General features: G+C 41.5%; 3 protein-coding genes and 1 long non-coding RNA gene across 15 annotated transcripts in view; 1 reads left to right on the forward strand and 3 right to left on the reverse strand.

Moving 5' to 3' along the window:
- The window catches only part of LDLRAD3 (low density lipoprotein receptor class A domain containing 3), a 297,605-nt gene extending 275,164 nt beyond the window's left edge, over positions 1 to 22,441 (reverse strand). Inside the window, exons 1-4 of the mRNA XM_085011433.1 lie at positions 22,296 to 22,441; positions 6,052 to 6,277; positions 5,404 to 5,607; positions 4,923 to 4,968 (exon numbers count right to left, since the gene is read on the reverse strand). Coding sequence (XP_084867559.1) covers positions 4,923 to 4,968; positions 5,404 to 5,457 — 100 coding nt within the window. The 5' untranslated portion in view covers positions 5,458 to 5,607; positions 6,052 to 6,277; positions 22,296 to 22,441. The remainder of the gene's footprint in view (positions 1 to 4,922; positions 4,969 to 5,403; positions 5,608 to 6,051; positions 6,278 to 22,295) is intronic.
- On the forward strand, positions 13,523 to 21,837 carry LOC146405291 (uncharacterized). Its single transcript, XR_014837075.1, has 2 exons — positions 13,523 to 14,751; positions 18,722 to 21,837. It is a non-coding gene; the product is annotated as an uncharacterized LOC146405291 (long non-coding RNA).
- A 76,773-nt stretch (positions 22,442 to 99,214) lies between the features above and the next one.
- LOC102157601 (uncharacterized) lies at positions 99,215 to 119,188 on the reverse strand. Of its 3 annotated transcripts, none has more exons than XR_014837072.1 (4): positions 104,622 to 108,366; positions 104,322 to 104,413; positions 100,272 to 100,440; positions 99,215 to 99,550 (listed from the first exon to the last, which is right to left on the reverse strand). XR_014837072.1 is itself a non-coding variant. In XM_085011448.1 (4 exons), exons 1-4 carry the CDS (start codon positions 119,117 to 119,119, stop codon positions 99,257 to 99,259), a joined length of 297 nt encoding a protein of 98 aa, XP_084867574.1. In that variant the 5' UTR covers positions 119,120 to 119,188; the 3' UTR covers positions 99,215 to 99,256. The 3 variants fall into 3 exon arrangements, 2 of the variants coding, with proteins under 2 accessions (XP_084867574.1, XP_084867573.1); XM_085011448.1 differs by lacking the exon at positions 104,622 to 108,366 and adding an exon at positions 119,109 to 119,188 and having other exon boundaries at positions 99,215 to 99,281; XM_085011447.1 differs by lacking the exon at positions 104,622 to 108,366 and adding an exon at positions 119,109 to 119,188 and having other exon boundaries at positions 99,379 to 99,550.
- Positions 117,418 to 229,598, reverse strand: TRIM44 (tripartite motif containing 44). Of its 10 annotated transcripts, none has more exons than XR_014837068.1 (8): positions 228,571 to 229,598; positions 206,711 to 206,788; positions 184,858 to 185,097; positions 173,490 to 173,509; positions 128,145 to 128,218; positions 122,515 to 122,597; positions 120,101 to 120,318; positions 117,418 to 119,194 (listed from the first exon to the last, which is right to left on the reverse strand). XR_014837068.1 is itself a non-coding variant. In XM_085011442.1 (6 exons), the coding sequence occupies exons 1-5, from the start codon at positions 229,237 to 229,239 to the stop codon at positions 128,188 to 128,190; spliced, it is 1,038 nt and encodes a 345-aa protein (XP_084867568.1). In that variant the 5' UTR covers positions 229,240 to 229,598; the 3' UTR covers positions 121,294 to 122,597; positions 128,145 to 128,187. The 10 variants fall into 10 exon arrangements, 3 of the variants coding, with proteins under 3 accessions (XP_084867568.1, XP_003122913.2, XP_005661051.2); XR_014837067.1 differs by having other exon boundaries at positions 128,131 to 128,218; XR_014837065.1 differs by having other exon boundaries at positions 127,982 to 128,218.
- Positions 229,599 to 234,017: the final 4,419 nt, after the last annotated feature.

Genomic DNA, 234,017 nt, shown 5'->3' on the forward strand with positions numbered 1-234,017 from the left:
AGCAGTCTGATTTCAAAGGATTTGCTAAAGGTGCAACTGGAGGATGAGGCGGCATTGATCGGTTTGTACATTTTTCGATTTAAATAAAATTTCAAATGAGAAAAAAAAAAAAAAGTTTCAACGTGTATCCTGAATTTGAGTTCCAAAACTAGTCTGCCCAGGAATGGAAAAGCTTTTGCATAAAAATAATAAGAGCAAATATTTACTGAGAGTTTTCCTAGTTGAGATTCCCCTGAGTAGAGCTTGCGATAAGGACTTAGACCAGGCAGTTTAGTGGGAGGGGACACCAGGAAGCAGCAGCAAGGGGGTGTAGATGGAGGAAGGACAGGGGACAGAAGTCAGTACGTGGTGCATTTGGTGAACGCCATGAGCAGCTGAGGCTCAATCCTAGTGTGTGCCCTCTGGGACCGTGAAGACCACACCGCACCCTCTGGATCAGAGAATGGACTCCCATCCCACTGGTGAGCGTTAACCCTCTGAGCTTTCCAGGTCTTCCATTTTGGAAAAGTCCCTGAACAAGCAAAGCTGAGGGACTCGGCGATGCTGGAGGTGGGACCCGGCCGGAGGGTGTGGGAGGCTGCCAGCTATAGCCATGGCCCACATGCCACGAGGGCCAAGTGAGGAAGCTTCCGAAATGGCAGGTAGCTGACATTCCACAGTTAGAGTCTAGTCTCTTCCTCATTTTCAGAAGAAGAAACTGAGACACAGGAAAGCTCAAGTCGCTTATGAAAGGTCACAGAGCTAGGATGCAAACCTGCCTTATCCAACTCCTGAGTCAGAGCATTTAAACTCGTGAAAGTACTGCCTTCAACAGGACTCCAGAAAAGCCAAAAAGAAAAAAAAAAAAAAAAAAAAAAAAGCCACCATTTGGGGAGGGAGAAAGCAGAGATTTTATCTTCACACTCCCTTCTTTTTATGGAAACAGGGAGATAGCCAATCTGGCCATAGATTTAAAGAAAACTCTTTAAAATGTCTTCTAATGACTTAAGAAGACAGAACTACACAAATTCCCTGCTCCCAATACTCAAATATACTATACATTTAAAAGTACACATGCTGCTCATTATTCCAGCAGAAGCCCAATGATATTGAGACTACTGATGCCCTAAGCCACTGCTCTAGGAAGGCTGAGGACCAATTATTTAGTGTAATTCTTTACACTGCTTATGATTCTTCTGGGTGTGGATTTTTTTTTTTTTTTTTTTTTTTTTTTTGTCTTTTTGCCTTTTCTAGGGCCATACCTGTGGCATATGGAGGTTCCCAGGCTAGGGGTCTAATCAGAGCTGTAGACATTGGCCTATGCCACAGCCACAGCAACGCCAGATCCAAGCCGCATCTTCGACCTACACCACAGCTCATGGTAATACTGAATCCTTAACCCACTGAGCAAGGCCAGGGATCGAACCTGCAACCTCATGGTTCCTAGTCCGATTCGTTAACCACTGAGCCACGATGGGAACTCCAAGGCGTGGATTTTTTCTTTTAAAGAGGTCAGAAACATTGCTTTCTTGGAAACAAAGCAAAAATGTTTTGGGTAAAGTTATAGACAGATAACATTTAGAGAACGAAGCAGAGCTGATACAGCCATGTCTACTTAGTGTCAGAGTAAGTGAGAAATAAAATTCAGGACGAATCTATTAACAAGCCCCTCCATCCTGCTGGGAATGTGGGGTAATGATATGCATGTGATGTGCAGCCGTTTGCAGAACTAAGCAAACCCAGAGACCAGGACATTGAGAACCTGTCACGTTCCAAGTAAACGGTCTCCAGGGAGGCGAGGGGAAGCTTTTTACACAGACAATGACGGCGGCTAGCAGGACACAGTTCTCTCAGGAAACCTCTTCTGGCTCTATCTCACCAGAGTCACGCCCTGTGCTCGCTATCAATTTGATTTCATTGGAAGGTTCTGTGATTGACTTTGGAGCTTCTGAGCCATGATTGAGACCCAGTTGGTTGCTCTCATTCTCAGCCCTCAGGGAGAGTCCAAGTTTTCTCAAACTTGATGTCTCTTTTCTCAAAGAGATGGCAATGGGGCGGCTGACACACATCCTGTGGAGATGTTGTGCCTCGCTTGGTAATTACAATTAGGGAGTCACTATCCATACTCTTCCACTAGCGGGAGAAAAAGAAACAGAACCATCAGAAAATGCTTGAAAGTTCTAAGACATGCAAAGAGGAAAAGCTCTGAAGGTAATTGTTTCCACTATGTGGCACCAGGCAAGACATCACACACTCTCAGTCCCGAGGGCAAGTACCATTTGATAAAGCCCAGTCCAGACAGACAAAAGGTAATTTACAAGTTCCTGACCAGAGACTTTGAGAAATTAAAAGGATTCTGATCTGCAAAATCTCACCCATATCCAACATGTCTCGTGACCACTTTTCTTTTCTCCCAGTTTCCTTACACCACACAGTCGAGCACCCTCTTCCTGAAATTTCCTGGAACTCCTCGTTATGATCATTTGTTCAGAACACAGTCACTCCCTTCCCCCTATTGTGGGGAAGGAGACTTCCCGCCCGCTGATGTTGGCCTGGGCCACATGACTTGCTTTGGCCAGTAGGATACTAACAGGTATAACAGGTGCACAGGCCTTAAATTTGCCTGTGGGTTTTGGCATGATGACCTCGTTTCTCTGGTGATCTCACATGAGAACACACCCTGGGCTATTTTCTCCTCATTCCATACAGGCCCCAGGTCAAGCACAGGTGGGGCAGACCTGAACCCCTTCACAGCCCGGAACTAAGCCACAACCTAAAGCAGAACCACCCAGCTGAGCCCTGCCACCACCAGGGCTACTTGTAGCCACTACCAGATCCAGGTGCATTATTAGCCACTGGGTATTGGGTGGTCTGTCCCTGGTCAGCGTGTCTCTTTGTGCTTTTTTTCCCCTCTCATTCCTACTAATTCTAATTCACAAAAGCCCCAAAGAAAGGCAGCCCCCCTTCAGAGGAGAAGGGAAAGAAATACAGTTGAGCGAAATGAGACTCTTCATTAAAACACAGAGGGAAGAAAAAAGGCTGAAACTATTCATGTGTTGATAATTTTTGAATTGTCATGTCCATGATAATAACTACCATTTATTCGTTCTGTGACAGGCAGAACGTTAAACAGAACGTTAAAACAGTTATAAACCTGAACACATTTAATCCACACAGTATCCCAAAAAGTCCGAATAACTATCAACATTTGATGGAAAGAAAATTGATGCTTAGAGAGGTTATGTATCTTGTTAGAAGGTGCCAGACCTGGGATTAAAACTCAGGTTTAAGCAAATCCCAATAATTACTGAGCAACCTAGGAAGTGAACCAGTCTTAAAATGAAATACCATTCTTTAATGTAACAAATTGGCAAAGATTAGAAACACTCTAATACTGACTATTGGCAGGAGAAGGCATCTCACAAAATACAGGTGAAAATGTAAATTGGTGCTAACACTCTGGAAAGCAACCTGGCAATATTTATCAAGAACATGAGCATTTGCATACCCTTTGAACTGGTAATCCCACTTCTCTGATTATATTCTAAACAACTAATCGGCGATGAAGCCAAAGACTCATGTACAAGATGGTTCTTCAAGGCGTTGCTTATCACAGTGAAACACTGGAATCAACTGAAATGTGAAATGGTTGCGGCGTGGTTAAATAGTTGGTATTGCTACAGGATGGAACCATATGCAGCCATTAAATATCATATTTTCATGATGTGGGAATAAGTTTGTGCTACGGTCTGAAGGTTTGTGTCACTTCAAAATTCAAAAGTTGAAATCCTAATCCCCCAAGGTGAAGGTATTAGGAGGTGAGGGTCTTTGGGAGGTGATTAGGTCATGAGGGTGGAGCTCTCATGGATGGGATTAGTGCCTTTATAAAGAGGCCCCAAGAGAGCTCCCTTGCACCTTCCCGTATGTGAAGGCACGACAAAAAGATGCCATCTGTGAATCAGGAACTGTGTTCTTAGCAGACCGTCAGTCTGCAGGTATACTGACCTTGAATTTCCCAGCTTCCAGAGCTGTGAGAAAGAAATTTCTGTTATTTATAAGTCACCCTGGCTCAGGTATTTTGTTATAAGCAGCCCAAATAGGGATTAAGAGTTTGCAATGCACTCTAAACGGGAAAAAATGACATAAAATTGAATACATAATGGACACACACATATACATGTGTGTGGGGGTGTGTGTGTGTGTGTGTAAGATAATACAAAAGCGAGGAGTTCCCGTCGTGGCGCAGTGGTTAACGAATCCGACTAGGAACCATGAGGTTGCGGGTTCGGTCCCTGCCCTTGCTCAGTGGGTTAACGATCCCGCGTTGCTGTGAGCTGTGGTGTAGGTTGCAGAAACGGCTCGGATCCTGCGTTGCTGTGGCTCTGGCGTAGGCCGGTGGCTACAGCTCCGATTTGACCCCTAGTCTGGGAACCTCCATGTGCCGCGGGAGCGGCCCAAGAAATAGCAACAACAACAACAACAAAAAGACAGAAAAAAGACAAAAAAAAAAAAAAAAAGATAATACAAAAGCGAGTAATCACGCATTATTACTGCATGGTGATGATCATTTTCTGCTGGATTTTTTTTTCTATTTTCTAAAAACTTTGTATATTTCTCAAATTTCATAGAATAAGCAAATATTACTTTTGTTCCTAGGAAAACATACTTAAAATGATTATTTGGAAAAACCAGCAACTATTTTTCCTATGGAACATGAGGCTTTACCTGTTCACTGATGTATGTCCAGAGTAGCATCTGGTTCCTAGTATGTGCTCAGTAAATATTTGTTGAGTGATGGGAAGGTAAACCCTGCAGCGTATGCAAATCCAGTGTGGATGCCGAGGTTCTCTCTCAGTGCAGAAACAGCCTCCCCACAAACCTCAATCACTTTAACAGGTTCAGGTGTGGAGCCATGGAGAAGACTTCAGACAAGGACCACTTACCTCTCTCTCCATGCCGTCTGGGCTTTAGCGAAGAAGATGTGACTAGCTGGAGGTGACAAAATGTTAAGAGCAGTCAGTGAGTTAAGGATCTGGTGTTGTCATTGCTATGGCTCTAGTTACAGCTGTGGCATGGGTTCAATCCCTGGCCCAGGAACTTGTGCATGCTGTGCGTGTGGCCAATAAATAAATAAGTAAATACAATGTTAGGAGCAGGATTCATCTGGAGGCTTCTTCCCTCAGAGGTCTGGCACCTGAGTTCCCATTCATGGTGTCAACTGAAGCATCTACACACACACACACACACACACACTGTCTCCAACCAGCGTGGGCTCCCACAATGGATTCTACATGAGCAAGAAATGAACTTTTATTACACTAAATCACTAGCACTTTGGGATTTATTTCTGTCGCAGAGTCTACCTTATCCTAGACTAACGCAATGCTTTCCAAACACAGAGCTCTGTCATATTATGAGAGATACCTTCTGGTCTCTGTCAGCCTGGAGGTCAGGCTGAGGAAAGTCCTTCTGTTCCATCACAGGCGATCTGGAAAGCTGGCCTTCTGTTCAGTGTGGCATTCGAGACACACACAACTCAGACCAAGGGTGCCAGCCCTGCCGTGCCATTTACGGGCCATACGCGTGGCCTTGGATAAGTTACAGTGTCTTTTTGAGTCTGTTTCTTATCTGCAAAATAAGAACTATGATTACAACACTGTCCCAGGCTTGCTGTGAGAATTCAATGCGATAAGGTGTCTATTATGAGGCACTCGGCAGAGCATAAGCACTTAGTCAATGTTAGTTGTTGAATCTGTTCTATTTGTATCCAGTGTCCATATTTTTTTAAGTCACCATATCTAGAGAGGATCGAGCATCTTTTGGGTGTGATTTGGGCTGAGGGACAAAAGACAAAAGAAGGGTGTTGAACTCCTAAAGCCATAGATAAGAAGTGAGGAGAAGGACCTGCTCTTTTGACGTATTAAATACCTACTTACTCATACACCTCCTGGTTCCACAGGAGAACAGAGAAGGCAGATTTCATGCCGTGTCATAATTTGGAAACAAAAACAGATACTAAAACAGGAATGGGGATAGAAAATAGAAGCAGAAAGTAGCTCCAACAAATCTTACCAAGGGAAGCTTCCTGCAGACTTTGGCTGAGTGCTCAGCTCTCCAGCAGACTGTGCCAAAGGGCCTCGAGGGGGCTGCCTAATGCAGCTCTTCCCTGCCGGGTCACACCATTCCCAGGGGAGGGCTGCAAGGTGAACTGCTGGCCAAGGTGATTTGAGTGACTTGCGGGTACCCTGCCCAGCGCTGTGTCATGCAGGCTGGGTCACCCCGGTGGTCCAAGACATGGCTGCCAGGCCCAGAGGGGAAGAGAGAAAAAGAAAAAAAAAAAAAAAAGCCATGAAGAGAAGCATCCAATTTTTGTGTTCATTACCATCACTTAAATTCAGAGGAGAGAATGTCTAAAAAATTCTCTCTGGCTTGCACTTTTTAGGCCGTTTAATTTTTTATTGTTGAGCATGAACAATGAAACAGAGTGGTTTCCTGTTTCTCGGGGCCCCTGCTCCCCACTGCTGAGGAATTTGGATTTAAACTGCTGGAGAGGAGAGGAACATTTAAATTCTATAAATTAGCTTCACTAAAGATGCTTAAGCGCTTATGAAAACATTCCCGTTCTATACTCAGCTCTATAAAATCTTAAAGAAAAAAAATTCCCAAACTGCCACGGGAAGCTAAGCTGGCAGAGAACGATCCTCTCAGTGCAAACATGCCAACAGCTTTACAAATGAGGAATATGCAACCGGGATTAAGAGCCTGCAGATCATTTATCAGTGACGGAACAAAAAGATTCTTAGCCGCTGTACTCCCAACCTCGGAAACTCCCACAGGCTAAGTAGTGCTCGGAAGCAGTAGTCAGTATTAACTCATTTACACCCACATTAAGGCAGGGAACCCCACTGCACCCCATCTCGGGTACCCCAGACGAGTATTTCGGTGTAATACAAAGAGTGTGGCTTCAGGGAGACCTAGGTGTATATCCTGGTTTAGCTACTAATCAGCTAATGACCTTGGAGAGTGGACTTGATCATTCACAGGCTCGGTTTTCTTCTCTGAAAACAGAACAGTCACAACCAATTCCCTCGATAGCTCCACTACTGGACAAACAGAATAAAGAAAGCAAAACTACAGAGGCATTCCGTCGTGTGGACATTCAAATAAAAGTGTTGGGACACCCATCATGAAAAAGAGAGTGTGCCAAAGAAAGAAAGAAAATGAGAAACTCTGGTTCGTTTCCCCTGTTATCTCCTTCCCATATTTTTTTCCGACTACACCTGAGCCTTCTCTTGCTCTAGGGAGAAGAGGTCATTGCCAAAATCGGAGACTGAAGAAATTAATTTTGGCTTGTGATTCTGAACGTGTTGGTTTAAGAATAAATTTTGACTCTCGACTTTATAGAAACTACCCCTTAAGTATTTACTTTAAAATCTGTGCGTTCCCCGTCCCACAGCCCCCGACCCCCTAAACAGACCGTTCTTATTACTCTCTTAATCTCAAGACAGCAGCCCGGGAGGACAAACACTGGTGTTCTCTGGCTATGAGCCCTAGACCCTGCTTCCTAGCTTAGCTTCTTCGGTCATCAGATACCAGACCCCTAGAAAGAGGGGGTGAGCTGACATGGAAGCCCTGTTCACTAAAACTTATTAAGACATCCTAAGTGTTTCTACCTAGTTTACATTTTTTTGTCCATTCATATCAGATAGTCCACCCAATGGATGAGCATCACCTCTGAAGCTATACCCTGAGCAGCACTTAGAGATTAGAATTTCCAAGGATGGAGTTCCTATCATGGCTCAGCAGTTAACAAACCCAACTAGCATCCATGAGGATGTGGGTTCCATCCCTGGCCTCGCACAGTGGGTTAAGGATCCAGTGTTGCCCTGAGCTGTGGTGTAGGTCACAGATGAAGCTCAGATCCCGAGTTGCTGTGGCTGCGGCATGGGCCGGCGGCTACAGCTCCGATTCCACCCCCAGCCTTGGAACTTCCATGTGCCACAGGTGTGGCCCTAAAAAAACAAAAAGACAAAAAAAAAAAAAAAGAATTTCCAAGGATGAATACTTTATTTAATGACCATCACTACTACCCACAGCTATCACTATTTGCACAGTTTTACCTTTACTATGACACACGTATTTTCACTACAGTCTCAGTGGACAATGGCCTAGCAGAGAGGGATTCTCAATTCCAATGTGTATTTTGTGATGGGCTAGCCCAGCACTTTGCAGTAGAACTTTCTGGGATGATGTAAGTCTTCTCTACCTGTGTTGTCCAGAAAAGTAACTACTAGCCACATATGGCAATAGCATTTGACAGGTGCCTTGTAAATTAAGGAACTGAATTTTAAATTGTATTTTAGGTAACTTAGATTTAAATATAATTGTCATGTGGGGCTCTTTGTCATCTTATTGGCTAGCATAGGGCTTGATACTACCCACTTAGGACTTGTGCTGCCCAGTGGAAATAGCGTGTGAGCCACATATTTAAATTTTTCTAGTAGCCACACTAAAAGAAAAAAAGAAAAGAAAAAGCAATGAAATTAATTTCAAGAATTCATTTTTAATTATTGACTATTCAAAATATTATTTCGACATATAGTCAATGAAATTGTTAATTAGATATTTACACTCTTTTTTCACACTAAGTCGTCAAAATGTTTATAATTACAACATATCTCGATTTGGACTAGCCATATGTCAAGTGTTCAACAGCCACATATGACCAATGGCCTCCGTACTGGACAATATGATACAGATATTAGAGACTCTGAGGCTTGCTTTTCTATCTGTTTACAGGCAAGTTTACAGCAATTATAATCAAAAACATTCTTGTGTTTAACTAGGGATGTCAAAGAATTTTCAACACAAAGTGTTAAACACAAACACCAAACTTGCTATATTTATTTTTACCAAAGTATACATAGCAGTGCAAAATACTTGGTGTTTCCTTTCCTTTCTAAAGATGTTTCTTGTTCTTTTACTTTGAGTTTAATTAACTAATTTCACTGACATGTCAATATTTACTGCTAATTATACAGGAACAATTCTACCACTTGAAGAAAGGCATTGGTATTGTGTATCATAGAATTTATAAGCTCAGTGCCTGGTAATTTCCATATCAATAATTTCCATTAGCGTAATGGAACACAATAGAAGCTGCTCCAGAAATAACAATGTGTAATAAAAAAAGCAATCATAGAGAATCATTTGGCAGCAAAGTAGATAACCAATAAGCCAATGACCTAATCAATAGGTATTAGATACATTAAATGCAGAAGATAATTCAGAAGAATCCATTAGCAGAAATTCTAACAAATAAATTACATAAAAATAATCAATGCATCTAGCTGACAATGTAACTGATAACAGTGGATCCGGAAGCAATTTCAAAGATTTGCATTGCTCACATTTGCATACCTTTTCAAGTTGTACATTGCAAGCTACACCTCCTCCCCCATCTTAAGCCCCTTCCTTAATCTTTTTTCTAAATTAGCTTGTTGTTTTACTATGTGGTAATGAAAAATGGATAAAGGCAGTCATATGGGTTTTCTGTCTCTCTAGAACACATCTTGATGAAACATACTCAATATCTGCTACTGGCTTTGGAGGCAAAAGCTATGACAGAAGAGTCTTTGCTTCTGAAGGCAGAGGCAAAGAAAGAGGGAACTTGGGAGGGAGTAGCACTGGGGGGGGTGAACTAGGGAGACTAGTTATAAAGATGGATGGATGGATGGATGCATGGATGGATGGATGGATGGATGGGTGGATGCCCTTTAAAGTGGGACAGGAACATCCTTTTGTTATGACTGTCCAGAATGTCGGCCTGCCTCCTGACTGGAAAAAGGGAAGCAAAAGACACTTCCTGTGGCCTTCTACTCTATCAGATTGATCAGCATAATTTTTTCCGCTTTACAACCGTTTATTTAGTTTGATTTTGTACACCTGAAAAGCATTTACACATTGCAAAGTTAGCTGACTGGGAGAAGACGAGATACTGATAGAACTATTATGTATTATGTAACTGGTGTAATGCTTTCATTTTGATTTACTTAGGGAAGCAAGTAGGAGTGGGCTATAAGCCATAGTCACTCATGGAACTTGCTCCCAGGACAAGGCACAGAACCCTTGTCTTATCTCCCTTCACTTATCTCCCTTCACTCTTCGAGGTGTGGCTGGAAAGGAAGCAGAGGCTGCCATTTAGTGAACACCTACTACATATCAGGCACCATGCTTAGCACAGGTAAGTAATCTCTAACTTTATTGACTATTTTTCCCCCACAAAGTCATTGTTAGTGATGAGAAAAGTGCATCATTTTGGAAGGCAGCTATGCTCACCACTATACACCAACACTGCACAAAGTGCATCATTTTGAACACAAAGAGGAGAAAATGCTCTGCCCATCCCTGTAGAAAAATCCTAGAATCCCATGATTCTAAAAGAAAATATCAGCAGAGCCCTTTGATGCTCTTTGTACATAACAACGAAGTTAAGCCGGGGATGGTAAGATGGGGCTGTTATTTGCCCCTCTTAATGCCAAGGCAATAGTAGTGGCACTGGGCACCAGGATTAAGCCACTTAAAGTGAGATCAATAAAATCTAGAAACATCATCCTTTCAAATAGTCTTAGGTGTCAAGAGATAAAATTTGAATACTTCTTTGGGATGATCACTGGAAAAGAGAAAGAGCCTTTTAGTGATGCATGTAAAAGTAAGCCACACAACCACTGCTTTAAGAAAAACTATGAAATAATTATTAATATAAAAGTGATGATGCTGAAGGATAAAAATTTTAAAAACCTGATTCATGCAAATATAAAATGAACACATGTCAAGATTTTGACTCATTCACTAATTAATGAACCAGTGAGATGATACAATGGGTTCAAGGGAGAATTTAAAAATCAGACACATAGGATTTCCCATTGTGGCTCAGTGGAAAGGAGTCTGACTCGTATCCATGAGGATGCAGATTCAATCCCTGGCCTTGCTCAGTGGGTTAAGGATCTGGCGTTGCGGTGAACTGCAGTGTAGATCACAGATGCGGCTCAGATCCTGCGTTGCTGTGGCTGTGGTGTAGGCCAGCAGCTACAGCTCTGATTTGACCCCTAGCCTGGGAACCTCCATATGTCGTGAATGCAGCCCTAAAAAGATGAGGGGAAAAAAAAAAAGCAGATACACAGACATACAGACTGATATAAATGTGATTGATAGATGGATGCAAAACTGGCCTGACAGAGGATGCAACTTTCAAAATCCATGTACATGCTGTGGTAGGCAGAATTCCGAGCTGCCTGCCCCCTGGTGTGTACATCATGTATAATCCCCTCCCCCAGACTATGGGCAAAGCTGTGACTATGATGGATTTCTTCTCACGGTCAGGTTACGCTCGATGACAAAGGTGAAGTGTGGGGATTTTACAGGTGTAATTAAATCGCTGAGACTCTGAATTAACCAAAAAGGAGATTAGCTGAGTGGGTCTAACCTAATAAGATGAACCCTTAAAGCATACTGGACCATTCCTGAAGGAAGAGATTTAAGCAGGAAAGGCCAGCAATGGCCTCTGAAAAGCAAGCTGCCAACTAGGGGAGGACCACGTGACGGGGGATGGCAGGCAGCCTCTGGAATCTGAGAACCAAGAGCCAGCAAGAAAGAGGAACCTCATAATCGCAAGATGAATTCTTCCATCCACCAGACACCCTGGAAGAGGAACCCAAAGCCCCAGATGAGACCAAGTCAGCACCTGGATATCAGTCTGCCAAGACCCTGGGCAGAAGACCCAGCTAACATGTGCCCGGATCTCTGACCCATAGAAAATACCAGATAATGAATTTACATTACTATAAGTTGTTTAACTTGTCGTAGTTTGTTAAGGAGCACCAGAAACCTCTTAGGCAGGTCCACAGAAAAGAATGTTTTGCATTGGTACTGATTAGCTACCACTTATGAAGCTGTAAAGCAGCTCAAGGCAGTGAAAGGTACAGAGACCCCACAGAATCAAATAACCTGGAAGATAACACCTCGATTTGTATTGAAAGTATCCAGTAATCCATTTGGTCCCTACTGTGAGAAATGTTTCATTTGGCAAAATGCCTGTTTCACAGGCAATATTGCTTAATTTTGTTTTTTATTTAAAGGAAACCTTCCCCCCCCCAAAAAAGATTTAGACTGCACTTTAATTTGTTTTTCTGGGCATATGAGGGGATGAGGGGTGGCTTGCTATTGGGAATTACAGAATGGAGACCCCAGAAGGCTGCAGAAAGCACCGGTCACCGCTGAGAAAATGGAACTGGGAAAAACCCAACTTGGACCGTGAGGCTGATGCTCGAGATTAAGTAAAAGTCAAGGCTGCCTCCATCCAGTCATGCATTTATTCCCTCAATGAACAAACCCAGTGCCTCCCGGGTTCCAGACAGAGGTACAGAAGTGAACAAACACCAGCAAGTCCCCAGTCTCACAGGATTTACATCCCGAAGGAGGAGCAATAACCCATATTTGGAGATCAATGATGAAAAGTTTCAGAATTTGAGAACTATACTGATATTTGACCTTTGTGCTCAGCCATGAAGAAACTTCTGGGGTTAAAGGTTGAGATCATACCTCTGTGGAAAGTGTTTTGAGAAAATTTAGTCCTCAGGCATTCTGGTAAGAGGCAGATCCAAGTAGAGAAAATGAGGATAATGATGATGCCGGGCTCTTAGACGGAGGTGAGGTTAGATGCATAGGCGCCTACTCTGATGTGGTCCAGCTTCCCAAGTAAATATAGACTAAATAAGGAATTGTCCTCTGGTGGGGATCAGCCCTTGTCTGCCATGTGGAGGTTGCCCTGGATGAAGCCCTAGAGGTTGCCCTGGACTCTGGATGAAGAAATATAGAAAATACAATAATAAATTAAGGTTAAATTGCTACATTTAATTCTGTGGTTAGTGATAATGACAGCTAATACATACAAGCACTTACTATCATTGTTCTAAGTACTTCACGTACAATAACTTATTTAAGACTTACCATCAACCAATGAGGTAGAAACTATTATCATTCCCATGTGACAGATGAGGCAACTGAGGCAGCGAATGGTTAAGTGATTTCTCCAAAGTCCCACAACTAGTGAGAGTGAGAGCTATGATTCACACCCAGACAGTCTGGCACCAGAATTCTAGCTCTTAACCCTCACTGAGCACCATCTTTGTAATAAGGGTTCCTTCAGACATGGGCAGAAACAGTTCTGAAGTCTGCTCTGCCTTGTAATTTACTTCTATTACTCAAACGCTTCAGTATTCTCAATAGCCATAGTCCATCTTCAGCCGCTCTATAGGAAATAAAGGGATTTTTATATCTTCTTCTGGTCTCAGTGTGGGCGCCTGCTGATTGTACAATAAGTAAAACTAGCAGTTATTTTTACCATTCTGGCAAATCTGTCACCTATTAAAAAAAAATGCCTCTTTCCTCATTTCTGAACTACATTTCTCCTTTCTCTTTGAAGAAATGCAGTTCTCCTCTGGGAGTTCTGCCTTAGAAATCTATACTGCTCATCTCCCCGCTAGGATTCAACTCCCCAGCACAAGCTCTGTGACTGCGAATCCCTGCAGCTGCCAGCAAACAATAAGTAATACAAAGGAGAACTGAGGGTTTCGAGTTTCCTGTTTACAGCCTCCATGCAACGGGGATCTCTCCGAGAGACGTGTAAGGCCGGCAACAAATTAACAAGGGTTTAGTTATTTTACAAGGGGGAACAATGGTTCCTCTGATCACTTTTGATTCATTCCATCTCTGGTTTCCATGGAGCATCATAAAAGGATCTATGTGTGTCAAGACGGGAGAAAGAGAAGTGGCCTGCGGCGCCCAGGGGAAGAAGCATCCACCTCCTGAGGCTCCTGCGAGAGAGGGTATCTCTGACACTTAGTACCCAGTTCCGGTCGTGGGCTGCTCTGTCTAGGGAAATGGCAATCCGATCCGGTATCACAGCCCTCATTCCAGCAGTCTTATTATTCTCTTCTCAGGCGATCTCTGCCCGTGGGTTCTAGTCCCTTTTTAGGAACTTGCCTCCACCTTTCCCCTTTTTTCTTCCCTTTTTATTGCCACGAGTTGAAAAGCTGTGTAGGAAATTACACTTGCCTGCTGAACTGCCTCTTAAAGGAAACTGTTGAATTTTCCAGAGATAACCCGGGAAGTTAGGGGTACCCTGTGGCAAACATCCGAGGTTTTGGGGGCCACACGGAGTGCGTTCCCCTTCCTTTGGACAACTTCACCAGCCCTTTCCCTTCTCAATCACGTGATTCTAGAAAATTTAGACCGCAGGCGGTGGGAGAAGAGCATGTGATTTAGGCCTAAGCCAATCTATTTCCTTGGCTGCCCATGTGGTTCACTGATAATCATGTGCGGATGAGATCCAGATAGAGAGGCAATGAGGCTGCCACTCTCTCCTTGCTGGACTTGGATGAGAGGGTAAGACTGGATACTCTGCAACCATCTTCCTACCTATGAGGAATGTGCGTCTACGGTACTGCCGAGCTGGGAAGAGAACAAGACGCTGGATCCTGAGGAGAGAGCAGGAGCCCCAGAATCATTTTATTTCTGAAGCAAATCCTGTTACCAGACACAGGATTACATGATTCAGTAAATTTTGTCCGGCTCCTACAGTCTTGGGTTGGATTTTGTTGCTTGCAACGGAAAGAGTTGTCTATTTTCCACTAGGGGACATGGAAAGGAAACTCCAAGAATAAGAGCTGCCCAGGCCAGGGGTGGGCAGATCACAGCCCTTCAGCCAAGAAAGTAAGTTTTACCTGAGGGTATTTGTCCCTTCACATTTATCATGAAAAGGCAGAACCTGCAAAATATGTTTTTAGAGCTATTAACTTTTCCATTCCCTTCCACCTAACACTGACTTTTTTAGGGGAGGAAAATCTATTTTTAGGCAGGAAATAATATTTCCAATTTATTATTCAAGTAATTGTTAGGCCTGCCTTAATGTGAACACAGACATGGGTTGAACTCCTCAAAAAGTCACTTTTTTTTTTTTTTTTTTTTTTTGGTCACTACACCTTTTAAGTGCTTACATTACCATCTCCATTATACTATCTTTTTAGCTAAGAGATGGTATATGAAGACATTTGGCCAGGGACCCAGAATCACCAGAATCCTGCCGTGGCCTACCAACCCCATATCTCTGCAGTGCCCTCTGCAGGCAGTAAGAAGCACTTTATTTTCAGAGAACTTGGGTCCAAAACCTTAAGGCAAATTCAAGTAAGAAAAGATGGACCTCATGTTTTTTTTCTCCTTATTGTTCAATTCCAATTCTCAGATATAACCAGCTTGGATATCTAGTTCCATATTCTCTGGCACTGGTTGATGTGTGTTACATCAGGTTTTTATTATTGTTGCTGTGGTTTAGTTTTGATTTTTGGTTTGTTTGTTTCTTTCTTTCCTTTTTTTTTTTTTCAGCCAGCCTGAAAAGGCATGCAGAAGTTCTTGGGCCAGGGATCGAACTCATGCCACAGCAGAGACCTAAGCCATAGCAGTGACAATGTTGGGTCTTTAACTGCTATGCCACCAAGGAACCCTTGACTTTTGATATTTGATAGACACCAAGAAAAGAAAATAGGACACTGTGTCACCATTGTCCAGGATATTTTCCCAGTGGTTGCCCAAGCCCTGTGTTGACAAAATTCAACTGAGTAAATTTTAAAGATCATATTGGCTTTATTCAGCCATTCTGGAATCAGGCAGCACCCAATTTAGCAGCTGGAAAGGAGCTCCAAAGTGTTGTACAAGGCAAAGGATTTTTTTATAGACCAAAGTGAGCGGAAACAGGGAAGTTATGCTGGACACTTACTGACTGGTTAAAGCAGGGTTACTTTCCTTATGTGGAGCAAAAGGAAGTCTTGGAGCAGCCCTGATTGGTTGACCTTGGCCTTCCTTTTCCAGGAGAGCTAATCCTCAGAACTTAGTTTTGGTTTGCTGATGCAGGGCTTAGCATGAGTGACTCCATCTTGGGCCTCATTTGGCTACTTTAGAACCTGTCAGGCTGAGTCAAGAATTCTGAATCTGCTTCCAGGTGGGAGGATGAATGAGTGTCCAAGAAGAAAGAAAATGAAGGGGTGGGGAAAGGGGACTGGAGGACTGCCCTGCCATTCTGGCCACAAGGAAGAGAGAGAGAAAGAGACTATACCTATGGTACATGTGCTACAACCTGATTTGTTAAAATATCACCTTTAGAAAATGTGAGCCAAAAGTGTCTTGGAACCAATCAGATCGATATTCACCTCAGAAGAGAACAAGGCAGGAAGTGAAAAGAGAATTTCTGAAAGCTTGTTCTTAATAGTTACCATTATCATTTTAGTTAGGATAATGCTGGCTACAATAGCGGGTCATCTCCAGAATTTCAGCAGCCTAACATAATACAAGTTAATTTCGTCTTCATATAATAAGTTAAAGTGGACACTTCTCACTGACAGACTGCTTTCCTAGACGTGGTGATTTAAGAACCCATGTTCTTTCCATCTTAAGACTCCATTTTAAGGCAATAGTTTTCAACTTTCAACTGCACTTTGTAATTACTTAATGAGCTTTAAAAATGCTAATACATGAGCCTCACCCCAGGAGACTCGATTCACTGGTTTAAAAGACAGCTTGGCCATCAAGATGTTTAAAATACCCCTTGGAGAAATATAAACTGTAACCAGTATTTCGCTGAGGCGTTGCTCTGGGGCAGTGGTTTCCAGGGCATGGTCCCCAGGCTGGCAGCATCAGCAGCATTTGGGATGTGTAAGACTTGCAAATATTCAGATCCCAACCAGATCTGCTAAGTAAGACCTCTAAGGATGGGGCCCAGTAATATGTCTCTTAACTGCCTTCTGATGCATATTCAAGTCTGAGAATCACTACCCTAGAGCCCCAAAGTTCCCTGCATCCAGGCAGAAGGGAAGAGAATGCACCTGAAGGAACATGCCTGCTGCTTACCTACCTCACAGTCTCTTGGCAAGATCTAGTTCCATGGGCCCATCCTGAGGCAATGGGACCCTAACTGAGGAGCCTGTGTCTGCCACAGTCATACACTCTGGATTTGTTGACACTGACCCTGAATTCCACACCAATTCAGGATTGAAGGAAAATGAAAACACTTTTAAGTTCTAGGTGGAACACAGATGGTCAGAGCTCCTGGGTCCTAGGAGTTGTGAGACGAAACGTTTAAACTTGTAGGAAGGCACATGCAAAGTATTTACGCTGATGTAGAATGGAATGGGTTCATTTCGATAGAAAAATTAACACATAAAAATTGCACAAATTTGTGAGCACATTTACACCATGCGTTGTAATAGTGATTTTTTCATCCAAGTGACAAGATCCCTTGAGTTCTCATTCTGTCTGGAGCTCTCTGTGATTCACCCTTTCTCCATCTCCTTTCCCCTAACAGCTCAATAGCAGCTCTGAGGCAGAGACGGAAAATTGTGCATCTGTAGGGCCAAGGTTATTTCAGAAGGCAATCCAGAAAGAATATCCCAACCCCGGACTCCACTGTGCTATGACAGAGAGACCAGAGACCTTAAAGTGACACTTTGGGGTTCATGTCCTGGCTTTGCCACTTCTTCCCTGTGTGGCCTTGGGTGGGACACTTAACCTCTCTGGGCCTCAGTTTCCTCTTCTCTGAAAGACATAAAGCGTCCTGGCTTATAGAATTTTTGGAACAACCATATGAAATAACACAGGTAAAGGTAGTTTAAGAATATTAACTGTTTTAATCCCCATTTTGGCTGCTTTATAATGTCAGGCCATTCTTACCCCTGACAAGCCACATGCAGGAGAAACAGTTAAGATGCTTTGAGACTGTCTGAGGGTGGCGAAGTTCAGCCCATTCTTATTAAAGCTATTTACAGTGAGAAGCCATTCAGGTCAGGCCTGCCTTTCCAGTCGGCCTCATTGGCAAGGCGGTGGGCCCTGGGCTCTGTCTCTTATGTGTTCCTTGTGGTTTCTATCTGCTTTGGCTTTGGTGGTATGTTTCATTCAGACTAGATGCCAAGAGGATGATATGGCCCAGGGAGCTAAGAACAGACTGGACATCTGAGTACTTTGTGCTTGTCTGTACCACTTCAAACACTGACTCAGTTAGCCAGTGGTTGAGAGAAAAAAGAACACATCACCTACTTAAGGGCAGAGGCAACTCTGGCCTTCTGAACACTTGAAATATATACCAGCCTCTTGAAAACTAAAGGCTGATTTGGGCTCCATGATTCTTTAGAGTCTGAGTGGCCAGGGGGTGTTTAGGGAGGGCCTGGCACCAGGCAACTACTAGCACTTACAATTTAGGGCATCCATAATAAAATGGATAGATTCTAGATGTTTTAAGTCCCGGATCTCAGAGGCAGTTCAGAGCTTATAACAATACAATGACAACTGTCATAAACTCATGTATGTATAGTATTTTCCAATTTATAGACCATTTCATACACTGTAGGAGAGCTGATTCTATCCATCTCCTGGGAGCACATAAGTATCACACTTACATGTCTTTGTTGGCGCGGAATACAGACTCACTCAAGGTACCAGTTGCGTGTGTGAGTCAGATGTCATCACTGCACCTTTCTAAGTAATACAGCCCAGCATCCAAGTGGTGTCTTTCCTCCCTAATCTTGCCTGAAGCTAAGGCTTGGCAATCAGTTCTGGCTGCCATGTTTACAACATGGTCGGGATGGTGTGAGCTCTACAGAATTCACAGGAAAGGTAATCCACATTCCTTCTCTTGCAGCTGCCCTTAAATTTACAAGGACACATTTCTTCCTGGAGTCTCTGGATATTGGACTAAGATTGTCACGTGTCATTAACACAGTTCAATTCTGCAACTGCACTGATTGGAAAACTTGATTCAACTGAGAACTTGTTTTTGGCAATTGCATCTGCATCATCCCAAAATATATCAGAGCTGCCATTGACAGATGGTCTGAGATGGGCCTAGGGAAGCTGTTGACAGATATCTTGAGATGGATCTTATTACATTGACGTATCTGAAGAATGTCCCGTGGGAAATGTCTTCACAGGCCTGGAGGCTGACAGAACAAGATGGAAGCCCTTCAAAAGAATTGCCAATAAAGAGACTGAAAATGGGCACCACCTTCCAGAGGCAATTTGGCAATATGTATTGAACCTTAAAATATTTATATCCTTTAACCCTGTATTCGTCTTCCCAAATTTTAGCTGCAAGTGCTGCTGAGATGTGTGTGCAAAGATTTATGTATAGAGACTTCCACTACAGCATTAGACAGAAAAATCTGCTTATCCAAACAATTTAACTCCTCCCCCTTCCATAGCAGAAATATCTCTGTAGGCTTAAAATCAGGGATATAACACTAACTCCCGAATTTCACCAATTTAGCAGATTTTTTTTTTAAATCTACTGACTATTCTTTAAGAACATCTACTTTAAATGTAACTCAATCCACTGGAAAGAGGGAATAAGGGATTCAAAAACAGTGAGTGAGTGAAAAATCTCTTAAGAATTGGGAAGCAGCAACAGTAGTAAAAATATTTCTGAGATGGATGCAAATATGAAATTGAAGATGACAGTACAACACGAGAGGCTGTGGCTAAGGCACTGACTTGATGTCCATAATGACAATGACCTCAAAGGAAATGTAGGAGGGTATAAGAATTTGGTATTTAAAAATCAAAGTCATAATTGATTCAGAAAACAAATCTACCACCTTCTAAAAACAATGCCAAACCTACAGTTTTGTTTTAATGAGGCCTGCCTCACACAATTCACATCAAAATATTACTTTCATCATGAGAATTATTTTTGTTCTTCCACGAAATAGTCTAAGAAATGTGCTGTGAAATTACTTGCCAAGGTCAAGAAAACTCATAATCTTGATAACGGGAGGGGAAAAAAGAATAACTGTGTCTCTGTCTAGAGTAGTTGTTCTCAGCTGGTGCTGGGGGCGGGGGGCTGGGATTTTGCCCCTTGGGAACATTTGGCCCTATCTGGAGATATTGTCAGTTGTCACAACTTGGGGGTTGGCTGCTGAAACTGAAGCACTTATGCCTTGAACCGAGCCAAGACCCAGATTGGGACCTGAACCCAATGTTTTTATTTTTTATTTTTTTGGTCTTTTTGCCATTTCTTGGGCCGCTCCAGCGGCATATGGAGGTTCCCAGGCCAGGGGTCAAATCGGGGCTGTAGCCAACAGCCTACGCCAGAGCCACAGCAACGTGGGATCCAAGCAGCGTCTGCAACCTACACCACAGCTCACGGCAACGCCGGATCGTCAACCCACTGAGCAAGGGCAGGGACCGAACCCGCAACCTCATGGTTCCTAGTCGGATTCGTTAACCACTGCGCCATGACGGGAACTCCCCCAATGTTTTAAAATTAGACTCACTCACCTGGTGTCTGGACTTACTGAGGTTCAGGTTCTTTATGCCTCTGAGCAGAAGGAATTTAGCAAGGGACAAAGTGATAGGGAAGAAATAGATTTATTAAGATAGGACACCTCTGAGAGATGCAAGCAGGCAGGTGAGGAGGCTCTGTCCCGAGGATTAGGTGGGCTACAGTTTTATCATCCAAGGGGAGTGGGGGAAGGGGAAAGACCATCTCTTCCTCTTTTTTTAAGTAGTAGCTCCTCCTTGGAATCCAGTAAGAGAGTATCTGACCCTATAAGGTCAAACTAGGACTATCACGGTGCTTATTTAAATTAGTAGAAGGGTGATCCTTAAACTCCTGCCCTTGGTCTGAACCTGAATGCAGGCTTCAGCCCATCCCCCACCCAATGACCTGAGGCATATCTCATGCCTCCACTAGTCAAGCCGGCCTGGTTCTGATGGCTTTCTTGAGCAATTATTAACTTAGAGTGGTCTCACAAAGTTCCCTAGGTTTCCCTCTCTAACTATGGTCCCTTATTGAGACTTCTACAACTACCTGTGTAACTATCCTTCTCCTTCCCTGTCACTGCTGGCATCTGGTGGGTAGAGACCAGAAATGCTGCTGAACACCCTACAGCGCACAAGACAGTCTCCTACAAAGAACTGTCTAGCCCAAGATATCAGGAGGGCCAAGGTTGAGAAACCCTTGTCTAGACAGAGACAAAATGATCTGGAAAGAAATGACCAAATGCAGAACCCCTGCTGTTCCATGCTGTTCCTACTGGGGGTGGGGAGAGGGGAGGGGTGATGCTAGGAAAGACTCCCAACTCCTGAGAGCTGAGTCCTTAGTTGCATCCTTCATTAGCACTAAACCAAAAAATTGAAATTAATAAAATCTTGATTGTACTGGAATTTGTATAGGCAAACTCCTCAGTTTTCCAAGTTTTTTTTTTCCCCCTATATAAGGAAAAAGGAATAAAATACATGAAAGAAGAAGCTTATTCAAGGAACTTCAAAAACCTGTCCTAGGGTCAAGCACAAATTGTATCCAATCTCCTGTTTTGTTTTCTAGACAATGGGAGTTGGGGTCCAGAATGTCCAGCCTGACCCTAAAGTGTCAGAGAAACATTAAATCACATTCAAAGTAAACTATGCTTCTTAGGGCAGGAAACTCGACTCATACCTTTCAGTAAGATTTCAACATCCAGGGTTGATGTGAAAAAGGATTTTCTGGGTAAATTCGAGATAACCTGGAATCTCCCATTCCCGGGGTATTTTGACAAATTGGAATTTTCCTGTAGTTTCCATTCCTCAAGATGTTCTTGACATTGGCAAGATTTACAGGAAGGGCTACTGACAGCATTACAAATTCGCATCTACACTTTCCTTTCTACAATTTATGTCTGTAATGGAATGTATCAAAATAAGCCTGTGACATTTCTTTGTAAGGAAGACAAACAGGTCAACCACTTTATTTTCTAAAATCTAAATAAAACAAAGAAAATATTCACTAGGCTGAGAAGAATCAACTGGCCTTCAGAATAGCAACAGGAGGAGGTAAAAATTTAGTTCTGATTTGCCACATTTTCCAGGGGGGCAGCTTTATGTGCCTGTGATCGTTTTGAGGAGTTTGGAAAGTACAATCTAAACACTTGTCTTGCTGGGAACAAAGCACACTGAAGTGTACGGTTTTGCCTGAATCTACCTAATCTCATTCTGACAGGTTCCCATACAAGCTGGGAACAGCCAGGATGAACTCTTTTCCAACATTATTGCTAATTGGCAGCAGCAAGACAGCATGTGAGTTTGAGTGTGTGAAAGATGGGAGAAAACAAAAACAAAGCCAAACTCTAAAATTCCAATCAGCCTTAATTAGTGGAGAAAAACCAACTGCTTAAGAAGGCACACCTACTGAGATAGTCAGAACCAGATGGCTACAAACTATTTCTAAGACCATCACTTACCTTCTCTGGCTTTTGGGTATTCCACCCTTATGAATAAGGTGTGAAAAATTATTGTCCTCTGCTCCTACTAGATGTAGCAATGATTAATTTAGAAAATGCAGAAATATCCTTAATAGATTGGGTCTAACAGGTCATCCTCCCTGTACCTGAATATATAAAATATTTGATGTTATTATGACAGACATTTAACATAGCCAAGGTCAAAAGCCTGTTAATCAGAATTTACCTACAGGATATCAGATCAGTCACAGTTTTTGTTTGTTTGTTTGTTTTGGTATCACAATGTGGAGTAGTGAAAACATCATCATTAGCTTTGGTTCTCTGCAGATCTGGGTTTAAAATCTTCCTCCATGGCTTTCTAGCCCTATGAACATTAAAAAAAAAAAAAAATCAATGCGCTTCTCTGAGACCTGGATTCCTCATTGGTAAAATGGTTTATAGTGATTGCTACATAGTATGTGGTGAGGATGGAAGTAGGCAATACACAGAAAGCAAATAGCTGGAACTCAGTATGTAGGAGGCCAATTCTCTGGTTCTCCAACACACAACACAACACAACAGATGCCACTCAGCTGATAGTTGTCCTTACTGTGGAGTGTTTAATTTAAATACATTTTTAAGGAAAAGAGTTAAAGCTTTAGAAACTGAACCATAGAGAGGATTTACATGGAACAAAGACAACTTTTGTAGCAACTTCTGGGGTGAACTTATGACAGGTATGACTCATTGTCCTTTGTTTTCTGCACATAGAGTTATGACTAATGAGACTGGAGGTTCTTAATGATAACCTTAAACTGTTGCAGAATCCTTAGTCACTCTGGAAAAGGGGTGTTGTGTTCCTAGGTATGGGTTAGGACTCTTTGGCTGCAAATAATGTAAACTTCCCCAAGCTCATTTGGATCTGGATATAGGTGAGTGTGTATGGGGACGGGGGGAGGTGGATATCAAGGGGACTTATGGAGTGTCTGTCTCTCCATATACCTATCTTACTTGTACTTTCCCAAATATCAGCTTTATTTTCACATTCCAAATGGCAGAAGAACAGTTGCCTAATCATTCTGGAGATTTTGTGTTACAGGCCCAAGCACATGAAGAAACTGATGCAATCAGATGGTGTTTCCATTCCAAATTCCTAGGGAAGAGAAGCTGATCAGTCCAGTTGGGGGTCCACCGTCCATACCTCAGCTCCAATCATCTATGGCCAGGGACTCAGGAGCCCATTGTACAGACATGGATGTCGAGGCTCACTCCTGCCTACCTGAGGATGGGGATAAAAGAGGAGATCTCAAAGGGCAGAAGAAGAGGAGTGTCATGGCCTGGAGTTACCAAAGGTGTCATTCTACTTTACATTCCTTTACAGGGGAGAAAGGAAATTAATATATTTTAGAATAATTTTCAGTAACCAGTGTCACCACCTAAAAAGTTTTCTGCATATCCCATGGCTAAGACAAAATTCAATCTAGTTAGCTAAACATATTTTGCCCTGCATCCTAATTTTAGCAGAAACAGATGGTTGCCTACCTAACAGCTTATTCCCCTTCCTTCTTCACTGGCAGGATCCCACACATATTTGGGTGTCCATCCCTCCCTCATATCAGTCCTAGAAAGGTCACCTTATCCTTGTGTTTAGAAGTAAATTAGTCTAATGGTTGTATTGTGATTGATCCCTTTTGGTTTAGACATGGGCATATGACACAATTATGACCAATAAAACATGATGAGGAATCTTTGCCTTCTACAAGGATATTTTTCTCATTGATAGAAAGAAACTCACAGGAACACTTCCTATTCTAACATTTAAGTATCTGGGTGCGATGCTTGGAACTGTTGCAGCCATATTACGACCATGAGGGGACCTAGTATGAGGATAAGAGAACTGAAATATGCAAAGAATTGGCCCTTTGATGACCCATTTGAGCTACTGAGTTAACCCAACTGGGACTGCTTTACCTCTGGGATTCTTGTTTAATTAATTAATTTTGTATGGCTGCACCCGTGGCATATGGAGTTTCCTGGACCAGGGGTAGAATCCGAACTGCAGCTGCAACCCATGCTGGATCTATAACCCACTGCACCACAGTGGAAACTTCCTCTATTTATTTATTTAAAAATTTTATGTATAATTGACCTATAAATTATATTGATATCAGGCAGGCAACATAATGATTTGATAGTTGTATATATTGCCAAATGGTCAAAATAAGTCTATTTAACATCTGCCACCATATACAGTTTAAATTTTGTTTTCTTGTAATGAGAGCTTTTAAGGTCTACTCTCTTATTGACTTTCAAATATGTAATTTAGTTTTATTAACTGTAGTTACCATCTTGTACATTACACCCTAGATTCTTGTTACTTGATGAAAGAAATATTAAGTCAGCTGGGTTGATTTTTAATTTTTTGTTACTTGCATCCCCATACATCTTAATTGATATACCTCCTAATTAATATATATCACAAAGCCACAAAAAGGCATGCTTTGATAAAAGCTGAATTTAGAAACTAGAGAATAATTCTGAAAATGCTCAGGAGAAGGTGTCCCTTAGGCCATACTGGTATAGAGAGCTAAGAGATCATGAAACATTTCTCATGTCCCAGAGCCTCATCAAGACACAGAATTTTGCAAGCAGACCAACATTATTTCTTTAACATTATAGAAAGCAACTGAAAGAAATTATTTGTTTAGAGTAGCTTTTTTATGCTTCAAAGTCCTTGCTCCTTTAGACGTGGAGTTGGACAAGTTTAAAGTAGTTTCATTGTGCGTTCTGCTTGCTCAAGTTTGATAGGCCGTGTTTGCATGACAGGTCTGTCCCTGCAGTGAGTGTTGGGGATGCTTTGATGTGGGTTGCATTTGGACAGCCTAATACTTGGGGAAAAATGTGCTGAAATTGAACAAGATTGCTTTTTGCCCAGCTGTTCTCTAAAGGCTCAGACATTTTTAGCACTGAGCAAAGAAGCTTGTATTTGTTTTGACAGTCTTGGCAGGCAGAACAATGGTTGATTATCCCAGCACTTTACTAACAAATAAGCCTGCCTCCAGCAGAGATAAAATATGGGTCTTGACTTGATTGCATTTCACGTCCAAGGGAATTATCTTCTACTCATTCTGATGCCCTTTCGTTATGCAATGTACCTTTTTCTTCCTTTATCCTTGCCCTGCATGGTAACCCGTGGCTTTCATTCTGAGAAGGCAGATTCCCAAAATCCCCATGGGCAGAGTGGTTTGATTATCATATAAAACATGTATTTTTACTTCTCCAATTTGATTTCTTAGAAACATTTTGTTTGTTTTTGGTTCTCCAGATTTGTATGGCTAGTTTTCTTCAATTTTCTGTCTGTTCTTCTTTGGCATTTGTTTATGTTGCTGAGACTGGTGTAGCATGTAGAAGTCTCTGATTTTACATCATAACTGCATTTAAAAGGTCTACCCCAGGTGTCTTCTTCACCCATACAGAGCAGTGCTTTACACAGAGCAATTTTGTCTTCTTCAAAACAAAGGGACTTTTAGTTTTATGAAAACATTTCTATTTTTTTCTCTGTTATTTGCCTTCCACAAGATTTTAAGAATTAAATGTTTTATAAAGTATAACATATTCAGGTAAGGGTACGGCTCAATGGAGTTTCACAAAGTAAACACATAGATGTGACCAGCGACCCCTCAGGCCCCCTCACAGTCACCATCTCCCCCCTCTATCACCACCTGCCTCTTCCCAAAGGTAACAACTGTTTTGATGTCTGCTGTCACATGCATTTTTCCTCCTTTTGCTCCTCAATATTATGTACTGCTATCACATTTTTGTGCATGACTTTGGGTGAATACACAGGTACTTTTAGTTCTGTATATTGAAGAGCAGAATTGTTGGGGGACCGGGCACAAATATCTTTACTTTGTTTCAAATTATGCTCTCACCAAAAAGGTGTGAAAATTCAGTATTAATTCAAATCCTTGCCAGAACTTGATATTGTCGGCCTTTTTCCCTTTTTTTAGGGCCATACCTGTGGCATATGGAAATTCCCAGGCGAGGGGTGGAACCACAGCAGCAGCTGCAGGCCCACAGCACAGACACAGCAACGCTGGATCTGAGCTTTATCTTCGATCCATGCCACAGCTTGCAGCAATGCCGGATCCTTAACCCAGTGAGAGAGGCCAAGGATTGAACCTGCATCCTCACAGAGACTATGTTGGTTCCTTAACCCCCTGAGCCACAAAGGGAACGCCATAGCCTTTTAATTATAATAATTCTGTTAAATGCGTAGTGGCACTCATTATGGTTTTATTTTGCATATTCATGGTAATCAATGAGACTGAACACCTTTTATCTTCATTGGGCAGTTAGAGTGTCTCTTCTGTTAAGTAACTCGAACAATTTTTGTCCTTTTTTTCTAATGCATATAGTAATAATATATATATTTATTATTAATTTGTAAGCCTTCTTTATTATGGAAATGAATTCTTTGTCAGGTATGTATATTGTAAATATATTCTCCCATTCTGCAGGTTGCCTTTTTATCATATCATGGAAACTTTTGATAAATAGAAATCATTAATGGTTTCAAACTTTTCAATTTGAAATAACTTTAGACAAACTTTAGACTTGCAAATAGTAGAGTTCCTGTATATCCCTCATCCAGCTTTCCCTAATAGTAACATATTACATAATCATAGTGCAATTACTGAAGCCAGAAAACTAACATTGTCACAATACTATTAACTAATCCACAGACCTTAATCTCATTTTGTCAATGGTCCACTACCACTTTTTTTTACAGGTCAGGATCCAGTCCAGGATCCAACATTGCCTTAGATTGTTGAGTCTTCTTGGTCTCTTGCAATCTGTGGTAATTCCTTAGTCTTTGTTTTTTTACAACCTTGACACTTTTGAAGAGTTATTTTGTAGCATGCCCCTCAGTTTGGGTTTGTCTGATGTTTTCTTATGATTGGAAACACTATTTTAAGCATTGTAACTATAAACATGGTATCTAAGTTTTGGTTTTCTCGGTACTTTTTTTGTCATCCTTTTCAGCATTCTGTTCTGAATTTTGATAAATATTTAAAGTCATGCAACCACTATCCCAATCAACATATAAAACAGTCTTATTAACCCCCTAAAATTCCCTCATGTGCCTTTGTAGTCAACTTCTTACCCTCAACCCCAAATCCTGGCAACTATCTATCTGTTTTTTATCCCCATAGTTTTGTTTTTACAGAATGTCATATAAATAGCATCATACAATGTGGAGCCTTTTGAGCCTGGCTTCTTTCACTTAGCATAATGCATTTGAGATACATTCATGTTTGTTTATCAGTAGTTTGTTCCTTTCCACTGCTGAGTAGTAGTCCATTGTGTGGATGTACAATAATTTGTTTATCCATTTACCACATGGTGGACATTTCAGCTGTTTCCAGTTTCTGGCTATTACAAATAAAGTCATTATAAAAGTTTGTGTACAAGTCTTTGTGAGTGCACAAGCTTTAATTTCTCTTGGAATACCTAGGCATGGAACTACTAAGTCGTATGGTAAGTGTGTTTAACTGTGTGTATAAGTAATTGCCAAACAGTTTTTCAAAGTGGTCGTGGCAGTTTGCATTACCACCAGCAATACAGAAGAATTCCAGGGGAGTACCTGCTGTGGTTCAGGGGTAACAAATTTGACTAGTATCCATGACGATGTGGGTTTACTCCCTGGTCCTGCTCAGTGGGTTAAGGATCTGGCATTGCTGTGAACTACGGTGTAGGTTGAAGTTTCGGCTCAGATCCTGCGTTGCCATGGCTGTGGCGTAGCTGGCAGCTGCAGCTTTGATTTGACCCCTAGCCTAGAAACTTCCATATGCTGCAGTTGCAGCCCTAAAAAGCAAAAAAAAAAAAAAAAAAAAAAAAAAGAAAGAAAGAGATTTCTGGAAGTTCCCTGGTGGCCTAGCCATTAAGGATTCAGTGTTATTACTGCTGTGGCTTGGGTTTGATCCCTGATCTGGGAACTTTCTCAGCATGGCAAAAAAAAACCCTCAAACGATTCTGGTTTCTCCATATCCTCAGCAGCACTTGACACTGTCACTTGTTTTGCACAATGAGTTACGCATTTGTGGGGGTGGGGGTGGGGGCAAGAATACTATGGATGTGACCTTTTGTTTCTCAGTGCGTCACATCAGAAGGTACATTTATTGATAAGTTCTTATTATGTCCAGGTTGACTTTGATCATTTCAAAAGGTGGTGTGGCTTCTCTAAAATAAAGTTACCATTTTTCCCTTTGTAAGAATAAGTATCACCTGGGGAAACACTTTGAAACTACACAAATATCCTGTTTCTCATTATACTTTTACCCACTGATTTGGGTATCCCTTGATGATTCTTGCCTGCAATAATTATTACTATGTTGTTTGCCTAGTAGTAATTTTCTACTTGTATAATTCCTTCCAAATTTATTAACTGGAAATTCTGCTATAAGGAAAGCCTGTCCTTTTGCTCCCATTTATTTACTCAATTGTACCAATATGGATTCATATACATTTATTCTATGGGTTATATTCCTTTCTTTCATATTTATTTTGTTCCTCAAATTATCCCAGATTTAATCAAAGGGGAGCTCTTTCAAGTTGGCTCTTGTGACCTTTCAACCTTACCCCCTTCTCCGCCCCCCCTTCTTTGTGGCAATTCCTTCCCTTCTGGTTCTATACAGCGCTCCACACTCACCATCTATTTTCCAAGTTCTAGATTCAATCATTTTCCCAAGAATCCCTGGTTCCTTGAATATAGGTTGGGATTAAGAACCCAAGATCTTGGTGCTAAGTGTGCTCATTGCTACTAGGGTGTCACTGCTTCAAGGTCTTTTCAACAGAAAGAAATAGCAAGTATATGTAAGTATTTACACATCATATATACACTTATGCATTTGTGTTTCTGTATATGAAAAGCCACGAATTCATGCTGATGCAATAGATTCTATTCAACACTACAGGGCTCATTTGACCTTTCTCTTTTCTCTAATTTTTATCTTCTTTCTCTGATAGTGAAAAACGTGGCTGTTGTGATCTACAATATATTTATTTATTTGTTTAAATGTATTCATGCATAAATTAGTTTCAGAATTCTTAACCCATACCTTTATGAGAAACATATTTACTTAACCAGGGTACAGTATTTCTACAGTTATTTCTGTCTTTAGCTTTACAGGATATAACTATAATCCTATTTTCCAAAGAACTTTAGTTCTTTTCTTCCCCACTCTCTGCGATTATGTTATTCAAGAAATTGTTAAAATAGTCATATTTATTAGTCCACCAGGAATTAATTTTTGGTAACTTTTTTTTTTTCTTTTTATGGATGCACCTGCAGCATATGGAAGTTCCAGGGCTAGGTGTCAAATCAGAGTTGCCAGTCTACACCACAGCTATAGCAACACTGGATCTGAGCTGTATCTGCAACCTATGCTGCAGCTTGTGGCAACACCAGATCCTTAACCCACTGAGCGATGCCAGGGATTAAACCCACATCCTCACAGACACTATGCCCACTTGCAGCTACTATGTACTCATTATAGTAACTACCATCTAACTTCTAACACAATATTTTATATAAATAGAATGATGTACTATGCATTTTTGTGTTTTCTTTTGCTCCACATGTTATTTGTGAGATTTATTCATATTATTGATTATACTTTGTTTGTTGCAATTGCTCCTTAGTATTCCATTGTGTGAATATATAAACTTTTATTTACAATTTTGACAATGATAAGCATATGACTGACTTCCAATATGACACTGTGTGTGGGCTAGAATCACAGCACATTCTTGCACATGTTTTTCTGAGGAGCATAAGAATGCATTTCTTTTGGACATCATAGCAGTAAATATGCTGGGTTTTAGGGTTGTATGTGTTCAAATTTCATAGACACTTTCAGTTTGCAGGCCCATAAGCTTCACATCTTAGCCAGCACTTGGTATCATCTGGCTTTTTGGTTTTGCTAATTTTGATAGATGTGATATCACATTACAGTTTTTGTTAGCATTTCTCTGATATCTAATAATAAAAGACCACTTTTTCATAGGTTTATTGTCTATTTGGCTAATCTCTTTTGTGAAGTGCCTATTTAAGTCTTTGGCCCGTTTTTCTATTGCTGATTGAATTGTATGTTTGTTTGTTTTCTTACTGATTTGTTGGAGTTCCTTATATATTCTGAATACAAGACTTTTTTTTTGGAATTATATACTATACATATCTTATCCCACTCAGTGGTCTTTCAATCATGTCTTTAGAAATATAAAAGTTCTTCATTTTAACATAGCCTAATTTATCAAAATTTCCTTTATTAGTGCCCCCCCTTTTTTTGCTTTTTAGGGATACACCCACAGCATATGGAGGTTCCCAGGCTAGAGGTCTAATCAGAGCTACAGCTGCCAGCCTAAACCATAGCCACAGCAATGCCAGATCCAAGCCACATCTGTGACCTACACCACAGCTCACGGAAATGCTAGATCCTTAACCCACTGAGCAAGGCCAGGGATCAAACTGGCAACCTCGTGGTTCCTAGTCAGATTTGTTTCCACTGTGCCACAATGGGAACTCCCTTTATTAGCACTTTTTAATGGCCTATTTGAGAAATAGTAACTACACCAAGGAACAAAGAGATTCTCCTACTTTTAATTTCTGGAATCTTTTTGCTTTATTTTTCAGTTTAGATTGCAATCCTCTAAAACTGCTCTTTTTGTGTAATGTAAAGTAGGGATTGAGATTCATTTTTTTCCTAAAAGATTTATAATTGCCCCAGAATTATTTATTTATTTAAATATTATTAATTAATTAATTAATTAATTTTGCTTTTTAGAGCCACACCCATGGCATATGGAAGTTCCCCAGGCTAAGGGTCAAATCAGAGCTGTGGCTGCCAGCCTATGCCACGGCCACAGCAACGCCAGATCTGAGCCGTATCTGTGACCTACATGGCAGCTCACAATAACACTGGATCCTTAACCCACTGAGTGAGGCCAGGAACTGAACCCACATCCCCAAGGATACTGGTTGGGTTCATTACTGCTGAGCCACAATGGGGACTCCCCAGAGTAATTTTTTTTTTTTGTCTGTCATTCTCTTGAGCCACTCCCGCGGCATGTGGAGGTTCCCAGGCCAGGGGTTGAGTCAGAGCTGTAGCCGCCAGCCTACACCACAGCCACAGCAACACAGGATCCAAGCAGTGTCTGCGACCTACACCACAGCTCACGGCATCGCCGGATCCTTAACCCACTGAGCAAGGCCAGGGGTCAAACCCGCAACCTCAATCCAACCTGGCTAGTTGGATTCGTTAACCACTGAGCCACGATGGGAACTCCTCCCCAGAGTAATTTATTTTAAAAAAATTTGCTTTTCAAGTTTATTATAAATTAAGTGACCATGTATGTGTGTATCAATTTCTGGACTCTAAATTCTATTATTTTGGTCTATTTGTGTATTTTTACAATAATTCTACACCCTATAAATTTATAAGTCTTGATACTTGATGATAGTCCTATAGCTCTGTTCTTCCTCAATATTATTTTGGCTATGATTAGCTCTTTGCATTTCCATGTGTATTTTAGAATCAGCTTTCCAATAACTACCAAACACATACTCTCACATAAAACTGTGGGGGGTTTGCTTTGGCTTGCACTGAATGTATAGATCAATTTGGGGACATTGTCTTCTTTACAAAGTTGTGCCTTCCATTCCATGAAGATGGTATACCCCTCCATATATTTAGATTTTCCATAATTTTTTCCAATTGTGTAGTTATCTTTTTGTTATCGATTTCTAGTTTAATTGTATTGTAGGCCAAGAACATACTCTGTGTGATTTAAATTCTTTTAAACTCATGGAGATTTGCTTTGATCATGTATACTGCCAGTTTGGGTAAATATTCCACGTTCGCTTGAATACAGATTATATTCTGCAGTTAGGGAATGGATGGGAGCCACAGCAGTGACAACACTGAATTCTTTTTTTTTTTTTTTTTTTTTTTTTTTGTCTTTTTCCCTTTTCTTGAGCCACTCCCTCAGCATATGGAGGTTCCCAGGCTAGGGGTCCAATCAGAGCAGTAGCCACCGGCCTATGCCACAGCCACAGCAAGGCGGGATCCGAGCCACGTCTGCAACCTACACCATAGCTCACGGCAACTCCAGATCCTTAACCCACTGAGCAAGGCCAGGGATTGAACCCGCAACCTCATGGTTCCTAGTCAGATTTGCCAACCACTGCACCACAATGGGAACTCCTGACAACACTGAATTCTTAACCCCTAAATCACCAGGGAACTTCTGAATGTTCTATTAATTGTATTGTTCTACTTACTGATTTTTTTGGTCTACTTCCTCTATCATTTTCTGAGAAAAAGATTTACCTACTTCTCTAAATTCAGTTAACTTTCATTTTATATATTTTAAGGCTATTTATTATATGCATAAAAAATTAGCAGTGTTATGCTAAATAGAGTTAAATCAATTCTGGTGGATTGACTCTTTTATCATTATCAAATATCATTTTCTTAGTAATAATTTGTATGTTTGTAATATTTAGTTTGTTATGTATAGTGACACTATCTTTGTTTCCCTTAATGTTTGTATACTATATTGTGTTCTATCCTCAACATTCCTATGTCTTTATATTTAAGGTGTGTTTCACATAATTAAGTTTTTGAAATTCAGTCTCAGCATCTTTAAATTTTAATTGAAGCATTTGATCCATTTACACATCAGTGTAAATACTGAAAATTACATATTTGATTTATATCTATATCTTGTCATTTTTCCTCTTTGTTGCTTTCTTTCCAATTATTCAAGCATTTTTAATAATTTCATTTTTACCCTCTATTATCTTTTTAGATATTACATTATTTTATTTTATTTGTTAGTGATTACCCTAGACATCATACCATACATTCTTGGCTGAAAATAGTTTAATAAAAATTAATGCTTTTGGACACATGCAACCTATGTTCATAGCAGCACTATTCATAATAGCCAAGATACGGAAGCAACTTAATTGTCCAACTACAGATGAATGGATTAAGATGTGGTAAATATATAAAATGTAATACTACTCAGCCATAAAAACAGAATGAAATAATGCCTTTTGCAGCAACATGGATGCAACTAGAGATTATCATGCTAAGTAAAGTAAGTCAGAAAGAGAAAGACAAATACTATATGATATCACTTATCTGTGGACTCTAAAATATGGAACAAATGAACCTATCTACAAAACAGAAACAGTCTCATAGACACAGGGAACAGACCTGTGGTTGATAAGGGGTTGGAGAGAGGGAGTGGGATGGACTGAGAATTTGCAAACTATTACATTTAGAATGGATAAGCAATGAGGTCCTACTGTATAGCACAGGCAACTATATCCATTCTCTTGGGATAGACCATGAATGAAGATAATATAAGAAAGGAAATGTGTGTGTGTGTATGACTGACTGGGTCACTGTACAGTGGAAATTGGCACAACGTTGTAAATCAACTATGGTTTTTTAAAAAACAAATTAATACTTTTGCTACATCCTAGACAATGAATGGGCTTTAGTAGAATACTTTAACTCCATATATTTCCTTTCACTCGGGTAGGTTTTGGAAGATAGGTTTCTTAGGTAAAAAAGGCAGGAGGAAGACATTGAGAACAGCAAGTCTGGGTGCTGACCTTGCCCTCTCTCCAGACATGAAGGAGAGAAAAGTAGAGGATATTCAGAGGGAGGAGCATAGTTGGTTTTTTTTTTTTTTTTTTTTCTTTTCTTTTTTCCTTCTTCTTTTAATGGCTGCATCTTAGGATATGGAAATTCCCAGGCTAGGGACTGAATTGGAGTGGCAGTCTGTAGCGGTGGGACTATACCACAGCCCCAGCAACACTGGATCAGAGCTGCATCTGCAACCTAGCCACAGCTTGCAGCAACGCTGGATCCTTAACCCACTGAGGGAGGGCAGGGATTGAACCCACATCCTCAAGGACACTATGTAGGGTTCTCAACACACTAAGCCACAATGGGAACTCTGGGGAGCATAGTTTAATGTGCTCTGACCATGGAGTTAAGGTGAGGGAGGCTGAGAAACAAGCCTGGGAGTAAATACAGGGATTTATCATGAGGGTCCACCCATCCAGTCTGGATTTCACTCTGTGGGCAGTGGGATTCATTGGTAGTTTTTAGAGTTAAAACAGTGACATGGCCAGAACTACCATGTACAAGGGTCACTCAGTGCAGCAGAATAGAGGAGCGACTGGGAAGGAAGGGACTGAACACAGGGAGAGTAGTCTGGAAGCAGTTGCAATAATATTCCACATTCAGTGGCTGCCTGGTGCAGATAATCAACCCCAAACTTCTAATTGTGGTCTACAAGGCTCTGATTGATCTGGCCTCTATTTACCAGTCTGATCTCAGCTATGTCGTCCCCTTTGCTCACTGCGGCTTTGTCAAATGATCCTTTTCTCCCCTGTTCAGTTAATGTGTCAGGCTCCTTAAAACCTCGGGGCTTTTGCAATTGCTCTTTTCCTATTTGGACATATTTCCCTTCTCATCATTCAGGTCACAGCTCAACAATATGTCCCAGAGAGGACTTTAACAGCTACCCTCTTTAAAGTGACTTTCTCTGGAAGCCACATATTACTGGAGCTTTTCTCCTTGTAGGACTTATTACTGTCTGAAATATTTTCTTTATTAGTTGTTTACATATGTATTATCTAACTCCCTCTACTGGAATGTAGAGTTCATCAGAGAGGGATGTTTTCTTATTCACCAGTATATCTTTAGCACCTAGAACATAGGAGATGCTCAATTGATATTTCTTGAATACATGAATTAATAAACCTATTTTTGTGTTTGGCTCCCAAACATTACCCCCTTCTCCATATATACATTCAATCCTTTATCACCTCCATGACAGCCTTAACTTTCCAACAAAATAAGGACTTCTCTGGCAAAGACCATCACTGTCCATGATAAAAGATGACTCTATTAGGGAAAGCTTTCTGAAGACATGTAATCTCACAGGGTCTTCAAAAAGAGGCAGGAAGCCTGGATGTGAGAAATCATCCAGCAATGAATTCAAGTCTTAGAATATCAAAAGCCCAACCAAACCAAACCAAAACAAAAAAAATCCAGATCAAAACATTCGCAAATAAAAGTGCTTAGATTAATTTCTAGTGTAACAAACACTTGGCAGCTTAAAATAGTATGTACTTACTGCCTCATGATTCTGTGGATGGAGAATCCAGGCAGGCACTTCTGGGTTCTGCTTAGGGTACTCCAAAGTTGAAATCAAGGTGTCAAGAGCTGAGCTGTTATCTGAAGGCTCTGGAGAAGATACCACTTTCAAATGCACTCAGGGTGTTGGCATAATCTAGTCTTTGTGGTTGTAGGACTGACATCTTTGTTGTTGGCACTGTCAGCTTCCACTCATACTCATTCTTACATAGCTCCTCCATCTTCAAGTGAGAAATAGCATGCTAAATCATTTTTCCTCTTCCGATCTGACTTTCCCTTCTGCTTTTCTCTTCTACTTTGAAGAGCTCATGTGATTGCACTGGGCCCACCCAGTTAATTCAGGATCGCCTTCCTATTCTCATGTATGTATGTATGTACGTATCTATCTATCATCTATCTATCTATCTATCTATCTATCTATCTATCTATCTATCTATCTATTTTTATTTTTAGGGCCACACATGTGGCATATGGAAGTTCCCAGGATAGGGGTTGAATCAGAGCTGCAGCTGACGGCCTACACCACAGCCACAGCAACAAGGGATCCAAGCCACATTTGTGACCTACATCATAGCTTGCAGCAACACCAAATCCTTAACCCAATGGGCGAGGCCAGGGATCCAATCCACATCCTCGTTGGTACTGTGTTGTGTTCTTAAACTGCCCAGCCACAATGGGAACTCCTGACTTCTCAGACAAGAACTCCCTTCATCTCTATTTTTAGAATTTCATTGCCTTATTGTTGGAATACAAAATATTATGTTCAACCTGTTAGAGATAACCAGGATCTTAGTAACTTTTAAAAGGTGATGAATATGGATTGAGGCCCCTCACTAGGATGTTTTTCTCAGCTCCACCTGGAGTTCTTGTTAGTCCAGGGCTAATGGATCCACTCTAAATGACACTTTTCTCTCAGCTTCTCAAATTGTGATCAATAGATGGCTTACAAATAAATGCAGACTCGCAGAGGCGCCCAGCGAATCAGAATTGCTGGTGTAAAACTGCAGTCTGTATTTCTAGCTCAGTCTCCAGGTGATTTTTAAGCCCTCAAGTTGGAACCACACAGCTCTCTTCTGCCCCCTGTATTGTGGCAAAACTCAGTCGTGCCAAGTACCAAGAGGAAGTCCCAGACCATTTTCTTAGAGAAATGCAAGAAGAGCTAACAGTTTCTAGTTCACGAGGAATTCATCTTGGCTCCATGTTAAATAAGTCAAAGGGGGTCTCACAAACCCTGGGGATAAATCCTTGAGAAGGAAGAGAGGGGCATGAGGAGGGAGCTAACAGAGATGAGTGAGTGCATTCTGTGTACAGGGAAGCAGGTTCTCCACCTACACAGACAGGTTGGTACAAATGTCCCTTCTTTCACGATGTGTCCTAAGCTGCCCTGGCTTCACAGATGGGGTTCTTCCCTCTCCTGACAGTCTTTTCTCTCATCTCCTTGGAATTACTGCTGTATCCCAGCAAGCCAAGCCCAGCCCAGTGGCAGCTTCAGCCTCCAGAATGTCACAAGCACAGGTGCCTCTGGATTTATTGGACTCCTGCCTTGAAGACAAACCGGCTGGGTTTTATTGCATCCCATTTATCCTTCTTCCTCCCTGCCTGTTTTGCCCACTCATCTCTTACCCAGGGTTTGCAGTAAAGCACACTGGCATAGGTGTCGGCCCAGGGAACAGCTACTGGGAGGTGCCTGGGGATGTGTGAATTTAGGGCTGTCACCCCATTCCCCATTTGGGCAGCTAGCCAGCCCCTGGGTGATTTTTCTGGATTTGCCAAGAACACGTCTGAAGCTGAAAGCAGGGAGAGGGTGGTGGAAACAGGCAGGCAGCTGGATGCTGTGAAAAAAAGGACTTTGGAGGCAGCTGGGCCTAGACTTTGAACATACACCTGCCACTTCCTGTGTGACCATGGGCAAGTCACTTAACCTCCCTGGACCTCATTTTTGTTATCATTAAAAAGACAGGGCTTTGATCTATTCCTTGTATATTTGGTTTCGGACTAAATGAAATACTATTAAAGTGTCTGTTAAGATGCTGGTCATAGTGTAGGCTTTCATTATGTTAGGGCCTTTCTTCCAATATTAAAAGCCTGCTTATTGGAGTTCCCGTCGTGGCTCAGTGGTTAACGAATCCGACTAGGAACCATGAGGTTGCGGGTTCGGTCCCTGCCCTTGCTCAGTGGGTTAACGATCTGGCGTTGCGGTGAGCTGTGGTGTAGGTTGCAGACGCGGCTCGTATCTCGCGTTGCTGTGACTCTAGCGTAGGCCAGTGGCTATAGCTCCGATTCGACCCCTAGCCTGGGAACCTCCATATGCCGCTGGAGCGGCCCAAGGAAATAGCAAAAAAAGACAAAAAAAAAAAACAAAACAAAACAAAACCCTGCTTATTAGGCTAGTTAAGTGCTCAGTGCCTCAGTTTCCTCATTCATAAAGCGGGGACAATAACGGTCCTTCACAGGGCTGTGGTAAGGCTTACGTGAATTAATATTTGCAAAGCTCTTTAGCACAAAGCTAAGCACATAGAAAATTTTCAAGCAGCATGAATGAGATGGCGTGGTTACATTGTGTTCACAGCTCCTTTGGGGTTATAGAGAGATGCTATAGAGAAAGCTGGAAACCTAGGATCCTATACAGGCCTAGTCTCCCTAGGGATAAAAAAGTATCTACCCTTCTGATTTTGCAAACTCTGTTTTCCTCTCTGGGGTGGGAGAGCCCTTCCTTGCAGAGGCGGCCCAGCTAACTCTTTTGTCTTTCTACATACATTCAAGTGTGCAGACAAATTCTATTAACTATCTATTACCCCAAACTGTGGTTTTAAACAAACATTTATAACCTGTCGGTTTCTGGGGGTCAGGAATCTGGGAACAGTTTAGTTAAGTGGCTGTGGTTTAAGGTCTCTCATTAGGTGGCAGCCAAGCTTTTGGCCAGGACCACAGTCATCTGAAGACTTGACTGGGACTAATGAGTCTATTCCCAAGATAGTCACTCATTTGGCTGTTGGCAGAAGGCCTCAGTTCCTTGCCATGTGGTTCTCTCCAGAGGCTGCTGGATCGTCTTAACACATGGCAGCTGGCTTCCTACAGAGCAAGGGGAAGAGAGAAAGATGGAAGCTGCAGGAGTTCTCTCTTTCATGACTTAGCCTCAAAAATAACACATCATCATTGCTACACCATGCCATTCGTTACAAGACAGTCACCAGGACCAGCACACCTGCAAGGGGAGAGGAATTAGGTCACATCTTTTGAGGGAGTGTTGTCAAGAATTTGAGGATATATTTTCACCTTTTCCATCAATGGTTGTTCTTCAAAGTTCCTTTGGTGGCTCATTGGAAATGAATCTGACTAGTATCCATGAGGACCCAGGTTCAATCCCTGGCCTTGCTCCGTGGGTTATGGATTTGGTGTTGCTATGAGCTGTGGTGTAGGTCGCAGACACGGCTCAGATCTGGCATTGCTGTGGCTGTGGCGTAGGTTGGCAGCCACAGCTCTGATTCGACCCCTAGTCTGGGAACCTCCATGTGCCACTGGTTCGGCCCTAAGAAGACAAATAAATACATAAATGGTTGTTCTTCATATAGTTGTGATTTTGGTTTGCTCCCAAGAGAAGGTGAGCTCAGGGTCTTTCTACTCAAGCATCTTGGTCACTCTCCGAGGACATATTTTTATTTTTTATTTTTTAAATTAAAGTATAATTGATTTACAATGTTGTGCCAATTTCTGCTGTATATCAAAATGACTTAGAATATATATGTATTCTTTTTTCCTTATATTATCTTCCATCATGGCCAAGGACATATTTTAAAACACTCTCCTATCACATGAATGACGATAGGTACATGGCAGATTAGAAAGCTGATTTCCAAATGAACAAATGTCTTTGTTCTTTGTCCCTTTAATTACCCAGTTTACCCCTCCTGGAAAAAAGATTTGAAATTTCCAAATTTCTTCATAAGAGTTGAACACAGGCCAAGAAATGGAACAGAAAATGGTTATGATTCAAACCACGAACTCGTATCAAGTGCCTTCTATATGCCATATCCTATGTTGTGCATTAGAAATAAAGAAGTGATTAATATAAATCTTTGCTCTGGAGAAATTGCTGTCTGTTGGAAAGACACAGAGGTAAAGAGGAAGTTCGAATAAAATAGTATAGGACATCTGTACACCACTCCTTATTTTCCATGTCTATATCTTCTTCTTTCCCAGTACTTAGCACAAATTCCCCCCCCCCCCCATATTTGCTTGTTTTACTTATTACTATTTTCTTTGCACTGTAACCCCAGGGCCTAGCCCAGGGGCTGCTCCGTAAGCATGCTCTGTACTACTTGTCAATGAATAGCTGTGATGTGATAAGCACAGTGAGCTATGGCAATGAGTAGTGGGACACCCACCTCAGTCTGGAAAGAAAGCTTCCTGGAGGAAGCAATCCCATGTTGAGACTGAAGTACGAACAGGAGTCTGCAAGGTGGAGCACGTGTGGATTCTTCCCGTCCCCAGGAACAACATCCCCAGCTGAGTCCCAAGAGTCCAGTGCATTTAAGGGACTGCACACACTTCCGTGTGCTGGAGGTGAGAAAATGACAAGAGTTGGGAAGGGGAGTGGAGAGAGGATTATAGAGGGAGCAATGAGAAAAAACTGCAAAGCTACAGTAGAATCAGGTTACTGAGAATTGAAAATCTCAGTAATATGGAATATGGTCTGTATCCTAAAAGCAATGAGAGAACTATTGAAGGTATTGAAATAGGGGAATGATAAGGTCAGGGGTCTTTAACATTTTAGCAAGGATTTGAAAGGTCACCTGAGACCCCTGGTTTGAGAGTGGGGGCTACAGGTGTCCCAGGAGCCAGAGTTCAGAGGTTACACTGCAGAAGTTATTCTAGACCATCTTTCTGCAGAAGGCACACCCCCGCCCCCATCTGCCCTGGGGGCAGGGACAGGAGTATGGAAGAGCAGCTTCCTCAGGCCCATGAGGACAGGCCTTGCTGGGCCCCCACCCAGCGGCTTTCACAGCTTCTGGAAACCAAACCAGCTCCGCCTCCTTCTCTGGCTCCCTTTCAGAAGTGGATTGGAGTGGGCGCCCCAAGCCCAATTACCAGAGCACAGAGACTGTGAGTTGGAAAACACATTTTCCCTCCAACAAGAGAAAACGTGCTGCTTCCTAGGATCCCCCCACTGGAACCATCCATGGAACGTGCAGAATTACAGAAAAGCAGTTTTTTTCTTGGAAACATATGGAAAACAGTTTTTTTGCTTGGAGGAAAATCATAACTTGTTGTTGTTGTTTTTTTCCCCCCAGAGGAAAATTAAAACTCTCACACATTTAGTCTTTTCAATCCCTTGTTTGTCTTGTACTTTTGAACCAAAATGCAGGCCTGGGGAGAGTGGTGCTTGTTAGTGAACAGGAAATCTTAATTAGAGGGTTAGTTCCACTGGCCAAACTATAGGAATTCCAAACTCAAACTGTCCATTCATTGTCTCTAAGGCAAGAAGGGGGTCATTAGGCCACAAAGCTAAATAAAACATCTTTTGCAGAAGGAAGGATGACATTGATTACACAGTGTGTATATGGGGTGGGGGTGAGGTGAGGCACAGAATGATAGGTAATAGTGACGTGTGAAAAATCCAAAGGTAAGGTCCAAAGCAGTCTTGAAATAATCCTCCCTTTGGAGACCTGATCTTCCCAGTCAAGATGTAAACAAAGGAAAATGGCCTGTTTTTCATCTGGTTCACTGATCTAGAAGATGGGCCTTGGGAAGATGAAGCAGAGCTGGGGTATTTGAGGTGAATAAAAACAGCCGGGAGACATTCTTTGGGGATTTCTTTTGCCCAAGAGCCTCCTCCATCTGGTCTTTCCCTCCCAGGAGGTCCCAATGGAGCTGCCTTCAACATCTCTCTGAACAACCTCAGAAGCTCTTTTCTTGGTAACATGAGAACCCAATGCAGGGCTTGAAGGATACATTCTGAATGATGATGTCTGCTAGGTTATTCACAGCCTCTCCTTCCCACCAATAATTCTTCAAGAGAGCATTTAGCTGATTTGGAAAAACTACATCAAATCCCCAAGAGAACAGTGTGCATCTTAGCTACGGATGAATGTAATTCTGATCATTCTCTGAATGCTTGAAGCTTTACAAACTGAGTAAACCAAATGTGCAAAAAACTGCTTGCCAGCTTCTGAAGAGAAAGTTGATTACCCTGAGGGGAACTGGAAGTGGGTGGGGGAAGTGGAGATTGATTCTCTGAATAGGCCATTTGAATAGCCTTGTGGGTATTTCCAGAAGTAGCACTTAAATGAGCCAAATTAATCATGCTCTCCTCCTTAAAAACCATCTTACTAAGCACCTAATATGTGGCAAGTGCCTTACTCAATGCTTGTAAAGGTTTATAAAAAAACACAGCCAGTGAAACTTAAGCAAAAGAAAAATATGGGAGTTCCCGTGGTGGCGCAGTGGTTAACGAATCCGACTAGGAACCATGAGGTGGCGGGTTTGGTCCCTGCCCTTGCTCAGTGGGTTAACGATCCGGCGTTGCCGTGAGCTGTGGTGTAGGTTGCAGACGCGGCTCGGATCTTGCGTTGCTGTGGCTCTAGCGTAGGCCGGCGGCTGCAGCTCCGATTCAACCCCTAGCCTGGGAACCTCCATATGCCGTGGGAGCGGCCCAAGAAATAGCAAAAAGACAAAAAAAAAAAAAAAAAAAAAAAAAGAAAAATATGAAGTAAGTCCCATATTTAGTCTAGCTTTCTGACATAGGACACATTTCAGATGGCAGCATGAGAAGTAGATGTTAAAAGACAGCAGTGGTTTCCTTGGGTGGAGTCAACACAGTCTACAGTTCTGGCTGCTGAGAGGCTTCAATTGATGGGACAGAGAATTAAAGAATAAAGAACAGAACAGAGAAGTTGCTCCAGAAATCTGTATCCATATTCCCTTCAGGTTCTGGCCAAATACAAAGCTGTGCATGTGCAAGGCAAGACCCTGCATGGCTAAGCACAGACTAGGCACTGAAGGGCAATGAACTGATGGAGATTCTTGAGGTTACACAATGATGGAGGACACTGGGCTTCTGGCCAGTCTCAGTATAGATATGTTACTGAACACTCTGAGGGTTTAGCTGGACCCCAGAGAAGTCAATCCAAAGAATAGGACTACTCCTGCCCTAGCACATGGACTATTCTTGGCCCACCTTAACAAAACTGAAAAACAAGCTTCAGTTGGTTTAAGTGAGCCACAAATAATTAAATGTTTGTTAATTAATACTCAATACCCAACACTCAATACTTAACATTCTTTAAAAGAAAACAGCAGAATCCAAACTCAACACTGTGGTGTTCATAACGTCCAGCATTCAAAACAATTACTAGATGTGCAAAATAGCAAGGAAATATGACTCATAACCCAGAGAATAGAATCAATAGGAACAGATCCAGAGAGGATACCAATGTGGTCAGTAACAGACAATGGTTACAAAACAGCCATTACAAATAAGTTCAAGAATATAATGGAAAAAAATGGACATCTCAGTACAGAAATCTCAATGGAGAGAGACTATAACAATAGATAAATGGAAAGTGTAGAACTGAAAAACACAATTTATGAAATGAAAAATTCATTATATTGGACAATGCAGAAGAAAAGATTAGTGAACTTGAAAATAGATTAACAGAAATTATCCAAACTGAAGCAGAGTTAAAGGATTAAGAAAAATGAAAAAAGACTTGATGACTTGTGGAAAACATTAAGTGATATAATAAAGTGGAGTCCCATTAGGAGAGAGGGAAAAAAGGAAGCAAGGAAAAAAATGGAAGAAATAATGACCAATATTTCCCTAAATTAGGCAATAAAATGTCAACATTCAAATTAAAAAAAAACTCAATGAAAACATATAAGCACAAAGGGAAACACAGGTAGGCATACCGTAATTAAATGACTGAAATACAAAGATAAATAACATTTGAAAAGCAGCCAGGGGAAAAATAGCCAGGTTACATACAAAGGAATAAGGATAAGAAATACTGCTGATTTCTCATCAGATATAAAACCAGTCAGAAAATATGGGGCAACATCCTTGAAATGCTAAAATAAAAAATAAATAAATAAACACAACTAAAAGTTCCCAGTCAACTTAGAATTCTGTGTATGGCAAAACAGCCTTAAAAAGGGTCAAATAAAGAATTTTTAGATAAGCAGAAGTTGGATTAGTCACTAGCATACATATACTACAAGAACTACTAAAGGAACTTCTCCAGGCAGAAAGAAAATGATTCCATATGGTAATAGAACTACACAAAGAAGAATATGAGAAATAGAAAACATGTGGGGTCTGAATATAAAAGATAGTCTCCATATTTAAAAAATTTCTTTAAAAGACATTTGACTGCTTAAACCAAAAACAATATCAAAATATTGTGAGGTGTACAATCTTTGTAGAAGCAAAGCATACAGTAGCAGCAGCATAAGAAATGAGAAGGAACAAATGAAACTATACTGTGTGAGGTTGTTACACTTGCTGTGAAGTGGTATAAAGGTAATTCATTATCACAGGTAGACTGTGTTAACGAAAGTGTGCTTATTTTAATCCCCAGAGCAACTGCTGAGAATTAAAGAAGCATAGCTAAAATACCAATATAGAAGATAGAACGGGAGACTAGGAAACATTTAATTAATCCTAAAGAAATAAAGAAAAGAAAGAAATGAGAGTGCATAAATGTGGCAAAAAGAAAACAGATGGCAAGCTGGTAGAATTAAACCCAACCAAATCACTATACATTATATCTAAATAGACTAGACAGTCTAATAAAAAGCACAATACCACCCGATAGGATTAAAAAAGTGAGACTCGATTATATGATGTTTATGAGAGACACATTTTAACTATGAAGACACATACAAGCTGCCGGGGAAAAGAATAGAAAAAGACAACTGCATAATGATTAATTGTGAAAACACAGGAGTGGCTATATTATCAGACAAATCAAGAACAATTACAAGGGATAAAGGGAGATATTACATAATGACAAGAAAGTCAATTCATTAAGAAGACAAAGAATTTCTGAAATGTGTATAAACTCAATACCTAGCTTTGGAATACATGAACGCAAAACTGATAGAATTGAAAGGAAAAACAGACAAATCCACAGTAAGTGTTGAAGAAGTTTACCTTCCTTTCTTAAGAATTGATAGATGTTATACAAACATATAAATATATAAACATCAGAAAAGATATAGAGGATTATCAACAACCTTAACGTAATCAGTGTTTTATCAAATACTAATTAACAGTTGTGGAATATGTATGATTTTCAAATGTACATAGAACATTCATTATAATAGACCATAATGGGCCATGAAACACATCTCAATAAGTTTCAAAGGATTACATCATAAAGAGGGTACCTTTGACAATAAGAGAATTAAAATAAAAACTAAGAACAAAAAGATTTCTGGCCATTTCAAACATTTTGAAATTAAGCCATACATTTCTAAATAATCCATGAATCAAAGAAGATATCACAAGAAAAATAAGAAAATACCTTGACCTGATGATAAAACCATAACATATCCAGAATTGTGAAATTCAGCTAAAGTGCTATTTAGAGTAAAATTTATGGTCTTAAGTGTTTATGCCAGGGAAGAGGAAGAGTTAAAATCAATGATCTATGCCTCCATCTTAAGAAACTAGAAAAAATAAATTATACACATAGCAAATAAAAAGAAATGATAAGAGTATAATAAAAAGTAGTGAGTAATACTTTTTAATAATAATCGGCTAAATAAAAAGTAGATAAACAATAGAGAAAATTCATAAAACCAGTTTTCTTTGGAAAGAGTAATAAAATAGATAGGCCTCTAGCTAGACTAATTAAGAAAAAAAGACAACATAAATCGCCAATATCAGGAATGAAACATCGGACACCACTATAGATTTTGCAGTTGTTAAAAGATGAACAAAAGACTACGTCCAACAGTCTCATATCAATAAATTAAAAAGTTTAAATAAAATTGACAAATTCTTTAAAAGATACAAATTATGAAACTCATAGAATAAGAAGTATAAGATATGAATAACTCTGTATCTGTGAAAGAAATTAAATTTGTGATTAAAAGCCTTGCCACAGGAGACTCCTGGCCCCATGACTTCACTTGTGAATTCTAGCAAACATTTAGGGAAGAAATAATACCAATATGATACAAAATTTTTCAGAAAATGGTGGAGGAGGGACTACTTTTTAATTCATTTTACAAATCCTGCATAGTTCTAATAAGGGGTTGTGGAGCTTCAGGACATTATAAGGACATCTCAAGCAAAAAATTATGGATAAATATCTTTCCCATGCCTATATACAAAATTTCTTAATAAATTAAGTAAATGTGATATTTCAAAAGGATATAATACATCTTTACCAAGTAGAGTTTATCCCAGCTAGGTAAGATTTGTTTAACACTAGAAAGATTGCCAGATACTAGGTCAATATACAAAAATCAATTGCATTTCTGTAAAAGGACAACAAACAGTTGGAAAATAAAATAGAAAATTCAATACCACTTAACTTAGCTTTAAAAAAATGAAAAACTTAGGGACAAATGTAATGAGAGATATTTAAGACCTTCGTGTTGAAAGCTACAAAACCCTGCTGAGAAATATTAAAGATCTGAATAAATAAATATTTCATGTTCAAGAATGGGAAGCTTCAACATGGTTAAGACGTCAGCTCCCTCCAATTAATCTATAGAAATAGCACAATTAGCACCTCAGTAGTCTTTGGAGGTATGGAGGGTATTAACTGACAAGCTGATTCTAAAATTTATGAAATGCAAAGGTCCTAGAATGGTCAAGTAATCTTGAAAAGGTATGTTGTTGGGTAACTTATATCACCTGATTTCAAATCTTACAATGCAGCTACATTAATCGAGACAATGTGGTATTGGTGTAAAAATAGAAAAACGGATCAATGGAACAGATTAAGGAATCCGGAAACAGATCCAAAGATATATGGTCAACTATGTTTTTATATTAGGGCTAAGGCAATTGAATGGAGAAAGAAAAAAATCTTTTTTAAGGTGCCAAAATAAGTGGGTATTTATATGGGGAAAAATGAATCCTGACACCACCTTTCAACAGATGCCAAACTTAGTTCACTATAGATCATAAGCCTAAAGTTAAAAGCTAAACTTCTAAAAAATAATAGAATATCATCCCTAATTTGAGAAAGGCAAAGATTTCTCAGAAAACACTAGCCATAAAAGAAAAATTTAATCATTTGGATCTTATAAAAATTAAAACTTTTGCTCATTAAAGATATCATTTAATAAGTCAATAGGAGGAGTTCCCTGGTGATTCAGCAGATTAAGGGCCTGGCTTTGTCACTGCTGTGGCTAGGGTTCAGTCCCTGGCCTGGGAACTTCTGCATGCCATGGACACAGGTGAAAAAAAGTCAATATGAAATTCATACACTAGAAGAAAATATTTGGTTATGCAATCTGACAATGAATCTAGAATATATAAAGAATCCCTACAATTCAGTAAGACAATCTGGAATTCCCATATTGGCTCAGAGGTAAAGAACACTAGTATCCATGAGGATGCAGGTTTGATACCTGGCCCCACTCAGTGGGTTAAGGATCCGGTGTTGCTATGAGCTGTGGTGTAGGCCAGCAGCTGCAGCTCCAATTCGACCCCTAACCTGGGAATATCCATATGCCACAGGTGCCCTAAAAAGCAATAATAATAATAATATAATCGACCATAAATAATAGCCAAAAGACTTAGCCACTTCTCAAAGACACAGAAATATCTAAGCACATGAAAAAGAACTGAACCTCATTAGTCATCAAGAAAGAGCAAATTAAATCCATAATGAGCTAACAGTGAACGACCACTGGAATGACTGCAATGTGAAATTTGACAATGCCAGTGTTGGTAAAATTGTGGAACAGGTGGGACTCTCATACATTCCTGGGAAGTGCAGAAAATTGTACAAGAGTCCCTCCTGACCTCCCCACCCCCACCCAACTCTGTCCACCTTGCAGACTTCCAGAGTGAGTATTTTAAAAAAGAGATCTGGTGGCGTAACTTCACTACTTAATGTATTTCAACAGAATCCATTGCCCTTAAGATAAAAGTTGAGCTTAAGAGAATGAATGTGTCCTTAAGGATTAGTTCTCTGCTTACCTCTCTAGTCCCTGCTCAGCCTTCTTCATAGTCACCACGGTATCCCTCAGCCCTGGTCCCAGTAATCCCACGTAACAAACCACCCTCAAATTCAGTGGCTTGAAGCAGCGATCATTTACTCTCACTATCTGAAGGTCAGCTGGAGCAATTCTGCTTTAGGCTGTGGTAGCTGGGGGAGGGTTGGGCGATCTAGACTGGGCTTGACTGAGTGGCTCTGCCTTTAGATAGCATCCTGGAGACTGACCTGAAAGCCCTGCTCCATGTGTCTTTCATCCTTCTTGGACTAGCAGAGAGCCTGGGCATGTTCTTATGGCAGTGGCAGAAACTCAGAGAGGCGAGTAGAACACCTAGTGCCTAAGACCTAGGCTCTTAAGATGCCTCTTGAGATTGGCACACCCACACGTCCACCAACTTCATGGCCAAGTCAAAGTCAATGCAGAAAGAAGTACTCTTCATCCTTTTCTGTAGAGAGAGAAGCATTGGGGCCAATCATTTAATCCAAATCCCTATGCTCCTGAGTACCCGAACCACTTTGGGCACCCCTCCAAGGTACCACGTACTCCTCAGATGCTACCCAGATGTCCTGCCCTCAGATATCCCACTCTTCTTTATAGACTGCCAACTTCTCACCCACCCTTGACTCCCCTCTTGCCACTCCCTGAGTCCCAGGTCAGGCCAAGTGCCCATACTATGTGTTCCCATAACACCTTGCGCTTCCCTCTCATGGCATTGACTTCACAGTGCTTGGCCATTCACTTGTACATAGCCCATGTCCTTTACCTCCTTCAAAGGTGTAGGTATGTGAGGTAGGGATGGGGAAAGTTTGTTCCTGTGTATAATCTTTAGTTTCTGGAAACAGAACACGGGGATTTTCATGTGTTAAGTAGGCCTAACCTTTGGAAGGCATACACTTTTCTTTAGGTTATAGACAGAATCTAAGTCTAATGAATTCCTGTTGCTTTTGCTTACCCATACATCTTAGGCCTTTTTAAAATAATAGCAGCTGGCCTTTGGGGAATAACTCCTGTGACACCATACACAGACTTGTGTCCCTTGTGTTCTGTGTCCCTGGGGTCAAGTTTGGCCTAATCAAATGTTCTCACCCATCAATTTGAATCAGGTGGAGAAAACTGATGGGAAAATAATTTGCAAAACCCTTTTCAAAGGCAATTCTTTGATGTACTGGCTATTTCCCAGAGCTACTGGATTCTTGCTTCCCAGATTCCCAGAGCTATTGGGGCTCCAACTCTTGATGAAGTTCTTATGTGTAGCTTTTCCCAAGATTCTCTATGTGATCACAAATCCTTTCAGTAAATGCATTTCATTTGAATTAAATTAGCCAGAGTCAATTTCTATTACCTATTATTTTAAAAATTACAGTTGATACTATCACCAGATGCTCAAAACGTCCAACTGCACTGTATATCCTCTCTTTCCTTATGGTTCACCAGGCAGGGAATTTGCCGGCTCTTACTTAGGATTAACTGACCTTTGAGCTCTCATAAAGCTCATTTTGAGAGGCAAATCTCTGGCTAATTTAAGACTGTTAGTAGCTGGGCATCTCTACATGTATGCACCTTTGCTTTGCCAAGGAGAGAAAGAAACTTCCTGTGGCAGCTGGAGTAATACACTGCAGTGGATCAAGTCCTACATGTTAAAAACTTACTCCCCTAACTACTTGCAGAGCAGGTCTTTTTAGCATTCTCAGAGCTCTGAGGAAGAGAACGGTCACAGGAAATAACCAGGGTTAGTGAGCTAGAAGATGGCCTGGGAGCTATTGTGTTGCATATTCAAATAAATCCTGATGAGGAGCTGTTCATTGATTTGTCTGTCATCTATCTATCTATCTATCTATCTATCTATCTATCTATCTATCTATCTATCTATCTATCTATCTATCATTAGACTTGACTGAACTTTCATAGACCCTGGGCATTTTCACATATTCCATAAGCTAAACAGCGTGTAACATGGTACTTAGCCCAGCTCAGGGAAGAGAAGGCCTGAGGCACAGCTCATGTGGGCTGATCCTCACTCTGACGAAGCTCTCACTTGACACTGGAGGACAAAAGCATCCACCCATTAGTTCCTGCATGCCAGAAACTTACTCTGTCCATATGAAAACTATGGAATCCTGTCCTTATTTGGGAGTGAGGACACGTCTAGTTATTTGATTCTTAACTGTCCTTCTATGCAAATTTTTCTTTTCCTTTCTAATTTGTCATGTGAGAAAAGTTAAATTAGCCTGAACATGTGGCAACAGACTCTACTAATTTTGAGATCTTCACTTCCTTCCCTTAGGCATTTAATCAGTTCTATTTTTTGGAGAAGATTTGTTTGGCAAGTCAAAAAGATAACAAGGCCGGGGGATGGGAAGGTAGGTTTTTAAACATAGAGAAGTACAAAAAGAGCTGCCATCTAAAGCTCAAATTAGGATGTAAAGCACATTCTCTGCAGCTATATCTTACCCTAATTGAAAGTTTAAAACAGAGTGGATTTGATTTGAATCAAGAGGCTGCAATTAAATTTATTTTTCTAAGAAGTGTACTCTTAGTACATAATGTAGTCTTTTTTGGTGGGGGTGGGGGTATGCATGTGGCATGCAGAAGTTCCAGGGTAGGGATCAAACCTGAGCCACAACAGTGACCTAATCCACAGCAGTGGCACTGCTGTGCAGGGAACTCCAGTATATAATGCAGTATATAATGCAGTCTTAATGCTTGCTCTTCACAACTAACTTGGAGAAAAGGGTATATTTCATTTCAAAAAGAATATGTTTCTGGAGTCTCCATTGTGGCTCAGCAGAAACAAACCCAACTAGTATCCATGAGGACACAGGTTCAATCCCTGGCCTCGCTCAGTGGGTTAAGGATCTGGCGCTGCCATGAGCAATGGGGTAAGTTGCAGATGCAGCTCAGATCTGGCATTACTGTGGCTGTGCTGTAGGCCAGCAGCTGCAGCTTGGATTCAACCCCTAGCCTGGGAACTTCCATGTGCCATGGGTGTGGCCCTAAATAGCAAAAAAAAAAAAAAAAGTACTTTTTATTTTAAAGAGTATGTTTTGTTAATGTGAAGATTTTTAAGAGGCAACAAAGTACAGTGGGAAGTGCATTAGTTTTTCAGAAGACCTGTATTCTTGCTCCATTCCCTGGTTCTTATCTGCTGGGGAATGCTTGGTAAATGTGAGCTGCTCATAGAATTTTCAGGATGGGTTAATTGAGGGCAGGGCCCACCATTTGCAGCAGCCACTGACCAAGTTGACTTGGACAGGTTCAGGGAATTGGACAAGCCTGGGATGATGTAGGAACCATAGCCATAGGTTCATCTGGGATGGGCTTCCTGGCTTCACAGCTCTGCTGTATGTCACTAAGTACATAGTAGGAGATATGCTGGCATTACTTTTGGAGAGCAGTTTGGCATTCTTCATTAAAATTGACAGAGTTACACTTCTAGGAATCTATCCTTCTGAGATATCTGCACAAGTGCATAAGATACAACCATAGTTGTTATTGACAATTACTGATTGCCGGGTCCTCAGTTCTATACAGGTATTAATTCATTTAATCCTCAGGACAACCCTCTGAGGTTAGTATCCCCATTTCTCAGATGAGGAAACTGAGGCTCAGAGAAGCAAAGTAACCTGCCAAGTATTACAGAGATGGTCTTGATCTTGAGCTCCTATAACAACATTATAGACTGGATAGCTTATTAGCAGTACAAAATTTATTTCTCACAGTTCTGGAGCCTGAAGCCCAATATCAAGGTGCCAGCATGGTCCAGTTCTGATGAGAGCTCTCTCTCTGATTCATAGATGGCCAGCTTCTCACTTTGTCCTCACATGGTGGGGGAATTTGGGGGAACACTAACATTTAGTCTATAGCAATGGCTCACCTGAGATTTGATGCTGTACAGTCTGGCCCTAGACACTATATGTTCAGCCCCTAGGCAGATATGAATCCACATTTTGTAGAGTTTGAAGCTCATGCAATTTTAGAGCATCTCTTTAAAAAAAATTACAAATACAAGTCAGGCACAAAAGTGAATATTTACAATGAGAAAAGAAATTACAAAAATTACGAATTCTAAAAAGCTGCTAAATACCATAAGAATCATGAAATTCAGAAAAGTAATATAATTTTTTATTAATCTACTGCCTGATGTGCCCTATAATGTTTTTTCCCCAACATGTCATTTTTGGCTGCATAGTCTTTGATCATTCCTTATTCATATGACAATTTTGAAATTTTTTTTATAAAGAGAATAAGATAATTGTCTTTCCTATAGCATGGTGAATTGAAATTTGTTCCTTTATTATTATTGACAGCTTTGATGCATAAAACATGCTACTTCCCACAAACATACTATTTGTAGTACTTGCACACATTTGTGCCCAGCAAAGACAGAAATATTGATAAATCCTATTCCCCATGATCCCCTTGAAAAAAGAAAAAAACACACTACATTTATAGTTGTATATACATGCTGCATTATCAAGTAGGTTTCTGACAGATTTTGGTAAAGAACAAAACACTTTTCATGCCTCTGTTGATTGGAAGAACTTTTTGCTGACAAGCTCCTGGCTCTGTGCATTTCAGACCATTTTCCTTCCACTCCCTAAATAATTCTGTCCCATTACCTTCACACATTCTTTTAATGAATCACGATCTATGACCCTGTGCTTTTGTATCTGGACCCCTGTGAGTTGGCACTGAGAGGAGAAGGAATATTTCTGGAAGCTACTCTTAGACCGTGCAGCTAGCAACTACTTATATACCTTCCACTAAACCACCTAAATGTGTGCCCTGGAAGAGGTCTGGGTCATGAGGGACCAGAAGCACCAGCTTCTTCAGCATTGCAGATTTGCCTCACATAACTATGTAAGAAGGATGCTCAGCACTGCTTATTTTTAATGGGGAAAAACTGGGTGAACCTAAATGGCCAACAGTAAAGGACTGGTGGGAATATAGGATGTCCATGTGGTTGAATCCTTTGAAGGTCTTAGGAGAAATGAACTAAATGTCCACTTGTGGTGAAGGAAGGTATCCTTCACCTCATAGTGAAGTAGAAAACACAAGTTGCAGGATACTATAGAGAGAATATATCTTCAAAACTTGGTATATTTGTAAATGCACAGATACATTTTGAAAACATATGTAAGAAACTGTAAGGAGCGACTGCCTCTGGGGAGCTTAAACTGAGAATTGAGGGGGTAAGGAGGAAACATTTTAATTTTCACCTTAACGGTATTCTATTCTGTTTGAGTTATTTGACTTTATGTTATTAACATACACCTTCACTTACAGATGGGAGAACCCCAACTCAAGAGCTTAAGGGAAAAAAGGAAAGTATGTTAATTCATACAACTGTTTGGCTAAGAACACCAAACAGGCAGTGCTGGATCCAGGTGCACAAAAGGTATCAGCAGAAATCTGTCTTTCTGAACCTCTTGGTTCATCTTTCTTCTTCTTTGGCTCTATCCTAAGGTAGCCTCCCCTTTTGTAATGGCAAATGGCCTACAGCCACCCTAGACCTAGACTTTTCTGAGTTCAGCAATCCCAGTGAGAAGAAAGAGAATTCCTCTCCCCTAAATTTTCCAATAAAAGTTTTGGAGTTGACTCTCCTTCAATCAGTTCTGTGCACACGACCACCCCTGAATCAGAAATAAGCTGAAATCAACTTCTAGACTGGAAGGTGGGTCAGTTTCACCAAAACTACATGGGTCGATCACTGTGGGTGGAAAAGAGTAGGAATTCCACAAAGGACAATGAGGTGTTGTTACCCAAAGACAAAAGAATGGACACTGGCAGGCAAGAACAGCCATCTACCATGTAGGCATCCCATTTGCAATTTTTTATTTTTACTTATTTATTTATTTTTGCTTTTAGGGCTGCATCTGTGGCATATGGACATTCCCAGGCTAGGGGATGAATGGAACTGAAGCCGCCAGCCTACACCACAGTTACAGCAACCCCAGATCCAAACCACATCTGTGACCTACACCACAGCTCATGGCAACACTGGATTCTTAACCCACTGAGCAAGGTCAGGGAGCAATTCTGCATCCTCATGGATACTAGTTGGGTTCTTAACCCACTAAGCTACAATAGGAACTCCCCATTTGCAATTTTAATGGACGAGAATTTCAAAAGGAAACAGTGCAGATTGTCAGGGGAAAATCTTGGAGCAAGTGAAATCTCATTCATTTGCTAGTAAAGCAAAATAGAAATTATTGAAGACAATTGAACCCAGAGAGGAGAAAATTCTTCTTTTTGCTATCTTTGCAAAATAAGCTAAAGTTGCATTTGTTTGCTGGAGGAATTAGGCTGATTGAATAATTAGTGGTTAATATTGGGTTGAATTACATAAATTATAGTATATCCATAGAGTGGGGAATATGCGGCCATTAAAATGACACAGTAGATGAATACTGATATGGAAAACTTCCCCACAGTTACTTTTCAGGAAAAATGCCTGTTTCAAAACAATATTAACAACACAATCTCCTACTTAAAAATATGCATATATGTATGCATAGTAGAAAGAGTCAAAACTCAAAACCAGTGTTTCCTGAGTGGTTTTCTGGGTTGATATGCCATGAATGGCTTTTATTTTATTTTCTTTCCATATTTGTACTTTCTGAGCTTTCTCCAATGAATATTTATTACCTTTTAAAACATAATTTACATTTTTATCAAAGTCATTGCCTACTTTAAAAAGTCAAACAGTCTTATGAAGCTTATAATAAAGAGTCCCTGCCCCCTCTCCACCATAGTCCTTGTTTCCAGAGGCAACCACTTTTAACCCTTTTAGATGCTGCTTCTAGCATTTACTTCTGTTTTTCAAAGTCACTTGTTTGTATTGTTAGTCTTGATTTTCCAGATTTATATACATGACATGACTTCCTACTAAGAAAGTTGAAGATTCAACTCCGCTATAGCATTCTCACACACAATTCTTCTCCCACCCTCCCCATGTGGCTTAAATTGCCTCTTTTATTAAATTCATATTTGTTGTTTTCATGATCGGCACCATGTAAATATTGTTTACTGCTTAGCCAAATAGCATATTTACATTTCCTTTCCTTAATACCCATTCCTTTGATAGATTTTAATTTGACACTGAAAACCCTGCCACTAAGTGAAAAGCTGTTAAATGAAAGAAAAAATTCTATTAATTTTCATAGGAAAAATACTGATGCATGCCAATGCAACCCAAGGTGCCCAGTCAATTCACTCAGGCAGAAAAATAAATCAACAAATAAAAGCAAGTTTTAAAAAAATAATACACAATAACTTGACAGTAAATACAGTTTGTCTGTATATGTATTTTATATGCATTTTATATATGTCATGCATTACATATAATGTATTATATAATTATATATGTATATATTACATAAAGTATATTATATTACATAAAGTATATTGCATATATACAATGTTTATAATGTATATATTACATAATGTATGTGTTATACAATGTGTATATGTATATATTATATCATGTATATAATGTAATACAATGTATTACATACAAATACACATATACCATGTACATGTAATAGTGTATCTGTGTATATACATATATATATATACACACACATGTATCATATATACAATGTGATATAATCAAGGCTTACTTCATTTACCCAAGGAGGAAGAGTATTTTTAAGTGCATGACTGTTTCAAGAATCTTTTTCTGGAACGTATGTTCTTACTGTACCATTTTCTTCACCAAATGTTTTGGATATCTTTCACTCAAGCTGTGCTCAAAGTTGGAGTATAGACTTCCTGTTGTGGCTCAGCGGGTTAAGAACCTGACACAGCTAAGAACCCACATGAGGATGTGGGCTCCATCCCTGGCCTAGCTCAGTGGGTCAAGGATCTGGCACTGCTGCAAGCTGCGGCATACATTCGTTGCAGCTGTGGCTCCAGTGCATCCCCTAACGTGGGAACTTCCATATGCCATGGGTGAGGATGTTAAAAAAAAAAAAAATTGGAGTATGGTAAAACCCTTCGAGGACTAAATACAGGCTGGAGATGAGAGTGCTTTGGAAACACAAGGAAAGAGTGTGCACACCTAATAGACCGAGGTGTTGTAGAGGGTCTTTCTTGCTTGGTATCCCTTGCAGAACACAGCCTCTGTGGCTCATCCAAACATAGTATCTCACATTGGTCCAATAACTTAGTCTCTGACTAGAAACTATTGAATCAATTGGCAAGTGTGTCATTGCCTAAAATTATAATGTCAAATTATCATGTCTTATGGCATATATATTTAGTATGCTTCTGAGGGAAATTTTGTTAGCCCCAAAGTAAAAATAAAAGACAGAAAATGCTTACTGTCTGAAAAGTGGTATAATTTGTCAAGAGATATTAGGGAGAGAAAATTTTAATAGTTCTTAAAGGAGGTAATTGTATGATGTTTTATTTTTCTTGCACTTGATTGCTTTTAAAATATTGTTTGGTGTTCTTCAAACTTCCCTGAAATCTTCTGTACAACTATATAATGTCCCTTTGCACAATCAAATGTGTCAGATAATCTACCACTTTCATTTTTTTCCTCTAGAGTCACTCTGCCTAGATACTTCTCTTCTGCTACTCTTCTCTGAATTGGTTTTCCTCTTCAGCTACTGTACAGTTGGTTTCCTGGTTTTCTCTTTTCTGTCCACCTGAAAATTCCCCTTCTCCTTTGTCCTGTGCTGGGTGGATGACTTCTAATTCCATTCCTCTTTCTCAATTTACTCCCTTATTTTGATGGAGCACATCCCATCCTTCAGTAACTTCTTTAAGAGGGTACATAGGAAGTAAGTTTTTAAGATGCTGCATTTCTGAAAATATCTCTATTCTTTTTTTTTTTTTTTTTTTTTTTTTTTGTCTTTTTGCCTTTTCTAGGGCTTCTCCCACAGCATATGGAGGTTCCCGGGCCAGGGGTCTAATTGGAGCTGTTGCCACCGGCCTACGCCAGAGCCACAGCAACGCGGGATCCGAGCTGCATCTGCGACCTACACCACAGCTCACGGCAATGCCGGGTCCTTAACCCAGTGAGTAATGCCAGAGATCAAACCTGCAACCTCATGGTTCCTAGTTGGATTTGTTAACCACTGTGCCACGATGGGAACTCCAGAAAATGTCTCTATTCTTTAAAAAAAAAAATTTTTTTTTTTAAATTTTTGGCTGTGACCTTGGTTTGTGGAAGTTTCTGGGCCAGGGATCAAACCCACACCCCAACAACAACCTGGGCCACTGCAGTGACAACACAGGATCCTTAACCCACTGTGCCACAAGAGAATTCCAAAATGTCTCTACTCTATACTCACTCCTGATTGATAATTTGGCAGGTTACAGAATTCAAGTTGGAAATCATTTTCCTTCTGAATTTTGAAAGCACTGTTTTGTAATCTTTTAGTTGAAAGCCATTCTGATATCTAACTCTTTCTCTTTGGAAGCTTTAATTTTTTATTTATTTATTTTTGTCTTTTTGCTATTTCTTGGGCCGCTCCCGCAGCATATGGAGGTTCCCAGGCTAGGAGTCGAATCGGAGGTGTAGCCACCGGCCTACACCAGAGCCACAGCAACGTGGGATCCGAGCCGTGTCTGCAACCTACACCACAGCTCACGGCAACGCCAGACCCTTAACCCACTGAGCAAGGGCAGGGACCGAACCCACAACCTCATGGTCGGATTCGTTAACCACTGCGCCACGATGGGAACTCCGGAAGCTTTTATTTTATTCTTTAGTTTAAAATTTTATTTTTGGAAAATCAGTCTGTGGAAGAAAATAACACAAGCACCTTATATTAAAAATCAAACAATCCTTTAAACAAAGGAACTGAGAAGTAAATGTGCTATATAATCTTAATGCCCAAAGGTAACCAAACTTAACTGGTATACATTCTTCTAGAATTTTATTCTATACATATACAGATCTATTTATCTTTATTTTTTAAATGCTGGGATTGCATTAAACTTGCTGTACTTACTTGGTTATTATTGTCATTTATCTATACTACTGTATGTAGACATGCCTTATCTCTAGATTTGGATCATTCCTTTGACAGTTTTTATGATCCCTATTTCTAGCAATATGAAGTTTTTTGGGGGACAGGTTTTGATGTGAGAAGGCCTTCATTATGCTGGGTTCTTTGAAGGCCCCTTCCATATGGAAACTTACTTCCCTCAGACCTGGAAAGTGTTTTTCGATTACTTCTTCCTCCCCTTCATTTTCTCTCTTGGTTATTTGGACTTGGACTTCCAGATAGGCCATATGGCTTTCTCTCATGTTCCATCTCTGTTCTTTTGTTTGAGTTTCTAGGGTGTGTCCTCAACTGTGTCTTCTCATTTACCAGTTGCATTTTTGTTTCTTTTTTTTTTTAATTACTGAATGAATTTTATTACATTTATAGATGTTCAATAATCATCACAACCAAATTTTACAGCACGTCTATCCCAAACACTCAGTACATCCCCCACCCCCCAACGTGTCTCATTTGGAAACCATAAGTTTTTCAATGTCTATGAGTCAGTATCTGTTCTGCAAAGAAGTTAACTGTGTCCTTTTTAAATGTTATACATGTCAGTTATAGCATTTGATGTTGGTGTCTCATTGCATGGCTGACTTCACTTAGCATGATAATTTCTAGGTCCACCCATGTTGCTACAATTGCAGTGATTTCTTTCCTTTTAATGGCTGAGTAATATTCCATTGTGTATATGTACCACATCTTCTTGATCCACTCCTCTGTCGATGGACATTGAGGTTGTTTCCGTGTCTTGGTTATTGTAAACCGTGCTGCAATGAACATTGGAGTACATGTGTCTTTTCGAGTCATGGTTTTCTCTGGGTAGATGCCCAGGAGTGGGACTGCTGGATCACATGGTAGTTCTATTTTTAGTTTTCTGAGGAATCTCCATACAGTTTTCCACAGTGATTGCACCAATTTACATTCCCACCAACAGTGTAATAGGATTCCTTTTTCTCCGTACCCTCTCCAGCACTTATTGTTTGTAGACTTTTTGATGATGACCATTCTGGCCAGTGTAAAATGGTACCTCATAGTGGTTTTGATTTGCATTTCTCTAATAATGAGTGATACTGAATATCTTTTCATGTGTTTTTTGGCTATCCATATGTCTTTGGAGAATTGTCTGTTTGGATCTTCTGCCCATTTTTTGATGGGGTTTTTTTTTTGGTATTGAACGGTAGGAGGTGTTTATAAATTTTGGAGATTAATCCCTTTTCAGTCGATTCATTTGAAAAGATTTTCTCCTATTCTGTGGGTTGTCTTTTTGTTTTGTTTAGGGTTTCCTTTGCTGTGCAGAAACTTTTAAGTTTAATTAAGTCCCATTTGTTTATTTTTGTTTTTACTGTCATTACTCTAAGAGGTGGATCTGAGATGTTGCTGTTGTTTATGTTGGAGAGTGTTTGGCCTGTGTTTTCCTCTGAGAATTTTATATCTGGTGTTATATCAAGGTCTTTAAATCCATTTGGAGTTTATTTTTGTGTATGATGTTAGGGAGTGTTCTAATTTCATTCTTTTCCATGTGGCTGTCCAGTTTTCCCAGCACACTTATTGAACAGGCTGTCTTTTCTCCATTGTATATTCTTGCCTCCTTTGTCATAGATTAGTTGACTGTAGGTGTCTGGGTTTAATTCTGGGCTTTCTATCCTGTTCCACTTATCTATATTTCTGTATTTGTGGCAGTACCATACGTTTTTGATGACTCTTGCTTTGTAGTATAGTCTGAAGTCAGGGTGCCTGATTCCTCCAGCTCCATTTTTCTTTTTTTTTTTTCAGTTATTTCTTGGGCCGCTCCCGCGGCATATGGAGGTTCTCAGGCTAGGGGTCGAATCAGAGCTGTAGCCACCAGCCTATGCCAGAGCCACAGCAACGCGGGATCTGAGCCACGTCTGCAACCTACACCACAGCTCATGGCAACACTGGATCCTTAACCCACTGAGCAAGGGCAGGGACTGAACCCGCAACCTCATGGTTCCTAGTCGGATTCGTTAACCACTGCGCCACGACGGGAACTCCTCCATTTTTCTTTTTCAGGATGTCTTTGGCTATTCTGGGTCTCTTGTGCTTCCAAAAAAACTTTAAAATATTTAGTTTGAGTTCTGTGAAAAATGTCCTTGGTAATTTGATAGGGATTGTGTTGAATCTGTAGATTGCCTTGGGTAATATAGTCATTTTGATAATATTGACTCTTCCAATCCAAGAGTATGGTATGTCTTTCCATCTATTTGTGTCATCTTTGATTTCCTTCATCAGTGTCTTATAGTTTTCAGAGTACAGGTCTTTTGTCTCTTTGGGTAGGTGTACTCCTAGGTATTTTATTCTTTTGGGCATGATGATAAGTGGGATTGCTTCCCTAATTTCTCTTTCTGATCTTTCATTGTTAATGTATAGAAATGCCATTGATTTCTGTGTATTAATTTTGTATCCTGTGACTTTGCCAAATTCATGGATGAGCTCTAACAGTTTTCTGGTAGAGTATTTAGGATTCTCTAGGTATAGTGTCATGTCATCTGCAAATAGTGATAATTTTACTTCTTTCTTTCCAATTTGGATTCCTTTTATTTCTTTTTCTTCTCTGATGGCTGTGGCCAGGACTTCCAGAACTATGCTGAAGGGTAGTGGTGAGAGCAGACATCCTTGTCTTGTTCCTGATCTCAGCGGGAATTCTTTCAGCTTTTCACCATTGAGAATGATGTTAGCTGTGGGTTTGTCATATATGGCCTTTATCATGTTGAGGTAGGTCCCCACTATGCCCACTTTCTGAAGGGTTTTTATCAGAAATGGGTGTTGGATTTTGTCAAAGGCTTTTTCTGCATCTATTGAAAGGATCATATGGTTTTAATTCTTCAGTTTGTTAATGTGGTGTATCACACTGATTTGCGGATGTTGAAGAACCCTTGCATCCCTGAGATAAATCCCACTTGATCATGATGTACAATACTTTTAATGTATTGTTGGATGCAGTTTGGTAGTATTTTGTTGAGGATTTTTGCATCGATGTTCATCAGTGAAATTGGCCTGTAATTTTCTTTTTTTGTGGTATCTTTGTCTGGGTATGGTGGCCTCATAGAATGAGTTTGGGAGTGTCCCTTCCTCTGCAATTTTTTGGAATAGTTTCACAAGGATAGGTGTTAGCTCTTCTCTAAATGTTTGACAGAATTCCTCTGTGAAGACATCTGGTCCTGGACTTTTGTTTGTTGGAAGGTTTTTTTTTTTTTTTTGTCTTTTTTGTCTTTTTTGCCATTTCTAGGGCCACTTCTGCGGCATATTGAAGTTCCCAGGTTAGGGGTCTAATTGGAGCTGTAGCTGCCAGCCTACACCAGAGCCACCACAATGTGGGATCCAAGCCACGTCTGCAACTTACACCACAGCTCATGGCACTGCTGGATCCTTAACCCACTGAGCAAGGCCAGGGATTGAACCCGCAACCTCATGGTACCTAGTTGGATTCGTTAACCACTGAGCCACGTCGGGAATTCCTGTTGGAAGTTTTTTAATCACAGTTTCAATTTCAGTTCTTGTGATTGATTGGTCCATTCATCTTTTCCATTTCATCTTGGTTTAGTCTTGGAAGATTGTACTTTTCTAAGAATTTGTCCATTTCTTCTAGGTTTTCCACTTTATTGGCATAGTTGCATATAGTAGTCTCTTGTGATCCTTTGTATTTCTGTGATGTCCATTGTTTCTTCTCCTTTTTCATTTCTAATTTTATTGATTTGAGTCTTCTCTCTTTTTTTCTTGATAAGTCTGGCTAAGGGTTTATCAATTTTGTTGATCTTTTCAAAGAACCAGCTTTTTGTTTCATTGATATTTTCTATGGTTTTCTTTGTTTCTATTTCATTGATTTCTGCTCTGATCTTTATGATTTCTTTCCTTCAACTAACTTTAGGTCTTGTCTGTTCTCTCTCGAGCTGCTTTAGATGTAAAGTGAGCTTGTTTCTTTCAGCTTTTTCTTGTTTCCTGAAGCGGGCTTGTATTGCTATAAACTTTCCTCTTAGAATGGCTTTTGCTGCATCCCATAGGTTTTGGAATGTCGTATCTTTGTTGTAATTTGTTTCTAGGTATTTTTAAATTTCCTCTTTGATTTCTTCAGTGATCCATTGGTTGTTTAGTAGCATGTTGTTGAGTCTCTATGTGTTTGTGTTTTTTTCAGTTTTTTTCTTGTTGTTGATTTCCAGTTTTATAGTGTTGTAGTCGGAAAAGATGCTTGATATGATTTCAATTTTCTTAAAGTTACTGAGGTTGGATTTGTAGCCCAGAGAATGTTTCATGTGCACTTGAGAAGAATGTATATTCTGTTGCTTTTGGATGGAATGTCCTATAAATATCTATTAAGTCCATCTGGTCTAATGCATCATTCAGGGCCTGTGTTTCCTTATTTATTTATTTATTTTTTTTGTCTTTTGTTGTTGTTGTTATTGTTGTTGTTGTTGTTGCTATTTCTTGGGCCGCTCCCCACGGCATATGGAGGTTCCCAGGCTAGGGGTTGAATCGGAGCTGTAGCCATCGGCCTACGCCAGAGCCACAGCAACGCGGGATCCGAGCCGCATCTGCAACCTCCACCCCAGCTCACGGCAACGCCGGATCGTTAACCCACTGAGCAAGGGCAGGGACCGAACCTGCAACCTCATGGTTCCTAGTCGGATTCGTTAACCACTGCGCCACGACGGGAACTCCCTGTGTTTCCTTATTGATTTCTGTCTGGATGATCTGTCCATTGGTGTAAGTGGGGTGTTAAAGTCTGTCACTATGATTGTGTTATTGTTGATTTGTCCTTTTAAGGTTGTTAGTAGTTGCCTTATATATTGTGGTGAAGCTATGTTGAGTGCATAGATATTCAAAATTGTTATAATCTTCTTCTTGGATTGATCCTTTGATCATTAGGTAGTGACCTTCCTTGTCCCTTAAGATATTCTTCATTTTAAAGTCTATCTTGTCTGATATGAGTATTGCTACTCCAGCTTTCTTTTGATCTCCATTTGCATGGAATATTTTCTTCCATCCTCTCACTTTCAATTTGTGTGTGTCCCTAGTGAAGTGGATCTCTTGAAGACAGCATATATATGGATCTTGTTTTTGTATCCATTCAGCCAGTCTGTGTCTTTTGGTTGGGACATTTCTTCCAGTAACATTTAAGGTGATTATTGATATGTATGTTCTTATTGCCATTTTATTAATTGCTTTGGATTTGTTTCTGTTGCTCTTTTTTCTTCCCTTCTCTTGTTTTCTCCTCTTGTGGTTTGATGACTATCTTTAGTGCTGTACTTGAGTTGACTTCTCTTATTTGTTTGTGTATCAATTGTAGACTTTTGGTTTGCAGTTCTTCTGAAGGTTTTTTTGTTGTTGTTGTTGTTTTTTTTGTCATTTTGCCATTTCTTGGGCTGCTCCCACAGCATATGGACGTTCCCAGGCTAGGGGTCAAATTGGGGCTGTAGCCAACAGCCTATGCCAGAGCCACAGCAACATGGGATCCAAGCAGCGTCTGCAACCTACACCACAGCTCACGGCAACGCCGGATCCCCAACCCACTGGGCAAGGCCAGGGATCGAACCCGCAACCTCATGGTTCCTAGTCGGATTCGTTAACCATTGAGCCTCAACGGGAACTCTGCAGTTATTCTGAAGTTTTAATATGAGTCTATATATATATGAGATTAAGTTGTTGGTCTCTTAATTGCAAGTGCAACTCCATTGTCCTGCATTTGTACCCTCCTCTTCTCATGATTTCTGATTTTGGTGGCATAATTGTGCATGGATGATTTCATATCTTTACTGCATATATACTTTTACTGGTGAGCCTTGTCATTTGTGGTACTTTTGTTTCTGGTTGTGGCCTTTTCTTTTCTGTCTAGAGAAGTTCCTTTAGTATTTGTTGTAAAGCTAGTTTAGTGTTGCTGAATTCTCTTAACTTTTGCTTATCTGTGAAGCTTTTGATTTCTCCTTCAAATCTGAATGAGAGCCTTTCTGGGTAAAGTAATCTTGGATGGAGGTTTTTTCCTTTCATCATGTTAAGTATATCATGCCACTCCCTCCTGGCCTGCAGTTTCTGCTGATAACCTTATCAGGGTTCCCTTGTATGTTATTTGTTTCTTTTCCCTAGCTGCTTTCAAGATTTTCTCTTTGTCTTTAATTTTGGTCAGTTTGATTAATATGTGTCTTGGTGTATTCCTCCTTGGGTTTATTTTAGATGGTACGCGTTGTGCTTCCTGGATTTGGGTGAGTGGTTCCTTTCCCATGGCAATTTTTCAGTTATTATCTCTTTGAATATTTTTTCTGTCCCTTTCTCTCTCTTTTCTCCTTGTGGCACCCCTATAATAAGGATGTTGGTGCATTTAACATTGTCCCAGAGTTCTCTAAGACTTTCTTCATTTGTTTTCAATCTTTTTTCTCTTTTCTGTTCCACATCAGTGATGTCCACTAATTTGTCCTCCACCTCACTTATTCATTCTTCTGCCTCCTGTATTCTGCTATCGGCTGCTTCTAATGATTTTTTTATTTCAGTTATTGTGTTTTACATCTCTTCTTAGGTTTTATATCTTGTATTTCTTTGCTCAGTGTTTCCTGTAAATTATCCATCTTTGCCTCCAGTTTATTTCCAATGCTTTGCATCATCTTCAGCATCAAAGAGCCTAAAGTCTTTTTCCTGGAGGCTGAGAATCTCCTGATCACTTAGCTGTTTTTTTTGGGGGGGGGTTGTTTCTCCCTTATCTGAGTTATAGCTCTCTGTCTTTTCATTTTTATAGGTTTTTGGTGTAGTGTCCTTTTTGCAGACAATAGATTTGTAGCCTCTCTTACTTCTGGTGTCTGCCCCCCTTGTGGCTGAAGTTGGTACGGGGGCATGCTGTAGGCTTCCTGATGAGAGCGACTGGTGCCTGACCACTAGTGGTGGAGCTGATTCCTATCCCTCTGGTGGGTTGGGCTTTGTTTCTGGGTGATATTAGAGATGGCTGTGTGCCTGGGGGGTCTTTAGCTGGCCTGTTTACTGATGGGTGGGATGTGATCCCACCTGGATTGTTGTTTGGCCTGAGGCTTCTCAGCACTGATGGGTAGGGCCAGATTTTCCCAAAATGGCCACCTCCAGAGAAACGCATACTAATGAATATTCCCAAGAGCTTTGCTTCCAATGCTCTTCCCCCACAACAAACCACACTCACCCCATTTTCCTAGGAGATCCTCCAAGAATTGCAGTCAGGTCCAACCCAGATTCCTATGGAGACTTTGCTTTGCCCTGGGACCCAGTACATGTGAAAGTCTGTGTGCGCCTTTTAAGAATGGGGTCTGCATTTCCCCCAGTCCCGTGGAGCTCCTGTGTACAATGCCAGATGCTCCAGGGGCTCTTTCTCCCAGTGTCAGATCCCCAGGCATGGGAACTTGACGTGGGACTCAGAACTCTCACTCCTGTGAGTCTCTATGATACAGTTAATTTCCAGTCTGTGGGGCTTCCCACTCAGGAGGTATGGGGTTGCTTATACTGCATAATCATCCCTCCTACCTCTTGATGTGGCCTCTTTGTTTTCTGGGGTGGGATATATTTTTGAAAGTTTCCAGTCCATTTGGTTGGAGACTGCTCAGCATTTTGGTTGTAATTTTGTTGTTTTTAGGAGAGAAGTTGTGCTCCAGACCTTCTATTCTGCCATCTTAATCCCCTGCATTTTTATTTCTGCTTTCACATTTTTAATTTTCAAGTGTCCTTTCTTGGTCCTCTTCTCTTCCTATGAGTCCTTGTTCTTATTTCATAGTTGTAATGGCTTCTCATTATGGCTAGTAATTATACATTAGGGGAAAGTGTTATTTTGCCTCCTCCTTTGAAGTAATTGAGTTAATTTTCCTTCCTTCTTCCCATTTTCCTAGAAATACTTCCTATTTCTCCCCCCCCCCACTTTCCTCCCTCCCTCCCATTCTTTTTTTTTTCCCTTTTTTCCTTTTTGCATTAGACCCTGTCTTCCAGAAATCTGTCCCTTAATAGCTAATGGCCATTTGGAGAGAGGTTCTGAACTTCTGATTGGACGTTCTCTACTTGTTGTGTGACTTGCCAGAAGTTGGCCCTCACAGTAAGAAGACTGGGTAAGACCTGGCTGTCTTACTGGGACTCCTAGTTGTTCATATTTTAAAACCACTTTTCTGGGCTAATTAAACCCTTGAGGCTCCTGCCTAGAATGGGAAGGTTAAGTTGGACAGTCAGCTATACAGGATCCAGGTCAGGGGCTGTGGTTTAAGGGCCCACACCTTCAGAATGTAAATCCTGCATTTAGTAAGCACCTTCTCCTACCCTCAGCTATGCCCATGTCTATAAGTTGACTTCACCAGAAAGCACATCTCCCAACTATGCCAGGGTGAAGATGGAGTAGTTGCTGGACTGTGAGTTGAGGCTGGAAATCTGGGAGTCTAGAGGCTCCCTTTTAAAAGTTGATCTTGTTTAATTGGACATTGCACACTATATTTTAATGGAAGAAAAAACATTATTTTAATAGGGAAAGGCAATCATGCTCCACTTAAATAATCTAACCTCACTTCATTAAGACTAAATGATTCCAAGAGCACATACATCTGGGCACTGTGAGATATCTGATTGCTCACCAAGAAAATGCCCAGTAAGCAGAGAGCCATGACAAACTTCTGAAGCTCTGGGCTCTAAAAATTCCCTGAGGCATCACATCCCCATCACCACAAAGTTGCCTCATATTATTACCATGGCTACAACTTCCTACTCTGAAACTATTATGTCAGCCAAAGGCTAGGTGGTTGTCCTCTGGTGAACTGAAAGTAGGATTAATAGACCTGATTTTTGGCCGCCATGATTCAGCACTTACTAGATGCCAGGCTTTTTGAAGGGTGCTTTTAACACAATATTTCGTATACCTACACAAACCAAGGGCCATCGATAACTTTGTAGGCTTATGGTGGCCACCTGGATTTATGCAGTGCACAACCTGAGCAGCAATACATGATGATTTGCCTTAAATCCTCTTACCAATTCAATAAGGGAGTTACTATTCCGATCATTTGATAGATGATGAAACTGTGGCTCTGAGAGGCTAATAACTTGAAGTTCTTCCAGCTACTACCAAGTGTTGGAGCTAAGATTCCAGTCTTTAGACTGCCTGATTCTGAAGCCAGTGCTCTTTCCAAGACACTATTTTCATTGTGGCATGGGGGGCAGGATGGGGTGGGTGGGAGAGACTGGGGGCTGTACAACCAGACCAGCTGTTCTCTTCAGGTGCTTCCCTGCCCTGGAAGCTGCCTCCTGGTTTGGACCTTGGGGTGCCTTGCTGTGGAAGTGGAGTCCTTGGGAAAGTGTCTTTTAAACTCTGGTTCCATGATCCTCCTGCTCAATGTGTGTCTTCTCTCCATGATGCCTGAGGCTGGGACAGGTATATGTTCATGCAGCGCTCTCACTCTCCTTTGCAGCCAGACCACTAGAGGGGTTCTGTGTTTTGAAGGTGTCCCTTCAAGAAGACTCAGAAGGCTCAGCCTGAGGTTTTCAGGGAGGAGGAACAGAGAGCCATGCTTGGACTGGGGACAGCATCTAGGAAGAAACTTGAGTGCAATTGTGTCCATACAGGTGCAATATCTCTCCCAAGTCCTCCAAGCTACAAACAGTGAAGTAGCTGCCCTGCTACAGAGCCTCTCCCTTGGGGGTGGGGGTGGGGTAGAGGGACCCCCTTGTATGTGCATGTAAAGGCTTGAGCACCTGTATGTATGGTGTTTACAATACTTGTACACACAGACAGCCAAAGACAGAGCTTGGAATAACTGATGGGGATTAAAAATCCATGAAATCCAACTTCCATATGAATGGGATGCATGTGCAGATGTGCTCGCACAAACACACATGTACACATACACACAAAGTTGGGCTGAACCCAGGCCTCTTTGCACATCAGGTTTGTTTTGTCCCCAGTCCCCAATACAGGCAGATTTGAAGGTTTTCATTTTTCTTTCTGTTTCCGTTAAATTGTTCTCAAGCTTCTGGGTAGTAACAACCACTTATGTTTCTGCAATAGTGAGATTACTGCTAGTTATGTTTTTCCTACTCCAAGCCAGACACTGTGCTCTGTCTTTTACATGCATTATTGCATAACCCTTCCCTATGAAAAGATACTGTACCCAATTTACAGATCAGGAAATTGAGACTCAGAGAAGAGAAGTAATGTTTCTAATCAGCTGAACACACATCCAAACACGGATCCAATTCCAAACATGGGCTCTTTACAATGGATTAATTAATTCAACAAATATGTTTTGAGCATCTAAATGTGCCAGGCACTATACAACCAGGATCTGGTTGTAGAGCGGGGGGTGCTGACTGGTGGGGATATAGCAGTGAATAGAATAGAAAAAAAATCCCTGATCTCACGAAGCTTACATTGTATGAAGGAAAGAGATAAACAAGTTAAATAGTCAAGTATATCAAGTGTAAATAATAATCAGAGATAAAGAGAAAAAAAAACAAAGAAGGAGAATAGCAGAAGTTTGGAGTGGCTGAAACTTTGGATACAGTGGCCAAGGACAGCCTCATAGAAAAAAGTGACATTTGTATAAAGACCCAAAGGAAGTGAAGGAGAAGCCTTGCAGTTTTCTAGGGGGGAGTATTCTAGGCAGAGGAGGCATCCAGTGCAAAGCTCCTGAGGTGGGAGCATGCCAGCTGTGTTGAGGAATATTGAGAAGACCGGCACAGGGAGAGCAGAGGCCGCCTACGGGAGAGCAGGGAATATCATGCTTCTTCCCATGATGAAATAAACACCTGTGGGTTATCACTGCTGATCTCTGACAAAGCATTTTTACCACATTCCCCATTTCCCCACACTCCACATTCCTGGCATCTTTCACTAAAGTCTACAGAAATTGGAGGCTGGGTTATGCCCCTAGGGAAGAAGGGAGGAGAGCTCTAGGTTTCCATGGATGTCCACTTTGGCCAAAGAAACCTGCAGGTTAGTGGGTGGAGGGAAGGGCCCGGTGGGGGACAGGAAACCTCAGCCCTCGCCTTGCAATGGTGTTGCCCTCAAGTAACTTGGCAGCCAGCCCAGCAGCAGCCCTGCAGGTCCCTGCACAATTAGACCCCTGTAGCCCTGCCCTTCTCTTTGTTGGAGCCAAAAGAGAAGCTCTGTATAATTCTTAAGACCACATATTTAGCTAACCTGCTCTGGCCTAAGTGGTGTTTTATGAGGAATTAATCTAACGGCTGATCATCTTTCACACCCTGACAGTGGTTAATGCGTCCCAGGGAGGCTCACGGCGGAGCCAGCCTCTCTGTTCTTGGCTGGGCCTGGGCTGGGCTGGGCTGGGCTGGAGAAAGGGCTCCAGATGCAAGCTGAGTCTGGGGGTTTGGGAGGTCATAAGGAAATCGGGGCCAGCCCAAAGGAAATCAGACACAGAGAGCAAAACTGAATTGTTTTGAGGAAAACTGCTTTTTGCCTCTCATGCCCAGAGCCCTTTAATTTTGGGGGTGGGGTGGGCGGGGGGCTCTGTATGAGTTAGTCACAGGCAATCACTCAGTATTTTCCACCCCTTAATCAAGACATGTTAAATATTAAAGAATCCAATCCGGGGACAACTGGTGGGACTAGATAGCCACCGTGCTGGAATGCGGGCTGTGCATCCACCTCTTTTCTGGGAGTTTCTTCCCCTAAACTGCCCATGCTTGTTACTCCCATCTCTCTGGTCATCAGGGGACTGGGCATCTCACCTAAGGACAGCCAGTCCATACACTAATCCTCGCCCTATGAGGTGGTCTCGCATCTACCAAGGTCAAGGGTAGCCAGACAGATTCTTTCACTGGGAGAATGTGACCTCAAAACCTCATTGCAGGAGCTAAAGGGACAAATAGAGAAGCAGAGACAGAGGAGCTGACCTGGATTAGAGGAGGTAGAGGGAAGCAGTTACAAGCATGTGCTGGACTCCGGAGGGCCTTCCTCATCCTTCCGCTGTTCTCTTTCTAACCATTTATTTTGCATCGTTTCCTCCTCCCATCTCCAAAATTCTGCTTCCCTTAAGGTATCCACACATACAAGTGGCAGAGGGAAGAAGAGGATGAGGGAGGTCTGCTCCCAAACTAGGTAAGCTCTAGGCTTACATCACTCTAGCTGGAAACTCCAGCATAGAGAATTGCTTCTCTTTTGGAGCACATATGGCAAATCCCAGGAAAGGCCCCTGATGGGTCTGTGTGGAACACATGGCCCTCTCACTTGGCAAATTACCGTGTCCAGGGGGTGGGTTATTTGATTAGTCTGCTCAGGTCACATGCCTAGACCAGCAGCCAGGCAGGCAGCCTCCATGAATCACATGAAACGGAAGATGGGCACAATTAAAAGAACCCATCCCCATTGTTGGAGTTACCAGAAGAAGAGGCTAGGTGATGATGGCCATACACAGACCTACATCCCGCTGTCCATGTCTCATAACCCACTTTGTTCTGGCCATCTGTGGGAAAGGTACTATAGGTACAGCCCTCCCCCATACTGAAAAAGATGGCAAGCTCAACAGAGAAGATTATCAGTACTTATAAAGCAACTGGAGAATTGGGATTCCTGAAAGTTAAGGGTGTTATCTAGTCATTAACTCGGCTCCATGTCACTTGCCCCATCTGATTCCAAAAGGTCCTGCTCAGTGCTGTGTGGAGAGCCTGTGAGAGAAAGGTCAAGACCACTTCTCTATTGCCCTTGAATAAATTCTTAGGCTGTTGGTTTCCTGACAGTTTGAGAAAAAAAGGCAGGTGGTGCGGAGGGAAAAGGGTGCTGAGATACACTGTCCTCATGGAAAGCCATCTAGGAAAGGTCAGCGGACCTAGTGGACTCTGGGCCAATGGAAGGTTGTCTGCAGGGGTAGCCTTACCTGGGTGGGGGTAGGTATGAGGAAGAGCCTCTGAGAACATGGGTCAAATAACCCAGGATCTTGGACAAGGGAGTGAGGGGGAGGTTCCCTTGCCTGGACAACGTCATTAGTGCAGACCCCTAACGGTGGGCCCAGTCCCTAGAAAGAAGTGCTAAGCTGAAGACGAGAGGGGCAGGGCTTCAGCTTTGTGGGTGGGGGATAAGGAAGGCAGGGTGGGCACAGGGCATGCAGAATAGTTTGGCAAGCGCCACCCTTGGAGTCAGAGTTGAAAAGGGCTTATAGGTAAACCTCAGAGGCTGTCAGGAGCTAAGGCCTGGAGCCAAATGACAGAGGAAGAGCAGCATTCTGAGGGAGAAGGAGGACTCTGGACTGAATACATTAACAGGAGAACAACAGAGAACAACAGATATCACCAACATGAATGAGGGCCTCTGGAATAAGTGACACCCAATGGATTGAAGACAACAGTACTTGGATATTATTAGGAGGAAGGACCATGTTATTAGGCCTCAGATGAAATGGAGGAGCCATTTAAAGTGGGAAGACTGGAGTTCCTGTTGTGGCTCAGTAGGTTAAGGACCTCATGTTGTCTCTGTGAGGATGTGGGTTCGATCTCTTGCCTTGCTCAGTGGATTAAAAATCTGGCGTTGCTGCAAGCTGCTGTGCAGGTCACAGATGTGGCTCGAATCTGGTGTGGCTGTGGCTGTGGCTGTGGCATAGGCTGGCAGCTGCAGCTCCAATTTGACCCCTAGTTTGGGAACTTTCATATGCAGTAGAGGAGGCTGTAAAAAGAAAAAAAAAAAAAAGAGGTGGGAGATTTGAGAGCCAAGCAGTCTGAAGAGGTCCACACCTGGGGCTGCAGACCAGAAAGGTCTCTGACCTAGAAACTTAAAATAAGAACTCATACAGAACATCTTTTACGTGCCAGGTTTTATACCTTCAACTAGTTAATCGATGTACATGTGGGCCCCCCATACAGCCCAGGAGAAAGGCAGCATTGGTTATGGGGCAGTGGTGGGGAGAAGAAGGCCAGGCGGGCCTGGAGTACCAGGGGTCAGTAAGCAGACAGATGAGGACTTGTCCTGAGAAGGCATGAAGGTGATCAGAGGGGGGACTATGCATGAACTTAGCTCCAAGCCTCACTGAAGTGAAGACCTATTGGCCTTTTACCTATTGGCAAATTTAAATATAAAGTTATTAAGAATCTCAAGATAGTAACTGAATAGCATCAAACGCCAGGCATGGCCCTTCTGAGCACGGTTTTCTGTGTATGTGCACTGGTTGCAGGCCTGGGAAGCTGGCCAAGGTCAATTACAACAGAGGTGAGAACTGTAGTGCCTTAGAAGCTGGCCCCAGAATTCCTCTCGGGGAATGAATTATATTTGATGTGGAGGCAACATCCCGGGGCGGGGCGGGGGGTGGGGGGCAAGGGCGTTGGCAAGAACCAAGGTGACAGAAGACAAAGCTAAACTGTTCTGAGTTCAGGAGAGTAATGATTCCTTTGTTGCAGAGAGGAGCAAGGTGAGGTGTGGCCGTTTGATGCTGGCGACCATGTGAATGTGTGGGGAAGACAGGTGGAGACAGGTTCCTGGTAGGATGGTGGCCAGGGGACCTTTTAAGCACTGAGACATGTAATTGGAATCTGAAGTTCTGTACAAGTCTGTGATTAAAACTCTTTTCCATCTCTTCTCTCCAATTTATCCCGATTGGGGAAAATCTTCCCCACATATGCTTAAGAGGGGGGTAAGTTTATGTGTGTGTACCTGGGTAGGGTGAGGAAGAAATTGAGTTTCACATCAGACTCAAAGTAATACAAACCAGAGGAGGCAAAACAGAAGCAAGAGTCTCGACATGGAAGTAACCTAAATGTCCAATGACAGACAAATGAATAAAGAAGATGTGGGGCATATATATAATGGAGTATTACTCAGCCATAAAAAGAATGAAATAATGCTATCTGGATGCATCTAGAGACTATCGTGCTAAATGAAGTAAGTCAGATAAAGACAAATATCATGATATCACTTATATACAGAATCTAAAAGATGATAGAAATGAACTTACTACAAAACAAAAATAGACTTACAGACTTAGAAAATAAACTTATAGTTACTAAAGAGGAAAGGTGCAGGGAGGGAGAAATTAGGAGTTTGGGATTAATATATACATACTACTATACATAAACTAGTTAAGTGACAAAGACCTACTATATAGCACAGGGATCTCTACTCAATATTCTGTAATAATCTATATGGGAAAAGAATCTGGAAAAGAATGGATATATGTATACGTATAACTGATTCACTTTGTGGTACACCTGAAACTAACCCAACATTGTAAACTAACTCTACTCTAATATAAAATGAAAATCACACAAAAAAAGAGACATAGACAGAAAAGAAGCAAGAGTCTTAAGAATATAACTTCTCCTAACTCTAGGAATCTGGGAAGTCCTAGGGAGGGCTTTGAATTTACATGGTATATTGAAGCAGGAGACGGGGTGTCCAGGCCAATCCTGTACAGATCTCCAGGGGCTCTAGGATATGTGGGCCAAACAAATCTTTGTAGTCTAGGATCAAAGTAATCCCAGACTTCTAAGTAGTGGTGATGATGATGATGATGGCGATGATGCTGATTGGGTCAGACATTGTCCAATATAATTCTCATCTTGCCCTATCAAGAAGGGGCTTTTTATCCCTCTTTTAGAGATGAAGGTATTGAGGCACAGATAGGTTTTAGGTAACTTGTCCACAGTCATGCATCTAGTAAATAAGACAAAGTCCCTCCTGATAGACCTTGGAGGGAGTGAGGGGGTAGGGAGAGGTAATTCTGTTCTTGTGGGTTGTCTGCAGGATGAGCTGTGGGCTGGTCCACCAATACTGCTGTGTATTACACAATCCAGGGGAGCCATTACTATTTCAATGAATGTCAGTGCCCCCTACAGGTGTGCAGGGAACAGCCCGAGTGGCTAGAGCAGAAAAGCATGTCCTTCATATCTCAATGATGAGGTGAGCACCCTATAGCTAATGACTCATTCAGGAACAAAGGTGTATGGTGACTAACTGTAGGCTAGAAACAGTGCTGGGCCCTGAGGATCCAGATTAGGTGGTATGGTTTCTGGGAAAGGTCATCACACAAGGCTGTGTTTGTATAACAGTCCAAGTGAAGGGGAAGAGAGAAGGGAGCATCTCAATCTGTCTGCAGAGGGTCAGAGAAGGCTTCAAGGAGGAGGCCACACTTGTAATGAGCTTTAAAGGATGAGGAGTTCACCAAACAGACCATGTGATGAGATGGCCCATTCCAGGCTGAGAAAATAGCACAAAGGCAAAAAATGATTGGCTCATGCCCCACCTAAGGGGAAAGTAGTTAAGATGTTTTCTTTTGCAGTGGGGATAGAGTAGTTTATGTGCATGGTTGAACAGGTAGGTGACAATGTGGATTCTGAAATGCTTTTCATGTCATGCTAAGAGGTTAGATCTCCATACTACAGAGGTGAGCAGTGAGGCAAGGACCTCCATCTCCACACTCTAAGATTTAGATTATGACACTGGAAGTAATGAGAAGGGACATGGAGAGCCTCTTCTCGGGGGCCTGAGGGCAGAGTCACCGAAGGAAAAAACGTACCATGTGCCTGCTTAATAAAGGGTGTATATTCATTAGGTCCTTTGATGAATTAACAAGTGCCTACTTGGGCATAGATAATGTCAAAGAGTGAAGCTGGCAGGTGCCAGAACTAATGTGGCATGATACGAACTCTAGTGGACTGAAGCCTGCATGTCCCATCAAGAGGGGCAGCATTTCTTGGTTTCATTCAGTCAGTTGTTGCCACGAAATGACCTGGGCCCAGTTTTGCCAGAGCTTCTGATTTTCCAGGAGAGGTTAGAAGTCCAAATTTTTAGGTACATTCTTCTGTGCTTTAAATGAGAACAACTAATTCAAGTTTCATGTAGGTGAAATAAAACATAAACATGAGCAGGATTTGGCTAGCCACCTAGCTCTCTTATCTTCCCATTCATCACTTAATCATCCATTTACCTACACTTCCGTCGGTTCATCCATCCCTCTATTTCTTCCTAGCCACTTGTCCATTCATCTACACTGTCCACCTATCCACCACCACACACTATCCATCTCTATCCATCCATACTATCTTTCTGCCCATTTCTTCCCATCCACCTATATGCCTACTTATGCATGCACCTACATACTGACTCACCCCCCCCACATCCATCCATCCACCAACTTATCTATCTACTTACCCATCCATCCATCCATCCATCCATCCATCCATCCATCCATCCATCCATCTCCCTGTCACTGCTGAAGTATACTTCCTCTTAAACATTTACAGGATAAGACAAGTACTCATTTTGTTCTACCTGCTCTTGGCCCTTGAAAAGTCCTATTTCCCCTCCAAGTTCAAGCAAATTATAAGTTTGTAAAGTGATGCTAACATGAGCGAGCCTGTGCCTGCCTCCTTTTACAGGGAAATTTTTGCTCTCTCTTTATGTCTTTGCTGTGCTGCCTGAAGTAGGAAGGCATTATTTTCTCCCCTTGGATTTGAGCTTTCACAAGTGTTCCAGGACAAAATTAAAACAGGAAGAGAATTAGGTTCCCTTCCTTTTCTTGGAAATATCTTGCCACTGGGCCATGCTCACTGGGAATTAAATAAGTCTTCAAAAGGAGATCAGAAATAGATTTCTCAGTGGGGGTTCTAGATGTCAGTAAATGGATTTATGGGAAATGGATTAGGTTTGGCAAACTAAATTGCAATACGATGAATGTGCAATATATCTGTAAAATATACCTTTTTTTTTTTTTTTTTTTTTGTCTTTTGGCCTTTTTCTAGGGCTGCTCCCACAGCATACGGAGGTTCCCAGGCTAGGCGTCGAATCAGAGCTGTAGCCACCAGCCTACGCCAGAGCCACAGCAACTCCAGATCCGAGCCGCGTCTGCAACCTACACCACAGCTCATGGCAACGCCAGATCCTTAACCCACCGAACAAGGCCAGGGACCGAACCCGCAACCTCATGGTTCCTAGTTGGATTCGTTAACCACTGCACCATGATGGGAACTCCAAAATATATCTTCTTCGTCATTTTATCCTTCTCTATATCTAATTGGAACTCCTCCTTTATGTTTGGCTTCAATTGTCCTTCCTTTCATTACCTAAATATCTCTTCTAGCTTTAAGCTAGTGGATTGGGAAGAGGGAGGGGCTGATGAACAATATTTATTGTACTATACGCTTGATATATGTGATAGCACTTGGATTCCTGATTTCAGTGGCAGGTAATTTGGCATGACCTAAAGAGGAGGGCATTACCACATTTATAAACTCTTTGTGCCTCTGTTTCCTCATCTGTCAAAGTGGAACAAAGCTTTCCTATCCCCACTCCTCACCAAATGGAGTATCTTCAAAGGGGCTGCCAAGGTGCCCTCGAAAACACCACTGGGATTCGTCTACTGGCAAAAGAATGAAAACTTTGCTGAAATGTAAAATGTTCCCTGGGAGCTCTTCCCATGGTCAAGCAAGCTTTTATTATTAATTAATTTAAACATCTTAGTCAGATTAGGAGGCCATGAGGATAGGCAGCACAGAGTGGGTAGCGTTGATGGAGTATAATGGAGCCAGAGGGAGGGCTATACCAGCTGAGGAGGGAACATGGGCAAATCACGATCCTGAAGATCCTGGGAATCTCAGGGGCAGATTGAATGTTGTCAGGGACCCCTTCTTTTCCATCTCTGTGCCATTTGTTCTGCTACTTTCTCAACTGGAACCCTTCCCTGGCTGTGAAGCATCATGATGTATCAACAGAATGGTGTCATGGAGACAGCTGAGCACTTCCCATCATCCATGACCTGCTGTCTCCTTTTCTATCAGACAGTATTGCTGTGAGCAAGTAAACGAGATGAATCAAGTTGGTGTCTGCCTTCTCCCCCAAGGGGCTGCTTCAGATCAGGCTGTCAATCTGGGGTTAAGCCTCTCCTAATACCAAGGACAGGAAGGCAGTGGAGGGTTGGGGAGGATCTTGCACACCTGGGACCAGGTGTGAGGGCAGGACAGGTGACCTGACAGCCCTACTCACCTAAAGACTTGGGGAGTGGGAGGGGTAACAAAAGCATTAACATTTCATGTTTATTTGGTGCCAAGAAGTTTAAAGATACTGTTTCATATAATCTTTCAACAATCACCAGAAGTAGGGACTTTTTTGAGTCCCATTTGATAACATGGAAATGGCAGCACCACAGGGGTTAAGTAATTTCCCCAAAGCCCCAAGGAGTTGGGTAACAGCACAGAGTAGTAGCGACAGAGACCCTATGGCCCACAAATCCTCAGATATTTACTGTCTGGTCCTTTACTGTGTGGAGGCTGGTACAGCAAAACAGAGCTACTGACCAGGTTCTCCCTCCCCTAACCCTGTTCTATTTTCTTCAAAGCACTCATCCTTACCTCACGTTACATGTGTGCTGTATACACGTGTATACAAGTATAGTCAGCATGTATTTTATATGAAGTATGCACATATGTATGAGTATATATATACATGCGCTGTGCACTATGTGTCATTTAATACCTCACACCTACCCTGTCATCTTATTCTTCACTCTAACCCTTGCACCTAAAACTCCAACCTGCTCAAATCAGGCTCTCAGTACATGCTGGGTGAAGGAAGGAGTGAAGTGCTTTTAGGTGCTTTTAACAATTTATTTTGTAGCCTCCTGTTGTGGACTGAATGTGAGCTCTCTGCCCCAATTTCTACGCTGAAATCCTAATCCCTAGTGTGCTGGTTTTAAGAGGTGAGGCCTTCAGGGAACCTTCAGGATGGGTTAAGTGCCCTTTTCATGAAAGAGGCTCCAGAGAATTCTCTCACCCTCTCTGCCATGTGAAAACCCAGAAGAGGACTTTCACCAGAATGTGGCCATGTGGGTGCCTTAATCTCAGCCTTCCAACCTCCAGAACTCTTGAGAAACAAATGTCCCTTGTTTCTAAGTCACATGGCCTGTGGCACTCTTTACAGCAGCCCGAACTCAGACCCCTGACTGCCCAGCCAGAGCAGCGCTTTGGCCACCACGGTCCTGGGTGAAGGCAGGAGTTTTGGATGCCCATTTAGAAGCACATCCAGGCCTGAGACCCCCCTCAGCAGGGGAGGGGCCCACACTCTCGTCTAAGTAAATGATGCCCTTTGGCTCTGCCCCTCACCCCGGTTTGCTTCCCCTTCTTTGATGAGCTCACCCTCCTCATTTCCTCATTTCCTCTCCCCATGGCATCAGGAGGCAGGTGAATGGGGACAAAAAGCTGCCCTCGAGCACCAAAGGCAGGGAAATATGTGCAATTTTCTCAGGAACACGCAGTGCGGTTCATAAAGGAGAGGAAAGAGGAGTTAGGAGGCTGGCTGGCAGCTGGCTGGCTTCATGCCCTGGGGACCCCGGCAGCGGCAGCGGCAGAGCACAAGGGAAGTCACAGCAAAGGAGATCCTCTCAGGCCCTCCGGCAGGAAGCGTTTGGATGAGGGCTGAAGTCTATCTCCCCCCATGGGTAGCAAAGCGCCCCCCATGGGTAGCAAAGTGCCCCCCTGCCTTTCTGGGAAGCTCTCCTTAGCTGCTGTGGTTCTCAGGGTTTACCAGCAACACCTCTGCATCTGAAACACCTAGGAGCCTATTACAGCCTGTGAAGCTCAGGCTCCTTTTTCTAGCTACTGCTTCAGCTGACAGGCCTATTACAGTTGTAGCCAGTCCCCAAATTGCCCACACTTCTCTTGGGGGTGCAGAGAAAATGTAGTTTCTTTATTTATCCATATCTACTCGGACTTTTTTCACAGGCCCTCAGCTGCTGGATAAAATATTTTCGAGTCCAATCCATCAAACGTAGTTCGATGCCAGTTTTTAGAAGTCGTGGTTCATCTCTTTAAGCAAAACAAGCAAGCAAGCAAACAAAAAACCTCTCAGACCCTCATACATCCCCCTCCTCTCAGAGACAGTGCTTTGGCATGTGGAAAAGGACTGTGGCCACAGGCATGGCAGCAGGGGGAGGTGGTGGCCTCCGCAGCCTTGTACTAGGCCTACTGGGGTGACCGTCCATGCCTGGCCCCAGGTGGTGGCTACGGAAGCCTGTGGCTGGGGAACTGTTCCCTGGCCTCTCTTGGCTTGGTCAGGCCCTGGGCATGCTCCCTGCCTGTATCGGCCCCATCCTGGTTTTCACCTTGACTGCCTGCCAGTTTCTCCATCCAGCCCCTGGTCTGCAGAGCCAAGAACCAGGTCATAGCAATTTCCCCTTTCCAAGCTGTTGTTTTCTTTCATTATGATTCTTTTATGGGAAATTTCAAACATGTGCTATTTCAATGAATGTCCTGACCAGAAACAAATGTTACACTCAAAAGGCATTTAGCCCAAGAGAAGTGAATGAAGGAGGGAAGGAAAGTGTGATCAGGTTCCCAGAACCAGAGCGGGGAGGTGTGGCATCCAGGGAATAGCAACACCGGGAAGCCAATACCACCCTTTGGCCTGAAGGGCAGAGGTCATTGAGATGTGAACACATGAGAAAGGGGCTGACCAACAGGGGCTGTTGTCAGATGCAGGGGTCACTGGACTATGTCTCATGGGCCAAATCTGGCCTGCCACCTGTTTTTGTAAATAAAGTTTCATTGGAACACAGCCATGCTCATTTCTTTATATCTTGCCTGTTGCTGCTTTACTCTATGATGGCAGAGTCAAATACTGGTCATAGAGACTGTACTGCTCACAAAGCCTAAAATATTTACTCTCCGACTTATTATAACAAAAGTGTGCAGACCACTCCTGTTATGGGCTGTATTGTGTCCCCCCTAAATTGTACTTACTGAAGTTCTACCCCTCATACCTGAGAATGTAACTGTATTTGGAGATAGGATTTTTTTTTTTTTTTAGGGCCACACTTGCGGCATATAGAGGTTCCCAGGCTAGGGGTCAAATTGGAACTATAGTTGCCAGCCTTCGCCACAGACACAGCAACAGTGGATCTGAGCCATGTCTGTGACTTACATCACAGCTCACGGCATTGCCGGATCGCTGACTCATTGAGCAAGGCCAGGGATCGAACCCACATCCTTGTGGATACTAGTTGGATTCATTTCTTCTTCTCTAGGATGGGAACTCCATGGAGATAGGATCTTTAAAGAGGTTAAGTTAAAATGAGGTCGTTAGTGTGGGCCCTAAGCTAGTATAACTGGTGTCCTTATAGAAGAGGAAATATGGTGAATAGAGGGACAACCACGTGAAGATGAAGGGAAGACGCTGTCTGTAAGCCAAGGAGAAGAAACCGAGCCTCAGAAGAAACCATTTCTGCCAACACCTTGATCTCAGATTTCTAGCCTCCAGACCTGTGAGAAAGAGGCTTCCGTGGTTTAAGCCCAAGGTCGTGCGCTGTAGCAGCTCTAGCAAATGAATATCACTGCTACCAGAACAGAGTGGTGAGAACCTTGGGAATGCAGCGAGGAAGCAAGGGAGGATAAATGCCCTGGCTGCTCTTGGCTCCCACTGCGGATTGGCTGCTGGTGAACACCCCCTCCTGCCCCCACCCAGAAACCAGCCAATACAAGAGTCTGGGGGACTTCATCTATCAGGATTGGCCGCTTAAGGCACAGGGAAAGGCAGAGAAGAACAGAGAATAATAGATCTGGGGACAAAAAGTAGAATAACCAGCACATGCCAGAGAAAGCATCAGAATGGTCTCATGATCTCCATGTACCCATCACTCAGCCTCAACAATTACCAACATTTCCATTATTGCTTCATCTATACCTCCCCCCCCCCTTTTTTCTGGAGTATTTTAAAGAAAATTCTAGGAATCAGAACAATTCACCCAAACATAGGTCAATATGCATCTGTACTAGATAAGAACTTTAAAACAATGACAGTGATGCCTTATCACACCTAATAAAATTAATAAAATTAATGAAAATTCCTTAACAGCACCATCTCATCCTAGTCTACATGCAAACTTCCCTGTTGCCTCAAAACAGTCTTTAATAGTTGGTTTGGTCCAATCAGGAGATGAAGTTCATATATGACAATTTTTTTTTGGAAAAATTGGGTCCTTTGTCCTGTTGTAGAAACTCTCACATTCGGGTTTGCCTGATCACATCATTTGATTGTTGTTTAACTTGTTCCTGTTTTCTGAATATCCCATAAGCTGATTGTTAGACTTGAAGGCTTGATTGGGTTCAGGCTCCATGGTTCATGGGTTGTGCTTTCTCTTGCATCACATTACAAGAAGAGAATATCTTACTGTGATGTGAGAATGATCACTGGGTTCAGACATGTCAGCCTGATCTCTCCACTGTCAAGTTCCCTATCAACATTTTATTGTGTTAGTGCTTCTTGATAATCGTTGCCAAATCCATTACTTCATTTGGGTTTGTCAAATGGTGAAGTATTCGTCAGGATTTTTGCAAAGAAATAGAACCAACAGGAGATGGATGGATGGATGGATGGATGGATGGATAGATAGATAGATAGATAGATAGATGTAAAAGGATTAATTATGAGGAATTGGCTCACGTGATTATAGAGGCTGAGAAGTCCCATGATCTCCCATCTGCAAGCTGGAGATTAAAGAAGAGTCTACCATGTCCATCAACCTGAGTCCAAAGGCCTGAGACCCATAGGAGCTGATGGTGTAAATCTCAATCTGAGGGCAGGAGGAAACCAATGTCCCAGCTCAAATATTCAGGCAGAAGAAGCAATGACTTTTTCCTTCCTCTGCTTTTTGTTGTATTCAGGCCCTCAATGGATTGAATGATGCTTATCTACATTTGGGAGGGCAAACTGCTTTACTCACTCTACTGGTTCAAATATTAATCTCATCCAGCAACATCCTCACAGACATTGCCAGAAATGTTTAGCCCGGTCTCTGGGCACCCTGTGGCCTGGTTAAGCTGACACATAAAATTAATCATCGTGGGTGATTTTCTAAATCTATCATTCCTTCTACATTTATTAGGTAGCATTCTTTAGCTCATCCACTATGTAGTGCCCCTGAAGTATAATTCTCACAGAAAAGACAGAATAGACACATAATTCTTTTTCTTGATCAACTTTTAGAACTAAGTTGGTATATTAGCTACCAATGATTTCTTTCTTTTTTTTTTTTTTTGGTATCCTTAAGAATTCATGATTTGAAAAATATTTGATGTGTTTAAAACCACTACAGTCAATATTTCTTTTGATGCCTAAATTGTGCTATATTTGGCCAGTGGGAGCCCCTTCAAATTGGCTCCTGTGTCCTTTTGATATGAGACCACTAGTCCCAGGTTCGTTGCATACATTTCTTTCTCCAGACCGGTAAAAACTTGTTTTTCCAAGAAGCCCTGTGTCTCGGCCCAGGTTCTGTAGAAAACAGAGGCTTGGGCAAAAACATACACGCTATAACTCACCTGGGAAGAGTACAGTTCCAGGGAAACGAGGAAGTTGAACAAAGGGAAGTGAGGCTGGGGGTGGGGGTAGATGCAGTAGGAAGGGAGTTGGCCTCAGGGTGCCACAGCCTCACAGAAAACACAACCAATTGTTTTGTGGGATAGCACCTCTAGAGATAGGAGGTGCAGAACTACAGTATCTTAGAACCACCTGCTGATGGGGGTGGAAGGGCAGCAGTTCACCTTCTTTCTTTTCCCTGTTTGCTCGCTCACAAGCTGTGACCCCTGTGCATCCCCCAGTTGTGTTTCTTGGCTTCCATCACAGCTGTGGGGGAGGCTGGTCTCCACGCATCTAGACCAGTGAGTGTGTAGTGAAGGTGGTCTCTCCCTGGCAGTCACTGCTGTGCACGGGGGCTCACAGTATGTGCTGGTGGCAGTGGTTGTAGGCACAGCTTTACAACTAAGACAACAGTATGGGTTGTTGTCAGGGCTGTGTTTGCCAGGAAGCATGGCAAGTGTGCAAGGCCATTGGTGTAAATGGGCCAAGGAGCTGTGCACTAGCGTACTCACTGGGTCTGGTACCTCCACCCCTCCTGCCCCTCAGACATGTTCATACCTGCTTACAACATTCAGATCTCACAAGGAATAAATCGTCCTCATTTCTTTCCTGAGAGGGGAGATACAAGTCCAGTTCTTTCAGGAAATGTTCAGTTGCAATCTCCTTGAAAGACCTAAAGAGGTTTAGCAAACCAAGCTCTAGTCCCCACTGCCATAGCTGGTCCAACAGTCAAAATATACACTTAGCATCTCACTCCTCCACTACTATTATTTATTTATTTATTGTCTTTTTCTTAAGGCCACCCCCACGGCATGTGGAAGTTCCCAGACTAGGAGTCAAATTGGAGCTACAGCTACCGGCCTATACCACAGCCATAGCCACGTCAGATCTGAGCCACACATGCGACCTACACCTCAACTCACAGTAATGGCAGATCCTTAACCCACTGAGTGAGCCCAGGCATCAAACCTGAATTCTCATGGATACTAGTCTGGTTCCCAGGCACTAACCCAGCAAAATCCACATGGCAGGAACAGGAAGCTAAAATTCTGCATCTCTACTTGGACTGAGGGTGAGAAGGCCCAGGCTGCTTCCACCCCTTGGTGTCTGGACCCACGCGTGGCAGCACTGTCGATCAGCTCTGGTGCTGTGTGTGTCCTGCACCTAGTGTTGAGGTGTCCCTGAGCTAGCCTTTTAGTTGAGACTTCCCCAGGACTTTTCACCATTTTTATCAGGCCGGTCACCCCTAGGTGATGAAGGACATGGAAAACTGTTTTTAGCCTAATGTTTTGTATTTGCTTTGTAGTAAAATATTCTCTCTGGCCTAGCACAAAGTAGTGTGGGATATCATATGTCCTATAGATCAAGACATCTGTCACCTCTCAGATGATGGTGGTGGTGGAGGCACTGTTGGTAGAACAAACTTTTAACTTGAGTAGGTGGTGATTCTAGTGAGGAAGAAGGACTTTCCAAATTGGACGGAGTCTGACATCATCTACTTGCCACCAGGAGGCTAGCTCATCTCCCCATGAATTGGGCCATATCAAGGGCTCAGAAGAGCCCCTGCTGCTTGTATGTTAGGCCTTCAGCATCAAAACTTGGGCAGCTTGGAAGAAAAGGACTTCACATTTAGGGGCCTCCATTCCTGCCACAGTGGCTAATTTACTCATGGCCCATTCTACAAGCATGTCTGAGGCCAAGGACAGAGGCTAGCTGATGTCAACTAGATATTTTGTGCCTACTCCCTACTCATTCATGTACTTCTTCCCCAGACTTCTTTGTTTCTGATTTTATTTGGCGTCTCTACCACCATCTACCACCATCTAAGGGCTGACAAAATGCCTGAGTTATCACCAGAGAATCCTATACTACGTTACAACCAAACCAAAGAGCACATTTTACTACCAAGCAGGTATGGCACATTGGGTTTAAACCAAAGATGCCCAGTCTCTCATGTCCCTTGTCACTCGGGGATGACCAGCCTGATAAAAAATGGTGGAATGGCCTGGTGAAATGTCAGCTAGAAGGCCAGATCAGAGACATCTCGCAGGGTTAGGACACTGGAGGTGGTATACGGACTGTAGTCTTTTTCCTTCCAGATCCCTGATCAATAAGCTGAACCATTCACTATTGACAAGGAGCTGGCACTTCCACACATTAACTCTGCCCACTGGGAGGATTTCCTCCACCACTACTTCTGGGGGCCACCTCTAAGTGGGGCTGTAATGTGGCAACTGCTCATTTTTGATGAGAGTTGACATTTATTTTCATGTTTCTAGAGCCAAGTCCAAGTCCTACTGGGTGACTCAGAGGGATGAGAGTTTCCAGTGAGGCTCAGAGACAAAACGGGCTCCCCAGTTTGTGCAGGCTTCCCCAACACTTAGACTATAGGACCCAGCATCTCCCAGAGTACTAGAAGTATCTAGTGGCAGAGAGTGATGCTGTGGGCTTTTAAACAAACTTCAGTAGGAGATGCAGGGCAGACTCCAGAGTCCTGCAGCAAGGCCCGTGCCTTGCTTCTGGGCTCTACCCAAGACTAAATGCCTGACCATGGAACACCAAGTGACTATGTAACCACAAATGTTCCTTATGCTCTGAGTATTATCAGAGCCAATGAGTCATAGGGTTGGGTGGATACAGCAGTCATCCACTGTATGATAAAAGTGATACATTTAGGATTTGGCCTGACCAAATCCAGATGGCACAAGTAAATGACATGAACAGGTGGTCCAGCCAACCCCCAGCACCTACCTCTTTTGTTCAAATGCATCTCTCAACAGAAGGGCAATAGAGAAGGTCTTTCCTTGTCACATAAGAGAGAACTGTTTTTGACCTTCCTATTATTAGGAATAAAGGCAAAAATAATTCACCATATCAACAGCCACATATCAAGTGTCAGAGATATTGCAACTGGCACGGCAGCTGTGCTGCAATTGGTGCTACCGCCTGGTTAAGTGCACAGTAATTTTCCACCACCATTCTCCAAGATGTGTCTGGTTTTTACAAAGGTTAGAAAAATGAATTGAATAGAGACGCGATCCCTGCATTCTTTAAGTCTTCAATAGTATCACTAATTTCTGTAATTCCTCTCGAAATGACATACTACTTCTGATTTACTGCCTTGGCCAGGACAAAGGACAGCTTCCATGGCCCTTCCTATAAAAATGACTTTTCCCCCATCAGGCAGGGAACCAATGTGAAGGATCTCTTAAAGATATTCATCCCATTTCTGTATTCTAGCCAAAGTTATCATCAGTTATCATCAGAGAAATGAACAAGGGGTGGACCCACAGACTTCCCCCCCAGGGTATCACTACCATGGCAAAAGGCAACATGTCTGTTTGGGGAAAGATTGGAGAATTACCATCTCCAATTGCAGGCTCCTTCTGTAAGAGGGTTCAATCCCTCCATCACTGGTCTAAGGATTTGTGAGCTGACTTAGATCCAAAACTGGATGAGGAACAGGTATTAGCCTTTTGCTCTCCAGCTATCGGTACTTTTTCACTATAAAAACTGAGCCATACTCTTATCCATCTGCCTAACCACCATGAACACCAAAGTCCACTAGCCAATGCCACAAATTCCTGCAGGTCAAGATGCCCTGAATGCCACTCTGGCCTTCTGCACATTAAAGTAATCAGGCCTCTTGTCCCTGGTTTTAGGTGCTGCCACGTGTTTTTTGTTTTTTTTTGCCATTTCAGAATCCCATCATTCCTAAAGATAGCAGAAAGCCTCATTCCGTGGCAATATTCCTCATTGTCAACTCAGCCTTTGAAGATGCCACTTCCCTTCCCACTAGTGAAATCTCTAGTGAATGAGCCACTGTCTGTGTCCTCTAGGAGCACAAGGTCAGGCTATGGGTTTTCAGGTCTTACATCCTATGTCCATTCCACTGTTAGTATTTCCCTAAATTTTTTGGCTTTTTCAATATTCTGCCATAGCAGTTCTGACATTATTACATTGTTATGGTAGGCCATTGTCGTGTTCAAGTTTCAAGGACCCATTCTAGGTAACTAGATTGGCTTCAACTGTCCTTTTCAGAATTTGTGGGTCACAGGGGTGTGCACTCATCCATTAGCCCCATATTCTGCCCCTTCTCCTAGTCTAATATCCTAAAGGTCCCCTCCCACATAAGTTTCCTGATTCCTGTTGGTACAACTCAGCCAGTTCCTAAAATTTATTTGGGGCATAGGCAATTTCCTCCCAGAGTGGGGGCTGTAATTCCCCACTCAGGCTGTGCTGGGATCTGACCCTGGTTATCAGCCTGGGAACAGTAAAATGAGTAGAAGCGGATCTTAAGAAGACCAAGCTTCCCATCATGAGGCATTTACTGCAGGTAAAGTCACTGATTATTCTGGTATACAGGGAGGGGGTAATTCTGAGGAATGTTGAGATTCAAGAATCGGAAGCTCGTTTACCCACCGTCCCCTCCCTGAGCCTCAGAAGCCCAATCTTTTTCCACCAGGGCTCTGGCAATGACATGAGATATTTATTTTGGCTGCACATTTAGTATCCTTTGTAGTTCTGACTTTTATAATCAGATCTTTGATCTGATTTTCAGCATGATCTGACTTGCAGGGGTAGGAGACGAAAACGTTAAGGCTACCAAACAGGCCCTCTGGCTTTCCCTGTGTGCCTTAAAGTGGCAATGAACTGTCCCGGGCTCATTAATTTCCTTTTTGAAAGTTCCCAGTGCACTCAAAAGCAGTTACTCTGCCACAGTCTTTATAATGCTTATCACCCCTTTATTAATCAAGTCCAGAACCCACTTGATAACTGAAAATTTTACCTCATAAAAACTATCCACAGAGGAGTTCCTGTTGTGGTTCAGTGGTTAATGAAACCAACTAGCATCCATGAGGACGCAGGTTCAATCCTTGGCCTCGTTCAGAGGGTTAGGGATCTGGTGTTGCTGTGAGCTGTGGTGTAGGTCACAGATGCAGCTCAGATCCCGCTTTGCTGTGGCTCTGGCTGTGGCCAGCGGCTACAGCTCTGATTCAGCCCCTAGCCTGGGAACCTCCGTATGCCGCAGGTGCGGACCTAAAAGACAAAAAAACCAAAAAAGTAAAAAAAAAAAAAAAAAAAAAATACCCCAACTATCCACAGATGACAGCTTTAGTAATTGAAATACCAGTACTTATCAGAGGTTCCACTAACCAACGGCAATAGGAGGCTTACTGAATTCAGTCAGGCAGACAATCCAACACCAAAATCCCATCCTGAGGTTCTGTTTCTTTTTTTTTTTTTTTTTTTTTTTTTTTTTTTTGTCTTTTGTTGTTGTTGTTGCTATTTCTTGGGCCGCTCCCTCGGCATTATTGTTGTTGTTGTTGTTGTTGCCATTTCTTGGGCCGCTCCCGCGGCATATGGAGGTTCCCAGGCTAGGGGTCCAATCGGAGCTGTAGCCACCGGCCTACGCCAGAGCCACAGCAACGCGGGATCCGAGCCGTGTCTGCAACCTACACCACAGCTCACGGCAACGCCGGATCGTTAACCCACTGAGCAAGGGCAGGGACCGAACCCGCAACCTCATGGTTCCTAGTCGGATTCGTTAACCACTGCGCCACGACGGGAACTCCGGTTCTGTTTCTTAAGAGCCACTTCTAGTAACAACTGTCAGCCTAAGTCTGGTAGAAAATAGAATGTGGTGCAAACATTTATTCTCTAACAATGTATTGGGGGGAGCAAATCCAGGAAAGCAAGATACATTTTAAAAAAGAGTCAGAAAGGAGGGAGAGTAATCAAGAAGGGATAATTACTGAGTTGCCTTGAGCTTTGCCAAAATGAAAAACAAAAAATACTGGTGGTTGTTTGGTGTCACTGGACATTATCAGAAACTGCTGCATTTCTGAACAATCTACCAGGAAGAAAGAAAGGCCAGCAATGTATCTAGTGATTCCTTCTCACTTCATGTCTTTGATATTTGTGCTAAATTGTGTTATCCTCTAACTCACCTTGGTGATGCTATGGGGCCCCTATAAACAGTGGATGAGGAAGCCACAAGTTCCATGGGTCCAATTCAGGCAGTGCAGAGAGGCATCATGGTCTCTGCCAGTCAGTGCTACTCTGGTGGATGTAGTAGTATCAACAGCGATATTACCTTTACAATCATGGAACAGTGGGAAGCTACCCAGGGATGCTCTGGCCAGGAAGTGAGGCAGGTGACTGAGGTCCAGAGCAATGAGGCTAAGCAGGATTGAGTAGGTCTGGTACTATTTGATTACCTAGTATTCATCAACTAGGTCAGGTGTACCCTCATTACTTTCAGAAGGAAATGACATTTAGATCACAGTTCGGGCATTAGATGTATTATTCATGGCTATGAGGTGGCCATTGCTTCTAAACCTTTTAAGTGGACACCTAGGATGTTTTTCTCTTTTTCAGAAAGATAAATTATGAGTTTATATGGGTATTTCCAATTAAAATGTAAGACTTTAGCATCTTAACTTATTTGGGTTTATACTTGGGTCTTTTGTCTTTTATACTGAAGGTTTTATAATGACATTGATAAAAGTAATTATTTGTTGAGCCTACAATATGGATATGATAGTTTCAAAATAAAAACGCGAATCATACTATACTCTCCATGTTAGTTGTATTAGAGTGTATGTGCAATGCCTCTTGCAGAGAGAATCATACATCCCTGATATTCTGAACTTGGATTATATGAATTTCTTTGGCTATTAAAATTAGAGTGGAATAAGAGTGATGGTCACTTCTAAGAATACGCCTCTGCCTCAGTGACTGGTGAGATATTCCAGACAGGTGCTCTTCCACTACTTGGGTCACAGAGAGAAGATGGCACACATCAGAGCTATAGCCAATATCCAATACACATGCAGCATGGGAAGAAAAAAAGTCTGTTGTTGAAGGCACCAGGATTTGGGTTTGCTGTTATCACAGAACATTATCTAGTCTATCCTGATTGACATACCACTGAATTCAGTTTAAGAGTCCTTCATGGTTCTTTTTAATCCTGAGGATACTTCTCTTTAAGGATATACTATCAACATACTGTTTTAGAGAGTCATTTGCAACAACTCTTCTTTGGGCAGCTAAACCACCAATGCAATATACAATTATTATTATGCTTCCTTTTTTCCAACTTTTATAAATTTCCTTTCTGTCTTTAATTTTATTGAAAATATTTACATGGCTACAAAATCAAAATTATACAACAGATCACATGCAGTTAAGTCCAGGTTCCATCCCTTCCCTTCTATCCTGTTCCTTCTCTCTCCTTAGAGGTTCCCCACTGTATTGGTTTTTGGTTTCTCCTTCCCTTAGTATCTTTTGATAAGATAAGCAAATATGTGTCTATCATATACTCCCTCTCTTAAATGAAAGATGGCATGCTATAAACACTGTTCTGTAACTTGCTTGTCTTAGCAATATATACTGGAAAGTATTTCATATTAGTATATAGAGATACTTCTTATTTTTTTTTATAGTTGTGCAATATTCCATTGTATGGATTCACCATAATTTATTCAACCAGTGCCTTACTGATGGACATATGGGTTGTTTCCAACCTCTTACTATTACAATTATTGGCAATGGATATCCTTACACTCTGTCATCTTATATTTTTACCAGTTTTCTTTTTGAAGTAGATTCCTGGAAGCAGGATTGCTGTGTCAAAGGTTAGGTGAATTTGTAATTTTGCTAAATGGTCCAAATTCCCCTCCATGGGGCTGTATTCTCTTGCACTTTCACCAGAAACTTATGAGAGAACTCATTTCCTGAAAGTTTATTGACAGAATATGTTGTTGGTCTATGGATTTTTGCCAATCTGATAGCTGAGAAATGATATCTCAGTATAGTGTTATCTTGCATTTTTTTTATTCAGAGGAAATCAAGTTTACCATATTTTTGCAGTGGGGTCACTTGCACTTCCCCTCTGCAAACCATTCATAAACTCTGCCCATTTTTCTGTAGGGTTGTTGATGTTTTACTTTTCAATTTTTAGTTCTTTATCTGTTAGGAATATTTATCTTTTGTTTACAATATATGCTGCATTTTAGAGAAGGCAAAGTGCTATGACTCTTTTACAGGGAATTTGGGAACATCTAGGAAAATTACTAATGCATTTTCCCTTTGACCCAGCCACTACACAGAGACACTGGACCTGACACTGCTTGAGCTGCTGACCCAATAGCTGCCTACCTCTAGGCTTCTTGTTATCCAAGAAAAATAAATCCTTTAAGTTACTGCAATCAGTTTTTAAATTTTTCTTGTTACTTGAAGATGCTTTCCTACTCGAATATATACATGTTTCTCTACACATCAAACTATTGTAAATATTTAAATGTTTTCCTATTTCACCAAGCAGGTCAAGAGTATCTATTCTTCTTATCCAACCACTATCTGTCACCCCTCTCATTTCTCTCTAATATTTTCTTTCATGTTTTCCCATGTATTATGTTATCCTTATTCAGTGATGCAGTTATAAAATATATAATCTGATGCAGAATTTAATGTGAGTCCTCCCCACACCCCCGCCAGGGAACAAGAGTTCAGGGAAGCAGAAAGAGGAGATAAATCGTTTCTTTTTCTTCTCCTTCCTTTCTTTGGAATGAACTCTCACACTAGAAGGTGGTTACCTAAGTACACAAGCAGTGTACTTGCTACAGCTCTCTGTGTCCAGGAGATATCCAAAGACACTGTGAATGAGACATGCATGGAGCCTGGGCTGCCTTGGCTGCCTTGGCTGTGTTTCTTTTCTGGCTACCGTCCCCTTGGCTGTATAAATGGTATATCTTCTCTCCTTGACCTCTGGGGAGCTCCTGTATTTCAGGAGTCTACTGCTTTGGCTCAGTGTGCAACTGTGCTTATCATTTCAGATGGAGGATCTGGATTCAGCACTAAGGCTCGTAGATCCTCACCCATAGAATGAAAGCATTAGTACCAAGGGATTTATATTCTAGGATATTTATTGCTACATCATTTGTAGTGGCCAAAAAAAAAAAAAAAAAAAAAAAGAGAGAAGCAACACCATAAATGAGCATCAATAGGGCCAATGAATGATGGCACATTTAAACAATGGGGCATTGTTTTGCACCTAAAAAATTAGTTAGGAAGTCCCCATCGTGGCGCAGTGGGAACAAATCTGACTAGGAACCATGAGGTTGTGAGTTCGATCCCTGGCCTCGCTCAGTGGGTTAAGGATCCAGTGTTGCTGTGAGCTGTGGTGTAGGTCACAGATGCGGCTCGGATCCTGCGTTGCTGTAGCTCTGGTGTAGGCCGGTGGCTACACCTCAATTAGACCCCTAGCCTGGGAACTTTCATATGCGAGGGTGTTGCCCTAAAAAAACAAAAGACAAAAAAAAAAAAAAAAAAATTAGAGCTGGGTCTTCTGACCTGGAGAGAGGGCAATCTATCCTCTACTGGAAAAGCTACTGCAGTGAAATGTATTCAGTGTATTCTACTTTTCCTATTTATTTTCAATGACCAAAAAGTCTTCCTTTGTTTGTGTCTATGTATTTGTTTATAGTTTTGAATATTCTGTGTATGCTGGCCCTCAGGTCCTTTATGTGTAAACTGAGGATAACATGAGTATTTCCCTCATAAAGTTGTGATGATTAAATGAGCTATAGCAGCTAATGTGGTTAAAAAAATGCGTACCTTATAATAAGCATGAAGTAAGTGTTTGCTGTTATTGTTACTATTATTATTTTTAAATGAACAGAGAGATGTAGAGAGATGTTCTCAGGCTTTTTATGCTGGTTACAGTGTGGGCAAAGAGAAGGTTGGAAAACAGGGAGGTAAACAGATTTTCACAAAATGTAAGTATTTTTGTGGTAAAAATTAAGGTGAAAATGTGGAAAGTAATATTTTAAGTTATAGCTATAAGATTATAAGGAATATGAAGTAACTACATATGTACGTGAAAAAAATAAGAATATTGATTTAACTAGATGGCTCAAGTACAGGCTGTATTTTAAAAATTTTTATATAGTTGATTTACAAAGTTCTGTCAATTTCTGCTATACAGCAAAGCGACCCAGTGATACATATACATACGTTCTTTTTCTCATGTTATCTTCCATTACGTTTCATCACAGGTGACTGAATATAGTTTCCTGTGCTGTATAGTAGGACCTCATTGCTTTTCCACTCCAAATGCTATAGTTTGCATCTACTAAGCCATTTTTATCTTAGATCCTGAGGTTATTTCAATGTTGTTTTTCTTATCAACTATTTTAGAAGAGGGCCTCAGAGCTCCTAGCACACTGGTGGTAAATGATAGCTATTGCTAAAGTAATTTTAATATAAGAGCTGTTTCCCTAGCAGCTTTCCATCCTTGAGTTCCTTCCCAAACACCTATGGCTCCTCGCAGTAGCCTGTAATGAACTCCACTCTACTCCATGGCATATCTGTTGATTATTTCTGTTTGCAAAACTGTGTTAGCCCTGTGACGCTAAATCAGCAGGGAACCATGATCAATAAGGTTGCCAATGATTCAGCTGCAAAAGGCAGCAGTATCTGATCCTGAGGTCCTATACCCATTACAACCTAATCTACACAGTGGACATGAGAGGAAGAGCCTCATTTATTTTTTGACACAACACAGAGCCAGTTTTTCAGATTGAGGTTCCAACCCCCGGGGAAGTCACTCTGAAGAGAATAATATTTAGGCGTTAAATCATCATTTCCCATTTAACCAGACAGGGCACACCCAGCTCTAGTAATGCAGATCAGCAGAAGTGCAGGCCAAGGGGGAGAGAGGCCTAGAACGGATGGAATGATGAATGTTGGTCATGGCCTTGGGACCAGCACAGTGGGGATGTAACTTGCTCTATTAACCTTAAGTTTTACTGGAAATTTAGACTGGCCAGAACCTAAAGGGACTCTGTGACTGACTGGATTTTTACCCCCCCTCTCAGGGAGAAGTGAAGGCGTCTTATTCTCAAAAAACAACTGCACACTTGATATTGTAATCTGGAAGAGGATATAATGGGAGGGTCTGATGGATCGAGAGATTCAAGGGGTGCAATGTGTTGGATACATCTCAGGGGCTCCTTCAGATCCTCCTGACTTCACCTTCTTAGCTTCTTTTGGCTCCACCTGCAACCTGGCTCCTCAGCTGACTGCTCTGTCTTGGCCACCAGTTTCCTATGGGCCCCTCAGGTTGACCAAATGCTCAGCGTTTCGGTTCCTCCTACTACCTCCGGAATCAGGTAAAAAGAGCACTAAGGGCACAGGACCCCGCCTTCCAAAGAATTCTCAAAGGGCCCGAATGATGCCACCTGGAAACATGCAGGAATTCACTCCACGTGGGGCAAGCTTTGATCCATGCGAAATAAGAGATGGGAGGGAATGGATAAGTTCCCTCTCGTTCCTTCCTTCAACTGACTGCTCCAAGAGACAGTTTCTCTGTATAACCTGCCTGCAGACTTCCACATGGCTGAGCAACCCACCTGCCAAGCAAGTTGCAATGTCTTTCCTCCAGGCATCCCAAGGCAGGGGTCAACTCAGTAATCATCTTACATTACTTGTTGCTTTACTTCCCCTTTTCCTCATTCTTCCCACTCTAGGTTTATACATCACAATAAAACTATTAGCACATAATCCTTACCCCAGGCTCTGTTTTCTAGAGTACTTTGGTGGACTGAATAATGGTCCTTGAAAGATGCCTATCTCCTAATCCCAGGAACCTTTGACTATGTTACTTTACATAGTAAAATGGACCTTGCAAATATTAAGTTAAGCATCTTCATATGGGGAGTTTATCCTGGCTCATCCCAAGGAATCACAAGTGTCCCTATGAGGGGGAGGCAGGAGGGTTAAAATTAGGGGATGTAATGATGGAAGCAGAGATTGGACGGATGGAGCCAGGAGCCAAGGAATGTGGGTGTTTGTCGAGGCTGGAGGAGGAAAGGAACTGCCTCCCCTGGAGTCTCCAGAAGGAATCCTAAGAATACCCTGTGCCCTGGAAGATTCCTTTCAGACTTTTGACCTCCAGAACTGTCAGAGAATAAATCTGTGTTGTTCTAAACCACTAAGCTTGTGGTAATTTGTAATGGCAGCCATAGGAAGCTAATAAGGAACCTTAGACAAAACATTTAATACCCTGCTTTTGTGAAAAATCCTATTTTGCATGACTAAGGCTAAATGTCATATTGTACTTTCCCTCTGAATTCCTTCTGCGAACGTATCTTAATCTCTTCTCAGGCAGATGCATGCCCTGGGAGGACTAGGGCTAAGTTTTATTCTCTGGAAGCCAACTGTTTACATATACATGTATATATCTATAGACAACAAAAACAGGAAGACTGGAAGGATATAATAATGGCAGCAGGTGACTTATTTCCTGTCTTAAACTGTTACAGATTTTCCCAATTGTCTCTAGCAAACAAGCATTTATTTCATAACAAAAAACACCCTTTGAAGTGATTGGATATGAGAGAGTCTAAGTATTTGCACCATTCTCCAGTACTTGAGCAGTAAACACAAAAAACAGACTACCATGAGCTGGAAGGATCCAGGAAGCTTTCACAGAGGAGGGAGGAGTCTGAGCAAGGCCTGGACAGATGGGTATTTGAGATGTAGAGCAGCTAGAGGAAGGGGCATGATGTGAGCCAAGAAAAGAGTGTATTTTCCCAGGTTAATAAATAAACCCACTTGACGTAAGAGGAACATCTGCAGAGAATATAATAATAGCATAAAGAAAAAAATAATTTACCCAGCATTTACTTTTTGCTGGATTATCTAATTTAATCCTCCCGAAAAGCTCATGAGGAAGGTTCTAACAATATCCTAAATATACAAATGAAGAATAGATGCCATTAACTGGCCAGCAAGTGATAGATCACTCCAGAGCTTATATTTGAGAGATGGATTGGAGGTGTAGGATGAATAAGAACCCTTAAGGCCTTGAAATACCAAATGTAATAATTTTCTATTGCTTTTTCATATGTTTCAGCCCTACCCCTCAATGGGTGGTATTGGGAGGTGGGGGCTTTGAGGGCATGAGAGTGGGAGCCTTCATGAATGGGATTCATGCCCTCCCAAGAAGACAGGGCCAGAGAGATGATCTCTCTCCACCTCGTAGGACATGCAAGAGGACAGCCATATGCAAACCCGGAAAAGGCTCCTTACCAGAACTTGACCATGCTGGCACCCTGATCTCGGACTTCCTAGCTTCCAGAACTGTGAACAATAACTTTCCATTGTTTAAACCACCTAGTCTATGGTATTTGGTTAAAGCAGCTTGAACTAAGACATTGCATAACTAATTGCTAAAAATTTAGCAGATTAAAAGGATATTTATTTATATCATAGTTCTGGAGGTCAGAGTGGTTTAACCAAGGGTCATGAGGCTGAACTCACAGTGTTGGTCAGATTGGCCTCTTACCAGGAGGCTCTGGGGAAAAATCAGCATCTAGGCTCCTTCAGGTTGCCGGTGGGATTGGGCTCCTTATGTTTGGGAGACTGAAGTTCCTGCTTCCTTGCTGGCTATTGTTGAATCCTCCCCATGCTTCTAATCTCTGATTTCCTCTTCTGCTACCAGCTAGAGAAAAACTCTCTGCTTTTAACAGGCTTATATGATTAAATTGGGTCCACCTAGATAATCCCCCTTTTGCTGTCTTGCCTAATTATGGGAGCAATGGTTCATCTCGTTAACAGATTCCACCAACACTCAAAGGAGAATGGATTTTCCAAGGATCAGTGCCATCAGGTTATTTTTAGAATTTTGCCTCCCACCCCTAGGTTAAGGATTTGGAGTTTTGGTTGAAAAGAATCTGTGTTGAGGAATTGCACCTTGCTGACAAGTGGGGTTTGGAAATGTTACTGGGCATTCGTGTATAGGTGGGACTAAGGTGAGGAAAGAGTAAAGACAGGAAGACTGAAAGAGCAGGGCTAAGATGATGATGGCCTAGATTAGCAAAGGCTCCAGGAAAGCTGAGAGAAGACAGATAGGAAAGAAATGAAGAAGTGAGACTTACTAGGCCTGGTGATTCATTCTGCAGCACTCTGACCTTTTAGAACACTTTCACATCCATTATTTCATCTGATCCTCATTACGCACCTGAGAGGCAGAGACATTATTCTCTCCTCCTGACAAATGAAGAAACTGGCAAGTCCCTGAACATCCCTGGGCTTCAAAGGTCATCCTGCGGATCTGCGGTCCTGGCCACTTGACTCAGCCCCACTCTTCCTGGAGCTCAGGAAAAGGAAATCGTGCAGGATAGATTGATGGCCTTATTCCCACGCGCCACCCTTGCTCCTGCTGTTCACCCTTGCTCGTGCCCATGGGCAGTCCCTTCCTAAGTGACACAGCTAGGGGACCTGATTGACGGGCATATGGCTGAGGGAGGGAGAAATGCCTTTCATACTCGGGAACCCCAGCATTCCCAGGGAGGCTGTGAGGAGGGAGGAAGGGAGGGGAGAGAAGGGAGAGGGCAGCATGGGGTGGGGGGGATATTCTCACCCTGTTAGGTGGAAAGAAGATGGGGGAGGGAGAACATTTTTATTTTTTTAAAACATCACTTTGAAAAAAGGAATGAAAGGGTAAAGAGAAGGTGGAGGGAATGTGAAAAGAGAGTAAAAGGGGCTGTGGAGTACCCTGAGGACATCTATTAAGGGGCACAAGACTCTAGAAGAAAAAATGCGGCATTACAGAGGATCAAAAAGGGGGGAAAGGCATGCAAAATTCCACCAGGCAGAAATAGCCCTTTGAAGATTTTGGAGCCAGAATTCCCAAGTTTTGTATGTGTGTCCTATAACAGGTACCTACTGTTCTAGAAATCTGCTTTTGTGGTCGATCAATAAATAGGACAACTGTCAGGGATGGTCCCTGGGGCCAGTAGGAGAGGCTGCATCTCCAAGCGGATTCCTGCAGGGCTGTACCCCCTCCCCCATCCCCCCCCCCAGCAGTGGACAGGCACCAGGCAAGCCCCGTCTTCCCCTCTCTGCAGGAAAGCCGTCTACTTAGCCGGCCCTTGACTGCCTATTCTTCAGAAACAAATCACTGCAAAAAAATCACTCCATTAAGAAATACAGCTCAGTAATTTCAGCCCTTAAATGCTTGCTTTTTCTCCAGCCCGCCTGAATAGGAGAAAAGCAGAAAGGAGAATTTTAAATGGCACATATTGATTGGCTTGGCGCACCAAAAGAAGGTACTTTTACCAGCTTTTCAAATTACAATTTATTCAATAGTGAGAAAGTAACTCAATTTGAGGAAGAGCTCTGACACCCTTAGGAGTTGCTTTCTTGCCATTTAAGTTTTATCATTATGATCGTTCGCTCATCATTCTCGGGAAGCCACGGGCAGAGCACAGTTCTTGGCACCAAGGAGGCAATCGATAAAGGCCATTGAATTAATGAGGCTATAACTGGCAGGGAAATTCAAATTCCAGAGACTTGGGAAATTCAATGTGGGCTGAAATGAGTTGAACTTGCAAAGTTTATACCCTTTGGTCAGTACTGGGAAGATCACAGGGTTTAGAGTCAGCCTGACCTAGGTTCAAATCCTGCCCCCTTTAACTTCTGAGAATACTTCGTGTCTCTGAGCCTCAGCTTCCTCTGGATAGATTTCTTTCCTGCATGTTTTTGTGAGGATTCAAACAGATGTTCTGCATCAAATGCATCTATAGGACCAGAACAAAGAATGTATTGATCTGCCTTTGCAGAATGGTACGTCCAGATTCTGTTTTGCTGGAGACTGAGGTTTGATTTCCCCAAGGGGAGGTAGCTATATTTTGAGTCCACTAAAATAGTTGCTGAATCTTTAAAAAATGTTGGTTCTCTTTACTTCCCATTTTCTCTTCCTTACCTGCAATTCTAGAAGCTGCCACGAGGGCTAGAGCAATGGGTCAACTCAGAATTGCAGAGAAACATACACTGGGGCAGTTGGTTTGAAGAGCACATAATTTTTGTATACATTCCCTCTCCCATGTTCTTGTCTTCAAATGATCTGAATTTCTTTACCCATAATAAAATGATTTATTTGCATACTCAATTATTTCACTGTCAAAGTTCTGGGGTGCACCTTTACTTGGGGCTGTCAGCTGCAGGTGAGAAAGAAGATAAATGGGGGAAAATCTTTGCAAGTTTCTGGGTTCTTGCATTTGGAACCAGTTGATGACGACCTGGGAGAGATTTTTAACTAAATGTTCTGGGATGTTTGATGAGCTTCCAGAAGATAAATGGTTAACTCTTAGGTCAAACATTGGAATTGAGAACAAAGGTCATAGAGGCATGAAAAAGAATTTTTTTCTTACTTGCATGAGGTTTTCTTTCATTTTAAATTTTCATTCATTCAATTCATTTTATTCCATTCTATTTCATTTCTTTCACTCATTCTTTTCATTTTTTTTTTCAAACTTTTTTTGGGGTGTTATGTGCAGCACTACTATGATTAGGTCTTGGAGATATTATCTGGGAACAAAACAAATGGAGTCTTTGCCTCATGGAGTTGATAGTCAAGTGGGGAAGACAGACAATTGAACAATAAACAAATATAAGATGATGGCAGGTAGTAGTAAGCATTTCAAAGAAAAACAAGGCAAGGTTAGAAGCTGGACCATTAGGAAGGTAGTATTAGGGCAAGGTAACAGAGGACAGAGGCACAGTAAGCCTCTGAAGAGATCTGGGGGGTAAAAGAATGTTTTGGCAAAGGAAATAGCAAGTTAAAGGCTCTGCAGGCAGGAGCATGCTTTGGGGGTATGAGAAGCTGGGAGGCCAGTGCAATCAATCAGAGCATGTGGAACATAGTGGGGGTGGAAGGAGATGTGGCAGGGCCCGAGCACATGGAACCTCAGAGGATGTGCAGGTGACTTGGGAGCCTACCGGAAGTTTGCTGGGAAATCATGAAAAGATGTTATAAAAGGGCTGCACTGTATCCCCCACAAATTACTATGTTGAAGCCCTAACCTCTGGTACCTTAGAATGTGGCTGCATTTGGAGACTGAGCCTTTATAGAGGTGATTAAGCTGAAATGAGGTTATTAGGACCAATTTAATATGACTATTCCGACATGACTTGTGCCCTTCTAAGAAGAAGAAATTTGGATACACAAAGAGATATCAGTGATCATGTGTGTAGACAAAAGGCCAGGTGAGGACACAGTGAGAAGGCAGCCACCCACAAGCAAAGGGGAGAGGCTCAAGGAGAAATCAAACCTGCTGATATCTTGATCTTGACCTTCAGCCTCCAAAACCATGGGAAAATTTAACTTCTGTTATTGAAGCCACACAGTCTGTAGCAGTCCTTACAAATGAACACAGAGTATTGAAGCATAGATCGCCACAGTCTGATTTTATTTTCAAATGATCACTCCAGCTGATATGAGAAGGCCCTAGTGGGGAAGAGATCAAGAAGATCAGTCAAGATCCCACTACAGTGATCTAGGTAAAAGGGGACGATGTGTTGGACCAGATTGGTAGCAAAAGAGGTGCTGAGAAGCAGCCAGAATCAGGTAGATTTTTCAGCAGAGATAACAGAATTTGTGAGAAAGAGAGAAATTAGAGCTGCTGGCAAGGTCAGGCTTGTTCAGAAGATGCAGTCAGGCACTGGCTAACATTCGTACCCTAACTGCCAAAATGTCCTGGGTACTGCGACAAGATACTAAAAAAAAAAAAAAAAAAAATGCCTCTTAGGATTTTGGAGCCAAACCAGTTTTTAAAGGAACAAAAGGCAGAGGCTACTGAAGGAAAGGAAATCCTAGCACAGTTCCAGAGTCAGGATGCTTGGGTTCAAATCCTAGATTCACTTCTGTGTGACTTAAGGGCAAGTTATCTAAATTTTCCAAATCTCAGGTTTGTTCATCTAGAAAGTAAAGATGACAATATCTGCTTCATTGGACAGTATGAGAATTAAACGCAGTATTTATGTAAAGCTCTCAGCATGGATTTGACCGAAAGTAAATGGTCCATGAATGTGATGCATTGGTTAGCTCTTGCTAAGTAACAACTCCCTCCCCCAACGCTAGTGACTTAAAATATGAAGCATATAATTTTGCTCATGATCATGTCAGCTATTTTTTAGAGGGCCAAGCAGGACCAAAAAGATGAGCTCTGTTTCTACAGGGCCTGTAAACAAAGAAAACAGTGGAAACATATATGCACAAAGCTCACAAATCTTTGCACAGGCTATTGGAACTTGTTAAGCGTGGACTTAGACTGGCTGGGGGACCTGAGTTCTAGTTGGGCTGTATGATTTGGGGCCAGTTCCATCCCTCTCTATGCCTCAGTTTCCTCATATATAAGGGAAGGTGCTGGATCAGAGATTCTGGAGGCTTTCCTCCAAGACACTAATTCTCTTGAATATATGTAACACACCTACCTACCTGTGTCTTAAACAAAGAGGGGGCTTATACAAATCCAGAGTTAAGCAGTCTGGACTGATGTGGAAGCTCAATGACATCATATGAACAAATTCTCTTCTGTCTCTCTTCGCGCTGCCATCCTTAGAGTGCAGGCTTCTTGTCTCATGGTACCAAACATCGCCTCTTTGTTCTAAGCAGGCAAAGAGAAAAGGCATAAGGAGAACAAATATTTATAACTGTGGAGTCTGTCATTTTATATGAGGGAAGCAAGGGCTTGTGATTTAAGCTTATAACTTATTAGCCAGAACTGTTCCCCGTGATTACTGAGCTGGAAGGTGGCTAGGACTTCTGCCTGGGAGTCGGGTCAGTCAATTCATGGTGTTAGCTGCAAACACTAACTATGAAGACATATAGTCTGGAGAGGGTGTTTTGGGTCCTCATAGCCACAGGAGCTCTGGCCAGTCAGCTGGCTTCATGGTGGCTATGGAAAGGTTGTTCCCCTGGTAACGGTTCCCATATAAACCCATGGGACTACAAATTCCAAAAGATAAGGACATTGTTTGCTAAATCTCATTGCAGCTTCAGGACCTAGTTCAGGGCCTGGTACATTGCAGCTGCATGACAAACATTTGTATAATGAACAAATTGTCCATCAATGGATACGGATTTCAGTGGACTGGGGCATTCGGGGAGTAAGGGATCTGGATAATTGGATTTTCTGGCAGCCTGAGGGTGAGGCAGAAAAGCTTATGATCTCAAATTAATTCTAGCAACACCGAGTGGCTTCCATAGCCAAGGCTCCAAGGTAAAAATAAAAACCCATGTGCTATGCATGTGTCATGGTCAGGGTCTCAGCAGGAGATGACACAATCAAGGTGGCTCAGGAGCGTATAATGAGGGACTACTTACAAAGGTGTGAGCAGGATTAGGGGAAACCAGCCAGGGGTGGCGAAGACCCTGGGGGCTGGCAGTGCTGGGGAGCTGCTACCAGCCCTGCTGACAGAGGACAGGGAGAAAGTGGACTCTAAAAGAAGAAGAGATTTCCCTTCGTGGCTCAGCAGTTAACAAACATGACTAGGATCTGTGAGGATGTGGGTTCCATCCCTGACCTCGCTCAGTGGGTGAAGGATCTGGCATAGCCATGAGCTGTGGTGTAGGTCCCAGACACAGCTCGGATCTTGTGTTGCTATGGCTGTGGTGTAGGCCGGCAGCTGTAGCTTCGATTTGACCCCTAGCCTGGGGACTTCCATATGCCTCAGGTGTGGCCCTAAAAAGGAAAAAAAAAAGGAAGAACAAGAGAGCGTAGCTGGAGCTGGCACTGGAGCTGCAGGTGTGGACTGCCTGGGAGGAGCTGAGGCCTTCCATAGAGGAACACTGACACTGGCCACTGCCACAGACTGGGGCCCTAGCACCCTGCCTCTCTCTCCTTCCATCTGCTGCTTCCCCTGGTTTATCTCATCTGCTGAGCTGGGGACCAGAGCAGGGCCTTACTGATGCCGTCTGCTGAGATCAAACTCTGGGGCACAAAGCAGGGAGCAGAGGCTGGAGAGAGGTGCTGGGGTGGGGTAGATGGCGAATACCCAGCACCGTGTATGGTATGACATCTGCATGATTACTCTTGGAGGTGGCTATTACTGTGTCTACTTCTAACTAGTCCAACAGAGGCCCAGAGTAGTTCCATCACTTGTCCAGGTTCACCTAGCCCACGGACTAGAGCTCAGATCACGTGACTCCCATTCCCAGTGTGTGTGACTCCCATTTCAGTCTGTGTGACCCACCCAGGAAGCATCAATTTTGCAAAGTATAGGATTGAAATTTGGATGATAGGGGCGGGGGGTCTCTCTTGAAGCCTCTGAGAGTGTCAAGAGAACTGGATCAGAGGTCAGCAGAGCTGAGGTCCAGGCAGGCCCCCACTCATGACTGGAGGCATGATAAATTGAGCCTGTGTTATATGCCAGGCACTGTGTTAAATGCTTTGTATGTATCACAGCAAACCCTCAAAGGAACTTATTATTTCCATTCATTGGCCCCAAAACAAAAGCACAGAGAAGTTAAATTACTTGTTAAAAGTAGAAATATGGGAGTTCCCGTCGTGGCGCAGTAGTTAACGAATCCGACTAGGAACCATGAGGTTGAGGGTTCGGTCCCTGCCCTTGCTCAGTGGGTTAACGATCCGGCGTTGCCCTGAGCTGTGGTGTAGGTTGCAGATGCGGCTCGGATCCCACGTTGCTGTGGCTCTGGCATAGGCCGGTGGCTACAGCTCCGATTCAACCCCTAGCCTGGGAACCTCCATATGCCGCGGGAGCGACCCAAGAAATAGCAACAACAACAACAACAACAAAAAGACAAAAGACAAAAAAAAAATAATAAATAAAAAGTAGAAATATGATTCAAAATCAAGGTTGTCTGGCTGGAAAGACTAAGCCTCTTCCTTTACTCCAGTGGTTGGCCTTTGGTGGCCTGTAACCTGATTTTGACCCACTCAGACCCCCAAATTTTTGTAAAGAAATGAAACCAATGGCCAACATCTTAAAGTTGTGCAATTACATGTAAAAAGCTGAATTTCTCCTGAAATTTCTATTGAAAAAAATTTCTATGGAAAAATTGGAAAACTGGAAACCCTGGGCCCACATTCTCAAGTAGTGGTAACTAAAACTGAGGAATAGCTGCCTCTTCAAATGAAAAATTTGCTCCTGTTTTTACCACAATCCCTACCCCTCCCTATTGTGCCCAACACCGAGGCTGAGAATCAGTGGTCATTTCTTATCTACCTGTACCATTGGTTTTCTTACACTCAGTCCACTTGACTCATTTACGCTGCCTGCTTGGCTCTGGTAGGCATTTGGGTTTGTACCTCCAAAGTGCCCGTTTCTTTGGGTACAAGATCATCTACTGGGGTGAGAGAAGCAAATATTGGACCCTCTGTCAATATGCATGATCTAATTCATTTTCATGTTTATTTTCAATTATCAATACAACAGTCATGGCTATGTTGTATAGATAAATTATGCATATACATTGAGGATATTTGCTCAGAATTCATTTTTCTGTAGTCTCTGAGACAGAAAAGTTTGAAGATCATGGCTTTTAAACACTAGCTGTGAGACACTAGGGAAAATCCCTTTGACTCTCTGTGCCTAGATTTTTTTCCCACTGGAAAATGGAGATATTGATACCATCTTGAAGAGCTGTTTCAAAATTCTAAGCCCCCAGCAACCTATATCGTGCTGAGCCATAAAAGCCGAAAGCTACCCTGGGAGAAGGCCCTCAGCACAGCCAGCCACATGGGCTGGCTGATCCTTCCATGTTAATTTCAGCCCGAAAGGGGAATTGGAAGTTTTGCTGTAAGGTGTCCAGTCGTAAAGCCCAGGCTGCCGGCTGACCTGGTCCAACCCCCTGCACAGCAACAGGGATTCGTTTTCAGGTTTATTAGTGCTGCTGATGTGCTCCTGGGGCAGACAATAGCTCTGCTTTCATTAAAGAGAAGCAGCTGCCCGATTTCGGTTCACCTTCCCCTCACCTCCAGCCTACACCTGGCATCCCAGGGAGAAATCTGCCCAACCCCACTAGCCTCCTTTCTTCTTGGGCTCATTCTGGCTTGGAAAGAGTCATGTTTTAAGGGGACGGGGGCTCAGAAACACAGGGGAGGGTGTCAGCAGAGTGCTCACCCTCGTATGATCATGTCAAAACTCCCTCCCAAAGAAGGGGAGAGGTGATCCTGAGACCAGACACTTCATAGCCTCCCAAGGGCAGCTCTGCCTGAGAGTGGGGGCTTAGTCCTCCCAGACTGGGCCCTCTGGTGGGCTCAGGCAGTGAGATAGACCCCGAATGTGTCTGAGTTACGGGACAGGCACTCACTTCATTCCTTCCAGTTCTAATGGTTGCAGAATCATTCAGATCCCCAAGATATGGAGAGAGAGTGTTAGCTGGGATCACAGCCCACTAAAACGTTGAGTGCGGATGACTGAAATGTTCCCCGGGATGTAGGACTTTCAGTGCTAAAACTGGGACAATTCAAGGCAAGCCAGGAAGATTAGATATCCCAGATGGAGCCAGAATTCAAACCCTTACCATCTGTCTCCAAAACCCACAGGCTGAGCTGCTCCTCTGCAGTGCTTAAGTGAGAACCAGGGGGCACATGCAGTGTGACTGGCAGTGAACACCTGAAGGAGGAAAGAGAAAGAGCCTTGAAGAGAGGGACACACTCTCCATATTATCTGTCTCACAGCGGGGCAGGAGAGAGGACAGAGGGTGGCCTCGTAGCCACTCCGTTTGCAAGATGAGCTGCAGTAGGAAGAGGGCCAGAGTGTGTGCAGGTCCTAAGAGTTACTGTTTATGGAGCATCTTTACATTTATAACTTCAGTCCAAACCTTTGGGAGGTAGGTTTCCACAGATGAGGAAATCTTCTCAATGCTCACTGTAGGCCCTCTGGGCTGCTGTCACAAGATGCCAGACTGGGATGCTTACAAACAGCAGAAATGTACTGCCCTCAGTTCTGGAGGGTGGAAGTCCAAGATCAGGGTGCCAGCATGGTGGATAAGGGCTCTCTTCTAAGCCACTTCATGAGACTTCTCATGATCCAAATACAAGGGGAGGAGATAGGGAAATATGTGTGATCTCTTTTGCATAAATACTAATCCAATTCACATGGTCTACCCTCATGACCAAATCACTCCCCAAAGCCCCCACCTGCTAACACTATCACCTTTAGGGGTTAGGGTTTCAACTTATGAATTTTGTGGAAAAGGACACAAACATTCAGAACAGTGGAGTGCTCATCCTCATGTGGTCAGGTCCCCAGTTGAAAGTGGTGGGATCTGCACTTGACCTCAGGTCTGGCTTGCCTCTAGTGTCTGTACTTTTACCGCTGGGCAGGTTTCTCCAAGAGGACTTTCTTAGAACATCACATAATTTCATGTGATTATTGTAAGTCAGGAGCTGGCAGGGGTGGCAAGTAGGTGGTGGGGAGTTTTGTTAAATCTTTCTGTGCCTGTTGAGTATTCTCAACTTTCCGTTATCGGTTGGCTGGTGTTAAGGCAGGGAGAGTGAGCCAAACTTTAGTGTCTCAGATTTCCTATACCTGGTCAGGAGAGGTCAAAGCTGTCAAGTGCAATGAGGTCTTGGAGGTGTCTGTGGATTTCAATTAACCACCAGAAATTCCCATCCCCAACAAACCCAGACAAACTTTGAATTTAGCTCAGAAGATACAGAAGGTGGGAGGCCACTTGAGCCTTGTTTGAGGCTCTTGGAGTGCAGGGAGTGGTGTTACCTGGAGTGCAGAGCAGTGCTCTGGGTTTATCAATGTTACTGACTGTTTAAAAAAAAGGGTAAGATTTCCAACACTGACTATGGGCAAGCACCAAAACTAAAGTGTTATTTAAAACACAGGAGAGAGACCGACAGTCAAATGATAACTTTAAAAAGTATAAGACCCCATTGACTATAAAATACTACTCCTTGGGAGATCCATTACAAAGACGAGTTCTTTCCTAGGTCCTAAAAACAGAGTAAAGTCATTCATTCAATTATTTAGTCATTTCATAAACATTTACTGAATGTCTCCTGTAGGCCAGGCCCTGTGCTTGGTGCTGTGAGGATATAAAGAAAGATGAAATTGACTAGGATCTTTACCACATCAAGTCACCAGGACATTAAAAGAAATAAGGCACAAAAATTAATACTCTACTGGGTAGAAATGAAGAAAGGGAGACATTCCAAACATGGGGAGTCACCTGGGCAAAGATCTAGAGGATGGAAAACAAGTTACACTTGGAAAATGAACCAGTGACTCGCAGAGCACAAGGGGAATAAATGAGAGGATACAGCAGGAAAGAAGTCCTCTCTGATGCCAGACCTCATCCTTGGAGATACAGAGATGTATGTATAAGCCTGAAATAGGTTCTAGGAAGACTGGATGAGGGCTAACACCGAGAGTTAAATGTTGATAAATCAAAACCCAAAGAATGACACAACTCTGGGCAACTGCGAAACTGTGGGCACAGATGACGAAGTCAGAAGTTCAGCTGAGAGAGAGCTTGGTATGGACTGGAGAAGATGTAATATGTTTCAAGGGCAGAATAGGAATTTAACTTAGAGCAGAGCTTTGGAAGATGGATGGAAAGGATTTCTTTGGTGGGAGAAGAGGGTCAAGGGCATTCTGAGTAGAGGAAATGGCTAGAGTGGTGGGGAGGAAGGAAGAGGGTATGCCTGGGTTGGGTGAGTCCCTGGTTTCGCAAACACAGAAGCGTCTTGCTATAATTTCTTTCCCTGCTGGACAAGAGACAGATCCGTGTGATGAAGAGTGGCCCAGGTTTCGGAGGCAGACAGATCTGGATTGGTTCAATTCCAGCTCTGTGGATGACTCATTTTAATGCCTCTCTGTGTACTTCTCTTCGCCGCAGTTTCTACATTTGCAGAAAGGCCTTAATCAGGCTTCCGTAGCAAGGCTGTTGTGAGGGTTAGAGCCTGATGTCAGAGCATTTTGGGCACAGGTCACAGTCTGTCCCAAGTTGCCTTGCCTTCTGCTTTGCCAACCACCCCACACCCCCAGGCTTGCTTCCTCCTCAGGAACCTGGGTCACATTCAGGAACTTGCTGACCTACATTATTAAAACAGCACATTACTTTGCCAGCAAAATGTTGCAAAAAATTGCAATTCAGGACATGCAATCTATGGTGAATCACGGGCATGTCCAGAGAACAAAGGGAGGAAACTCTCTTTCTTAGGGAGAACCCAGGGAACCAGAAGGGGTTTTTCTAAATGGAAGTCCAGTGGAGAAAAGCAGAAGTTCAGGGTGGCAATGGCTTCTCATCAGCTGTGCTACTGCTGAGAAAGAATACTTCCTTGGGGATAGTCCAGCAGTTGCACTACCTGTTTGGGAGTGCAAGGTGTGCTTCCTCCCGCGGGGCATGCAATTGACCTTAAGTAGTAGTGGGTGAGAGCTCCCCATTCTGGCCTCCTGACTCCATTTTAAATGAGCTCCTTGGGAGACTGACCTAAGAAAACATTCAAATGGTTGATGTCAGAAAATGTTTTGCCTTTGTTCTCTTGTAGGAGTTTGATGGTATCTTGTCTTACATTTCAGTTTTTAAGCCATTTTGAGTTTATTTTTGTGTGTGGTGTGAAGGTGTGCTCCAGTTTCATTGATTTACATATGGCTGTCCAGTTTTCCCAGCACCATTTGCTGAAGACTGTCTTTTTTTCTATTTTCTATTCTTGCCTCCTTTGTCAAGATTAATTGACCATAGGTGTCTGGATTTATTTCTGGGTTCTCTATTCTGTTCCATTGGTCGGTATGTCTGTTTTGGTACCAGTACCTCATTGTCTTGATGACTGTGGCTTTGTAATATTGCCTGAAGTCTGGGAGAGTGATGCCTCCTGTTTGGTTTTTGTTCCACAGGATTGCTTTGGCAATTCTGGGTCTTTTATTGTTCCAAATAAATTTTTGGATTGTTTGTTCTAGTTCTGTGAAAAATGTCATGGGTAATTTGATGGGGATTGTGTAGAAACTGTAGATTGCTTTGGGTAGTATGGGCATTTTTACGATATTAATTCTTCCAACCCAGGAGCATGGAATATCTTTCCATTTCTTTGAATCCTCCTTAATTTCCTTGATTAATGTTTTACAGTTCTCAGCATATAAGTCTTTCACCTCCTTGGTCAGGTTTATTCCTAGGTATTTAATTTTTTTTGGTTGTGATTTTAGAAGGTATTGTATTTTCATATTCCTTTTCTAATATTTCCTTGTTAGTATAGAGAAATACAACCGATTTCTGAATGTTAACCCTGTATCCTGCTACTTTGCTGAATTCATTGATCAGTTTGAGTAGTTTTTGTGTGGAGTCCTTAGGGTGTTCTATATAGTGTCATGCCATCTGCATACAGTGACAATTTTAACTCTTCTCTTCCAATTTGGATGCCTTTTATTTCTTCTGTTTGTCTGATTGCTGTGGCTAGGACTTCAATACTATGTTGAATAAAAGTGGTGAGAATGGGCATCCTTGTCTTCTTCCAGATGTTAGTGGGAAGGCTTTCAGCTTTTCTCCATTGAGTATTAAATTTGCTGTGGGTTTGTCATAAATGGCTTTTATTATGTTAAGGTATATTCCCACTATACCCACTGTGGTAAGAGTTTTTATCATGAATGGATGTTGGATTTTATCAAATGCTTTTTCTGCATCTATGGAGATGATCATGTGGTTTTTGACTTTTCTTTTGTTAGTGTGGTGTATGACGTGCTTTTGCACAGCAAAGGAAGCCATTAAAAAAAAAAAAAACCCAAAAAGACAACCTACAGAATGGGAGAAAGTAGTTTCAAACAATGCAACTGACAAGGGCTTAATCTCTAAAATATACAACTTATACAACTCAACAGTAAAAAAACTCAACAACCCAATTGAAAAATGGGCAAAAGACCTGAATAGGCATTTTCCCAAAGAAGATATGCAGATGGCCAACAGGCACATGACAAAATGCTCAACATCACTAATTATTATAGAAATGCAAATCAAAACTACTATTAGGGGAATTCCCATTGTGGCACAGTGGAAACAAATCTGACTAGGAACCATGAGGTTGCGGGTTCGATCCCTGGCCTTGCTCAGTGGGTTAAGGATCTGGCATTGCCATGAGCTGTGGTATAGGTCGCAGATGTGGCTCGGATCCTGTGTTGCTGTGGCTGTGATGTAGGCCAGCAGCTGTAGCTCCAATTAGATCCCTAGCCTGGGAACCTCCATGTGCCATGGGTGTGGTCATGAAAAGCAAAAAAAAAAAAAAAAAAAAAAAAAAAGAGCGAGTGAGCGAGAGAGAGAGAGAGAGAGAGAGAGAGAGAGAGAGAGAGAGAGAGAGAGAAAGAAGAAAAGAAAACAAAAACCTCACACTGATCAGAATGGCCATCATTAACAAGTCAACAAATAACAATTGCTGGAGAGGATGTGGAGAAAAGGGAACCCTCCTTCACTGTTGGTGGCAATGTAAATTGGTACAATCACTACACAAAACAGTATGGAGGTACCTCAGAAAACTAAATATAGAACTACCATGATCCAGCAATCCTACTCTAGGGCATATATCCAGACAAAACTTTCCTTGAAGAAGACACATGCATCCTAGGGATGCAGCACTATTCACAATAGCCAAGACATAGAAACAACATAAATGTCCATCAACAAATGAATGGATTAAAAAGATGTAGTACCTATATACAATGGAATACCACTCAGCCATTAAAAAGAACAAAATAATGCCATTTGCAGCAACATAGATGGAACTAGAGATTTTCATACTAAGTGAAGTCAGAAAGAGAAAGAAAAATACCGTATGATAGCACTTATATCTGGCATCTAATATATGGCACAAATGAACCCTTCCACAGAAAAGAAACTCATGGACTTGGAGAACAGACTTGTGGTTGCCAAGGGGGAGGGGAAGGGAGTGGGATGGATGGTGGTTTGGGGTTAGTAGATTCAAAGTACTGCATTTGGAGTAGATGAGCAATGAGATCCTGCTGTATAGCACAGGGAACTACGTCTGGTTACTTGTGATGGAACATGATGGAGGATAATATGAGAAAAAGAATACATATATACATATTCACATATATATCTATATCACTGGGTCACTTCGCTGTACAGCAGAAGTTGACAGAACACTGTAAATCAACTATAGTGGAAAAAATAAAACTCTTTTAAAAAATGAGTTCTTATGTATTAATTTTCACACACCACTTAGGGAAAGAAAAGAATTGGGGCCTTGGGGCTTTCTCCTAGATGTGAGGAAATCTCCCAGAAGTCCCAGATCTGGTGTTCATCCTGAACCATCGACTGCTGACTGATGGAGGTTCCCTTAGAGCAATCAGGCTCACTGATGGAGCTGGGAGACAGGGCATATTCCCAGGGCCCAGGGGGACAGGGAGGCTACAGCAGCGCCCTGGTTAGACAGACTACCTGAAGACCCATTTCAGAGACACTACAAAATGCTCCACACAGAGTAGGTTCCCACAGATGACTAGGCTCAAGGTGTTTTTCCTTAATTGCGTCTGGGGTCACTGAACTTCTAATAAAAGGGAGGGGAGACAGTGAGGAGGGATTTTGACAAAACCGGCGCAGCTCATAGTGGTTAACATCAAAATCGTAATATTGACTATAAAGTTCCTTTAAATCTGTATTCATGGAGTTCCCGTCGTGGCGTAGTGGTTAACGAATCCCACTAGAAACCATGAGGCTATGGGTTCGATCCCTGGCCTTGCTCAGTGGGTTAACAATCCGGCGTTGCCGTGAGCTGTGGTGTAGGTTGCAGATGCGGCTCCGATCCTGCATTGCTGTGGCTCTGGCGTAGGCCGGTGGCTACAGCTCCGATTGGACCCCTAGCCTGGGAACCTCCATATGTCATGGGAAGCGGCTCAAGAAATGGCAAAAAGACAAAAAAAAAAAAAAAAAATCTGTATTCAGGACTTAAAAAAAAAAAAATCTGTACCATTTCTCTCCTCTTCTCCAAGGTATAGCAGCATACCCCTCTTCATTTAGTCCTCAAACCACTGGCTTTCTTGTGGGGACATTCTAGAGTCCTTCCTGTTACCTCTGTGCTGGCTGGAAGCTGTTGTGTGGGTGCCCACAGTAACAGTGAACCTGGTGTGGGCCAAGCCACCTGGGTACAAATCTTAGCTCTAGCACTTAATAGCCTCTCTGTTCTTGTTTTCTCAACTGGAAAAACAATAGTACTTAGCTCTTCATGTTGTTTTGATGATTAAAAAAGTTTTAATCATCTCTGCCTGGCAGAGGTAGCCTGTTCAAAATAGGGAGAATCTGTGAATCCCGGAAGACTGGATTCTTGCCGCTTCTGCCATCTCATCAAAGAGCAGAACACAGAACAGGGCCATGTGAAGGAAAGGAATGTGCAACTTAATGAAAAGCATGCATTCCATAATATAAGGAAATTACAATCTTATTACTTTACAGCATAGCAACCAGATATAAATAGATACTAATAAGTAAAATTAGGTTAATTGCTGAAAAAAGGACAATTCATAATAAGGTTACATTATAGAAATGTTTGCACATGTAAAAGTCCTTTAATATACATGGGCTTTAATTGCTGCATTGGCATGGAAAATTGTCGGCTTTCCCACTACTAGCTGTGTGATTTCTGGCAACTCTCTTTATCTTTCTGAGCCTCAATTTCATTGGCTTTAAAATGAGACTAGTAATTTCTTTCTTGTATAATAAAGGACCAGATGAAGTAATGTGTGAAAGGGCTTTGAAAGCTGAAAGCACAATACTTTCCTTAGGTATTTAATAATTATTGGAACTAATAGTCATCCACAATAAAAATACATTCAAGAAAAACATAAAGACCCACTGTCTGAAATACCAAACTTAAGAAATGATCCAGGAGTTCCCGTCACAGCGCAGTGGAAACAAATCCAACTAGGAACCATGAGGTTGCAGGTTCGACCCCTGGCCTTGCTCAATGGGTTAAGGATCTGGTGTTGCCATAAGCTGTAGCGTAGGTCGCATACACGGCTCGGATCCTGCATTGCTGTGGCTGTGGTGTAGACCAGCAGCCATAGCTCTGATTAGACCCTTAGCCTGGGACCCTCCATATGCCTTGGGTGCAGCCCTAAGAAGACCCCCCCCCAAAAAAAAGATCCAGAAATACTAAACCCATGTCTTTCTTTATAATAGCATCTGTAAGTTGGAGACACTTATTTTGCTTTTTTAGACACTGCTTTTTTAAAATTAACATTAGCGCTTCATGTCATTTGATGATTGATGGCATCTTCTTTAGGGAATGAATAGCAATTGGTGAACTGTTATGGACAGAAATCAGGAAGGTCTAAGCTCCTGGATTAAGGTAGTTCCCTTATAGAGTATATTTTCTGGGTAAACATGAAAAGTGGATTAAGCCAAGCGCTTCACTGTAGACAAGCAATTACACTAAGCTGAACTGTTTATAGTCTTACTACAGAAATGGATGCACAGTGTATACCCATGAGTTCTGCCACCTCAAATTGTGGCTGTTAGCTCTTTACTTCAAATTCACACAGCCACACGTCAGTCACTGTGGGTGAAAAGCAACTAATGTCAGACCCCTGCTGGCCTAGCTTGGCACTGCATGGGGAAACACAATTTCCAGTTCTTATTAATGGGGAAATTGGCCACAGGGGCAAGAGAACTGAGGTATCAAGGATTCAGTCTTGCCTCACTTTATATGTGTCAATATTCATCAAAAAGTGTGCTGAAATGAGAGCAAGAGGAAAGGTCAGACTTGACTTACGATGAAGAACAATAGCTCTTAAGAGGCAACCAGGGACCCCTATCTCTCTTCAAGGCAGTTTTGGGCCTGAATCTGCCAGTCCTACCATCGTGCTCTTCATTGCTAAAAGTCTCTAGTGTCTTGCTTTTCAATGTGCTTTCAAACTCACTGTTCACTGCATGCTCTAACCTCTAGAGGGGGCAGAGGTTTTCTCTCCAGCTTTCTCATTGTGCCTCTAAAAAGGCAAAGAAGAACTCTGAAGGGCCAAGGTCAAAATGGAGAGCTCAAGGATATATACAAGGATCTATACCTCCCACTATAATAGGAGATGGAGTCTGTAGGAACAAGGAGTAAGAGTTACAACTCTCCTCCTTCTTGTGGCCTGTGCTTTCTCTTCTTCTTTCAAGAAATTGAAATAAAATGGGCCCTGCCCAGCAAAGAAAATGGGGAAGCACAGAGTAGCCCAGGGATAGAGAGAAAAAACCCAAACAAAACAAGAAGCTCAGATGAAGAGTGACAGCTCCTGTTCTGAGGAAGAGAATCGTGATTAGTGCTCCTGGCTGGCAGAAATCACCCAGGGCAGGAATGAAGACTTTTCTTTGGAGGAGCTGAGGTTAGAAAGCGGCAAGGCAGCTGAGGTGCCTAGCTCCATTCCCAGGCTACTGCTTTTGGTTACTGTGAACAGGTAAACCCCACTCAGCAGACTGAGGGTTGGGACTGGAGAAACTCAGGGAAGAGGAATGTCATTCCGTTGTCCCTATTTTAACATGGCCCAGCACATGAATTTTTCTTCCTCTCATGCTAGAAAACTCGGAGGAGGGTTTCCATGGCCAAAGTCAGGCTCTTAACTCTTTTGGTCCACCTGGCGGCCCCTATGACTTGAAGGTCACAGGAAGATGATGAGATTGTACCAGGAACTACAGTTATCTTTCAGCCAAGCCCCTCTATCCCTTCCTTTTCAGGGCTTGTATCTCTTCAGTTTGGCTTGAGTGAGGCAAATCCACTATTCCCAGTAAAAGGAAATCATCATCTCATTAGCATCCCAGAGAATATTCTGTGATTGCAGGAAGGAAAGATGTGATTGCCAATCTAAACACAGAGGACTCAGTGATTTTCAAAAGCTTCGTTGGCTGCACTGAACAGGCGGTAAGAAATCCGCCCTTGATTTTCTGTAGATTATTCCTCTATATGGAAGCACTCTAAGTTACTTAGCTAGTCTCCTGCTGATGGACGCTTAGGTCATTACCACATTTTTGCTACTACATACAAGGCTACATGGACACTCTTACGCAAAAAACATTGTACGTTCATGTTTCTTTCAGTTAAATGATTGGATATAACCAAATTTCTTTTCAAAGCCTTTTAAAAATATTTCATCAATCAATTTATATTAATCCTAATATTATTCATAACTATCTTATTTGAGGGATTACTATGTGCCAGACACTGTCTTAAGCACCTTTTATGCATTATCTTATTGGTCATCTCATGAACCCAGAATGGTAGGTTCTATCATTATCACCATCTTAGAGATGAGGAAATAGACAAACAGGGCATATAAGTTGTTTAAAATGAATTTAAAAATACCAGACCCAGGCATTCTAATCTATTATTTCACTTAAAAGAGAACCCAACCACCTCTATTTTAAAAAGGGGGAGCTTGGGCAAAAGGTGTGGTGAACCTGGCCACCACTGCTGGGACAGGAATCTAACTGGAAGCATATTATTGGAAATGTCACTCTCTTACGTCATCCTTAGCAAATCTTTGTGTGTTGTCTTGGTACAAGGACCTTAAGCTTGAGGTCGCAGGAAGATTTCATTTCAGCTATGTCTATGAAACCTCTTTTTAAAATACATAATTCAATTGACTTAGTAGTTGTCCCATTTTACCTCTGCCAAACAATTGGCTGAAGTCATTTTCCCCCCAGTTACCTGGCTGTCTTGCTGTTCTGGTGCATTTACCCACCTGAAATGAGATGGTGGGTAAATCCAGTTCAAGGCCGTATGTGTTGAGCATTCCTAGAAACAGAAGCCCTTGATAGGTGTGCAACATCATGGTAAGAACTGGGGACCACTCAGGTGACAGCCTCTTCCAGGCACGTGTGTGTCCATGAGCTCCTTTGGATGATGCGCCTGTGTCCTTGGGAGAGAAAGGGTCAGAGGCGGCTAACGAAAGGGCTCAAAAGGAGGAGGCAGAGGAAAGACGGCTGCTCCAGCAAGTGAAGAATATTTATTCCTTACCATTATTCAATGCTCTTGTTACATTCCAGTGGATCTAATAATCTCCTAAGAAAATACCTCCCTGTGTCTCTTTTTTTACTGGGAAGGGCATGAACTCTGTAGGAGACAGCCTGTGACCACGTGGAATATCATACACACTTTCTATATGGGGAACAGACTCATCACTGAATCACCAGCCTGAGGATACGCACACACAAGCACGTAACACATGACACATGACTGGTCTGTTGGGGGTGAGGAGTGGTGTAAAAATTCACTAAAATTGTAATGAGGTAAAAATTGTACTTTAAAAACTCCCTTCAGGGACATAATTGTGTGGAGTTGGAAGAAATACTCTGAAAGCCATTTGGAAGTGGGTGGGGTGAGACCTCCAAAGAGTAAGTTGGAATAACAACAGACGGTTGCTAAACGGTCTTTTCTAAAAAGAGGGTCAGGACTTTTGTCTGTGTGAGTATGGTGTGCCGGTGGGGCACAGTGTCCACTGCCTCTCACCACGCTCACAGAAAGATGCACACCACCCTATCCTCTAAATAAACCTTGACCTTATATTTTTTATTTTAATTTTTTCTTTTTATGGCAGCACCTGTGGCATATGGAGGTTCCTGGGCTAGAGGTCAAATTGGAGCTGGAGCTGCTGGCCTACGTCACAGCCACAGCAATGCTGGATCCGAGCCGTATCTGCAACTTACACTGCAGCTTATGGCAATACTGGATCTTTAACCCAGAGGCCAGGGATGGAGCCCATATCTTCATGGACACTATGTTGGGTTCTTAACCTGCTGAGCCACAATGGGAACTCCTGACCTAACATTTAAAGAGCAGCAGTTTGGAGGGGTGCCAAGTCATTATTCTTCCTGACGTGTGCACACTTCCCTCTGGCATTGTGCACGCGCGTAAGCACCTGTGTGCCTGCGTGCGTACACACACACTCACTGGCATCTCCCACCCCTGTGCTGTTACCTGCCACACTGATACCCCCATGAGTGCACATGAAGGTTCAAAGCTAAAGTGCCAGGTGAGGCACTTGAGAATGGTCCACTGTTAATGCTGTTGGAGGCCAGACACAAATGCCGCTTTTAATGGCCTGGTCCAGAAAACAAATGTATCCATTAAGCTGGAATAAAGAGATGGGTCAATGCACAAGACGAACTGAGCACCTTCAAACTGGGAGACCAAGAGAGAGAGAACCTCAGAGTACCAGGGGAAGAGAGAACTAGAGAGAGAGAGAGAGAGAGAGAGAGAGAGAGAGAGAGAGAGAGAGAGAGACAGGCAGGCAGGCAGACAAACAGATAGACAGAACTAACGAGAAAGAGGGAAACCAATGAGAGAAAACCATAGCCTGGTTCTAGATACACTCTGATAAGGCAGCGTGCATTATGCTTAATGCTGTTTGTGAAGGCCTGAGCCTAAGAACTCTGGCCTATGCAATGCTTCCTTTTCGTATCAAAGAAGGAATCCTGGGGTGTCTCTTAGAATGTTCTAATGTGAGCTCTTAGGCCAATAAACATACTCTCTTTTCTAGGAGATGGCAGCCAAACATGGATAAGAACTCAGGTTTCCCAAAAGCCACAGGACCTCAGGCAAATCATGTAATCTCTCTGGGCCTCAGTTTTTTTTTTCACTAGTTAAATGGGGTCCATCACACTCATCCCTAAATCAGTGTTTCCTAAAATTGTTAGCTGGAACACCAGAAAACCATGTCGTAGCCCCTTCTTGAAGTTCCACAATGCAACTGAACATATTACAAGGTCCAAGAAGTCCTAAAGGAAAGAAATCTGTTCAGCTTTGTTTAGCCCCCTCGCCACTCCATTTACTTGACTCCAATATATTCTATCATGGCTTATGCACATCTGGTGTCAGTGTGCCTGGGCTGCCATAACAAAGTACCAGACACTGGATGGTCCATCAGCAAGAATCTGTATCTCCCAGGTCTGGAGGCGGGCAGTCTGAGATCCTGGTCAGGTTCTGGTGAGAGCCCTCTTGGGGGTTGCAAACTGCTGACTCCTCACTGTTTCCTCACAGAAGAGATCCATGCTCGTGACCTAACTGCTCCACAAAGGCCCTGCTGCCTCATACCATCACCCTGGGGTTAGGATTTTAATACGTGAGTCTAGGGGGAATTGGAATACGCAGTCCAAAGCATTTGGCAAGATGTCCCTCTCCATAACTGGCCTCGTTCTCCTGGCCAGCCCCAGTTCTCATGTTCTCTCTCTCTCTCATACACAAGCACGTACATGGGACACACACACACACACACACACACACACACACACACACACACACACGAAGAAGAGCTGGGATTCTTAGAGGAAGCATTTTTCCCTTCCCACTGTCTCTTCTTCCTACGCTAAGATCTAAGAGTGGAAGAGGCAGAGAGACCGTTCCATCTAGTTGACTCTTGCTCCTCATTTTATGAGTATTTGAGAGGGAAGCTACCTGCCAAACTCTGTACAGCTTATTGGTGGCAGAGCAGGGCTGGCACTCCTAACTCTCTTCTTCTCCTGGGAAGAGCAGATACCTTTTGGTGGCACCACGTGGACGCTCATGCTGGGGTAAATGTCGCTAAAAGTGTTTCTCAGGTTTCTGCATCAAGATGTAATATTTGGAGTAACTCTGGATACAAATGCCAGCAAGATGTCAGTTAGCAAGTCCACAAATATTTCTGAACATCTATTTCGTGTCAGGCAATTTTATCAGCATTGATAATACAGCAGTGAACAAACAATACAAGCTTCAAAGAGGTACAGACAATAACTACATGAACAAATAAATACATATAATTTGAGATACTTATAATTAACATGGAAGTGTAACTGGATGGGTGTGGCAGAAAGGGCAAAGAAGTAGCCTTGGGGAGGATCAACAGCCCAAAGAGGACTCCGTTTTGATGAGTGATGGTCATCACACGGTAGTCACAAGCTACCACTAAGTTCCTCCTATGTGTCACGCGTGCTACTAAGCCCCGTAGGTCCAGTTAGTTAAGGACAGAGCCAGTACTAGAACCAAGTCTGCCTGCTACTAAAACCCAGTATCAGGAGAAAGCTCATTCCATTTTCCAAGGACAAAAGACCACACCTTGCTCTATGCCCTGGAGATGCAACACGGGGGGTAAGCGGTTTATAATGTGAACAGTCTCTCCTGAACAATTTAGGCTACATTTTACTTTTCACTTCATTCCATCACTCTTAGGTCTGTCTACCCTTCAGAGACCCGCCTCTTCCTCAACACCACACACAAAATCATTTACATCCTATGTTACAACTATCTAACGCCAGTTACCTCAGAAGGGAAAAAAATAAGTTGCCATGAGTGGAGATTTTGTTTTTCCTATTCTGTTCCCTCCCATGAGGAAATCGCGATATTTTTTCTGAAATCAGACATTGTGTGAGGGTTTGGAGCTGAGAGGGTGAGGGGATGGATCCACCCTTTATGTATGTTCTCTTCAGTGGAAGGGTCTCAGCTGCTCTTCCTCCCAAATTGAATTCTCTTACTCTTGAAGAATGACCCAAGCAAAGAAATTTCCCAAACATCTGAAATCTGAGAATTTGTGCCTGGAATCCATGAGGCTCATGGTTTCCAGATGGAGAGACCGGAAGAGGCGGAGGAGCAGAGGAAGGAGCCTGGGAGGATAAAAGGCCAGGGGAAGCCTGAACTCTGGATCACTCTGCCTGCCCTGTGAACCAGGCCAGGCCTCTCATTTGTTCTGCAAGCCTGCCATTTGACAACGTGCCAGGCCTGAAGAAACACAGCCGTTGTGCACATCCTCCTGAGACTGTTCCACTGATTATTAGCAAGTAAGTCATTGTGAAATTGTCTCTTCTGAGGGCAGTGACTAACCTCAGCAGTGCAACAGAAAATAAAGCCCATGGCTTGGCTATCAAGGGGGGGCATAAACACTCCAGATGGATTTTCTCACCATCTTGGAAATGGCAAAAGACAGACACTTCTAGAAATCTTGGCTTCTTTACACCGCTTAACCATATGCAACAGTGGACCCCCAGGTGACCTAATTCTTCTTCCACATGTCTGGTCCTCATGCCAGAGTGGGGAAAGGGGCTTAAAAGGTGACCTAGTTTTGATGAAATTAACAGACAAATATAGTGTAACCACAAGTAGGCTAGACAGGGTCTCAGAAGGAATGCCCTTTTTTGATCAGACAGGCCAGAATCTTCTAGGGAAAAACGGAATTTAGAGAAAACAGATCAGAACCCACCTGTTAGCAAGTGGGAAACTGGCTTAAGTGTTGAGAAAATCCCCTTTTTTTGTTGTTATCGGTGGTGTCTTTGCCATCATCTCCACCCACAGTCACCCCACCGACACTCATCACCACTGCCACCCCTCACCAAGCCAAAGGGGAGTCTTACTTGTCTATCATGGTTCTTCCCACTTGGAAAACGCTATATTTGATACTAGGATACAGCCATCCAACTGGGTCAAAGGTCCCAGAAGCCTGAATGTGTGGAGAGAAACCAAATACAGAGAAGTTACTTTCAATTAACGCCTGTAATCTCCAGATATCCTGCTAAAAACGGTGAGGCAGCAAATGGCCGCCTGCAAGCCAGAGCACCTCACTCTGACGCAACATTTTCAAGAGCCAGGCAAAGCATTCAAGCTCTTTACCACCTGACCTCCTGGCCTGGGACATGTCGATGTTCAACTACACGCTGGCTTGGGAAGGGAAAGCAAGCAGGGGAGGATGTATTCTGTAAGGGCGTGACTTCAACAGACCGCTCATCTCACCCTGAGGATGGGATACTACTGCCTGCCTCCTCAGGCTGAGCAGAGCCCAGAATTTATGAACTTCTTCAGAGTATGATGTGAATCTGGGGTCTGAGCCAGGCATGATCTTCAGGTAAAGGTGGACAATTTCCCTCTCCCTCCCCACTCCTTTTCCTATTATTGCTGATTGTACTGTTCAGATATGAACTGTGATTTAATCCCTTCTGCTGTTACGGGTGCTACAAAGTAGTGGTTGCAGTGTCATTAAGAAGTAATTAGGTCAAAGAAAGAGGAAGACAAAAAGAAAGTAGAAAAAAGAGAAAACCTGTAGCAAATGATGAAATTCATCATTACCACAAGCAAAAGATGGAGAGGCATGGAAAATCCTTGCCTATATAGCAAAGGGAATGCAGCTGATTAACTTGGATCATTTCTACATAGAAGCAACGTGGCGTGTGCTTTTACAATCAGGCAGTGTCGAAAGCAGTGCATCTTAGGAGAAAGGACAGTTCCAGTCACATGCTTCTAAATTTCTTTATCTTGGGGTCATCGGATCAGGCCCAGGTTGCCACAAAGTGCTCAATGATCCATGGGAAATGAATCATGTTTTCATTCTAGGGCTTAATATAAGCATTACCTCACTATTAGAAGCAAGTGATTCTGTGGTTGATGGCTCCAATGTGGATTAAGGTCAAAAGTGGCCCTGGAGACCAAATTCACTAGTGAGGGTCTGCCACACAGCTCCATGTGTCCTTTGCTTCTGGATTCTTTCTTCTCCTAGCAACAACTACTAAATACCAGCTTTCCAGGCTGGCATTATGTCTGCATAAGATTTATTCTTCTTGCAGAAAAAAACTGGAGAAATACAAGTGAGAATCTGTTATTCCAGGTTAAATTGTGTTACATCCAACTTGTGGTGAGGGTCCAGTTTCTTTTTGTTATAACCCCAATTTTGCTATAATGACTATTGCTTCAAATAAATGGGCAATTGACAGGGGCTTAGAGATAACAGGGATGCTTAAGTGATTTTTATAGTAGCAGTATTTGTTGTAACAGAATTTGACCTGTACTCTGGTTATTAGTTTTATTCATCACATTGAAAACTTGGCAGTTCCATTGTTCATGCCATTATATGCAAAGCACTGTAGCATGAAAGTCACTTACAAAGCTTTTTTTTAAAAAAAAAAAATTCTCTAAACACAAGAGGTTCCTGGAACCAAAAAAACCTCAGGTAGGAAGATGTTTTGTTTTGTTTAGCTAAATGTTCTGGATAGTCGAAAGGTTTATTCCTTTAGTCCCTAAAAGGGAAATTTGTTTCTTTTTGTTTGTTTTCATCATTGGTGATATAAATATTTCTAAAATGTTTGATATGAAAATCCTTACTTTCTTCTGGGCATAATTTAATTTCTTCAGGTGTGATGCCCAGGGCCATCATTTTAAATATAATTGTATGGTCCTATGATGTTAGGAAAGAAGAACTGAGATGTGTAGAGAGCTTTTTTTGACACTAAATGCCTCCCTAAGACAGTGCTTTTTGGGTTCTTTAGTCTACTTTAACTTTTTTTTTGTTTGTTTGTTTTCTCTATTGCTGTCAGCTCTTTTTCCAACTTGACCTAAGTTTCCGCTAGAAATCTGTTTCTTACCCTTAATCTGCTGTAGGCTCAGAAACCAGATGCAAACCTTTAGAATTATGTGTGAAGTAGGAATAAATAGGTTCTGAGTATGGTGCTTTATGGGTAGATAGATGGCCTTTTTCTTATGTGTTTGCTTCATGATATTTATTTCAACTGGTCAGCCGTCTTGTTTACTGATTTCCTAGTTCTCAGTCAGTTTTATTTTTGTTTTTTTGGATATACCGATGGCATGAAGAAGTTCCTGAGCCAGGGACTGAACCCGTGCCACAGCAGCAACCTGAACCACAGCAGTGACGACAGATCTTTAATCCACTAGGCCACCAGGGAACTCAGTCATTTTTGAACAGCCTCAGCAAAGGTTTCAGATTTTTCCAGTTCTGCCTCAATTACTAATCGTCAAACCATCTGTGTAGATTTCATGTTTAAGAAATAGGGATAGGTGAAGCTGACAGATGGCTGAGCTCTAGTTAAATGAGTTAGTTGCAACAGACTCCCTAAAATTGTGTGAAGGTTGTAGGCCATTTTTGTAAGGCAAATGGTATGCCGTGGCCATGATGGCTCAACTCAGTAAATGAACTATAAAAACAGACGAACTCTTTTTGCAGTCCCTTTCCAAGAATATGAAGCTGGCCTAATGTCAAGCTGCCTTCAAGATGTTTAATTAAATTACAGACTCAGTGCTAGAGTTGGCCGACTTTTGAGATTCTAAGACTATGGCAAAAGAAGCCATGGTTTTGCCTCTCCTGGTGATTTCATTATTTACGGCCTTGGAATAAAGGAGATAAAGCAATCTAATAGTCTTCTCCTTCCAAAAGTGAAGTTTCAGGTCAAAAGAGGATTTCACTGCTGTCCTCAGTCCTCCTTCCCTCACTATACACTGCACTTTGCAAACTATACAAAATGAGGTCTAAAAAAGGCAAATTCTTTTGTCCCAAGGCCATACCATATGTGTTTGTGGGGAGGGGATGGGTAGGGGATATTATTCACCAGTACAAAGTGGAATCAGTAGAGCTGGAGAGGAGAGGTTGAGAGCAGAGGTGTAAAGTCTGCCAGACCTGGGTATTTCTTAAATCCTAGCTTCTCATTTATTAGGGTGTGACCTTGGGCATAGTATTTAACTCTCTGATTCCTAAGCAATAAAACAGAGAATGCACTAATAAAATCAGTGCTGTTAAGAAGTAAATAAGATAAAGTAAAAAGCAACTGCGACAGTGTCTGGCCCAGAAAAGAACTCACTAAATGGTAGCTATTATTATAAATAACAATGAATGATTTAGTCTGAACACTGCACTATGTAACAAGGACACATACTCAGCCCAGCCAGTTATTGACTTCAAGCAGCCTTTCATTTTGTTTTTTGTGACACCTTCTTCACTTACTAAGACTGGCAGCCTGACTTTCTACGCAGTGTACCTACCTCTGATGCCCTCTTAAGGCCAGGAGATCCTCCAGACCAGCTGCAATTTCACACTTTTATGAGTATAAAGGAAATGGAGCCACCTGTAAGTTGGACCAAGCAAAGATCAATGAAACAAAATCAAGAGTTGTAGCTTTCAAAGGGAAAGACAATAAAATGAGAAAGGGCTGGGGCAATGGGATGTGGTATTGAGATATTGGCACCAGGAAGTAGAGAAGAGAACCTCCAAACACATTGTGGTTCATTAAAACACTGAGCCTCCCCAGTACTACAGTGCTTGGCAATCCCATCCCACCAGGCAGAAGTGTCCTCAGCAACTGGGGAGGGAGGAAGTAGGACCTAATGATTTCTACAGGAGACAGAAAGTCTGCTGGCCCGGCTGTCTCAGCATGGCTCACTGGGTGACCCTGAGTGACTGACTTGCTCCAGCACCCTATCTTGACTAATTTCTCTAAACTTCACACAGTCCCCAACTAACTAAAGGAGTTTGATGGAGACAAACGTGTTAAAAATTTTTTAGAGCAAGGTTCATAAACTGCAGCTTCTCCAGACACTCTTGCTGGTGGGTTTTAATGATGAGTTTTTAAAAATTGAATTTTAATGCCATTAGGTATGACTTGTACTTTCTAATTCATACAGTATCTACTATCTTGAGTTTTCACATTTTGCCTCTGGGTTTCAATGTATCCTCTGCTCCTAATATTACAAACTGGACTAGAATTGCTTCATTTGTAACTTAATTCTATCTCTTCATCAATTATCAAGTGCGTACTTCTAAGGTTCTTCAAAGATGATTTTCCTGGCCTAACTGTAATCTGCTCTATGAAGATTTTTTTTTTCTAGAAAAGACGGTAAAAATTAAAATTTGACCGCCCCTCTGGTTAATCCAAATTGCAAAACTTTTATGTTATTTCATTGAAAACATCATTTAGGACCGAGCATTCTTAAGGCTATAATCTACTTTGCTCAGAAAATTTAACCCAGGCATGGATCATTTCACTTTGAGGAGAAAACACCTCTTTAAATAACAATGACTTTAAGTCTGTCCTTTTGCCACTTTCCAGAAACCTCCTAAGCTACTCAGGAGAAGTCTGGGGCGAATGAGTGTTCCTCTCTCATAACCCAAACACCATCATCTCCAGGATTGTCACAGTTAAGAATGCAGACCATCATGAATATTTACACCTAGCAGGGCCCTTTGTGCCCAACTCGGAGAGACAAATGGTATTTCCAGTAATAGTTTATTGATTTCCAAATGCACAGGGGCGCTGAGTCCAAACATCCTGGGATAGCGGTAAATCTCTCTTACAAAATAATTTACAGTATGAAAATGATATACTGAAACATTAACTCAAACGTGTAATTCTCTTGAAAGATTGAGTGTTCCCTTGTTTAATGTAAAGGGTGAAAGGGAAGATGGCTTGGGAGGGAATGTGATTGTGTGCACAGGATCACAGGCAGAGGACAATGGATCCACTCGTCCTCTCCACCCATGCAGTGTGGCCTATCCCTGTGGAAAGACTAGTCAGGCTTAAGTCCCATTAAGTATAAATCTACTGTACCCTCAAGGTCATATCAAGCTCAGAAAGACTACGTGGCATTTTTTTTTTTTTAATACCAGTATACCTGCAAGTATCTTAATTTTTATTTTTTCTGCTCTGGCACTTGTTCTGCTGTTTCTAGAGTATTCTCAGGTCCAAATGCCACTGTTTTACTAGGCAGGCCCCCAGAGGACAGGACTGTGTAGGCCTTAGAGCTTTTGGGATGGGCTGGGGCTTCAGAAACACTGCTGGGTTAGGCAATATGCATGAGATGTGAAGCTTCCCCCAACGGATTTTCTCATCGAAAAGCCATTCCACGAGTGTGGAATTTCAGGTACTGGCAAGAGAATATTTTCTAGGAGGAGGAGCGGATTTCCACAGCCCCACCACTCCCACTAGTCGTGGACTCTGCAGCTGAGCCCTCAGGCCTGACTGGAGGCTCAGACTCTCCCGTCGCCAAAATGGCTGGGTAGCCACATTCCCCACGTCATCAGGCATGGTGGAGGAGGGCTGGGGTGCAATTTCCTTCAGGGCTGTCACCTTGGCTCAAAACTTTGGGAGCTGACAAGCTTTGCCAAGGAGTTGCTCTTTTTGTAAACATCTTGTAAGCAAGCACCTAAGCTCCATTTATCTGGTGATACTTGTAATCAGGGTTGGCAGAAACCGCTGCAGTGGTAGGCAAGATAATGAGGGGCTGCTTTGAATCTCCCTTAGTTGTTAAATTGCGTGTGTGTGTGTGTATGTGTGTGTGTGTGTGTGTGTGTGTGTACACACTTCAGGTATCAGGAGGAAAATCTATATTCACTGGACTTTGAATTACCACATCCTCCGAGCAGAGACTGGCTGGGTTTACTAAAATATGAAGATTTCCTTTTCCGCAGCAGTGCAGCAGCAGCCATTTCAAATTAAGTTAGAGAGAACACGCTTTCACTTTGACCATTTCTGAGAAGTTCCATACTCCCAAAGGTCTAAAGACACTGTATTTAAGGGGGATGGCAGCACAAAGGAAAGGTCTCCCCCTGCTCCTGGGGGCAGGCTCAAGTAGGCACTGTGTACCCAATGTATCTGAAGAGTGAGGTTACCCTGATGCCCTTTCTGAGTCCAAACTACAGCCATGAAGTGCAACTGAGAGAAAGGGTGGAGCTGTCAGATTGTGGTGGGGGACCCTGCAGCCCTCTTCTCCCTCTGTGTTTTGAGCATGCAGAGAGTTAGGAAGAGCCGAGGATAAAACCTGACTTTAACACTTCCTAGCTGTGTAACTACAGGCAAGTGACTTGCTCTCCGAATATGTATTATCTATCACCTGAGAGATGAGGCGCAAGTACGGGGTCTGGTTCAGAGGCCATGTCCCTTTCTGGGCTGTCAGAGCAGAGACTCCAAGCACTTCTTGGAATTGCCCTGGATCTAATGACATCAAATCAAAGGACAAACCCCCTCTTAGCCTCCAGATACCCAACCTTTGGAAGGCAGCCAGGAATTACTCTGAGGACCCAATTCAATCTGAAGACATTCATCACCTGCCTCCCTTGATGACTTCTCCCCAGAGGTTTCCACAGACCCTGTAGCCAGACAGGACACAATTCTGAGCACTCAAACTCTTACTGACCTGGCAGGAAGGAAGCCTCCACATGCTGGGGATTAAGGCTGAGCAGCACGCTCCAGCTTTGGGGAAGCTGGTACCACTGCAGGAAGCACCCAAGTTCTTAGATTGATAAATGCTGCTGGCAGGAACTCAGGAGCCTGGGCAGAAGGTGCTGTGTTGTGTTTAATGCTTCCCTGGTTAAAGTTTTATCAGGTGCTGAAGACAACAGGAGCCCTTTCTAAGTAAATCTGAAATCCTTTCTAAGTAAAAGCAAAAGTGCTTTCCTTGAGGATTACAGAGATATGATAATTCATTGAGACAGGCTGGCATGTACTTTTATATCTTCATTCATATCCACTGCATAAATGCCTGGGTTTCCCAAATACTGACTTAAAATAATAACATATGATAAGCTGTGGAGGAGCCAATGATCTACCTGTCCACTGCAGTCCATTGCTAAGATAAGGCTAATACTTGGAGATTAAACAATAATTATTGGGAAAAGACAACACAAGCTTCAAAATCCTAAAGTCTTCTTAATCTTCTGGATTTTTAAACTCTTTTAAGAATGACCACTGGTCCTCCTTTAGGGATAGTTTCACTGGGTGTGGTTGGGGGTTGTAATTAGTGGTATACCAAATTCTCCAGTCTTTGCAGGCAGAAAGATTAAAGCACCGAAAATGTCTTAGCCATTTATTGGTCTCTGGTTTGAGTGAAAAATACTTTTTTTTTTTTGAACAGCCCAAACTACTCTCAGCCCCAGCATCCTGACATATTTAGTGAGCCAGGGTAATCCTAACACAGAAGCATATATGCCTAATAGCTTCCTGGCCTCAAAGAAATAATCATTTCATAGCATGCACAGGACTGAACAGTGATATAAATAGGATTCCTACAGTAAATATGGTTTATCCCTAAAACCATCCTGCACACACACATCAGTTGGGCCTAAAGCTTTGTGACAGGTACACAGGTCACAGGCAGGCAGACAGAAAAGGAAGAGTTTCCCCAATGCAGGCTTCTTTGGTTCTGCCTCAGAGGCACTAGAAGTCTAGGCCCTGAGTCAGCAGAAACCCTAAGGCTGCGTGGATATGGTTCCAACTATACTTCTCAGAAGTGAACACCAAAATACTACTACAGGCAGAGGAGGGGGAACACGTGCCCCACTTGCAAATACAAATTCTCTGCGAAGCCTCCCATTTTACCTTTACTGTTTATATGTATGAACATGCTATTTCACAATACAATTGTGTTTGTTTTATCAAAAAAATAATGTTACTCCCCAAGTCCAAACCATTTCTTAAGTAAAACTGATATTTCAGAAGATGTATTTTTTAGTCTGCAGTTTTGTGTTCCCTAGCACATCACTGCTTACTTGGGAGTAAAAAACTTGGTTTTAAGGAAATGTGATTTGGGAGTGTGGAAAGGCTGGAGTCCAGCCACGGGCTGTCTCTGCTCATGTCTCTAAGGGGAGAGAGCCAGGGCACAGCAGGTGAGCCGGAGGCCTGTGGGCGGGGAGCACCGGGAGAGGTCCCCGCTGCAGTAACAGGAAGGTGTACCTGCTGGGAGCCAGTGCAATCAACACACCACGGAGTCCAGGGATTCTCCCCACGCTGAGTTTAAGCCAAATTAGGCTAAGCTAGGAGAGCAGGAGCAAAACCTACACTGAAAATTCCCGTTTGGTAGCACACATTTCAGCCTTTTATGTTGTGACAAGACCCATAAAACCTCAGAATCCACCCAAATAATTCAGGTTCCATCAGATCCTTTAGTGACCCCTTTGGAACTCAGGCAATTTGAGTTCAGAAATACTGATTTCAATGTCAACTTTTAATCAAATCTCTTTGGTCCCTTTTTTTAAAAAGTCATTTCCTTCCTACTTCTTCAATCTTTTTTTTTTTTTTTTCTTTTCACTTCCACAGCACTGAATTATGAATCTGAAGTCCTGGATAACCTCATGTACTAAAAATATCTCTCTATATTTCTAACTTTTAACTCTTTCTCTGTTTTCAAGCCATCCATCTTATTTCATGAAACTACATTTTCACAGATGCATACTGGAATTTTAGAGACTAACTACGTGGGTTGATTGGGCCCTACTTTCCCCTCATTTATTTCATGCCTCAATAATAATGAAGTGGGGTTTTATTAGCAGGTAGGGAAACAAATTTTGACTGCCCTTCGAGATTATGCCAGATCCTTCCTAATGAAGTGATGCTGTTTGGGTATACAATATTACAAGGGCTGGCTTTCCTGAGTAAGTTCAAAGCAGCCATGGAGGGATCACCTGAAGGACTGTTTAACTGGTCCTAACTGATCAAAGGCGCACCTTTCCTTGACCTACCACGGTAAGAGAATGAGAGGCACAGTCAGTAACAGTAAAACTGGTCATCCCTTGGAGAGCTATTTGCTTGCTGTGGATCTGGGGACGTATCTGGTAGAAGTACGTTTGTTGCTGGGCAGTTTTCACAGGAGTGAGAAGCTGTTACATACACGCTGTCACATACACACAAGGGGAAGGGATGATTTTCCACCGGGGATGGCAGGCCTTCATGTGTCCTCTTCTTCTTCACTGGCACCACTACAAAGGAAAGGAGAGCAGGTGAGTTAAGATATGGAAATAAGGGAGGCAGCCTAGTCTACTGAGGGCGGCGCAGGCTCTGCTGTCAGACTCACCTGGATTCCGGTCCTAACCCTACCCTGCTGGGCACTACGGTAGTAGGCGAGTCACTTGGCTTCCTTGCTTTCTGATTTCATTTGACAGCAGTGATAATGATGATAGTAAAACCTGCTTTCTTAGTATAATGGAGAAATAAGTATGATGACACATGTAAAACACACTGTGCCTGGTACGCAGTAAGCAAACAGCTATTTAAAGGAGCAGGGGAGGGTCATAATTATTTTTAAAACTTGACAAAATAAATTGCTAGTAATAATCAGGGCTTTGACTTCCCCCAAACCTTAAAGTCGTCTACTGTTAGAAGAGAAAAACAAAGAGAAGCTATTGTTCCGCACACCCAATGATATTTCTCGCTTGTAATAAAGCCAAGGTTTCAATTCATGCCACAGGGAGAAGTGCTGGGTTCAGACGTCACCAGTTCAGAGGAGGTACTCTAAGTCAGCCTTCCTGGTTACTCTTTTTTTTTTTTTTTTTTTAAACTGCCATACCTGCAGCATATGGAAGTTCTTGGGCTAGATGTTGAATCAGAGCTGCAGCTGCCAGCCTACACCACAACCATAGCAACACAGGATCTGAGCCGAGTCTGTGACCTACACTGCAGCTTGTGGAACTTGGGATTCTTAACCCACTGAGCAAGGCCAGGGATTGAACCCACATCCTCACAGATGCTATTATTGGGTTCTCAACCTGTTGAGTCACAATGGGAACCCCCAGACTTCCTGGTTATTCTCCAAGTCCATCTTGCTTCTTTCACAGCCCTTATCATATCCTAAAGGATCATCTCTTTGCTATTTACTCTCCCCTCTCCCCTGCACCAGGGCATAAAAGAGGAGCAATACTGTCTGTTTTATTGACTACTATTTATCTAGCACTAGTCCAGTGCTAAGCATACAAAAGTGTTCAATAAACAGTTGTTTTAAAAAGGAAGTGAGAAATAAAAACAATAGGAAGGGAAGGAGAGAAAGGGTTGGAAGGGAAGGTCAGAAAGGGTTGAAAGGAATGTCTTTGACTGTCTTGACCAGGGCATCCTAGATGTCAGTGTATTTCAGTGGCCAAAAAATGAGTCGTGAGTCTCAGGCACATCTAGACCTCAGCTGCTCAGGGTGACAGCCTCCCTGGCTCATCCTGGGAGAGAATATTGTTGATACAGGGACCAGGGCCAGAAAAAGACCTAGGACACTTAGAAGGACAAAAGTAGCAAACTTGTCTGGTTTCTCCTCCACACTTCCAGAGGCCACTGTACTTCAAACAATAATAAGAACCAAACGGATCAACTGTGCTGGGGCACTGAGCTCAGGGCTCCTGGCCTAGTCTTTCTCATACTCCCCACAACAATCCTAGGATGTAGGGACTATTACTACTATTGCTGTTCTTTTCACTTGGCAGATGAAGAAAGTGAAGCTCTGAAAGATGTAAAGTCTTTGGTCACATAGTAAGATCTGTGTTCTTAAAACTTAAGGATTAGTTTTGGCTAAAGTCTGAAGCAGTCAGTCTAGGACACCTGGAAGGGAGGTACAATCCTTTGGTTAGAGACAGAAGTTAGGGAAGAGGAAAGGCCTAGTGTGCATCAGCTCCCAGCTATGACCTGGAAATGTTTTTATCTCACAAGGGGTTACCTATGTCTATATAAAATCTGTGCTTTTTTGCATGCAATTGGGAAAGACTTTAAGGAAAAACATCCCAGGCAACAGACCTGTAGTTTTCCTGCTAAGGGTGAAAACATTTCAAGACAAGAAGCCTGAAATTAAGGTAACTAAACTCTAGAAGCCAAAAGAACCAACTCAGCAATTATCACGATTTAAACTGTGCCCAATTTCCATGCTCTTTTTCTGCCTGTTGTTCACTCATGGGATGAAGGGCTGGACAGTGGACCATCATTAAGGAACAATGTTTGATGGCATCTGTCCCAAAGGAAACAAAGGGTCTTTCATGAAAGAATTTCACTAGAATCAAGGCACAGTTGGAACCAGCACCATATTCTCCCCTTTGGTATTATAATCTAAAGCAAGCTCAATGTTCTTCTGTCAATTTTCCTTCAAATATGAGAGGTCTAGTGTTAAGCATGTGCCCTTTCCTTAAACTGTGGTTCACTTTTTAGCCTTCTTAACTTTAGATGCATAGTTTAAAGGGTTCATGAACCTACTGAAATTGAATACGAAATTTTGTTTGTGTATTCCTTTGTCTGAGAGGAACTGTAATTTCCACCATATTCACAAAGAGGTCAACAACCCTCCAAAATGGAGTATAATAAAATTATAAATAAATTAAGTTCTTTTCAAGTTGCCAGTCCCTTACTATAAGACTTGCAGAGTTTACTTGGGGAAAAGATCAGAAGCCCTGACTGATTAAACCTTTCCTCCTTACCTTAAAAGAGATTTGTGGAGTTCCTGTCGTGGCGCAGTGGTTAACGAATCCGACTAGGAACCATGAGGTTGCGGGTTCGGTCCCTGCCCTTGCTCAGTGGGTTAACGATCCAGCATTGCCGTGAGCTGTGGTGTAGGCTGCAGACGCGGCTCGGATCCCGCGTTGCTGTGGCTCTGGCATAGGCCGGTGGCTACAGCTCCGATTCAACCCCTAGCCTGGGAACCTCCATATGCCGCGGGAGCGGCCCAAGAAATAGCAACAACAACAACAAAAGACAAAAAGACAAAAGACAAAAGACAAAAAAAAAAAAAAGAAAAAAAAAAAGAGATTTGTTCTTGGGCCTGAATGATATAGCTTGTCTCATAGTTTAAATGCATGAGACTCTAGGATTCTGAACTATCATTCTCTACTTTGTGTTTGGCATGATGCTAGGCACAACAGTGAGAAAGATGACATCACAGCAATTGCCCTCATAGACTTCACAGCCTAGTAGGTGGGAGAGGCCGGGGGTAAGGGGAGGGGATGGGGGGAGGCCAGGGGTAAGGGGAGGGGATGGGGGGAGAGGGACATTTTTTGTCCAGCATTGAATAAAGCATATTCATTTTCATAATTAATAACCTGTTTTTTGTAACAATGAAGAAGAAGGAAAGTCATAACTGCGTCTGTAACACAGATTTTTGTTCACCTTGTGTGTGATCTCTCCTGAAGGGTCACACAGTATAATTAGTGTGAGTTATCATCTGAACGTTCCTTCTTCACTCTGTGTATAATCTGGTCTGTGTTCATAAGATTTTTATCTTCAATAGCCTAGAGTTTTTACTTTCTCCAAGGTAAGTAACACAGTCTCCCATTTCAGCCACTTATCGGCCTCTGAAACATCTACCATTCACATTTGGATTTATAATTGGAGTGGTACTCGGTGGGTACTGAAATTTTGTGTCTGTCTTGTTACTGTTGTTTTGAAAATAATCTAGAGGTGTGAGATAGCCCATTCTGTAGTAGGTAATTACCGAGAGAAGTAGCATTATGCACTGGCTTAAGTCACCAAACTAAACTAGGTTCAAATCCCTGCTCTGGCACTAATGAGTGGCAGGACCTTGGGTGACTTGCTCAACCTCTCTGAGTCTCAGTTTCCTCATGGTAATAATGTGTATCTTACATGGCTATTGTGAAAGTTTTATGTATTTCATGCAATATAAATACTTCAAAGTGTTGGCTTCTATCTTCAACCTGCTTCCTTCTTACCCAGAATCAATACCTGCCTCCTATTAACTTCCCTTCAATGTCAATCTTCTGGCATCCAAAATGCTACATTCCACAGCAAGTGCATTCCTATCCCCAGATATCCTTAAATTTCTGGAGTGCAACAGTGCCTTCTTTGCTTAGAGAGATTTTTTAAAATGACAACTCCAGACCTAACAAAGTGCAGACATCGAATAGAAAAAAAGGCTGAGTGCATGGCTCTGACCCTTCTATTTGACAGGTCTCTAGAAAAGTCAGTCCCTGCCAAACATGGCTGAGGACAGCTGTCGAGTGAAGCCAGTTAACTGGCCTCCGTCACAGGCTGAAAGTGCTGTTGTTATCTAAAAGCAGTGGTTTTAAAACTGCAGTACACGTACCTTTCTTTTTGTGGCACATAACGACCTTCCAGGAGGTATTTGGTCATTGCTAATTCAGAGGAAATCAATCTCCAGATCCTTATCTTCCATACATACTCTTTCTTAAAACTGACCTTTCCCAGAACATGCCAGTGATCTGCAGGTTCTCTCTTCAGCCACTCTCACTTTTACAATCACCTTACTCCTGCCTCAGAAAAGAAATGCATACCCCTCGTCCTCCTGACTCCTGCCATGGCACAATTTTAGAATGCCTTGCTTCTAAGAAGAGTCCTAGGAGAGCAGGGTAGCAAACAATGAAGGTTACAGTCCCTTATTTCATCCAGGTAGTAAACATTTGGCAAAGCTGTGTGGCCTTATCTGTCTATCCACAGATCAAAGAATTCATATTCAGAAGTGAGATGGTTGTCATGATGTATATACTAATATGTTTATTTTAATTGAAAAAAAATGAAACCAGACTTGGATCTGACAGAAAGTAAGATATGGCTGGATGGTTTGATCATAAAAACCCTCTTTGCCAATGAAATTATACAGTGGATCTCACCTGTAAATTTAATAAACTAAATCTGTAGTGCCAAAGTTTTGATAAAAATGTATATAAAGCTCACGCTACACAGTCTGTTAGAAATAACATCCTTTTCAACTATCTAAACTTGATATATAGTTTTAGGAGTTACCTTAAAAAATGGGCAAGAAAGCACATATTTTTTTCTAGATTATTTTAGGGGTTATAAGAACAAAAAGTTTAACTAAAGGAACCGAGAGTTCCTAAATCATGACTGGGAGAGTGATTCGACATGTGACACCTCCCTGACGAGGGGCAGGGGTCCAGCTGACAGAACGGGACTAGGAAGCCCAGTCAGCAGGATGCTATGTCCCCTGTGTCATCAGGCACACCACCTCATGAGCAAAAGTCCTGGGGTGCCTGTGAAATTGAAGGAGTGGTTAGAGGCATGCCACAAGCCCCAGTCGTATTCAGCCTCTACACATTTGCTGAAAGAGTGATTAGGACCAAGGAGTGTTTCACTGCCTGACAAGTTTTTAGATGATCCATGTAGTCAGGCAGCTCTGTTTTTCAGCTTTAGTCCCCAGAAATGGAGGCTTATAAGAGAAATAATGAATAAATGAGGTGGGTAGACATTCTGGTCTCGTAAGTTAAATAGCTTCTTTTCCAGAGAATATAATAAAACTTAATTTGATTTAGCATCACTCATACTGTTAAGTCCTTGGCTCTTTATTAATTATTGCTGTAAAAGTATTATTAACTCAAGAAGATGGAGAAGTTAAGAGGTATGAACAAAGAAGGGAGGCTAGATTCGGTTGAGATTCAAAAAGAGAGAGGCAGCATCTTCGAAAATGAAGCCACATAGGTACAGCATAAGAAACTAACTGGGGGAGTTCCCGTCGTGGCGCAGTGGTTAACGAATCCGACTAGGAACCATGAGGTTGCGGGTTCGGTCCCTGCCCTTGCTCAGTGGGTTAACGATCCGGCGTTGCCGTGAGCTGTGGTGTAGGTTGCAGACGCGGCTCGGATCCCGCGTTGCTGTGGCTCTGACGTAGGCTGGTGGCTACAGCTCCGATTAGACCCCTAGCCTGGGAACCTCCATATGCCGTGGGAGTGGCCCAAGAAGTAGCAAAAAAAAAAGACAAAAAAAAAAAAAAAAAAAAAAAAAAAGAAACTAACTGGGAAGTCTCCATTCATCACCTGAGACTGTGGTGCTCAGTTTCAGGAAGTGTGCGATCAGCCCAGCCTGAGGTGGGGGTGGGCCAAATACCCAGATCCAGAAACACTCCTCCACTAGACAAGAGCAGAACTGACACTTTTGTCTCCCATGTCACCTGTCTCAACAGCCTGGGCTGAAAGTGAGGAGGTTAAGGAATAAGAACTTATATATTTAGCTGCTATGTGTAGAACTAATACAAATTAATTTTAAGGAACATAAGTATAAGGTTTAAAAGATATATAAATACAAACTAAAGTAAAATGTCCTCAGCTTATCCTGAGTTAACTGAGAAAAACATGAGAGGACTTCAGAGTTCTAATTCTGGCTCTGCTGTGTGATTCTGGGACCCAGTTTTCTCAGCTGGGAAATTAGGATGCTTCACGTTATAAATGAAAATTCTGACTTACACATTTGCTGAGCTAATTAATTAGTGTTCATTTACACTTTTTTCCTCTCTTGCTTCCTGTGCACTTCTCTCTTTCCCCATTCCTCTCCAGCTCAAGCTGAAGGCTGACCTCGACATTCCAAGTTCTTTCGCCTCTTTTTCTGGCTGGGCCCAGATACCAGGTTGATGAATAGTATGGCTTGATCAATATCTAGTACAGACCCTAGCACAGTAAGCTCTAGTATGGGCAGAAAGCCCATGATTTCTCAATTCATTGTGGCTCTTTTTTTTGGCCATGACTGCAGCATGAAGAGATTCTAGGGCCAGGGATCGAACTTAAGTACCACAGCTGCCACTCAAGCCACAGCAGTGACAATGCCAGATCCTTAATCCACTGTGCCACCAGGGAACTCCCCATTGTGGTTCTTAAAGTCTAAGATGGCACCAGCCTTGTTCCATCTTCCTTCGCAAGTCACAGGAAACAGGGAGAAGGGCTCTTCTCTCTCCAGATCACATGACACTTTATCCCATGAACCGTTTCTTCTTCAATAATAACCACTGTTTGCTAATGACTCACTTAATGATTTCTGCACTGTGCTAAGCAACTTATACATGCAATCTCACTAAACCCCAACAGTAGCTTTAGGATAGGTATTATTATCTTCATCCTACAGATGGGAACACTGAGGTCAAGAGAAGCTACATGACTTGCTTGAGGAACACAGCATGTAAATGGTAGATCTAGATTATGCAGTCTCCGGAACCCTTAGATAGGACACTGCACTCATGTAAGAGGAGAGACATAAAGCTGGTCTTCTGAGCCCTGGTTACCCAGACAATATGTGACAGCCATTTAAGGTCTCTGAGGCTCCGTTTTTTTTTACCTGAAAAATGGAGTAGCAGTATCTACCTCCAAAGGTTGTCGTAATGAGCTGGAAGGTACATGCAAGTTATTTTTTAAGATAAAAAAATGCAAGATACGGAGTTCCCGTCGTAGCACAGTGGTTAACGAATCTGACTAGGAACCATGAGGTTGCGGGTTCGGTCCCTGCCCTTGCTCAGTGGGTTAACGATCCGGAGTTGCCATGAGCTGTGGTGTAGGTTGCAGACGTGGCTTGGATCCCGCGTTGCTGTGGCTCTGGCGTAGGCCAGTGGCTACAGCTCCGATTCGACCCCTAGCCTGGGAACCTCCATATGCCGCGGGAGCGGCCCAAAGAAACAGCAAAAAAAAAAAAGCAAGATAAAGGTAGGATTACTATAGAAGGAGAAGGAAACAGACACCGGGTTTGTCTCTCCACCCTCACAGCTGCCTACATCACCACAGATCTATGTAGGCAGCTCTGAGAGAGCCTGGGGGCTTCAGGGCAGCCACAGGTCCCCACAGTGACCACTAAACGCTAAGTTTGATCTCCATGCACCTTGCAGCCTGTTCACTGCTTTTACAGGTGGAGTGCGAGAGTCCACAGGGGCTGGGTGGTGGCCTGTTTCTATGGAGGATGGAGACACTTGAACAGAAGTAACAGGCAGGCTTGTTAGCTGCCAGTATTCCATCTGCTCTCAGAACTCCTTCATAAGACTGAGTCTTCTGTTACTGCTGCTGCTGAATTTATAATGGAATCATTCCCAGTCCTTTTTTTTTTTAAATTCATAAAGTAACTTTTTCTTCTTTTACTGATCTGTACTTTCGATAACAAACAAGTATTACTTCTATAAAAAGAAAAAATCCATAGTGTTATCCCTGGTGAGAATCACCATTAACACACTGAAATACACTCATTTATATCCCTTCTGTGCATATGCAAAAATATACATGCATAGGAGGGGTACAGATGAATATACCTCACAGGTATATTCTTTCATAATCCACTTCTTTTTTTTCCACCCAACTATCAATCATGAATACTTTTCTCAGTCAAGAAATAGATTTCTGTAAGATTAAGATTCATGACTAAGTTGTATGGATTTACCATACCTAATGCTGGACATTTAAATTATTTCTGCCTTTTCACTATTACCTACTCCTCTGTGACACACATCCATGTTCATCCTTAATTATTTCCGAGGAGGGAAAAATAACAAAGATAGTACAGAGGGTTCTAATATGCAGTTTCTTTACTTTACCGCCTTACACTAGGGTACTGAATTTGTTACAATGAATCAGTATTGGTACACCAGTATTAATTCAAGTCTGTGTTTCATTCAGATTGTCTTAGTTTTTTCCCCAATGTCCTTCTTCTGTTCCAGATTTCGCCCATGATACCACCTTATACTTAGTCATCAGGTCTCCTTAGGCTCTTCTTGGCTACGACAGTCTCTTAGATTTTCATATTTTTGATGACCTTCCTTGACAGTTTTGAGGAGCAATGGCCAGGTATTTTGTAGAATATCTTTCATTTGGGATTCGTCAGATGCTTTTTGCATGATTAGGCCATGGTTACGGGCCTTGAGAAGTAAACACTTTAAAGGTAAAGCACCATCTTCACACTGTACTAAGGGCACATGCTATGAATATGACCTGACCTTGATCACCTGGCTGGGGTAGTATCTGTTAAGGATTATCCACCGTAAAGTTACTCTTTTTTGCCCCTCTATATACTGTACCCTTTGGAAAGAAGTCATGATGAGCAACCAGACCTAGGGGATGAGGAGTCATGCTCCTTCTGGTTGAAGGTAGAGTACCTACACAAACTATCTGAAATAATTCTGAACATGAAATTTGTCTCTTCTCCTTCACTTATTTATTTGATCATTCATTTATACTAGTATGGACTCAGGGATGTTTATTTTTATACTCTGGGTTATAATTCAATACTACTTAATTGATTTCATTGCTCAAATTGTTCAGCTTTGGCCTTTGAGAGCTCTCTTAGTTCACTCTTGATGGCCCCTGACATACCCTCATCAATGTAAGCTGTGTTCTGAGTTTTGTTGGGAGGACCTCCTTACTTCCTGGCACTACAAAATGCCCCAGGCTCATTCTATATTTCCTGCTCCAGTCCTAGAATCAGATATTTCTCAAACAAGCAAAGGATAAGTATTTTTTAAAGTAGCTGATATGTTGTTGTTAAACTGCCCTCCAGAAGTTATCTTGTCTTGATTTACAATCGTTATTCATGCAGGTAGAGAATGCCCATTTTCCCCACACCCTTGTCAACATGGGGCAGTTTCGAAGTATCTGTGGGGATGAGAGTGTGCACGTGCTTCTCCTCTGAAATAACTTCTATGTTATTACTTGGTTTCCTGTTGAACTTTAAGAGGAAAATACCATGGTGGCTGTACACTTTCCCTTTTCATTGGCCTTCCCCAACCTCCCTTCTCTTCCCCACTGCTGCTGGATTTCACTGAACTGACGACCTCCTGTGGTGAGGGCTGAAAGGAACCTTTCCAAGCCTTCTATTAGGGCTCAGGCAACTCTAGGAAGCGGAGGGTTAGAAGCAGAAAATAGCCCAAGGGTTTTCCTTCTCTGCTTCCTGCACCTTCAGGAAATCCACCCGACCCAGTTTCCTTATCTTTTCTTGGCAAGTGAATAATGGAAAACCAATCTCTCTCCAGCAGTTTCCTTCCACAGAAATCTTCAACATAAGATTTAATAAAATGTTAAACTTCAAATTTCCTGTTGCTTCAGCTGCTGTATCCTACAAGTTACCAAAGGGAGAAAGGAAAAAGAATCAATAAATGAATATGCTCTTGACACTCATCTCTAATCTCTATGTGAGTAGTAGGCTTTTTTTTTTTTTAAGTGCCTCATATTAGTTCTCAGTAGTTTTGTATCCCACAGGGACCTTAAATCAAGGTCCGGAAGTTGCAGAAAGTTGGAAACTGGAAGCATGGCAACTCTCAGGAACTACTTCTCACATCACAGAGGGTTATGAATGTAGAGTTAAGAGTTAGAAACATCTAGGCTTGAGTCACAGCTTTGCCATTTACCAGCTGTGGGATTTTGAGTTCAAAGTTCGTACATGGAAATGGAGGTCAACCTAGTGCCTACCAGGAAGAGTTGTTGGAAGGATTAGATGAAGGTTAATACACAGAAAGAGTGCTGGACATATAGAGAGCTTGACGTGGAACCTGGAACCTTGAAAGTGCTCAATACACTTCATAGTTATAGATGAAAAAAATCAAGGCTAAAAAAGAGGCTAAAAGTCATATAGTGAGTTGATGGCAGTGAGATTAACTCAAAGTCAGTTTCTGATTCTTGAATATACCTTCATACCGGCCATCCCCATTTTCCCTAGGAATGCCATTTATTAGCAAAAGAGAAGCGCTAACACTGCTGTCACACATGCCCTGTAGGCATCATTCTGTCACTTGAATGGGTTCAAGACTGCCTCTCAATCTTATTCTCCTGGTATCTGATACTAGGCTGCTGGCTAATAACAGTAGTCAACAGCTGTAATTTATCGAGTGCTTTGTATGCTAAACACTGTTCTCAAAATCTTAGAAGCACCATCTCCCCATCCCATTAAGTCCACCAGCAAGCTCTGCCCACCCCACTTCACTTCCCGTCTGCCCATTCCTCTGCTCCACTGCCACCATTAGCTCTTGCCTGAACTGCTGCAATTGACTTTTGACTAGTTTTCCTACTTCTGTTCTTACTACATTACTGTTTAGTTTTTCAAACTGCACTCAGAGTACTATTTTTTAAAAATGTGCAACAGATTATGTCACTGTTCCACTTAAAAATCCTTCGATGGCTTCCTATAGCCTTAGGATAAAGCTCATGGCCCTTACAAATCCTTACATGCCTACCTCTCTAACCTATTTCATGCCACTTGCCAGCTATACTGGCTTTCTTTCTGCCCCTCAAATAATCAGAGCTTATTCCTGCCCTAAGTCCTTTGCATTTGCTGTTAGGTCTCAAAAGCTCTCCCCTCACAGCCTGGAATGATTTGCTCCTTAACACCTAGGTCTCAGCTCCACTGTCACCTTCTCTGAGGCTTTCCCTGACCAAGCTACCTAGATCAGCCACTTCACCGCTGTGCTATCATGTCAGACTGTTGTATTGTTTTCACAGCACCAATCGCTATCTAAAGCTGTTTTGGAATGTAAGGGTCCTTGACTATTCTGTTTCCTGCTGTATCACTAGTACCTGATCATGTGCCTGGTACCAGTGAAACCTCAACATGATTTTTTTTGAATGAAGGAATGAGTGAATGATCACAATAACCCCATAAAGAATTACTGTTCTAGAAACATTCCAAGTCTTCCTAGGCAAACTGTGGGCAACTTGCTGGTCTTAGAGATACTGCGTGGGAATCTCACGGACAGCTTACTCTACAGGTGAGCCCTGGCTCCATTTTTTTCTAACTCTCACTGCAATCACCAGGTACATATAAGCACCGGGGGACCAGGTGTGGATTAAAACACTGTATCAAAAATGACGATTACTCTTACAAATGACTAAGCCTTACTGGTAAAGGATGTGTGTCTGTGTGATGGACAATGAAGGCACTGAGGGCAAAGCAGAAGTAAGTTCATATCCAGCCCTTGCCAAGCAAGGAAACTTGAAGCACCAATGCACCTCCATGAGGAATTTTCTCATCTTCCTTACCAAACAGCTGCCTGTTTGGCAGGGTGCAGCCCTCTGCAATCCAGCTGTGAGCTGTACTCAAGGCAGGCTTGGATTCCAATACTTCAACCATTCATCCCTCACTCTGATGGTCTATGAAGGGACAGAGTTGTCAGGACAAGGTAGAAGTGACAGGGTGCTTAATTACTGCTCCTCTCCTTCCCTCAGATGAAACGAAAGCTGAGGTGTGGATCCAGGAGTGTGAGTTGGGCTAGTCTGTGGTGATACTGATGGGCAGTGGAAAAGAGCATCACTAAGAATCAGAGACATGGCTTCAACGTCATTTCAACATTCAGCAGTACAACCTTGGGTGAGAGGCCTCTTTAAACTAAAGTTTCCACATCTGTAAAATGAGGCTATTGATACCTCTAAGTACTCACTAAATGGATGCTATAATTATTTGCTAAGCTCTGAATGAATCACTTCAACATTTTCACATTCAGTTTTCATAATAATAACCCTGTATAACAGCATTACCACTCCATTTTATAGAAGAAAACAGTAAGAAGCAGAGAAATGCAGTGACAGTCCCAGTCCCACAGCTGGCAGAGTTTGCCCTTGCTTTTAATCATGGATGGGGGATGCCAGGCTGAGTGAAGGCAGCTATGGCTGCATTTATCTAGTCAGGTTACTGGTAATGCCTCATCACCAGTAGCATAAGTGGTGATCTCTGCTGATCGCTAAAAACTTTCCAAGGTCTCAACAAAATCAGACTCTAAACCAAGTACTAAAAAATTACCCGGAGTTCCTGTCGTGGCGCAGTGGTTAACGAATACGACTAGGAACCATGAGGTTGCAGGTTTGGTCCCTGCCCTTGCTCAACAGGTTAACGATCTGGCGTTGCGGTGAGCTGTGGTGTAGGTCGAAGACGCGGCCCGGATCCCGAGTTTGCTGTGGCTCTGGCGTAGGCTGGCAGCTACAGCTCCGATTCAACCCCTAGCTGGGAACCTCCATATGCCACGGGAGTGGCCCAAGAAATGGCAAAAAGACAAAACAAAACAAAATTACCCTCCTGCTGAAGGGGATCCCAATAATCTCTTTTAAAAAAAGTTACAGCCAGATTTTTCCCGTTTTTCTCAACTACAACCAGTCTGTGACTTTCTTACAGCAACCTGGCAACAAGTCAGCCATTGCCCTCAGATCTCACCTTGGTTCTTATGGGCTCCAGCAAAGTCATGCAGAAGGCCTGCTGTCAAGCCCCACCTACCACGTATCCTGGCCTTAGGACAGTCTCCCTGGGTTAGACACCACTTTCAATTGCAATTCCATCTGTCCTGAGGTGAGAGGCACCCAGGTCTCACTCTTTTACATAGGGTGCATAGAAAATATCATTCAGGGCTCCAGCCAATTTTCCTTCTACCCCACCAGAGAATAAAACTGGTGCTAAGTCGAGATAATGCCCCCTTGTCTGCCTTCAGGGAGCCAGTGAGGAAGGTGGTCTGACAGATGCTGCTTTCCCTTGCAGCCTCCAGGGGTTCAGGAATCAGCACGCCTTAGCTTAGCTATGTTATAAATGTCAGTCTTTGCCATGTGAACTCCTTAGAGGCTGAATCTGTTTCTCATTCACCATTTACCTCCCGTGTTTGACAAGATGCCTGGCACTCAGTGTCAGTGTCTGGTGGCCAGCACACTGTGTCTCTCTCATTCTGCCTTGGCCTAGGAGAAGGGACTTAGCTGGCAAAGTGAAAGGGGGAGAAGGCTGACCTTCAAGGCACAAACCTGGTCCGGCAGGAAAGCAGACTTTTCTCCTAGGAGCACCAAAATCTGTCTGCTGGGAGCATTCCTAAAGGAGGCACTGTAACATGGTAGGAGGGTCCACTTCAGAGTAGGACCGGAATTCCCATCCAAGCCCTTCTGAGCTGTGTGACTTTGGCAAAGCTAATTAACCTCTCTAAGTCTTAGTCTCCTTATCTATGAAATAGGGAGTTATTTATTCATTCATTCTCTCAGTGAATAAGTGTTTACTGAACACTCACAATATATTAGGCACTGTAACAGGTGCTGGCATGATAGCAGTGTACAAGTCTGACAGAGTCCAGTTTTCACGAAGCTAAATTTCTAGTAAAGAAGACAGCTAGTAATGAAGTAAACAAATGATTTCAGATAGTAGAAAGTATTATGAAGAAAACAGCAGGATGCTGAGATAGAGAATGATAGGTGCATGTGTGTTGCGGGATAACTCAGGAAGGGGAAAATATCAGGATGTACCTCTTAAAGTTGGTGAGTATTAAATGAGACAACAGATATAAAATATTTAGCATACTTACTAACAAGTAATGAGCACTCAACCAAATTTCAACTGTTCTTAATTACTTCTTCCTGAGGTCAGTTGCTTCTCTTTCACCTCCCAGTGGCTAAGCTCCCACTACACACCAGTGATGGGAATACAGAAGGGAATCAAATAGGAGCTCACAGTCTGGCAAAGAATGCAGCCTGTGTGCTTTGACAAAAGGATGAAGTGATAAATTCCACCTATAGAGTCAGAAAATACTATCAATTACTATTGACAGGTGGATTGGTATTTTCCAAGAAGACTACGGGGCCAGAAGAAGGGCATGCCAGGTGGAAGGAACAGCTTAAAAAAACTCTTGAAGATGTGAAACAGCCTGGCATGTTCAGAGAGCTGTGAAAAATTCAGAATAGCTAGAGGTAAAGTGTGAGAGGTACACTGAGAGAAAAGGAATCTCATCAGCAGCTCCTAATGCTTATCTTCATGGGTCATGCTTGAAGTGTCTCCTAAGAAGACAGTCAGGGATGTGGATGGGAAAGAAAAGGAGATGAGAAATGTGTCAGGGCTCCATATGGCGTCTACCACACTGCAGACACTCCAAGATGTGAATATGGGCTCTGCTGAAAATATTCAGCACGAGTTCTCTGTGACACCCCCAGGGTAGCACAAACAGATGTTTCAAGGGGAAGAAAACCAAACACCCAGTGGTAACAATGTAAATCCTACATGGAAGGAAAGCAGGCATCAGGCTGCTCAAATGTGATTATACCATCAGCACAGGTCTGAGACAGCCTGGAAGAGGAATACAGGTGTCAGTGTATAATGACATGAGGCGTCTGGAGTGAGTGGACCCTTGCTTCCAAGCAGAGCCAAGGAGTCCTTATTTGCCCAAGAGTCTAAGACCCATGCTGGGGACACTGAGAGGGTTCTGTAATAGAGAAACAGGAAACTACAAGGAGACTTCTTGTACCGAGTTAGGAGAGGATGTTTGTGAAAGGGAACCATACAGATAGAGGCCTGGTTCCCTGCCTGTTTATTACTCTGTCCTATCCCTGCACTTGCAGTAAATGCTCTTGTCATGAGTCTCCCCAGGAAATGGAGAAAAAAATTAAGAAAGCTGTCCCCATCCCTAATATTCCAAAAGCAAGGTCAATGGCTCACAGCAGCCGACAAATCTGGACTTAGGAATCTGCCCAAGGTGGGAGGACAGCTGCTAGATGCAGACAGCCAAGGAGATGAACATCACATCCAATACACATTGAGCCAGTCTTACTAGAGGCTCTCCCTGGATTGCAGCTGAGTGCTGTCAGATGAGAGAGAGCACTAGTCTGGCCAGAAGAGAGGAAGACGACCCAAAACACATGAACACACCAAAAAGGAGAGCTGAAACAAAGTGAGGAGAGAGGAACTGAACAGCACAGGTCTACGTCCCTTTTGCATGCCACCACCCAATCTCAAGACTAAACAAAGCCCACAGCTCTGAATCAAAGGGCTGCCCTAAGCACTGGAGGAAACAAGATATCCAACATGACATCCTGTAAAAAGAAGCCACAGCCTCTGTCACATTCAAAAGATCTCTCCATAATCCATTAAGTCTAAAGACCTTATCAAAGTTGTTCCTTTAGTCTAAGGCACTGCACTTTTGGCTGAACCCCTGGAGTTAAAAATCAGTAGCTATTACGAGATGAAGAGACCATGGGATCACCATAAACCACTTGAGCACAGATGAGTTTCTGGGTTAGCCAGCTGTCATCTAGGAAGCTGATGGGATGAGACGGATGGTTAAGTTTTGCTGGGAAAAAGAACTGATACTCTTTAAAGGGCTGGGACTAGGGTATAAGCGCATGATGCTGAAGGAAGCAGATAAAGATTATTAAAGACATCCTGCCTCCTATGTTTTCCCGAAGCCAGCTCTGCTGTGACACTCAAATGAAATAATCCTACCACTTCAGACCTGTTTCATCCATCTGCAGAAGAACATAAATCAGATATTGTAAGATTTACTTATGATACCTGGAAAGCCACTATTCTCCACTGGCCCACTTACGGAGCTCAGCCGGAGTGGACAATCCAAACACCCCACCAGGCACCAGGGAGATGTTCCCCTTCTATTGAGTAAGGTCCAGTCACCCTCTAAGGTGGTGGAGTTGAGGGGCATCTGTCAGCAACCTAGATGGCTCCCCACCGCCAGACTTTCAACCCTGGCTTTCAGACTGCGAGGAGCAGGAAGAGCATAGAGAAACCAAGGCTTAAATCTAGTCCTTCCACTTTTTACCTGGGCTCCCTGGCCAAACTCACTCCCTGGGCCTCAGTTTCTTCATCAGTAAAACAAGGTTAATGGCTCACAAGTTCTTCACCAATGTAAGAGCACATGGCATGTGGTAAATGCTCATTAAGCAACCGCACATGGCTCTGTTCCCTTCTCCCAACCTGGATCAGATGCCCTCTCAGGCTCTGCATTCGGAGTCGTAATCAGAATTCAGTTTTATACAGGACAGTATAAGATAGCGCTTCAACACTGGTGTGAGATGGTAACAAAAACTGCGCAGACCTTCTGCTTTCCCCACCCACTCGCTACTTAAAACATGCCACAGAGTCTTCATTCAGCCCAGCACGGGGGTGGGAGGGAGGGAATGACAAAACAAACATTTCAGCGAAATGCTTTGGGGAAAAGATGAGAAGATGCCTCTAGGGGTTGTTTTTAAATTAAAAAGCATTGGCTATGAGACAATAAAGCCATCATTTCTAAAAACTGGTCTTAGGGCCCTTGGCTGAAATATATACAAAAAAGAAAAAAAAAAAGACATTAAAAAGATGGTAATTCTGTTTTAAGAGTTTAAGAAAAGCCTGTGGAACTACCTGTTTTACGTTCAGCTGGAAAGAGGAAGCTCTATTCCTTCTCAAACTACTTCTCTAACCTCTGAAGTCTGAGTTTTTTATTTTCCCAGCTTTATTGAGACATCACTGACATATAATGTTGTGTAAGTTTAAGGTATACGATGTCATACTTTGATGTGCGTGTATACTGCGCAGTGTTCACCACAATGAGGTTAGTGAACACACCCTAGGAACAAGAACGATTACCATGTCGTTACTGCCGCTAGGATCTGACAGTGCTCAGAGCCTGGTGGGGCCAAGGACTCTGGCACCCACTCGGATGCCTCTCCTGCCCACTGAAGGGGATGGCAAGACGTGGCTTTGGACATGGGGTTAGACTGACTGAAGGGGCCCAGCCCCTAAGGCCAGAATCGCTGATCTTGGTGAAAGAAAAGATGGTCACATACTTAGCTCTTATTCATTCTGCACAGCATGAATGGTCACAATGTGGCTTGAATGGGCATTCTTGCTAGAGGTCAAAATGAGATCCTCAAATTAGGCCCAACACAGGAATGTGAAAATTGTCTGCAGGAGGAGAGGAGAATGACTCCACGAATATGACATAACTCCACACCAGAAGCTTTATTTTCTCTCTCATTCCAACTCCCCCAGCCCCCGCCGTAAAGAACAGTAATAGCACTGAAATCCACAGATAATCCTTAAATCTCTGTGGCAGCTCCAGTTCTAAACTCCTCCTTCACACTGACGGTTTTAACAGCTGTTAACAAGTCATAACAAGGGCTTCTCTTGCTTCAGCCTGGAATATCGATATCCTTTCCCTGCTCAAATCATAATGAGCCTTCAAGTCGACATGTTCCACGAGGCTGTGCCAACCCTCCAGTCCCCAGAGACTACTCTCCACTCCTCTCAGACCCTCAGTGTCTGGGTCCTGCCCGTAGGGCCCAGGCCCCTTTAGCAGTTACGCTGTTCACGGGGGAGTGGGAGTGGGAGAAACGGAGACCGCTGAAGGCTGGTGACACTGGGTGAGCTAGAAGCAGCCTAATTAAGAGAATATGCATAAAAATGGCCAGGGAGCCAACGCTGGAGCCAGAGCCCACCAGAGGGGTGGCAACGGAAGCAGTGAGCCATGTCCATAAACAGGATCATTCATTACAAAATCCCAACTTCAAAAGGTCCAGGAAGGCTAAGAGTGCAAGGCGAGCAGGACTGAAGAGCCCCGATAGAGGCTGTGAACAGAAGGGGGTCCTGGGAGTCTCTTTAGGCAGTCCTGGCTGGGTGGTTTGGGGCAAAGCACCTGAAATGTTCAAGAGAGTCACATAAGACTGGGCACGAAGCACGTAATGTGAAATTCATTTCCCTGGCAGTGATCCCCACAGCTATCTCTGTGGTCCTATTAGCAAGCTCTGAGGCTTGCCTTTTCCTCCCCTGGACAGTGAACAGCAGCTCAAAGGCATGTGCTATGACTCATCACTTACAACTCTGACTAGCAGTTTGGGTCTAAGATGTGTGAAATGAAGACAAGGGCTTTGCCTTTTCCCTGCATTTGCTGTACCTCAATCACCTTCCCCTTGGTGAAAACAATCACAATTAGAGGGTTACAAAAAGTGGGAGACAGTCTGGGTGCCCATCAGGTGGGGGTGGGGGTGTGGGGCAAACCGTGGGATAACGACTGCTTGGGTCTAGTGTATGCAGGATGCTCGGAAGGGCACTGCACTCCTCTCAGAGAGAGAACACAGACACTGCGGACATGTGCTTATCTTTGTTTTCATTTTGTTCTTGGTTGGTGCTGTTTAAGAATGTGGCAGTTGGAGTTTCTGTTGTGGCTCAGTGGTAACAAACCCAACTAGTATCTATGAGGATGCGGGTTCGATCCCCGGCCTTGCTCAGTGGGTTAAGGATCCAGTGTTGCCATCAGCTGTGGTGTTGGTCACAGATGCAGCTCGGATCCTGTGTTGCTGTGGCTGTGGCGTAGGCTGGCAGCTGCATTTCCGAATAGACCCCTAGCCTGGGAACTTCCATATGATATGACGCACATGTGGCTCTAAAAAGACAAAAAAAAAAAAAAAGAGAATGTGGACATTTACCCATTCCATAATCCTCTACTGATTATACTCCCAGATACACTGGATAAAGGTGCAAAAGGTGTGAAGGGAGCCTTTGGAGCCACTCCTCCAGCTGCCTGCCCACTGCTCGGGGACCCATGGTCTTGCTCTGCTGGAGCAGAGCCCAGCTCCCTCCTCCAGTCCCTACTGCCCTCCCAGAGGTCAACCACAAGTTCACATCAAGCAACAAGCTGCGATTACAAATTGAGTGTCTGCTGGGAATATCTCTCCAGTGTCAAGCAGCCATTAAAAGCACTTAAGGAAATCACAAAGGGAGGTGAGAGAACACTCCGGGGAGGTACAGGATAGGGAGGGCAGAAGGGAAAGCAGAAGCCCACCCTCTACCCTGAAGGGAGAAACAGGCCATAAAAAGCAAAATTGGGTCTAAAGAATGGGCCTTCTTTTGGGAAACTGAAGAACAATGAATCTTTCAACCACTTGTCTGCTGGGGCCGAAACACTTCAGGGGTGCCTAGGAAACCTTTTGCTAAAACAGAGTAAAATGACATTTTAAGCAACTGCGTATTTTTAAAAAAATTATTCAACGAGTATGCATTAAAATAGGTACTATATAATCTTTCATCTGATTTGGACTATCTCTCTGTGAAGAAGACATTATGATTCCCCATTTGGCAGGTATGAAAACTGAGGTTCAGAGAGGTCAGTGGCTTGAGCATGTCTGAAGCTCAGGTTTGTCTGACTGCAAAGCCAATGTTCTTCCTACCAAAGAGAATGCTGGGTTGCGACTTCCTGCCAGGTCAGCATCACTCTGACCTATCTGTTGTTATTCCTGGGGTCCACAGAGCACAGTGGCTTTTCCTATCCACCTGATTAAAGGAAGAGGAAACCTATATATCTTAAGTGGGCTGAGTCTGTGATGGAATCCTTCTTAAATCTTCTAGGTGGTAATAACTATCTAAAAGGGAAGGACTGAGTTCTGAGATAAGCAGATTATGTAACCGCGGGAAAGTCACTTTCCTCTCTGAGTTTAGTAGCCTCATCTGTAAAATGGGTCCATTAAAACCTATGTAATAGAGAGAGTAGTTGTGAACACTAAATAAGACATCTGATTAAAGTCCTTAATATACTACCTGGCACAAAGTAAATACTTTATAAATAGCAGCTGTGACTGTCATTTCTGTTAGGTAACCAGTTTTGGAAAATACACAGTTTTAGTATCAACTTGTTCTCATTGCATACATGCTATCTACGGTTAAATTTTTTTTTTTAAAGCACAGAAAATGTGAGTTGAGAAAAGAAAGAGCCATATTCTCTCTGGAGCTGGTCCTCTCCCTTTCTGTTCAATCATCTTAGAGCACAGCTATTTAGAGACTAGAAACTTATGCTATATATACATATGGCACGAACCTTGAGCATTTTAGGAGGCGAAAGACATGTGTAGGATGAATTCATGCAAATGGTTTTGCTTCTGGTTATACAGACCCCTGAAGGCACATTTGCCAGAGGAACTCTCTTAAGATGGGCAGCTCCTCCAGAGGGCAGTTCAGGCTGGTTCCCTGTCTTGCCAGCCAGCTTAATTGAACAGGGAGTAGCAAACTAAAGGAGAACCAGGCTTATACTGTGTCCTCACTCTTGCTCTTCACTCTGAGCCCCAAGGGGCACAAATACCCAGAGGTTCTCTGTGGGTTTTAATAGCCTGTGCTTGCTTGCTTGCTTGCTTGCTTCTTTATTTATTTATTTGCTGCACCTAAAGCATATGGAAGTTCCTGGGCCAGGGATCAAAGCTGAGCTGCAGTTGTGACCTACACTACAGCCATGGCAATGCCAGATCCTTAACCATTGTACTGGGCTGGATATTGAACCTGTGCCACTGTAGAGACAACGTTGGATCCTTAACCCACTGAGCCACAGCAGAACCCCCAAATCTCCTGTACTTTTGACTCAAAGCTGCTCCAGTGGTAAACTACATGTTTTGCTGTCTACGGAAACCTGTAGCCATAGCTGTGGGACAAAGTTTCTATCTGCATTCCCATTTCTGCACTCCTTCAGTTGAAGCAAGACTAAACCCTGACCCAAGGCAAAAGTAAACTATGCTTCAAATCACTGCCCCTCAGGAAATGGTGAACAATTTTTCTCTTACTATTTGACTGTTTTTCTTTTAGAGGATACAGCAAGCCATAATTGTTTGAATGTGCAAGAATGGAGAATGTGGAACTCAGAGATTCAGTTCAGAGCTAGATTCATTTGTGTTTTAACTAATCCCTCAAACAGTATATTTGGTTTTACAGAACCTTCTGTAAAATAGTAGAATTTTCAGTATAGGTCAAGTGCTAGTAGCTTTTTGGCATGAAAGAAGCAAAGAACAATAACTTCTTTAAGGTTACTGCACTGGTCTTATCTTGGCTTTTATTTGTAGGTAGATTTGGGAAAACGAGTTCTTTCAAGTCTGTCTTTCACATATTGACAGAAGAGTCAGGTGATGCATTTTGTAGAAATTAAGGCTCCAGAGACTCAGAAGAAAAAGCACTCCCTATGAAACAGAAAAGGACAGACGGCAAAATTCTACAGTCTAGTTTTTTGATAGTAGATTTTCAGGAATAAAAAGCTGGTGAAATTTAAGATCACTTGGAGATGCAGAAAGAAATCTTGCTCTCACTCAAGCCAAATTTTAGAAAAAATCTCACTTGCCCTTTTTTGTTAAAGGCAAAAACAAACATTTCCAGACCCCCTAATATACTGCATAGTGTATATCTGTTTACAAACACATAAGCATACACACATACAGATACTCATTCTAAATTCAGTTTGCAACATCTATTCCTTCTTTAATTTGCCTTGCAATCACTGAATCAGTAACCTTAAATTGGGTAGCCAGTTTTTATTAAGGGGCAACTCCTACATATTTAAAAGACTTAGCTGGAATAGGTATGGTATAAAAATATAAGTTTTTATGGAAATTTAGGATACTCCTACATTCTGCAAACCACCGTTATCACCTCTTTTTAATACACACAACCTTTGAATGAGGATTCATAACACTGGGCCTCACAGGTTATCTTCCAGGCAGCCTTTAACTGCTGATACCCCAAGCCTTGGAAAGGATATGTTTAGCACAGATATATCTAAAAAGACATCTTCCAAGACAGGCTCAATGTCTAGAGCCTTATCACCTACACATTGTTTCAAACAGAGGAGACGCCATTTCTTGGACAGCTGAGTGCCCCAACCCTTCTCCACAAAGGGGCTAGATTCTACCACAATCTGGCATTTCAGATTCTGTGTCTATTACCATCCCCCTCTATGTCACAGACAGACTCTCACCATAAAGATCAGGTCACATATCTAATCCCAAACTGAGCACATGCTGCTCCCTGGTTGGCCTGTCCTACTATTAACCCTCAGCATTGAAAAGGCTGTGCTTGTGTGTGGCTCACTGATGGGGTGATCTGCTGGTACCAAGCACATCAATATTCCTGGCTGTGCACATGAAGATAAGATGATCTCGGGGTGCCCCCAAACCTGGATCCATCAGCAAGGCTTTCCTTCCTGCCTTTCTAAGGACATCTGACTGTAATCTGTGCCCGTGAAGTAAGACCTTCCATTCCTAAGGAAACCTGCTTCACAGGTTCGCTGATGTGCATAGCATATTCCTTCCAATGTGCCCTTCCAGGAAAGGGCCAGACTCCCACTTCAGGCACACAATTCATTCTGATCCAAAAATTTTCTCTGTTGCATGAATGCAAAAACATATGCACACACACAGGACGTTCCTCATTTTCTCTGGAGTAATGGGAGCCTGGGCAATACTTTAAGTATTCATTTTCCAACATAAATTAGAATAGGGCATAGAAAACACTAGTGACATCTGCACAGATACAAAATGTATTCATTACAGCTGGTGCTATTACAATGAAAGGAAATGCATTCATAATGGCAGGACATTTGAAATAATGTGTTGCTGGATTCTGTGTCCATAAAAGCAATGATGAAGAAACAGGAGTGGGTCAAATAAATTAAAAGGAGTAATAGGGGCATGGGATGAGGCGGCTTCAAGGGCCCTGGGCAATGTCAGTGAGATGGCACATTCACTGGATCCACAAGGAGAAAGTTATGATAGGGTAGGTGAGGCAAGAAGGGCATCAGGCTGACATCCTGGAGAACTGAGCTTTGAATCCTGGCTCTGTATATTCGAGCTGTGTGATCCTGGGCCAGTTGTGTCAACATCCCCTTAGGTATGTCAATACCTAGACTTCTCACCCACACAGTGAAGAGAGCTGCCTCACAGGGCTGCACGAGGAAGAAAGGAGAGGTCATACATAAAGTGCTCAGCTAGCATCTGGTATATAATGAGCATACAGTCGACACTGACTTTTATTTTTTTTGTTATCACTAAATAAACATACTGTTCTGTGATTTTTAGGCATCATCCACCTCTCCACATCTCAATTTCTTCTTTTATAAAGCAGAGCTAATAACACCTGCCTTCTACTGCATGAGCTTATTATGAAGAGCAATTAAATAAAATGTTTGGCAGACACTACTGGTTGGCCCACTTAGTCATTCCCAACTTGCTCCCCTTGCTGCTTTCTGCTCTGGAGTGTGGAAGGGTTAAATATTTACATAACCAAGCCTGCACTGCGCTGGAGGGGGATGGGTATATGGAGCCCAGTTGAAGGATAAGTTTTCTGGTTGTTTGTGGGGGCTGTCTGCTTGGAAAGCGTTTATTTTTTCCGATTAGTACAGACATGGCCCTCCTTCTGACCCCTTCTTCATGCTTGAACAGGGATATGACACCCAAAGCTGAAGCCCTTTTTCAGTCATAAGGCAACCAGCACAAAGAAAAAGCCCAAGGAGTCTCAGAGGCACATGGCAGTACTGACATCATTAGCCACTGAACCAAACCAGCAGTCACCTCCTTCCAAACTTATTTATGTGCAACAAATAAACCTTTCTTTGTTTAAGCTACTGATACCAGAGTTTTCTGTTACTCAAAGCTAAACACAGTTCTGATATAATGCATTAAGTACTCTGGGGAATTAAAAGCCCTCTATATAAGTACATGATCTTTCCTGTGCCAAGAATTTCATTCCCTTGGACCCGTCTGGCTAATTTATATGCATCCTTTAAACTCAGGTTTAGTAATATCTCCTCTAGGAAGCTTTCCAAGACCTACCCCTCACATTTCTCCCACCCTTTGGACTTCTCAAAGCACTCCATAACCTCTCTGTTGGTATGTGTTGCATGGCTTTGTAATGATCCATTTACTTGTCTCTTTGCTCCACCAGATGGTTAAAATATCTCAATAGCAAGGATCCCTATCTTAGCCATTTAAAAAAAAATTCGTAGCACTTGTCACAATACCTGGCATACAGTAGATAACCCATTAAGGATTTGTTGAAATAGTGAATAAGTCAACAAAAGAAAGACCTGAAAGGGCATGAAGTAAACTATAGCCTGTAGTCTTATTACCCATTCACATTTTTGAAAGACTGCAAATAGCTTTCTAATTCCTGTTATTATTTTCAGGATATCTAGGCTGGGAAAGCACAGGTCTAGGCAGTGATTTATCATTTTGAGTTATTCCACTTGATTCAGTTTGAGTTCATGACATTCCCCTATTCCTGCCTCCTAAATTAATTTTTGTTGTGTTATTTTAGTCCATACTTATCTACACAAAAATAATTTTATTTTCTTCTTTGCTGTTAGAATTTACCCTTGTGATAACCAAAGGCATCTTGGGAATAATGCTGTTTGGCACCAAAATAAATGTTCATACCATCCAGCAGCTCCCTTCCTAGGTGTCTGAGTTCTGTCTCTGTGACTATGGCTTCTGGAGGCTTCCTGCTGACTCTGCCATATCTGGATCCTTACCATCCTTAAATGAACAGTGTGTAAGGTCCTCAGGCTGAACCTAAGATATATATATATATATATATATATATATATATATATATATATATATATATTTTTTTTTTTTTTTTGGTTCTTTTTGGGTTTTTTTGCCAGGAAACACGTAAACTCTCATGTCCTCTTCTTATAAAACCAGCTTGTCTCCATGATTTGTATAGACCACAGCCTCTCTGAAGACAGATTACTAACTCTGCTGCCAAAATATCCAGAAAAACTGTAATGCCAAATAACGTAATATTACTCAGAATATAAATCAGAAACATGCTCTATTATTGGGCACATTACACTAAAAAAAAGTCTAAAAGGTGAAGTGGTCTTCCCCTGACTGTCACCAGCAGCTGGCCTCAAGTCTGAACTTCCATTCCCTTTGCCTATAATGCTTGCCAGGCCCATTTCTGCTTGGCTGGCTCCTTTGCTCAGTCAGGTATCAGCTCAAAAGTGACCTCGTTAGCCCTTCTTTGAACCCCTTATCTATAGCAGCTTCTTCTCCCTAGCTCTTCTCTATCGAATCACTTGGTTTCATTTCCTTTCTACACTCCTATCTGAAATTATTTTCTTCATTTAGTGGTTTACTAGTTTTTTGTCTATCTCTTCCCACTAGAATTAAATTCCAACAGAGAAAGGATCTCATCAGTCTTGTTCACTCTGTATCCTCAGCAACAAGAGCTGTGCCTGGCATAATAAAGGTGCTTAATAAACATGAGTTGAAAGGGAATAAGAAAGTGGATGGTGTGTGTTCACTCAGTAAATCCATTTTGCTGTCCTTTACTTGAGTTTTCCTTTGGGAGCGGGGATGAGGACGGGGTTGACGGGCAATATGAAAGCTCAGAGGTGGTAAGGTTGGCTTCAAGAAGCTATAAGGAGATATGGAAAGAGCCAGCGTTCTGGTTCTGCCTCTTAACTTACTGGAACATGTTTCTTCATTGCTCTGAGCTTCAGTTTTGTCATCTGAATGGTAAACTATTTCAGGGAATCAGTGTAATGATTAAATGAGACACTGGTGGCACAGAGTAAATAAGTTAGTTCCCCTCTTCCTTGTCCCTCAAGGCTGTAAAAAGGGGAAGCAGTCCAAGACCCCCAGGAAAATAGTCTAATGCTTTTTCCCATCCCAGCGGTCGTCTTAGTAGCTGGGATGATTCTTCATAAAGATAATACCAACCTGCTCTATCAGGGATCTAGCCCACAGGCAAATTTTGAAGTCCTGAGTCTACTCTAAAAACAATGAGTATGACTCTACCTTGCAAGATTATTAGAAATTTATTCCTCTCTTCTCAACTTTACATCAACTTACATGAAAGTGGGCTGACATTATTCCACAGAGGCAAGCTTATAAATCTGTTTTAAAGAGCTTTGGGTGCTGATTCTGCTTCCTATAGTCTCCTCAAAACCAGAGCACTCAAAGTCATCAAAAATCTGTGGTCTCCAGGTCTCCTAGAGATACTTTTGGTGACATGTTCTTTAACAGCTATTTACTTATTTAAACACATTTACTTCCTTACATTCAATTTATTCTACCCATTCACTTGTTAATTCAACAAACATTAATTAATTGATATGCCAACTGCATGTCTAGCCTTAGTAGTGAGAGTTACCATATCCTGGCAGTTATTAAATGGTAAGCACTGTGTCTAACCCCTTAGGAGCACCCGGTCATTCATTTTACCCCACAGGCAATATGATCATCCCCATTTTAGAGACAACAGAGCTGAAACTGAGAAGCTTACATAAATTGCTTACACGGACAATAAATGGTGGCTAGTACTTTAACCTAGCTCTTTCTGACACCAACTCCATGCTCTTATCACAGTACTATAGCATGCAGGTCTAGAAAATGCACTTGGTACTTATCAGGGTCCTAAATACTTTCATGAATTTAAAAGAAACAAGGCTAGACTACATGACCTTTCTCGGGGTACGAGCTCCATTTTACTCTTGTTTGTATTCTTAGCCCCTCAAACAATAATGAGAATGAATTAATGAGAATGTGGCACTTGTTCTCAAAGTACAGTAGAGCCAAACTGAAAAGTTTGCGTAAAGATCTTTAAATAACAACATAAGAAGAAGCCCAAGACACAAAACTGTATAGGGTACAAAAAGTGTGAGTGATTACACACTTATAGGGTTTAACCCTATAATCAAGCAACAAAATGAGGAGATGGAATTAGCCAAGGTATCATGGACTTAAATGCTTCTAGGGGCCTGGTAGGGAATATGAATGAATGCAGGGAATTAACTGGGCCAGGTGGAGTCTGGTAAATCAGAAAGCACACACCCCATTTAAGGACTGGTCAATGTTATAGATAAACATAGGTCAAGAACTGCTAGAAAATTTGAATTTTCAAAAGAAACTGAAAAAAAATCTGTTTTTTGATGTTAAATCTTTCAATTTGTAAATTCTGGTCAGTAATTAATATGCTGAAAAAATACTTTATGAAGAAAACAAAGCATATACTTAGGCTAGATTTAGCTAGTGACCCCATAAGTTTGTGGGTTTTGGATTCGAATATATTTCACAATCTTTTCATCACCAAGGACCCCTAGAGAATTCAGAATTTGAAACTCTTTGTCTAACAAAAAACAGTTTGAATATTTAGTTTTCTTGTATGAATTAAAAAAAAACTGACAAATTAGGTTACCACAGAAGGAAAACAGCTAACACAATTCTGCCCTGATGCAGTTAAATGTAGGATTTCCCCCTACAATTTTTGAAATACCGAAGATATAGTTCCTAAGACTTCTACTTCTAGCTTCATGGTTCCCTTTGGGATCTGAAGAGCTCAATTAGAAATTACTGAACTAAACATGGAGAAGCTAAGATCTGGTGGCACTGAGGCACAGTAGCTAAGTGTGGGATTTGGAGTCAGAGAGAACTGGGTTGAATGCAAGGTCTTCAACTTCCTAGCAGCTTTTACTTGTTTGCACAATGGGAATAATTACTCCTCTTCCCAAGAGAAGGATAGGGTTAAGGATAAAAGAGAGGCAGAAGCATGCCCTCGAGATGGAGGAAGAGTGGCAGGAGTTTCTAATTCGGTGGATATGTGGTGGATATGTGGGGGAAGGATAAGGTTTCTCCCCAAAGAGACTCCTAGGCTGACACCGTGAAGGTGTGAATATGCTCAAAGAAGTGTATAAAGATGCTAGGATATCAAAAGACGCTGGAGAAACATTATGCATAAGGCTACATTAGTCCCATGACCTCAAGGCTCTATGTGTTCCTAAGGGACCTACTTTGGAGAGGAAAAACAAATTCTATCTCCTTTTTGGATTCACAAGAAAGCCAAGGAGAAAGTGAGGGCTATGAGCAAAGGTAAAGAGGAAATGCACACAACCCAATGGGCTGAGACAAATGCAAAATGGAGTCATTTTAACATCTTTTTCTCCAAGCCAACCTTCCCTCCCGTTAGCATCACCAGTAGTCTGTGGTCTTCTAAGACAAAGAAAGACTCCAGGGTCTTAGAGCTACAGAGGGATAGAGCTAGAGGGAATCGCAGGGCCCACAACAAATAGGCTTTTCATTTTATAAATATTAAACTCAAGCCCAGAAAGCTTGCCTGAGTTATATAGCTAAGTAGCGACAGAGGGAGGCCTGGAAGCCAGTGCTCTTGACTGCACCCCATCTCTCTCTGTTGTTCCTCAAATACAGCCACTCGCTAAGTCCTCTCCAGACCCCATACCCATGTTTCCCCCATCCATTCTTTTCTCCCTCTTGCTAGTATTCTAATCCAAGTCAAATCACTGCCACAATATTCTAATCTTCTAGGCCTTCAAGACCCTTCCTTCCATCTGAAATCACTTCGCACCTGCCTCAACAGTGACCCCCTGCTCTGCTAGGGTAGGTTGTGCTATTCTGCCCTTGGTCTTTTCCCTTTGCCAGCATGTCCCACACAGGGGGGCTGCTCTTCAGCCTTGGCCTTAGAATGAAGGAGAAGGGAGCAGAGGTGAAGTTGATCTACAGGGGGTATGCGGTATGTGAGAGAGTCAATGTTTGCTGCTGTTGCCACTGGGATGTCAGGGGCATTTACATATCGCACACACTCACAACAGTGCCTTTACTCAAAGGCGCTTGAAAGAATTTTTTTTTTTTACTGAATGATCTGATAATCTTTACAATAATCTTACTTTAGAAACTATCATCATCTTCTCCATTTTATAGATGAGAAAACCAAGGCTTAAGGAATTTAAATAGTAGGGCTAAGATTATATAGCTAGTAGGTGATGTGGCTGGAAACTGACCAGAACCTCTTACCACAAAGCTCATATTCTTTAACCAGTACATCATACTGAGTCTGAGAACCCTTTTTTAAAATTTACATAAAAATCTTATAAAATTAGTAAGTGTACATCAAATATTATAAGCACAGTTTGGAATTAGAAATATAAAGAACAGGAGATCCCTAGTGGCTCAGCAGTTTAAGGATTTGGCATGGTCACTGCTGTGCCTCTGGTTACAGCTGCAGTGAGGGTTCGATTCCTGGTCCAGGAACTTCTACACACTGTGGGTGCTGCTAAAAAAAAAAAAAGAAAAAGAAATATAAAGAGCAATAGAACAGGCTATAAAACCGATAATGATACTATGTATCTACTGCTAGAGTCTAAAACATACATTTAGTTTTAAATTACATATTATCTCATGTTGTCTGATCATTTCATATATTACACTTATCCCTTGGTATCCTCAGAGAATTGATTCCAGGATTCCCTTCAGATATCAAAATCTGTGATGTGCAAGTCCTTTAAATATAAAATGACATGTTACACATGTATAATCTTTTGACTATCCTCTGCCATTTCCACTTAGTTGCAGGCAAAGATTTCACCCTAGAGACTTCTTTACTGATTGATGATGGTTAATTCAGAAAAGAGCTACCCTTCTTATTTCCAGTTCTCAGGGAGTCATAAGTCTGGCTTGAACACTCCTCCCCTTGACTCAAGAGCTCTGGTAGCAAAGGCTGAATTTTAAACAACTTTCGGGTCTGATGGAGACATAACTTTTGAACTTCTTAGATGCCAGCCCTATCCCTCAAAGGCAGGGAGGAAGAGAAATGCCTTCTAGAAGGAGTGTTCTAGGAGAAGAAAGAGGAAATGGACCTCAGGTTGGAAAAGTAGGCGTCAGCACAAGAAGATCTGTTTATTTTGGGAACTATCTCAGGATGATACATCTGAGATCTCACCCTGCTTTTCCAGATAGCAGCCTGTACTACTGCTGGCTCAGATAGGCTGCTGTTCTCCAACCTCAACATGCACAAGGCACAAAAGTCTGCAGCTGAAAGGGTAGCCACTGACATGAAAGCATCTCTGCAGCTCATCACTTGCCAAGGACAGGGAAGAGGGCTGCCCCAGTCTCTCCAGAGTTCTGAGCACACAGTCTACTCCCCCTTCAAAGCTCTCACTACCGCATCCCTGCCCTTCTCAGAAGGCTCAAACACACCAGACAGGGCCTGTGTGCAGCTTTAAATGAAAAGAGCAAAGAAACTAGCCTTGTATAGTTAGATTAAAACCCCTCTTTAGAATATATACATGGGGAGAACTTTTTCTTTTTTAGTATTTATTTACTAAACATCTACCTGCCTATCTATCTCAGTGTAAGCCTACAGTGGTGATTTGAGAAGGCAGTAGAGAGAGCTGGCTAAGAACATACAGACTTTACAGCCAGATGGTTTTGGTTCATACCCTGGCTCCCTACCATTTATGAGCTATGTGACATGGGCAAATTATTTGATCTTTCTGTGCTTAATTTCCTCATCTGGAAAATAGGGATGGTAACAACCTTTATCCCTATGGGGCTATTATCAGGATTAAATGCAATCATGACACATAATACTCTTAGAACAGTGCATGGCACACAGTAAGCCCTCAATTAGTGTTTGCTATTATGACCGTGATCCCCATTATCAAAGGAATAGCTAAGGGTTCATGAGTCCTAGTTGGTCATTTTCCAAGTCTAGAACATGGCAAAGTATTGCTCATATAGATAGTTAGCAAATAGCACAACGGACCTGCTACGTCTGCTACTGAGATTAAAAAAAAAAATCAAGTACAGATATTGCCATTCAGAAACTCACAGACTATTGGTGGATAACAAAGGCAGATTCACACAGAACAGAATATCAGCTGAAGATAAATGACCTGCACAAGGTGACACACTGAGAATATAATTAATTGAATCTAAGGTTACAGCTGCCAGATTACTCTGGCATCTACGTGAGGAATGGAATGGGGAAGGGGTTCCAGGGAGGGGAAGGGTGAGTAGGAGTGGCAATAAGGGATCAACAGTAGAATTCCTGGAGATAAGTTATGTGACCTGGACTAGTATGGTGAGGAGGAGGGGGAGGGAGGTGAGAAGTCCCTGGATTTGATGTAGTTGAGGGTAAACCTCTGACAAAATTTGCTGATTAATTAGATATGGAATGTGGAGAAAAGAGAGCTGTTGAGTGTGACTCTTACGTTACCGGCCTGAGACGTGATGATGCCATTTACTGAGAAGGAGAAGTCAAGGGGAGAAGTGTTATGGAAAGGGAGAAGAACATGTAACAAGACTTATGTTTTGAGCAAAAGCAGCTATGAGAGCAAAAGCACAGGATATAGAACAAGAAAGAAGGCCTTACTTCAAGTCCTGGCTCTTGCTGCTTCTAGCGCTAGCCGGGCAGCCTGGACAAGTCCTTTAAGTCCTTTACTCACTTTCAGTTTCCTCATCTGTGTAATTCAGGGATAGCAAAGCCACCTCTCAGGTTTGTTCAAACAAGGAGATGAGATGTCTGTGTACACCCTGTAAGTTGTAAAGCTGCTGAACCAAAGGTAATCTTGTTTCCTTTGTTATTTCTGATAAACGTTTGTTGAAATGACTTATGCATGAACTTCAGGTTATAAATACCATGATGTCTCAACAAATACCATTATGAAAAGACTTAACTTTACATCATCCAGTTCTATTTTGTTTGTTTAATGCTTATACTTTTAAAGAGCAGAGCCTAAGTTACATTTCTTATTTGCATTTCTTAACAGATGATCATTCACGGATGTTATCTCACTTGATCCTAAATACAGAGTGGGTGCTATTGCCCCTAGATGACTGATGAGAAAATTGAGAATCAGAGAAGTTCTACCAAAGGCCTGACATTCTAATCTCATTGCCTTGCTCTCTTGGCCTTTAAGTCAGAATACTGCAGTCCTGGTGTATAATCCCACTTGGCGTCATACCAGGGAAATTTCGACACATACAATGCTGAGCACCTTCATGAACATTAGTTAAAAGAAAAAACAAACACAATTATTCTTTAGGTGCAGCATGTATCAGTTTGCAAAATACATCTATACATGTATACGTGTGTGTGTGTGTGTGTGTGTGTGTGTGTATACATACATAAAATACATATTTTTTTGGTTCCTCCCAACCAGTGATAACCTGTATCAGCTGTTAGGAGTAAGAGGCACTATCATGTGACAAAAGGATATGTCCACTTTATACACTGACCTAAAAAATGACACTGTTGTGGGCGACTCTGCCTTTGGTAATGTTCCTCATCACTGTCCGCTCCAGTCTTGCCTTCAACACTATCTGAGGGTCTGCTCTGTACTAGACCACGTGCTGGGTCCACACTGGAAATACCACCTTTTTATGGTTAAAAAGTAAAAGGAATTATATTATTAAAAGACCAAAAAACTTGTTTATGATGGATATCTTATTTTTGCATGGAATTATGGACAGCCGACTTTAATTTCAGTGTCCATTACAAAAATATCCCAGTGGCCCTCTCTAGGCTTTCTTTTCCCAGGAGTGTGTATCAGTTTCAATTATTTGTAATTTTGGTAACTATCTATTTGTATTGTACATAAATTATATCAATAACAGTAGAGAAATGGTTCAGAAGTCCTAGTTTTTTGAAGTTCAACCTACTACATTGCCTTACATTTTGTAGGCCCTCTTTCTGGAGGACAAATCACCAGCAGTAAGTCTCAACATACAGTGGACAATGAGCCACATACCTACAGTTGAGGAACACTGTTTTTAAGGCATATTGATGTGAAAGGGGTTAAAAGATCCTAATGCTCAATAAGTTTGGGAATGCTGGGTTAAACAAAGTAAACATTATCGCAATGTTTAAACCAAGGTCTCAATGTCACAGGACTGCTCCAAGCCTTTATTATATGATGGTACTGGTGGAACTCCAAGAGGTGGGTAAATAAGCAGCATTTGCCAGACTTATCGGACCATGGAACCCTAATTTAAAAGACTAAGTCAACGAGTCAAATAATCAGTGTTCAGTCTAACACACCTGGGAAGCCCTGCATTGGAAGGTTTCCATTTATAACTGCACATGACGTGCATCCTTTTAGTAGGGTGCTGATTCTTTAAGCTTGTGGAGGGCTAAACAGACAGAGAACAGATATATGGCCCTGAAATGTGCAGGAGCAACCAATTACTACATAGTAAGCACCATGAAAATAGGGACTATTTGGTTTCAATTTCTACATCAGTTTCAACATCAAGCACTGCTTTGCACACAGCAGACATTCAACAAAATTTGTTAAACAAATGGATAAAGGAATAAAACCTACAGAAACGAAAGGTTATGTCAATTTCAGAATGAGGGGCTGCATTGTTTTTGTCTTCAATGATTTCTATTTCCATATCTAGCCTCCTAGACAGTGCTTAATTTATTTTCTTAGAACAAAAGACTGAAAATTATTCCAACCGCTTTTTGCATCATGACCCTGCACTAATCTAATAAGAGAAAGGTTACACTGCTCTTTGTAGATGAACAGCACATTAATGAGATCTCCTTGAAATAATCCCACTTCCATTATGCAGACAAAATTACATTTTCCGGTATAATTATTGTGTCAGTCTAGTTCCCAAATTTTGATATTAATTGTTTCACTTGCAAAGGCAACATCAACTTTCTAGTTTGTCAAACCTCTGGAAAATCAAGGGAAATCTCACAGTTTTAAGTAGTAATTATCTACCTAATACTTCTTTGGTATTCTATCTTTTGCATATTTTCCCATTTGCCAGAAGGACTGTGCAAGTTTTATTTCCTGTAATAGGTTTTAAGAAAAGAAATAATGGGTTTCTTTAAAATGTGTTTTTAAATTACATACTACTTATACTCTTCAATCCTTACTTGAGACTCTAGACTATAAGCTCTTTGAGGGTATGGACCTTGAATGTTTCATTGAAAACTGTATTTCTAACACCAAAGACAATGCCTGGAACAAAACAAGTGCTCTGTAAATACTGCTGAATGAACACTATGTTTCTCCTTTCACTAAAACTAGTTGTTGTTTTTTTAAATTTTTAATTATAGTTGATTTGCACTGCTCTGTAGAATTCTGTTGTACAACAAAGTGACCCAACCATACATATATACACATGTACCTTCTTTCTTTCATGTTATCCTTCATCATGTTCCATCACAAGTGGCTAGGTATAGTTCCCTGTGCTGTGCAGCAGGATCTCACTGCCTGTCCACTCAAAATGCAATAGTTTGCATCTATTAACACCAGAATCCCAGTCCATCCCAATCCCTTCCCCTCCTCCTTGGCAACCACAAGTCTGTTCTCCAAGTCTATGAGTTTCTTTTCTGTGGAAAGTTCATTTGCGCCATATATTAGATGCCAGACCTAAGTGATATCATATATATGGTATGTGTCTTTCTCTTTGACTTACTTCACTTAGTAAGAGAGTCTCTAGTTCCTTCCATGCTGTTGCAAATGGCATTATTTTTTTCTTTTGTTATGGTTCAGTGGTATTCCACTGTATATATGTACCACATCTTCTTAATCCGTTCATTTGTCGATGGACATTTAGGTTGTTTCCATGTTTTGGCTATTGTGAATAGCGTTGGTATGAACAGAGGGATGCATGTATCTTTTTCAATGAAAGTTTTGTCCAGATATATGCCCAGGAGGGGGAGTAAAATCTTTCTCTCTCCCCCTGCAAACTCTTTTCTATGTCTCCCTCATACACACATGTGTGCTTGTACTCTGGAATACAGGGAGGTCTTCCTATATATACTACGGCATTTTTTCCATGAAAAGTACATAAACCATGGAAATGTGGTAAAAATATATCACTAGAGGAGTTTGCAGTTACTGTGCACTGTGTAATGTCACTTCTTCCTCCCAGCCTTAACCTGCCCTGAGCTACAGGACAAGTTAGGAAGAAATTGTGACTCACACTTATTCCTTGATCAGAGCTTGGGACACAGGGCTAATCTGCGAGCTATAAGTCTGGATAGATATCAAAAGCATGATAGGGAGTTTCCACCGTGGCTCAAAGGATTAAGAATCTGTCTGCAGAGGTTTGGACCGCTGAGGAGGTGTGGGTTTGATTCTCAGACCGGTGCAATGATTCAAAGGATCCAGTGTTACCACAGCTGCAGCAACAAGTCATGCCTGCAGCTCAGATTCAATCTCTGGCCTGGGAACCTCCATATGCTGCAGGTGCAGCCTCATCAAAATTAAAAGAATAAAAATAAAATAAAAAATAAAAGCACTATAGGACATTCTCCAACATTGCTTATTCAGTATTTTATTTTGCAACTTACTTCTTCTACTGGAAAAAATTTATTTTCCTTCTTTCACAAATTATTTATAGCTACTTAAGTCTGATTTTATTCTAGATTGGGACCACGACTTCCCCAGAGTGGTACAGGTTTATTTTATAAACACAAATCAATAGGATAATAGGATTTAGTACACTGACTTAGTAGCTCTGTGAACTTGGGCAAAGTACAGAACATCTCTGATACGAGAATACTAACAGCACCATCCTTCCAGGTTGCTATAAGGATTAAATGAGATAGATAATCCACATGGAATGCTTAGCTTACTTACATCACTACAACCTCTGAGAGGCTGACACACTAATATGATGATCAGGTACCTAAGCAAATTCATCATCTCTATAAATCTTCCTTTTATTTTCTTTCTAATAAGCCACTCTCCCCGATTCCATTCACAGAGGTGGGAACTCACAAATGGGTATGCTTTGTGGGTCCTGTTTTCTCCCTGAGCATGAATTCTTCCTGCAGAGTTTAGTCAGCATTTGTGGATTGCTTCTGGCTGGGTGATGTCATTTAGGGCACTCATTTATCTGGCCCCCTGAATTTCTTTTCACAGCCTATGCAACATTCCTCTTTCTTCATTTAGTTCCTTAAAGAGTCTTCATTGGCTGGGGACTCGACCCTTCATTTTAGTTTATCAAAAATTCCCAAGCCGAGGGGATAAGTGCTGAAATCTAGGGGCACGCTGAGCTGGAGCATCTGTGCCTGGCCTTTTTTATCTAAGCGGCTTGTTGGTAATTGCTAAGTTTTCCCTCCCAAAACAATTATCCCCCCCCCATTCCTCTCCCCACCTCCACCCCACCCCCCAATTAATTATCAGTTCTGGAATTAAACTGCTTGCCTCTCCTGCCGTTGTCATGACAACAGTTGGCCTGCACCTGCCACTGGGTGAACAGTGGCTCTTTCAGAAGAGGCAATGGCAGTTGCTGGCTCCACAAAAGCCAGGGAGTAAACTAATGTTTACCTGTCTGGGGAGAGAAGTTCCTGTTCATTCCACCTTAGGCATTTTCCTGGCAAGTTCTACCCCCAACTTCCATCTCATACAAAGTGCTTACTGGCATTCAACAAAGAAAATGAAAAAAAAACTTTTCTGATAAAAATGCCTAATCCCTGTTGGCTTGTCACAATTCCACACATTAACTTTGCTTATTCTCAGCCAAGATGTTGGAAGATATGACTTCCATCTCCTGAGAAAGGCAGTATAAGTGTGGTAGTCGAAGGTACAGGATTTTAAGCATATTAGATCTGGTTGAGTTACTTTCTGTGTAACCATAGCTTAATCACTTAACCTCTTATAGTACCAATTTCCTCATCTGCAAAATGGGGATGAGAATAGCTACATTTCATATAGTTTTTTAAAAGCTCTGAAATAATATATGTAGGTCTAGCTCCTATTTAACGTTCAGCACATAAGCAGGTATCATTATCACAGCTGTTTGGCTACTGATCCTGAACAACCCTGAAGGTCAGGGCAAAGCTGGCAGTTGGTCAGTTTTAACTGGTCCTTGTCTGAATGGCAGTACCTGCGCAGGTGGGATAAAACAGCACATTGCCCCACAGCATCTAGACCAAGATGCTAGCAGCCAGGACAGCTGAGAAATGCTCCTTTGCCTACCTTCTCTGTAATTCTGTCAGCTCCTTCCTCTCTTCAGCGTTGTTCTCATGCTCAATCTCAATTTCCTTTAAATAGAATTGATAGAACCAGAGGGGAAGGAGACATGTACTCACCAAGGAAACAAAACGCTTTTCTGTTTTACAACCACATTACAACCTATGGGGAACAATGCGTAGTGGTGCTAAGGAGTGTGTATGTGTCGGGGGATGAAGCATTTATGTAAGAAACTGTTTTTCTTTCCTAAAACCTCTGCTTGTGGTTAAAGAAGTATTTTTACTTTGGGGAGGCCCACACCCATGGCATGTGGAAGTTTCTGGGCCAGGGATTGAACCTGCACTATTATAGCAGAGAGCCAAGCTGCTACAGTGACAACACCAGATGCCTAAGCTGCTGAACCACATGGGAACACCAGGAAGAATTTCTTTAATGAACCTACTCATGGTTAGGTCCCAGGTCCAAACAAGACAGGCGCATGAATACTGGTCCTTGGCAAAGGCCTCACTAAATACGGTGCCTGGGTTTTATCTCAGCCTTTGGCCACCTTTCTTAATGTTCTGAAGCTACCTCCTTGCAGTTCTAATTTTAAAGAAACCTGCACTCAATAACTCTAAACTTCATATCACCTTGCAAAGAAAAAAAGAAAGAAAACAAAACAACACATCAGCTTCTGCTGCCAGCATCTGTTACAGACACCTGCTGTGGGTTTTTGGGTAAAGAAGTAAATGCAGTTCAGCCACATAAAGTTTATTAAAAAAAAAAAAAGGGAAAGATCCTTGGAAGTTAGCAGAAAAATGGAATTAGTGACCTTTTGTGCCTGCCTCTCACTGAGAGGAAGTGAGAAGACACTAGAGACCAGCAGATGTCTCCTAAAATGAAAAAGACAACACTAACATTTTGGCTGTGGCTACCACAGGCAAGGGCGGCATAACCAATGACACAAAATTTATTTATTATTATTCTTAATACACAAGTGAAGTTTTGTGACTTCCTAAAATCTATAATGCTTGGTGCCAGTCCAAAATGGTTATGAAGATAAACAAGGAATAGAGAACTAGACTCCAACCAGACTCTTCAGTGTCAGATCTAACTCAGGGACAAATGTGACATCAATTTCATTCTTTGACCAGCTTCTAAGAAACACCTAAAGCCTAACATCTATTTAGAAAACATTGATGCTTTAGTATTCCTTACTCCATTAACTTAGAAGGAACTAGGTATCTACTTTCCAAATTTGATTTTAAGTTAGAGGAAGGTAAAAAGTGTCAAAACAGGGGTATAAATAAGATTAAAATTAAATAAGCAATTTCCTTTTACAACTACTTTGTCTCAGTTGCTTGTTTTTCCATCTAAAAGGAAAAAACTGAAAAGGAGAGTCTTTTTTTTTTTTTTTTTTTTTTTTGTCTTTCTAGTGCCGCACTCACGGCATATGGAGGTTCCCAGACTAGAGGTCAAATTGGAGCTGTAGCCACCGGCCTACGCCACAGCCACAGCAACTTGGGATCTGAGCAGTGTCTGCAACCCACACCACAGCTCACAGCAACATCAGATGCTTAACCCACTGAGCAAGGCCAGGGATCGAACCCATGTCCTCATCTATGCTAGTTGGGTTTGTTCACCGCTGAGCCACAACGAGAACTCCGAGAATACTTTCAATGCTTCATAAAATAACTGTTCTTTAAATATAATAATATGTGCTATTTGATAGGGAAACTAAGGCACAGGGTAAGCAAACAATTTGCACACTAACAACTCAAAAGATGTGACTATAGGAAGAGACCCATAAGATTCAAAAGTCTGTCCATTTCTTCTCTGAATAGGACAATGCTGTAGTCAAGACGTAAGTAATGGGAAATGGTATAAACTTTTTGGTACCTCAAGTGACATACAAGACCCTGTATAAGGGAGACTCACCCACCTTTTAGTCTCATCCTTGCCACAGTCCAGTCAGGCAGTTAGCATTCCTCATATAGCACATGCATTTTCATTCCTCTGAGCCTTCAGAAATGCTGGTCTCTCTGTTTGAATGGACTTCCTACCCTTTCCATCTAGAAAAGCCTACCCCCTACACCTATCCTCCAAAGTCTAGAACAAATGCTATCTTTTCTGACTCTATTCTGATTTAGTTGTACCCTCTTACATCCAACATATTTACAATCACTTTTTAGCTGAATGACCTCATTTGTGTATATATAACCTCTCTGCAACTTGGTTTTCTCATTCAGATGAGAAATGAAGGCAATGTGTTAACCATTTATTAGGACTGTTGTGAGAAATAAAATATGTAATGTTTAAAATACTTCCTGGCACATATTTGACACTCGATAAATATTTCTTTATAATAATTTATAATAATAATAATTGTTATATTACACTTAAATGTGAAATTAAACTTGTTTATGTAGTTCTGTCAGACTAGACTTGGAGGTCTTTAAATGCAGGGACAAAGTCTTTTTCATCTTTACATCTCTGAGGCCTCACAAGGAGCCTGCCAATGAAGTAGACAGCTGAAAATGTCTGAGAATAAATGAATGAAAAAAATCCTTCTTCAACTTTTCCTGCTAAAGAAATTGGGGAACAAAACTCCTAGAGGTGAATGTTATCCTGATAAGCTCTGAGGTCAAAGACATAAATAAGGTTAGCCTGCCAAGCATCAGGACTACCTACTGGATGGCAAACCAAAGTTGATTAGCATAAAACCACACCAGGCAAAATGACATCCAAGTCTTTTCCTACTGGACCTTTTCTCTTGGCATTATGAAGCCAAAAAGGGCAGGCAGATGTATATTATAATACAGGCTGCTCCTAGCCAGCATTTCCAGTGTGAGGCAAAAGAAATCAGCTAGAGGTACCTTGGCTGAATTTTCCAGCTGTGAATGGCTTTTCTGGTTATATACCAATCTGAACAAAGAAAATAAAGTTGTGACTCTCACAAGCAAATATCTGAAAATCAATTACTTTAGCAAGAATGCTTGCTTTATTATATAGAGGCAATACAATGCATAGCATGCCTTCATCCTTCACCTGGAAGAGCAGAGGAGAAACAATCCACATCAGTGGGGGAAAACAAAGTCAGCTTAGGCTACATAAGAGGGAAAGGTGACAGCTAAGAGACTCTACACTAAAGGCCAACTTAGATGTTAGAATCTCACTTCTGTAATAAGCAGCCCTGATAGTTCTACTTCATGTCACAAGCATAAGGATAATTTGCTTTGGTTTCCAGCTAGGTCTTCTGAAATGAAAATAATATAAAAAACAAAACATAAATTTGTTCTTACAGAACAAAAGAAACCCTGTATCACTGACTTAGTCCCCTCTTATCTCTACAATCTAAGTCATCAGGAAGAGAAATGCTATATCTAAGAACATATATATGTTTATTATTTTTGGGAGGGGGGAAGAGTACCTAGTATATAGCCCCAAGAAATTTTTTAAAGAAACAAAATTGAGAACTTTAGAAAAAAAGTCTACCAAATTACAGAATCTATAAGCAGATTCTTTTCATTCCACATTTGATATAAGACTGTATTCCTCCATCCTTGGTCCAGGAATTTCCACATGCCATGGGTACAGCCAAAAAAACAAATACCAAAACAAAATTTAAAAAAAGACTGTATTCCTCTACACAGCCATATCCCAGAAAGTTAGATAGGGAGTGGGGGAAAGAAAGGCCAGTATTTACAGGGAAATAAAAACAGACTACAAAGAGGCAAAGAGGTTAAATGACCTGCCCAAGGTCACACAGGGTCCCAGGCAGGCCAAGAATAGAAGGTAGGTCTGATGACTCTTCTTGAGCTCCTACTCCTTCAGAACTCACTGCCTGTTCGATCACAGAATCAGCATGGGACAGATTCACACTAACCTCAGCTGGAGTTTTTGCCTGAATAAGAGCCAGCTCTGAAGATGAAAAATTCTACAGAAGTCCTAAGTATGGCTGTTCTTATTAAAAAGCAGTTTTCCTCTTAGTTAAAAAAAAATCCCAGAAAATCTCAATAGCAAATCAAAATTTAATATTGATCTTGCTCCTTTCTCTTCTGAGCACAAGAGTTTGAGGGTCCTTCCCTTTCTGACTTCCTCCCACTACACAATAGCTTTCAGGGCAGCAGATCTTACTGCCATCCCTTCTCCTTGAATATATATCACTTCTCAGCAGGCTCCGGCAGGAGCAGAGAAGGAGCCAATCTGCGAGGGAGCAAACACAACATCTCCCATAATAGCATAGAGAAGACAGAAAATTGCTGCCAAAAGTGTAAATTGCTTTTTTTCTTTTTTCTGGCTTAGAAAAAAATCACTCTGGGCTTCAAAGACACTCTCTTAAAAGGTGACTCTACAGTGGTTAATATCCATGTTGTGCACATTTAGGACTTTTGCTCCTCCACACCCTCTAAGGATCCTTGTCATCTCTCTGACTGTACCATCGATTTAAAGAGTAACTACTGGATGGAGGGGCAACTGGCAGCTAATTCTTCAGGTCAAAGGATGGCTTGGTTTCCTGTTCCCAGGGAGTCTCTAAAAGCACCACTTTTGCTGCTGACCCTCAGACAATACCCTGCAAAGATGAGATAAAGAAGTATCCCCTCATAATGACAGGGGTTAAGGAGAGGAGAATCAGCTTGCAGAAAACTAAGGCCACAGCATTTCGATGACAAAAAAGTAAGAACTTCCAGGTTATAGGAAGAAGATCAACGTGACCCTTGATGAGTGAGTATGAATCCTCTTGCCCTTCATTCAGGGTCACAGAAAGAAGTGGGCTGGCCTCTTGGAGACGGTCCCAAAGGTGGCTGAGGGCAAGAGCTCCGAAGCCAGGCGAGATTCAAGTCCTAGCCCTGCTACTAGCAGGGTGATCTAGAACAATTTAATCTTTCTGAGTATTCATGTCCTCATTTTACAAGGGGGATAATAACTACATCAGTAAGCTTTACCAGAAGGTTAAATGAGAATATATAAAAAACATGGTACATAACAAGGAACAGACATAAAAAACACAAATACTTGGCCACCTCGTGTCAAACAACTTGGGAAGTCCAAACTAAAAAGAAAAAAGAAGGAAGGGCTCTAACTGGTGGGAACAGAGGAAAACCTAGATCTACTACAGACAAACACATTACAAAAGGACAGGAGTTTTCCTTTATTCCTGCCACCATGGAGAGTGGATCCAACCCAATTTTCCCTGGACTTCTGTGTAGACAGTGGGGAAGTGGATATGTGGAAAGAATAGTAGCAAAGGAGACACCAGTATGAAAATCCAAGCAGCCTTGGACCGGGAGTCTTCAGATTCATTTATATTCCATCCCTGGTACGGACAGACCCACACTTCCTTTTGTCTTTCTCACACATCAAACTCGCATTTAAACCTGTCAGCAAGACAGAAGCCTTTGGAACAAAACTCGGGTTTATTGAGACGGTAAAGTGTATAACACAAGTGAGAGAAATTTCAGATCAAAGGCAATCTGCCCTCAAGAGTTAATTGGAATAAACGTAGCCAAATAGTAGTTCAACACAAACTGAATGAAACCAGTAAGTATGAATTTAAAGAGTAAAAGGAAAATTTGATTCATCTTTCCTCTTTCTGCCAAATTGGAAAATGCTTTTTTTCAAGTGCTCATTGTACCAAAAAAGGGTTGTCTCAAATCCCAGTTCAATGGAATCCCTACTGACATCCACAGCAGCCTGGCTCAAGGGAGACAGCTTGACACCTTGGTTGATAGTAAAGAAACTCTATGCTTCGCCACTATCTTGTCAAAGTGACATGAAGGAATCTGCAGTTAAACTCTAAAGCCACTACCACACACTAGATAGTACTTCTGAAAGGAGTTAATCTCTTCATAAGGTCCCTATATTCTTCTAATCAACATGACTCGGGCATGTGGCCATAAAGACAAGATGAATGTGTCCATCCTAATCAGGCTCTCCCAAGAAAGAAATGCCATTTCTATTCTGTGGAGTAGAATAGAACATTACATCTGCTGAGGTGTTTTCTTTATATAGGTTTTGTTTGAGCTCTCTTTCTAGGGCACTGCTTGGACTGGATTTTAAGAGCTACGGCTAGTTTTGGGAATAGAAGAGATAATTTAAAGAGTTTGTCTAAACTAAAGGTCTGTATAAAATGGTGAAAAATTGATCAACAACTAGAGAAGATATTGACAAAGACTCCCATGATCACTAGCCTAATCAAACTAGTCTCCCAGGCTCTAATGCTGACCTACCTTCAATTCACTTTCCATTCTACAGGCAGAGAGGACTTCCAAAATGCAAATCTACTCAGGTTAATCCATGTTTAAAACTATTTAATGGCCTCCCGCTGCCTGCAGGAGAGAGCTCAGATACCATAAGCAGGCCTATAAGGTCCTAAATGATCTGGGTTCTGCTTTCTTTCCTCTACCCTTCTCTTGTCTGCCACAAATACCTAAGTTGCTCCCCATCCCTAGAACAGCTCTATGCCTGCCTCTCATTCTGCAGACCTCCATGTATATATAACCTTTCCTGGTAGGCCTCCCCTTATCCTCCAAGATAACCTAGGAGCCCTGCCTAAAGCAGCCTAAAGTTCACTTAATCACTGCACTTCCTCCAAAGTATAAGTGCTTGGTTATACGCTTGTCTCTCCCACTGGACTTAGGATCCACAAGGGCAGGAATCATGTCCATCTTAGTTTTCATTATTTGTTCAGTGCATAGCACAGTTAGGATCATGAGAAAAGGAGGGAGGAATCGAGAGAAGAAAGAGGGAAATCAACCACAATACAAAGGGAGCCTGTTCTTGAGAATGGCTGGAAGATGGAGTTTGAAGGGATTCCCTGAAGGTTTAAAGCAGAGAGCCTGTAGCTTTAGCCACTGAGGACAAGGAACTAGCCCTCGGTTGAGAACTACAGTTGGCAAGGGAGGCAAGCCATCAGGAGGTGCAGATGTGGGATAAGGTTTGGCACTAAGAAAGGGGCTCAGAATGTGGGGAGGGAGAAAGGAAAAAGAAGGAACTGTATTTGTTGATTTGTAAGTAAAACCAAAGAAGGGTGGAATCCTGGCACGCACCAGTAAGGTAAACCTGGACAACTCATTTGGCTTCTTTCAATGAAAAACTTGAATCAGGTAAGTGAGTTTCAAATTGAGTTCTCAGGAACCCTAGGTTTCTGCAGCAGCCCCTCAGGTTTATTGTAAGGAAGTGAAAAAAATGTTTTTATACAGTGGAGTTCTACTCAAAGCTCATTTGAGAAAAAAAAAGGCGTTTTCTTACTAAAACCAAAGCTTGAATAGCAGTGGCCTGAATGACCTTTCTGATACCTCCCAGCCTGAACTGTCCTGGATCCTATGTGACAGAGGGGACCCACATGGACATCGCATTTAACTCTGCACACATGCCCCTTCATTGTGTACACAGAATGGCTATATAACATTTCCAAGAGCCTGTTCTCACTGCTTGAGCAGAAAAACAGCCAAAGTGAGTAAACCAGAGTCCAGGTCCACTGCAAGGCTGAGGCAGCAATAAAATGTATTTTTATACTTCATGTGGTGAATGAGAAGCACAAAGAAACTTTTTAATTTTTTTCTAAACAAAGTTTTGTACACCTATGACCTCAGATTCACTGTATAGGTGTCTTTAGTCAGACACAAAGATGCTGCAGATCAGAAATAAAGAATATTGAATCCAGGAGGTCCCGTCGTGGCTCAGCAGAAACGAATCTGACTAGCATCCATGAGGATGCAGGTTCAATCCCTGGCCTTGCTCAATGGGTTAAGGATCCGGTGTTGCCATGAGCTATGGTGTGGGCCACAGACACAGCATGGATCTGGCATCGCTGTGGCTGTGGTGCAGGCCAATGGCTATAGCTCCGATTCGGCCCCTAGCCTGGAAACTTCCATATGCCGCAGGTATGGTCCTAAAAAGACAGGAAAAAAAAATATTGGATCTAGAGTCCATTTTTAAAAAGCCATCCAATTCTAATAAAAAAAGAACAATGCAAAATTTTATCTAGTCAGTCCACCTGATATCTAATTACCATTCAAATATAGTGCCTACTCATCTTAACAATGTATTCTGAATGTGCTAAGGAATAAAGCAAAGCTACTGTCATTACATACTTTAAAGCCTACCTTTATCTGAAGGTTACAGACAGGAAATGGCATAGATGAGGAAGGAGATGGGAATCTTACAAAATAAGATCTTCAAAGCCCTGGCTTAAGATGGAGATCCCTTTTCTGTGCTGTTCCTTGGCTGTCCATATTTCATGGAGCATTAAAAGGCCACAAATGTCACTCTACTTCAATTCTGAGAACAGACAAACAACAATAATATGATCTTACCTGGGTCCTTCCTCGTCGCCCTGAAAGAAACAGAAAGAAACTGCATTAGAAATCAGCATCAGTAAAAGCTGATTTATATTACTTTCTTTTCCCTCTTCTCTCCTAACCTGAAAGCAAGGCTTCTACATTTATTGTAACAGAGACAAACCAGTAGGCATCTAAGGGCTAAAACAGGGCTAACATAATCCTATGTTCAAACTGCCCAGCAGAGATGAACTAACAATTTGCCCTTGCAAGCAAAGAAGTGAATGCATAGACCTAGGAGGCCTAAATAATAGCCCTGCCTTTTTATTTGTATGGCTGGCAGTATTTAGTTCTGAGCAAACTGAGAGCCCAAAATAGTAGCAGGTCTTAGGCAAAAGCTGACCAGCTCCAAAAGCATCAAGCTGTTTCCCTCAAAGACTCACCTCTTCTTTGGCCTAGCATTTTTTTTTTCTCCAAACATAACACAGAAACTCTAATAAAGAACACACTATGGTGCAAAAGGCTCTGAACTGGGACTCAAGAAAGGAATTCTAGTCCAAGCTCTGTTATTTATTAGCTATGTGCCCTTGGGCAAGCTAGTTAATTAATCTGGACGTTGGTCTTCTCCTTTGTGAAAGCGTATTTCTAGCCATTTGATGAACCTCATAATTCTTTAGCCAAACAATGGCTTTTTTTCTTTTTCTCATGCACTCTTAACAAAAACATGTGAGGGTGATTTTTCCAGGTACTGTATTCTCTGAACCTAACTTTATCAGTGATCACAGCAGATTTCCTTGAGCCTCTTTTAGTGACCAAACAAGATTTTTCAAATGACCCTCAAGCCTTTTTCCAAGGGACTTCACTCATCTTTTTGGCAACACATGTATCTTTTAGATCCTCCTCTTTAGTCATTCCGGATTGGGCTCAAAAGAGACTGTGTCTTCTAGTTGGGAGGTAACTCCCCAGAGAACTGACTTGATTGAGGGGCTGACTGATCAATTGATCCTATAGGTAGGTATAAAGGAGAATGAGATCTGGATTCAGACATACTGGGTTCAAATCTTGACTCTATTATTTGCTTGCTATGTTACTCTGGACAATTATTTTGCCTCTCAACTTCAATTTTCAAATTTGCAAAACAAGGGGTGGAAATTGCTCTGTAACACAGGATGAGTATGAGGATTAAGTGCAATACTGTGTACAAACGTCAAGCACAGAGACATAGATGCACTTAATAAAGGTTATTATCAGTATCACTAATAAATCAGTATGATTCCTTAGAAGCTATTTAATGACAGTGCTGAGGGGAAAAGATTTAAAAATCTATCATGCTCTAACCTTCAAGGAGCTCCCATTCAGGAGCAGGGGAAACAGACAGAAAATGAACTATCACTAAATGTCTTAGGGGCTCTACCCTAAGAGAATGCTTTGAGAGTCAAAAAAGAAATGACAAATAGTGCCTTTTCTGGAGCAGGGGAAGAAGGCTTCACAGAAAAGGTGACACTTACACTGCCACTTAAGGTATAAGCAGGATTCTCCTAGGTTAACAATGGAAGAGAAGTGGGACGAGCACTGGACCAGCAAGAGCAAGGGGCACAGCAATTCACTTTTTTTTTTTTTAAGTGTGTTTAAGGAATTTTGAGTTCTATGAACTAGATAAGAAGGATGTATACGTGTATGCCCTGGACAGGGGATTGTGGGGGTGGGCAGTGGAGTGGAGCTGAAAGGCTGGGATTGCAACAGGGTAAGGGGAGATGGCCAGGCACAAGGTGAATTAGAACAGATTATACACCGGAGGGTGGATAAAAAGGGCATTTTTAGCAGACTTAAGAATTTGCAATATTGGTAAGGGTGGTAATCACCTGTACTCTAATGAGAGAGAAGTAGGGCACGTGGTGTAAGCAGGGTATGGGGATGGCGGGAATCTTCTCTGCCCTTTATTTGACTGGCATGTGCTATGAGAACTGTAATTCAGAAAGAAAAATTCATATAACTAGATTTAATATGTTACAGAACTATCAATGATGTAATTAAACCTCAACACAATCTTTCAATTATCTTTGGATGTTGAAACAAAAGTATCTAGGAGAACCATGTAGGAAAGGTATCCAAACTTTCTTCCATGATTTAGAGTGGTCCTCCACTCTCACATGTTTTGGTAGGATGGTTCAGAGACAGGCTTTCTGAGTTAGAGAAACATGGCTTCAAATTCCAGTTCTTCAGAATAGCTTTTGGCAATTAACCTTCCCAGGGTTCAATTTCCTCATCTACACATGGAGATCCTGATTCTTACCTCACCAAGTGGCTATGTGGGTTAAAATAAATGAGAGAATATGTATAAAAGTAGCTCTTAAGAGGTGTTCAACAAATGGTGGTCATTACTGTACTACCCTAAAATGTTAACTAGTAACATTTCTAGGGAGAGTGGGGAAGAACAGAGAAGATGGGGCACAGGACTCTGTTTTACATTCATCCATTTCTGCTACTTACAGGTAAATGGTTACTTTCAGAAACAATAATCACTCCCACCAAGCATGGGGAGGACCAGGGTGAGAGTTTCACTTTTGAAGAAATGAATAAATAAAGAACAAAGACATACATATAATTATTAAGCAATTTTGAACATGTCAGCAGACATTCAGAGGATTGCTAATCCTTACTAGTAAAAGCTGTGTCCATGCTCTTCCCTGAAGATGCACATTCTTGTTCCAAGAGCCTAGCTAATCTCATCCATCCTTCAGGTCAAGGGTCACTCAGAGTTTTCCTCACTGACAGACTGGAGTAACCCTACTTTGTCCTCCACATCTATATGGGGAACACTTCTGGGCTAATTGTTAGAGCAGAAAATTGAGAGTACCAGAACCACACAGTGGCTCCCTCTTTGGATTTCAACTCCCTGAGAATAGAAACTGTGTGGTCATCTCTTTATTCTCTGCACCCAGCACAGCACAAGCCATAGTACCATATCTATTCAAGAGGGGAAAGAAGGGAAGGCAAAATATAAGGATTTAAGATCAATTTCTACCACCATTATGAGTAAATTCTGGTTTCAGACAGTATTAGAACTGAAAGTCTTTAAACACCAATTTGCGTTTAAATGACCTGTTAGATGAAGCAATGCTCCCAAATCCCTCTGTAAAATATCCTGAATGCTCTTGTATGTTACACTCTATCTAGTACAACCTTTCATTTCTATATCCACCAGTAAAAAAAGGTTCACCAAGAATCAAACTCGTTTGCTCCTGAGCCTGCTTATATCAGATGAACTTGTAATTATGATAACACATCTTATTAAATTAAAAAAAATGAATGCGAGAAATGTTGTTCCATGAGTTGTTGTTTCCATGAAAATCAAATTTAACACATCCAAAACATTCAATAAAGATGAGTTACTTAAAAATTGCTGTCAATTTTGATATAGGTGAGACACGTAAAATATTAGAAAAAATAATGCATAAAAACCTAGGATTCTATATTAAACTTTCTTCAAATGTTCTCCTCACTTATAAACAGACTGATATTGGACCTTATAAATGGTGCAGTATGGGTGTAGTTTATACCAGAAATATGACAGTCTACTCCAAACAGAAATCCATATTCTGAAAGGAAAGTCCTTGACTTGGAATCAAAAAAATACACAGATAGGTATTTCAAGTTTATAATAAATGTTTAGAGTATTCAAGTATCATTTATTTTTCTTTTTTCAGCTGTCCCTACAGTATACGGAAGTTCCCAGGCCAGAGGTAAAATCCAAGCCAGAGCTGCAACCTATGCCACAGCTCCAGCAATGCTGGATCCTTAACCCACTACTCCAGGCTGGAGATGGAACCAGCACCTTCAGAGAGACAAGCCAGATCACCAACCCACTGCGCCACTACTGCCAGGAACTCCCTCAAGTATCATTTTTAATGGTTTAGTCATTTGAACTAAAATTTTCTATGATTATCTCACTATATATTGCTTTTTTTCTTTTTTAGGGCCACAGATGGGGCATGTGGAAGTTCCCAAGCTAGGGGTCTAAATGGAGCTGCAGCTGCCAGCCCACACCACAGCCAAAGCAACACAGAATCTGAGCTGCATCTGTGACCAACACCACAGCTCATGGCAATGCTGGATCCTTAACCCACCGAGTGAGGCCAGGGATTGAACCTGCATCCTCAGGGACACTAGTTGGGTTTGTAACTGTTGAGCCACAATGGGAACTCCCAAAAGTTTAAAATATCCCGTTAAGAAAAAAATGGCATGATGGGATGACGGTATTAACTATATTGTGGTAATCATTTTGTACATCTTAAACTTACATATGTTAGACATTAATAATATCTCAACAAAGCCAGGGTGGGGGACAAAGAAACACACACACAAATAGAACACCCAAGGATAGCTATTCACTTAGTGTGCTGTCTTTACTTTCTGCTGTGTCTGCAAGTTTTAAATATACTATGATTAAGAAATAAAAAACTGTAGTTAGTTGAAGAGGGAAAAGAGCATATCTTATTGAAAAGAAGAAAGACCACAGTACATATTACTGGTATTGAAACTCTTCCTCTATCCTATATTCTATAAGATGACCCAAACAGATATATTAAAAACACATTTTTAAAAAGAAATGTCAATAGGAAAGCTTGTAATTTTTGGACTCCTTCAACCAAAAGCTCTGTTATTCTTCTTGACCTAATCAAATTCATCTGTACTGAAGGTTTCTTAAAATAGACACACTGTGTTAGTGTTCTGTTTTTAGATTAATCCTCATGAATCAAAGGCAAATAGCACTTGGGGAATGGGATAGCTAGACATGTTGTTTTTATCAGCTTTTCTGAGGTATGATTTATAATACCATAAAATTACCTGTTTTAAGTACATATAAGTAAGTAAATTCAGAATTATGCAACTATTACTACAAACTTTCTTAAAATATATATATATACACTCACAGATATGAAATTATCTTTTTCCTTTTTAATTTATTTAAAAGCATATGATTTAAGCTAAAATTATAACTGTCTATGTTTGTACCATATGTAAATTATACATATATATATGACATATATATATATACACAAAGGATATGGAAAGGCAGTCAATTGGCCTATATGGTTTCAAGCTATCTGCATTTTATGTGAAGTGTTACAATATCAATTTTAAGTAGAATGAAAATTTAAGAATATATATTATAATCCTTATAGAAACCACTAAAAATAATGCAAAGTAATAGAGCTAAAGGCCAATGGATATATTAAAATGGAATTAAAATAAGTGTTTCAAAAATCTAAAAGAAAGCAGGAAAAGACAATGAGGAATAAAAACAGAAGAACAAACAGGAAACAAATCATAAAATGGTAATGTTAACCATGTTAATAATAACATTAAATGTTAATGGACATTACATTTCAATTAAAAGGCAGAGATTTTCAAAATGGAAAAGAATAAGAACCAGCTATATGCTGCCTATGAGAGACATAACTTAACAATACAGATAGACTGAAAGCAAATGGATGGAAAGAGATATATCATGAAAATAATAAGCATAACACTAGACTGGTTCTACTAATATTAGACAATATTGAGACAAAGCGTATTACCAGAGAAAGGGAAATGGTTATAATGATTAAAGGGTTAGTTCATCAGGAAGATTTAACAGTCAGAAGTACAGACATAAAAATCAATAAAAACATAACTTATCTGAACACATAACTGATATTTAACAGAATAATACACTCAAACAACAGAATACACATTCTCTTTAAGTGCATATTCATTCACCAAGAAAGACCATGTGCTAGGCCATAAGAGAAGTCTCAGTAAGTGTTAGAAGACTGAAATACTTCAGAATAGGTTCTTTGATCACAGTGGAACTAAATTAAAAATGAATAACACTCATGTCGCAACAGAAGAAAGGGTGGGGGAAAAAACTGTAACTGCAATGTATACATCTAAGGATAACCTGACCCCCTTGCTGTACAGTGGGAAAATTAAAAAAAAAAAAAAAAGAATAACAGTAAGATATGTAGGAAATTCCCTAATATTTAGAAACTAAAAAATTACTCCTAAAAAATTAACAAAAAGAAGAAGTCACATGGTGAATGAAAAAAATTTTGAAACTGAATGTAATGAAAATACAATATAACCAAAGTTGTATGATTCAACTAAAGCCAATGATCAAAGGGAAATTATTCCTCTAAAAATTTTACATAAAAGATGAATGTAGTAAAATCCATGAACTATGAAGCTGGAAAAAAAGAACTATGTAAACTCCAATAGAAAAAAGCAAATATAAACAAAATAGAAAACAAAAGAGCAAAATTAGCAAATTCAAAAGTTAGTTCTTTAAAAAGACTAATAAAATTAGTCAGACTGACAAAGGAAAAAAGGGGAAATCACGAATTATCAATGTCAGAAATGAAAGATGGTTACCATTCTAGAGGCTACGGATAGTTTAAAAATAATTGAAAATATTATAAATGACTTTGTACTGAAAACTAAGACAGATGAAAATGACAAACTCCTAAAAAACTACAACTAATGAAAAAAATCTATCTCTATAGTAAAGAAAGTGAACTGGTTATCAAAAATTTTCACATAAAGAAACTCCAGGACAGATGTTTTGCTGGTAAATTCTACCAAATACTTAAGGAACAAATAACACCTATTTTCATAAACTCTTCCAGAAAACAGATGAGAAGGAAGTACTTCTCAGCTTATTTTCTGAGTTCAGGACAGCCCTAATGCCAAAGCCTGACAATGACACTATAAAAAATACAAATTTAGAAGTGAATATCCTTCCTTAAACACAGACATAAAAATCTTTAACAAAGCATTAATGCATTGAATGAACACAGATAATATATAATGACCAAGTGGGAATTTATCTTGGGAATGCAAGGTTGATAAAATATTATAAAATTAACCAAGGTAACCAACCATCCTAACTGAATAATGGTGAAAACCCACATAACCATTTAAATAGATACAGAAGAAACATCGTACATACACCACATTCATTCGAACTATTGTTCCCCACATCTAATGTGTCATTTCTCTGGCTGCTCTGCTTTCAAGATTTTTTCTTTGTCCCTAGTTTTTAGATGTTTGATATTGATGTGTCTAGGGTGGATTTCTTAGGTTTATCTCACTTAGGTTCATTCAACTTCTTAAATCTCTAAGTTTATATTACTCAACCAAATTTTAGAAGTTTTGAGCCATTTTTTCTCGAAGTTTTTTTTCACCCTATATTCCTTTTCCTCCCTTTACCAGACATGTGACATGAATGTTAAATCTTTATCATCCCGCAGGTCCTGAGACTCAAATTATTTTTCAATCTTTCTGTTGTTGTTCAGTTTAGATATCTATTGATCTGTCTTCAAATTTATTGATTCTTTCCTTTGTCATCTCCATCAGTTCAACTGTTTTTCAATCCTTCTTTCTTGGCTGTTCAGATTGGAGCAAATATTTTCAAATTCACTGATTATTCCCTGTCATTTCCAATTTGCCACTGAGCCAGTCCAATGAATTTTTTGCCAGTTAATGCATTTTTCAGTTCTAAAATTTCATGTGGTCTTTCTTTGTATCTTCTATTTCTTCTGAGATTTTTTCATTTTTCATTTTTTCCATAGTGTTTGTCATTGCTTATTGAGACATTTTTATATGGTGGCGTTAAAATCCTTGTCTGATAAATCCAAAATCTGTGTCATTTTGGTGTTGGCATCTACTGATTTTCTTTTTCATTAGAGTTGAGATTTCATTGGTTCCTGATATAAAGAGTAACTCTGGACTGTATCCTGAACATTGTAAGATATGGTTCCCATTTAAACCTTCTATTCTAGCAGGTCGTCAACCCATTTAGGTTCAGAACACATGGCCTAGATCACTTTTGTGGCTTGTGGTTCAAATATCAATGGAACTTATAAAGTTTCTGCAGCACTATTCTGGTTGGCCCTCTCAGATGATGGTGCTCCAATCTACAGTCTCTGTTGTGCTGGCTCAGGAGGAGGAGGGGCATCAACTCATCACTACAAAGTAGGAGGGGAAGGTATGCCTCCACCACTGATTCAGCTGCGAGGAAGGCATTGCTTAGTTAAAGTTCCATCTACAGTCCCCATGGGGGCTTTAAGACCTCTTCAAGAAGATAGAACTCAAAGCCTCTGGCAAAGACAAGAAATACCAGACCCTTATCATCACCCATCAGTCTCACTGCCCCCTCCCCTACCTTGAGCAACCTGGCCTACTCCTTCCTACCTCCTACTAGAAAAGGTATGTGGCCCACTCTTCACCCTACCCCTGTAGGGGCCTTATATGCCCCCAACCAACCAGCAAGTGTATCGTAAGAGCCCTCTTTCCCCAACCAATCAGCAGGTCAGCAGGTATATCCTGAGACCTCTCCTCTCCTCTCCCTGGGCTATAATACAGTCATGACCACACGCCCAGGGTCAGCTCTCCCTGATCATCAGGAAGTTGTCTGCTGCACTTGCAGCATCTCTTATCTCAATAAACTCTTCTTTCTTTTTACCTTGCTATGCTCAAAAATTCTTTTTTTCCGATTCACATGCACAGACCACTACCTAGGGGTGCTATTTCCTTCCTATCACTGCAGGGGAGGGGTAAAAGTCAAGAGTTTCACCTTCAACCTCCATGGGAGGTGGGCACTACTCACTACTGAGAGGGGCAGGGGCAATGGTAGAAGTTAGACTTTTACCTACAGGCTCCAAAGAGAAAAAAAAAAAAATGACACCTTGTTACTATAGGTTTCACCTCACCAGCTCCGCTACTATGGTACCAATATGCAGTTTTGTTCATGGTACTCATCACCAGAATAGGCAGGTATGGATAAAAGGTTTCTCTACAGATGAATCACCCTTTTCCTAGTCCTTTGGCTAGAGAGAGCAGGCTTTTTTGGAACTTTCTTTTTTCTGTGCACATTAGTGCTTCCAGTTGGCAAGGCACCCAGGCCAGGATATATAGGAGGCAAGAAACCACCCCCTACCCTGCCAGGGAACTCACTGCTGTGTGGTTCTTCATATCCCAAGATCCCTGGTCAGTCTGCCACCTTTCCTCCATTTTTGAGAGTCTTCTGGTAGATGACTCAGTATCTTGTCAAGAATTTTTGCTGTGATTAATAAAAGGAGTAAAATAATGTGTTTACTCCATTTTGTTCAGAATCAGAAGGTGCAATTTGTTTTCAAATGCACCAAAGCTAAAATGCAATGAAGGGTAGAAGGCTGGAAAGATGGCTATATATATAAAATGAATTAAGTATAGTAAAATGTTAATGGCAGAATCTTGGTATAGGTATATAGCAATCTTGGTGGAGGTATACAGGTATAATCAACTTTTGCAATTTTTCATAATCAAATGTTTGTGTGTGGGAGGGGTCTTTTGGTCAAATTAAAGATGCAGGTGATTTAAAAAAATCACCATACAAAGAGAAGGAAAAAATTCCTGTTGAGTGAAAGAGAGCTATTGGAAATTGCTCTGATCAATAAGTTACCAGATTATCTGGAAAGAGAGGCTATTAAATGATAACAGCTCTGTGTAAAAGCTCTAGCTAACTGAATGCTACTTCTCATTTTTAATAGCTGAGTTTGTCCACTGCTTGGTTCTTAGGCCTTGTCATCTTTGCATCCCTAGGAGTAATTCCATCAACGTTAATAAGCATAATGCAGTTGAGCTGCTGAAGTACATAAAAGGATAGTTAATACTGGAGAGGGAATTTATTTATTTATTTATTTAATTTTATTTACTTGAAAATAAAAAAGAGAGGAAGACCTCTCTAAATTCAATGTTTATTTTTGTAAAAAGAACCTAATCAACACACGGAATAAATATGGAGGGTATCAAAATTTGAGGGGAATTGGGACATAGGCCAGTGATTCCTTGAGTTAACTCTGGTTGAAACTTTTTGTTTATTAAGACACAAAGTGACCACCTCCACAGAAAAAAAAGGTCTTAGGAATGCAAAGATGTCTAGGACACTGATTCTCCTCATTCTTCCCAAAGACACAAACAGGACATTTGGCATACAGCATATAGTCGGGAAAAAGCACGGGCACAAGAACAGGATGGGCTGAACCCTGGTTCTCTTTTCCACTAACTAAACGACACTAGGTCAGTGTCTGCAGTTCCTGGCATCTCAATAGCCCAGCTGTAGAGTGGAGACAATGAATGCTGAAGTAAGGATTAAACGAAATGATGAATATAAAGTGCTCTCTTACCAATCTAGAAACTCATTCAGGCACGCACCTCTTTAATTCTGGGGAGGATGAATTGAAAAGATCAAGAGCTACTCTAGTTCATTCAGACACTGATGAAAATTAATCAAGAACCCTGGATGAGTGAAGAAGGTACTGTCCAATGGTCTCTTATGTTTCATGTTAGGATGGCACAGATAGTACCTGCCTCCTAGTTTGTAACTCAGGGCTTCTGCTCACTGGTTTATTGGCTAGGCTCTACAGAGATAAAGCAAAACTGTTAGTTAAGGCCTGAGCTCACTGAGTCAGCAGGTATCCTAGAAAGTTCACAGGACTCTCCTACGTTTTCTTCTAGGAGGGCCTACCCTAAACCTATCTGGAATAAGCTTGACCAGAATTTCAATATAATAGTATGAAATCTGATGAACAACAGCCTCTCCCTAGTGGTTGAAATATTTCACATTTTTTAAAAACAGCAATAATAAATGTATTTTTGTTGTTGTTTTTAGAAATAGATTCTAAATGCCTGAATTTATTTATTGTTTGGTAAAATGCCTGAATTCATGGTTTGGTAAAATGCCTAAGATCCTTTTATTCCTGTTATAAAATAACAATGAATGTAGTAACTAAAATTTGTACAGTGATTCAACATTTATCTTGGATCTTTAATTCATACTTTTTTTTTGTTCCTCACAATGCCCTAGCCCACAACAGTAATGCCCCCAATTTATGCAGTTAGTTCCATTAAAAAAAACAGCCTGAGGCACCTTTGCGCTACTCACTGAATCAGTACAGAATCTTTTATTTGGGCCTACTTTATGCTCCACTTCCTGATTTATTCTCATTCAGCCCAGTTCTCTTCCCTATGATGACTTTATTTATAGGGTCATTTTCACAACTTGGGATCTATCAATTGCCCTCTTCTTTGGCTCTGATTTCTGGCTTCCCTCATTAACTGTGAATAATATTTGCCTCATTGATTATACTCCTTTAGGTCATGGTAAACAAATGTTTTGCCAGGCCCAACTGCTGAGTACAGGCCCTTGCAGCCAATACTTCATACTAGTTTATACACTGGTGTAAACACGTATACCCTATCTAAGCTTTCGATCCATTCATGTTCAGGAACCAAAAGGGGGAAATTTCTAGAGTTAGCAAACATGGCAGTCAGTTTCCTAATTCTCCAGCTCCTTATTATTATAGGCATTTATTTTCTTTACCTCTGCCTTTGGCTCAGCTGATTCATTAGAGGTATCAAGTTGTTCCTTGGCTTGGGCCATCTGAGTCATCAACCTATCCATATGGGATTGGATATCTGCCAGGATCTCAGTCACATGGGCTGTGGCCATTGCTTCCTGGATGTCCACCAGATGAAGGGTCTTCTGCTCCTCATCAGCAATCACTTTTTGAACTTTCTTAAATTCCTGCTGTATAAACACCTTCATCTGGTCCCGGGTTACCTGCAGAACACAGACAAACAAGAATAAGTTGGACATACAAAGAAATAGGAGGGTAGTGCTATTACTATAAGTGTTAAGAAGCCCTGGCCAAATAAAAACCAACCACAGGTCCTATCTGATCCTGAAGTTTTAGGAACCTCCTCTGAGCAATGTTACTCTAATATCTTTGATGAATTTCTTACCAATCTTTTTGGGTTTTTTATTTTTTATTTTTTTTTTTTGTCTTTTGGCATTTCTTGGGCCACTCCCGTGGCATATGGAGATTCCCAGGCAAGGCGTCTAATAGGAGCTGTGGCCACCAGCCTACACCACAGCCACAGCAACAAGGGATCTGAGCCGTGTCTGCGATCTACACCACAGCTCACGGCAACGCCGGATCCCCAACCCACTGAGCAAGGCCAGGGATCGAACCCGCAACCTCATGGTTCCTAGTCGGATTCGTTAACCACTGAGCCATGATAGGAACTCCAGGAAATAATTCTTTATCTTTCCTTTTTATTTCTTTTATTTTTATACCAGTAATACATTTATAAATTTATTTAAACACATTAAATTTATTTAAAGTCTACTAAACTTTAAAAATTTAATATATGAGTGTATATTGAAAAAAATGAAATTCCTCCTCTCTCTCCATCCCAATACCATTTGCCGCCTCAGAGCATATTTACTGTTAATAGTGTGATACATATACTTGCAGCCATTTTTCTATTTTAGTTAAATACATATACAGGCATACCTTAGAGACACCATGGATTCTGTTCTAGACACCACAGTGAAGTAATTATCATAATGAAGAGCGTCACACAAGTTTTTTGGTTTCCCAGGATATATAAAAGTTGTGCTAAAACTATATTGTAATCCATTAAGTATGCAATAGCACTATGTCTACAAAAAGGACATACTTTAATTTAAAAATACTTCACTGCTAAAAAATGCTAACCATCATCAGAGCCTTCAGCAAATCATAGTCTTTTTGCAATGGTAACATCAAGATCACTTATCAGAGATCAACATAACAAATACAATAATAATGGAAATGTTTGAAATACTTTGCAAATTACCAAAATGTGGGAGATACTGTTGTGGCCCAGGGAGTTGCAAACCCAACTAGTATTCATAGGGATGCAGGTTCAACCCCTGGCCTTGCTCAGGGGGTTAAGAATCAGGCGTAGCAGCAAACTGCAGTGTAGGTCGCAGAGGTGGCTTGGATCCAGTGTTGCTGTGCCTGTGGCGCAGGAGGGCAGCTTCAGCTCTGTTTTGACCCCCTGCCAGGGAACTTCCATATGTCACAGGTGCGGCCCCAAAAAGCAAAAAAAAAAAAAAAATTACCAAACTGTAACATAGAGACAGGAAGTAAGCAAACAGGGTTGCCACAAAACTTCAATTTGTAAAAAACACATCTCCAAAGTGCAATAAAGATAAGTGCAATAAAACAAGGTATAACTGTATGTACAGAGACAGTTGTTTTTATGTAAATGGGTCATGGTGAACATATGGTTCTATGTCTTGCTTTTCTACTTAAAATATTTTAGTACATACCATACAGATCAACTTCACTTTGTATTATTTTTAATGTCTGCATGATACAGAGGTATATATAATATATGGATTTTATAGAAAGGGATAAAAGGACAAATACATCCACTAAATATTTCCATTCTTACTGGAAATATAAGATACTTCTAAATTTTGCTTTTATGAACACAGCAATGAACATCATTGACTACACCTCCTAATATTTGTATATGAATTTCTTTAGAGACCTTTGGAGTCAATGAATCAATTCATTTATATTCTAAAAGTACTAACTGAGGAGTTCCCATTGTGGCGCAGCGGAAACAAATCTGACTAGGAACCATGAGGTTGCAGGTTCAATCCCTGGTCTCGCTCAGTGGGTTAGGGATCTGGCTTTGCTGTGAGCTGTGGTGTAGGTAGCAGATGTGGCTTGGATCTGGCGTTGCTGTGGCTGGGGCGTAGGCTGGCAGCTGTAGCTCTAATTAAACCCCTAGCCTGAGAATCTCCATATGCAGCCCTAAAAAGCAAACAAATAAATAAAAAATTAAAAAATAAAAGTACTAACTGATACTGCCAATTGCTCTCCAAAAAAGATGCACCAATTGCATTCCCACAATAATGTGTGAAAGTTAGCATTTTCTTATACTTTCATCAACACTGGATAATACCAAGGCTTTAAATTTGTACTCTCTGATGGGTGAAAATATATCATTATTTTATTTTGCAACAACTGTGCAGACTAAATAAAATATACAACTCTTGGCTGTATTCGACTAGAACATAAAGCAAACAAAGTGAGAAGCTACCAAAATAACTTTTAAACTCTACATTTTGCCAGTAACTACATTTATTGATGTTTTTTTCATAACTATGTTTATTTTATGAGAATTTTTATAATTATTTTATTTTTTCTTTTTAGGGTTGCACCTGTGGCCTATGATACAAAAACACTGGATCTGAGCTGCACCTGCAACCTACACCACAGCTTGCGGCAATGCTGGATCCTTAACCCACTGAGCAGGGCCAGGGATCAAACTCACATCCTCACAGAGACAACGTTAGGTCCTTAAACCACTGAGCCACAATAGGAACTCCCTACATTATGAGTATTTTTAAACTACACGTATTGAGTGGCTGAGACAGGAAACAAGAAAGAGAGAGAACAGTAGACAAAAGGAGAGATGCCAACAGAGAATTTTAGAGCTGAAAGAGAAAGTATTTGTCATCTAAGTGAACCCCTTTCTTTTACAGATAAGGAAACAGATCCAGCTAAAAACCTGTAGGAGACACAGAGTCCTCCAATCTTCTTGCTCCCAGGCTGGTGCTCTGTTCACTATAACAGAAGGGAAGTCAAACTGGGAAAAACTAAAAAGGAGACTGAGAAAGATTAAAGGAGAGGGGGGAAATAAGGCCATTTTTTATTAGATTCAAAAACTGAAAGAGGCTTGATACTTAAAGCAGCTTTTGCAACACTGCTATAAAAACACCAATGCAAAATAAGGCCTATAGGACATGTATCCGTTCACACATCAAGTGACTAAGTGACATAAGCCCTCAGGAATTCATATACTCTTTGCAGGTACTCTCCCTGGTGCTAGAGAAAAGGGGAGGGGGAGTGTTGAATGTTATTAACATTCCTGCAAGTTCTTTATCAGATTGAGAACTGTGATTTGTGTTTATTTATATAATTTCTTTTTACTTTCAGTGTGTATATTTCAAGGCTGTTATCCTTTATGATGATCATTTATCAATGGATCTCTACCCCTGAAACAAATTCAGTCTTATAAGACCTAGAAACTTCTCCTAGAGACTAAACCTAGGAAGTTTTAGCTAGGGCATGGATGCTTCTGAATGCCTAAGAAACTGAAAATTCAAAGCGTAATAAAAACTGACTTGCAACCTATTTTATTAGACATCACATACACATGTAATTTGAAGTTAGCAAGGTGACATCACAACTGGGAAAGGTGGGACCACACTGCAGTAGGTGAATAAATCATGGTTCTTAAAAATTACATTCTCTACTTTGCTTTGCTCTACCTGGGTTTTCAACCTTTATTTTATGCAATTAATTTTTATAGAGATAAGGCCACAAGCACAAATTGAAAGCAGAATAATTTACTCTATAAAATCTTTATGCCTTCGTCTCATTCCCATTCTCTACTAAACAACAAATAGGTATTATCCAACCTAGTTCAAAATGGCAAGAACAAACTTCTGGGTCATGGCATTCATTTAAATTCACAGACCGAAAGAGAGGCTCCCTGGGGGACTGGGCAAGTGGTAGGAGCAAAGACTCCTACCAAAGACAGGAAGGAAGCAACTTTCAAAACTCCCTTTCAGGTTTCATTTCACTTCCATTCTGCTATGAACTTCACAGTTCTCCAGGAGCAGCCGGTCCTTCACGGCAGCACCTGCTAGTTGGGAGCCACTGACATCACTTCTGAGTAGGTTTCTTAGAACTCTCCCACCTCTATCCTCCTACAGCTCCCCAAAGGTAAAAGTGATAGTCTCATACTCTTGACTATACGACATGAGTATTATGTCCAAAGAGAAAATTCTTCATAAGCAGAGAAGAAGGCTGGATGTATCGCAGAACAATAAAACTGGCGATGTAAAAGTTTCCTTTTTTTTATAGAACCTACTAGTGATTGTCAAATCTTTTTAAAGCCACAGAACCTCCCTTGACCCAAAGTCTTAATGTAGAGCCCCAAAGTATAAAGAGCCAAAAGTAAAACTACTCCGGCTAAAAGAAAAGTCTCCCCTTCCTCTCTGAAGTACTTCCTAGGCCACTGGTAGTGCTCTCCAGAAAAATCTCACCTGAGGGACCTGGGTCCGCTGCACAAAAGAAGCCATTCAAAGAGCTGGTTCTCTTTGGTCAAGTGATTAGTCCCCAAGCTGTTAAAACTTTAAAACCCTAGGTTACAAGCAAGTTGTATCTTTGTTATAGATGCATTAGGACGAAAAGCTATTAAACATAGCATTTTACTGAAATTACATAAAGCGCAGCACTGTAATTTGAAAAAATAAGTGGCTTATTTGTGAATAGTCAAAACTAGGAACATCTAATTGCTCTTACTAGAGCTGAATCCAACTTTAAAGGTGGGGGGAAAAAAGGCTCCGGCGAGATGCAGTAATAAAGTCCACTTGAGAAACCTACTTCTCTCTGTTCTAGTCCAGTGGACTTTCTGCTACAACATATTGCCTCTCATGATCACTTCCTGCCTACTTCAGATTTTTCAAATTAATTTCTTCTTAATGGAGATGTTACTTCAGTTAACAGGTTGCTTCTGTTGTTATCCCCACTAGGATGTTATTCCCCCTGGGTGAATTTTGGGATAAAGGATGAATATCTGAAGAGTCAAGTCTCCTTCCCGGGTACTTTATATATGCTCTTATAGTTCATATTTCTAAGCTAGACTGGACCCAAGAGGCATGCAGACTGGCACTTTACACATACATAATTAAACAAGTAAAATCTTGAATTAAGAGCCTGTACTTGTGAACACCACCATTCACTGTGTTTGACAAGGGCTGGAAGCCATTAACTCCTAGCTAAGTGGTCTGCAGGAAACCAAGGTTTTATTTACTTTTCTATTACAGGCAGATTATTAAAAAACAAACAAACATGCATACTAGCTAGAAAGCATGATGGCTTAAGAAAGATGTGTTCCAGAAAAGTGTTGCTGAGATGAACTGAGAAAGATGGGACAGGGTCAGGAGCAGGAAGCTACACAAAAGAAAAGCATCAGAGTCTACACCAACTGAAGCTTTCAGAAATACTTGTACTATTAGTCAAATTTACTGCAAGTAATTCTAAAGCAGCCTATTCCAAAAATGACTAAAGAAATGGTTAAATGCATGAAATACAGTAATGATGACTCTAAATTCCTCCCCCAAAGGTCAGAAAGAGCATTTTTACTCCCCCTTTCCTCTTGTCAATGGCCATTAGGAGTAAAATAAAAACTTTTTTCAACGTTGCAATCTATCCTTGCTTCCACAGCACAGCACTCTCTTACCATGGCAGTGTCCACGGAAACTTCCAGATAGGGAATCTCAAAGTTTAGCCTTCTGGATAGCCTGCAGAATTTATTCTGACATTTTACTTCAAGAGAGCTCCTTTCAAACCTCTGCCAGGCTCCCGTGACGGCAGGCAAGGGAAGAGCTTCATCAACAAGGAGGCCAGAGTCCTTTTTCAGTGAATGGCTGGGTCTCCTATTTCCTATGTCCTTTGTGTATGAGTAGAAGAGTAACTATTTGTAAATAAAACAACCCTCCACCCCAAGGCTTGGAAAATTTTCCCAGAGCCTAGAAACAAGCAGACCACAAACTACATTCTATTATCAACATTCTGAGTGATGTCAAATATTTTCCTGACGACCTGGTTAGAAGCCTGCATTGCTCGGATTTCACAATAATGTTGAGAAAGGTAGAGAAACGGTTATTAGAATGAACATTTAATTTCTTCCCTACACCATTTTTCTCACCTTCATCAGAAGCCTCTAAAACAAAAGCAGTCACTTGTATCTTCTTTACCTCCTTTTTTCATTCTGTTACTAGAGAACCATGGGATCGCAACCTCAGTTATCACTTCGTTACTTCAAGTATCCACTCAATGAAGTAACAGCTATTTACTGCTGCTGTTATTAATTCTATTATAAAAGAATAGAAGAAATACACCAAATGTTAGATAGTGGTTATCGCTGAGTACTGCATTTTGAAGGGTTCCCCTGTGGGACCTTTAGTCATCTTAGAGCTCCTCAACAGAGCAGGGTTTAGTGTCTGGAAAAACTCTGAAAAAGGTCTAACTAGCTGATCCATTGAATGATCTCAAGTGTAAAGTCATCCACTTTTGAGAAATATCAGGCTCAACAATGACAAATAGACGTCATTGCTATATAGAAAGATATCTGCTTTGAGACCTTGTATAACCACAGCAGAAGCACCCTCATGACACTGCTCTTATCATAAAGCAGGAGATGGAGCTGGGACAAAGGCTGGGTGAAATAGGAGGCAAGCCTAACTTTAGCCTGGTTTCTCTCACTGGAATTCTCTGGCCGTTTAATCTGTGACAAAGATTTGGCTTTATGAATAATGATAATGAAAATATTAAGAGCTATCATGTGCAGGTAATGTTCCAGGCGCCACCATATATGTGTTTCTGATTTAATCCTCAGGTAGGCAATAATATTTTCATGTTATGTTACAGGAAACTGAGGCTGACAGGGTGAAGTCACTTGCGTGCTGTAATACAGCAGGTAAGCTAAGGAGCAAAGATTCACCTCAGGTCAGCGCTCTGTCAACCACTCTACATAGTAACTGTCTTTTGAAAAGGAAATTGAGCCTCTGAGAACCAGGATGTGACCACTGGGAAGCAAATTGGCACAGAAAAGAGCACTCAGGATGGGAAGTTAGAGGGCCTGGTTATTAGTGAGGTCTGTCTTTTAGAACCAACCAACTGTGTGACTTTGGGCAAGTCACTGAATCTCTTAGGGCCTCAGGCTCCTGAGCTATTTAAAATGAAAAGCGAGTCTTCCTTTTATCTCTACAATGGCAAAGCAGCACAAATTTTTCACTCTCGAAACTAATTCACTAATCCAGATTTGCTCATCATCACATTTGTTGCTAAAACAAAAGGGGAGTATCAGGGGACTAGGACTCTGACCTAGAAGTTGTTAGGGTAACAGAGTCAAAATAAGTGGTAAAGCAGCAGCAGAATAACCCTTTTCCTTTGGCAATGCTGCCCTATCAAGAGGTCATCCTCTCTCCTACCTTTAACCACCAAGCTTATTTAGAAAATCATAAAACTGGCTACCCAGCCTCCTCCAGCACCAGTCTACTAGCCACCAACTGCACTTGCTCCCACTCCTGACCTGTCTGTACCACTGAGCACTACTCATCTCCTCAGTCTTTAATTTCTCTTCTCTCATGGTTTCTGTGACCCTGGACTTCTCTGGCTTTCTGTTAATCGGCTTCATTCCTGCAATTTTACACACTCTCCAGGCGACTGTGATGGAGAAACTCCAAGGGTTTTTCAGCCTTGGCACGACTGATATCTGGAGCTGATAATTCTGTGTTGTGGACAGAAATGTCCTTCACCTTGCAAAACATGCAGCAGCATCCCTGGCCTCTATGTAGTGGATGCTAGTAGCATCACCCCTTGCCCCCAATTATGACCACCACAGGAGTCTCCAAACCTTGTTAAATGTCCTCTGGGGGCAAAATCGCTTTCTCTCTATACCCTCCTCCTTAGCTATTCAACCCACCTTTGCAACTGAACTACCACCTCCATGGAGATGGCCTCTGAGCCTGGGTTCTCTAGGTCTCCAGTGTCGCAATTCCTTTTGTCGTGTATCTCCACCTGGACACTCCTCTATTATTTAAACCATCAAGCCTCAAACTGCATCCTCTCCCTCCTCCTCATCATTGTCACTGCTACCATTTTGAGCACTTACATGTTAGGCACTATTCTAAGCACTTTACATGTGTAGTAACATCAATTAATCATCATAATGATACCGTGAGGTGCAATTATTATTGCTATATCAATTTTATAGATGAAGAAACTGAGGTATAGTGAGAATAAGAAATCTGCCCAAATTCACACACACACAATGGTGGCAGAGCTGGAGTCTGAACCTACGTGGTTTGACTGCATAATCTGCCCTCTAACCACATCATTCTTTCGTATCTTCCCTTCAACCTTGCCCTGTCCCCTTTCCCACTTAAAGCTACCAAGATTTAGGCAATCGCCCAGGCTCTCAACTCTAGAGTCAAGTATTATCTTCTCCTCCAGATAACAGGTTTCTTGACTTGATATTTTGAGGGGAAATTATGATATCTTTGCTTAGGGTCTTTCACATCATGGTGATCAATACATTCTGAGTGTCAGAAGCCATCCTGTATCTGCCGCTCCACCAGAGTCTGACTGAAGGAGTCTGCTCCTATGAAAATCCTTCTTGCACCCCCTTCCCACTACTCCCCACTACACAACTAGAGCCATGCTCTAGATCCAAAAGCTCCATTTAAACTCCACCTGCCCCCCACCTAAAGCCTTTAAGCCAGCCCTGCTCTCACTTGCACACTAACTTACCGAAACAAAATTCTAAGTCACAGAGAACTTCTGAGTGATCTGCAGAAACTATTTAGGATTCTGATCCTGCCTTTAACTTGTTCTAGGTCAGCTTTCTCTCCTTTCTCATCTCCACTTGGCCCTGAACCTTGGCTTTCTAATTGTACCTCAAATCCCACCTTTGGCCCTTTCAGGTATTATAACCATATGTGCCCTTCACGCTTTCCTTCTTAGTGTTTAGACCTTACATTTGCCTTATATAATCTTTGGCTCGGCTTGTATTTTTCCTTCTCAGAATCACATTCTCTTGGACTGGAACCCTGTATTTCAGTCAGAATACTCCAGGCTTCCTCTATTTCTGCCAGAGACTATAAATTTCAGTACTTGAGCATAAGTACTCTATTGTTCTTTACCAACTTCACGCATATGACCCTGTAATGGGCTTCTTCTGAATTTCCTCCCTTTCATCGTTTTTCCTCCCCCACATACAAACATAAATACACACGTACATGTACATATGCACACAGAGAACATGAGGGGCTCAGGACCGTGTTTCCAAACGGCTTTGTACTTGGAAGATCCTAATAAACACTGCTAATCAGCTGTGAAGTGGAGAGCAACTGTGTGCCTCAGTCATCTGAGAGAGAAACAGTCACAGAAGACCGACAAGCAGCCCTCGTATGAGAACTGGAGTTCTAACCACTACAGCTGTGGCATCACTGCCAAGCACCCTCTTCTCCCAGGACTGCCTGTTCATGCTGCCAGCTGCTAAGACTTTACTGCCATGACAATCTGATGTGTGACCCAGTGTCATGGCACTGAACTGGATGGGGCAGAGAACAGTTCGACAGGGATTCTGGGCTCACTCTGAACTGATACTACTGCTTGCTCTTAAAATGCTTCTCCCTGTGTGACCTCAGCGTGACAATAAAGAAAGCAATCATAAACTTCTGAGCAACGCTTTCCCTGAGTGAACAGAAGAAATTTCTGGGTGCCCCATGTAGAAATGTGAAAGTAGCAGAATGGATCCCCAGGGACATCCAGGACCATAAGAAACAAGAATACAAGTGAGAGCTTTATTCTACTTTGTTTTCTAGCTCACTTTCCACCTTAACCGTATAGAAACTAGAAAGACAGCTTCTGCTTCAGGAATTATCATGTAGGAAGTGGAAGGTGGAAACTGACACTGAAAGTTTCAGGAGTAACCAAACAAACAAACAAAAAATACTATTTTTAAGCCTCTTAGACTTGAATATACAAAGAAAGCCTATTTCATATGCTGAAGATTAAAACAACATTCACCCCTCATTTCCACCCCAGTTCTCTACCCAAACAGCTTTTCTGCAAAGCCACAGCTATCTGTATACTATAGAAACCACAAAACCAAAACAAGTGTATGCCACAAAGAATACTCAGGAAAGGGAATTGAGATATAGGTCTCATGGTTTGCTACAGAGGGTCAGAATGGTAAAGTTCGTGGAGTTTGTGGTGACAGAGAAAAGTTTCAGTTTTGGCTCTGCTAATGCTATGCTCCTGAAGCTCAGAAAGCTGAAAGTTTTTTCATTTGTAAAAGAGAGGCAATAATATGGTTCTCACAGATATTTTTGTGAAGTTTATACAAAATAATACATGAAAAGAACTTAGTACTCTCTGGGAGTATAGACACAACAGCAGAGCATTCTGCTGGTCCAGATAACATCACCTGAACATCTACGGTGGGTTTTTCCTATGGTACTCACTGAGCTCTCACAGATACAGGGCCTCTTAGAGATAGAAAACCTATGCTCTTAGGAGTGCAAATTCTGACTTGTCAAAGGAACACAAGAAGGACTTCCTCACACATCTAGGCTCTGAAGAAGATGGGTGTCAATCACAGGCTCCTTGTTTCAGTTTCAGTAAATGGCCACAGGCTGTCAGGGAGCACTGCCGCCTTTTCTCGTTTGGTAAGATCAGATGTAACCTATTTCTATAACATAGAAGCAAAGCACAGGAAGCATAAGAACAAAAGGTCAACACTCTGCTCCTCAGAGTGTGGAGGTATAGTCAGCTCCTCCACCTTACAACTTGCCTCTATCGCAAGTGCTCTGCTTGGCAGACTGAAACCCTACTACTCCCCCTAGAGCAGCTAACGGTCTGCTTACCTAACAACCATAGGGCTTGTTAAATAATCAGAGTCGCTAAAATACTTTCCAGGCCACCGAAAACCATGATACCAATCATCCTCCATTATTTTTTATCTCCTCAAAAGTTTCTGTTTTCAGGGTACTCATTATTAGAAACATAATATTAGTCCCATTTTATAGATGAAACTGAAGGCTCAGACAAATCATGTGATGGAGATAATAAGTACCAGTATGTGGACTCATCTGGCTCCAATGTCTGTGCTCTTTCACCATAAAGTAAAGGCATCCTCAATCTAACTCTTTTCCCTGCAAATCTGAACAAACTCTATATTGGGTATACTATTCCCCATCCATCTTCTGTATCTTCTGTAAGTGAAAAGTTAATAACTTCCTACAACTACTATCAATTCCATACAGCAATCAGAGAAAGGCAATTTATTGCCATCATGAGCTCTGTGGCCTCGGACAAGTCATTAAACCCTTTAAATGTATGTTTCTTCATCTCTAAAATGGGGATTATAATGTCTAATCTAGTTGAGTTGGGAATTAAGGCAATATCACAGAATGTTTCACCTGCTAAAGAAGTAAAACAAAAGCCTTTCAACAAGAGGATGGTCATCAACAGGATCACTGGGTGGAATGGAAGTTCTCTGCACAACCACAGAGAACTGACAGATTTTGCCCTTCGGCTAAATGCAGTCAATCAGGGGAGAGGCCTGATTTTCAAAGTTTACATTCACACACACGCACACACACACACACACACACACACACACAAGCATCTACATATAGACCTGGATGACTGAGGCTGCATTCTATAGCTTCAGCCTTAAGATATCAAAAAAGAAAAACTCTGTATTTTTCCTTGAGCAAAGCAAGTTTTATTTCCTTTTTTTTTTTTTTTTTTTTTTGCTATTTCTTTGGGCCGCTCCTGCGGCATATGGAGGTTCCCAGGCTAGGGGTCTAATCGGAGCTGTAGCTGCCAGCCTACGCCAGAGCCACAGCAATGCAGGATCCGAGCCGTGTCTGCAACCTATACCACAGCTCATGGCAACGCCGGATCGTTAACCCGCTGAGCAAGGGCAGGGACCGAACCCGCAACCTCATGGTTCCTAGTCAGATTCGTTAACCTCTGCGCCACAACGGGAACTCCATTTTTTTTTTTTTTTTGCTGCTATTTCCTAACTGAATGAGAAGCTGAACTAAGAGAAAAAAAGGGGGGGAGGGGAGGGATAGGAAAAAGGAGACCCTTAAATAAAAGTCTAGGTGATTTTTATCACTATTATCACAATAAAGTTTTATATCTAGATACCCAGGCTCCTAAATTAAATGTCAAATACAATCCTGTCCTGGAAACCTGAAGTGTGGCTGCAAAGGGGGAGTGCTGACAGCTCCACTTCCTTCTTCACCTTGGCCACGCAATAAGCCCTTTAAGCTTTGGCAAAGAGTATATTTTCAAGGCTTCTGTCGCTGCAGAGAGGAGCTGGAGCAGGGGAGAATGACATCACGATGTGTTAATTTTATTAAGCCATTTAAAGCTCAATCCCTTTGATTTCTAACAATACTCCAGCCCACCAGGCAGCTCAGAGACCACATCCACCTAGCTTTAAAATGCCTAGAGTCCATTTGTATGGTACTTCAATCAGGAGCTCTCAGGCTCCAAAAGAAAGAGAGTAGCCAAAGGGCAGAGCTAAGGGGAAGGGGGAAGGGGAAGTAGGAAGGGAACCAGAATCTCAGAGGAGTTTACTTTAAAGTGGGGCTCTATCTCCTAACGAGTCTCTTAAATGTGGTACATAATTTCTTTTGTGACTCTCAATTTATTTTTCTTTTAATTTGGCACCCAGCAGCTTTGCTAACAAGAGAGTTTGTGCCATAGTAATAAACATAATTGCTTTTATGCATTGATTTCTTGTTTCTATTGGGATATATGGACACACAGCTGCACACTCCTCAAGGCAGATATATTTGCTTCAATGTGAATGAGCAACAGAGCTACACTAAACCAACAACAGACAAGGCAGCCATGTAAGTCCAGCCAAGCAGGAACATCTAGCAGTCTCAACTATGGAGATTTAACTCAATTTATTTGCATGTTATTATCACTCAAAGAGGTAGCAATGGTCCTCTAAAATCTGCAATCTCTAAGTGTCACTAATCCCGGGAAGTGTTAATTGTTCAAAGTGCAGAATCCAGTTAGTTATAAACAATTGGCTTATTTTTCTCCACCAGTATTAGAAGGTCTCCTGAACTCTTGGAGGGGGCTAAGGGAGGGAACAGGTCCACGGACCCATGCCCTTCTGCTGGAAACTGTGGTGGTTCTCAGGACTAGGAGAAAAGCAGCAGCCATCACTTACAGGATGTTGTCCTAAGCATTTTAAATGGATTTTCTCATTTAATCTTCTTAACAACCATATGAAATATGTAACATTATCCTTTATTTTGCAGATAGGAAAAAAAAAAAAAAGCTTGAGAAATGAAGAGGTTAATAAGCACAGGATCTGCCCAAGACTGCAAAGTTATCAACTCTGGAGGGCATCAGCCCCAGTGCTTTTATACCTACAGAATACTGTCTCCTGGGGACAGAGGCTAACATTAGATTTCTGACCCTCATTCCTGTCCAGCAGAGGAAAGGAGAAAGAAAGAGACTATTCACTGCTGACAGCTCAAGTGAAGAGCTGAAAAAAGTGATTCAGACAATAATCTCTCTCAACAGCTTTACTGAGATATAATTCACATATCTCAGTATGTGAATTATAAGAATACAAGAATTTAAAGAATACAATTCAGTGGTTTTCACTATATTCAGAGTTGTGTGATCATCACCACTCAATTTTAGAGCATTTTCATCACCACAAAAGAAATTCCATTAGCAGTCACTGCCTCTCCATTCCTCCATCTTTCTCAGCCCCAAGCAACAAGTCTATTCTTCTTCCCTCTAAAAATTTGCCTATTCTGAACATACCATAAAAAAAGAACCATGCAATATTTGGTCTTTGTGAATGATTTCTTTCACTTAGCATGTTTTGGAGAGTAATCCTTGCTGCAGCATGTCTCAGTGCTTGATTTCTTTTTACTGCCAAATACTACTCCACTGTATAGATATACCACATTTTATTTACCCATGCATCAGCTGGGTTGTTTCCACGTTCTGGATAATATGAATAATGCTGCTATGAAAGAACACTGTGTGCAATTTTTGTGTGGATGTATATTTTCATTTCTCTTGGGTATAGACCTAAGAGTGGAATTGCTGGATTACAGAGCAACTCTGTGCTTAACCTTCTGAGGAAGTGCAAGATCATTTTCCAAAGTGAATATATCATTATATACCCCTCCCCTCAGAAATGTATGAGGGTTCCAATTTTTCCGCATCCCTGTTATATGAACAAAACTTCTCTTCACTGGGAAAACTAGAGCTGTACTCCTAAAATCTATCAACCTTCTTCAGCTCTGCTATAACTGCCTGGTGAACTTGGGCAAGAACCTTTATTCTCCTGGTGCCTCAATGTCCTGGCGCAGATGGCCCCAGACTTCCCACTGCATTTACTCATTCAGTCACATCATGTGAGACACCCGACCAGAGGGGAGGTAGATGATGTGAAACAGACAGCCTGGGGCTAACAGTGCATCTATACATCTGACTTTGCATTAATTCAGTTTCCACTGTGCCTGAATAACCTTAGAATGTGACTGTCATGCCTGCCTCAGAAAACAAATAAACTCAAAGAGCCTGCTTATGTCATTAGGGAGAAGACATGTCTTACTACATGAAGTTTCTATTTGGCAATAATGACAGACTGTCATTCAAGATTTTAGTATTCTAAATTGTGGTTCAAAGACAGTGATTTAAGTGATAAAATGTACGCATTTATAAGGAATATGTTAGGTGAAAAAGGAGGGATACAAATTATGTACAGGGTATATAAAGTTATAAAGCTTTATATATATATATACACACACACATATATATATATATGAACTGTGTGTGTGCATATGCACACACAGAGAATAATAGTTATATACACAGTTGACTCTTAAAAAAACAGTGGGGTTAGGGGGCTGACCCTATGACTTTCTATGCAGTTGAAAATCCTTGTACAACTTAGAGTCAGCCCTCTGTATACAGATTCCTCCATATCCGTGCTTCTGCATCCAGAGTCAACCTACTGCAGATCATGCAGTACTACAGTATTTACTATTGAAAAAAATCCTTGTAAAAGTGGGCCCATGCAGTTCAAACCTTGTTGTTCAAGGGTCAATTATATACAGAATAATAGGACTCTTCTATCTGAAAGGCAAAGTACCATAATATTAACCAGGTTTTTTTTTTCACTGATGTGTCTCAAAGTATGGTGTATTAAGGCTGTGCATCAGGCTGCATATTAAAAAAGCGGAATTCAGAACTACCAAATGAGACATTCTGAGTGAAGCTCAAGAATCCATGTTTAAAAAAAAAAAAAAAAAGCACTAGAAGTTTAAAAACTACTGCAGGTAGCAGAAGACTGGCTTTTTTTTTTCTTCATTATATTTGTCTGTGTTTTCCAAATTTTTCTACAAACGTGTTACTTTTATAACTGGGAGACAGAAAAAGGGGGAATTATTTTGTTTTAATAACATCAGGGAGATGGTGAAAGAGGGCAGAGAGCTCATTTCTCCTCTTTCTGCTGCCCAAGTGTCTATAGAGAATGACAAGGGGCCACATTTGCTTCTGGGTGAATTTCACGCCTCAGGGTCTAGACTGGACCTGAGAAAGCGTGGGTAGTTTTCCTACTTGGTGTCCTCCATCCATAAGCAAAATACTGAAGCATTTCATTTAGTTCTTCATTTATCCAAGGCTAAATGCTCTGGGGCTGTCATGGCTCTTTGCCATCTCTCCACATTTTCTCCAGTCCTGGGACTCTAGGCTTGTGGGGAGCTGTGGTTGCAGGATACAGTAAAGGAGGGGAAATAAAGTATGAGGGAAAGAGAGTTAATGAAGAGCCATACTGCTAGGGATGACAGGCTACGTGTATAAATATCGACATCCATGGATTCAACAATAGTGTGGGGATGAACAAGAAGCAGCAGGACAAATCTAATGGGTCCTGATCCCATCACTTACTATTAGCAAGCTATTTAAACCCTCTAAGTCTTGGATTGCTTATCCATAAAACAAGGCAAACAGTAATATTTCTTTTCATATGGTTATCATAATAGATAAAGCATATCTACTACTATGTGCCAGGTATGATGCTAGTAGGGCTTGAGAATAGAGATAAAATAAGCTCAATTCATGCCTTCCAAGATTACCACTTACAACTTCTTTTTACATAAAGTGAAGAAATAGGTCAATAATTCTAATAACCTTCCAACCAAAGAAACACTTTTGAATGAATCAACTTGATAACTGAGACACCTCAATTTCCTGCTTCAGTTGGTTGAGTAAACACTGCCCTAGTCAATATTTCTATCCTGCAGCAGGGCAAGGACTAGCACAAGGCTTGGCTTGATCCTGGCGAATAAGTGGACACTAACACCAAGATTCAAGTTAGGTTTTGCTTATATCTATTACTATTTGCATGTGGAAAATCTATCATTTTAATAATAGTCTGATTAGCACAGTAATGAATGACTGGTCTATGTTCCACATCAATGATATCGGTTATTAGAAAGGATTGTAAGGTTCCTGTAGTTATAAAATGATCTGTAAATGCTAAAAAAATAAGAAAACAATTCTCAGTTTTATTTAACTAATTTCATGTTACTAGACAATTCTTTGGTTTCACACTTCAGTAAGAATACCTTTAGAGATCAGAGAAAATAAGAAGGAAAAGAATCTGATTATGTTCTGGATCCCATGTTTAATCCCACTTCAGTCAGACAAAATAATGTAAGTCATTTGGCTTGAGTTTAGGATGCTTTTTTTTTTTAGAATAACTTATTAAATTAGCATGAATTCAAGATAAACAAATATGGTTTTAATTGTTTCAAGAACGCCAGTTATAGGAAACAGTGAATGGCACATTTTAGATGGAAAGAAAAACAATCAATATGTAATAGAGAAAATGGCTATTATTAGCTGCATAATGAGAGGTTAGTTTGATTGAGCTTAGCATGTTATGATTTTGGTTTAATGCTTTCTGGGAGACTAGGCGGTGGGGAAGAAGGGAAGGGAATCAATATGTTTTCTAAGTTTCAGTTTCCTCTGGGTAAACTACACAAGATAACTGCATGGTCACCACAAAGGAAAGCTGTAAAGAACTCAGATGCTTTAAATTTCCTAAAAATCCAGGTCTGGACATATGCGCACATATATACCCCGATTAATTACATCTTTTAATTTCCTTAAAGACTAGCATAAAGGGAAGAAAGCTATAGACTAAAATCCTGCTTTATGCAACAGATGTTTTTGAAAAGTTTGGCTGAAAAAAAAATGTTTGCAAACCTGATCATGTCAAACATATTAGAATTATTTAATAAACCACTTCCAACTTAACAAAATAAAAACTGTTATTAAAAATAATTTCTTTCCACCATATACAAGTTCTAGGTCCCAGGGCTCATTACAGCAAGATGCATGCACACAACTTCGTCTGGATCTGTGCCTTCTTTACCAACCATCACTGGTTCTCATGCCTGTCCTCATGTTCCTCCCTAGTGGCTGGGCTCCTCTGATGTTAGATCTCAGCCCACTCCTGGACCTCCTAATTCCTGACCAGGACTCCTAATTCCTGACCAGGACTCCTTTCCCTTTTTTTGGCTTTGCTACTTCTCTGTTGGACAGAACTATTTAAAGGCATCCTATCCCCTTGGGCAGCCTAAGCTGATGACTCAGTTCACCTCCCTTCCCCTCCCTTATTCCTTTGCTACCTCGGCTCAATGTATTTGCTTTCTAAGCCTGGACTTTCATGTGTTTCATTTTTTTCAAGGCTGAAATCCTTTGGACTTATTTAGAAGAGCTCTTCTAGATATTTGCTGAAAGGAATTAAAAAACACAAGAAGGCGGGAAAACAAGGCCAAGCACAGCTTCTGGACCTCCCTGACCCACTGATTCAAAAGCTGAGGGTGGGCCCAGCACTCTGTACATTAACAAGTCCTCCAGGTGGTTTTCATGCAAACTAAAGTTTAAGAACCACTGGTCTGAGAAAAGAGGCTGTCTGACCAATACTGTGGAAAAAATGAGGCATCTCATCAAAAAGTCTAGATTAATGACATAGAAAAATGTTTAAGACATTCTATATAATAAAACCAAGCAAATGAGGTCCTGCTGTATAGCACAGGGAACTGAATCCAACCACCTGTGATAGAACATGATAGAGGATAACATGAGAAAAAGAATATGTATTTATATATATGTATGACTGGGTCACTTTGTCACTTTGCTGTACAGCAGAAATTGACAGAACATTGTGGATCAAACTATAACAAAAAAATTTTAAACCATAGCTATAGTATATTTTTATAAAATATCTTAGAAGTATATTTCCACATGAAAAAAATGTCTAGAAGGTTAAATACCAAACTGTTAATAATGGCTTACTTGAGGGAAATTCATTTTACTTTTCCTTTGTGGATATCTGTATTTTTAATCTATAAGTATATATTACTTAATAATTTAAAAAACAGTTAATCTAGGCATCTTCCACTCTTCTCTGGCAAAACTCAGTTAAAATTAACTCAGTCCCAGGAGACCTCAATGTCTGGACTAATCAAGCTTTGTGAGGCTTTAGGGAATTCTAGAGGAAGTGAGGCAGAGATAGTGTTCAGTGCTCCATGACTCAATCAGTTCTTCTATGTAAAGCTGCTGTGCCAGGAAATGACAGGTCATAAAGCCTGAGAGATTCTGCCCTTCTTAAATAGGCCAAGTTAAAAAAGGGATGGTGGGGTTCAGAGGGAAAACAGACTAAAAAAAAAACTATGGGTTCTTTTGGAAGACATCAATTTATTTCTAGGAAAATTTTCCTTACTGCAGAAACTATGTATCTAATTATCCCCTTTTCATCCCCTCTTTGTGATCTGGCAGTCATTCTACAACTTTGTTGGTTCTTCTTCAAGCTGGCTCCAGGTAAAATTAGCATACACTTATGGCAGACTAGACAGGGGCTTGAAAATAAAAGAGATAGTGGGAAATTATCCAGGGTGAGATAAAGAGAGGATAAAAGAAAGGTGAGTATGTATAAACATATCCAAGATAAAGTGAGGTCCTAAAAAATATCCTTTAGCTTATGATGCATCATGGGAAAATCCTGAGGCTTCCATTGTTTGCTCTCATGGGACCACTCAATTCTTTCACCTCTGGCAAGTGTCCCATCAAAAGCACTATATGCCTTCATAAAGGATCCCAAAGCACTTTACCTATATTATCACCATGCACAGAAGTGACTCAGTGTAATTTGTACACATCCTCTCGAATTCACTGCCTAGACGCATGTGGGTGTGGCAGAAAGAGAAAATACAGTTGTCTCCTTCAGGATAGCTATTGTCCCAAAAACCAGAGAAAGCCGGTTAAAAAAGCTTTCCGTTATCTTTAATATTTAATTGGTTCATCTTCACTTAAAGGAAAACTACTTTGGTGTAAGGAGTTTGGGGGGGGGGTCCTTTCCACTTTGAGCTAAGAAAGGTTACCCCAATTTTTTCCAGATACTTTCTACCTCTGGAATCCTAACCACACCAGAAGACAGGTATCGCCAATGACCCAGTAGTTTTAATGCTGTATGAAGAGGAAATTATTTTGTAGACTGGTGACTGCAGCCACCTTCTGTAGAGCCTGTCACTGTCTGTGGCTCTGCCTTATGCAGTGTTTCAGATTAGAAAATGGAGGCACAATGTTGTTACGTGGTAGAAAGGAGATGAATCACAGTGCTTACAATATAATACAAAAGAGCACAGGCACTGGAATTAGATTTTGAATCTCAGCTCTAAATTATACTCTATCTGGGGCAAATGGCCCTATCTGGGCCTCAGTGTTCTTATCAATAAAATGGGAATAAAAGCTAGTTTACAAGGCTATTGCAATGATCACAGGTATATAAGAGGAGAGAGGGAATGAAGAGGTGGTGCTTTAAATGAACCTGTCTACAAAACAGACTCTCAGGACATGGAGAACAGACTGTGCTTGCCAAGAAGGAAGGGGAGGGAGTGGAATGGACTGAAAATATGGGGTTAATAGATGTAAACCATTACATTTATATGGATAGACAATAAGGTCCTACTATATAGCACAGGGAACTATATCCAATTTCCTGGGACAGACCATGATGGAAAATAATATTAAAAAAGAGAATATATATATATATATGTCATATATATGTATGACTGAGTCACCTTGCTGTATGGCAGAAATTGGCAAAACACTATAAATCAAATATATATATTTTGTCTTTTTGCCTTTTCTAGGGCCACTTCCCGCAGTATATGGAGGTTCCCGGGCTAGGGGTTGAATCGGAGCTGTAGCCACTGGCCTACACCACAGCCACAGCAATATGGGATCCAAGCTGTGTCTGCGACCTACGCCACAGCTCACGGCAATGCCAGATCCTTAACCCACTGAGCAAGGCCTCAGGGTTCCTAGTCGGATTTGTTAACCACTGAGCCACGATGGGAACTCCCTGTAAATCAATTATACTTTAATAAAAAAATAAAATAAAATAACACCAAAAAAAGAAGTGATGGAGTTCCCGTCATGGCACAGTGGTTAGCAAATCTGACTAGGAACCATGAGGTTGTGGGTTAGATCTTTGGCCTTGCTCAGTGGGTTAAGGATCCGGCGTTGCTGTAAGCTGTGGTGTATGTCTCAGACATGGCTTGGATCCCTTGTTGCTGTGGCTCTGGTGCAGGCCAGCGTCTACAGCTCCAATTAGACCTCTAGCCTGGGAACCTCCATATGCCACGGGAAGCAGCCCTAGAAAAGGCAGAAAGACTGAAAAAAAGGGGGGGTGGTAGTGCTTAATAGGTACAGTTTCAGTTTAGGACGATACAGAAAGTTCAGGAGATGGATCGTGGTGATGCTCCACAACAATGGCCACTGAGTAATACACTTAAAATAGTTTTTTAAAATGGTAAATTTCATTATGTACATTTTACCATATTTTTTTAAAAAGTATGTAAGGCTCTTAGCACAGTGCCTGGCTCTTGCTAGGTGCTCAAGAAATTCTAGTCTTATTGCCCTTATAATTTTTTTAAATTTTTAAATTAAAAAAAGACAATACAAAAAGCCAAACAAAATCATGCTCCTTTCTGTACTTAATTATAGAAGCTTTGACTCTCAGGCAGAGCCAGCTGGCACCAATACCTGGTAGTGCCACAGCAAGTGTCTGGGGAGGAGAAGGGAGGCTGTGTTAGTCATAATCCCTCTGGCATGTTCAGTTCCCAGTCCACCCCCAACCCTGGTATGATGTCTCCCAGAATAACAATCCTACAGCCCCCAACATCTTACAAAGAAAACCGGGAAGCTTAAACCATTTCCCAGACCAGACTCCAGGTCATGAGGACAAAAGCATTCACAGTAGCAGCTGGCTGACGTAAGTAGGGGAGTGACAAGATGCTAGTACTGAACACCAACTGGATCGGTCTGAGCTTGTTCCAGTCCTCAGCATTAAGCTGATGGTATCTCTGATGCCTCTGGCTGGATTTAATGGACACAGAGGTCAGCAGTCTCAAAGGCCCGGTAAAGGAAGATTAAAAATGCACTTGTCTGCAGTTCAGAGAAAACATTTAATGATTATGTGTTGTAAGTCATAAAATACAGAAGGGGGAAATAGATGACTTATCTCTAGGCATATTAGAACACTGCTTTTGATGGGCAGGCTTAATTAGATCTTGATGCAATGTTCACATAGATGGTCATTAACATCCCTTGAATTTAGCTCAAGGAGAATGAAGTGACTGGGTACCAATATCCAATTAATTCTAAAACAATACTTACTTTAGGGTCTGAGCTCTTGAACTTTAACCTTTCCACCAACTCTATCATGGCTGCCTTCAATCCGCCTGAGTCTTTGCTCTAGAAGAAAGAAAAGGCAGGGGTCATTAGACAGCATTTTGTTGCTCTCTCAACACAAATAGCATTTCATGGGACAATGAAAGGGAAAGCAATTTTTTCTTCTTATCAGCCAAGAGAACTAAACGACTAAGGAAAGCTGTGTTGTCTGTCATCCTCTTTTCTATGGACAAAGAGGGTCAGGACATAAATTGCCCAGTGACCCCAGAGAACAATTGGAATGAAAATTAAATGCAATTTGAATAGGCTGACTCATGGCTTCATCTCAGGGCTCAACTGCACCAGTACTCACTAAGGGCTGAAGTTTTGCAAAAGAGCCTTCCATCTGGGATGTCTATTTTATGACCTAGTGATTTTTATTTTAAACTTCTACATACCAAATACAGAAATATGCAATCTTAAATATTCTTGTAAAAATAAAAACAAAGAAAATGCCCTAAGATTTAATTGGAAATGATATTTCAGTGTGCTGGCTGAGTACAGGTTTCTGAGTCAGACATATAAGATTTCAAACATGGGGTCTGCATTAACTGGTTGATTAACCTCAGGAAAATTACTGACTTTCTCAAAACCTCTCCTTTTTGATAAAATGTGGATATAAACAAGGTTATTTTAAGCTTAATTGAAATGGTATTTGTAAAGGCATTAGCACAGTATACGGCACATAGTAAGTGCTCAATAAATGTCACTTATTATTGTCAGGATTGCATTGGAATGGCTTAGAGTAGCACAGTCCAACAGAAATAGAATATAAGCCGCAAATGCAAGGCACATACATAATTTTAAGTTTTCAAGTTGTCACAAAAATAAAGTGAAATTAATTTTACATAACTCAGTATATCTATAATATAATAAGTGCAACACGTAATTTCAACATGAGGTATTTTATGTATGTTTCCCTACTAGGTCTTTGAAATCTACTGTGTATTTCATACTATAGCCCAATTCAATGTGGACTTGCCCCATTTCAAAGGCTGCAAAGCCATCTAGGGTTAGTGACTACTGTACTGGTCAGCACAGATTTAATGCATATACAAAAGCCACGATGCATGGATTCAAGTCTCAAATCTACCACTAGATTTGTGCGACTTTAGGCAAGTCACTTAGCCTCTGTGTGCCTCGATTTCTTTATCTTCAATATGAAGCTAATACTAGTACCTATTTCATAGGGGTGTAATAAGATAAAAATGAGTTCATATACATTTGGAATAGGGCCTGGTACATAGTAAAGACAATAGATATATGAGACATTTTTATTACTATTACCTGTCTCACCATATTCTAAACTCCTTAAGGGTAAGAGCTCATCTTCTTTCTCTGTATTTGTGCCCAGCATCAAGGTATGTGAAAAAGTGTGCTGAAGAAATGGATGAATGAAGGTGCAATCTGAAGATATGAATGCCCTTGTCATCATACGTGGGTGTAGCACAAGCTAAAATCACATGAATTAGTTTATTTTCTTATCTCAACTCCTTGGGGGTAAGATAGGATCATCACCTTATTTTTCCAGTGAGGAAAAAGAAGTAGGAAGAAGCAAAATGACAATAAAAAGTACCATATAAACAAACACTACAAATATCTGTTCCTCAAAACTGACCTCAGAATCAGTAATATTTTCCAAATATTTTTGGCAGATTCCAATTCCTCCAAGACAGGACATATTTTGAATAACACTCTGTCATACAGATTAAAAGAGACTAAAGTCTAAACGCTTTTTCCCTCTAACCTCCTCTCTCCCCCAAGTCTATCAAGTAAAAGTCTGATGGAACATGACTAAGACCAGAATCTGCTTTAGATGTGCTCTCCAAGTACAGCTGAGTTAATACTGCCATTCTAAGTGGTTCTAAATTTTAATAGTTTGTATTTTTTAAATGATAGTTTATAACTCTCCAAATTTCTTCACCAACTTAAATCTTTAACCTCTGGTCTGACAGCAGACATTTGAGAAAAGGAATCTGGAGATCACGTACCAGGGAGTGTGTGAGACCTGAAGTACCTAAAAAAGGGTTAAGTTGCCAGAAACAATCCTGTTTTTATGAGATGATCAGACAATAAAGCCTGCCTGGTGATATCACTCCTCTAACCTGCTTCTCATTGGCTGAACCAAGCAGGTCACTTGTCCCTGGAAAGCTCTCTTCCCCCACATCCCAGCTGCCACTGCCCATTTTAAGCTCTTCAACAAGAGCCCTGATATACAGTGACTTTCCCCCTGGCTCTAGAGAACAGAAAGGAATGCACCAAACTGTGTCTTAAAACATTCAGAAGAAAAACAGGACGATGGAGGGATACCTAAGAAGCAAACAGCCTGCTTGCAGGCAGATGTGTCTTGTGTGGAGAGATAAGGGAACCCTCAGCCTTCTTTCATAAAAATACAACGTGTCAGCAGAATCCTTCCTCCTTTTCACAAAGCCTCAGCAGCCCTGCCTACCCAGCCCTGCCTACCCAGCCCTGTGACAGAGGAGAGGCACAGACTCTCCCTTCAGGGAAGTTCACCCATACTACCTCCCACCCCACTCTCCATGAGGATTATTCTCAAAGATCAATCGGGGTCTATATTGAGCCAGCCTTTAAACAGGTGGGAAGAAAACCTTTCCCACCCCCACCAATAATAAGCAGTTGGTCAGAAGGGAGAGGCTCCTCTGGGTAGACCCGCCTCTGACAGCTGCAGGACTGGTTCAAATCCACTTCCTTTCTTTTCTCATACCCAGCCCCTTCCTGCACCTCGAGGGCCTTGCACACCAAAGTTCACACTAGTAAACCCAAGCTTTCAGACATCCCTCTCAGTTGCCCTTGACCACACCTGGGACCTAGAGATGCACACAGCAGAGATGGGATCTAATGGTTTGATCCATCTTTGGGAGGATGGACTCAAAAAGAGCCTTTGCAGACCCTGGAAGGAGGGTCAGGACAATTCATCAGGCAATTCTTGGGCCCTGGGTACTTGAAGAGTGGTCTAGAAGGAGGCAGGTATGTCTAAAGGAAGTGCACAGGGCAGGGGCACAGAGCTGTCCAGGTCTACAGTGATATTTGAGTATGAATGTCCCCAAACCATAGGGTAGTATCACATTTTAGTTAATTATTTGCTTGCAGAGGGCAGTAGCCAGAATAGGGGATTGCGCTCTCACACATCCCTACTGTGGTGGAACAGAACGGTGCCTCCGAAACCTATGTTCTAATTGAGAAGTTAGAAGAATTCTAACCTTGCAGACATTTGGTTCCATAAATGACGATTCTATTCTGTCAGTCCTTGGGGCAGGCAGGCACTGTGCGTGGAGAAGAAGTGAGATTCTCCTGATACTGCTCTTCCTTACCCCATCCCACACAGTGTTTTCCAAGAACACAGGAGTTCAATGTGAGCATATCTTGTTTATGTACCTCTTTCCTCCCCCCCCAGGAAATGCAGATTAAAACAAGACAAGTGCTATGTTGTGACATCCACCCCTCAAAATCTGATCACTCTGTAGAGATGTGTGATGCTTCATAAAAGCCAGCACCTAAGGACGAATCATAATAAAGCCAAAGAAAGGACACAACGCCTACATTTCAAGGTAGTCTTAACTCTCCAAAGCACTTTCATCGGCATTTCACCAAAAAAACCCCCAAAAAGTAGGATATTCTCACTTCACAGCTGAGAAAATGGCCGGTGGAAATCAAATGAGAAATCACAGTACTCATATACTCTTCCACTAGCATGACACAGTAACACAGTAACTAAACGGTAGTGTATTCTCACTGTACAGTGGAGAAAAATGGTTCTGTTGAAGTCAAATGATCTCCCCCAAATCACAGAGCTAGTACGTGGCAAAACCAAGATCAAAATGATTGAAATGAAAAGATTTATAACATATACAAGAGAAAAGGCTGGTATCAATAATATACAAGAAAATACATAAGGGATCCCTATAAATAAGAAAAGGCCAAAGAAGCACGAAAGAAATCCCAACAAAGGATATGAACATAATAGAAGTGTGAAATGGCTAATAAACCTATGAAAAGATAAAAAAGATACTCAAACTTACAATTATGATATAATTTCTTACCTATCATATTAAAAAAGTTTTGATTTGAGAATACCAATTGATGAGAGATTTGGGGAAAATTGGGGATTTTCATAAGTTGCTGATATAATATGATAAAGCTACTTTGAAATCACATGCTAGCACGTCCATTTTTTTGGTCTGTTTTCTCGCCTTTGAAATACTAACATGTGTAAAGGAGGCATGCACAAAAATAGTTATTGCAGTACTGTTGTAATACTGGAAACTGGAAACATCCCAAGCATCCATCAATAATGGGTGGCTAAATAAACTATGGAAATAACAAATGGGATATGACATAGAAATATTTAAAAATGAAGTAGACCTATCTTCTAGGTGTGTAGCTGGGTACAAGGCAACATCCAATGTTAATTTTCTTTAAAACTTGCAAAACAACACATACTATAAATATCATTTATAGAAAAAGCTATTCTTTTCTGAGTGATACATATGTATGTAAAAGACAAGATAAATCAATGACTAGAGAGACTAGCAGTGAAGACAGTAATAGGAAGAGTCTTAGACTTATTTAAATTTACTCCTATTGTCTAATTAAGTTTTAATACACAGAAAGGGAGGGAGGGGAAAAGGGAGGACCGCCGTGTGGCTTCTGCTTCAAGTACCTCTCTCCAAGAGTTTAAGTATAAATATTGGGGCACTGATTCCTTCGCATTCAAACATATAAGTCAACAGGTATAAGAGAGGGGTTTTTTAATCTAATGTTCACATACTGATTTCAGGGAGGGAGTCTGAAACCCCTCAAATTGTATGCAAAATTTAGAATGAACATGTACTTTTCTATGAAAAGGGGCTTGAGTGTTCCTCAGAATCCCTCAAAAGTTTAACTTTCCTGGGGAGTTCCCGTCGTGGCACAGTGGTTAACGAATCCCACCAGGAACCATGAGGTTGCGGGTTCGGTCCCTGGCCTTGCTCAGTGGGTTAAGGATCCAGTGTTGCCGTGAGCTGTGGTGTAGGCTGCAGACGCGGCTCGGATCCGGAGTTGCTGTGGCTCTGGCGTAGGCCAGTGGCTACAGCTCCAATTCGACCCCTAGCCTGGGAACCTCCATATGCCGCAGGAGCGGCCCAAAGAAATAGCAAAAAGACAAAAAAAAAAAAAATTTAACTTTCCTAGTGTAAAGAACATTGCATAAAGAGAAAAGAGACCTAAGCTCCATTCCTAGTTACTGTCCTTCAAATTGCTGTATGAGCTTGGGAAAGTCACTTTACATCTCTGAGTTTCTGTTTCTCAATTTCTAAGTGAGGAAAATGGGTCAAATCAGAATGTACAAATTCACAGCCTGCAGCCTATATAACTTTTTTTTTTTTTTTTTTAGTTTTTAGCATGTTGTCCTACACAACATACTAGGAATTTTTAATTATTGCCAACATTTAAAAATCAGGAAATAAGACATAATAAAGATTTCTAGCTTCTTCTTAAAATCTGAAAGGTATGACTGCACTGAGCTCCCTTTCCCATTTAGCAGCAACTGGCTGAAGGTGAGCAGCAGCTTTAAGCAAGGCAAGCTCTCTGCAGTGTTCCAGTTAGCCTGGCCAGCGTCTCTCATTTACATTAACTTTTGGGTCCCTGCAGACATTGGAAGTTGCTATCTCTGAAAGCAATTCTCTAACAGTTGTCTACCTCTAAGGGTTCTTGCATTTGAACACCAAGAAAGTTGAAATGTCTTCTTAAAAGGGGTTCAGAATACCTCATTAACATATGTTCATCCATTCACTCCAAAATACAGAAATAATACAGTTCATTGTAAAGGGAACGTCCTTTGAATGGGCAATGGGGCAGAAACAAAGGTGGAATATGGTAGGTAAAAGCGGCATCAGAATAGGAAGTATTTCTTGACAACTGGCCTCTACACCTTCATAGGAGTCAGTCTAGTTTAATGCCAATAACCATCTGGGCATCAAAGGAAAGGTCATGTGTCAGTAGAAATCTAAGTGTGAACCACCTAAATATCCTAAACGGCTCCTGAATGTTGAATTCTATATGACAAAGAATGAGAAGAAGCTGAGTTCAGAAAGAATACTGACTGCCTATCTTTTTTTTTTTTAGTCCCAGTGGCCTTGTGTTGGTACCACCACACCACGTCCACAAATTCATTACCATCTTCTTCATATGACATGATTTACCAACTCCAAATCCATTTTCCATTAGGCAATCACCTTTGTACAGTTGCTTAGATCCAAAATCATTTTTGTGTGGAAGAAAAACTATCACCATGTCATTTCAGACCTAACTCCAATACACAGGCCAAGTTCCAGTACTCTTCACCACCGCCACATAGTGACACTGCTCCTACTCACCAACCTTATGGTCTATTCTCCACACAGGAGCCAGAATGAAATTTTAAGAACATGAATCATATCACTCATTCTCCTGCTTAAATAGTCTACGGCTACTCAGGGTGAAATCCAAAATCTTCATCACAGCCTACTTGGGAACGTGACCTCATCTACTACTCCCCACCCAGCACCCTTACTCATTATACTCTAGCCATCTTTTATCTCCCAGTAAGCTTGTCCTCTCTGAGTCTCTACACTCGCTACTTCCTCCAACTGGATGCCCCCAAATCCGCCCACCACTGGCTCTAACTATTCCAAGGAAACTATCTTAAGAAAAATCCTTCTCAGACCCTTAAAGAGTCTCCCTCTCATTCCCCCATCCCAGTCACCCTCCTTCTCCTTCCCCATGTTTGTTCACAGCATTTATCATTATTTGAAGTGTCATTTACTGTTTAACTTGCTTTTGTCTGTTTTGCTTATACAATAAAAACTCCATGAGGAGTTCTTCTGTGGCACAGCAGGTTAAGGATCTGGTGCTGCAATGTGGTGTGGGTCATTGCTGTGGTGCAGTTTCAACCCCTGGTCCAGAAGCTTTCATATGCTGTGGGTGCAGCCAAAAAAAAAAGGAAAGAAAAAAAAGCTCCATGAGACCAGGGACTTTGAACTGTTCATTGTTAAATTCCCTATAGCCCTAAGTAGGCCACCTGATTGAATGAACAAATCAAAGGAAAAAAACACCATGCCATTAACTTCAAACAATATATAAAAAATATCTTAACATTCATATGCCGCAAGTGCGGCTATAAAAAAGCTATATATATATATATATATATATATATATATATATAGAGAGAGAGAGAGAGAGAGAGAGAGAGAGAGAGAGATCCATCTACATATCTTAAATATTCTATCTCAAAGAACTGTGGTAAAAATTAACCGAGATAATACGTAGGAAGTTTATACTATAGGGCCTGGTGCATACTAAGTTCTCAATAAATTTTAGTCATCATTATTCTTATCGTTACTATTAAGTGATAAACAATATATTAAGTGACTGACTACTAAGTATCAAGTACTGAGCTAGAGAAGTGCCGAATGGAAAAAAATGAACAAAACAACCTGTTACTAATTGAAATACTCTGTAAAATATCTAGGAAGGAAAAAAATCCAGATAGGGATAGAACAGTTTTAATAGTCTGATCAGAATATTCAGAAAATATTTAGCTACGAAATACCTTCACAGAGATACTAAACATCAGGAGAACATGTCAGTACAATTTAGAAAGATTAAATGTAAGTGGGGATAATTGAGAGTAGAGCCTGAATGGGATGGCAGAATGAAAATATACTTAAGGGTTAGACCTCAATTCAAATCCTAGTCCTTCTACTTATTAACTAGGTGACCTTCAGCAAAGCTCAACCTCTTTGAATATAAGTTTCCTCATCTATAAAATGAGAATCAGAATAACATGGCTTATTGTAGAAGTTATACTGAAATCAACTGAAATAATGAGTGAAAAACACCTGACCTAAAGCCACTTAATAACTATTATTATTATTACTATCTGATCTCTGGAAAGAGCCTCAAAATTCAACAGCAGACAAGAGTTTCTAGACTCCCTTAGTTTTATGACCTCAGCCAAAGGCTAGCATTTCCATTCTTCACTCATATGAAGTGAGAGTCTACCACGCAACACAGGTTATACTTGGTCAGGGTCCACAAACACACAAATTACAGAGACGAGAAGAGCAGGGATAACCTCTTTCCCCCATCACCTACTAGAAAGAAAATGGAGGCTATTTTCTAAGCAGAAAGTAAAGGGTGTATTGCCCCTACCTTCCCTCAGTGTCTATAAAAATTTCCCACAGTTCAGAATGTAAAACAGAATTTAAAGAGGACAACCAGCAAGACTTGTGAATCTAAAATTAGACACACCAGCTGTGTTTTGGTTAGCTAGTGCATAAGGCACCAGCAGGACACTGAAATATACAGGCGCCTCTTCTCTGAAGAAAGGTTTTTCACCAGCCTATCTACCCACCAGAATAGAGCATGCAGAAGGAGCAGAAGGAGAGGGGGCTGAACAGTTTTCACCCAAAGAAACTTGGTGTCCGAACTTCTACTTCTGCCAGACTGGTCTAGAATTGAACTCAGAAGAGAAACTTATATGGCTCTATAATGGTAATATAACAGTAAGAGTCACTAATTGCTGAAGGATTATTATATTCCAGGCTCTGTGCTAAGCTCTTTACATGTATCATCTTGTCTGTTCCTCACTACAACCCAAAAAGGAGAAATAATTATTATGCCCATTTTACAGACTAGGAAACGAAGACTCAAGAGAGACCAAGTGAACTATCCAACATGACACAGCTAATAAGTAGCAGAGTCAGGACTCAAACTCACAGACTGCAAAGCCAATTAAGGCAAGACCATTTGGTCCTCCATATTCATTCTCTCATTTTTCCCTAATAACACACTCCAGCGTTTAGCTGGACACATCATGGCCCAAAGAACTAGATAAGGTCATGGGACTGAACTCCGACCAATGAAACATAAGCAGCAATGTGTCCAACTTCTAGACAGTATCTTAAGATAGACGGGCACTATATTCTTCACTTTCATATGTCTGCTATCCTGGAATTCAAATATACTGGATGGACCTCTAACACTCATCTTGTTCCATGACAAAAACTATACCCTAACGATGGCAGAACAGAGGTAGAAAGAGCCTAGATTCCTAATAACTTTATGGTTCCTCCATACCAGTTTTAGAATGACCACATCCAGACTTCTTCTATATAAGAGAATAATAATAAAACACCCATCTTGTTTGAGCTGCTGTTATTTTGGATATTTCCAAATTATTTCATTATTTCAGATGTGGTTAAATGTAACGTTAACACTGATATACTAAATCACCATGCAAAACTATCTCTTTCAGTTCTCATTGATGCCCTGGAGCTATTTGAGATTATTATACTTCATATCATACATTTACCAAATATTTCACATACATCTACTCTCCAACAGGCACTGTGCAAGGTGCTGGGAAAACAAAGATGAATAACATACAGTCCTAACCCTAGAAGAAGAGTTTATAACCCAAGAGGGACAGATACATGGGAAGAAATAATATTGATATAGTATACTATATTTAATGCTATAATAAATGTGCATACGCTGTTGCTGTGAGAACACAAGGGGCAGCTGCCTAGTTGTAACTACCTGGTGAAATCCTATCCATTTTTGAAGGCTCACCTCAAATACCACTTCCTCTAAGAAATCTTTCCTGATTCCATGCTTCCAGCTGAAATGAACTTCCCTTTTCTCTGAGCCTCCATGACATATTATTTGTACCTCTCTTCTGATATTCATATCTAATATATAAATAAGCACATGAAAAGACTATAAGCTTCTTGATGTGAGGAATCTTTCTTTGTTCTTCTCAATACCTGTCACATGGCTCATCATAAGTGCTCAGAAATTATTCACATAAATGAAATCAACTTAAAAAATACTAGCTTTGGACAATAAAGCTAACTATATGGTATAGTTTAGACATATAACAAATGCTTTCTTTAATATTCTATTGAAATTAAAATATTACTCTGCTACCTCACCAAAAACTAGCTATATATATATATACACACACACACACACATATCTGAAGTGAGTTTAATTTATATAATTAAATGTTCAACAAGAATAATTTAGCACATCACAATGTATGTCAGAGGCACTGGTTATTTGCCATAAATTATGAATTGAATACTTAGTGTATTTGGAATATTTTGGTTGGTTTTATTTTTTTCATTAGTTCATTTTTACCATTTGAAAATGACATCAATACTGATTTTTTTAATCCCCTGATGCCATGCTAGCTTGATTCCCATCACAGCCACACATACACACACACACACAAAGGATTCTCATCTCTACCCCACATATCAGGACTAAAGTTTGTGTTTCACTTCTTCTTTGTCTATACTCTGTCTCTTCTGAGAGGTCCATGAGCATCTGTGCTTCTTTCTGCCACACAGCAAATTTAGCCCCTGGCTCTGGATATAAAACCACGGAACAGAAACAGAAGCATGAAACAGCTAGTTATTCCGGTCTGAACTGTAACTTCAAGCAGAAGACACATTGAGCAGTGGCACAGATAGATCTCTGGCTTCTCAGTCTTGGGTCAGATACAAGGGAAGAGAAAAGAAATGGATAGGCAGGGCAACCTCCATGTTGTGGGCTGTGGTTGAGAAAAGGTGGTACCACAGACACATAGTCCTTTATCCCCAGAGGGGCTTGAGAATACTACACCTACTGCAATCAGCAACCTCACCCTGAAAAGCAATCATCTAATAGTATAATATGCCTATTAACCCATTCTATTTTGACTGAAAGTTCACAGAAGAGAAAAAGAGGGCACTGGATTCTTGGGAGAGAGAGCAGAGAAAGTTTGCACCTTTTCTCTCAAGAGTCAGCTACTAAGACTCCTCTACCACTTTCAACTGCATGACCCTCAGCAAGTTATCTGATCTTTCTATGCCTCACTTACCTTCCTGTGTAAAAGAGATAATAAACTGCACCTCTAGGATTGTTATGATGATCAAATGTGTTAATACATATGCAGTGCTTACAACAATGCCTGGCACATAGAATCAGATAAATGCTGGTTATTATTTTTAGTTGACCCTTAGACAGGTTTGAACTGGGCAGATCCACTTACAGGTGGATTTTTTTCAATGGTAAATACTATAGTACTGTGTAATTCAGGGTTGGCTGAATCCACAGACGCAGAGGAACTGTGGCTACAGAGGGTCTCACTAAAAATCATACTTGGATTTTCAACTGCGAGAAGGTCAGTGCTCCTAATCCCGGAGTTATTCTAAAGTCAACTGTAATTATTTCTCAAGAATTGGGCTGCACTCAAAAGTTGACCAGTGAGTAAAGGAGGAGCAAGGAGACATTTTCTAAGCTAGTGCTTGAGACATTACATGACTCTTGCTCATGAGGCACCATATGAAAAAGAATCAGAGAGAGAACATGCCAGAGGACTCTCTGTTCCCTCTCTCAGATCCCTGTCTCCCAGACATCAACAGTAATAAGTTGTCTTGATAGTATGTACTCTGAATTCTATGGTCTTCCTCCTAAAAACCAGTAACTCCAATCTAATCATGAGATGAACATAAGACAAATCACAATAGGAAGACATTCTACAAAATACCTGACCATCCCTAAAGGTTTTGATTTAAGGCTGGGGTGAGGCCAATCACAGGATTTTCTAGACCCCCCCCCAACAGGTGAGTCTAAAATGTGGCAACAAGGTGAGAGACACATGGTTTACTTTGTTAAACTATTTCCTACCTCTCTCTCACTCCACTAAACTCCATAATGACCTTTCTGCTGTCCCTACAACACCCTAAGTTCACCTCTACCTTAGAGTCTTTGTAGTCACCATTCTTTCTGCCTGAACCATTCTTCTCCCAGACTTTTTCTTGATTCTTGGATTGTAAAGTGTAATTTCAATAATTAAGATTGTGAGGAGAGTCCATGCTCTTAAGAGAACTGGATGGCTTTCCCCTCCACTTAACCCTGTAGAAGCCCCCTAGGCTCTCTTTAACGACATTTCACCACCATGAACATTGAATCCTCTGAAAAACTGAGCTACTATAAAACAGAGTCCCCATAAGTTCATACTTCCTAGATAGAGTAGTATTTTCACCTGTAAGAACCACACTGCTACTTTCATTTTTGTTTGTTTGTTTGTTTTTTGGGTTTTTTTTTTGTCTTTTTGCCGTTTCTTGAGCCGCTTCCCATGACATATGGAGGTTCCCAGGCTAGGGATCTAATTGGAGCTGTAGCCACCGGCCTACGCCAGAGCCACAGCAATGCAGGATCCGAGCCACGTCTGCAACCTACACCACAGCTCACGGCAGTGCCGGATCCTTAACCCACTGAGCAAGGCCAGGGATCGAACCTGCAACCTCATGGTTTCTAGTCGGATTCGTTAACCACTGCGCCACGACGGGAACTCCCTACACTGCTACTTTCAATTCAAGAGCCATCTAATGCCTTTACAAAGAGATGTATGAACTAAACTAATCATCTCTGCTATGAATCACTGGACATTGCACAAAAAGCACTGAATGGAAACACAGTAGGGGGGGTTTCCCAAATCTTTACACTATCTCATAATTCGGGTCTCTGCAATAATGTCATATCCTCAAAGACACCTTCCTTGACCACCTGATCAAAAAGTAACTCCCTCCTGCCACACTACTCACTCTTCCATTACCGTGACTTATTGTTTTCACAGTATACACTACCATCCGAAATTACTCTTCCTTATCTCTCTCCTCAGCTAAAGGGTAAACTCCATGGAAGACAGAGCTCTGTCGTCTTCTTTTTTTTTTTTTTTTTTTTTTTTTTTTGTCTTTTCTAGGGCCGCACCCAAGGCATATGGAGGTTCCCAGGCTAGAGAGCCGCTGGCCTACACCAGAGCCACAGCAACACAGGATCTGAGCCGTGTCTGCGACCTACACCACAGCTCACAGCAACACCAGATCCTTAACCCACTGAGCAATGCCAGGGATCAAAACTGCAACCTTATGGTTCCTAGTCGGGTTCATTAACCACTGCGCCACAACGCGAACTCCAGGGCTCTGTCTTCTTCACTGCATACCTCCCAGACTTATTATAGGTTAAGAAAGTATATTTTGAAGGGTAGACTGAGATGGAGAATCCCAGAACTGCAGGCCTTACTTTAACTTTCCATGGAAACATTCGAAGCAGCTTCAATTGACACCAAGCCATTCCCTTTACCTTAGTCTTAGCTTTTGTCTTGTTCTGTACAAACCATAAAACACTGACGGAACCATTGTGTAGCCAGTACTTCATGGTTTCATTAGAAGGTACCCCAAATCATTTCGGCACAAATAATAAAAATATAAATAGTGACATTATAGCAGACATTCACCCTTCTGCCACCCTACCAGAGCTGCTTATGAACAGACTACAGAACCAGAGCCCTTGACCATTATGAGACACAGCAGTTGCATACCTCCACCTCCACCCCCTCTAGAGTCGCAGCTGTTCTGAGCACATGCCTATGTGCTTCCAGCCACCCTGCTACTAGTGCCTCCTCACTGGCTCCCCTCTACACCTGTTCCCACTGTTATTTAACCAAACATTCTTCTCTCCAAATACCCATCTTAAAGGCAAACTCTAGGGAAAAGGGTATAGCTTCAAAAGCTTTGGATCTGCCCATAACAAAGCTATGTTAAGAGCTCCATAGATGCTTATAAATATGTGCTAAACTCTGCCAACCACATCTCCCTTTGCCATTTTATGAGACTCCACCTCTGCTTCAGGTGGTCTTGGAGTGAACAAGACAAGTGCTTTTCAAACCACAGGACATGACACATGAGAGTGCAATGAAATCAATTTATTGGGAGAATCCAGAAATTTTTCTGAGCAAAAGAGAATAAAAACAGAACACATCATATGCAGTAAGCTAAACAGTGTTCCATTTGAGTTAGTTAAAGGTATAGCTCTCTGTATGTGTGTGTGAGAGAGAGAAACAAACCACAATGTAAACTATATTTCCCCTACTGTAGGTTACGTTCAAAATATTTTTTTTTTCTTTTTAGGGCCACTCCTGAGGCATAAGGAAGTTTCCAGGCTAGGGGTCAAATCGGAGCTGCAGCTGCTGGTCTATGTCACAGCATGGTGGGATCCAAGCTGCATCTATGACGTAAGCCGCAGCTTGTGGCAATGCCGGATTCTAAGCCCAATGAGTGTGACCAGGGATCAAACTCGCATCCTCGTGGATACTAGTTGGGTTCTTAACCCTCTGAGCCACAACAGGAACTCCCCAAATAATTTTTTTTTTTTGTCTTTTTGCCATTTCTTGAGCCGCTTCCCATGACATATGGAGGTTCCCAGGCTAGGGGTCAAATCGGAGCTGTAGCCACCAGCCTACGCCAGAGCCACAGCAACGCGAGATCCGAGCCGCGTCTGCAACCTACACCACAGCTCACGGCAACGCCGGATCGTTAACCCACTGAGCAAGGGCAGGGACCGAACCCACAACCTCATGGTTCCTAGTCGGATTCGTTAACCACTGCGCCACGACGGGAACTCCCCAAATAATTTTTTAAACTACTGGTCTAGAGTTCTAAATATATCTAATTGTACTTATATTGTTCAACAAAAATGATTCATTAAATGTAACTATGAATGCAAATTCCCTTGACAACATAAGAATTTTCATATGAAAATATCCATGAGTCAGATCAAACCTCTTTGTCAGACCCAATGATCCATTTTCAGAACCAGAAATCATGGTCACTGTAAGATAAAGTGGCATATCTTAGATAAGTGGTCGTAATATAGGCTATGACGCTACATTTCTATGATAAAGTTGGAATACAGGTTCAATTCAAATCTGGACCCACAGAATCCTTTGGTGACCAAGCCCTCTGAAACCAGCACAGGAAGAAAGGCAGGACTTTAAAAGTCGCTTCAGTGGCTGAAGGTTAAACTTAACCCTTCAAGGTGTTCACCTTAGTCCTTCTGGAATAGCTTTCAGGTTGCCTCTGCCCTGATCCCTTCTTGCCCTGATCCCTTCAGTCACCATGGTTTTCTGCCCATTCTGGCCTAAAGTTTGCTTAATTCTAAGTATCAGCAGCCCTTGGTGACACTTTGGCTTTCTACCACCAATATCATTCACTCACAGCTCACTCTGGCATCAAAATCAAAACATACATTGTTCAAATTCCTCTCAACTCTAAACTTGTATGTTTAACTAGACTCCTATTAATAATAAAAAACAATAGCCAACATTTAAAGATCACTTAAAATGCATAAGCATGGTTAAAGTGTGTTACCACCAACTAAGTTGTTTTATTCTCACAAAACACTATTTCTTTATACCCATTTTTTAAACAAACAAACAAGGCCAAACTGTTACCTAACAAGGTCAAAAAGCAAGTGCAAAACTAAGATACTTACTGTCCCTCCTCTCTAATCCCACTCTGTGTTTTATTTTTTCCTTGTAACACTTCTTACATGTTTATTTGCTTATCTGTTCTTCTCTACTTCCTTCCAATACGATGTACACTCCAGTAGTAGTACTCTCCAGCAGGCTTTTTCTGTTTTGTTCACAGCTATATTCCCAATGCTTAGAAGCCATCTGCCCTTGGCCAATACTCAATAAATATTTGCTGAATGAATGAATGCAATATTACAAAGACCGTCTTCTTTCATCACCATGCCGAGCCATTTTTAATATTTCAAGAGACCTACTCTCCTGTCAGTAAGCAAATGTACATTGCCCTCAAAATATATGAAACTAGAGCTGAACTGAAACTAATTAAAGCTACAACCAAGCTCTGACCAAGTTCAAATTTTTTAAACACAATATCTAGTATTGAATAAAAAAAAAAAGTGCATGAGATGAGAACCATTAAATGTGCCATATGATCAAGAATCAGATCTCCAGAGATGAAGTGAAGTGGATCTTTTAAAAAATAGGCATTCTAGGGTTGAAAAACACAAAATCATAACTTAAGAACTTAATAAATGACACTCACTGGAGTATATGCAGCTATAATAAATAAATAGTAAATAAATAGGCAGATCTATAGAGTGATTTCCAAGACATATTGCTAAGTCAGAAAAGCAAAACATAAAAGAGAAGCTATATCACTCCCAAGCCCACAATTCCAGTTGAACCACAAGGAGAACATCAGACAAACCTAAACTGAAAGACAGTCTGCAAAATACTGATGAGCATTCTTCAAAACTATCACAATCACCAAAATCAAGAAAATGTATATGGCTAGAGGACCATGGTACAGAAGTTATTAGAGGAAAAACTGGTGAAATCCTAATAAGGTTCGTAGTTTAGTAACTGTTCCAAGTGCCAACATAAGATAGTGCAGGAAGCAGCCCTTGATTTGAGTAAATTTACTGATCACAAGTAAATTTACTGAGCATCAGATGTGAATCTGATGCTCTAGGTGGGAAATTTAAAGGAGATCCTTTCCATACAGACTTGGGACCCTCCTACCACTGCCAAAGAGGAAAATTCTAGAGTAAAAACAAACTAAAGTAAACCTGCCACTAATTCACCCTCCAAAGAGGGCTGTGAGGAGCGGTGGCGGTGCCTTGCAACATAACAAAAGGGGTAAAGGGGTGGGTGAAGAGGGGGAAGAAAGAAAAATCCCTTAGGCTGTAAACTTGGGAAGCCACCTCCTGATAATTTGGTCCAAGGAGTCTCAATTAATTTAGTTTAAGGGAGTTCTAAACAAATTGTACTCTTAGGTTTCAGCAGAAGCAAACTCAAATCCTCTTTTGAAGAATACGGCTTTGGGTCAAGGTTTGAAAAATCCCCACAAATGATCTTTTAGAGGCAACAAGAGGCTATTCAAACATAAGAAGCACAAAAGGAAACAAGGAAACATGAAAAAACACCATCAAAAAAAAAAAAAAAATAGCTGTAGAAATCAACCATGGGAAAAGGAAAGAGAAAAAACCTACTCCATGGAGACTAAACAACATCCTACTAAAAAACCAATGGGTCAATGAGGAAATCAAGAAGGAAATTAAAAACTACCTTGAAACAAATGATAATGAAGACACAACCGCTCAAAATCTATGGGATGCTGCGAAAGCAGTGCTCAGAGGGAAATTTATAGCAATACAGGCCTTTCTCAAAAAAGAAGAAAGATCCCAAATTGACAACTTAACCCTCCACCTAAATGAATGAGAAAAAGAAGAACAAAAAAGTCCTAAAGTCAGCAGAAGGAAGGAAATTATAAAGATCAAAGAAGAAAAACAATAGCTGGCAGAGAGAAATCCATGAAGTATTCATATACTGTAATTATCAGTGTCAGATTATATATCAATATGCTTACTATTATTAAAGGAATAAAAAGGAGAGCTACAGTATGAAAAAAGATAATAGGGTATGATTCACAAATTTATACAAGTAATTTAAAAATTCAGACAAAATGGACAAACTTCTAGGAAAACATAACTTATCAAAATTGACTTAAGGAAAAATAGGCAACCTGGACAGACTTAAAACCACCAAATAAACTGAATCCATAGTCAAAAATACCATACAAAACCACAAAATTCTCTCTCCCTCTCTCTCTTTAGGTCCAGACAGCTTTCATGGTCATTGCTACCAATCATTCTAGGAACAAATATTCCAATCTTATACAAACACTTCCAGAGCATTAAAAGAGAGAAAATATGTGAGAAACAACATACTCTGACTAATACTATAAAGCCAACATAACCTTGATAGCAAAATCTCATGAGGGCAGTAGAAGAAATTTACAAGCTAATTTATACCATAAATATAAATGAAAAAAAACCTACATAAATTATTAATAAACTAAATTCAAATACATAAGGCTACTTCAGCATGACCAACTTAAGTTTACCACAGAAATGCCACATTGTTTTAACTATAAAATATAATAATGATACAAAGGGATGGAAATAAGACCGTATATATGCACATGTGTACTTGCAAACAGAAACAAAAGATAAGCAAAAAAACTAATAAAAGTGATTACCAAAGGTGAAAGAGAGGCTTTTTGAGACACGTGAACATATTACTAACATTTAAATTTAATACGTATATCAATTAATGTAATTCATCACATTAATACTGTAAAAGAGTAAAATGACATAAACATCCATAGATGCAGGAAAAGCATTTGATAAACTTCAGTATCCATGCAATATTAAGAAAAACTCTCAACAAACTAGGATTAGAAGGGAACTTTCTTAACCTGATGAAATATATTTGTGGGAGGATAAAAACCTACTAACTGTGAAAGGTTATAAATTGTCCCTCAATTACCACCAAGGTGCAAATACCCACTATCACTTCTATTCAACTTTATATTGGAGGTCCTATCCAAAGCATTAAGGCAAGAAAGCTAATAATAATAACAGGCATAAGGATTGAAAAGAAACAAAAACTGTTCCTCTTGCAGATAATGTGATCATGCATGTAGAATAAATCTACAGATTTATTACTAGACTATATAAGAGAATTTGGGAGATACTTTAACACAAAAAAACAATACATAAAAGTTACTCATTTTCCTACACAATTAGAAAACAAAAAATTAAAACATTTTTATAATACTATAAAATTGTAAGTATTCAGGAATAAATTTCACAATGATGTACAAGATCTTTTGGAAAAAAATTATAAAACTTTATTGTAAGGCAAAACAATAAATGGACTACAAGACTTCATTTTGTAATGGTATTAATTCTCAATATATTGGTTTATAATTTCAAAACAATACAAAAAAAAGTCCTGCCAGCTTTTGTTTTTATGGCTGCATATGTGGCATATGGAAGTTCCTAAGCTAGGGGTTGAATCAGCACTTCAGCTGAGGCCTACACCACTGCCAGGGCAACAGCGGATCTGACCTGCATCTGCTACCTACATTGCTGCTTGTGGCAACACCAGATCTTTAACCCACTGAGCAAGGCAAGGGATCAAACCTGCATTTTCACATAGTAAGTCCTTAACCCACTGAGTCACAATGGGAACTCCCCAGCTTCTTCTTTTTTTTTTTTTTTTTTGCTTTTTAGGGCCACACCCATGCATATGGAGGTTCCCAGGCTAGAGGTTGAATCTGAGCTCCAGCTGTCGGCCACTGCCACAGCTATAGCCACGCCAGATCTGAGCCATGTCTGCAACCTACTCCACAGCTCACGGCAATGCCAGATCCTTAACCCACTGATCGAGGCCAGGGATTGAACCCGCAACCTCATGGTTCCTAGTCGGATTCGTTTCTGCTGCACCACAATGGCAACTACCCTAGCTTCTTTTTAAAATGGAACTTCATGATTCTAAGAAATATAAAAGTCCAAGACTGACTGAGACACTCTTCTAGAAGAACAAAGTGGACAGACTTGCTCTACCAGATATTCAGACATGTTACAGAGCTATGGCAACTGAGAAAACATGTTGTTTACACAGGGATAAACTAACATGTCAATGGAACACAATAGAAGAGCAAGAAATACATCAGGCACAAATGGGCACTTGATATATGACAGTTGGCACAACGGATCAATGCAGAAAGAACAGGCTTTTCAATAAATACTGCTTGATCAGCTAGCTATCTGTAAGGGGATAAAAATGAAATTGAACCCCTACCTCCACTACCCCAAATCAATACTAAGTGGAGCAAGACACAAAAAGTACTAACAATAAAGGAAATTATGGGTAAATTCTACTACCTTAAAATGAAGAACTTCTCTGTTGAATGCACAATTTTTTAAAGAAGAAAAGAAAAAGAAAAAAACCAAGAAGATATTTGCAACCCATGTAAACAAAGTCAAATATATATATGTACATAAATTCCTATAAATGAGGAAAAGATAGACAACCCGGTTGAAAAATGAGCAAAAGGCATGAATTTTCTTCCTTGCAAAAGAAGAAATACAAAAGATAAAGTCATCAGCCAGCAGAAGAATGCAAATTTAAACCACAAGAAGATACATATTACATAAACATAAAACTGACAAAAATAAAAAATTCTGTAATATCAAGTGTTGGTGAAGATACTGAGCAACAGGAACTCTCACACTCTTCATGGCAACACAAACTGGTACAACCACTTTGAAAAATAGTTGGCAACATCTAGTATTACTGAAGATATGCACTGCGTATGACCCAACAATCACACTACTAGATTTATATTCCACTTAAGTATATGCATATGTGCAAAAGGAGACATGAACAAGAATGTTTATGCTAGCACTGTTTATAACCAGAAGCTCCATAATCTGGAAATCAAATGTCATCCTTCCCAAAACAGGTAACTTGTGGCATATTCATAAATTCTATACAGGAGTGAAAATCGACCAACCATAGCCACCCACTGGATGAAATTCTCACAATGTTGAAAAAATGAAGCAAAATCCAAAAGAATGCATGATAACAATACAATACCAATTGTGTCAAGTTCAGTAAGTTTAGAAATGCATACGTATGTATCAAGTTCAGTAAGTTTAGAAATGCAGACGTATGTGGTAAAAATATAAAGAGAAGCAAGGAAATTATCCCCACGAAAGTCAGGATAAGCGTTATCTATGGGGAAGGAAGATGGTTATAATAGCAAAATTACTTTTTTAAAAAGGCATAGGGCTTCAATATCGTTAATATTCTATTTTTTAATCTAGGTGGAGATTACATCAGTGTTTGCTTTATAATTGTTTGTTAGACTATGCATGTGTATCATACATTAAAAAACAGAAAATCTTAAAACGGGATTTTCATTTTCAAAGTATTTGTCATCCCAAGCCACCAAATGCAAGGTTGCTTAGGCAAACAAAAGATGTCATAATGACATTAACTAATGAACCAATCAGGCCACACAGACTTTCTTCCCTAGTTAATTTCAGCAGTCTCTCCACTGATTATAAATATCCACACCATAAATAAAAGGCGAATCCTTTACAAATTCATTCATTCAACAAATATTTACTAGTATTTATAATATTTCCAAACACTGTTCTAGGGGATCAGCAAGGTTCAAGATAAAAGCCCTGCCCTTTTGCAAAAGATAAAGGACACAGTCACCTCCACTCCCATCCCAATTTTGCCTCAACCCTCTTATCCTCCTTTCCAAACAAGCACCAAACATGAAGAACCTAAAAGGAATTCACCGTATACAAAAAGTTATTATTAAAGCCATAGCCTTTGAGTTCTCACTGTGGCACAGTGGGTTAAGAATTCAATTGCAGCAGCTCGGGTCCCTGGGGAGGATCGGGTTGGATCCCCAGCCCTGCTGCAGTGGGTTAAAGGATCCCACCTTGCCAGAGCTGCCATAAGTCACAGCTGCAGCTCGGATTCAATCCCTGGCCCAAGAACGTCCATGTGCTGCAGGTGCAGCCATAAAAAACAAAAACAAAAACAAAAACCCACAAACAAAAAAAGAACAAAAAAAATCCCATAATCTTAGGAAGTCTTTACAGAGGAACTATCTGCTTGACTTCATCTGACTAAACCATGGTTTGTCCTGTTTTCAAGAAGACAAAGTAACTGCCCTGTCAAGAGCCTTGAGTCGAGGCCCTTAGTCTCAACAATGGAGATACTGTGGGAACTAGCTTAAGTGGAGCCAATATCTCAAAGAATGTTTTACTTGGGATCCGAAGAGTTGCCATTTTCTGGGAATTGGATACTAGATTTTGTGTATACATTAATATGTTTCTTGAGTCCAGAAACTTTCATCTGATTCTCAAAGCAGTTCAATCAGAAAAGGTCCATAAGCACTGCTCCCAACAAGCTGAACAGACCAACCTTTGGGGGACAAGGTGAAAGGTGAGTGTGACCCCAGGAAAGCCACCTGAGTTGCAACCCAGGTGTCCTGACCGCTAGGCCTGTACTCTGAATGCCCAATACTTACTCTTAGTTCTTCGAAGGCTTCATCTAGGGTGGAAAGCTGATGACCCTGGTGAGCCCCAATGACTGGGCACAGGACACAGATGAGCTGCTTATCTTCCTGGCAATAGGTACTCAAATCGAGCCCATGGTCCAGACACTTCCTCTTGGCCACTCGCTCTGCTTCCATTTCTATTTCCGGATCAAATTCGCTTTCTGCCTCAGTTTCTCCCTCTGCCTCTGATTCTCCTTCTTGGTTGTCTTCCTCTGCTTCACTCTCTTGCTCATCCTCCATTTCCTCCTCACTGTCCTCCTCACTCTCTTCCTCGCTCTCATCCTCACTCTCTTCCTCCGTCTCGCTCTCTTCTTCGGACTCACTGTCTTCCTCAGACTCGCTCTCTTCCCCTGCCTCGCTTTCTACGGCCTTCTCCTTCTCCACCTGGGCCTCGACTTCTTCCTCCCCTGTGCCGCCCCCTTGAGGTCCCGAGGCCCAGGCCTGGTGAGCACCGTGGATGTACTCGGCCAGATGGTGCCGGGGGAACTTCTGCCCGTGCACCTCCGCATGACGGTGGCAGTAGCAGAAGCCACATTCTCGGCACACTTCCTCGGCCCCCGGAGCCTCGTCGGGCTCGCACTCATCACACGTGCCATCGTGCGGCAGCTCCTCGAAGGCCGCGCCCCCTCCGGAGGCCATGTGGGGGCCGTGCAGCGGCCCGGGGCTCAAGCCCACCGAGCTGGCCGCCTGGCCTCGGCGCGGCCTCCTCGCGTCTTCCTCCCCACCCGGGAGCCGTCCCGGGCAGCTGCCGCACCGCGTTCCACAGCCCCGCTGCCACCTACTCCTACAGCCCCCGCCAGGCCCAGGAGCACACACCCCGCCTTCTCGCCGGCTCCACGGCTAGGCACCCTCTGAGCTTCCTGCAGCTGCCGGGGCACTTCCGGCGCGGCCGTCCCGCGCCCCCGTCGGCCCCCGCGCCACGCCGCCCGCTCGCCCTCCCCGCTGCCCTGGCGAGAACACGGCTCGATGGGCCCTCGCGCCGCCCCGGTTCCACTTTCCCTCTCAGCGTCAGGAGGCCCCCTTTTACTTCCTGAGTCATTTAAAGTGGCACTGGCCCTTTTCCGCTTTTCCCGCGGGGGCTCAGCATCCTCAGAAGGAGGGGGAGAATGGATGAGGTCTCCCACTTGCTCACGCTTACTCTGGAGGCAGAGGATTGGGCCCTGCACCCTCCACTCCTTCCCAGGAGGTGTCGGCCTGACTTTTCAAAGCCACTGGGCAGGTGTACAGGTGCATTTCAGTCTCTCTCCTTCCAGATTGTTACTGCCTGTTCAGTCTCCGTTGCGGCCTTTCTGCAAGGTGTGTGGACGGAGGGTTGTTTACCAGACTGAACCTTCCCCCTTGGCATTTCCAAAGGGCCCAAGGAACGGTTATGTTTGTTCTCCTAGGCTCAGGGAATCAGAGTCAGGGCGAGCAAACACATTTTTGATCTAAAGCAATACTATGCTTTGTCTGTTTGCAAAGTGTGTTTGCATTCCTCCTCTCCTAGGGGCTCAGAACTTCTAGGGTGGTAACCTCTGCACCTGCGCCTTTTTTCTTTTTAGAGAGAGAGAGAGAGAGCTTGCCTTGGGTTTGGCAGAGATGTCAGGTGAAGTAGTTGAGGCAAGACAGTATTTGTGGAATGAGAGTTCCAGTGTGCAGTCATTTTCCTTTCCATAAGGAGACTTAGTTCAGATTAAGTTCCAAAAGAAAGGAAACTGTTATTTATGAACCAAAACTAAAGTGCCAAGAATGGGACTAGATCTTTTTACTGCTCTTTATAAACCAGGTTGGGAAGAGCTACTGCCAGAAGATCCCCACATTCTGGTACTACAACTTACTGGCTTTGTGACCCTGGAGAAGTTATTTGATCATTCTGTTTTCCAGTGTGTGTGTAAAGTGGAAATTATAATAATACTGACTTCATGGGGCTAGTTTGTGGATGATATGTAAAGATGCCTGCCTTGCAGAGTATTCACTACATTTTAACTATTATCATTGGCCCTCATTAGACTTAGTGCACATAATAAGCCTTTGGAGGAGGTTTTAAACATTTTTAGCACATTGGACATTTGGGCTGGCTGCTGGTAGTGTAAGCCACCCCCCCCCCCACACACACACACACCTTTTACTCCATATCTGTGTCTCTCCATTCATAGAAGAGCTTTTGATTTGTATTTGAGAGAGGAAATGGATGTTTTGATCTAGTCAGGCGAGAGGCTGGGGTGTGGTTGAAAAGAAGGAAGGAGGATAGGATAGTGTCTGTTTTTCATTGATTCCCCTAGATACTTTTGAGCTAAGATTTCCAAATGATCTTCACAGAAATGTCAGGGGATTAGGTGGGGTAAAAAATCATTTAAAATAATGTTTAGGAGTTCTCATCATGGCGCAGTGGTTAACGAATCCAACTAGGAACCATGAGGTTGTGGGTTTGATCCCTGGCCTTTCTCAGTGGGTTAAGGACCTGGCATTGCCGTGAGCTGTGGCGTAGGTCACAGACACAGCTTGGATCCCATGTTGCTGTGGCTCTGGCATAGGCCGGCAGCTACAGCTCCGATTCAACCCCTAGCCTGGAAACCTCCATATGCCACGGGAGCAGCCCCAGAAAAGGCAAAAAGACAAAAAAAAAAAAAAAATGATGTTTAATATTTTCACATATAATGAATGTGTGCTTAATTTCTGGGAAGCTTTTTCAGACATCTTACTGTGAGAAAAAAAATTTTGTTTTATTTACCTCAGAACAATTCTGTAGAATGGGGGGGGGGGGATATTCCAAAGGTTTGTTTGGTTCTAATTCCATATACATTTCTATTTTTCTCCAGTTCATTTCTCCAGAAATTATTTCTCTGCCTGCATTCTAAACAAGGATTAAATTGATGCACCATTCCAACAAAAATATTCAATAATTGTTGACTCAAACATCAATGTCAGTGTACTTATGAAAGTGTTTCTTGCTTATTTCTGCCTCCTCAAGCGTAAAAGGAAATAACTTAGCCTTTACAAGTATAACTTTATCACATTTAGAAAATAGTTTGTCAATGAAAATAATTTTTTAATGTCTTAAAAGTACATGTTTTTGTGTCCAAGGTCTTTAATAGGGAGGAAGGTTTGTCTTTTTGTTATTATTGTTGTTACTGTTTGTTCGAGAAAGTTAAAATATCAAACTCTGCAGCACAGTATCTAACACTAACACTTCGCAAACCTTCTTTGAGTCCTCTGTGGTGAAAGGGTCTTAGAGACAGAAGTTGCTGGAACTGCTAAAAAGGGGCTTCATAAAATTCTCAGGATGGAATATGGCAGACCAATGAGATGGGCATTTTGTACCCCTCTGCACAGAAATCAGAATGGTCTGATTCCAAAGGAATTGGAAACTTTGATAGTATCTAAAGAAAGCAACCTTGTTATAGTAATCCGTTATGGTACAGAAAAATATTTCAAAATGCAACAGGTTAAAACAATGAATGTTTGTTTTCTCACATATTCCTGAGCTGCAATTATGGGAGTGGATTAGCTGGGTGGTCCAACTCAGGGTTTCTCAAGAGATTTCAGTGAAGATGTTGGCTGGGGCCATAGTCATTTGAAGAGTTGACTGGAAATGTAGGATTTACTTCCAAGATGGCTCCTTCATATGGCTATTGACAAGCAGCCTCACCACTTTCTCTTGGGTTGCTTGAGTGTCCTCAAGACATGGTAGTTGAATTCTCCCAAAGCAAGTGATCCAAGAGAGGGCAAAGTGGAAATGCAATGTCTATATGTCCTGAGCTCAGAAGTCACACATTGTCATTCCCAACATAGCCTATTAGTTACAGACATGAGCCCTATTTAGTGTGGGAGGGGATTATTTGTATAGGACATGAATATCAAGAGGTAGGGATCTTTAGGGCCATCTTTGAGGCTGGATACCATATTCTATATTTTGGTCTTCCAATGATATATGTCTCTTTTAAGTGCCAAATAATTCATTTCCTCCCAAGATGCTCCAAAGTCTCAACCCATTAATCATCAGCTCAAAGCCCAGAATCTTTTCATCTAAATCAGGTCCAGGTGTGGATGAGGGTCCTCAGTGTAGAGTCTTAAATGAAGCTCCTCAAGCGTATTTCATCTTCATCTGACTGTCTTCTAACCTACAATGGTGGGACAAGCTTAGAATAACTGCTACAGACACTCCTGTTCAAAAAGAAGAAAACACAGGAGGCACAAAGGAGTCACTGGCCCATAGAAATCCTAAAATCCAGTTGGACCCATGTTAGAAGTCCCTGATTAAGGGCTCAGTTCTACTTCTGCCTGGGAATGAATCTCCATGGCTCTTGACTTCACCTCTTGGGCTCTTTATTCCATACTCTGAGTCATCCTTCCTTTTCTATTAAAGGAAGCCCATGTTTGCAGCTATGCAATTTGTCAATCTGCTTCCTGTCAGTAGAATTGAGGGGTCCAAAGTCTCCTTTTCATTTTGTACTATCTCTGTCCCATTTAGTCCATGCTGCCAGTGTTTCTGCCAATATCATTCATTTAAAAATTTTGTGAGTCTCCTGTGAATCCAGTTGAGGCACCACTCCACTGGACAAAAATCATATCCACAAATTTCTTCAAGATGAACTCTTCTCTATTCTGGAGAGTCATTTAGCTGAAACTGCTGAGGCAAAATACTCGTCAGCTTCTTTAAAGCCCTATTGTTTGTCTGAATGAGTCTCTAAATCACTTCTGTAGATATTTTTGAGGTCTAAACAAAGGGCTTTACAGTGACGCCCTCACCTTCATCGTCTGACAGTGTTTTCCTTGCAGAGCCCTAGAGTTTATTTTTAACTGGAAGCCATTTCTTCATTTTAGCATTATTTGCCGTCTGAGGAAGATGAGAATTTTCAAATCTAACAAGCTCTGGATCCTTTTTTAAAAAACCCTTCTTTATATTATCTCTTTCTTTGCACATTCTGCTATCATCTGGAAGAAGACATCAGTCAGTATCTTCAACATTCTACCGGGAAACGTACTTAGCTAGAATACCCACTTAATTAGGCAAATTTTTTACTTTCCACATTACTGCAGGTGACAGTTATGCTAAATTCCTGTCACTACATAACAAGGACCCTTTTCCTCCAGTTCCCAATAACATTTTCTTCATTTCCCCTTAAGCCTTCTCAAAAGCCATCAGGGTTCTCATTATAGTTTCTTCAAGATTCTTCAGGCTTTCACTAACACTCTCCTCAAATGCTTTCAGCTTCTCCCACTGTCCAATTCCAAAGCCAGTCCAACATCTTAGGTTAGTTTTTTGTTATAGAAGCACCTCACTCTCATAAGAAAAAATACATTAGGAGTTCCCGTGGTGGCGCAATGGTTAACGAATCCGACTAGGAACCATGAGGTTGCGGGTTCGATCCCTGCCCTTGCTCAGTGGGTTAAGGATCCGGTGTTGCTGTGAGCTGTGGTGTAGGTCGCAGACACGG

The sequence above is a fragment of the Sus scrofa genome, chromosome 2, assembly GCF_054392235.1.
Source record: "Sus scrofa isolate SSC_HxYL_T2T_F1_AM1 chromosome 2, Sscrofa_HxYL_maternal_Yorkshire_Landrace_v2.0, whole genome shotgun sequence".
Lineage (NCBI taxonomy): Eukaryota > Metazoa > Chordata > Mammalia > Artiodactyla > Suidae > Sus > Sus scrofa.

Excerpts from the sequence above, each read along its gene's own strand:
- TRIM44 (XM_085011442.1), bottom strand. The coding sequence starts at position 229,239 with ATGGCCTCCGGAGGGGGCGCGGCCTTCGAGGAGCTGCCGCACGATGGC. Across the intron at positions 206,789-228,570 it reads AAGCCTTCGAAGAACTAAGA|AGCAAAGACTCAGGCGGATT; the intron begins GTAAGTATTGGG and ends TCTTTCTTCTAG. Across the intron at positions 173,510-184,857 it reads CAGCTGAGCCAAAGGCAGAG|GGCGACGAGGAAGGACCCAG; the intron begins GTAAAGAAAATA and ends TGTTTCTTTCAG.
- LOC102157601 (XM_085011447.1), bottom strand. Across the intron at positions 100,441-104,321 it reads GTGGGTTTTGGAGACAGATG|AACAAAGAGGCGATGTTTGG; the intron begins GTAAGGGTTTGA and ends TTGCCTGCTTAG. Across the intron at positions 99,551-100,271 it reads CCTCTTTGTTTAAGACACAG|TATCTTGTCGCAGTACCCAG; the intron begins GTAGGTAGGTGT and ends TTTTTTTTTTAG.